We start from the raw sequence: 288,358 nt of genomic DNA, 5'->3' as shown, positions 1-288,358 counted from the left end.
TACGTAGAATTTATTCCTGTTGAACTATACTGAAAGATCATCTTTGAAAATGTCATGCTTTTGTTGCGTGTAGTCTCATTGCTGCAGACTGGTTTGCTAGAGAAGTCCTGGGTTTAGGCTGTGGGGCTGGATGTTGTTATCAGTGTCATTATGAGCAGTGATTGACTCTGGTTTTATGGCTCAGAAAACATCTGCTTCTCTGTGTGAGGAAGAAAAACAGGAAATGCCTGCTTGAGAATGCTGTTGTTACAGTGTTGCAGTGACAGCAACCAATTAAAATAAAACTCTGATAAATGACTAATACAGGTCAGGGAGCTGTCAGGGTGGGTTCCAATTGTGCATACACTCCAGAGTGGCTCCACGTTTTGCATTAGAGCAGTGTTTGATATGGTTGCTCTATAACCTCACATGCCTGCAGGTCCCCAGCCAGCAGAGAGGTTGTTCCAGTTCTTTAACCCAAGAGTAATGCCATCTCTATCTCCATGGTCCCCACATAGGGCCTTCCTCCTACTCCTCCCCTGTTAGAAGCAGAGTAAGTCTGGGCTGTTTGTATATTGCTTATGCAGGAGGAAGAAATGAAAGAAAGCTGGAGGCAGAAAGTTGCTTTAGCACCAGAAAATTTTCTTTAGCACCAAAGAAAAGGGAGGCCAAGAGGGGTTATTCCTCAGTCAATAGAAACTCCTGAATTAGCCTGTTCAAGGTCACTCAGTAGCCAAACCCACAAATTTTTAAGTGGGAGAAGCCTGTTTGCTGATTCATTAAGCTAAGTCTTGTTTTTTTCACCAGAGGCAGCTAAATCTTAGAGGCTGTGCCTGGTTTGTGACACAAGCAAGACTAGTATGTGCCTATTAATGAGGGCAGCAAAAATTCCTGCCCTGTATATGATAGAGGAATCCCAGGTTTGCCTGGAACTAACATTCTCAGACAGAGCTGTTCCTTTGCTTGTGGCCAGAGGCTAGGCAAGCTCCTGAGCTCCAGAGAAACAGGAGGCAGAGCCTTGCTTACTGCACATCCTAGAGCTTGTATGCTGCTGCATGTGAGCCCAGAGAGCATCAGATGGAGGTAGGTGGATGTTGATTCATCCTTCCTGCCTCTCCTCCTCCTTCTCCTCCTCCTCCTCCTCCTCAGTTTGGGTGTGTAGCTGTGCTCACAAGAGTTGGCAGGTCAGGGATGGAAGGGCCATGAGGGCCAGGACAGCCAAATCACAGAGGCATCTGCTGCCACTCCAGCTGTCCCCAGGGACTTGGGGGCTGTTTCTCCCCAGTCTCAGCTTGAGGATGTGATGCTGGGCTGGGTACATGAAGCAGTCAATGTAGCTGCAAATCGTCTACTTGCTCTGCTGAATGAATTTGCCTTTCTTTGATGGTTTTGAAAATCATGACAGTTCAAGAAAATCTAAAATCCCACTTAGATTTCAGTAGTGCTATCCAGCCACTACAAGTACCTCTCTCACTTGAGCACCTCACAAAGCATGCAAAAGTTGAAAAGAAGATTCCATCAATGTATTTGTAGAGTTTCCTTTATATTCATAAGTGAACTCTAACCCTCTTTATGTGGGCAATGCTTTTACAGTCCTTAGTTTACCCCCCAGTGTAAAAAAATAGCCCTGAATGGAGAAGTAGCTTTCTCTTGAATGGCTGTTCTTTGCTCAGTTTGGTTTTTATGTTCTGGTCTGGAAAGGGGGGGTGAAGAAAACTAAAACATCTTGTTTCATTAGAGTACAAACAGGACATACTGTGATGAAGCAAAGATAAAATACTTTGCTTAAAATAACAGTTGCTCTTAATGACTGATTTTCAAGTTAGAAAATATTTTCACTGCTTTCACAGATCATGTCAATGCACTATTAATACCAGTTCATAAAAAAGATAATAAAATATAGACCTGAAAGGTACCTAGAATGGTTTAAATTACAAAAGCCCATTTTTTTCCCTATCACAATGTACACAATGTATAAGTGGATGAACAAGAGATAATATACTTTGAGACAAGCCTGACTCTTAAGCAGTTTTAAGATTTGAAATACAATTTTGAAAGTATTTTTAGTAATAATATTCAGTATCTCTGCTGTAGTAAAAAGGGTTAAAGACTCCGATATAAAAGGGTTAGAAACCATTTAATGAAAAAATTCTATACAGCTCAGCAAATTAAATTTTATGTTTCATCTAGTGAAATGCAGTAAGTCTCTCCTTACAAAAACTTTAGTAAAGAAAACATGCAAGTAAAAATAAGAAAAACAAATAAAGCAAAGTAAGATATCTATCTATGCTGCATTTCAGAGCTTCTGTAAATACAGTTTTCAGTGATAGGGGAACTATATTCTATTTTTACACCTCCTAGCTTGTTTTTGAATGACAAAAGCAGAAATCTTCAGCATATTTTTAATTTCCTTGGTCATTAAAGCTGTGGTAAGTAACTAGATGTATTATATTCTTTGCTGGGTAGGATTGCATATATTTCTTGGAGTCAGGAAAAGGAGACCAAAATCAAAGTGTGAAAATAAACTGAAAGAAATGCTACAAGTGGCATTAATATACAGGTTTACTTCTTATGTGACTGTTGTATGTTGTGTTTAGTAAAGTTGATTTGGCACAGCCTGGTTTTTGGTAGTGGGGAGAGCCACAGAAGAGGTTTCTGTGAAAAGCTGCTAGAAGCTTCCACCATGTCTGACAGAACCAGCCCCTGATGGCTCTGGAGATGGACATACTGCTGGCCCAATTAGAGAGGTTGGTAATGCCTCTGTGATGACATATTTAAGAAGAAAATGAAAAGAGTGCAAGCGCAGTTTTTTCCAGGGATGGGGAGGCAGTGCCGCCAAGGCTGTCCCGGCACAGCACGTGGCGATGCGCTGCGGGCAGAAGGGCAGAGTGGCAGTGGTGGCTTCTCCTTCCTGGTGCCCCACATGAAGAGAGGCATTAAATAGCACCAGCACCAGGGTGGCCACCACTGCCTGCTGTGCTGGTGGGGCCACCTGGCCAGCAGCAGAAGCATGGTGAGCGATTCCCCGGTGTGGAACCTAGATGAGATCAATCAACTTCTCAGCGCAACGGGATCCTGCAGGAATCTTTGAATTGGTAGGACTCATTGGCAGTAGTACCTACAGGCAGCAGTTTTTCTTCTAGTCAGATAAGAGAAGGAAGGCAGGGCGTGAGGGAGAACAACATGAAGGCATCAAGGTCTGGGGAGAAGGAGGGGCAGGAGGTGCTCCAAGCACCAGACCCAAGATTCCTCTGCAGGCCATGGTGAGGACCATGATGAAGCAGCTGTGCCCCTGAAGCCCATGGGGATCCATGGGGGATGCAGAGATCCACTTGCACTCATGAGAGAACTACTCGCATGGCAGCAGGCAGGAGAAAATTGTGATCCCAGGGAGATGGCCCCTGCTTCCAAACTAGAGCAGCCTTTCCTTAGAGGACTGCATCCTGTGGAGGAGTAATCCATGCCATGCTTCCCCAACAGTTTTGGGAAGATTGTTTGCCTGTGGGAGGGACCCCAGGGCATAGCAGAGAAAAGGCTCCTCTCCCTGGGTGAATAGTAGAAGACCTTGGGTGATGAACTAACCAAAAGCCCCCATGCCCTGTCTCCCTGAGCTGTTGGCAGGAAAGAGGGAGAGGCTGGGAATAAAGAGGTGCTTTAATGGCTTATTTTACTTCTCATTATCCTTCTCTGACTCTGTTAAAATAAATTTACCATATACCTTTAAATTTAAACCTGTTTTGCCCTAAGAGTGTTTTTTCCCACTTCTTATATTGACTCATAAGCCCTTGGTTAATTTTTCCCCCCTGTCCACTGCCCAACTTTCTGTAGCAAGAAAGAGTGAGCAAACGGCTTTTGTGGATGTCTGGTGTTTGGCCAATGTCAAACCACAACAGTGACCTATAGGAAAAGCATCCAACAAAAATGTCCTTGGAGTTATTCAGAAAGAGGAAGAAATATTAACACTTGAACAGACAGATAAAACAATGTAGAAGTTTGCCTAGCAACATTTTCTCCCTCCTGCTGTTTGTTCTTCCCCATCTGGGACTGAATTCTCAGTACATATGCTTTAGGCAAGCTGTAAAGGTTTATCCACATTCAGGTTATACAACTACTCCTAGCTGATCCAATTTTGGAGCTGAATTTTTTTGCATTATATAGTTCCTACAAAAAATGTCAGATGTGAATGGTATCACTTTACAAATCCACAGGTTTGCTGCAGGCAGGAAGAAATCTTCCTGCTTAGAGCATAGTGTTAATAACACAAGGGTCATGGGTTGGATCCCTTTTTTGATCACTCACTTAAAGGTTGGACTTAACCAACTCAGAATATTCTGTGATTCTTCTATTTGCAACTATATTGATGAGCAATAGAAGATTGAATAGGCAGTAAGGATTGTTTCTTTTAAAAGAGAAAAGATGAGAGGAAAATCAAAGGAGTGACCATATCAGAAAATAAATACTTGAATCTCTGAATTAAGTTTTTGAGTAATGACTAACTAGGTGACAGCAAACCCTGTGTGCTTTGAAAGTAGATCTCCAAGACATCTTGCAGTGTAAATGATGATGGGAACTGTGTGGGATATTGTCTTGAACAAGAAGCACTCAGTGTGTCGGGAGGTTTCGGTAAACAGGACGTAGTAGGAGGTGGCAGTAACAGAATGCACACTTCCAGAGCTGGATGCCTGTTTTCAATTAAGTGCCATTCTATGAACAAGGAAGTGCTCAGCAGCATCATCATTTCCCATCAGTGTTACTGCTGGCTTGTGTCCACCATATCACCTTCTGGCAGATATACAGGGTCTAAGTGCTCCCGACCCTCTGGAGTAGATGCACCTGGGTGCCTGGCTGCAATTTGAAAAGTTTGGTTTTAGGAACATAGCCTGCTTCCTGTACTGTTGATAGTGAATGCTCTTTCCAGTTGGTAAGAAAAAAAATTGCATTATTGAAACACATATCTAAAGGGGGGAAAAAAGGAGCATTATAAGGAGCCAAAAGTGATTAAAACTTTTAGGAGGTAATCTGGCTCTAAAAGTATATTCAATTAATTTCCATTTCTTCTGAGGAAAGCATCTGTAAAAGAAGCCTGCCATCTGTACAGGAGTCAAAGTGAGAGACATGGCAAGCCAGCGACAGTGGGCTGTGAGCCCCATGGGAGTGTGAACTGGGAGCCCTGAGCCCAAGTGCTGTGGCACCACCTTCACTGCTGCCCTGGGCACATGCTGCTCCAACCCTGAGGATGAGAATACATATATAGGAGCTTCCCAAGAATTGCTGGCTCTGGTACATTATAGTGTGGCACAAAAAAATAGTGAAGACACGAAGTTCCTAACACAAAAGTGAAATGATCCAAAGGCAAGAATAGTGACTTTCCCAGGTCCATAAAGGAACGAAGAAGAATTTGACTCAATGTCATTCATTTTTATTTTAGTGAGGGAAGAGCAGGACAGATTTTTATTGTAGGTTGACGTTATCAACTCTGACCTTGGTGGGACTATGTTGTGTGCAATGCATTTTGTGACATGTTTTAAATGTCAGACCCTGCTTTTGAGGAGAGATGCTTGTTTAGAGGCTACAGACACCACTACTGTAAGGCTGGTAGCACAAAGATAAAAAAAATATTTCCCAAAACTTTGTTGAACCTTTTTGCAGGTTCTGTTTAAAATAAAGCCACTTACTTTTTCAACAAAATGCCAGTATTTTTTCACCTTTTCAAGTACAGACAGTGGTTGAGAGGGCTAATCAGTATTTTACAGTTCAGCATGATACTCAGATCTGGCTTCTAGTGGTCTCCTCCCCAACAAGTCAAATTACAACAGCCATATCTAGTTATTTTAATGCTCTCTAGTGTTGACTTGGATTATAGCATGTTATTTTTCATCCTCTGCAGCTGTATTAGCAATGGCTAAACCATTTTTCCAGCACTTGCAAAATATAATGATAAAGCCTGTATTTGGGTCATTAATGTTAGAGGTTACATTAATTTCTTTTTTTAAAATTTGCTCAGCATCTTTTAAGATTATACTGTGGTTAGATCAAAAAAGATGAAAATGATCGTAAAAAAGGCCTTATTCAGGAATTTATTTAAATATTGCACTGAGCATATTAGACCCTTCTCATTCTTCCCTTGGCTCTTGGAGACCTCCAGTGCAAAGCCATAACTGATGATCTACTGGCAGGCTCGTACTTTCTTTCCACTTCTGGATTCTGTCTAAAGTGGGGAGAGATCCAATGACCTGATGCAGTTTGCCTGTTGCAAAACGTTGTTAACAAACTTTGCAGCCATGCTCGCATTTCTGGCTAGGGTTCACCTAAAAAGGTACGTAGAACTTAGAGCCAGCAGACCATATTTTGTCTGAGTCAGGCTGCATGCAGGTGGCAGGCTGTAAGGCAGGTGCATGCTCAGCATTACCTCATACAATGCTTCTAGTGAGAACATGCCAATCCCTGCAAAATCCTTGCCTTGCTAAATTAAGCAAATCCTCCCATGTGAAATTAGTTATACCAGTGACTGCTGGTATATGAGGTATTCTACCAAGAGAAACCATGTGGATTGCAAATCTTCCTCCATCAATATTGCTGCAACATGCAGCTGGCATAACTGGAAGATTAGCAAGCTTCCTTATGCATGTTTAGTGCCTGACACATCCTTGTCTCCAAATGTTATATAGCACAAGCTGGTTCTATAGCTTGCTTCACATAGAAAATTATTCATTTTATATTCAACATTATGGAAGAAAAATGAAGGAAAGACTCAAGAGCGGAAGGTAGGGGTAAAACAGCATATACATAAATGGTTTCACTTCTCTTGGTCAGATGTTTACTTCTTCCTCTTCCCCCTGAAACAAGCTGTTAATTTTCTTTCCCAGCTAGCAGTTCAAGGTGCAGTAAGCATGAAGATATGGCTAGGTTTTCCTGTTAATTTAAGCATGTCAGTCTAAATTGCAGTACTTTCCTGGTTCAGTTTCTTTGAAAAGCTATCACATTCTGCTTTTCTGCATGGCCATGCTCAGCAGTTCATAGAATCTTCAATTCATAGAATGGCTTGGATTGGAAAGGACCTTACAGATACCCAGTTCCAACCCCTTGCTGTGGGTTCCACACAAGACTTCCACTAGACCAGGTTTCTCGGAGCCCCATCCAACCTTGGCTTGAACACTTCCAAGGATGGAGCATGCAGAACTTCTCTGGGCAACTAAATCTACTCTCCTTTGGTTTAAAGCCATTATGCCATATCCTATCCCTGAAGGTCCTGGTAAGTCTCCCTCTCTTTCTTATCAACTTCCTTCAGGTACTGAAAGGCTGAAGTAAGGTCACCCCGAGTCCTCTCCAGGCTGAACAACCCCAGCTCTCTTATCCTCACAGGAGAGGTGTTCCATTCCTCTGATTATCTTCATAGTCCTCCTCTCAACATGGGCTAAAGAGCAGTCCCCGAGGCTGTAACTCCAGGAAGCACAGAGGTAATTCTTTTCAGCCAGGAAAGAGCAAATCTGTCCTGATGGTTTCAAGATGGATTTGGATTTTGCTGAAAAACAAGACCATCCCTACTGTGATATTAAACAAAATGAGAATGTAACTTATGTCCATTTGTGGAGTCTTAGGCTTGCAAACCACATAGATGTATCATTCTCACTCTATGTACTTAAAAATGGCAAAACCTTGAGAACAAAAATCTATGCTTGAATCCATTAAGGAACAGACACAAACCAATAAGAGATCATAGTTAGAAAGTCTCTCACTGTCACACCATATGCAGGAAGATTAGGTCTTGCATCACTTGTGCTGGACTAAAGACACCTTTTTTCCACTGCTGTACTTCTTGGCAGATTTTTGTGGCAAATCCTATAAACAAATTCCTACTTAATTGGATTTCCATTTTCATGTACAGTCCTATTACCTACATGCTTGTTTCTAAAACTAAATTTCTGTTATTTTTGCTTTACTGTTCTTTGTAGCAAAAGACTGCTCCACAGAATGAAGTTAGCTATTGGTTAGCTAAATACCACAGCCATTTCAGTAGATATGGACACAGTGTAAAATGTGAAAAATGTCCATGCTAGCAGGGATAAAGGATATTTTCAAGTCCTAAATATATGTTTGATGACTAACCACGTGCAAGAAAGCACATTTGGAAACAGCATAACAAGATGATAAATAGAGATTTTCCAATATATTTTTTGGAGAACCATTAACTTATTGTGAAACAAAATCTCACAAATTTTTCTGAAACTAATTCTCAAAAATACCACATTCCTAACTGAAATGCCTAGCATACACTAATGGTAGCAAAACGAAAAACAAGCTAGCTCCAGCTGCTGGAAATTATCTCCCATGTCACACACTGCACCAAGCAATAGCTCGGTTCTGGTTCCTCACATTCTGAAAACCATACAGACTGTTTTGAAGTAGAATATGTAAAAACATAAAATGAACAATTTCAGTGTCCAGAGATATATAATAATGCTAAGAAAGTAAGTTAACAGATAATTCTAGAAATTACATATAGGAGAAAAAAAAAAAGCCTGGAAAGGTATTTTCACTTTTTTCAGGAACAACTGGATGGATAGAGTGATTCCATATATAATAATTTATTCAACCTGATAGGTATAGTTCAAAATACTAAACCGGGATTTCTACAATAAACTGAACAATGCAAAGGATTTGTCTGAAAAAAAAGTTTATTTGAAAAATACTCAACAATTATTATTAAGAAATTATTTTTCCTTTCTACATTAACATATTTACATATACTATACACCTTTATATATATGTATCTATGCACACACACATACAGAGTTTTTAATTTGAATTGTGTATTACTATATTGGATCCATAAAGCTATGTATCATACAACAACTTGGTGTAAGGTTTTGCATTTCTTGGATATAACAGTCTTCTTTTTGTCTGTAACTGTGTAAAACTGACCAATTTGAAGACAGGTTATCTCAATGCATTGCTAGTAATTTCCTGTAGACACTGTTATTCACATTAGTAGTCAATGTAGCCCTTCTAGTACTAGTGGTAGACATCAACTGGCCACTGCTATTACTAATGTTAGGATCAAAAGTCTTTTTACAATTGAAGAGACTGAAAAATTGTCTCTGATACTGAGAAGAAGCATAGTAGTAAATAAAGGGGTCAATGCAGCAGCTAATGCTGCTGACAGAAACACAGAGTAGATAGGCAAAGTAGAGATACTCTAAGCTGTTGTCATATGAAAAATGGATATAATGAATTAAGAGGAGAACATTTGTTGGTCCAAAGCAAATAACGAAAACAGAAAAAACAGCCACACACAAGAGCAAGGCACGTGTCTTCTTATTTTGCTTTGCAACAATGGTGGAAGAACTAAGACAGCGAATGATACACACATAACAGACAGTAGAAATTATAAATGGCACTATGAAAAACACAGAAGAGAAGATAGAGAAGAAGTGGACGTAATAGCTGTGAAGTTCGGATTCTCTCAGCACATCGTGGCATGTCGTTATATTTAACCTGGGTATTTCCATTGTTTGCTCTCGTAGGAGAAAAGGTATAACCCCGGTTATTGCTACAAGCCATATGATGAAACAAACCAGTGAGGCACGAGGTAGTGTACGCCACCCCAGGGACTGCATGGGGTACACCACGGCTAGGAAGCGATCGACGCTTATGCTCGTCATAAGCATTATTGAGCAGTACATGTTGCAGAAGAAGGCAGCAGTGATGAAACGGCACATCTGAGGCCCAAAAACCCAGTCATTTCCAGAAAAGTGATAAACAATCTTAAATGGAAGCACACTTACAAAGAGAACATCTGCAAGAGCCAAATTCAGCATGTATATTACAGCTGGCTTTTCGATTTTCATCTTTTTCAGAAACACGAGTATCGCTGTAATGTTCAGAGGGAGACTCAGCACAAGCACTACGGTGTAAACTGAAGGAACAAAACGAGTCAGCCATGGACTAGTGAGGTATCTTGCCGTTTGAACTGACATCATTCGTCGTTCAGGTAGAAATGATGCAGTCTGATTGGTGGCTCCTGATCCAACTTCCAAGTCATTTTCAGTATCACCGTCAACAGGAATAAGATCAGCCACTGGACTGGAAGAAAAACGGATGGAAAAACTTCTGATGATGTGTGGTATGCTGCTGTTATTTGGAAAGCCTGAAAAGTAAAAAGTATTAAGATTAATAAGTCAATATTTAGATGGTATGGGGAAGTGAAAACATCTTTCAAGAAGGAAAGTTAAGATTAGATTAGGTAAACAAAATAATAAGGTTAATTTCTGATTCAAAGCACAGGTTGCCCACAGGTCACCCATTTTATTTTAGCTCCTCCTGCTACAAATTTAGGTAAGATGTCCTTCTTTGTTTCCCATCTCTTAGCTTGAAAGCTTTTATTAGTAGTGATTCTAGCTATGCTCAAGGATCCAACCTAATCTATGCCCTCCTTGGGCAACTTTAACACAACAGGCAATCTGCCAGCCTTGAACTGTCTTGGCCAGACCCTTCACACATTTTGTAAGAAATGAGATGCTGGCATAAGTGCTCATGCACAAAATTCCCACTAGAAGTACTAGAAGTACTCATCACCAAAATCACAAAAAGTAAAAGTGCAACTAAAGCATCATGGTTTGGAAATATTTCTGTGTGCTCTGGAAACATCTTACACAACTCGAAGGCCCCCATTAAGAGAGATGGCAGAGCAGTTTTCAAGGTAGATATGGATCAACCTTTTGCTTGTAACAGATGGGTAGCCACAGATGGCACTGAAACACTTCCCGAGTTCTACTTACCCTAACCCACAGTGTGCAGGACAGCATGTGTCTGCCATACCCCCAGGGCACTTCTGAAACCTACAGTTCCCTCTACAGTGAAGTCTTCTGCAGCATGCTTTCATAGCTAAGCCTTGACAGGCTATATCTACTTTTTGAATGTAACAAGCCAGGAAATCAGTGTCATGAAGCATTAACTGTCTGGCAGGGGGTTATTTATGTAAAAAAGAAAAAAACAACCAATCAATCAAAAGAACTATTTAGGCATTATTTCAGCAAAGTTGTTTGTATGGAGAAATACTTTCTAAGACTGTAATTTTCAGTTTTGGCTTAATCTGCTTTGGCATAGAGTAATTCAAGTGTACTGTGGGTAGACAGAAGTGAGAAAATTACAACTACCCAAGTAACCAGTCACCTGTTTGCCTGTGCAATTGATCCTTTGTTGGATCTTTGATAATTAAAACAAAAATGAGGGTGTCTTAGCTCACATCTGTGAGTTGAAAGTACATGATTCACCTGTGTAAGATCCTGCTTGTTAGAAGCAATTATTTGTTCTATAGTAATTGAAACCATTTTTTTTTGGCAAAATATCTGAAGGAAGCAGATGGCAAAGAGAAAAATGGCTCCATCTTTAAGCAGGAGTTACCTCCCTTTGTGCACAGGCAGTGGCAGAAGGGCCCTACCCGGCATGGATTTTTGTGAAATTCAAACTTGAATGTGGGGGAGAGATCAGAGGACTGGTAAGGCAATTTGGTGATTTTATTTAGAGTGGCTGTGCTTTATGTACCATGCTGTGTCACAGCAGCATTCTAGGGGCAGAGAGACAAAAGGGAAGTGTTGGAGAGAACAGTTTTCATATGCAAAGTGACTAGATTGCAACCTCTGCTGATCAGAAAAAAAGATGCTGGGAGCTCATTACAGAAACTGTAGTAAGAATGATGTAGTTTGAAACAGAAATGCTAGAAGTACTTGAGATTTGGTGATTGCACAGAAGGGCACTAAACACATTTATACTAGGGTCTATTCTGTCTTTTTAAAGAGAACAACGGCAGAACTATAGGTCCTTAATCTTTAACACATTATACACTTAGTCCAAGCAGCTGCATGGCTCAAAGGGTCAGCTCCTAGCTTTGCAGCCAAGCTGCAGCACAAGTCCTTTTGTATGACACCTCTAACTTCAGCCTGTGGCTGACATCAAAGAGTTAGGAGTTTCCTATATTTAATGATCATTGCAATAGAAATATGTCACAAATGACAGCACTGGTCTTCATCTCTTTTGGGGAGCATTATAACTATACTTGAATAAACAACCTCCTCTCCCCATATTTCTTACACCTGGAAGCTTGACTCCATGGTAAAGACATCAGTAAAAGTGAGGAAAAATCTGTCAACTATACCTACTGTATCTCCAGTACACGCAAGTTTTATAAATTTAAGACTTTTAATTCTATGAGTATTTTCAAACCAAAAAACTATTGAAAGAGAAGATAATGATAATTTTAGTCCCCCAAAGGTTGACATATCCATCTTGCTTTCTCCACCACTGTAGAACAGTGTGGAGAACCAAAGAAAGAGGTGACATGGTTCCATGTGAGGAATGCATGTTTTTGGGAACACAAATATTAACAGACTTGAGAGAGGAAAGCCTGGAGTTAGGAACTGTGTTGCCAAGACCACCACTGTATGAGATGGTAACTGAGACACCAGCACCTCTCTCATCCCAGTATCCCTCAGCTTTGAAGGACCTGAGCAGTGCTGCAGTTTCACACTTTTGAGAACCAGCAAACCAACTTAATCACAGTCACTGACCCTTAATGACTGAGGTTAAGTCTCTTAGTGTGGGTGCTCTGGGTGATAACCTGACCCTAACTCTCCTTACTAACTCCTAACTGAGAATAGTACAAAAATATGCTACAAGAAAAAAATGCTATGACTGGGACAAGTACCTTTCACTGACTACCAGCCATTGTATTAGCTATTGCTTATAATTAACTGAACATTGCTAATAATTTTAATTATATCCTGAATTCTTGGAGACATCTTATTTACAAGTTTATTAGATGAAGGGATTTAGAGTCACTTTTACTCCATTACAGAAATTTTTTAAAAGTAAAATCCTATTACAATACATCAGAACAAAAAAAAGTATAAATAATTCAAGTTTCTTTAAAATTATCTGGAATATTTCGGTGAAAACTATGTGTTCTTTGTATAAGCAGAGGCTTTCTAAGTTCAGAGTTGAACTCAACCTTCATTCTGTCAACATCACCTCCATGCTGACTCCTGTTCTCAGTCCATGTCCCCATTTTGAACTTAAGATGACATGAGGTACTACTTGCAAGCCAGCTTTGTGGAAAAATGTAATAAGGCATCACACTTGCTATTTCGGTGCCACTTGACAATATAAAGAATGGTGACTTAAATTTTCTTGATGAAACTAAATTTAATTTGAAAGCTTGACAGCCATGTATCAGTTCCTATCCTTTACCAAGCTGCTAGTATGACACAGTGTAATTCTAGAAAAAACAGTATGCACTCCATACTCTCTGAAACAGAAAGGCAGACAGATACTGCCCTGAGGTTTTGTATTCTTTTTCTGTCAGTGTTTACATGAAAAAGCTGAAGATAGAGATTTATTCACAGAAGGGAACAGGATGAAATAAAGTCATATAATTTCAAAAGATTGTAATGAACCTTCATAGCAAACAAAAAGGCCAGAACAGGAAAGAGGCATTACGTTTAAACTGGGTTAGTACACAACTGCCAATATACAGTAGCTCTACAGAAAATAGCTACAACTACACCAGAATCTGTGAAATTATTCTTTTCTAGCTGTTTTCAAGCTACAGATATCATTTGTCTAAAACATATTTCACTACAGCTTAATTATTTTTTAATAATTAAAAAAATCTGTTAGAAAAACACAAGTAAAGCTTGTATAATGATTACAAATGTTCAGAAGGTCATCTTATTTTTCTAGGCTGCCATCCAATCCTTTAGAAGAAGTCAAGCTTGGTTGATTTTTATTTTTGTAACATATAGGAACTCTGTCATATCAGCAATGAGAATAACTGCTCTATCAAAATATCTATAAAATTTAACCAGCTATGAAAGAACAAGACTAGTAAACTATGAACAAATCAACAGCAGGATAAAGCGGTGAGGTTTTATCCTTGAAGTGTGTGTACTCAGGACACTGAATAATAAGCAGAGTCTTTGCCTCCAACAAGTACTTCAAGAGGCAAAAATTACATAGAATCAGTATGACACTCAAGTTGCCCAAAGTCTTCTTTTATTCCCTGGAGTTTTTTCATCAGTTCTCCAACAAGGACATAGAGAAATTACATAGAAAGCTCAGCAAGTTTGTGATTGTTTAATTTTAACACTCCACAATGTGCTATTTTCTATCAATTATTACATATTGTTCATCAGCATATGTGTATGAACTATACACATATGCTGTTTACCCTGACATTTTTTTAAAATACAGAGATATTTATAATTTCTTTTCATGTCTATTTTCATATGCAAAGGACTACTCTGCATCCCACTCTGTGAAAGAAAATACAACAGCTTTGACCAATCTTAAGATCCAGAAGAAACTTGAAAAATATTTCTGTAGGCCCATGAGTATGGACAGGATGTTATAAACCAGCAGACTTCACATCCCAAGGGATATCTTTGTGATGTGAGAGACTAGAGAATAGGCTCCTACACAAGCCAATCAAATATGTTCCCTATGTGCTGCTGGACAACAAATAATACTGATTTATGGGCATTACTGGTGACAGCTGCATATAACGAATAGGTTTCTTTTATCTCCTCTTTATATAACCCCAAGTGATAAGCATCTAGAATCTAAATTACTCAGTAGCCCATAAATTAGGCATATGAAGGCAGGCTCTGAAGTGCATGCCAGACACATTAATTACAAAATAAGACACAGTCTTGTAGGAGTGATGATAGTTATTTGCTTTTATAAAAATAAAACTGAATTGTTTATGCGTTCACATCTCCATTTATACAGAATTCATTATTAGATTACACAACTGTTGTAGTAGCGATCTGAACACATTTACTTGCAAGTTGTTTTCTTGCAACTGGGTGTCTGCTCTGTTTTGCTCTCCTTTCTCATGTCTTTAACCACATATGCTGGCTTCAACCAATATAATCACTCTATTTTGCCAGCAGTGTCCCAAGGCAGGGAAGTCCAGGTGAGTTCAGACCTTAGTCAGCTCAACAGCACTGGTCAGATAGTTTGTGGGCACTTGACACGAACCTACTGCCAAACTAGTGCTTTTTCACCTACCCAAAGGAACAGCACAGGTCAGTAATGTGGTAACTATGCACAGTGAAGGATGAGGGAAAAGCAGGAGAGAAGTTGCAGGTCAAGGCCAGAGCAGATCTCGGAATACAACAGTGCATGGGCAACAGGAACAAAGTACATTGTGGTAAAAACAGGTTATCTAGGACAGTGGGGAAATTATATTATTGCAATGGCAATGAAAACAAGAAGAGCAGAAGACATATTCAGACGATTGGGTTTTGTTTGTTTTGTTGTGCATGAAGTAACTGGAAGAATACTACCAACAGTGAAATTTTTGTCTAGCATTAACATGTAAAGTTTGTTATGTTAATAACAAGCCAGCACCTCCTTCTCTTAAAAAGATATTTTCTTTAGACTCCCCATATGAACATGATCTTGACAGCTTCCTTCCCACTTGTCCTTGTGCCAAAAAGTTGTCTAGCAAAAATTATTTACCCTCTCTGATGCTTCCCTCCCAGCATACTTACAAACACTAGGTCTATCCCCTTTCAGTTTAGCTCAGTAGTCAAAGTATGTTATGCTCTGAAATTTCCCCTTAGCTGCTCATCCAATCAGCCCTTTCATGTATGTAGGACCTGAGGCTTTACTGCAGGCCATCTCGAGGGACTAAGTTATTTCTACAGCAGCACTATCATCACTAGCTGATTGAAAGAAATCTTAAACTGAATCAAGCAAAACAATAATAGCAAAAAAACCTTGTGCTAATCTCTAAATGCACAATCCTTTGTAGTGCTGTGCCTCTGCCATAAGATGTGAGGTTACATGCATGTATGTCTTCTCTCACCTTCCTTTCCTCAGCATCTCCATCGTCTAACAAGCTCTGAGCGGGACGGAGCCATGGGCTCACCAGTTAGGGTACTGATGTTACTATTAGTGAATAACCCTGAAATATCCATGGAAATCATCTATCTACTCGGGGTGCATATTCTGAACTGTTTTGTGCTTGGCAGATCATCCGAAGTTTGCACCGCCTAGAAATTCAGCTGGCACTCCCTCTTACGCTGTTAATGAAAGGTTAAGAGAATCCAGCAGCAAGTCTCGCCGACCAGGTCCGTTCCACCACCACCTGCTGCTGCCTGCCGCCCTCCTTAGCTACGGCCTCACTCACCACCCGCAACAGCCTCTCCTCGCCGCGGCTGTGAGCACAAAGAGCCCAAGAAAACTCGGCCCGAACTCGCACTGGAGCTCCCAGGCGGGAGCCGCACGGCCCGGCTGGTGCGGGCACACGGTGCCGTGCGCTCGGACCCGCTCCGGTCACTCCCCGCGCTGCGGGCACCCAGCGGGCCCCGCCGCCAGCCCCGGGCCCGGCCCCCGCCCCGCGCACCCACCTGGCCGGGCCGGCGGGCAGCACAGCAGCGCCAGGGCGCACAGCAGCGCCCGGGGCCGCATGGCCGCGCCTTCCTTCCCGCACTCCCTCCGTCCGTCCGTCCGTCCGTGCGGGCGAACCTCAGCAGGCTGGGGCTGTCGAAGAGCCGCACCGGGACTCGCTGCTGCCGCAGGGAGGGGGCTGCGCTCCGGGGCGCGGCGGCGCGGGAGGGGAGGGGAGGGAAGAGAGAGAGGGAAGGAAGGGGAGGAGAAGGCGCAGGGGCAGCGGCCGCGGTCCCACGGGACACAGAGCCCCGCAGCAGCCCCCGCGCCCGGCTGGGACACGGGAAGCGGTGGCGGGCGAGGCCGGGGTGAGAGGTCGGGAGCGCCGGAACAAAGGGTTATGTTCAAGGAATTATTCTAAGCTAAGTTTGCCGAATTTGCAGTCCGACTGCCTTACGGGAACAGTTCCAAGGCCAGATGAAATGCCTGCATTACTCACAGCTGAAAGATCACGCTGGTTCAGAAAAGCCCCTTACAGTTGATCTACTTCGAATAAAGGAGATGACGTCCAAGCTTGCTTTTATTGCATGTGTTCAGTAAACTGCTCTGCAAACACAGGGCAACCCAAAAGTGATTCATTGCCCGGCTCTGCGGCCCTGTCCGCTGTACCAAAATCCCCGAGAAAGCGGTGGCGCTCCCCAGTGCAGTGGCACGTGCCATGGACAAACTTCGGAAACTTGTGCACTCCTTTAGAGATGCTCATGAATCAAGAGGGGTTGAAGCAAAACCTACATGAAGGTTATATAAGAAAATATTTTGGTAATTTTGCAGCTATTACTTAGAAGCTTTGCTTTACAAACATCCCACTGATGTTTAAGTGCTTTGTGTTTATTAAACTTGTAAGACAGTCAGAAGCTTTAAAGTGGATACTGGCTTGCTAGGGTGTGCTATCCATGCCTCAACTGTACTGTTTACAGCAGTACAGACAAAATGGGAAGAAGGGGAAGGTTGATTTGAACTTGCTTATATGTATGAAGTGCCTTTATTACTGCAGAAGCACCGACCTTTGTTTTTAATGGAGAATAAAGACCCTGGAAAACAAATTTCCCTCATCATAAGTACTGGTTCCCAGCAAGCTCTGTGTCCCTGTGGTGTTCTTCTCACAGTACTAGCGCCAGTTATATGGCATGGTTGAAGCTGACTCTGTATAGAGCAAGAAATAAATGAAAGTTTTACAGCTGGCCAGCCTTCCTACAGTTCTAGCATCCCACATGCTCTGGGAAACCTAGAAAAAATGCCTTATACTTAATTGAACTATTCATCTGTTTGGACAATATCGTGATAAGAGGTGATTATTTCATCTGGGAAGAGAAAGTGAAGCTATTCTTGGTCATTTCTGTCTGCCTGGCCTAAGCAGAAGGATGTTGTTCTGCAATTTTGTGGGTAGTTTTGTATCTTCAGAGGCCCTTGAGAATGGAAAAGTTCCAAAATAAACTAAGTTAGCTGCCAAGCACTCTTAGTCAACTCTGAAGACACATGATAGAAAAATGCAAGCCTTGGGGTTAACAGGCTAAGGCTATTGCCTATTATAATTTCTTTTCACTACCACCAGTTAGGGAGGACAAAGTTGAGAGATAGGCAGGTTGTGCAAAGAAAGATGCATTTTCTCCTGTAGCAACAACTGATGCACAGGCCCAATTCAGTTGTACTGGCTTTTTTTCCTCAGATTTTGAATCGGCAATGCAAGTCTTTCCACACCACCATTTCATGACTGAAGCTGGTTTCAGCAAGTCCTATCTACTGTTGAAGTCCCCACGTTGTATCTTACAGTAGCCTCTAAAAAGCCTTTCTTTTTTGTTGTAGTTAGTAGCAGTCAGTAGCGGTGGGTGATAACAGAATCACTTTGCTCATTTGTATGGTGCTTCACACTACCATCAATCTTATGTGGGGGTAGAAAACATTGTGGTCAGTCCTGTTTAGCAGGGTTCATATTATTGTTCAGTGGCAAGGCCCTAAATGGAACTACCTAATTAAGGAAAAAAGCTTATAAAGGAGTTCAAAGAAATTAAATGGAAGTTACTCTTTGATGTGCACTAGGAAGAACAGGAAGCCCAGGCAATGGCTGGAAAAGGGGTGTGCTGGTACACAGACTGTACCATTCATACTTGTCATTATGTGGGAACCAAAGAAGCTTTTCTAAGCTTGCCTGCTCCAGGAAATAACAGAGGAATGTGCTATTTGCATTAGAACCAGGCAGGTACTAGATGTGTCGAGTGTATCACACAAAATTGCATATCGAGGAGTGAGTTACTCCTATCAAGGCTGTGGGTCTCTGGCCTGTCTCACCAGCACAACTCCAGGCTTTTGACACATTTCCTCAAGAGTCTGTTCTTAGAAGCAACATCACACCTGTGGCAGATATAGTGCTCAGCTAGAGTTTGTTAAAAATACGGCCATTAGTCAACTCTGTTGCAAATAAAAAGGGGAACAAAAGATTGGGAATTTAATTGATATTCAAGTAAAATTCAGTTCTCTTCTTTGGAAGGAAAAGTGATGTGCTGTTTTCACTTTTCTATCCAGCTATTTTAAGTGAAGCAGGGTATCAATACTACAGCGTTTATGTCATATTAAAATAGTTTATACATAACCAGCTAGAAGAAAAATGGAATCATATCATAGTTTTTTAATCCTGTAATTCGGGATATTATCTGTTTTAAAGTAGTCATGTATTCAAACTTAATGTCATGCATAAATTAATACCTCTGGCAAATGTAATAATTTTTTCAGCTCATGTAACACCACAGATCAGTTAGTATATCAGCTGAGTCTGTAATCCATTTATCTGCCAGTGACTTGACACTGTTCTATTCCCTTACCAGATTTAATATTTTTTTAATATTTGCTTTTATAATTTGTTCCAGAATGTCTAACTCTCCATCTTCTGAAGTGTTTGTTACAAGAAAAGTGAGAGAAGGAAGTATTTTCTATTGGTCACATTACCTATGGCACAAACTTTTTCTCTGTAGATATAAGTGGTAGTTCCAAAGCAAAATCATTATCACATTCAATAGCATAAAGGCCATGAAGTCTTCACTGCTGAGCAGCTTTCCTCAAGTGTACTGGGGACAGTCAGGCTTAGTTGCATGCAATTTTATAAATGCTCTGAAAGAAGTTCTTTCAATTACCATCTAAATTTCAGCTTTAATAATTCCTTGAAATGAAATTTAGGGACCAAGCCAGTTTAATTAGGTAACGTTTATTTTACATAAAACAATCTCCAAAGAATATTTTAAAAACCCAATCTAAATACTGATTTTATTGCATTTATTTTCTTACAAAAAAAAAAAAAAGACAGACAGGCACAATTTAGGTATTCAAATACTTCAAACTGAACAACTGTTCGCTATTCAGATTTCCCCAATACCACTCCAAAGGCTGTGAAAGTAGAAAATGTCATTTTGCACGAGGCAGTAGTGCATTTAGTAGGAACGAATCGCAAAATATATTTTTGTGAAGCAAGTCGTTATTGTCGCTTTATAATTACCTGTAAAATTTTTTGAATTGCACAATAAGTTTGCTTTGCAATTGACAACTGCCACAAAATAGGCCTAGTATGTAACTAAGTATCTGCTCAAACTATCCCTTAGAAACAAATTAGGTTTTCTTTTGGTAAATACTTAAAGTCTAGTATCAGCTATATTATATATCTGAGGTAATTTTAAAAATGTTTCAATAGGAAGAGGTTTATATATTTAACTAAATTCAATTTCTGCCTACCTTAAAATCTACACAATAGCTGTGTGTCATAAAGAATATTTTGATTTGAAAGTACCAACACCAATGAAATCTTGAGCTGTTTAAATAGATTTCTTGGTTTTCTGTTTTTTTATCAATGCTGAAAAGGCACTGTGTACATTCTTCTGAACTTTTGGTGTTTTAGGGTGTGTTTTTAAAATTTAACAAGCATCCAATGACAAACTTCAAATGTTTATAAGCAAAAAAAATACTGAATAGACTTCCCACTGATTGATGAAGTCCATAATATCTGAAAGTACTCATTTTCCATAGAACTTCTTATTCAGCAAGAATATGAGCAAATTCACATTCACTTTAGCTTTATCAAACATTTTCATTACAGCCACACCTTCATACTGCATCTGAAGCAAATCCTGAAATGAGAAAAAAATCATTAGTGTCTGTCTAAATCCATACCTTACAGTAACAAGATGTGATAAACATCACCAACTGCAGGTTCTTCATTACTTAAACAATTGCATGCAAGTATTAGATACATGCAGACAACATTACATGTCCTCTAGATCTTAAGCTACAGATGGTCAGTAACAGCAAACCAGAAGAAATACTGTTTTCTGTGTATTTCCTTTTTTTTTTTAGTATTTCCTGCTTGCCGCCTGAACTAATGTGGAGGTTGATTTCATATACTTGCCCCAAGATAAACATTAATTCAATGCCCATGCCCAGCATCCTGCAGAAGTTACATAATTGTTCTCCACATTAGCTGCTGCTCTGTACTGATTGACTGGTTCATGGATACATGTGAAAAAATATTGAAAAGGTTTGAGTTACACGAAATGCAACAGCAGCTGTACAGCAAAGTAACAAAATTCAAACCTGGAAATGGAGCTGCACTTTTTCCATCTCAACTCCTAAAAATTTTGCTTTGATTTCAAAGTCACCCACTTCTTCTCCAGGTGTGATATCAAACATCACATTCTTAAACCTTGAAACAAGAAAGGCAATTGAATACATAGGCTGTGCAGTTTTGTATAATCCAGAGACAGTTTTGGGGAAAAAGCCTGCAGAACATAGAACATTTGACCACAAGCAGTGTCATTGGTGTCAAAAGAATCGCTCCATCCCTCCCTGCACTGCATTCCATACAGTGTCTTCTTAGAGACTTTCTGGTAGTATTGGTAATATGAAATACAGAATTCTGAAGTCTTTGGTACTGGAGAAACAACCCCCCAGAAAAACCCAACCCAAAAAACCCCTACCAAATAAAACAACCTACCAACTAAAACCAAACCACAACAAAAAACTCAACAAAACAAGACACCAAAAAAGAAAAAAAAAGTCTTTAGGAAGTTTAGTGAACAAATTTGATCCAACACTCAGTGGATAGAAACAGGACAACCAGATTTTCCTTCTGCCATGCCCAAGGATCTCCTTGCAGGTACGTATTTGCCTCATGTGGCTTCCCCTACCTGATAAATCCACTTGAAGGGGAAAAAAAAAAAAGAAAAAAAACTGGAAAAAACTTTTCCATGCAGAAGGTGAATGGTAAGGTGCAAAGAATGGAAGACAACTTTCACTACCACAGCCTCAAAATGGAGGAATACAAAAGGGATGTTAAACCACCACATCCGTTCACCCTGCCGTAGAGTGAGGAAGAGCAGAAAACCTGAGGGTAACTAAGTTATTTGAAAGTGACTGGTCAATATATGAAAAAGATTATGACAACTGCATAAAAACGTGGTCATTAATAGTGAGTCTGCTGCTAAACTTGCACTTGTCCATGTAAGACAGTGCTAGGGCTGGCTTATTAAAATATTTTCCCAAAGTAATAATACAGCAAGGTACAAAGTTAAAAAAATTATAACAATTAGACTGTAGCATCCTTCTGAATGCAGAAGTCTGAGGCAATTTTACCTGTGCACTGGAAATTGTTAAGATTTCTTTTATCAAAAGCCAGCCCTTTCAGAAATTGTTGATTAGAAAATACTTGGAATTGCACTTACTGATTGGTTTGAAGATCTTCAATTTCTAGGATGACACCTTTTTCATGAAGTCTTGCGGCTGTGTACTTTAGTGAGGTCTGTTTCAGCTTTTTGCTTCCCTTCACCTCCTCTTTTCCATCAAATTTAATTGACCTCCGTGAATTTCTGGGAAGAGAAAAAGAAAACTGGCTTTTGGTGTGTTTATCAGATCCTTAATACTTCAGTTACTCTTCAGCCATATTTAACTTTTTTTCACTCTTTCTTGAACTTCTCTTAAAAAAAACCAAATTAACATCCCAAAAAATCTAAGAGTTAGAGGAATTTTTAGCGTGCAGTGAATCATCTAAATATCTTGCCAATGGTTTTGAATCATCTTTTAGCACTTCTTTCAATTCTATTGTGAAATGCAACTCTGATCCTCAAAAGTCCTCAATCTTCAGTTTAAAATAGCAATCTGTAAACTTAAGGTGACATAAATAGTAACTACTCTGTAATTAGAGTTAATTTTTGGATCAATGAAGCATATACTAGGAAAATTCCTATTCATGTCAGTAAAATGTTTTAATTTTAACACTTTGGTGGCATTAGTGGGGGGATTGCTTTCAAGTAACTCCATCATATCTGAAAGGTAAAATTATTTAGGCATTAATTTCCCCCTTTCCCATTCTAAAAATAAACCCCAACCTATAAAAAAGGAAGAAACCAATAATTACTTCCCAAAGCTTCATGACCTCCATCCCTTGCAAGTAGATCTGCAAATTAGCACCAATTAATTATATTGAAAACATCTACACATCTCTTTACATAGACATAGACTTTTCTTTCTCCAGGTAGTCATTAATAAATGCAAGACTTTAATATCCAGGTGCTGACACAGTTAACAACTCTCACAGACCTTTTGCAGACTGTCAATCTGTTGGAATCAAAACTTTAAACTACAGATTAACACCTGCTCTCACTCTTGATAAAACACACTAAAAGACACATTAAAAGAAAGAAAGACTCAACTCACCTCCTTGTTAAGTTGTCCAAGCAAGTTTTTATATAGGTGTTGTAATAATTAATTTGTTCCTCATAAAATGCTGTCTTTGAATTAAGTGCATTCAAAGTCTGCTGGAGTTTCACCAGTTCAGCTTTTCGATGATGTCTGTATCTTCTTTGATTCCGGATATCCTAAATAAATTTATTAATTTCATTGTTTTATTAATTTGAAATTTTAAAAAGCCTCAGTTCATTACCATTCCAATTTGTAATTACAAAATCTGACTTCATTACTGAGAGAAAGCACAAAATTATCCTGTTAGTTCTTACAAGAACAGTACCTGTAGGGAGTACTACAGTTTCTTCACATGGCAATCACATTGCTGCTCATATATAGAAGTGGTGTTGAACTTTGCTGTGCTCTACAGGGCCTAACAGACGAAGAACTCAAAAGAAAAATGTCATTGTTGTGCTAAAGATAGTTGAATATTCTAAGGTTCTTACGACCAGTATGGGTTGTGGATGTGGAATAGGATTTGTTGAGAACAGTCCCTGTACTTTATCAGTATCAGGACGGGCACTACATTGGCCCACTATACTTGTGTCCTGCCTAACCACAGCAGATAGATCAGTGTTAATAACAATCGGATTATCTTTCATAGGGGTTTAAGGCTTTTGAAACCTTACCAAGACCACAGCCATTCTTAATTGAAACACCACCAAGAAATTCCAATTAATTGGAATTGTTAAAGTATACAAAGTTATATTGAAACATTATAGAGGAGGAGTTAAATCATCATCAGCATCAAATTCAATATCAGATTTTCAATCAAATTCAACCTTTGGATAACAAAGGTTGCAGTTTTATGTCATTCATTTCAGCCAGCTATTCAGGAGTGTACTGTCTCTCACTTATTTTGTCAGCGAACGAAAACAATTTGCTTCGTATGTGGATACTTCAGTAGTTTAGGGTAGCATTCCCTAAAAAATATGTTTTACTTCTCTGATTGGAATGTATTTAGGCTAGATGTTAAACAACATTGATATACAGGAAAACACTCAGTTTACCTTAGCAATCTCATTTATAATTTCTTGGTACTTAGTTGCTGAAGACACTAGTCCTGCTTGTTCCAATGTCCGGAGATTTCTCTGAATTTTCCTTTTCTTTTGTTCTATTGGTAGCTGCCCATCTTCAAAAATAGACTGACTGTGCTTCATTTTCTCTGGAGTTTTGGAATCTAAGATGGCACGTTTTTCTACAAGTTTCAAATTCTCAGATTCCTGGGTGGGGGGGAAATCCAGAACAGTTATTTTCCAGATTTTAATAACAGTTAAGAGTTCAAGTACATTGAATTCTCAAGTACACTGAATAGGAGATTTTCAAGAATCAGGGCGCAATCTTTATGTCCTATTACCACTTGGTCTCAAAGTACCCCATTTACTATGCCTTTGGACATACTTTAGGTATGTAGTGACAACACCGAGACACACATTTGAATTAATCAAAATGTCTAATTCAGCCAGGCTCAATGATTTCACCAACCTGGGGGAAGACTGTCCAGATCTCACATATGCACACACTGAGGTGAGCTAAAATCTGCACGTTATTAGAATGCAGTTTTGTGTGTCAGTGTCTATGGGAAAGACTTCAGCTGTGAGCTCTTCCCACTCAATTCCCATACTAAGGATAGCAGTAGTTCCCTGAGATTTGCTTGTATAGATTAAGCAAATAAACTAAAGGGTCAGGCAAGTTGAATTACAATACTGAATTTAATGAGGGGGGGAAAAAGATGAGTAGAAAGATTCACCTCGGCTATTTGTTGTGTTATAATATAGGAGAGAAAAGACCATGACTCCAATACAGCAAGAAAAAAAATTCTAATCTAGTCTAGCTCACAGCAAGACTTATATTTTGTTTTCATCTGAAGTTGTTTTCCAATTATACAGTAAATAAACCCAAGTATACAAGTCTCATATTTTAAAGACTCGAAGTCTGAATAGTCTAAAACTGTCAACAAACAATTTCATTGTTATAATGTGATGGAGAAAGCTGTCAGAGATCTGTTAAGGTGTTCAAATAGCTATAATAAAATACTTCCTTCCCTATTCAGGCACAATATAACACTTACCTGTTGTGCAGTGGCTGGTGTTTCTAATATTTCTAAGAGTGTATCCCCTGGTTGTGTTCGTATCACATCCACAATGAGTCTTTTGGTCCTTTTGAAAAGGATATGTAGATATTACAAAACAGTTATGACTGTATCACTTGTACATGTCATTTCTTCGATCATAAAAGTAGTAAACTCCCCCTTTATTATGGATTATTGGTAAAATTTGCTTTTTAGCTTTTATGTTTCACAGCTTCCTTTAACAACATTGAGTATCTGGTTTCTACACAGTCTGAATAGAGAAATACATGTAAGCTTCCGTCCATTTATTTTAGAAAACAGACAACCTACTAGCACAGTAAAACAATTACTGTTAATAAAATACAAGCAACAACTCACATGTGGATTTTAATTGTGATCATGACAAAACAGCAGACAGAAATGTAACATTTGAAAAGCCTGAGCTACTCAACATTCCATTAAGGGTCATATTTACTGAATACAATGGAAATGCACTCAGAAGTACTGAACTTTGAATGAATTTTTTAGTCGATGCAGCGCATTTACAAAAACCATTTAAGGACACATATTTCTCTAGCGACCACAGACAAGAAGCATTTCCTTGCTAAAAAAGGGAAGCTGCTACACCCTGATATGTTAACCAGTTCTTTTCTTGGTAAGAATTTATCTCATTCCTGCTGCCTATTTTTTTATAATACTTCCAAGAACATCCTGCTACAGAATTCTATTAATTTAGAGGACAGGATTACTGAAATAGCTCATTATTCTTAACAATTAACAGAAAATTAAAGATGCAGCTTAAGTTTCCAAGGAAAATGTCTAAATATTGTAAAAATTTCTATGATAAAGCCTAATAGAGTTTAAAGTGATAGTCTACCTAAGTACAGTTCCTTCTTCAGAAGTAAAACATTACACCATTGAACAAATCCAGAATACTTATTTTTGATTTAAAAAACCCAAACAGCTTAATAGATCAGATTTTAATTACAGCCCATGTCTGCCCTCCTAGTTATTGGTGCTGTCTTTCCATTTTAATGTGAATTTTTGCCTTCACACACATGGGGTACATATAAGCACAGTAATAGAAGAGAGCAGCATTCGTTTCTCCCCCTTTCTCAGATTGTACTAGGATCTGAAGTAGGCCAATCCCTTTTCTGGATAGCTTGAAATAACGTCAAAAGATGGATGCCAATAATGTGAAAAAACTGCTGTTATATAATTAATTTTTACTATAAAGTAGCCTGCATTCCAGTATATCCCTGCAGCCATTTTTTAATTTGCTCCCAAGACAAAATAAACACAATTTTCTTTCCTGGATAAAAGCATGAAGCATGGGCTATTCCTGCTGAAGTAACAGTTACATTCTTTAGAAATGGCTGATGACAGTATACCTGGAAAGTGTTTATTTTTGAGGGGGAGCTAAGGACATGGTAATACTGTCTGACCCTCATAAGTGTAGTCTGCTTTTCATCTCTGCTTTCCCAAGGCTGAGGCATTTTAAAGTAGAGTGCTTATACAGCTTCATGAAAAAACATTTCCTAGATAATGATGCAGTCATGCTCCAAAACACAGGTAGCAATATATTTTCCTTTTTCTGGAAAAACTGACAGTTATTCTGATTTTTGTAAAAGTTTGAGTACCACTGAACACAAACTGTCTTTTGAAAACTGAATGCACTCAGCACCTCAGAAATGTACTTAGGCAGGGTAAATATTTAAAAAGCAATAGTTAAAAACAAACAAACAAACAAACAATAAGTATTGCCAGAATATACATGTTTGAGCAAAACTTACTTTATCATCAAACTTTTGAGATCCTGATCTTCACCTTCTCGTAACTCATATTTGCTTGTTAGAGACAGTGAAATCTCTGTTTTTGCAAGTTGATTCAGTGTGCTTTCCCTGTTGGGGTCGTTGGGATCAACAGCTCCTTCCCCTAAAAGGAAACATATTTTACTCCAAGTTTTCCAATTTTCCCACGATTCAGTACATGAAGCAAACAAGTACCTAGATGAATCACTGTAAACATTCAGAAATATTAAACTTATTATATAGCGCCTCCAGCTCCTTCCACTTAGAAGTAGTCTTTTTTTGGACATTGAACAATCAAAACAACAACTTAGCTATTTATAAGCCCAGCTACAATGTTTTGGAAATTACATCAATCCTTGCTTTTCAGGCTCCTGATGTGCAAAAGACTTTCATGTTGTCTTCTTAAAGAATAATACAAACAATGTAACATCCTTTATCCTAACATGCAGTGATAATGAAGAAACAGAAGAGTAGCAGCTATGTTAACAGGCTACTCACTTGAATGTTGGTGTTATCCAGGACTCCTAGCTACTTTCTAAACAGCTTTCTACAATACATGCAAATTAAATACCACTCAAATGCATTACTTTCTAAGAAATTTGCATAATTTTAACAAAGTAATTTTTATTTGGATAATTAAGTATCAAAAGAAAAAATGGCTGGTTTTAGAATTTTCTATGTACTTTGTCTAAGTTTCTACCCAACACCAGCAAATCTTAAGATCAGCTTGTTAAAAAAAAAATCACTTGTTTCCTATCTGCACAAGTGGATCATTCAAAATAATAGTAATGTTTGGATTTTGAATCACACATTAATTTTTAGAGTGAGTAATGCAGTTAAAGAAAAAGGTTCAAATATAAGGTTCAATGTTACAATAAGTGTTTGGAAAATAATTCTGTAGTAAACAGAGAAGCAGAAGCTATTGGTCTGAGAGACATAAGAGTATTTAAGTCAAGCCTCTGTTTAATTCTGCCCCTAAAATGAAGTTACCCATAAAGACGAAAAACAACATACCAAGGAAAGATTCTATATCAGGAACAGGTCCCAGACCTTCCAGCAATTCATTCAGCAGGTCCTTAGTCTCAGTGGCAATGGCATCCTGGTGTTCCAAAAGCAGCTATAAACAAATGTAAATGATATCATTATCCAGAAAAAGCTTTCCTGGTATCTTTATACTTGAAAATAAGCCTGGAAACTAAATATTGAAAAACATAGACCTATCATGATCAGGATCATGGAGGACCTTCCCAAGATCAGGAAACACCCTGGATTCTGGGCTGGAGTTTGGAATTGCCCTTGCTGTAAAACAGCTTGTCTTGCTTCTCCAGCTATTGTCTCTGGAGTGCTCAATATCATGGCTGAGCAGAAGATTTGCAATTAGGACTAACAAAGTCCTAATTGTCACAGAATAAAGGATGATAATCCCAAGCAGAGCATTTTGGTGCTGCATCCTTAACACCCAAAGGAATAAAGACAGTGTTGGTGATCCACAGAAAGATCCTATTTTATGTATATCCATTCCAGTAGCTTACAACAGTGTCAGTGATACCTTTCAGAAAGGACTGTATTTTCTAAGTGAGGAACGAGCTCTGCAGCACCCACTGCACCACCTAATAGACATGTTATGCCAGTCACTAGACTCACTGGAGGGGCTAATGCTCACATACAACTTCTGGTCATTACCTGCAGGCATAAGTCTGTTGCTTCAAAAATTAAAAGAGCAGGCAAAAAGACAGACCAGAAAGTTTTTTTTAGCAGATTAGGTTATTTGTTTTGACTTGAATGAAACTAACTTATAGAGTGGCCCACTGTGAGTTGGGTGTTCTACCTTTTCCATAGTGTACCTGGCAGTATTTGAGAGAGATTCTTTGTGGTGTTTGTGGCCTTTTTTTTTTTTATGGGGAAATGTTGTTGTGGGTTTTTTTTTTTTACTTGGCTGGGGGACACACAGGAGACATACTGCAAGCCAGGAAACAGATAGTAGTATCCCAGTTTTAGAAGTAACAAGTGGTAAACATTTAACTTACACCCTATTAAGTCATGCTTCAGACTGCAGTTACTCTGCTCTTTACCCACAGTAAGAACAGGAATGATACCACAGCGTCAATTTTTCTAAATCTAATGTTTTTCTTGGCTTCCAAGCAGTCACATGACAGAATGCTAGAGCCACAATATACAGTTTCTATTCACAAAGGTTTTCCTTCAAGCTTTCACTTTCTTACCCAAGACAGAAGATTGTTTTAAAGTTAGAAATGTCACAGGACACTGGAACATAATTGTTCTTTCCCCTCATCAGAAATAGTTAGTTACATACTAACTATTAGTAGTTAGTTACATACTAACTATTATTCAAGATGATGCTGTTGCATGAAAGCAGCATTTACATTTTCCTAGGAAAAAAAATAAATCTAATATTCAGCTTCAGAATATTTCAGAGATGAAGTGAAGAAATAGCTTCAAAAATAAGAATGAAAACTAAGCTTTCCCCAGAGAGTGCAAATATTTGATAATCTGTATACCATAGTCCATTGACTAGTCTGTTTTGATTGACTTACTGAATGGGTATTGATAATTTCTTCAATGGAAATATATATGACAGGCTTGCTAAGGGTCACCATATCAGAGTATTCATCAATATTGAATTTCTCCTCTGGTTCAGGAACATCACACGCTGCTTGAAAAAAATTCCTAAGAGAAAATGAGAAAGACTTCAATAATTGTCCCTTATAAATTCTCTTTATTTAGCCTGTATAAAAAAGCCATAGTCAAGTCTTTGACATGCATTATGTTTCTCTTATAGCCTGCAATCTACCCTCGATGTTTCAAGGAGGCAATATGTCAATACAAATAAGTCTTCTCTTTCCTGGGTAGCTGGTGGAAGACTGTTTTAAAGGGGCTGGGTTTTTTCCCCTACTTAGTAAACAAAGTACATTTTAAGTACTTAGAGAAATATCTATTTAATAGCCATTAAATAGATATTTCTCTAAGTCCTTAAAATTATAAAAGGATTTCCCTGTTATTTTATGAAGGCAATTCACAGTATGAGGTGTGCTGAGAAGGAATTGATTGAAATAGATGCACAAAATTCCCATTTGTCCCACAGATATTTATATTGCTGTTAGGCAGAAAATGAGGTGTTCAAAATGAGAGAAAATGTAGATTGTTTATGAATAAATCTTGAGAGGAAAAAATGCAGTGTGGTTGAAGTGTTACTTCAGTATGACTAGCATGCACATGGAGTACTGAGACCTGCTTCCCAAAATGATAACTGGTGTTATCTCTCCAAGCAACTGACTTCTTCAGGGATGAGCACAGATAACCAAGAACCAGCAGGGTCCTCTTGTAGAGAACCACTTTGTTTTCTGAAGTGAAAAGACCTGAAATGCAGCAGCTGGGAAAAACAGGGTTTTGGATGATGCCTATGGGTTTCCTCCAGGAGCCGTATTGTGCAGCCCCTATGGTGTTGAAGAGGATATGTGTGTCAGGTTCGCAGCACCTTTAAAGTATTGGAAAACAATACTTAAAAAGAAAAAAGAAAATGGGCTGAGATTCTTCACTTTGGAGAGAAAAAGCTGGGGACTACACATCAAGTTATGCAAAATCACAGTGGTATTGCATGAGATGTGTTCAGAATTCATTAATCAGTCCAAAAACTAATGGCCAGTAGGGTATGCAATGAAACTGCAGGAAAATTTTAATTTTAACTAACAGGTCGCAAACCTCTAAATATTGCTACAGGAGGGGTTGTGAAGGCAGATGATCTCAAAGGCTTAGGAAGGGTGTGGACAAATTTCTGCACAAGTTCATAAATGCAGAGTAAAAGATCCAGGCAGGCTTAAAAGCTTTGAGCATAGCTAACATTGCTAATATTGTTCCAAAGGGGACCAAGCAGCTAAGGGCAGCCACTGTTGCTGTCTAGGAAGGGCTAAGTACAGAGCATAGGCATACAGATATTTAAGTTAGCTTAATTAGTTGTAGCAATCAAGGGCTGACTAGAGCAGTGCTCTTTTATTAGCATTTGTTATTCTAGCTGTAACACTTTCTACCTTATAGCTTCTTCATGTTTATGTCATGCGCTTAAATACTTCATTAAAATTACTAATTATATTATTATTATTAAAATTACTAATTATGTATCATACTTTTTATGAATTGAATAATCTCTGTGTCCATGGTTGATGTCTCTCAAGGAAACCCATTATATGAACAGTGCATTTGCTTTCACAAAGGGCAGACACTAAAGACAGAAACTCTGAGTGCAAGTTTATTGCAAAACTCAACAATACCACAATGTAATAGCAGTGAATGGGCAATAACCCCAAAGAACTTGTGTCCCAGAATGTAGGAAAACATGCAGTTTCCTACAATTGCAAGATAAAAGAATGATAGCTGTATAGAATCCGTCAGCAAAGATGAGAGAATAAAAACAAACCCTACAACTTTGTCCTGACAAATATTTTTTTCTTCCTCAGACAAAATGTCCAGATGTCCTCCCAAATCAAAGGAGACATTGATTTGTCTGGATAATGATTTACCACAGTCTGTTCTAAGTCTGTTTTGCTGTAAGGCAGCAGAGGCGATCTCAAATTAATGCACAAGCTAAAATACAACCTATTACTCCTGCTCCAGTTTCCTTGTCAAGTGAGCATTTCTCTTTGCCATATCACTCAACATTTTTAATATTTTGAACAGGAAATTCCTATCAACAAGGAGTCCACCTCCCTTACTCATCCTAGAGGAAAGCTCTTACTCTGTAGGTATTTGTGAGGGCTGTGCATACCTGAACTTCTGGTAGGTCTGTGAGAGGTAAGAGTTCATAGATGACAGATGTTCGCTTTCTCCTTCAAAGAGTTTGTTAGAAGCAGCATGCTGGAGGACTTTTGCCACACAGCCTAGGTTCCTCCTTTGGTCAGGGTGTATCTGACCCCCAGCTGTTATATCAATTATATCAAAGCCATCAGGAGCAACTATGGCCGGGTTCATGTAGCGATAGTACAGAAGGTTGCCAACAATCTAAAGAAACAGTTAGAGAAGAAAGTTAAGAGATCTTCCCTTTGTCTACAGGAATGACACCTTACAAAACATGACCAATCATTTCTACTTCTAAATTAGACATAGGAACTGGTGCTATAAGAATCCTTAAGACACACATTACCTATGGGACTAACTGGAAGAACCTCTTACATGATACTTCTCCTACAACACCTCTGTGAACATCAGTTATGGACTTTTGCAACCACATTTCAATTTGATACTGGCTGTAGTTCAGCTAATGCAAAGCATGGAGTTAAACATAAACACAACTCTTCTAAATTTTGCAAGGTTCTGCTCCCAAGGCTCATTCTTTGAAGTGCTGCAGATACTGGCAGCATTTAATGCACTTGTTGATAAGGGGACCCATTAATTCTCAAAGGGACTGGACTGCAATGCAGCCCTAGAAATCTAGAGAACAGATTTCCCAAACTGCAGTTTCTGTAGCAATGCTGCAGCATCTTCTGAAGATGGCAACTTCAAAGCATTCCTGGTCTCAGAAACAGGCAGGACTTTGCTTTCTGCAATTTGCTTTAGCTGATATGCGTGCATCTGCAGAACTTCCAGCTTACACATTCAAAGACTTTCAAGGGGGTACTCCATTTGTTATCTAAGTTTTTTAATATGTTGAGCAGTTATAATAAGTATTGCTGGAGTGATGAACAGTGAAGAATAGGGAAGTTCAGCTAAAATGAAAACCTTGTACTTTTAGAACCATGAAATTAAACACTGATAAAAGGATCACTGTGCCAGTAGCATACTTACACTCACACCTTATTTTTCAGTCTGCACAAATGCTATTTCTACAACTTTTACAAGCATCTTAAGTGTAATGTAATCCAAGTGTAGTATAATCTACGCAAACTTTTCTTTTAGAAACCTTCCTCATTGGATTTAAATTACAATTTCTTAACATTTTAACGACTTTAGATAGGGGAGAAAAAAATAAGAGGACTACAGTGATCTCCAATGAAAGGACTGGTGATCACAAGGACCTCACTACCAATCCAAGCCCCAGGATGATTCAGATAAACTCCAGCCTTGTCAATACAGTTACTATCCAAAACAGGTTGAGCACCCTCTTCCATAAGAATTGCTGAGCACCCAGATTAACATACTTAGATTTTGGCAACAGAATTCCCCATTCCCCCTTCCGCAGCCCCTTTGCAACTCAATAAGAAGTGCCAAATTCCTTCAATAAATGCTGCTTTCCTAGTTCCTTAGAATATTTAGTGTTAATAAAAATCTACTTTGTCAGTAAAACAACAAGCTGCTGGCAGTGTGCCCTAGGAAGTCTACCTTTAATAATTCATCTTCAGTTGCATCCGGGAATTTCGCATGGAGTGAGCTCTTCAGAACTTTGGCTATGTATCTCATTCCATAACTACATGTAGAACAGATGAAAAGGCAAAATATTGGAAAAGACTTAGATGAAACAGAAAGCAATCATTCTAGTCAGCATAAGTTACTGGCTTCTTGCCCACTTGCCCATGAAACACTAGAATGAGTTGATAATGGAAAACACAAAACATCTCAAGTACAAGGAGAGGTTTGCCAGGCTGCTAAAGCAGGGCAGAGGCAGAGAAACCACTCCCTCTACTGGGCAACCCATCCCAGAGGAAGTATCACAAGCCTTTGAAAGCATGGGAAGGACTTGAAAGGATCTCCATCACAGAGGTTCAAGTGAACTGCACATGAACTGCCTCTTGGAGAGTCCTAACAGAGCACTTACGGCATCATATTGAGAGAAGAGAATATGGATGTGAGAACTTTGTCAGTTACTGCCCGCAAACTCTGAATAGATGATTCCAGTTTACTGACCACTTCTGCGTGTGTCAGTGCTTGTTCTGTGGTCACATCGTATGGCAGTTTGCTGCAAAGCAAAAAAATAAACATGAAACCAGGTTATATACGTTTGAGAATAATATTTTTTTTTCTTCATAAGGGCCATTAGTGAACAAAAGTCTAACAAATACAACTGAAGCTGGATTTTGTTACTAAAATTGTTTTGTTGTGTTAGATGCTTTGGCTTCCTTTTTTTGGAGGCAACTAATTTGCTTAGTTGGGAGTACACATGTTATCATGTACCTTCCCTTAATAACAAAAGCAGAATACAAATATAAAGCATGCATCTCCACATCCCTATCCCAGCATAGCTCATCAAAAGCCTTGGACACTACTAACATGCTGTAAGTAAAAAACTTGAGAAAAAGACTAAGTTGTTCCATGGCATAATCTATTACATTTACAAAGATTAAGTAATTGACTTTGGAAGGACATGACAAGAAACGTGATCCTTTCATTTTTCAGAACAAGTTAAAGCAGCTGTTTGTCAAGCATCTCTCCCTAAAATCTCTCTGCTGAAGGAAGACTGAGAAGGGGTGCATGGGCACACATACAGAACAGTTTGACAGAGAAAGAATAGGAGAGCAGAACTGAGGGGTTCCTTATGCGTATGGTACAATATGTCCATCTTCCTCACTCACCTGGCCTCACCAGTCTGCATTTCTAGCTGGTTTACCCATGCCTTGTAAACATCCACAGGACTAGTGTTGATTATGAGAGACTTGTCCTCCATGATTTCCTTCACCACAGGGGCCAGGAGCTGGCGCAGGGTGTTCTGCCCACGAGCGCCTCGATTGAAGCTGACAACCATCTTAATGACAGTGGGGTTTCCAGTCACGATATCCTGGATCTGGTCTACCTTAGAGCTGTATCAGGAACAGAAGAGTTCTGACTTGTGTGCAGTAATCCATATTTTCGAATCCCACACTTTCAAAACTACTCTGTTTCTATGTTGAAACCTCTTTATATAGCCTACTTCTTAAGGCTTTTATATAAAATAAAGTGGTACATAGAGACTACCGTCTGAATTCTGCATGTGTTATAGTAATGTCCTGGAACAGCATAGTCCATGGCAGCTAATTTATACCTGATTCAGACCCAAATACCTGTTCAGCCAGTATCCATTAAGGGTATAAAATAACATTTCATTATTTCAGGATTTACAGAACATAAGATTATATGAAGAAAGGTAATACTTTACCCTTACATACTCAAGCACAAACCAAGAAGCCCTAGCCTCTTTTTACAAGCCATTTTTTCATGAGGATTATAGTCTACCATAGAAAGATTATTTTTTTCTTGAATCAGGGATCACTTGAGTTTAAGAGTGACACCAAGAAAACAAAGTTCTCTTGTAATAAAATTATGTATGTAATTTTATGGTAGTTTAAAGATTAACCACCAGCTTCCTTTAATCATGAAGCATTCATTGAACTGTCTAAAACACAAACTAGCTGAAACACTTTCTGTGACTGCACATACGTTATCTCCTCTTCTAGAGCAGTTTTGAAGAGTTTCAGAAGCAGGTATTCTTCCCGTTGATTGGAGGCATAGTTGTATAGAGTGAAGATGACTGTATCCATAAACTTCGTTGATTTGTTTTGTGGCATCTGGAAAATCAGCTTTGCCAGATACGTAGGATTAGTCTACAAAGCAAAAGAAAATTACTTGCATATGGTTGTCCAGGACAAACTCCCCCTCCTTGGAGGGCAGCTCTCTACATTTGTTCACACCTAAAGCAGTTATGTTGACTCAACTATATGTCAATTTTCCATACGTGTTTTACTTTTCTCCAAATCCTGGTTCATAAGAAACACAGAACACTGCACAGTCAGTGAGAAACTCCATCAAGGATTTTATTTGCAGTCTCTGGATAGCAAATAGAGAGTTTCTGCATCTAGTCTATGTATTTGTTGACAACTAGAATTTACCATATGACAATAGCGATCTACCAATAAAACTTTGCATACTACATGTCTGCTTTGGAGGGAGTCTGCCCTGGCAGAATCTAAAATTCTTCTAGAAAAATATCAGTGAGGTCAGATAAAAAAAGCACAAGAACAGATACATCATGTCCTGTGAACTGCATTGCAGACCACTTCCCTAGCACCACATAAAATGTACGCCACTAGTGACAGTAATTTATGTGGACTACAGGGAGGTAAACATTTCTCTTCAGACAGAATGTTCTGTACAGACTGAAGTATGCTCAAGCAAAAGCCAGCCATATTTGCTGCACACTTTAAAAACAACAAGGATTTTCTCAATTACAGGAAGTATTAGAAATTGACCATAGTGTCTGCTGCAGTCTGCATGTTATTTGGAAATATTTTCATAATCACTAATACAATTATTTAAAAAATAAATATTACAATATTTATTACAATATATTTCTAGTACAATACATTTCTAGTACAATACATTTCTAGTACAATACATTTCTAGTACAATACATTTCTAATACAATACATTTCTAATACAATACATTTCTAATACAATACATTTCTAATTTTTCTTCAAAAAAATTGCTGCCATGTTAATTTTTGCATTAAAATTTACCTGTAGAAGGTAGAATAAGTGTTGGTAAGCCTCTAATTTTTTTCTTCTCTCCTTACTCAAACCTTTGATGCCCTGTTTGTCAACCATAACCATCTCTTCCAGTTGACTTTTGCTCTTTTTGTTAAGTTTCTTACTGTGCAGTACCACATCCTGCAGAAAGATGATCAAAACTCTGGATTATATATTCACAAAACAGGCAGATTAGAAAAATGTACATTTTCCCAACCATGTTAAATGCAGTATTACTCTAAGTGCCTTAATTAGCAAATTTGTAAATTTTGCTGTGCTACTCACTACCCAGTTTTTTAACATCTTCACCTCTCACCATTATGGCTTACTAACAATGATTGTGTGAGGCCTGATCTCCTACACAGACTAATTCATGATTAATTAGCATTGAACAAGCTGTTGAATATGATCAGAAGTCTACTCCAACACAGAAAAGATGTAAAAGATTTTAAATCTGCCGAGTAATTACCATTGTCCACAACTGGCAAAATACCGTGATGTACAACTCAGGACAACAGACCAACATCTAGCACAAGGCAGAAACATGCAAAGATAGTGCTTAATTTACCAGGAGTACTTTGACTGAGCACTAGTACAGGCTGCTTAGATTGTTGGAGATAATTAGCCATCTGGACATGGTCCTGGGCAAGCTGTTCTGGGTGTCCCTGCTTGTGTAGTGGGTTTGGACCAGATGACCTCCAGAGATCCCTTCCAGCCTCAGCTGTGATTGTGTAACCTTGAGTTCCTTCCACAATGGGAAGTGCTCAGTGCATGCTACCAAGTGAGCCTGAACAGAGCCTGCTGACCTGAAGAGTGATTCTGTTTTTCACCAGCAATCCAATCTTTATGTCCATTAAGTTCAAATCCTTCTCCAGCTGTTGATTGGATCGAATTTTTGTAACCACTTCTTCCCTTAACCTCATTACTTCCAGTTCTTCTTGAAAGTCTAAGTCACTTTGGTCCAAGAGGTAGGCAAATTTGCGCAGAACAGTCAAGGGTGGATTTTCAGCACCAACTGCAGTTGAAGAAAATAGGCTTGTTAGTTGATGCAATACTGAACATCCCTAAAGCCCTCAGGAAGCTGATCATTATGCAGAAAATGTGAAGTTTATGCCAATTATGCAATATTTTTGTCATACTTTAAAAGTACAGCTATACAAAATAGTTTCAGCTGTAGAACAATTGTGTTACAAACACTTGGACCTGCTTTTAAATAAGAGACTGAAATCTCATGTGAAACTTATAAAAAACCTTAGAGCACAGTAACATACTTGCCCCCAAATATACAACACCCAAATGTTACTACTTACTTAGTGTTCTGTAGTCCTCCCTGGCCTTGTTTGCTCTAAGAAATGCTTGTATTTTCACAATTTGGTCATTCTGAAAAGGGTCAAGATTAGGCAAAATAATTAGCTGTGACACACTTCTGCTCAGAAGCATACGGCAAAACTTGCACCCTCTTTCCTGTTTCCCAAATCTGCTCCTGCATACGTACTACCATGCTTTAATACTTCATGTTCAAAATGGATAAAAAATTACTTACGTGATCCTTGAAGTATTGTAGGCGGTTCCTGTAAGCTCTCCTTGCTAGCCACATTTTGACCCATGACTGAATCTGAAAATTAAATAAATTAATTTAAAAAGTTAAGGGACACTGCACAAACTTTCATGTGTGTAAGTTTACTTTTGAATGTCTGCTTCTGCAGCCATGCTGTTCCTGTGTGCTCAGGGCCACAGATGACTGTACCACCAGGCTCCTACTGGCCAGTGACCAGATAAAGGGGTTCCCACTAGGCCACTATATCAAGCAGAGTTCAGGTTTCTACCACCTGTGTGTAACATTATCTTTGGAAATAATTTATACCTTCAGGTCTCAGATCTCAATTCTAAACCAGTTCCCCTCAAAACCAGGAGATTCTGTCACAATATTACATCTGTGATCTACAATCCAATCGTGATATAATGGTCCCATTAGCATCTCAGAAAAGTGAGCATTTTTCAGAGAGAGAGATTTGACAGCTTTTAAGGAAATAATACACTGTCATCCCAAATGTTTTCTAGTTTAGTGCTGGGAATAGAGATGTAAGGAAATCTCTTTCAAGAGCCTTCAAGTTCGGCAAAGCCTGTTGAAAGTCAAATGCAGAGCTTTCAAGAAGCAATTTGCTTAACCTATCAGCTAAACAACTTTGAATGCCATGCAAATTTCTGGAAAACCTCCAGCCCTGTGCTCCTAGTCTCCGATTCCCAGGTGGTGATGGACTATGTCAAGGAATAAAGCATACTTGGTCCCCAAAACACATTGGGTGTTCTTACCTTAACAATAGCAGCAACATTGCCTTGAAGCACCTTTAACCTGTCAACATAGCTTTTCCTTTGTTTGAATCCTTTCCAGAAAGCCTGTTTTAGAGAAGGCAGAAGACTATTATCCCTAGTAACAAACTCAAGTTTATTAAATCTATGTAACATACTAAAATCATTAACAGTGATTTTTTAGGAAAAAGTCTGCTATTGTGATAAAGAGATAACTAAGGTATAAGTAAGCTTGCCTCTGCCACTATTTTTTAAGGTGCCCTCATACATGACATATTAATTTTGATCAATCTCAGCACATTTTATTGTCCAGTGCTATTTTCTTCACCATCCTGTATTCATTCTTACTCTTATCACCAGTACACCCACATCCTTAGCATCCCAGTCACTGGCTTCATCCCACAAGTGACTTCCAGCTCTTGCCAATACTTAGCCTCATCTCCCATCCCTGGAACAGCAATGGAGTGCCTCAATCTGGGGACCATCTCTGTCCACGTGGATAACAATATGATGATCAGGAATAGTCACCATGGGTTTGTAAAGTAAGTGTGTAAGGGTAAGGGGAGAGCGGTGGATATTGTCTACTTGATGTCAGTAGGGATTTCAAGACTGTCTCCTAACAATATCCTCATAGACAAACTCAGGAATGCGGGCTGGATGAGTGGGCAGTGAGGTGGATCAAGGACTGGCTGAACAACAGATTCAGAGGGTTACAATCAGTGTCACAGGGTCTAGTTGGAGGCCTGTCCCTAGTGGTGTCCCTCTAGTGTCACCCCTAGTGATGTTCAATGCTGTACTGTTCAATTTATTCATCCATGACTTGGATGAAGGGGCAGATGCCTCCTCAGCAAATTCACGAAGGACACAAAGCTGGGCAGAGTGGCTGATACCCCGGAGTGCTGTGCAGCCCTTCCGAAGGACATCAGCAGGTTGGAAAGGTGGACAAAGAACCATCTGAAATTCAGCAAGGGCAAGTGCAGGGTCCTGCACCTGGGGAGGAACAGCCCCAGGCACCAGCACAGGCTGGGGCTGCCCTGCTGGGGAGCAGCTCTGTGGAGAAGGACCTGGGGGTCGTGGTGGACAAAAAGCTTCCATGAGCCAGCAGCGTGTCCTGGTGGCCAAGAATGCCATTGGGGGGGGGGCATGAGGAAGAGCATTGCCAGCAGATCATGGAAGGTGATCCTGCCCCTGTACTCAGCCCTGGTGAGGCCTCACCTGGAGTGCTGTGTCCAGTTCTGGGCTCCTCAGGACAACAGAGACATGGAGCTCCTGGAGTGGGTTCAGTGGAGTCTAAAAACATGATGTGGGGTCTAGAACATCTCCCTTACAAGGAAAAGCAGAGGGAGCTGGGCCTGTTTAGCCTTAAGAAGAGATGACCGAGAGGGCACCTCATCAATGTCAGTAATTATCTGAAGGGAGGGTATCAAGAGGGTGGATCAGGCTCTTCTCAGTAGTGCTGAGCAAAAAGGACAGGAGGCAATGGGCAGACACTGATGCACAATAAGTTCCACCTGAGTATGGGGGAAGAACTTCTTTACAGGTGGCCATGTACTGCAACAGATTGACCAGAGAAGTTGCAGAGACTTTGGAGATATTCCAGAACCATGTGGATAAAAGCCTGTGCCATGTGCTCCGGCATAACCCTGCTTGAAAAGTGAGTTTGGACCAGATGACCTGCTGTGGTCTCTACCAGCCCTACCCATTTTGTCACTCTGTTGCATCCAGAAATTGTCCCTTACCTATCTGGACCCACATTGCTCTTGCCCTGGTCTCTTTTCCAAGTTAATTCCTTCAGCTGACTCTGTTTGCTAGCTCAGAAACAAACACTTGTCAAGGAATCCAATGACAGGGATATCAGATACTTTTACTGCTGCTTTTGCCTGTCATCTCTATCAGCCAGTGACACCAGTCTTGTTCTCTATTTGTTGTCTTTCCACAAGTCTTTTTTACTTTAATGCAAATAGAAAGAAAACAGAGAACAACTTTATTTACCTACATTTCTCCATATTTTGAACTTATTCGCACAGACTTTGAATTTCTCAAAGTACAATTCTTTACTGGGCTCAGACACCATGCTGGAAAATGAAAAGTCAATCCCAATAACAACCACTAGAGGTAAAGATATTTGTCATAATGAATTGTTAAACATAGTTACTGTAGATTAAAAAAATTCTCTTGTGTATTTTTCCTTTTTTTTTTTTTTTTTTTTTTGGTGAGTGGGTGGTGGAACAAATTGCTCCTAACGGGAGCTGTATATTTCACCATCTAAAACCAGTGTGCATGCCTCTGTCAGTGTTTGCACCCTCAGCAGAACATTTCCTTTTAGAATTCAGCAAACCGGAAACATCCAAGAAATACTGCCAAAGAACACCAGGGCTGCTGCCACTCCCTGTCCAGTTATGACTTCATGGAGCAGAAACTAACTACTTCCAACTAGGGATAGTCTAGTAAGGAATGTATTTCTTATGTCATGCTTTGCCAAGGAATTTTTGCTTCGATACTTAACAAATACCTTCTGGTGTTGTACTGTGCATAGTTAGGCACACCACAAAAAAATCTGAGCATGCCAGAACAAAGCCAGGGCTGTGCATTAATGAGCTTTTCCCAAGTAACTTTCACTGGAGGTGGATACAATAAATTCTTTTAAAATTGGATATTTGCTGTGTGAAAGAACATAAACGTGTGCTTTCACACACTTCTACAGATGTAGAAGTTTAAATTGCTGCTGCTGGAAACAGGGAGATGGATCTGTTTGAGAATTTTATCAGTTGTAGTAACCAGTCATGTCACCTGTTATATGCAAAAAGCAGCCCAAGTCACATTACCTTCTTATTCTAGAACAGTACCTGTATTTTGATGGCAGATGGTTCCTGGTTTTGAAGATAGGCTTTTCTCTCCTGAAAGTTTTTTCTGACTAAGAATCCCCTTGCTCGGGCTTGCAGCCCAACAATCAGATTTTCATTGGCAAGCCACAGCTGCTCTCGATTGTAATCTGCTGTAACTTGCCCAGCAATGTTCTGTTAAGAGATGATGGAAAAAGGTCATTTAAAAGACAAAACTGTCCTGGAATTTGTACTATGTTCTCTCCACCTCCGCAGTTCATGTTCATCCTATCCAAGTCCCTCTGATTTACCCTTACATTTTAATCAGTAAGAAGAAAGATCTGTGGGGTTACTGCTGAACCCTACATGACAGGTAACTGAACAGCTTACAGGCTTCAGTTATTCAAAAGGGTATGCAGTTTTAAGAGGGTATTCTTTTATACATTAGCAGGGTTCTGCTTTCCTAACACAAGTGTCTTGTACAACTCAGACATCTAGAAGTACTAACTGAAGCAGCAAGCTCTCTGTTTCAGAAGGACTTACACTGACTCAAGCTCTTTGTGTAGAGGAGTAAGCCTGTAACTTAGGTGAGCTGCATCAGAATATAGAAGAACAAATTACTCAGAGGCTTGTGTGATCTGCTTTGTTCTATTTCACACTGTGCAAAACCTCTACAGTAAGGGAGCTAAAATAGCACACTCATCCTCTTGAATCTGGAGATACATGAATGCTGTCAGAGGATTAGATTTAAACAGAAAATGGTGGTTCCACCTGCTCATAAATACTTAATAAAATTATTTGTTATAGGCCAATGCAAAGTCCTATAAAAGGATATGGAAGCAATCAGACTTTACTCCATTGTTGTCTGCTGATGGTCATTAAAAGAAATGCTGTAACTTCCAGTAAGGAAATCCCTAAATCATTGTCAGACACTAGACAGGAGACTGTGCTGCCTATCACTGTCTGCTTAGACTTAAGTTGCTGCTCTTGTCAGAAGCAGATACTGATAAAGTGACCTTCAGTTTGACCCACCACAGCCTCTTGATAATTTCATGTCTCACGCTTTCTCAAATGTTTATGTTGCTTTTGCAATAAAAACCAATGTTTTAGCCACCTACCTGGATTTCTTCACCAGTTAACCATGAAGTTTTTGGTACAACTCCTTTGGGGGCAACACAGGTACCCTCTTCAGTTTCCACATTGTAATAGTAATCATACATGGCTTTCATTAAAAGTTTAATCCATGGACTTTCACTAGAACCTAAAAGCAGTTCATACCGTTAGTATACATTTGTGTCCTGTTTCACTGATAAATTACAGCTCTCCCTACTCATTTCCCCTTCCTGTACTTGCTGTGAACCCCTTTGACACGCAAAATCTCTGTATATCTTGGGCCTTTTTGTAGTAAGGATTTTCAGAATACCCTGCTAGGTGGATGAGAGTCATTCCTCTAGAGCAAACTGGTGATAAGGTTAATAAAACATTTATAAGGTTGGTATAGATCCACTGCTACCCTCTCCAAACCCTAACGTGTCAAGTTAGTGCTCCTGAAACAGTGTGTCCTCTGTCTTACGTAATCTCTCATAAGTGAAACAGACTGTGTTTATAAAAAATATTTTTCTTGTCTTCTGCCCAAATTCTGGACTTACTGACTCTTAGCTCACACACGACATTTCCTATATCCACATAATTTTCTTGCTTATTGCTTTGGTAAACCAGTCTGCATCCTGACAGGCAGGAAAAACCTAATTTCCTCATGGACAAAAGGCCCCAAGATAAAACTAGTAAGGCCTTAAAAATATTCATGTTGCAAAGTGAAACATGCCCATCTACTGTAAGAACGGGTGCTACACTGACAGTAATTTTTTTTGTAACCATTAGCTAACCTTGGCTGTTGTCAGCTCTGACAAAACATCCCATCATCTGCTAAGAACAGATTCTAGCCTCAGCTTTTGCTGGTAACTGCTGCTCTGGCAATACACAGGGACCATAATTGGGCTGTGAACACTGTCAGATGCTGGCTTAATCTTTGACAGCAATCTGTAAGACTGATGCATGCATCTCTGCATCTGCTAATATGAAAAAAATTGTCAGCGAGCAATAGTTTTCTGAGAGAATGGACTAATCTATTGACAGTCACAGAGGAGTTGCCATAAATTCACTCAGAGGAAGGTTTGAGATTCTATGAAGCCTCTGCTAGACTCTAGAAGTCACTAGACTTACTTCTCAGCAGGTACTGTGGTCTGCATTATGTGCACAACAGTACAATGTCACGTAAAATGCACTTGGAAAAGTATAACATTTGTCAAAAGACTTTAAAGCAGCAGCTGTCTCCCTCAATTTACAGATACCTCCTGTTCTAGCTTTCTGGTTGCCTCAGTGATATAAACATGTGGAACTGTCCTGTTTAGGAAGTTCTTTACCTTCTGTAGTTTTCATGTTCTTGGCTTCAGAGAGCTTCCAGAAGTAGGCTTCAGCACATTCAGGAATGACTCGTAGTCCAAACCTTGACTGTAGTATCATCAGGATTGGCTGTGAATCACCATTCTCCAAGCTCTTGTTAATCATTGATATTCCAACAGCCACTAGGGTCAAATAATAACAGAGAAAAATTAAGTGTCTTATACTCTATGTACCCCTAACTGTAGCCTCCAGAAACTTTGAAAATAGACTTCTAACGCTGGCACACACAGACAGCATGGCATACACAGCAATTCAGTGCTTTACTCATTTACATCTGCCTTCATGCTTGTTAGGACAAGTGTCTTAGATAGAAAGTGTCTGCTCCACCCAGGCTTGGATGCAGCCACAGCAGAACTGAGAGCTGTCTGAGGGCATAGCTGCTCCCCATCACGGGACATGCCAGGTGACAGCAGGGCAGGGGTTGAGGATGGCAGGTAGCCACACACTCAGCCTGCCCTAACAGACAGGCCATCATCTGCTGATCACCTGGAGCCTTCTAGAGGTACATGAAGTAATTTGGTTACAGGCTGTAAATGTTAACATTCACTTCTACTGTACAAAATGGGAATTAAAACTGGTTGCCTTGAGTAAATTCTTGCAGCAGCATAGTCAGCATTGTGAAGCAACCTCACCTCCTCAGGAACTTGTTGAAAGCTAATTCACGGCCTCGAATTTGCCAGAGATGCAGCTTTTGCTTTCAGGGCATATAAAAGCACCCTGAGAGGTGATGCTGTGAAGGATGTGCAGACTTTGATGTCATGTGGCATTACCCATACTCTAATTCAGGGCTTCCTTGCTCAGATCCCACCATCACTGAGGGAACAGATTCCACAACACCTGCAGCATATGTGTGGAAGCACATGCCACTTCAAAAGTACCTTACCCACTAGATGTTTAGGCTGCTTTAGAAATCACTGCTCTGGTTTTTAAAGGTGTTCCTTCACATCTAAATTCAAGATCCATGCACAGAGGAACAATTGAATAGGGCTAGAACATCCATTCTGTGCTTTGGAACAGACCTCTGCCCAGCACACACATGTACTGGAAATGTCTTTCTACCATTGCTGTGGCACTGTGATATCCAGGCATTGGGCCTCAGCAGCGAGGAAGCAGAAAAAACTGGGAAGCTACACATTACAGCTGGCTGCTGCTGGCCCCAGGCTCATACACAGTCCCATATGCCTCATCAACTCTGTTCAGCAGTATTTGAATTCTTTCCTTCCTCCTTTTCATCATGCAGTTAAGAGTGCTGGAAGATATTTTTACAAAGACAAAAGAAAACACAAGCTAAGATGCATTTATGTAGGTTCACTGCCATCTGGCTTTTCCCCATCCTTTAATTAATTATGTTTGTATTTTTGAAGGAAAAGGTAAGAAAACTATTTATCAGGGAAAAAAACTCAACTCAGCAGAAATTATTCCTTTCCTTTTAAGTGCTAGCAATTAATACTGTGGCTCTTGCTCTAGAGAAAGGCCATTTGGACCCTGAAAAATCATAAGATAACTGGGGGTTAGCCATCCCGAACCGCCAGAAAACTGTCAGCTCCAGTCTGCTTCTCTAGCAGTTAGGATGCCAGTACCAGATCAACACTGCAAAGGGCTTTTTTCCACACCCATCCTCCCTTTTAAACAGCTGTAATATACAAAGCCACAGTTGTCTGGTGTGATAAGCCTGAACTCTCAACAAGGCCAAAGATCAGCTTTTTCCTATAACTTGGACTCTCTCAGGACACACAGACTTCCTGCTTTGACAGACTCTTCCTGTGCAAGACTGAAGTCAGTGTTCAAATCTACTCCTGAAGGCTATATAGCTGATATTTGACTGATCTCTTTTTGTCTTTCACTTAGATAAGAAGTACAATGGTTGAACTCATTAAAGAAGTGAAGCAAGGTGATGCAAAACACAGAGCAAGCACCACAAGAAGTTAGGAAGTGCACCAGCACTTACTGAACATTTCTTCCTAAATAAAGGTAGAAGAAGTCCTTTACTGACAGGGATGACTGTAAAAGCCTTTCAAAATTTTAGTATTGTACCATTTAGTATTTATATAAGGCATAAAAGTTACTTTGGAAGTGATCACGACTGTTTCAGTACCACTGCCAGTATCTTCTCTTATTTTACTGCTGATTTTATTGCCATTACTGCAGGAATCTCAAAACCAACTTTTTAAACTGAAAAATACATCTTTGACTACTTTGTGAAAGTTTTGGAGTTGTTTGTCTTTCAAAAATAGTGCCTGTGTGATAGATCAAATAAAAGTTCCTTTCCAAGTGGTGATCAAGCTGAACTTCATGTTTAGACTACGTGAACACAACATGCAAACTTCCTGAGACAGGATGTGTTGGTTATAGGAAGTATCAGGTTCTGTGCCGTGGGGAAAGGTTAAATCTCAGGTTTTAGTTGCAAAACTTAAGAGCTCTTTAAGAATTAATGCCCTGTGCTGACAGTGCTTCTTTTCAACTCACAAGGCAGAATACACAAAATTAGGTTTTTTTCCTAAAAGTGAAATGTTAAAACAGTTCCACTGAGCATCGTTGATTGTGAAAAGCTGTGCATTTACTACCAACACAGATTATAAGAAAAGATTTTAGTACAACAACTAGGTAGTGGATGGACCAGTGATTTACCATTAGCAACACTGTATGGTATTGCTGTATGAATTATGCTGTCTTAATTTCTGCAGGGTGCTTATGATACATATTCTTAATGCTTTTACTCCAGTGAACACTAATGAGGCAATTTTTAAGTTGCTCTTTAGGTTTAACTCAAATCTGTTTAGAAGCTACATGTTTCCTTCCCTTCTATGTGCTCATGTTTCCCCATGGCTCTGGGTGGCATTCATGGGAAGCAGGTTTTTCCACAAAAGAAGGTATCAGCGCTCCCTCAGTACAAAAGCTTGGTTGAGACAATGTGTGTGTATCTGACCCCGTCTCAGAAAACACAAGCCCAGTGCTTTCTATGGATATGTGACCTACAAAAATACTTCACCTATCTTCAGTGTATCTGCCTTGTTATGTGAAGATAGTAGTTGTTTAAATAATTTCTAAAGCTATAGTAACACAAAATGCAACGTTCCTGTAGCAGGGATAGCTATTTGTGGTGTCCGTCTGTGTTCTCTTCCATCCACCCCTTCCCAAGCAGTAACTCCTGGCGTGCCTGTGGGCTCACGGCACAGGGGATGGCTGAGCACGGCACTGCAGGAATGCACCGACTCCAGCACTTGCATTCACAAGCTCCAAAGGTGCAACAGAAAGCAACACTGACTCACCCCCAGCCAAGGGAAGCAGAAGGCTGACCAACACCCACTGCCTTGTCGGTGCTGTGCTGGCCTGGCCTGGAACAGGCAGGCACATCACCGTGCTCTCCAACCTGCCCCATAAACCCAGCAGCACTTGCTTCTACATTGTTTGCCAAAGTTTATTATGTGTCATGAATATTTTTTTCTATAATTATTATATTCAATCAAAGCTTTGACAAAAGGTGTTGAGTGCATTCAGTACACAGCATTCTGACAGATTAAGCCTCAACATTTTTCCTACAGATTTCCTCTTCCTTACAGATTGGAAGAGCATATACTTTTCAAAAAGAGCTAGCATTCCTTGTACACTGCTTTAAAAGTTAATATGTTCCTGATTTTTGTTTGTCAGCAATCCATAAAAGACAATAGAAAGAAATATGAATAAGCAAAGTTGTAAACATAAAAATTTTCCCTTAAAACATGCATAAAGATTTTCATTTTAAATATAGCAAAACAAGCTCCTGAACAGCATATCTGTTCTCATTCATATATTTCAGGAGTTACATGAAGATACAGTGACATTGGAAAGATTGGTCATGATGAAAACCTGTATAACCACATCTGTTGAATTATTAGCCACACCTTAAAGATTACCACTTTAGATGGGATAGGACTAACACCACTCCTGTAGTTTTAAGTCATCTCAGTTTTAGTATGACAAAGAACACACACTAATTTCTTTTCATGTATTTAAAGGCTTGCACCTTCCCTGAAGTGGAAAACAAAAATTACCAATTTCATTTTCCCAAGACCAAGAAAAACAAGAGCAGTGGAGACGCAGGTTAATGCTTACAGGCTGCTGCTTCTTTTATGTTGTTATTGCTGTCATTGATTCCTCTTTGTATTTCGTCCAGCCACAGAAGTGCTGATTCATCTTGAGATTCCTGGGAAAAGGACAGTAAAAAGCCTTGAAAAAACTGAATAATAAGAGTTCTCTCAATACTGGGATACAGCTGCAATATACAATCTCTGCTTTGCAAAGCTCTAGAACACAAAAAAGGATTTGACTGTTTAAAGTCATCAATGAAACACATTCATATTCTATTTACTGACTGGAAAACAATCCTGTTCAGATACAAATCTCTGAAAGTTTTGATGTCTAGAAGAACAGAATTTGCTGATACTGCTGGCATAGAATTCATTCTACTAAAGATCAATAAAAATTGAAACATTTTTATTTCCACAATATGTAGGCAAAGTAGTCTGAGTCGCATAAAATCACACATTACCAGGAAGCATTGTGATAGTAGGAGAGAATAGCAGAAGGCTGCAGGAAGTTGGCTTTCTTTCAAAATCCCTTATTTGGAAAGGATCCTTGTGTATATCTAAATACATGTTATATTAGAAAATAGCAGTGAATAGTCTCATAGAAAGACAGCTCAGCTTTAGTAATGATGACTTAGCTCATGCAAGCATTTCTATAACTAAGCAGGAGAATAGGCACCCCTCTTCTTTCAGGCCTAAAGTGCATGACATTAAACCCATGTAAAATAGGAGGTGTAGTAGAGTGGGATCAACATCCCCACTAACCAGCCCTACTGCCTAGGTTCACTGGTGATACCAGCACTTCAGCAGATAAAACAGGGTTAAAGTGATATTTAAAACCTAATCCAGTAGGGTGGGTGGGAAATTCATGCTAAAGAGGAAATAGGAGTGTCAGGTCTATAACAGACTAATGATGAGAGAAGCTGGAATGTATCAATTAAGAGAGATCTAGGAAAATATACACACAAATATTTCAGGGAAGAAAACCAGCTAGAAACACATTCAAACTAAAACAGTGTGGACAAAGAAGCAGCTTTGCAATGAGTATCCCTGGTTAAGCGCTGAACCTCAGGCCAAAGATCTAATAAATCTGATATCCACAGAAGCTACAAAGAGAAAACAGGGTAAAAAACCACTGAAGACATGCTCTTCAGCTTGCATCATATGTGTAAACAAGGTAGCTGAATACATAAATAACATGAAGTGGTGTCAGACAATCACAGGACAGTGGACACATACTGCTTATTTTTCTACCAAGTGAGAGTTAGCACTTGAGAGAATGTTTAATAAATTCCCAAACTGCCACTGAATTTTGAGAAAAGTATTGAGAGTTCCTAATCTGGTACCCAGCTTTTACACATTAAATACAAGAACAGAAACAAATACTGCTCCGGAGACAAGTACAACTTATGCTGAGCCTCACAACTAGCCTGGACGCCTGACCAAGGCTTGGGCTAATTTTGCTTGCTGAAACAAGCTGTTGCTATTTGGCATTGAAGGGAAAAAAGACGGGGGCGGGTGGGCGGGGGGGGGGGAAGCCAGTCAGAGTAAAAGGAAGGGATCAACAAAGCTGAGAATGAAAATAGGGGAAAGGTTTTAGAGACTGCAGTCTGTGGAGGGGTGGAAATTGTCTGAAGAGAGGAAGTAGGTGGATTGAAGGAGCCAGACAGCTAACAGTGGGCAGGGAGGCAAAAGGCAAAGCAGAAGGCAGTTTTCCTAAGGCATTTTTGTATGTGTGGCTTCTTTCCACCTTTGCCTTTTGCTAAACTGAGTTCATCACACTCTTCTGCAAGCCCAGCTTTTCTCTGGAGAAGAGTACAGAGTTCAGCCACATGACATTTTGGTCTCTGAATGAGACTCTTGAGGATTTACTAAACACATCCCCTGATTTTTCCAAAAAGCATCTTTTTACTCCAAATATCTGTATGCACATGTGTCAGTAGAACCCTCCATATTAGCTTCAGGCTTGTGGTAAATTAGGAGTTAAAATGTTGCTGTAAAGCAATTTTATCTCTGTGTTGGGCTGAGGCTGAAACTGAGTCATGTGTGCATATTTGGATACGTCACACCCTCTTGCTGTAGTAGACAAAGAACAAATTAGTTCCTTACCATAAACCTCATGCTTACAGGATGCTTCTGGAGGACAGATCAATCATTCTTTAATCCCTTACACAGGGGAAAAAAGCCCCCACAAAACATCTCTTGAGATGAACTAGCACAGCACCATTGTTCAGCTGGCTGGATTTCACACACTACAATGAAGATACTGTTTTTCACTGGACTGCTCTCTTTTACCTCCAGTCTTTGCACTACAGGTGAGTCCTCCTTTCTGTATCTATTGCATCTTTTAGTCAATAACATGGACTTTTTGATAATGCTGTTGCTCTACCAGCTGTGAACATGAAATGAGTTGTACAAGCATGTACCAATTACGAAAAACTGTTCCAGGATGTCTCCTTTAAAGCAGTTTTTTATTCTTTCACTTCAGTGACACCTTACCTGTGCCAGTCATTTTCTGTAAAGAATTTTTTAAGGGCACTTTCTGCACTTACTGAAGACACATCTTTTATCTAGTATTTTTGTAACGATACAATAATTTTAAACCTGCAGTGTCTTGTTTTGCAACTTTACAGATGGTGTTATTAGAAGGAAATGCTCAGATGACTATTGTGATAAAAATAACTAAAGGAAATGATCAACTAATAAACCTTCCTAGAATTAAAACTGTTTTCAAACCAAGCTCATTTTGAAAAGCTGGTATACATAAATATATATATACACACACATATATATAATATACATATATATATGTATTTATACCTATATCTATCCATCTACACACACACCAGACAATGCAGGCACATGTATGACTTTTAATGAGTGATTACAACCAGCTTTCTGGAGTAACCATCAAAAAAAACTACTAAAAATTATGTAGTCTGCTAATTCTTATTTTAAAACATTCTACTGTAAATCTGACAGTGAACATTAATAAAACTATTATCTTTATTTTATTCAAATATGGAAAGGTAAAAAAAGGTTCAAAGATTTTCACCCATATTTCAGTTTGCTTCTGAAATATCCAGTTTCATTGTGCATGCTGAAGGCTTTACAATAAGTATTCTTGCATTAAATGCAGCTAAGAAAACTTAAGTGACACAAATAATTACACAGTTGTTTACTGCGCAAAATCTATTTTACAACACATGGCTTTAAAAAGCATTTTGAACACATTTGTGCTTCATGTGAAGATGTCAATGTCCCTACAAATTTGTCAGCTAAAGACTGAGGAACAGGTGTTAATTAGATAGTATTACTGTTTTTGCCCGCATGCTGACAATATTTACTCAGAGATAATTTTCCTGCTGCTTGAAAAGTTTTATTCACTCCCCAGGAAATTACACCTAATACCTGCCCAACCATTTGTTTTCAATTCTTAGGACATTGCCCTTGCTTAGGTATGAGAACCTGAGAAGATCTGGTTTGCACTAGTCAGAAGCTGAAGAAAAACAATTTCACATGTGAGACCAAAAAAACCAAGGATAATTTCAGTTTTCTAATTTGAAAGTTTCAGTTTGTCTTAGGCTAGAGAGTGCTTTTTGCAACTTTTGCAGTCATTCATTTCATACATGAAGTGACAAGGATAGTAATGGTGTTTGATCAAGCCTAAACAAAGACTGCTTATATGATCAATGACCAACATTCCTGCTACTGGGAAAAATCCTCCACTGGTCATAAGAATTACAGAAGTGTCTTATGTTTTTCACCAAAGATTACTGAAAACACTCAAAATGCAGAAAGATCAGCTAACACTACATTAATGATGAATTTTCAAGATTTGGTGTGAAATGATAAATGAAGACTGATATCTGTACACTTGAGCACCAAAAGCAGAGGAGAATATCTCCAAATATTTTAAACTTATATTGCTTTTCATGTAGAGATGGTTATCTTTCTCTGCTCCTGAGTTACATGGTTAATACAGTAGTTTGTCCTTTTTAACAATTTTCACTTTGTTTTATTTTTAAGCTTCAGAATTTTCAAAGAATGGCTCTGCAATTAAAACAGTGTCTCTTATCAAAACTTTTCGGGGAATTTCAGCGAGAGACTATGATTACATTCCCCCTTATGCTATAGAAGGGGAAACAACAACCATCCATATCAGAGAAAACAAATGCACTTCAAAAAAGTCAAATGACTCCACATTAACAGAAGTGAGCAACACCACACTGGAGTACCTCACTAGCTCTCTGAGCACCAAGCTAATACCTGCTGTCTACCTCAGTGCTCTGTTATTGGGTGTGCCTTCTAATGCCATCATTCTGTGGATGCTACTCTTCAGGATCCGCTCCGTGTGCACCGCCGTCCTCTACACAAACCTGGCTGTTTCAGACCTGCTCTTCTGCATCATACTGCCCTTCAAAATAGCCTACCACATCAACGGGAACAACTGGGTATTTGGGGAGACCATGTGTCGGGCGGCCATGGCGGTGTTTTACGGCAACATGTACTGCTCCATTCTGCTGCTCACATGCATCAGTGTCAGCCGCTACCTGGCCATCGTCCACCCCTTCACCTACAAGAGCCTCCCGAAGCGCGCCTACGCCATCGCAGCCTGCGCTGCCGTCTGGGCCATCGTCTTCCTCTACATGCTCCCGCTTGCCATCACGCAGCAAAGCTATTATGTGAAGCAGCTGGACATTTATACCTGCCACGACGTGCACAGTGCCTGTGAAACTGTGTCTTCCTTCCAGTTCTACTACTATGGGTCCTTGGCTGTATTTGGGTTTTTAATACCGCTTGCAACTATCGTGTTCTGCTATGTCTCAATTATACGAACACTCAAGACTCACGAATGGTTCTGGTATGTCAAAGTCAGTCTTTTGATTCTTACCATCTTTGCTATTTGCTTTGCGCCAAGCAATATTATCCTTATTATCCATCACATCAACTATTACTATTACAACACGGATAGGCTGTATTCTTTTTATCTAATTGCTTTATGTCTTAGCAGCCTAAACAGCTGTCTTGATCCTTTCCTTTATTTTCTGATGTCAAAAATTAGAAGTCAATCCAATATTTATCTGACAATGGTTAAAATATCCAGGGAAAAATGAATTTATTTCTATTACTGGAATTATGGTTTTGTACAGTACTAACACTGACAGCAACAAATCTCAGGTGTGACATTTATACTTCAAGTAAAATGGGTTAGAAAACACAATCTCAGTTAAATTTACTTCCTTCCACACAAGGAATATCTCCAAAAATACACACTCCAGCTCTATAACTTTATTACATGTGTTGCAACACCTGTGTACCTAGATTCAGGGAAGCAGCTCTGCACCTCCATTTCCTTCTGAGATTGCTTTCTGGCCATGGAGAAGCTGCCAGGGTATCAGGCACCCCAGCTTCTAAATACCAGAAGAGAAGTCAGCATCCAAAGAGCACTTCTAGGGCAATTCATGACACTTGAAATTAGCTCTCAGCCAACAATCACTGCAGGAACAGTGTTACAAAACCAAGTTTTTGGCCTGGTGAAAATGGGAACAAGCACTTTGTACATGCCAGGGAGCAACCAAGAGTGAGTACTGCCCAGGATGTTGGAAATACAGAGTCCCCATGGGTTCACAAAACAGTAAGTCTACAGCAGTGGATGCAGAACCTGACTCTTCCAAGGCTACCTCTCCCATGAGGCTGCTTAACCAGCTCTGCACTGGAGACTTGTTCTTCCACTTCGTCAGCATGCACTTCCCTAACCCACAGGGATTGCTGGGAGCTAACCCTTATCAGTGTGAATCCAGGCATATATTACTCTTGCTTGGTAAGCAAAACAGAGAAGCTATTTTGTAGTATTCTCTATTTCCACATCCTCACAGGAAATACCTACAGTGTTACAAATACTGCAGCTAGTTACCGTTGACTATTAGTAAAACAATGGGTCAATTTTTACCTTTACAGAAACTCAAAACCAACTTATATACTAAGTTCCTAGAAAATTACCTCAGTGATGTCATTTGAATTTGTAACTGCAGCATGTAAGTGAGGACAAAAATGTTTTATGTTGTTTTGATAATAGTATTGTAAAAAAACTTAAATAAACTGAGTTGCACTGGAAAATGCCTCAAGGGAATTTGCAGCCTGGTGACAGTCCCCTTTTTCTATTTCTTCTTGTTCTTAATTTAAGTTAATTTTAATCCTGCCATTCCTTCAACATGCACAAGAACAAACTTTAAAGATAACTCTAAAATAATTCAAATATTACACAACTGTTGAAAATATAAATGAGGTGAACCCAACTAAAACCTCTGAACCTATCACACAAAAAATGCTACAACCAAACATAGTAATTTGGTCCATCTGTTTAACTTTCCAGCTATCCACAATATGCTCCCTTAAGACAGGATTTCTCTCCACTGGGACCTGAATACATTTGCCTTAAAAAGGCTTTCAAAACTGTTAAAAGCTGTGGTTTAAGATTTACAGGACAAATGAGTTCCAGGGTTTTCGGTTTCAAGCAAGGAACAGATAGGTCAGATCTGAGATGAGGACCTCAGATTATAAGGACAATGTGTTCTGGCAGATTTGGGTGCAGACTCCTCCAAATCACAGAATCACAGAAATTCTAGGTTGGAAGAGACCTTTAAGATCATCGAGTCCAACCCATGTTCTAACACCTCAACTAGATCATGGCACCAAGTGCCACATCCAGTCTTTTTTTAAACATATCAAGGGATGGTGACTCCACCACCTCCCTGGGTAGATGATTCCAGTATTTGACCACTCTCTCTGTGAAAAACTTCCCCCTTAATTCTAGCCTGTATCTCCTTGGCACAGCTTGAGACTGTGTCCTTTTGTTCTGTCTGTTGTTACCCCGAGAAAGAGACCAACCCCCAGCTCACCACAGTCACCCTTCAGGAAGCTGAAGAGAGTGATAAGGTCACCTCTGAGTCTCCTTTTCTCCAGGCTGAACAACCCCAGCTCCCTCAGTTGTTCCTCACAGGGTTTGTGTTCCCAGCCCCTCACCAGCCTCGTTGCCTCCTCTGGACACGCTCAAGCATCTCAACGCCCCTCCTAAACTGAGGGGCCCAGAACTGGACACAACACTCAAGGTGTGGCCTCACCAGTGCCAAGTACAGGGGAGAATGACCTCCCTGCTCCTGCTGGCCACACTGTTTCTGACACAGGCCAGGATGCCTTTGGCCTTCTTGGCCACCAGGGCACACTGCTGGCTCATGTTCAGCCGGCTGTCAACCAGCACGCCCAGGTCCCTTTTCTCCTGAGCACTGTCCAGCCACACCATCCCCAGCCTATAATGCTGCAGGGGTTATTGTGGCTGAAGTGCAGGACTCGGCACTTGGACTTATTGAACTTCATCCCATTAGACTCTGCCCATCCATCCAACTGTTCCAAGTCCCTCTGCAAAGCCCTCCGTCCCTCTAACAGATCGACACACGCTCCCAGCTTAGTGTCATCTGCAAATTTGCTAATAAAGGACTCTAAACCCTCATCCATGTCATCAATAAAAATATTAAACAGAACTGGCCCAGCACAGACCCCTGAGGGACATCACTGCTGACTGGCCCCAGCTGGATGAGCACCATTCACCAACACTCTCTGGGCCCGGCCATGCAGCCAGTTCCTGACCCAGCACAGAGCGCTCCTGTCCAAGCCGTGGGCTGCCAGCTTGTCCAGGAGTGTGCTGTGGGAGACAGTGTCAAAAATCACCACAGCTATGGGGAAGTGACAGCAAGCTGCTTAGAATAAGTGTGTAGGTTTGACACATATGTTTTTCCAGATGTTGGGGCAGGAAGTTTATAGGGAGACTTATCTGATCCTTGTAAATCAAATACTTCCTTTTACCACAGCTCACTCTTAAAACATGCTAAACACAAATTCTGAGAGATCTGCTTTATAAACAGGGGATCAGAAAAAGTGGAAAATAGACAGACTTCAGAAATTGCACTCCCTTTACAATTGTGTTTGGATTTTTTTTTTAAGGAAATGTCAGTCTAAATCATATTTTTACCTAAAGAATGGCATATCTATGATTGATCTCTGTTAAGAGTAAGTATGCATCTAAGTGTTTCTTTTGGGAGCACTGTGCCTTGTTCTCTTCTGAAACAGGAGCAGCACTCCTGTTCACAGAGAAGGTGCTCTAAGTAGTTGCCAAAAGATTGCAAAACCAAAATAGCTCAGAAGAGAAAGGCCAGCAGAAGTCTCTAGGAACATCAAAAATCTTATAATGAGAAGACTTCAAAGAGATTGTACAATTTTTGTTCCAAAATATGGAAACACTCATTTTTTTCCTATGAGCACATTCACACCAGGACAGGAGTAGGCATCAGGTTTGCATCTGGGGAACACTGGGGCAGCTGGCAGGAGTGAGCCAGGGTAGGACTGCTGTGTCCTGTGGGCTGCAGGTCTGTGCCTTGGGGACATCCTGGCTCCCTGTGCATACACGTGGCATATTTTGGGTCAGCACTGTGCAGCCAGCACCCTCACTGTGCACAAACACTGACCCCAGCCCATCCAGGACAGGTGAGGTCAGAATGCACGAAACCCTCCTCAGCACACATGCTGAGAGAGAAGGCTTTTCAGCACTGAGGGCTCAGTGAAACCAGCCCTTACCTGGGAACCCTGGTGAGAAATTGATTTGTGCAAACACCTTTCAAAAGCTCTGACAGCATGGTTTCACAGCAGGTACCCCAGGTGAGGTGACAAATGCTGGAAGAAACGTTACAAGCCAAAGTTTGTAGACTTTCCCCAGCTTACCATGTTACCTCAGGGACACACTGTGTGAATTTTGATTGTGTTTTCCAGACACTGGGCATTTTAAGTACTGTGCTAGTAGCTTTAGCTAACCTTCAGTCACATCCTGCAAGCTGCTAGGCTGATCTTTGTTTATGCTTCCCTGAGCTGTAATGCTGTAATGCTAACCAGGCCACTGCTTTTGGGGAAGCAGATAGCAACATCCAGTTGAAATAAGTTTAAACTGAAGGCATGTGCAAGACCATCAGCTTGTTATTGCATGATAAAGCTGAAAAAGAAATATGTACAAAAATTTCACTATAGTAAAACAACATAAACAAAGGAGACTCCTCAAAATACTTCCCAAAGATTTGTTAAGTAACACCACAGTTGTGACTTCTTTCTGGCAAAAACCTCACTTTCCATCCATACTGCCTGACACAGTCTTGTAACTGTATCCTTATACAAATTCCTAACTGAGAATTGCTGCTGCCTGTATTTTGTAATAGCTGCAGCAACCTAGTAGAATTAAAATAAATGAGATTACAACAGTAGCAAGACATATGCAGAAAATGTCTTAATTTTAATATATTGAGAATTAATCCATTTTGCCAGTTAGAATAAGTTATAGTGCAAAATTACTTACTGCCAGTTTGTTGTCACTCACTTATTTACAACCTCACTGGGCAAAGACAATGCAAACATCAGGGGACCAGGACAGGGACACAGAAGCAAGTGAAATGAATTGGCATTTCACTTTTCACAGAGAACAGTAAAAATTCTAACCTTGCATTTTTGTGCTTTGGCATGGTGCAGAACATCCTGATAATGCCTTGCATTTACTGGTCTCACATCTTGCAGTTTGGCTGTGGGCAACAGCAGGGCTTCTAGAGTTTTCTCAGGATTTCCTTGGTCAACTGCTTCATTAATGTGTCCAATTGCAATGATTCCTGTGAAATAGAAATGTTATTAAAGATGCACTTATCAAAGAAAGTTGCAACTTTTTGGATATCACATACAAACAAAGCAGTAACACAAAGAACAGAAAAATCACGAAACAAGAAGCAGAGGCAGCAACAGCAGCTGATTTAAAATTATTTTTGTTCTTATATTAATTTGAAGCTATACAACTTTCCTTCCTATCACAGTGATTGATATATTTGGATAAAACTCTTCCTAAAAATCAAAATTATCCTTGGCAAAAAAGTGAAAACAGATATTTCTATTTTCTGGGAAGAAGCACCTACATGAAGCTTAAGAAAAAATTGGGTGCCACATATTTATATGTTTAACATATTGGCTCACAGTGATGAAACTTTTATTTCCAAGTGATTTCAGATCACATTAGTTGAAACCCTGATTTGGACAAATACATATAAACTGCACTCCCAGCTACAGCATTACATAGCAACTTAACCTCATTTCTTGTAATTTCTCTGGAAATAAGCAATGTAACAATGCTGATCAGTGGCACTCAGCACTTCAGTCAGGAAGTAAGGCCAAATATATTTAATAAAACCTTAACTCATTTTCTTCAGACTGGGCCCAACAATTTCAAATCCATTTCCTCCTGCCCCTAAACAGTACTGAAATGCACTGCTTGTATTCCCTAAAGGGAATCACAGAAAGGCATCAGTCAAGGGTTTCACCATCACCTGTGAGGGATGACATCCCTGCTCCCAGGAGATTGTCCCTCAACAAGTGTCTCCAGACCCACCAGACCCACCTGGTGAGGTCACAGATCCAGGTCATCATAAGGCTTGGGGAACGAGCAATTTTTCCAAGGTGGTCCAAAAGAAGGACTATGCAGATATGGGACTTGCTTAAAGAAACAGAGGCTCCTTTCTTCTTCTTCTCTCTGCCCATCTACCCTCTCTAAACATTCCCAGGCAGAGGTCAGTGTCACAGAGAGCAAGAGCAGCTATTTTGGTACTGAAGACTTTCACTGCTACTGCAAGGTCTGTTCCAACTCCTAACAAGTGCAGAGGTTCAGACAAAAAAGTGACTCTGCCAGTCAAACTGCTCAGCATCCCACCTTGTTGGAGGACACAGGGCAAACAAGCTGTGAGGATCCATGGCAACCACTGGACTAGATTTAGGAAGCAATAATCCAGCCAGTTTTAGAAATTCTGCAATATAAAATTTCCCTTACCAGTATGAAACAGCAGCATGCAGGACACTAATGGCAGTCCAGGAAGGGCAGGAGCAGCCTGTGTCTTACAAAGGCTTTCAAAGTGCACTGAGACTACTTCCAAAATGGCAGGCAGTCTGAAAGCTGCCTCTTCCTGCTCCAGTAAATTTGGCATAACTTGATAGCCTCAAATTTCTACATACAGTGGAAGAATTTGGTGCTTTAGCTTTTTTGAGGTCCAAATAACCAGCTATTACATTTAATATAACACCACCCTCTTATGGCAAAACAGTTACCTTCAACTTCAAGAATAAACTCTAAATCCATTCACTTGAGAACACATGGGCATAAGAAGCTACTTGTCTGACAGGAAATCAAGTTACCCAAAAGGAGAGCAAGACAGATATTTGCATTGTCTAACTGCTTACTGACTCCTTTGTGAAAAACAATCACTTGGAATCATTTACACATTAAAATACACTTTTCAATGGAACACGGCTTGTAATTTCCTCCTCTATCTCCCAATATGCTCTTTGCTCACAACTGCAAAATCCCCAAAGTGAGACCATCCAGGGCTGGAAGATACTGCCAAGCAGGCAGAACCACAGCATTTTTAACACTGCAGAAGGCAAGCACCCTGTGATATTCTTCAGTTGTCTGAAACAAACAGGAATATTTCAAGGACAGTCAAAGATCATCAGGCTTTCAAAAATTTTAAATGCTCTTCTCTTTGCAGAAGTGTCTGAAGGAGGCCACTCAGTTCATAAATTTACATACCAAAGACCTGACTATGACCTCTGCAGGCAATGTGGAGGAAGAATTACTTACTTTCATTTTCTTCTTGAATTTGCATATTAACCATGTCAATGCAGTTCTGGATATCATTCCAGCTTAAATAATCTTGGCCTTGAGATGAAGCCTCTGACTTAATAGACAATAGTGTATCAGCATAACTATAAGAAGATATAAAATACATAAGTGTATTTCATATGTAAGATAAAGTGCCATAAAGTATTAGTCAGATGTATCATCCATCATTTAGTGACTAGTATTTTTTTTTTCCAATGACTCAGTTTCAGACAAACTCAGCTCTTGGCAGGAATTATACAGACATGCAAGCTGCCTGTTCTACACATGCATTTCAGGATCTGAAGAAATGGCCCTGTAATTCAGAGAACTTTTCTTGGTTATATGGCATGATAGCAATACATACACACACATACAACTTGCTATGTGGTGCAACAGATAAATGTGGGGATAATTAGTCAGCTTCTTGCTCTAGAAAGCTACTGTTGCCTTCTAGACACTAATTCAAAGACCAGAATGTCAGTCAGTAGTATCAGGTAGTAGCATCTCCTGCTACCTCCATGAGGAAGATGATGAACCATGGGCAAGGGACGAAAAAAAAATTATGCCCCTCTTCCCACAGCTCAAGATCATCCAAGCACAGACTCTGTAGCCTGTGTCTACGCTTCCTAGAAAGCTCAAGATCAGATGAGCTTCTCAGTACTCAACATTTGCACTACTTCACAGTAGTGCAAATTCACGTGTATATAAGTTAAATAATTTTCATATTCCCAAATCAAGTGTAGAACTACTACAGTATCTCAGATAAAATACATATCTTCTATTTCCATCAGAAGCCTGAGGAATGAATGCCTGGCAGAAAAAAAAATAGGAGAGATTCATAATTTCCTAATCTGATTTGTTTTTCCAGCATCTAGTAGCCTGTGTCTAAGGATTTCTGGAGCTGGAGACTGTGTATCACTTTAATTGTTGCAAACAAGTCTACACTCCATTAATTTACCTGCTCCATTTTAAAATCTTATGAATTATTGAGTAATTAGCCCCACTATGGGTTTTGTGAGATGACAGCTTTTTAAAAAACAATTAAACTTTATATTTGACAGGTCCAATATTTACTTCATTAAATTCTCAAAAATCCCCAAACAACTAGAGCTACTAGAATCTGATTCTAGTAACTAATTCTAGTAACCTTCTTCACAACATTCACAGTTTTGGAAACCTATGCCGTATTTCCCCTGAATTCTCTCTTCCAGAAAACACATTCCAAACAAGTCCATCTCTTCTGATAGAAAGCCATTGGACAGCATCTTCCTCAATGAAATTTTTCTAGTTCTACTCTATCTCTTCTGGTACTGTGCAAGTCAAAGCTTCCTGCCATATTCAACATATGGTTGGCAGCACAGGTTAATATAATGGCATAATAAAAATTTATTTAGTTGCCAAGTCCAGCTAATTCCTACCTGTTTCATCTGTGTTTCCTGACAGTGTAATCTAAAGATTGGGTCAGTAACATTACCAGAAATGCTGCACTTGGGACACTTTGGGGCCATTCCTGCATATTTCTAACATTGCTTCTCTTGCTCACAAGCATCACCTCACATCAGCAGAGGCAAAGTAGCGGATTAGTTTTGCTCCATTTTATGTCATTCTTCTCTCTCTCACCAAAACTGGCCTCTTATTCGTAATCTGACTGCCTTCCTTCTGGCTTTGAGACACCCAGCCAGGGCCGCTCTCAGATTCATGTCCCCAGACAGCCTAGTGAAGATCTTCAGCTTCTGTGGTCCCTTTTGCCTACTAAGGCCTTCCAGAAGCATGTGGAGCCTTCCACCGTCTGTGCCAAGGGACAGGAACTGGTCCACATTTCCATGCTCTCCTTTGCATGCTGGGGGTACAGGTCTCTTGTGTTGCCTGATTTTTTATTGATAGACAAGAGAGCAATTGCAGTAACAGCATGCCTATGGTAAGTCAGGCAAGTGGCAGGGCAAGCAGCTGGCAGCCAAGTGAAGGCTATCATGTAATGTTGAACACAGGTGCATGCCACAGCTTTTTATTCACTCATCCAGCAAGCAAAAAAGGGCTTGGCTATGGCTCAACAGATCACCTGGACCCTGAGGCATTAAACACTATCTCATTCCAAAGACCATCTTTCAGAATTGCAGAATGGTTAGTGATTAACAGTTTCCAGCTACAGTTGTTTCACATTTTAGTGTCTGCAAAAATCCTTGTAAGATCTTCATGTTTGCTTTCTGAGGATATTTTCCCTGCAACTCACACGTCTACAGCCTTCAAGGCTGTTATTGCTTATATTTAGATTCAACTAGTACAGCAATTGTCACACTCTTCCTTATTAATTTAATCCACAGATGTTTATCTTGCAGCCCTTTCAACTTCACAGCCACAACACAGGACAGCCCCCCCCAAAAAAAGCCTACTTATTTTTTCAGAAGTTGCCAAGTCTCATCCAGACAAGACAAAATGAACCTTTACCGTTGCAAGTTTTCCTCTTCCAGATTATTGAAGCCAAGACATGGGTTTCTGAGATGATTTTTTATCATTAGGATGTCCTTGTTTTCCAAGGTCTGGTTTAGCAACACAACAGCTGACAACATTTCTACTGCAATAGACAGTTCATCATGTGCCAGGTAGTTCTGTAGGACAATAATGTACTGCAGTCAGGAAGCTAAATAAGCAGTGTAACAGATTTGAGTTACACACTCTAGATACCATCAAGGAGATGGGTTTGATTTAAGAAGCCTGGAAAGTTTCCTGGTCACAGACATGCCAGACTGACACAACAGCAGTAGTGGAGCTCAGTGGGTTTCTACGTTCCATCCAGTCTCCCTTTCCTTCTTTTGCCCCACAATCTCATCTCTTCTGATCCTACTCATAACAGGGGGATTACTTTTCTACATAATATATAAACCAGAGTTAGTCCTCATTAAGAGCATGCAACAATAAAAAAAAGTCAGTTGATTTGTTGCAACACAAGAGCTCAGCCAGACTGAAGTGTGGCAAGAAATAAACTATGCAATTAAATATTGCCTTTTCAACCAAAATGATTCATGCAATACATAACACCATGGCAAGAGAATTATGTCTGATTTTACACAACAACATGCTATGTTTGTGCTCTTTCATGGTCTGGCTACACAACATCAATGAGCAGGTTGTAAGCTTTTCACTCTTACCACAGCATTCTGTTGTTGGAGGTTGAACAGCTCAGTCTGATAGATAGCAGCAGCAAATGAGTGAACAACAGGCAGCTGTGCCTCAGGTTTCATCAGTGCAACCAGTGTTTTACTAGGATCACAGTTACGAATTGCTGTATTGATATTGTCAACCGCTATAAGTTCTAAAGAACAGCAGGGAAAAAAAGCTTATTAATTTTCATATGCTGTTTGCTCTTCATGCCATGTAGATGACAACTAGGTTATTTCAAAGAATATCATTTTCTGTCATAAGAGAAAAAAACATTTTTGTGAAATGATATGACTGCTGAATGTTGCAAAAACCATCTCTGTTCAAAGGTATCGAGCAAAAAATGGACTGGAGGACTTTAAAATTTCTGGACTTTTAGAAATGAGAGACTACTTATTGCACCTCTAACACAAAACAAGGAGCTGACTCCACCCTAGCACAGAGAAAGGTCAAACTCCTCCTGGGTGTGCTTGCAGCAGGTATTGCTGTGTATGTCAGCTCCAGCAACTCAGTTTTGCTTCACCCCAAATGCTCCCTTCCTTCTGCACCACATTTCCTCTCTCACCTCTTCCTTTGGCAGGTTCGAATTGAGCTAGCTAAAGCAGGCCAGTACCTGAAGCACCAACAGCATTATTAGTATCCATTTCAGGAGGCCTGGTGGAAATCAGCCAAATGTATTAGAGGGGTGGGATATTCTGCCAGAAAATTAGTAGCTGAACAGATGAAAAACCACATGCTATGGTTTCTAGAGCTTCCTCTACATGCCAACACCCGTTTGCTTTTCTGCCAGTGTGGAAGATCAGTCCTTACAGGCACTGCCACCTAGAAATGAATCCCTTTGCTACAGCTCAGATTTTAAATTAAACAGGCAAATAAAGGAATGTGAGGGTACGAGTGTAAACCTTTTCAGTACCTCAACAATTGGCCTGTTTTGCTGTTTGCTGGACTGACTTTGTCAGGGGTTTGAAGCCCAGCAGAAAAATGCTGAAAAACACACCCCACTTGGGCAGCTGCAGAAGCATTACCTCATCCCTCAGCTTAGTCACTGCCACCATAATTGCACACCTGGAGGAGCCATCTTTGAAGATAGCCAGGCCAGGACACACCCAGGAACACACTGTAAAAGGCACCACTCTGGTCTGGCAGAAAGGGAAGCAACCTTGAAGGTTAGAGCACATGTGGCTAGTTGAAGAATAGCAATTATGCAAATGCCTTTTCCATCAATAAGCCCCACTCCTCTACCTTATCACATGGCTTTTCTGTGTACTGTTACCCAGGGAACATTTTTAGTTACCACTGATTGCTCAAATCTGAGACAAGACTTCTTGTACAGAAGATACCATCCACAGTTCATGTATACAGCAACACTCAAGAGCTTATTATACAAAACAAAGTCTTTAAAAACCTTCTGGCCAGGCCCACCTGAAAAAGCCCCTCACCTCTTGTGTAATTTTCTCTGAAGCATATTCATATGGGGCCATGTTGTCCCTGAAGACTGTCTCTATTGGCTATTCCTAAAGTTAGAAACCAGGAAAGGCTCTCATAGCTACAGCATGCATTCATGCTTTTTTAAAGAAAAAAGTAAAGAGGAAAGAAGTCGAGGTCCACAAATGGACTAGACTAGTTCTGCAGCCAATAACCAAGCTACTGACTTCTAGTTTTGAAACCCAGCATGCGAATTGCAAAACATATTTTACATTGCTCACAGTCCTATAACAAAAACCACTTTTTTTTCTTCTCAAGCCAAACAGAAGAACTAAGTTACCCTCCAGATTGCTGTTAATGCTTTTCACACATCACATCTTCCCTTTATCAAGAGGTGACTCTTTCAGAGAAAGTACTCTTCACCATGGCTAATTAATCTGAAACAGGCTAACATTTAAGGTATAAAGTCAAATTATCTTCTGACTGAAGCTGACCTCACAATATAGCCTTTAAGGCGCATCACAAAAGCAATCAGCCTGGATTTCAAAGCATTGAATACAGTACCAGAGACAAAACAGCCATGCCCAAATGCAGTATGAAATGACAGCAGATCAACCAAAGGTTAACTTCCTAGCAAAGAAGTTTCCAGTCAAAAGCAGCAACACATGCACTGCAAATTTAGATCCCCTTTAACTATATATTTTTTATTTGTGTTGTGTGGCATTCTTAACAGACTAAGAATAGGTTAGATTTAGGTAATATGTGTCTAAAAGTGAGAAATTTTTTTCCCTGCAATGTGAAAAATATTCCTCCGTCTTAATTCTACAAGTATGGTCATTGCTCCCAAATGAGAATTAATACTGCACTGATAAATATTTGTTCAAGCCATCAAGTTTTCAGTTTTTTGCTGCTGTGATTGCCAGTAGCTCAAATCTCATTTATCTCAATAAGAGTACATATATACTTAATAAGAGTACATCCAATGGAGCACAGATTGGTGACTTGGCAATTGTGACACTGAGAAGAAAGATTATGAGTGTAAAATGCAACACATATGGTTTCAGTTTGAGAAACCTTGTTTATGTGCAAGAATTGGTGGACTCAATTATCTTAACATAATTAAATGGTGATGGTAAAGAGTATTAAAACAGTTACTCACTAAGCTTGTGAGCCTCAGCTTCCGCATTGGCAACACTAACTTCTTTCTGTATTTCACTTTTGTCGAGCATATTTGGAATGCCTGCTATCTAACAGATCAGAAAAAACAAGGTTTGATTATGCTTTTGTTTTATGAGAGATAAGGGATAAAGTCTGGTGATGGTACACTGGAATTTGATTGTACTATCACCTGTGCATCAAATAAAAGGCTAAGTAAACACAGCATTAATCTTCTCCTGTGATTTTCATCTTACTTAAATTAATAGATTTTCTCCTTAAAACCCAACTGGCACTTTATTTTAATGTTAATGATTCAAAATTACTTTTATTTGTACTCAAGTTATAACTCACTTTGGAAACAAAATATTAGGGGCTGCATGTTATGCCTTAAATTTTCTTCTTGTATCTTAGTTAGTAAATACTCAGAAGGATACCATGCTCTTTAGAGCAAATGCAGCTCTTTGGTGTTGATTAATACATCAATTATTCTCAAATCTTTATAAAACTTTTCATAAATGATGCAGAAAAGGCAGAGTAAAGACAATTTCTCTCTGGATTAAAACCAGCTAAAAAAGTGCAAACTGACATGTAGTACCTGTTCATTTCGATTACCTGCATTTTCTGTTCTTTAGAATCACACAATTGCAATAGATACCATGAGGAATTTTGCGGCAGAACTTCAAGTAGGCTCAGACCAGGGCGGTTCAAGCCTGCCATCAGTGCCCCTTCATCTTGCCGGTCAATAGCCTCATTCACTTGGACTAAAGCTATGTGAACTGAAAGGAAAACAATGCCTATAAACAGCAAATACAGCTTTCCTGGGGAAAAGAAGTCCATTGCTGTCAGCATCTCACTTTTTGTAAAAGCCAGCTAGCATGGCAATCTTTATCTAGCAGAGAATTACCTCTTTCATGTCCAATCCTACAAAGGGAGTCTCTGGCTCTGTGTGAGCCTGGGTGGAAGCAGTTCAACCACAGCTAAGCCAAAGTCTGTGAATTAATTTTGGGTCTATATAGAAGAGGGGGTCAAAATTTACAGTATACTGCACACAAAAAGAACAAAGAAACAGAGCAGGCAAGAAATTATTTGATTCTGAACTGAGGAATCCTTACAGCAAAAACCACAAACAGAAATTAGCCCCTCCCCCCACAAAGATTAGTAGAGAAGGAATGGCATGACAGAAACAGTTGTAGACAGATATTAGGCACTTGTGCATATTTTACAAGTTTCCAAAGAAATATTTTGTTTGTTCAGGTGGACTCTAGTTGTGTTCCGCTGGAATCTGGGAGATGACATATTTTGTGCACACTTCCATGAGGATCCAGAATAGCTTACTGTTTATTTTATTGATATTGCCTTGAATCTCAGCTTGTGTCAGCAATTCCTCGTAGACATCTCTCTCTTCATCAGAAATTGTGCCATTCTAAGAAAACAAAATTGTTGCTAGTTCACACAAAACAGTTTGCAGAGAGAAAAGCTATTAGCCAAAGTCATTAAAACTGCGTCAGCTAAAGCATTTGCTGAATGTATTTGTAAAGCAATTTGTTGACTAAGTGAACTGAGGAAATTGGCACTTTATCATAGAGACCATTAGCTCTCATGTAAAAGAACACTGCAAATAATTTCACATTAAATATCTGTGGCAGAGGTTATACTTTATACTCAAAGAAGGGTATTATTGTGTTTACAACTTTTTAAGCAGTAGATTTGTTTTTCCTAAAGCAATTAATGGAAGAAAACTAGGTTTTTTTACTATTTAGTCTTCTGGTATATTTAGCCTTTGAGCAAAGTTAAGCTGCATCATACTCATAGTAATCATATTCTTATAAAATTGGCTTTTAGCTTATTTCATTATCATTATTTCTCTTAGTTATGTTAAAAGTGGAGGGTTCTTCCCAACTGTAATAATTTTTAAAATTAAGTTAATTTTTAGAGCAATAATAATGCCATAGTGTGACAAGAAATATGAAGAAACACATGTACTAGGAGTACAAATAAAACACCACTACCTTGAGTCTTGCATTTGATTCTTTCTTCCTTTTAGCATCAAAGAGCTCATTCTGATAGTCCTGTGCCAGTTCCTCATCCACGTTAAGCAACATTGCATTTGGATTCCTCAGGGTCACGATGGTTTGCTCTGCTATTCCCTTCTCCACAGCTTCGTTGATTGCTATTACAGCTGCATGCACTAAAATTGAAAGCACAGTCCTAAACTTCAGGAAGCAAAAAAAGTCAAAGCTGTCACTGTTTCTTCTGATTTATTTGAAAGGAGTGTTGGATTTATGTTCAGTAATTTACAGATTTGAACATTCCACACCATTTTCCCTCTAGACTGCAGAACTTTGTGTTTACTCAAAGGTGGCACATTGCTGTCTGTTCCATGTTCACCCTTCCCCCAAACAGGGGGGTGCTCGTTTCAGCTGGGGTAGAGTTAATTTTTTTCTCAGTGGCTGCTATAGGGCTGTGTTTTGGATTTGTGCTGAACAGAGAGTTGATAATACAGAGATGTTTTTGTTACTGCTGAGCAGGGCTTGCTCAGAGCCAAGGCCTTTTCTGCTTTTGGTACAGCCACACTGGGGAGGGACTGGGGGTGCTTGGCAGGCTGGGAGGAGACAGAGCCAGGACAGGTGACCCAAACTGACCAAAGGGATATTCCAGACCATGTGGCACCAAGCTCAGTGTATAAAGTGGGGAGGAGAAGGAAGAGGGGGACATTTGTAGTAATGGAGTGTGTCTTCCCAAGTCACTATCACATGTGATGGGGCCTGGCTCTCCCAGAGATGGCTGAACACTTGCCTGCTCATGGGAAGCAGTGAATTAATTCTTTGGTTTGTTTTGCTTGTGTGTGTGGCCTTTGCATTTCCTATCAACCTGTCTTTTTCTTAGCCCATGAGTTCTCCAGCTTTTACCCTTCTGATCTTGCTGGTTGGGGAATGAGTGAGGGACTGTGTGGGGCTTGGCTGCTGGCTGAGGGTAAACCATGATATGGTTAATATTTTACTGACAGAAAAAAAAACCCCATGATTTATATTTTATCATTCAAGTCCTATTTTATTTAGAAGGTAATTACATATAGGATTGAAAGTATTTTTGGTAATTTTTATCTTAAAGCTGTGTGTCTCCATATAAGACTACTGTCTAAACTGAGTATATCTGAGATATGCTGCACAAGAATAAGGAAATTGAAGTTCCATTAAACTAATCCTCTGGAAACACATTTAAGACCCTTCCCCCACAGGCAGGATGCAGCCCTGCACCTCACATTTGAGCCTCCCTGAGATGGATCTTTGCACATCAAGATCTCCATGAACCCCTAGACACATGAGACACCCTGATGTAATGGTCCCTCCTCCTGTCACCTGCAAAGCCACAAGACAGCAGAGTTCAAGCAGAGGCAAAAAACATTCAGCAGGCTTTGCAGGTCCTCAAAACACAGGAAAAAGGGAAAAGAGTGCCATAGAATGGACTCACCGCAGACACTGATCAGCTTAAGTGTTAAGCCTTTCCTTTGAGAAATAAACTTCATCTACTAAACAAATAATTGACTCCAAGAATTTAAGAGTCACAAAATCTCATGCTTTTTCATACAGTAAATTTGCATGAGTGTATAAATTCAAAACCACTTATAGATGAATTAGATGTAGAGTAATAGCTAATATACCCCTCCCAGTTACTCCCTGAACATATTTGGCCCTAAGATCAGTCTGGATGAAGGACTTGCACTAGAGCTGCACTTTATATCTGGGCCTTCATGCCACAAAGAGACCCCAGTACCTGTCTGGTGGCACATTAATCTGAAATATTTTACAGACTGTGTATCTAGGTCATATCCCAAAGGAGGAACATTGCAGCTCCCCATTTATCAGCACAGCAGCTTGCCTAGGATTTACTTTCATGCCACCAAGATGTGTGAAGGGAAAACACAATGACCATCTTTCCTTACTTTGTCAATACTTACTTTCTACTTGGCCCTGCATTGTGCTGCTAAAGTGGAGAAAAGCATGCAGTAAAAAGAGGTTATTTGGATTAAGTTTAACTGTAGGTCTAAATATCTGAGTCTAAAAGACTTTAATTTCTCTCACTTTATGAAAGAAAGTAGAGATGCTTCAGATTTGAGGTTTTATGGAAAAAAGGACTGTACAAATTTAGGGAAGTCAGACAAAAGATCATATCACTGAACACTCAATAGGGGCAAATGAAGGATGAAGTGAAGCCATACACCCTCAGAGATGGCAGCTACTGGAACTTGCATAGCTGTTGGTGGATAATCCATTGCTTAGCACTGAGCTCATGCCAGAAGGTTGTTCTAAAATTGTTTCACTCTAGCTCAGCAGAATACAGCTGGGCAGTAGAAGCAGCTAGCAAGGTGGAGGAGATACTAGCAGAGAAGCACACCGGTTTCATTTGTTACTGAACTTTGTGAAAAGACAAAGTTCACATTGAGCAGGAGGAAAGGTTTTTCATTGAAAGGGTGGTAATCACTGGAACAGGCTCCCCAGGGAAATGGTCACAGCATCAAACCTGACAGAGTCCAAGGAGCATCTAGACAATGCTCTTAGCTGTATGGTTTAGTTTTATGTAATCCTATGCAGATCAGAAACTTGGACTCAATTGTCCACATGGGTCCCTCCCTGCTTGAGGCATTCTGTGGTTCTGTGTACATCCATACCCACTCCAAGGGACTAAGAAAACTGTCCTTAGACACATATATGATCCAAACATCCTCATATGACAAAACACATAGGAAGGGTGTTATCTCTTTCACAGTTGTGTAAGAGGCTACAATAACCTAAATGGAGCTAGCAAAAAGCAGTCAAAAGATATGTTCAAGATTAGGAGAGAATCAAACAGATGTTGGTAGATGTGAACCACCTACCAGGAGAAAAAATGAGAAGCCTGACTGGACTTGAAAGAGCAGGCTGGAAGCTTGTAATAAGAGAGAGGTTTCCTTCCCGAAAAAGCTCTCTGTGAAAGCACCTCAACTTATTCTTCCCATGCTGATTTATACTATTTCTGGCAGCAGAGCAGGAGTCATCAGCAGTTGTTCCACTTTTCTATCTCCTTTTGCATACTCCACTTAGGAAGAGGACGGTAGACCCCTTCCTTTGGTAGGATCTCCATTATCCAACCTCACTAGTGTGTGAGGGTTCCCATAGCAGATGTTTCCTGTCGTGGGGCAGAGCATGTTATCTACAGCACAATCCTTGTTCAGAGGGACAGAACCAGCATCAGGAAACCCTGCTTTGTTAAGATTGAAAACACTTCACAAGTTCAAGGAAGCCCTACACACTATAATAAGACTTTCAGTGAAGGATGTTTCATCTTCAGTGGAGGGAGCTCCCTGAAAAAATACTTGGTAGTCACTAAATATCTAAAAATCTGCTAAAAAACTCCTGCCACTTTAAAAAACAGCATTTTAAGATCTAGCTTTGGTGAAGCGTGCACACATTAAGCAGGTTTCAAAATACGCAACACAGACAATTTGAATCAACATCAAGTGTGTTTTAAGTTAGGCTCTGAAAATTTCAGCACACTAAGTAATATCATGAATCAGCTTGCCACTTTGCAGGGTTGAATAAAGTAGCAAAGACAACCCTTCTGTTCCTCAGTTTACTCTTCTGAAAAGACAACCAAGATCTTAAAATAACTCAAGTGTTGATTTAAGGGAATGCACTTGATTTCATATAATTTAAACTCAAGCAATTTTTTTTGGTAATGTATCACTTCATTTCACACACACAAAAAAAGTGATATAGAGAAAAACACCAAGACTTACACATGAATAGGCATGAGCAGCAGAAAAAATTCTGGTTTTGAATGGAAGCTGCTCAAGATAGACTCAAAAGAACCCTAATTGTCCAGCAGGGCCTACCCTCCAGCAGGGTTCTACCATGCAATGGGTCAGACCCCTGTGGTCAGACAGATTGAGAGCTACCCAGGGAGGCAAGTTCCAAACATACAACACCATATGTGAGAGAGTTCTCTGTCTGGAACAATGACTTGTCCTCACAGCAACATGTTTGGGTGTTGTAGGAAAACTGCAAAAGGCAAAAAATAAAAAGAGGCAGCACAGAGAAGGCACCATGTTCCCATGGCTGTCTTCATAGTACTCATATGGTGCAGAGGCACTCACAGAGGTCAATTCATTATTCTAGAGGAGCACTACCTACCAGAAAACACAAAACATAAAAACAGAAACATCAAAATATTGTGAGAAATCTTTGCTTTTGGTAGCACTTCCTATAGGTCAATGGAGATACCAAAAAACCTCAGACTGCAAATGTTGAAGAGGTGTTGTAACAATAAAGCAATGTGGTAGTGAAAATTTGTTTGCTTTCCTTTCTAGCTCTTAAGAGGTGGCAAACTAAGTGAATGAGAGCACAGAACATATGTTGTTAGCATTCTGTCAAAGCATTTGGTAGAGAACAGGAGTCACACTTACAGGCAGCTTCGTCCACTGATAATTCACTGGCCAGAATCCCACCAATTTTACTGAAAGATGGCATCTGTATACCATATTTCTCTAGCTCCTTTCGCATGTTGCTGATTTCTTCCTCTATTCAGACAAAAAAAAAAAAAATTGTCAGAACAGAAACATGACAATTTCACTATGAATAATCATACCTACAAAAATGTTTCTGAAAGTGCTTCTGACCAGGGCTTCTGAGAAGTTTTCCTCCCCGTTTTGAAGGACTCTAAGATATGACAAGTATTCAATGAAAATTCCCTCCCTCCTGTGCAGCCTTCCACCTGTTTAATTTGTAACAGTGTTTGTAACAATGTTGTCAGACGAGAGAGGCCATAATAGAAAATATGTACAATGTTAGCAGATTTTCAGTGTAAAAAACCATTTAATATATGCTTAGATAAGCATTTTTTTACCTGTGAAGTCTACTTTTCCCAGAAGGTCCTGGATCTGTGGAGCTAGTCCTAGTTTGAAGAGATATAAACTGCAAAGAAGAAAATTAGGGTTTAAAGTTCTGCATGTGGTGGAGAAGTTTACTTTCTGTACAAAAGAAAAGCACTTTTATAGAAGCTTGTCCTTTAACCCTTGACTTGCATGTGGCAATACAGTATAAATTGTCACTTCAATTTTCTTTATGCTGTATTTTTAAATCTTACAAAAAGAGAAATCTTTTATTTCCAAGAAGCACCTCTGAGAGAGAGGCACTGTCTGTGTATCTCAGGTCACAGGGGATGTACAAACAAGAAGAAAGCCTCAGTGAAAGACAGGTAAAGAAATAGAAAAGCTAGTACTGGGGGAAAATCAAGATCTGAAAGCATTTTAGCACAGCTTATATCTTTGGATCTATGTTATGGTTTAACTTGCATTAATTACACCCCTGTAATTACTAACAGAAGACATAAATCACTGACACCCTTCTTACTAAGGGTAGAGGAACAATGACCTGTAAGCCCACCCCACACCATCTCAAAATGTTTGTGTCATTAGCTATTTTACTCTTGGAAAATTAAGAAAGTTGATTTTATGTACTATCCAAGAATACTTTCATTTCAATATAGTGTGAAAAATACCTTCACTCATTCCTAGAGCTCTGGGGTGATATTGGAAATAAAACAGCTGAATACATACATATTTTGTGAGTAGCTTTGAAACACAAGGCATGTACTTATCTACATAAGACTGATGTTTCTATAATTTATCAGTGAAATTCAATAAACAAGTAAGTTAAGCAAGAAAGAATGAAAAAAGATAAGTTGTAAAAATCTATGTTACTTAAATAACACATTCTTCCAAAAGGATTGTTTTTCACCTCTTTTGAAACTTACTTCAACCCCAACATCATTCATTGCAAATGTCTTTTGTATTTTAGGGGTTCTGTTTCTAGAGAAGCATATATCCCTTCTGTGTTTTGTTGTAGAGGAGATTTTTTGTACTAGCAAATTATGGGATGACATTTCAAAGCAGGTAGTTTGTAGCTGTTGTACGTATTTAGGAGCACATGGAGTCCTCATGTATCTTCCATGCTGCCACAGCTACTCCTCTGTCCTGCCCCCATGTGGATGAACACAACAAAGGATTTCAGGTAGGTCAATCTGCCTTTGCAGCTTCTCAAAACTATTGCTGATACCATTCTTATATTTCAAATTGTCTAAAATGTAAATTAGCTGTTTCAGGGGGAAAAAAAAGCACATAGACTTTAGAAGACTATAGTTAGGAACCAGGTTCCTCTGTTACCCAGGTCTGCCTTCCAGTCTTTCTGAGTAAAGAAAGATTTTGCTCCAAGTTTGAGACAGGGACACAATCCTGTCTGAAATGCTGGGTGTCATACAAACAGTTATGGAAATCAGCGGCTGATGGTGCTGACTCTTTTTTGGGTCACCACAATAAAAAGATACAAGAAAAAAGAGTGCTATGAACATTAAAGACTATTCCTTTTGCTGTTCAGCACTTCCAGAAGGATGTTGAACCATGTATGGTATTTCCTATACTCCTTTGTTTGGATAAACTTATTAACCACCAGATGGTGCTGAAAATGTTCTTCAAGTCTTGCAGAGAACACAAAGACACTTCCCCTATAATTTCACTTGAAACAGCTTGCTTAATGCTTTTGTTGTGTAACTTGAACCTCAGAAAACACACAAAGTCAAAAGCAGGGATCCCCGTGGTTAAGAAAACTGAATTCATCAGGAGCAAGGGGAAAACAAAGGAGAAAGAGGAGTTCCTAGGTGAAACTCCTTTCAATAGAAAGCATCACCCACAGAGAACTGCATCTCATATCAGGCAGATGTTCCCAGGACTTGTTTTAGGATTAGCTCATGTATAACATGCTGTGAAAAATAGATATGAAAATAGCATGTTTTTTCTTTTACAGCATGCTTGTTATTCTGCTGCTTCCTAGGAAAACAATGCTTTGAAGCAGTCCAGCTTCCAGAGGGATAGTTTCTGTAGATATAGCACTGATCTTCTCACAAAGATAATTTGAAAACTAAATTTTTTGGTGAAAAAATATCCCCAAGCACTGTTATTTATGAAGAAGAATCACTTAGCATCTTAATTTAAATGAAGCTGTTCTTAACCTCATTTAGTGCACGAATAAACATAAGTCTGCTTTCAGCAAAAAAATGGTGCAAGAAATGGAATCTATGCCTTTGTATTTTTCAGGTCAGAAGCAGACGTTCTAGTTCTACCACTGATTTCTTCCTGGCCTTTAGCCCAGTCAATACTTCAAGTATTGATGTTTCAGTGAGAGAAAAGCAAGAGGTAATTACATTCATCAGGAATATAATAAGAAATTGTTTGCTAAGTAGCTCCTTCCTGGCCAGAGCAGTGTTGTGTTTGACAGCTCAAGACATCCCACATGCTTTAAGTGCAATGGTCTTAATTTCAGTCTTGAATCAGTACATATCCTAAAACTATATTTAAACCATCATGCTTAGAGTACCCATCTAAACCATCATGCTTAGAGTACCCATCTATCTTCAGGCCTTCTAGTAGCAAAAGATCAGCAAAACAATAAACTGCCAATGACTTTTCCTGCAAAATATTATTTTTTCAGATGTCAAATATAGGTTTTGGATACAACTCTGCGTTCCTCTGTGCCAGTCCACCTGGGAGCACTGATGGCCAAGCAAAGCACGCTGTGCTTAATTCTATTCTTTCCCAAACAGCTTCCAATGTAGCTTGTGTGACATTGCATGACTGAGATTGAAGTTTGATTTAAAAGATTAAAGTGAAGGACTTCTGGCATGCATTTTACCATTTAAGGTATGGAAATAAAGCTCAATCATTGCTTCTTCTATTCTTACATCCTGCACAGGATACAGGCACAGGGGCCTACAATCTCATGGGAAAGCATAATAAATAAAAGCATTCCAGGCCTATTCCCCTTCAGTATGGCATGACACATTTGATACAAAGTCCATTTCTAAAATAATAGCACTAAAAAAAACCCAAAAACATAGTAAGTACACAGGTACAGAGCTGGAGCTTTGTGTTGATATGCATCAAGAAAAAGTAATTTAAAGAGGACAAACTTCGAAGTGAAAGCTGAGACAACACAGACTAATTCTGGTACTGCATAAATCTTGGGGCATGCTAAGATGGAGAAAGGAAAATTTTTACCATAGGTCAATCCACTGTAAACCTCAGTCAGGATAAGAGGCATTGCCATTGCAATGATAAAGCAGATATTAAGAAGATATTTGATGGAGCTGTTGTTTACGTAGCATTCAAATCCAGAGTTAATAATGTCCTATATACATGAGAGAGCAAATATTAAAATTAAATGTGTTCTTGCACCTCCTGCAAAACATCCGAGCTGGCCCATAACACAGCTGGGGGGTGGGGGGTACACAGCCCCTGAGTCAGCCTGACCTGGTTTGGTTGTAGCCCCACATATTCTCTTTAGGAAATTCAAGTTTACACAAGACACCTGCTGTCAGGATAGACTGCACTACCAAGTTACAGGCAAGAACCACCCTCAAATAGTCCTGGTGTCAATTCCCAGTTAATAGTACACCAAGTACAATAATTTCAAGGGGGAACTCTTGTCAAAGATGGCAAAAATATACTGGGCTGTGAAGTATGAACACCTGGCATGTTAAGCAAATACAGTGAACATTAGTGACATAAGTCCTGTTTACTGGGAGTGAGTGCACATCCCATAATGCAAGAGTGGGCACATGATTTCAAGGATTAACCCTAAAGAAGATTCAATAAAGCATGTATTAAATAGTTTCTGTCTTACGGCCCTGGAGCAGATAATGTGCCTTTGAACAACATTAGAAACAGAGAAGAAAGTTTGGAGTGCAAGTTAATTCTGTTCCTGTGAAAGATTAGTGCCAAAAATATTTAAAGGGAAAGGTCTCTATGTGGAGGAAATTAACTAGAAAAACCACAGGAGGGTGGAGCTGTCTGCCAACAACACTGCCCCTCACACCAGGGACAGCACAGGGCAGATGTTTTTGCTAAACATAAAGAAAATCCTTAAGGCAGAACACAAAAAAACCTTAATCACTACTTCCAATGGTGTAGTCAAGGCCTCTCTGACTTTACATTAAAAGTCAAGTTGCTCAGAATTTTTAAGTCTTTGAGAATGTATCATTTTTACATTAATTACCACAGAATACAGTAATTAGTTGCTTCAGTTTTGGGACAGAAATACGTCAGTTCATCATTATTTTCACTCTGATCAGCATGTCTGCTCCATGGTTTTACTAATGTTTTGCTAAGTTTCTCTTAATTTGTTTGATTTTGGTTGAAGTATGTATTTTGAAATTGTATGTTAATTTTGCAAGGGGGGTGTACTATTGAGAGAGGGATGTGTGTGCTAAATTCAGTAGTCCTTAATTTCTATTTTGAAAGTCATTTGTCCAATAGACCTGACAAAGTTCAATTTTTATCTCCAACTTATAACTAATGAACTTGAAAATTCTGACAGATTTTGATACACTGGTTATGCTGAAACCATTTCAAGACTTACACTCCAAACTTTGGCTGTTACTATGACTTTTATAGGTGTCAGCAGTTACCTTAGAGCGTGAATGCAGTATATCATCCTAGGGATGTTTTTCCGATCATAGACATCTGTAGTCTCTGGATAAAAGATCTAAAAGGCAAAGAGCACACACTTAAAAGAGAAGACTTATGACTGAGCAGAAACATTTACTCTGCAGAACCATACCTTAAATTTACAGAATTTCAGCTGTTACTTTTATACAGCCATGAGTCACATCTCTTCTGATGTTATTTTAACTCAATCAGTAGTTTTCATAAAGAGCAGCTAAATAAAGCATAAAAGCTACTTAATAAGAGGGGAAAAAAGGAAGATGAGGAGGCAGCATTTCAATAAGATTTTTAGAAAATGTTCTTTGGCATAAGCCCAGCCAGTAGTGCTTGCCCTCTACAGACACGCAAAATCTGGAATGCAGTTACAATTTGCAAAGCCTCATTACAAACCAAACCTATCAAGTATGGTTTAAAAATGCATAATTCTAATTGCCAGCACCCTTAACTTTGTGAATACATCATTTGCAAAGGAAGATATTTAGAGAGAGGAATATGAAGCAATTTAGCCAAGAAGTCACATCATAAGTTCCAGTTCTGGTTCTACCACTAATTTGTTCCTGGCCTTGGTCCCAGTCACTAAACACTATTTCTCCACAGAAATATAATAAAAAGACTTAGTTAGCCGTGAGAGTTGGCAGCATGTTTCCAGCCCCAGCTGGTCACTCGGGGCTGCACTGTCCCATGGTTAATAGGACCAGACTGAGTAAGTTAGGAGCACAGTGCCCTCTTCATCATTTACTCAAAACAGCTTTGTGAGGGAGAATTGGGAAAGCTTTTGGCCTTGACCATCCCTTGCGACAGAAACACAATCTTTCAGAGGAGAGATGGCAGGGTGGAAATCAGCCAGCTGAACAGAGGACTGAAGGACTCAACTGGAAAAAAAACGCCTAACCTGGAAAGGGCAGGAAACCTTCCCACCTCTCCGGCATTTCTGATGGCAGTCATGAGTCCCGTTTTTGTTATGGGCACCTGCAGAGAGTTTGCCTACAGCAGCTGACCCTTGGTCCATTCTGCCCTTCAAGGAGCTGCCTGAGCATCCCCACTGTGCCTGACCACAGTGCCTCAGGCAGCACTCAGGCTGTGGGCACCCAGACACCCTGGGGTGGGGAACTGCTCACCTTGGCCTGTGTGTTGCTGCTGGAAGGTATAAACAAGCAGCATAGGTGTTTGCACACAGCCCTTTCTTAAAGGATTTTCATCCAAAATAGACTCACTGGTGCCCAGAAACAGCAGCAGAGGGGGGAGATGACAAGTGAAGACCTCAAGGAGGAAGGCAAATATAAGAGGTGACCCAAGAAAGCAGCTGGTGGAAGAAGAGCAGCAGCACAGTCACGCAGAGGCACTGAAGGGTGCAAGAACAGTCTGGAAACAGGGTAGAAGCAGAGAAACTGGCACGTACAGTAAGAGGAGGAGGCAGCAAGAGGCACGATGTGAAGAGGTAACCTAAAGGAAGCAAATATTTAAGTTTTCTGTTTTAAACCATGTTCCTTCTAGGCCCCCCCCAGAGACTGCATTAGCAGTATGATATCAAGTGTTTGAGCTAGCTCAAGCACTGCTAGTGTCCCTGCCTCAGCCCACACACACTGCCAGCAGCAACACAGCACTGACACTCCCACTGCTTTCCACATTACCTTCTCCTCAGATTTGTTTTTTGAATTACCCCTTCCCTGTAGACTTACTATAAGGAACTGTTTATGCTCAAGCAAATGAAAAGGGATCTCAGTGAGCCAATGATTTGAGCCAATGGTTTTATTTAAATTTCTTTGCTGAAATTTAAAGGCTTACCTTAGGCAGACCAATGGACTCCATTGCTCTTAACCACTGCACAGTGTTGTCAGTGTGTCGAAAATGAAGGCCAGATCTCTATTGGAAACGTAGAAGATTATGAAAGTCACATTAAGAAAATTCTCTACTTATTGATCCTCCTGTGCTTTCCCAGTTTTATATCCTGAAGTTGAGTTCACAGAATTTTCCCTTATTTGAACCCAGAGACCAAAGTGTAACAGCTTCAATTTTGCTAATGAAGCATCCTAACACATAAACAGCTCCATGCTGAGTTCAGCTCATTCTTTCATGTTACATAAGCCAGATTTGTACCCATTAGGGTGGACTGTGATGGAAGTAGAGATTTGTACAGTCCTTCAGTATTCTTTGGGAGAAGAGGTTGGATGTCAAAGACAAGGAACCAAAACACAGGAGTTGCAACACTGCTCAGCACTACCATGAAGAACAGAAGGAAATCTTGCAAGTCTTCAGTTCTACCTGAATACCTGACCCTCCCTAAAGCCTATAAAGCAGCATAAGAATACAGTGGGAATGTATTTTTTATTTTATTTTCAATGTTAATTTTTAGGGTAAAGGGAAAAAGGAATCTCTTGAGTTTTTGAGATTTTCAAGAGAAATATTTAAATGTAACTGGAATTCTTAACCATGAACTTTTTCTGCCCCCTCTACATGTTGAGATAATGCATTCTATAGTGGGACTACTGTGCATGAGTGTACATATCTTTGTATTATCAAGGTTTTTGGAACTAGCAAAAGCCTGCACAGGGAACAAGCTAGGCTTAGTTACCGGTGGCTTGGTTTTGGCTTCTTGTTGTTAAAAGTTGATAAAATAAACACAGAGATCAAATGAAGTGAATTTCAACATAGAAAATGAAGAACGTTTGAAATAGTTGTTAAATTGCTTTTGACTTCTATTCCTAATGAGAAATAACTTTATCAGTTGAAAAGCTCATGATTTCCATGGAGCCAGAAGTGTAATTTGTGCATCTTTAAAAACTTGAAACAACACCAAAACATTTTTTCTAAGGGTAGAATATTTCTAACTTATCATGCAGGCTTCCTGCAGCTGTGCATCTTCTATCTAGTCCCTACAGCCTTTAAAGAAAGATACAGAAATCTAACCAGCCATGCTTGGGAATCTTTAGGAGCTGGAAGACAAACATTGCTGGGTTTTGTCATCCTTGTGAGAGAACTGAGAAAGTTATTACCTTGTAGCGTGCCTGCTCCACATCATAGATCTTTTTGTCTGACACCACATTAGGTGCAAAGAATTTTGCAAGCTTGGCAAGGTAAACACCATTTCTTAAGCCTTCTTCCAGTTCTGTAGTTGGGGGCAGCTCTTCGTCCAAGCAGACCTCCATCCATCTACAGAGACATTTGAGAAACATTGTTATTTGGGTTTTAATATGAGTTACAGCTTTTGCCTACAGCTATCATACTTTAAATGTCACCATCACAATGTTATTATAACAGAAAAGGACAAGGGCTAAGGAGAAAATTCTCACATTCATTCACATGGCATATCAAAATGATTAGAGGGTCATATCTGTGATTGTAAGCCATCAATAAGCAAACAGCATGCTTTGAAGTATTCACACCCCAGGGAGTCTAACTCAAATATTTTGAACAGTACTAGGCTTTTGAATTAACAGTAATTAAAGCTGAAAACCAGAAGAAAACATGGAGTGTATTATTGATGTTTGCATTCAAAAAAACCTCAGTGATTTCTATGCCAGTGCTGAGCCTCATGAGCATCAAGGACAGAGTTCTGGGCAAGGCAGGCTCCTCAGCCAATGTGCTGTGCAACACAATCTCAGGCAATGCCCAGCTCAGTACAGAGCACTCCTGCAGATTATCTTCCTCCTCCTGCATGGGAGCTCTCCACTGTCACCCATGGTACTGGTGCTGGAGGGATGAGTGAGGGTCTTGTGGAAAAGCCCAAGGTAATTTACACACTTGAGGTCTGCCTGGCAGTAAGCAGGTTGAAACATGGCTTTTTGTTAGTGACAGTGACTAAACTCTCTGAGGTTGGAGGATTAACTAAACTGAGTTTAACTAAACTCGTTATGCATTTGAGACTTAAGATGTGATAGACATGGTGCTAGACAGAAAACAGTATTAATTGAATACATAGCCAGTTCAGAAGGCAAATAACAGACATGAAACCATATTATCCAGTATGTTTATATTGAGTAGCCAAGAAAAATTACTTCCAAAGCATTTCCAAGAAAGATTAGTCTCTTAATCACTGAACCAGAAGTTCTTTACATTGGTGGTCTAAGTGCTTTGGCCCTGTGATATTATTATTTCCAGCAGCTAAATCACATTACAAGAGCTTTAAATCTGCTTAGTTCTTCACAGTGTTGTTTTTTATTTGCTTAGTCAATCTCTCATGCTTTTAGGACATTAATATCAATACAAATAAGAAAGCTGAAGGGCAAGAATAAAGTGGAAGACATTAGTTCACTTTGCTTACTGTCACTAAGACAGCATCACTGTAAGCAAGACAGTATTACAAATCTAACTTCACCTCCATAGGGGTGACTTCAGAAACCAGAAATCTTGGAGCCAGGCTGGAAATGAGCCAGTTTTCACTCTGCCATGTAGAAGAAGAAAGCTCACTACATCATTTTGTTTAACATTAAAACTCTAGACAAATGTTCTACTCCATTCCACTTTTGGATGTGTTACAGGACATATGAAAGTTGTTTCACTGAAGCACAGACTACCCAAATAGCTCTTTAGGAAAACAACACCCATAAATTGAACACAATATCACACAGAACTGCACTAAGCAAGTGTCATTAGGAGAACTGTATTCTGCAGTGAAAAAGCTGCTTTAGTGAGGAGAATTATATTCCTGACGAGTTTCCCAGCTTTATCCTGCACTACATGTTTGCATGTTATGGAACCATGCCAAGGGTCCCAAAATGGCATTTTAGAAACTAAATAGATTTATACACTAAGGCATCATACTTGGCATCTCCAAAAAAGACAAGGAAGAATATACATAGGTGTACTTCTAGGCAAATATGATTTTTATCTGAGCCAGTTAACTTTTGCTACAGAATTTATTTCCTAGAATGTGACTTCTAGAAAAAGAATTGTAGAGGTAAGCATCAGGAGCTTGCTGAACCCCAGCAGGTATTCACTATGAGCCACAGCTGACTGTGCTGCTCAATAGACCATCTCCAGAGATATGAACTGTGTGCTCAGAGCAGCATTTTGTACCTTACACTGGATTCTTTGCACTTCTAATTCTCAGTTTTCCTGTGGAAGGGTTTTTCTAACATCTTAAGTCCAGGGCACCAACAAGGTACTGCACTGGAACTGTTTTTGAAGAAGATACGCACATGCGCCCACATGGAATTTCTTTTCTTCCTTACAGTACAAAAATTTACTACTTTTATATAAAACCAAGCCATTTCCTGAACTCTAAATGAGATGCTAATCCAAAGTGAAAGCTACTCCTTGTCTTGTCAAACCTCTTGTAATTCAACAATAGTAAAATTGTTGTGGGTTTTTCTCCAGCACGGTGATAAGCCTTTAAAATTAATCTGGAACCCTCCTGTTCTAGTTAGGGAAGTTACCTTATCTAGCACGTAAATGTAGTAACCTGAGAAACAAACAGGAAACAGTATGAGGATGCAAAGAAAGCAGAAAGAAGAAAAAAGGTAACATAGAATACAGCTATCAAACAAACAAATCCAGATAAATATACAAGGGAGTAAATATCTTTTGTGAAGGAGAATGTTTGCAACTGAGTGGAAAAAAGAGGGGAAAACCTAGAGAGAACTAAGTGGAGCAGGCTTGAAAGATGCAAACTTTCTTTTCAATTTATGGCCAAAAATCTCCAAATTATATCTACTCTAGAAAAAATTAGGGGTCTGCGATAAGACAACTAACAGCATTTGGTAATCAGTATCCAAGACTGAGAACACAGCTCTAGCTGTATTACATGTAAGATATGTTTTACCAATGCCTGGAAGTTGCAGAATTCAGCTACAACAAAATCTACTGTGAAAGGATTTACTGTGTTTTGCACATGTTTAACCAGAGGAAGGAAAAACCTCAGGATTTTAATTAAATCCTGCTAGCATACAAACAACTTTGCAACTTAGTTATGCAAACAGCTGGAAGGTGCTATAAGTATTCTGCAGAGCCTTCTCTTCTCCAGGCTGAACAACCCCGACTCTCTCAGCCTGTCCCCACAGAAGAGGTGCTCCAGCCCCCTGATCGATTTTGCAACCCTCCCCTGGGACCTGCTGGACTAGGTCACATCATTCCAGTGCTGGGAGCCCAGAGCTGATGCAGCCCTGCAGGTGGGGTCTCAGCAGGGCAGGGCAGAGGGGCAGAATCCCCTCCCTGGCCCTGCTGCCCACACTGCTCTGGATGCAGCCCAGGACACGTGTGGCTCTCAGGGCTGGGAGTGCCCATGGCTGGGTCATGGTGAACTTCCTGTCAACCAGCATATCTGTAGTACTTTTCTCCCCAGTGCTTCTTGCAATAACAGAAGTTTTGTTCCCTTTACACTGATCCAGTTAAAAGGCAATTGAGGTTTTAAACAGAAAGAACATTACTTCCAACCTTGTGAGGTTCTGCTTTTTAAGACATAGTTTGGTGAGTTTATGAAGGTTTATATGACATGGTAGAGTCAGCAGGAGCAGACTGGACTGAGAAAACCAGAAATGCTTCCACTTTTATTTCGTTAAGTGAAATCGAGAATATCCACATGACAGAAAGGATTTATAGATACCTTTGGAGCAATTTATTTTGCTTCAATGCTAAAGAAGTAGCATTGCTTTTGGCTCACCTACTGTTTTCCTGAGCACAGAGAACTGCAGCATCAGCATCACCTTTCAATCTGTTGCAGAAACTGTTGCCCAAAAAAAGTAGTTAATGCTGTTGATACACATGATGAGGGGTCTATAACTCAATCTCAGTTAGTATGTTTTCCTTCAGTAAGAAAGCTTGTAGAATAAGACTGTTATTGCTATCAAATGTGCACAGGCATTTCTACCATCCCTTTTAAACAATATAATCCCATAACAGTACTTTTAACAACTTTAACTTAAAGACTGAGGTAGGCCATGAAAAATTTACAAATTGGTGAACATGATGGTTTATTTGGTCTCTCATTTAAGCTAAACCCAAACCTGACTCCATGGTGGATAGACAAAAGTCAGATTCAGGGAGCAGAGCATACGGCATCACTGAAGTTCGGGGTTGTACTATGTAAAATAAAAAATCATTCAAACAGTCCTACAGAGTTACCCATGCCAGTTATAGTCCTATTGTCTGGATAAAACATGCATAAGCAGGTGTTTTCCTAAAGATAGATTCTTGGGAATGAATAAGTAGAGCCCACTTTGATTTTCATAATACTGCAGTATTTGCCAACACACAAACAAAGGATTTGCCTTAGACAAAAAAGCGAATCTAGATCTGATCAATGAAAATATATCTCCAAAACTTCAGTTCCAATACATAGTAGTAGAGAGTCAGCCAGGCACGAGTATTGAGTATTTGCTTTGCTCAGTTCTGTTTTAGCTCTTGACAATCCATGGCAGAGCTGTTCAGCAGGGAATTTCTGGCAGGAAAATATGTGACGATTTCAATGCCAGACAGACTCAAGAGCAGCAAAGAGCATGCCACTGACCAGGAGATCCAGTTTCCACATTTGACTATGTGAGGGAACAGATTGCCCAGAGAAGTTGTTGAGTCTCCCTCACTGGAAATACTCAAGAACTGGCTGGACTCGATACTGTGCAACTGCTCTGGGACGACCCTGCACGAGCAGGGAAGTTGGGCCAGATGACTGACTGGTCCCTCCCAACTTTAACCATTCTGCCATTGTATGAAAGCAGCAGCAGTAAAATTATCTTGGACTGCATTTTAAAACAAAACTCCCTTTCTGAATCTCATTTAAGGCAAGGTCAAGGGAACTGGAAGCAACAGTGCTGCACTATGAACTTAACCAGTTATGAAGCTGTCATTGACAGTCTCTGTGGTCAGCAAAGCAGACACACAGGTCAAGAGACTGGAAATGCTGGAGCCAATGTTCAGCAGAGAAGAGAGGATACATTGCACAACCCACCCAAAGCCCATCGCATTCAGCACACAATCATGCAGTAAAATTTATACTTTTGCTGCCCTGTCCTTTCAGATTTTTGTGGCAAGATGTGGATCCAAGGGCACCAGGTTTACACCCTGTGGGAAGCAGACCTTCAAAGAAGAAAATATGGGACTTCAGAGCCAAAGCTTAGAGCTTTGCTGCACGCTGCTGTGGAAAAGGTATAGTGAAGACAAGATAAATGTAAGTTATGACTCATTTATTACCTCCCTTGCTCACAACCACAGCCTTTCAACCTAGTTCAGCACAAGTGAAACAGACTGCTGACCTAGAGAGTACAATGTGGCCAACTTGTTCCAAAGAAAAATATCTTTTTTCTAGAAAATAATAGTAACCACAATCAGACCCAAAGCAAAATGTTAGACTCTAGGTTTAAATGTCTGTGAAGTGGTGGAAGTGGTTTAAGTCAAAAGTTTTACTTAGATATGCAAAAATACAGAACTATATGAAGCACATGAACTCATAATTTAAAATTCCACACTATTATGTCTCTAGTTTCTGACTCTACAGATTTGTTAAGAAATCTCAGCTCCTAAATTTCCATTTGCTTAAAAAATATATAAATTTCTTTTAGCTGCCAACATTCCCTTAAATATTATTTGTTTTATAAAGGATGGTGACAGCAGCCAAAGCAACCCAGGTGTGTTCCTTGGCTGAGTAGGGGGGTGGTAGTACTGTTGATTTGTTTATAAGGAAAACCTGTGTGTTAACTTTGGAATTTGTTCTCATTATACTGCAAGCTTTAGTATGATACATCTCCTAAACCAGAAAACTTAGGAAAAGGTTATTTCACAAACAGCCACAGGCTACTTCCATGGAAAAAGCAGGAAAAACTTCCAGCCATTCCAGGAAAATAGATAGATAAAATTTGAATACCATCACAGCAAAAACCTATTAGTTGTATAAAAAAGTGCACAACCTTGGAGGGCTGACTTTGAGGCTGTGGAGGCTGTGGAGAGTAGAGTGGGTAGCTGAAAAAACTACTTTCTCCCTTTTTCTCCCCCTCATGTTTTAGTACATTCAGCCCCAAACCGTTCTTGAGATGAGAGCCTTAGCTCAAGTCACAGCTACAGTTCTCTGATGCCAACTTACTCCTGGAGCCAGACACCCTGGAAACATCAGCTTCTAAACTTGAGGCTCTAGTTTCATACTCCAGAGACGGTCTAGACTGCATCTATAGTTTACCCATCCTAAGAACTTATCTCATCTGAAAGAAATCAAACTGTGATTGTGGGTCACCACAGCAGCAGGGTGAAGGAAGGTGTGATATAGGTCACCCCAGTCACAAGTTTTCTTGTGTTACATACAAGAAGTAATGTGAAAGCAGCAACATGGAGGACACCATGAATCACTTGGCTACACAAGGTCTCAGAACTTCATCACATAAAGAAAATGTCAAATCCTTTAGTAAGAGATTTTGGGTAAAATTGCAGTTGTCATTTTTTTTACACTTCCATGAGTGGGTTCAAATTCAAAGCTGCATATCTTTGAATCTCCAGCTAGTGTTAGATTTAACAGCATCTCAGCTTTCTACAATCATGATTTCACCAGGGAGGATACTGACTTTCAGCAAGAGCCACACTGAAAACTATGAAACATTCATGTGTGGATTCTTAGTGTATAAATGTTAAAACAATACAGATCTCACTGCACATTTTTGCATTTAGTTGAGCCATGCATGAGCCTGAAGTTTGTTGCGACATTCATTTCCCTGATCAAAGCCCTTCTGATGCATTTCATAGTCAATTCAATTAAGCAGAAGCTAGGAGCAGTGACGCCTTGCCTGACCTGCACAGCACACTAAACCAGCAATAAATCATATCAGCAACATTTTTCTACACCAGATTTCTGCTGTCATGACAACACTGCCATGTTTACAAAATAATCTTAAAGGTGTCATAAAATTCTGGTGCACAAGATGGCAGCACAGATACTATGTGCTGGTTTAATCTGTTTTATTCCAGCCACCCTTTATGTGGGTTAATCAGTGATTAAAGTTCACAAGGCAAGGTGCTGCTGAGGAAGCTCTGGAGCCACGACCTGGCCCCACTGCCATCGCAGGCTGCATGCACCCAGCAGCAGCCAAGTCCTGTTCACTCTGTAGTCTTTTGGTGGAGAAAAGATACAAAGACTCTCAACCAACGCCACAGCTGACAACAGCAACACACTGTGCATGTATTGCAGGACAGTCCTCAACCTTAGCAAACAGCAAAGCTTTGTTTTGCTGCCTTGTCTGTTTACAGAGACATTAAGATTTAGCACTGGGTATCAACTCCAGGACTGCTATTTGAGACAATGGTGCTTGAGTGGGGGGCCAACAAAGACCTGGCTGATGGCTACAAGGATGCCTCATCTTTTCCCCGTCCTCTTGGCCAGGCTCCAAGGTGCCAAGGTCTGGAGAAGAAAGCTGAAGAGGCAGTAGAAAGAGCAGTGCCAGAAAGGGAGCTCACCATGGTGGCAGAGACTGATCAACCACAGCAAATATGTGTCCTTAAGAAACTTCACCTAGTTCTTCTAAGCAGAAACAACAGCACTCAACAGGTTACCTGAGCAAATGAGGTGGAATTATTAAGCCTGTATTCAAAGGTCTCAGGAGAGGTTAAGTATCTGCTGATTGTATGGTGTGAAGTAGCCTTTTTTATGTGAAGAACTGGATTTTCATTTGAACGAAAAGGGGAAAAAGGATGCAACAGAATAGTGCTAAAAATCTTGCAAAACCTGCACAACTAAGTTAACACAACTCAGACTGACATGCATCACCCAGCTGCAGTGTCTAGACCAGTTTTAATAGCCTCTTCCAACAGGCAGCAGAGACACAACAGCAGAAACACAAGTATTTCCTGTGTTAGTCTGGCAGTGGTGGCTCAGTGGCCCCTGGAAAGCATAATTTCAGACAGATGACAGACTCAAATCACTAATGCAATTTTAGGTAGTGCAGACACAAGTTCTGTAACAAGTCCCACATATGAACATAAATGGTCTCCCTACAAATAAAACACCACTTTTCTCTGAAAAGAAGAGAAGATGAATTTGGCATATGAATTAATCTCAACTTAGTTTTTCACTAATCTGTATAGACACTGATTTGATAAACAGAAGCAGACACAGCAATAAAAGCACTTATACTGTATAGCATTTGTACATATGGAAATGTTGCAAAACACGTTCTTCCCCCTGAACACACGTTTGCTTTAGGAAAGCACTGCAGATTGTAGTTTAGACTTTCACATTATAATGTCTTGCTACATGCTACAGCAGTTTGCTTTGCCCTATTTTGTATCTTCTATAGCTACACTATGGTTATACAGTTTAGAGCACCCTCTTAAAACAGCATATGGTATTTTAGACTTACCAATTTAAAAGGTTCTGGCCTGGAATAATCTCATAGTCTTCCAAGCAATCCACTTCAGCAGAAGATGCATGCCCTTGGCAAGTCTCAGAAATATGGCAGTAAAATAACCAATGAGTCCTGGAGATAATCTTCACACCTTCTTCACACAGTAGTCCCACTAATCTTAAATCACAGTCTTACTCAAGGCCCACACCCTGTCATGGCAGTAATTCCTATCCAAATCCATAAAAAATATAGCTACAATCTCCATGAAGTGATCTAACAGTCATTTTGATGAAGCTTCTACTGAAACTAAATCACAGCTGTCCATTAGGAAACATGCTAACATGCATGTCCATTAGAAAATAAGCTAACCCTCTCCCAAAATCCACTGCATCATCAGATGTGTTGTTTCTAGCAGCTGTCAAACTAGCCACACATGGAAGAACATCTAAAAACACCATCAAAGTAATACAGTAATTCTTACATCAAGACCTATATGCGTTTGCCCCTTACCACTGCAAAGTGCCTTCCATGCAAGTAATAGTCCTCAGGTGTCCAAGGGATGTGCTATTACCTTTCTTTGCAGGTGAGCAGAAAGGCATAAACATTCCCACCATGCCTACAATCATCACACCTTTCTAGGGAAGAAAAGTAACCCAGGGAAATACCTCCTGTGTAGGTTCAACACAGAAGTTTTTATAGTGTGCAAGTGTTAAAGCCAAGGCTACGATTCAAGATCAGCAACAGGAGACAGTTCTGCCTGCAGACCTGCTTTTTAGCAACTAAAGCAGCTGGATCAGCAGAAACTCCCAAAGGACGTGCAGACTGAAAATTGCATTGAGGCCACACAGATGAACTATGGTAGAAGAGGAAACCAAACTTGCGCCTGGCAGGATGCAGAGTGCTGTTCTGACTCCTTGAACAGTTCAAGTCCACTGGATCAGATGTGGACATTTATATTTTCCTGACTAATATCTAACAAAGGTTAGTTTTGTGAAAGCAGCTAGCAGCAAGTCTGCAGGTACAGGAGCCATAAAATAACCCAAGACATACATCTTCTAGACTGGCAGCTGAAACTTTTAGAGAAAGGTGCAGGACAGCAGCCAAATCAGAATTAAAAGCCACGCATGAGAGAACAAGATGTTAAAAGAGTGAAAAGACTGAAAGAGCCAGCTTGTGAAAGGCTGAACTGTTGTTCAAAGCATTTACTGTTACGTAAACTTTACAAAACTGCAACAAGCAGTTTCAACTTGGTCCCATGTCAAAAAGAAACACAAGATTGAGGAACAAAGATAAAACCAAGGCATTTAGGTGAGACACAACATGCATAACACCTACAGTTACCTGTTCCTGTTTATTTCTTCCCATGATAATAGAAGAAATGCTCTTCTCCACTTTCCATGGCTCCCTACCCACTTAACAATCTATAAAATTCTGAAAGCACATGCATACAAATTAAGTCTGCTATAGAGAAGGAAAATGCAGGCAGCAGTATAATAGCATTTGATAATCCATAAAGAAATGAAAACTGAAGAAAGGAAAACTGAAGAAAGGAATGGTGTGACTTCACACTGGTGAAGAAAAGCAGCCACTCTATAGGAGAAAACAGGAAAAATATTCACGAGTGCCCTGCAGCCTCACTTTTATCATCAGAATATAGGCTAATAACTGCTGAACAAAGCTTTGGATCCTCCAGGACCATATCTTTTTGCCAGTTTCAAAACTGCATAGTGTTTTATTCACACACCTGAGGTAAACAATTAGCACTGCTTTATATTTACACTAAGGGTCATAACCAGATTCCTATATGATATGTAGACATTGGCTCTTGGTGAAGAACTGGCTGTAATTTTCCCAGTGTAAGTTGGAGTTTTTCTTGAGAACATGTGACCAAATGCTACATAAAATAGTAACTCAAACACATGTTTCTAGATAACATTTAAGATACAGTAATATAGTCATTCTTTAAGAAAATGAACTGGAGGAATTAAGTGGTAAAAAAAGAGGTTTTAGCTGCAGAATTCTAAAATAGTCACTTGGAATGAGGAATGTACTAAGAAATTATATTAATGTATTAAGGTAGCAATAGGACGGTGTGAAAGCTAAACTGTAGTCCAAAGACTAGGTTAGGCTAGGAAGAAAAAAAGTTGATTGTAATCAGCATGGTAAAAATTAAACAGTTCGATTAATCATGTCATGCAACAAGTAGCCAGTGTCTAGTGACAGAACTTCAGTTTAAGGGTTTTGAGCTCACCATCCCCAACATCCGTGTACATAAGACAATCTCTTCTCCAAGAACAAACAGTGATACACCCCTATCAGAGTACTCACCAAGTGATAAGAATCTACCATCTATGCCCTAGTATTCAAGTTACTCGATACTGTAAGAGACGTACAAGCAATACTTAATCAGCTAAGAGCCTTCAATTTACCAGACAAGGTATTAAGGACTGGCAAAAGCAGGCTACTGGGGACACCATTTGGTTCAAAGGCCACAAACATGTCAATGGTGTATCAAGTCTGTCTAGTGGAATCTAGAACCAGTTGAGAACACCCTCCCCTGCCACCACCTTGACTTCAAGTACCAGAATATGCAATCTTTCTATCCTGTCAAAAAGCAAAAAAAAAAGTATTTCAAAACTGTTTTGAATGGGTAAACCATCTATCAGCATCCACACAGTTGGATGGCTCGCCTCCCCAGGCAGGCCTCATTGTCTGGCTAGCTGACTCAGTAACACAAGAACCACATGTCCATGGCTGATCCAGGCTCTGTAACACCATTGCCACTGCAGCTGCCACTCAGGCAAGCCATGAATGCCTCTGGATATTCAGTGTCACTGTGTCAACCAGCAGCAGAAAAGCAAAGAGGCAGGTGATTCCTTGCCAGTGGCAGCCCAAGCCAAGTGGAGCACATAGCAGCCACACAACCCCAGCCAGAATGCTATCACCATTACTGGTCACATTGTTTAATCACAAGATGCAATATGCAAGAAAAGTCTTCTTAAACCCTATTTTGGGTGTTTGGGACTACTTATGAGAAACCACAGTGTTTTATGCAGAGTGGTACATGCAAAACAAAGTTCTTCTTTGTTTTCTTGTTCATGCACAAAGAGGAAATAAAAATGCAAGAATTTTAAAATCCGAAGGAAAAACTGACAAGTTTTAGAGACTATTTCAAACCATTCATGGAGCTTATGTACTATATCTCTGTTTTCAGTGAGGTTTCAGCATGCTCTAACCCTCTAGCAAATTGTTAGCCGCACAAAGGCTCGCCCATCAATTCCTGTAGAAGTAATTTCTGAAAAATAAAAACTGCTTCAGAGAAGCTCAGTAGAGACTTTTTCAACCATCACAATGCCCTATTAGGAAATACTCCTGTACAACCTCCAAGAGCTTTCAGGCACAGAAATTAACTTAAAAACTTCTGTATTAGAATATGGAAGTAGCTACCATCTTTTTTTTTTTTTTTTTTGAAATCAAAGTGAACCACAGGGCAGACACCCAGGGATCCTTATCAGCACTCTTTCATTAGGAAACTAATTTTTAGGCTGGTATAGCTCATTGTATTATTGTCACAAAAAGGCAACAAGAAAGAAGAAACACCAAAATGGTCTACAGGAGTACTTTCCTACTTTTCTTCATAAACAGCACTAATCTCAGGGCCTCTAATTTGCAGTTAGCTAACAATTTAACATGGGCAAAAAAAACCCATTGTACCTGTGAACTTGAACCAAAAAGTATTTTAAGTCAATTTACCTTGCTGCCAAGCCTATTCATGACCTAGTTACTTTGATCAAGTTAATCAGCAAACCATCACAACTTGTTAACTCTCAGCCCTCCACTGAGACCTAAGCGACTTAGGTTGCTATTTTGACCTGTGAATTTGCTCCCTTTCTTCCTCTGCCCTTTCCTCTACACTTCATCCCAATCAAGTACAGCACCTGCACAGTGCCATTCATGCACTCCAGGAAGATACTGCTGCAGTTACATCCAGAAGCCACCACAAAAACTGGATCCTCACTTTCCCCTACAATTCATAGAGCATGTTTTTGTATGTTTTCAGTAGGACTCAGGTATTCTGAGCTACTGGCAGCTGCAGCCTGCAGAGCCTGATCATCACAGGCAGTATGAAGCCTCATGTAAGAGGGCAGTGATGCCACTGGCTCTCATGGCAACCTCTCCTGCAGCATCCATCAGCCAGCCTGCACTGTAGCAAGCAAAGCAGTGCAGGGTGTGAGGACACTAGTCAGTCACCAGTGCTGGGAAAAGAACTGCCACAGGGGAGAAGAAGAGAAATGCAACCGTCACCATGCCAAACAGTTCCTTTCAACAAGAGAAATGGACAGGAAGAGCCAACCACAGTAGAAACTAGATAAGGAAGAACCACAGGATGAACACCAGGACAGAAATATCTACAGGAAATAAAAGGCCTGATAGACAATGATGACTGAGGTTTTAAAGGGGTACGGATGTTTCTGTACCTTAGCCCAAGTCAAAAAAAAAAAGCAAAAATAAGACTTGCCAAACTCTAAGGAATACATGAGATCCCTACCCTCCCATCAACTCAATTATCAGACATCTGAACATGAGCACTGGAAAAGATGCTTAACTGGGGGCAGAAAATTGCCTGGTGATCACAGCAGATTTGTCAGAAATAGTGAATCTAAAATTTTTCACGAGAAACTTAGGAAAAGAAGGAAGACCCCAAAAGATAGTGTTAGTATAACTATGCCCATATTCCAACAGGTACAAGTTGAAACTAAACAAACACAAAGTTCTGACACTGAGCACCTTCGTCCCTAGATCTTCCCCTTCACAAAAGATTTTAAAAGTATGTCTTGCAGAACTTCTGCACATTTACTTTGAAATCCAGCCAACTTAAAAAGCATATTTTTTTCAGCTTTTCATATGAAATTCAATATGCCTCCATACTCATTCAATTCAATATGCCTCCATTCATCAAAATGCCTCCATACTCTTTTTCCTCAGGAGAACTAATATATATTCAAAGAAACTTAACAGCCAAATTGCTCCTAATTTTGAACATGAGAGTTACGCTCTGATTTCAGGAGTGCGAGGGTTCTTGCAATGAAGTGAAAAGCCCAGAAGAATTTCTATGCTCACCAAAGCAGATATTTCCTATGCAGAAGGGCAAGTTGTTTTTCTCTCACTGGGCTGCAAAAATACCCAAAGACCCTCTCAACAACTTTCATCTACTTCAGATGGGGAAAAAAGGGAACAAGAACAGTCCTCTTGTCCTTTTTTTCACTCATAACATTGTCAGCCTCTAGAACTTCATCTGCTTCTCGTACCAGCTTCTAGTACAAGCAGGAAGCATTTGTACAGACAGCCATTTCCAAGTTCTCAAGACTGGTAGCATGTTTTCATCACCACACTACAATAAGGGAGTTTCTCCAAAGTGGAAAAGCAGAATTCTACCTAGCTGCCAAGTAATACCTTGTCCCATCTTCCATAGCATCAAGTTCTCAAACAGGCCAAATCTTTGCAACTTTAGCATTCAGCTACTTTCAACATATTTGTTTATCAAGAGGCTGGAGGTTTATCCAAGTGTCAAATGTCCAGTCCCTTAAAATTAAAAAACTGTGTTCAGGAGATACCTGCATATCCTTCCTTGCAATGCTGCCACCACAACACTGCACATAGGGTAAGCCCGATTGAGACTATGCAATGGCATGCTAAATGCTTTGTTTAAAAAAGAAAGTAATCAAAGGCACCTTTCAGCTATCATGTGTCTGGCAGAAGTAGGCTTCTCATGGAGGGGATGGACAATCCTTTATACCAAAGATAACAAACACAGCACTACTGAATTCTATAATATAACCTGTAAATCCAGTATCTAAATGGGAAGAATGTTTATAGATACGCACATAAAGATATTTAAAGAATTTTGATGCCAGCATATAAGTACCTGGGTGATGGCAGTCTGGAAAAGCAAGTGCAGAAGGGCATTCAAGAGCTGAGCAAACCCCAGTGTTGCCCACCCAGTGACTCAACATCTGACCAACCTTTCTCCTTATTGCTATAGGGCACTGTATGCAAGCACATTAAGGTGACACTAAGATGTGGGCTGGGGAAGCATATGAAAGTTTAAAAAAAAAAAAAGAAAAAGGCATACATCCAGCCTAATGAGCCAAATGGGATGCACAGACCCTACCTGAGCAGCAGGTTTGATCAGCCCATTTTGTAGCTACTGGAAATAAAAAGGTTTAACAGCAACTGCTTTTCCACTAATCGTCTTACATGTTACTTTGAATATACAAGAAAAACATATTATATTCGTGCACAGTAACAGACAGTGTACGTCTTTGAAAGAAACGCTAGACTAATTCTTCTACCCATCAACTGATCATGGCAAGTACATAATCTTTACTTCTCTTAGTCCTATGAAAAATAGTGGAATATGCCAGCATGCAGATGGCATAAAGTCCTAATTCAAAGATATTCCCTTTTCTCAGACAAAGAGCTGGAAATTATTCTCTTCTATATATCAGCACAAAATTACTTTGTCTTCACTATGGCTGGCCAGGGAAAGAGTGTGAGCATTTTTCTTCAGAAATAAGGGGTTTTTCTCCTTGCCAATTGATTTACAAACATGGTAAGTGAAAGATAAGCTGTCTTTTCAATATTGCTCTGGCAGATGTAGTTCTAAACTACAAACAGCTTGTTAACAAAATCCTGAGCAACTTAATTCTACATTTATAAATGTATATGTTACTACTGAATTATAGCACACTCCTTTCACACAGCTTACTTTACATAAACACTGCCTCTCTGCTCCATTCTGGTTTGCTTTGGAAAAAACCCCCTCCTGCCACTGCAGCATACCATATCCCAGGGTAAAGTATTTGCAACAACCAAATAGAGAAACACCAACTGTGTGAAGCAAGAGAATCAAGAATATTCTAGATTAAGAGGGAGAGTAAACTTAGATTTTTTTCAGAAAGTTTTCAGGGGTTTTTTTATGCATTGTGTTTTTAAACTGATTTCAGTATGGATGTATTCAATTACTGATTGTGCTTACATGCAAATGGTAAACTCCCAATCTCATGCTGGGTGTTAAGGTTAATTAGATTTTCCTACATGCAAATTTTTAGATCGTTTGGGGTTTTAAGTCAAACACAAACTTGACATGGAATTTTTAAAATTTAAATTAAGATAATTGCTTACTTGAGAGACAGCACCATACATTAGAGTATTTGCTATATAGCAGTAATCACACATCTGCCTTTACTTTTAAGAGTTTAACCAGAAAATGGTGGGAAAAAATTTAAACACTGTATTTATATTGCCAATTACCACCATTCAACAATGGCAAGACATCAAAAGCTACCTTTGTGTTATATCAATTTCTGCTATATAGAGGAAATAGCAGTACGCTATGTAAGAACAAAAAATTTAACCTGTACACAGCTGTAGTTCTTCAGTTCAAGGAAGAACTTTCAGTCTCTCCTTCATCCTCTGTCAAAGTGACCTAATTTTCCATGACAAAATACCTGCCCAAGAAAACTTAATTCTAATTTTCAGCAATAGCCAGTGCATTCATCTTGCCTTTTCAAAATTCTAGAAGAGGTGATTGTTTGTTGCTTTGGTTTGTTTTTTCTACAAAAATCTTGACTCAGTGTATTCTACTTTAACATGACTAAAAGTAAATTTATATTATTGTAGCAACTTTTATTAGTAGTATGTAGGCTTATAGGAATGTGCATCAGGCTGCCCAGCAGTCCTCCAGTTACTCAGTTTTGAATTCACAAATCTTGTCAGCACAATATTCCCTCCTAAGCACTGGGATTGTTTCAGCTCTGTTCTATGCATGTGAGTTTGCATGGCCAGAGTTTTTCAAGAGCAGAATGTCCATGTCAAGGGAAAGCAGAATGCTCAAAAGCATCTAGAAATATTGAAGCAATGTGGATCCAAGTCTGGGTGGGGGCTTGAAATATTTAAACAAGAGGAATGCATTGCAACCCCTTTTAGTTTCGCATACATATTATCAGGTCTGTACTTAGCTCTCCTAATACCATGGTTTTCTCTTTGGCAAAGCATTTATGACATATGAAGAACAATTATTTGAACCAAGATGAACAATATCTGATGTTCAATGCTCTTAGTTATAGGCTGGTGGGAACATAATCTCTTTTGATAGTACCTGTCACCTCAATGCCTGAATGGGAAGGCAGCCAAATCATGAGCCCTTCTAACTCCTTTTAAGTTACAGGTCCAAGATATGATATAGGTTAGGGACAATTGAATGGCAAAGATCTTTCTGAATGAGTTTTAAATTATGAAAATTTCGACTTAAATGCTGTATTTAATGGTCTTACCAGGAACATCTGTTGGTATTCTGGCGGCAATAATCAGGAGCAGAAGAAGCAGTAAAGCACACTGCTTTAAGGGGCAGAACCAGTACTATATCACATAGGGAAATGAAATGCACAGGCTGAACATCTAGACTTATCTTGCTTAGTGCTGTGCTTTAATACAGGTGGATCAGTTTACATGCCAGGTTTCATTCACTGTTTGGTTTTAACACAGAACACAGAGACAGAAATGAAGTAATAAGAAACATGCTGCTCAGGTCATTTATCTTGGGAATACTCTGTGTACCATATTCCAGACCAGGGTCAGAAATCTGAAAACATGACAGTTAGTAGCAAGTTAAATTCCACATACATTCCCAAACCAGCAGAACTCAAATTTATGCATCTGCCAGAAACAGGAGAGGAATAGAACAAAAAACTAGTGTTAGAAGACAGCTAATTTTCTCACAAAATCATATCTGTTAGCCTCTTTTGCCTTTGACATTTGACAAAGGAGAAGCCTTTGACTCTAGTCTTACTTAATGCACATTTCATCTGCCTGTGCAGGCCACTGGCCAGGAGCTCCATCGCTGTGTGCCAGCATCAGAGTGCCCCAAGTTGCTGTGACAAAGGACTCCTGAGGATGGCAAGTTGCTTCCCAGGGTAGTGCTTCTCCAGGTCCCAGTAGCAGAGTAGCAGAGTGACCACAAACAGCAAATGCTGTTTTTTTGGACCATGTAGCGTGGGGGTGAAGAGGACAAAAAGAAGCATCTCATGTCAATACGTAAGATGTTTACATCTGAAATTCTGCCAAACTGCTTAAGTGAGGCTAAGGATATAATTTCAAGTTTGCTTTATGGTACAGATAGATAGCCACTGGACAAGTTAGCGTGCTTCTCCTGCTTCCCATTCTCTACTGCACTCTTGTCTGCATTTCCCCGTCAATTTTGGCCACATCAGTGCCCCAGGGATAGTGGGGAGAGTAGAACCAGGGAACTGATCCTGCTGAGAGCTAATGCAGCAACACAAGATACATATGTTAGTGTTTGACCAAATCAATTTCCTGATCTGACACAGCTTGACTGCATGAACTATTGCTGGCACAAGACAAACAGCAGGAGAACAGGATTACCCACTCTGCGGTCATCAGAAAACACAGTTCAAGAAACACTGAAGCTTTTCTTTTGCACTTTTTTCTTTTTGCCTATTGCACAACTCCTGTATTTAATAAGCACACACACAATTATACAGATTTAAAATTGAGATATTCATCTGAAATGCAGCTATTTCCTTTTTGTAGTTGTCAGCCTAATTTCTAAATACCCTTTGGTTTGTACGTGGGATACTACAGTATCCAGATGATATCATTTTCTGGCAACTCTGGCAGGCCTAGCCTGTGAGTCACTTTGCAAAATGTGGGGAGAGCCTAGCTAGGGAAGTACACGATTCAAAGGTTTCTATTGTTCTAGTGGACCATGGGGTCCAGACAAGTTCAGCCAACGCTCAGTACAGAAAAAGCAGCTATAAATGAAAAGCAGCACCTTAGAGGAAAGATCAGGCGAATACAATTCTACAGCCCCAAACACCAGTTACACTATCACATGCTTGCATGGATTGGTTTATTAATGGCAGGTATGCAAACACACACTGAGGTACAAGTTACTTTATCTGCTTTTTCCAGCTGAACATTTCCACAGCTGTAAGCAACAGTTTCACTAACCCTGTTCACAAGGCAAGGCTACAGGACTACAACAAGGCTTCTCTATTCAACACTGCCCAACCCTCCAATTAATTTACCTGGGAAATAGATAGAAAGACACATAGAAGACTACTGAAAAAAATTCTCATTACAGACAATCTTGAGGAATAATGCTAATTATCATGGAAGTGTTTCCAGTTCTTCACTGAATCCAGACACTTATCCACCCCGAGAAGAATGTTTCCTCTTTAGTCACTAATTGGATCTTGTTTCTAAAGCCAATCTTTGTTTCTAAGTCTGTCACAGTTTGGGAACAAGGTTGCTTTAGGGCCAGAAGATTTAACTGACTATCCACAGCTGACAGAGACAGTAGAAATATTGTCCACAGATAAAAGCATGGCACGCATTAACATATACAACTTTCCTTTTAGCTTTTATTCTGTAGCTTGGGTAAGATCTAACACTAATAACTCTTTTCAAGGTATATTGGAAGTATTTCATCTACCGCAACTGGAGAGTCTAATTTCACATGTTTGCTAACCAGAAGGGCTGTCTGCACACCAAATGGCAGATTAATTAATTGCTTAAAGAGATATGTACTCCAAGAGAGAACAAGCACTGCTCATTGAAGGCAGTGGTGCATACAGGAGCAAGATACAGGTTTGAACCAATGTTTCCTTGGTTCAGACACAACCATTCCTCCCCTCCCAAATAATAGTGTTAGCTAAAAATACCCAAAATGTTGTGGCTGAGTTTGTGAGATGTGTACATCTCCTTCATGTGACATTGGAAACAGACTTTTTTCCACATTTTTCTACCCCTGGTCCCTAAAGGAATTTTAAAAGTTTAAAAGTAACCATAATTTGATGATTTATATCCAACAAGTACATTTAATGTGTTTCTGCATTTCATGACATTAAAAAACTAACACAATTACCATTAAAAAGCCACCCTCATGTTAGAGTATTGTATAGTGCTCTCTACTTTTTTTTTGTCATCTTTGTCTTCAGTTTTCTGACCTCTAGTCAAGCAAAGGCCAATGATACACTATGTTCTTTGAACTCTAGCAGAGACCACAGCATCCTGAAGTATGTTGCACTCCAGCTGTGGAGGATGCTAACTTCTCCCAGCACACAGCACTGGATGAATTCTCAGACACAGTACCAGGTGGCCTCCACAAGCCAAGAAATCCTCAGCAGTAAAAAGATACAGAGCAAAGCTGTTGTTAAGCCAGCTCTGCCCTGCCTCACCTTCAACCCTCCCTAAGTCACTGAGGCATCATTCAAGCAGTCCCAAGCTCTCCTCTCAACTGCAGCTGTGCTTCTGACAGAAGAGCAGCAGAGGGGTTTTCACTGTCTCTGCTTTTAGAGCTGTGTACAAGAGAACACTCACGTGCTAAGCTGTCACATCATGCAGCACCACTCTGCAGAATTGCAAAGCTGACAGGTGACAAAAGGACCAGCAGGCCAACATCCCCCACTGGCTACTACCATGACATTTAGTCAGTGAAAGCACAGATTTTCACAATGCTTTGGGTTTTGTATCAAGTTCAGCTACCAAAACAATTCCTCAGCTTTACCCCTTTTTTTGCTCCACATATGGTGAGCTACATTAGCATTAAAAAGTAGTCACAAAGAAAGCTCTCCAAGCTAAGCTATTATGCACTTGGGTAATTTTAAAGCTCTGCTTTTAAATGTTATAAAAAATCTTCCATCCAACGATAATGGTCAACTTTCATGCAGAAATGAAATTGACTTAGCAATATACAGTTTGTCTTTTAGCAGAGAAGTATATAAGGATTTCTGAATATTGATGATTTTCATGCTAGGAAATCCTACAGGTTCCTGAATTCTATATCAAATTAATCAAAGTAGAATGCTTCAAGACAGAAAATCAGTATTTGTTTTCTATCTGCTTTTCTAAAATAAAAGACCATACCTGTGTCTATACCATAATCTGATAAAATTGCATGATGAGCCAGAAGTAGTTTAGATATACCTTATCTCAAAAAAGATGGGAAAATGTGTCTTTTCTGCACCTGTGAAAACAAGGGGAGAGCAAGGCTTTCAAAGTAGTGGAAGAATGGCTCTAATTCCTGTGCTCAGTGAATTTGGATGCAGCAATCACTCCTGCTCTTATTATGCAGAACAGCTCTTTAATCAAAGACCAATTTCCCCAGGACATGGCTGTCTGGAGAAGGAGCAGTAACCAATGTTCACCTAGGTGAGTCAAGTCAAGTCAGTCAAATCTATCATACTCACACGCAAATTGAAACCGCAAAGGAAAAGCACAGTATTTCTGATGGGAAAATTGGATTTCTAAAAAAGCTAGTCGGCAGCACCATTTTGGTTTTATCAATTAGAATAAAATATTGCAGGTTTGTATGAACTATCTATGCTTACTCTCAAAAGCCAGTACTTCAAGTCAAACTACTGGACTAGCCAGACCTGTTGCCTGCTTTGTAAAATATTCTCCAAATACTTACAAAAGCACTTTTTATCAACTACGTCTGAAATTGTTATTTGTAGTACCAGGTTCATCCATTTATGTGAGTAAGTGTCTTAATTTCATACTCCTGTTAAACCACTCCCTGAGAAGTGTTTGTCATCATCAGTGTTTTAGGCTTTACAGAGCAAGTGTAAGTTTCTTCTTGCCATCAGAAGACTCCAAGCAAATAGTTTATGACAATTTCAGTCGTGCATCTAAAAGTTCACCTGAATATGAGAAACATACCAGAGAACATAAACTGGAGTGACAGTTACACAGGCAGGACAAGAGAACCATAGTTCCATACTTTACTTCCCAGCATATCCAACTAAGTACAAATATGTTTATTAATTAATCTCAGAATACTCTGAGGTTTCATTGAGGCTCAGTTTCTCACAAGTTAAAAATTATTTTAAACATGTGATTTCTCTGTACTACCTACTTCAGAGGGCAAAACCAGAGCAGGAAGAAATGTGACAGGTTTGTAATGAGCTTCTGTTCTGAGTACCATTAGACCTAAAGTTTAGGTACAAGACATCATGCTTCTTTGCACACAAACAGTACTGGGCACTATTCAAGTGGCTGTTACAGAGCACAGTCATTTATTCCAGCAGCTGCACTGTGGGAGGGCACAGGTGTGTGCAGATGGAGCACAACAAAAGCAGCATTCCCGAGAAATGAAGGCTCAAAGTTACTTGGTTCTTTCAAAAGGCATCAAAACGCAGCACTTGGAATCATGTCAGGCTGAAATCCAATTAATACTCATTTTATTAATGAATCTAGACATTTTTCTATGCATTTACATGAAATGCATGAAGGACTAAGAGGGACTAGTCTAATTATCTTTAGAGAGCTAAGCTACTGCTCAATTTTTTTTTACTAGTCTACAAATGAGAGCTTTGTGGAGATCAAAGGCTGTCACTAAATTATGGGTCATTACCCCAGCATCTTAAAGATGTACTTGCCTGCTCTTTGTCAGAGAGATCAGTGTATTTCGTTATGAGGTGTTGATCTGTTCTGCCTGATTTGAATACTTGCTTTATGTATGGTCCTCTATGCATCTCCTCTACAAACTGAGGCAATGACATGAGTCTGGGGACAGTGGTACTCATTACCTTCTAAAAACTCTTTACTCTGCTTCCAAGGCAAAGATCACCAAAGCTGCTATGTTATTGTGCAGCTGAAGCTAAGTTTGCGTTCTGGCCTGAATTTTTAGTCTAGGATTTATGGGCCATGTCTGAATCACTAACAAAAAAAAAAAAAAGGCATCATATACAGTGTCTGAAGTTGACCATCTGACACAGCAGGTTAGATGCTACAGATGTATGTATGACCCCTTCACCTTTAGCATTGAGAGCAAAGGCAGAAAGGCTGTGTGTCTTTATCACTACCCTTTCAAGTGACAAACACACTGATGTGCAAAGGTTGCTTTCCAATAGAATGGTTCAACACTCTCATTAAACAAATATATTGTTCTTTTCATACTCAATCTCTATTTAAACATCTTTTTTTTTAATCCAAGTGGTATTTAATTACATTCTGGATGGAGATAATTTCAAAAGAACAAGAGTTATTTTTTAAGAACCCAAAGTTGATGCTTTTGAATAATTTATGATTTAAAAGGAGAATATGGGTGGCTTTTTGGCTGACTTTAACAGCTCTGACACCACATCTTCATGATAAATTTTCATCTGGTCAGTAGTGCTCACACAGAGGTCTTCTTTGATATATCCATTTCAATGGAAATAAATCTTGCACAGAGAGGAACTTGGCAACTGCCTCTAACCAAGAGTGCTTCTTGAACCAAAGTAAAACAATGAAGCCTAATTCATTCTGACCCAGAACAGGCTACTACTATAACTGCTGGAATTTCTCCAGATCTCCACAAGTACCTTGATGGAAGCTGCAATAACCTCGAACAACTGGTTAATGCTTAGACAGCAACCTTGGCATACAGCAGAAAGCTGTTTCCATAGTTTCATTAGAGTTCTTCCATGTGTTATAATCAGCCTTTGCCTCACTACTGACTGGTAATCCTGATGGCCACTCTATCAGGGCTCCCCAGCAAAGGGAAAGCCAAACATCCCCTTTAGTTTTCTGAGTTAACCCTTCAGCCTGTCCCAGGAGTCAGTTGCTCACCCATCACATGAAGTGTTTATCCAGCTGTGTGCCGAATATTTTGTCCAGAAGGACCCTGCGAGAGACAGTATCAAAAGCTTTACTGAAATCCAAAAACATCACATCAAATGGCTTCCCCTGATCAGCTAGGTGGGTTACCTTGTCATGAAAGGAGATCAGGTTTGATAAACCAGACTTTCCTCTCGTGAAACCATGCTGGCTGTGACACGTGACTGCATGGTCTTTCAGGTGTTTCTCAAAGCATCCCAGAATAATCTTATCCATAAATTTACCAGGTATTGAACTGAGACTGACAACTCTAGTTACCAGAGTTGTCCTCCTTGCCTCTTCTGAGAACTGGGACAACTTCATCAACTTCCAGTCAGCTGGGACCTCTCTGGACTTCCAAGGCCACTCAATCATCAGGAGAGGTTTAGTAATGAACTCATCCAGCTCTTTGAGGATTCTTGGGTGGATCCTACAGGCTCCATAGATTTTTAGGAATCCAGCTGTAGCAGCAGATCCCCAACTCCACATATTCTATAATTCTGAGAAATAACACTTAAAAATAAGACTAATTAGGCCATGAGTACTGGATGTACACATTTTCTACTTAATTGTGTGACGTCTAATCAGCAAGTCAGTGATGGGTATGTTGACTTAAGCAAGTGTGCTTCTATGGGGAGAACCAGATGAGACCACAACCTAGAAGAACTGAATGCTAATTTGATTTCTACATGCAATGAAAGCCACAGCCAGCACTATTTGTCTACACTGCCCAACACACTGGCTGTATTGCCACTTGCCTTTCTTACATCAAATGCTAAAATGAAATAGCAAGTAAATTGCAAGAGCTTCCAAATTCAATGATAAAAGACAATCATCTCCAATACCTGGAAATTGTGAAATGACAATTAACAATCATGAACATCTGGCTACCATCAAATCATTCTTTGAGCATCAGAGAGGAGCATTAGCTGAACCAAAACTATCTAGTGTTCCTACCTTCATGCACACCAAATGGAGAAATCCTTGCCAGAAAAATATCTGCACTGCACATAATAACAAACAGCTGTTTTGAAGCCAAACCAAGTGTCTTTCCCAGGAAAAAAAAAATGTCAGCCAGCAAGGAGCACAGCACAGCAGATGCAACTGTGCCACAGCAGCCACTTTCTCTACCAGTGCCCAGTTGCTGAAGGCAAAAGGAGAAAATCTCTTCCAGGTTACATCACACCTGCCAGGGTTTGCTTGGAAAGAGGATGAAAGCTAATGAGGTCAGGGAGGCTTGGTTTGCAGCAATCATGATTTGCATGAAAAAGAAACCTTCCAGAAACAAGACTACACCAAGGTGTAGACACATGCTTATTAATAAAAAAACCAAATGGTTAGGTGACTGACTTTGACAAATTTTGCACCTCTTAAGCCCAAGTCTGAACATTAAATAAGAATCAACAGACGCATATCTGTTTTCTATGTCATTATGCTTATGTTCTTATGTAAAAAGCAGCATTCTTAAGCTCATAGCATTCTGTTATGGGGTAGGATAGCTTAAAAGGACAAATATTACACAATGATTCTTTTCAAGCACAGCATACTGGCAAACTTCCATCACTTGCAAACAAGAAGTTTGACCTGGGGGGATGAAATTCTATAGAACTTAAGATCTCATTAAAATACATAGGGTTTCTCATTGCAGCAAAAAACTTATAATGTGAATGTAACATAAAAGTATCACCTACTTGCTAAGCATGTAGACGAATTGGTACAGTATTTTAATTATAATTTATTGCCTTTGCAAAACCGGGGAGATGATTCTAAATAATTGCTTCTGATGTTCAAGATAAAGAAAGATGCACACCTCTCTGGGGCAAAGAAGGGGATGCCAGTAAAAAGTGGGAGCCTATTTGGCAGTCATAAGCAGGAAGCAAGTCTCTCAAGCATCCCAAAAGCAAAGACTGAGGAAGATGCAGTAGTGGGAAGAAATCAAATGAACTGTAACAGAATTGCAAAAAGGGAGCCAGAAGAAAACTTCACTTTTTTTTAAACGAAAGTAAGGAGGCAGAACAAGAGTTGGAACATAAGGTTTGGACTTTTGTAGTTTTTGGTTTCCCCCTCCTCCCCTTCAAAAAACAGAAAGACACTGATTAGGCTTCATCTAGGGTTAGCAACAATATCTGCTGAAAAATACAAGATCTTATCCCCACAGCCACTTTCCTTCTTGTTAAAAAGATCCTTCCCTGACCATGCTTTAATTTTCATGCTTGCCATTAGCTAACAAGCAGCTTTTAAAGTATTGCTCAGGCTACACAAATAGTCAAGGATTTTCAGCTTGCTTTAGATCAGGCACACACCCATTTGAAGCAGATGTGAGAGATAGTAGCAAGAGAAAGCCTTTGATGCAGGGACACAGCAGGCAGTGCTGTACATATGAGTAAAAGTGCATCAGTTAGTAAACAGCAAGCAAGAAACAAATCTCTGGGATTTTAGTATTTCTTAAATGAAATCATAGAAAAACGGAAACTGCATAAAGAAATGCTCAGTATTCCTGCACAGATCATATTTCTCCTTCTGTTAAGAATAACTGGTATAAATCAAATTACAGGTCCTATGTTTTGCTCAGGAAACACTGCTCAGGTTTGCACAGGATACATGTCCAGTAAGCCAAATGTTTAAAGTTTTCTTCCCATGCAAAGTCAAAAGAAGAAAGGACAGAAACAGAGGACAATAATTAGAACTTAAGTTTCACATTCACTTCTCACAGATGACAAACAGCAAACCAGGAGCTGATTCAAAGTTAAGCAAGAAGCAATGAATGATCATATAAAACTGATCTAGAGAATACATCACATGAGCCTTTGTCTGGAGGACTTTTCTTTTTAGATAGTTCACAGGTCACAGATTTTACCAGATCAGCACAAAATACTCACCAATAAGACTCAATTCATCCCAAGAATTAGCCTCATACCAAGTCTGGATGGCTCCTTATGTTTTGTCGTCTTTCCCCATTCCCAAACTATTTCATTTGTTTGATGTTTTTTTATTTGTGCTTCTATATACAGTACAGGTCTCTGTTTTTCAAACACTATTTGATTTGTCTTGTCCTGCTTACTTTAAAGTTTTTTGGCTATTCAGTCCTTGACTATAATGCCCGTCTTCAAAACAAAAACTCCACTGTAACAAAATGTGTTTAACAACATGTTTTTAACTGTCAAAATTACTATAGCAAATTACCCCTTGATTGTCAAATATCTTGGTCATACAAACTGTTTAATCTGACATGATCAGAAGTTGTTTAATCTAGGGATCAGTGACTATCAGGTCTTAGGCACTCCAAGGAATGTACCACCAAGGATAGGCAGACCTTGTCCCCCATCCCTGTAGTTGAGTCCCCCACCAAGTACAGAGCTGTGATCTAACAATCACCACATAGCTAGCATAAATGTGTTGATAGTTATAGCACTTCTAGGCTACTTCAAAAGAGCAAAGACCACAGTGTGCTTTTGCAGTTCATTATTAGATGCAAATCATTGTTTACCCCATGAGTATACAGAGCTTGCAGTTCAATATTTGGATGGACCAGAACAAAGATCTTATCTTTACAGAAGTGAGCACTCAGCTCTTGTTCTGAGGGAAGATCAATGTTTAAACTGTACTATTCAAAATTTCAACAATTGAAAAGAATTAATTAAAAAAAAAGCATAATCATGACTAATTTAGCTGTTCATAGCACTACAGGAAGTATTAGCACTGTACCTGCTAAACTAAGAGAGGTTACAACAAAACTATGTCCTGGCAACTATCAGAAGCCCACCATGGGGCAAGCCTACACTACCTGATGGTCCTGCAGCGTGTCAACTTCCTGCACAACATGCCACCACCTGGATTTTCATCCATCCCTTTCACCACAGCTCCAACCTGACTGGACTCCAATCCATTCTCCCACTCCACAAGTTCACTGCCTTGCAATCCCACCTGTCTATCCACCTCTTGCCTGCATGCCTGAGGCAAAGAACAGTTTTTCATCCTCTGAAGAATCAATCTTCCCCCCCTCATTTGAAAAGCTCTCCTCAGTTCCTCATCTCCTCCTTCACTGCTGCACGGTGGCCTGTTGGGGCAGGCTCCTGGGAGAAGTTTGCAGAGTTTGCTGTGGCTGCTCTTCTCCCTGCATGGGTCACCTCTGCTCTCCCACACCATCAACACATGTTTGCTTCTGCTCTTCATCTGGTTCCTTTCCTTCAAGCTCACACTTGAATTCTTTTGATGTCATCCGAGTCTAATTTCTGACATAAAGACAATTCATGACTTTGCCAGCTGCTTTTCCCAGGACATACTCTGAGACTAAAGCAGATGAACAGCAAGACAAAGTCTCTTCAAATTCAGGAACAAACTTTATCATCAGTATCTAGGCAACTGCAACCCCAAATCTGTCCCCAACACTCAGATGGAACAGAAGTGACCATTCAAATCTCACACTCTGAATAGCTTTTCATCTTTCCCTTCCCTCTTTCTCTGTTGATGAAATCATTTGCTTATGGTATCATCAGAGGGAGCATCTGAACATCATCTTACCTGCTTTTTTTTACCAGTGCATGTCTGTAAGTATTGCTATTTCCTCATCCAAACCTCATGCTTTGGCACACTCAGTGACAGTAATAAACCATCTGCACTGCACCATGTTCAAAAGTTTTCATTCTCTGCCTGCCTACAGAAAGCCATATGTGCTACAGCAGTGCCATACTTGCTGTGCAATGCCTTTTATATATACAGAGACAGGATATGCACTGTATTCAACCCTAATCTGTTCAAGTAGGTCACTCAGAGTTCAGTGTAGCACACACCACTGACACAGAGTATCTGGAAAACAGTATTTCCCCAAATACTCTGAAAAAGTGTGTCAAACACAGACCTCAATCAATGCAACTACCTATTAAAAAACCCAGATTTAATCAGAGCAATAATTTGACAAAGTCAGAACCGTGACATCCCCTTATCTGTAGATGTAGGTCTTCAGTTGCTAATAAAGCACTTCCAAAATTAAAAGTAGTGGGAGTGAAAGGAGAGAAGTGACAGAAAAAAGAGATTGGACCCCTCTGCTCTGGTGAAATCCCAGAGCTTGGAGTGCTGCATTCAGCTCTGGGCTGGGAAGGACATTGACCTCTTGGAGCAAGCCCAGAGGAGGAACACCAAGCTGATTAGAGGAACTGAGCCCCTCTCCTACAGAGAGACTTAGATTTGTTCAGCCTTAAAAAGAGAAGGCTTATGGGTAACCTAAATGTGGCATTCCAATACCTGTAAGGAGCCTACAAGAAGGACAGAGAGAGATTTTCATGGAAAGATGGATGTGACAGGGGAGGAAAAACTGAAAGAACAGGTTTACATTTGATATTGGGGAAAAATTCTTTACTGTGAGGGTGGTGAGGCACCAGAACAGGTCGCCCAAAGAAGCTGTGGATATCCCATCCCTGGAATCATTCAAGACCAGACATGGAGGGGCTTTGAAAACCTGGTCTAGTGAAAGGTGTCCCTACCCAAGTCAGGGGTTTGGAAATAGGTGGTCTCTAATGTCCCTTTTAACCCAAACCATTCTATGATTTCAGCAGCTAGCATCAGATCCTCCAACACAATCAGTGGTGAAGACTTGCAATCTAATTCTTACACACCAGAAGAATAGAGCTACTGCTGACTTTAATGAGGCAGGCCCAGAAGTTAACATGAAAAAGTTAAATCTTAGAGATTGCATTTTTCAAGTTATGGGAAAAGGAATTAATGGGCTCCTTAGAAACCTGGGTGCATGGTTCTTTACTGTTCACATAAAAATAGTCAAACCTGAAGCAAGTCGAATGAAACAAGCTGTGAGTCTCCTCTCTGTATCACAGCACTTTCCCAGTGAAAGAAGAAAAGGTCTGGATCACTATAAAGCACCTACTGACTGTTTCTTACACAGTTTTTCTCAGGAAAGAGGAAGGAGTTCATCTTCAACTCCCATATAAGAGTCCACCTACACTCACATTATAATTCAAAACACTTCTTCCAGTCTCCAACCTTGAAAATCTACCATGGGACAATAAGCTATTTAACAAGCTGTTAGGAAACTTCTGCAGATCAAGTGATAAGCCTCTGATGTGTCTTGACAGGTTCACATCAATTAATAAATTGTAGTTAGAAGTTTTACCTCTAGGAAAATCCAGTACAGTTCACTGATAGCACCATAAGCCAGCATAGCTAACAGAAATGAATAATGAAAAGGCTCATTTTTATCACCAGATTAAGCACTTCTGACCTTTAAAACATGACCTCTATTCAAGGCAGAATTGTACTTTAGACTCATTAAGGACATATTATGTCAGGGTACTTAATCACAATTTCTGAATGTGTGCCTTGAGAGAAACTTTCCAGCAGATGATGCAGCAAGAGAAAAGATGCCTGAAGTTATTCAGTTTTTTGGCTTCTTGATCAGACTCCTTGGAGTAATATGGTCATCATGAAAACATTCTGCAAACACTAACACCATAGTATTTCAATGTTTAAATGTCAAAATTCGATGAAAGCAGTATTGTGCAAAAGCACTAACAACTGTTATTTTAGAAAGTGCTTTATCAGGCATTACCAAAGCTGTACTTCTAAACAAAGCAGTTTTCTTGTTTTACTTCCACGCTCTAATGCTTGCCAGACAGAATTTTTACTAGTAGGCAGCCATGTGAAAGGATTCACTGCCTTGAGGTGATGTATCCCATTTTACACGAGACACATTCTTATTTTAACAGCAACACCCAAAAAGCTGAATGCTTCACATCAAATATTTTTAGACCTAGCTCAGGTAACAAATTTGCACACACTCTTCCCAAATCTTTGCACCACCAGTCATGAGAAATTTAGTTTTCTCTCCTGTAGCAGGAGGAAAACCCCAGCTACAGATTATTCTTCTGTACCTGCTTCTGCCGCTACAGATGCTCTAGCAAACCCAGGCTGCCCTTCCTTGCTCTGTCCCAGCACTGCATGCACCAGCACAATTATCTGACCTGAAAAAAATGGCTAAGAGAAAGTGACCACAGAGAAAGGTCAGGGGCTTTGTTCCTCAAATGAATCTGAGAAGTGGAACACCTGAAAAACAACAAGAGCAAGTAATTCCTTCAGCACCTTTTAAGCACAGCCAACATCAGCCAAAAGCATTTTTTTTTTCCCAAAGAAACAATGGACTGTTTTCCATGCATGGAAAAGCACAAACTGTCATAGCATTTCATTTACAAAAACTGTTTCTTTCACCTTATTCTGTCAGTCAGAAGAAAAGAAGAAAAAATTTAAAAAGAAAAAAATTTAAAAAGAAAAATTTAAAAAGAAAAAAAATTAAAAAGAAAAAAATTTTAAAAGAAAAAAATTTAAAAAGAAAAAATTTAAAGAGGGGCTATTTTGGTGAACTGTCTGTCCCTCTGAAAGGCCAGAAAGCCATTTTCATACCAGTTTTATTTTCACCAATTGGTTGGGGTGGAGGAGAGGGGAAAGTGTTAAAAGGAATTTGCTTATTCTTGAAAACTCCCAAATGAACTTCACACTCCCTCTCACTCCCAATCCTTGCCATTCCTGTAAACAAGAGAAAAAGACTCAGATAAAATCAAAACATTCTACAAATTTCTTATTATGCCCTTTTTGTTGGTGATGAACCATAAGCCTTTTGTAGATTGGAGGAAGTTTTTCATTACCGTCACCTGCTTATTCACGTCTTGCATCACATGAAAGGCCACAGAGCACACTCAGCATTAATTATTAATCTAATCATGTTATCGAAGTACCAGCTAAGCAGGATCTTCAGAGAAGACAACTCCTCTGGTGACACCCAGTTCAGACAGCACAGAAACACAATAACTAGAGAGCCTTGTGAACTCTGCCCTGAGACAGTCGCTTCTTTTGAAACATAGGATCTTGACACCGATGCAATTCAGAAGCACTGCATGCATGTTTTCTCTTGGGACTTGCTGGAAACTAGTGGATTGCTGAAAAATCTGCACTGCAGTGTAGGTATCAAGGCTTTTAGGAAGCCTGTAAAGCAATGGCAGAATTCAGCCCTTGGTTTTGAAATCTAAAGACAAGCCACAAGAAGGTGAAAGTGCTCAGAGATGAACAGATCAAATTCTTTCTGCATTAAGGATGAATCCAAACAAAAAATGCATGAAATATAATCTCTTACCAATTACAGATTAGCAGAATACAGATACAGATTTTGAGTTCATCTGCTGAAAGCAGAACAAATACAAATAACAGTTTTGCTGACCCTAGTGAATATTCAGTACATAAGGAGCCCTTTGCAGATTTCAGAGGAGGTCTCAATTCAGCAGCTGCAGTGTGTTGCCTCTTCCTTGGCACCTCAGGTTATTAAAGGTCAACCTTGTCCAGTTACCCCAGCTTTCCTAATTTTTTTTGCACTGTAATACAAAATTCAAACATTCATTAGAGACTTTTACAAAGGTCTGAAAAGGCTGTTAAATGAGTGGTTTTTTATTTATTATGGTCATTGTTGTTATCATCATCACTGTTGTTATTATCATCATTATAATAATTAAAAGGCTCTTCACCCATAGGTGAAGTTCCCCAGGATATTGGTCACAACACCAAGCCTGACAGAGGTCAAGAAGTATTTGAATGACACTGTTAGGCACATGGTGATTTTTGGGGTCATCCTGTGCAGGGGCAGGAGTTGGACTTTGATGTTTCTTGTGGGTCCCTTCCAACTCAGGATACTCTACAATTCTATGATTTCCCAAGAAGCAAAATAATTGCTGTTGACATTGAAAATACCATTGCAATCTCAGCCAGTAACCACCACAGCAAATGAGTTACTCCCTGCAAGTTTCAGACACTGAAAACTTTAGCAGACACGATTTTTCTTACTTATATTGTTCGTCAACAAGAAAGAAACAGAAGATGCTACAAAAATAATGAGAAGTCTGCCTATACTCCTACCTTTTCCTCAACAGAGTAGGAGTGCATAAGCTCACAAATAAATAAAACTTTCTGTTTTTCATAAATTCTGTTTTCTTTTATTGCTTCTCAATTAGAAAAACAGTATGTGCTACTAACTGTCATGTGATATCACTTTGACCCTGAGGAAGTGGAGAAAATGTTGAAATTGGAATCACAACAGAACTATATTTACTTAGGAAAGACAGATCAAGGTCTCTGTTGAGACAGAAAGCAGCAGGAGTATTAAAAATTATATCTGGCTTTATGCACACAAGAAAAAATGCCAACACCATTCAATACTATACTTCACATTTACCAAGACCTCAAGTGTAAGTTCTCCTCAAAAAGACAGTAGACATCCCAGTATTAAGTATTATACTAATCACAAGGTAAGATCAGGGCTCTCGTGGGAAGGAAAAAAAAAAAGGAAAAGAAACATGAACAAAGGATTTGAAAATACTGTAAAAGCATGCTATTAAAAATTCAAAAACCTGCAAACACACATCTCCTTCAATGCCATCAGTACTTCATAGAAAAAAAACCAAAAAGCAAACCACAATTTTTTCTCCTCTCCCAATAGCTTACATTCAACATTAAGTGGAATTTTGATTTTTGTTTTTTAAAACACTTGAAGATAGTGTGCCTCAAAAGTTACTGGGTGGATCAAGTCAACACTTCCCTATTCTGTAGATGTTAAACAGAAAAATGGGAAGCGCTGAAAACCAACTTCAGTCACGAATCCCATTGAACTCTGTTCCAGCAAAGAGGCTGCCAGACCAAGGCCTGGCACTCCCCCAAACATGCTGCAAAGTAAATCCCACATGACCGGGTCTGTACATCAGGCAAATGCAGATGTACTTGAATGAAGCACACTGTGCTTTCCTTGGATCATGGCAAGGGAGGGGATGCAATCTGCAACTTGGAAACTGTCAGGAAAGAAATACATTCCAGCTTTTAACATCTACTGATGTGACATAATTTCACTGCTTTGTTTCTTTAACAGAGAAAAAGAGTTTGGCACAATGTGTAAACAGATATTTGATTTTTACCCATTTTAGAGCAGCCTGTTTGACAGCCAAGCTTTAAAGATAGTCCTTCCACAGAGTGTAACTTATGATACAATTGATGTTTTGAACCTTTCTCCAAGGCCAGTGACAAGCTGCCCAATGGGCAAATGTGACTGGCATGCAGCAGCATCCTCCATAACCCCACCCATCTTCACACCCCAGGAACAGCAGCCAGGGTCCATAACCTGCATGCAATGGCCCTCCACAAATTCTTCCCATGTTAAGCCTCCTACTTGGAGTTTTTTGCACATTTCAAGTGAGCCATTCCCCTGTCTTTCCTTGCTCCCACAGCTTCTTCTATTCTATCCACTGTCAAACAAAATACATGAGTGACCTGAACACAGCTACAACACAGCAAGGCAATTTCTGTGCTGTGGGATATGGATGCCTGCAGGAATCTGTGTTTTTATTGTCTCAGTGGACAAATTCTGCGTTTGGACCTACAATAAGCAGACTTAGAGAACAGAATGACAGGGGTAATGAAAGGAATTGAGTTTAAGTCAATTTAATCCATTGGAAGAGCTCCTCCAACACCCTTATGGCGTCGAATTTTAAAATGCATCTACCTGCATTGACGGCAAACGAGTTCTAAGAATAGTTAACATGCTATAGTTGACAGAAGGGCTCCAGTTGCCAGACTAGCTTTATCACTTCTCTTGTGAGGTGAATGCATCACCAATAGCACATATGGGAGCAATAAAAGCCAGGGTGAGAATACAGTCTCTCATGTTTGCTGCCTTGCAAAGTGAGTAATGTACTCCTGCCTTGCAGGAATTACACATCTTCACAATGGCAAACCATGGACTCTCATTCCAGGGCAGTCAAGCTCTTTGCCCTCTGGATAGCTGAGAAATTATACATGCCATTAGCCATTATCCTACCACAATAAATCTGCACTCAATGCCATAGTACAACTCACTTGTCAAAACTTACCAATTCAATTAAAATGATAAAAAAAGCCCTGTAAGATGCTCTCCCCTTTAAGATAGTACAGCTGCTACACTTGCAGATCATGGAGGTATCTTCTCCCAAGCTAGAACCTGCCTAGCATTTATAGACACTAGAAGCTGTACAAAGTACTTCCCAGCACTTCAAGCTCAAGAGCAGCTCCTTCCATTCACTTGAGAGGATTCATTAACAACCCTTCCCCCAGACTCAAATTTTCCAGGCTTAAAACCTGTTCACAGCTCAGTCTCTGCTTCTGAAACCAATTTCAGGCTTTAGTTGTCAGGAATGGTGCTAATGTACAGTAGAAACAGTGGAGTATGTTAAATGTTCGATGCCATGTCCTGGTGCCACTGCTGAAACAGAGAACCAGTATCTCTCCTCTTTTTTTGTGCCTAACACAAGGCTAATTCTGAACACATGCACCAGATTACAGCAATATTTGGGCTACCATTTCTCTTTTCACAGAAGAGGTAACTCCACAGTTGATCTTTTGACTTTCTAATGGCACCAACCACTTCACATGAGACACCAACAAGTTCATGTGATTTGAAACTGTAAAATAAAAATCTTGTCACGAAATTTTTTCCTTATGTTTTCTTTAAAACATTCAACTGAATTACTTTAAGTTGTACTAATTCAAGAATGCCTGCCAGTTCCACAACTCAGTTGAAAAACACATACATCACTTAAATTTTCCAGGGGATGGTTTGGCTTAAAGGATCTTTCCCCCTTTTGGTGTTAAACCTGGGATTGAAGAGATTATCCTGGAACCTGTCTTCCTGTGCATTACAGAAAGTGCATAATTAATTCAAAGAAACATGGAGAGCTGGAAAACAGAAACCATGAACAGAGGCATTTTCACAGCTCTCCCTAATTTGAGTGAGGTGGAAAGAATTTGAGAGGTTTACATAGCCACACACACAGAGGTCTGCAAATGCCTATCTAAATCTAGCAACAAAAATAGCAAAAGCAATTATGGGAGGCTGTCAAATTATCAGCCTCAAATGACAATGATTCCAGAACTCAAGAAGTGCGCTCTGACAAATGTCCAAACTCTTACAAAGTCCATATAGACTCTTGTCTCCTCTGGGACACTACTATACCTCTTAAGAGATCCTTACATTTAAATACAGGTGGATACAAAGTCATCTTTATATAAGCACATGAATTATTGGAGACTAACAGCAAACAAAAGCATCACGCAGTGCACACAGCTGAGCCACACAACCTCACAACCCAATCCAGCCCAGTTGCAAATCTGACCGCATATTGCTTTAAAAAGCAACCACACCCCTTGCAGAGCAGTGCCACCCATCTCCTGATGGGGAGCACTGGTTGTGCAACAGCTCTATCTACTAACACAGGATTCACATGGGCTGTGGCCAGCAATGTCCACAGCCAAAGCAATTCCCAGCATTACTCCATTCTTAAATATGAGATACAAACTGCCAGAGTGCTCCTTTTCTGGACAGTGAACAGTTGGGACATTTGCAACAGAAGTGATTTTCAAAGGAATCCAGACCACACGCCTCAAAAATGGTCTTATTCTATAAAGTGTTCGCTTGCAGTACCTAGAAGGCAAAAGCTGGGTGCAACGCCATGCCTGCACATTCAGTGAGCACTGACCCTTCCAGTCCTTGAGCTGCTTTTCCCATCCAGGGCTGGGGCTACAGCAGCACATTGGGGGGGGGGGGGGGGGGGTTTGCAAATCTAAACATTCATTAGACCAATTTTAGGACTTTCAGTCTCAAAACAGTAGCTAAGTCACGGAGATGTGGATTTCTAGCATCCATGAAGTAATTGCAAAAGCCTCTTGCTCTAGCAGCATGTTTCTTGTGAGCAGTCATTTCTTGCATCCAATACACAGTAAGATCCCATACACACCTGTGGGCACCTCACTCGCATCAGTGGTCAGTACAAAGTAGTGCTATAGAGCTGGCTACATACAGCTGCTGACCCTTCTCTTCTGACCTATGAAGAGCTATTCATACCTCCCCACAATGCTTTCTGACAGAGCCTGAATAAACACTTCCTCCAAAGATCAACAGCTCTCCAGGACACGGTAAGCTGAGAAAGAAGGATCTCAACATGTGAAAAGTACACTCCTGCAAAGGGGCTTTTAAGAAGCAAACTACTTCAGTCCAGGTAATCTCCTACTCTAGTCCAAGGCAAACAGGCAGATGATGACTGCTTGCCTTGGACCAGAGGAGGAGATTAAGCATAAAGCAGTGAGTGCTACACTAGGGATATAGTCCAACGGGACGTGTGCCAGGGAGAATGCACCACTCTCTGGCCAGCTGCTCCAGCAGCATGGCATGCAGCCACCACAGCCTGCAGTCCAGAGTGGGTGGCATAGGGAAAGCACACAAGCACTGCCATGACATGCTGTCACTTATTCTGTCATTAACACACAGAGAAGCAAAGGCCTTGGCTGCTCTCAGGTAAATATGAAACAGGTGCAGAAGGATTTACCCAAAGGTCAAGAGCAACACTTAAGCCCTTCAACACTAAGCAGAAGATGTCCTTCCTTCCCATGATGTCCTTCCTACTGTCACAGATCCTTCCCAACAGCATGACTCTCTTGAGCAAGGTACAAGCCCTAAGTACATCTAATCCCCAGAGCTCTGTTCCTCTCTACACATCTCAGTCCCAAGCTTTCCTTTAGCAACCTTCCAGATACGGAGTTTTGGGTTGGTGATGTACAAGCACCCCCACCAGTATCCCTACTCCTTCATGTGCTCCCCATGATAATGTAACAACTCAGCCACTACTGATACCTTGGTGAGGCCACCTCAGGTCATGCTTAATATTAACCCTGAGCTACCCAGGGTGCAGAATGAAGCCACTGCTTTGACCTGGCAATTGGATAGACTTGTGAGTGGAGTATAAAGTCATAGAAGCTTTCTAGTTGCACCTCAGATAATCCAAGATGTAGAGGAGAAAGTGAAGGAGAAATGAAAATGCTGTGTGCTCTCTTGGTGAAATTTAGCCTACAAACATCAATACATGGGCAGCAGAGCATGAACTAGCTTCAAATTTGTCAGTCTTCCATTAAAAAAAAAAAACAAAACAATGAATTACAATTCCTTTTACAAGACAGTAGTGCCTAAAAGAAAGGTGGAAAATTTTAAGAAAGAGAACTAACTGGCTCTGAAGTGACTGTACTGTTAGCTCCAGTGCATGCTATGGGACAAGTGCCATATGGTTCAGTCTAAAAAACAAAGGTCACATCCATCATTACTGGGCATCATTATTCCACAAGTATACACACAGAGCAATGACCCGTTATACGTTACCTCAACACGCCAGGAAGCAGGTCAATGCATCCTGCACAGAAACTAGCACAAAAGGTTTCTCTCGCCTTTAGATCTCACCATCGAGACTTTTCATATGCAAATATCACTATCCAAGCAATTATTGGATTGATTGATACCACTCACATCACACTTGCATACAAAAATTCTGGCTTATCAGCACAATTGTATAACTCTCCAAAACAAAATGCTCTTCTACCAATATCTGGCAGTCTAGGTAAGTGTGCTGAGGACCAAGATGTGAAACAGCAAGTACACTTGTTGATCAGTACTTCTGTGTGGACCAGGATACTTCAGCAATAGGTATAACACAGCTAAGTAGGTCTTTTTCAAGGAATTTCACGTCATGACACACCCTAATTTCAAACATTTGACCTTTACAGTGGTGCTGCCAGCCACATTCACTAGTATTTTATTTGGCTAAAAGCAGGCAGAGGTGGGGAGACAAAGTTCATAATTTACAACACGGTAGCAGACTACCAACACCAAAAGAATTTTCTGACAAACCCCTACAAAACTTGTTACTAAGAAATATTTTAATATTTTCTGCCTAAAATTAGGTAGTTTTACAACTGGATTACAATATTTTATATTTACTAAGGGCACAGGTCTTTAAATATTTCCTGTAGTCTGAAAGTATTTGAGTAATATTAATTCACTCATGGCCTGCCAGGGCTGAATGGTTACCATAATTTTATTCCTAGAGAAACAGCAACATGAAACCTGGCAGACTTCACTCATAGTACACCAAGTCTTTGTAGGACTCTGGTACCTTCCCCAGAAACAGTGACCCCCTTAGCCACCCTCCATGGTCCCACAGTCCTGGCAACTTGAGCTTTCTGTTTTGCTATGGTACTGCAAAGCTTTTGGCTTTAACAAAAGCCAAGTAAACACTTCAGGGTTTGACCTTTTAAGTACATTAAACCGTAGGTACATTTTTGTTCAGCAAGTCATAACTATCATATCATCAACCAATACTGCAACTAGCCATGCAAACCAATTAACAAAACCAACATTATGAAAGAGGCAGGTTTTAGAAACAAAACAAGACAATTTGTTTTTCTATTGAAAATAAGTTGCAGAAGAATGCAATGTTTATGTTTTTATTCAACATAAAAAAAAAATCCTGAAAAAGAAATTTCCTGGATAGATTTTTTTACTGTATCTTTATTGTCCTAACACTGAAGATAAACCTTCAGTGTTTTATACAAGTTACTGCCTTGCTGAACAGCTGAGCAAGGAAAAAAAAAAGTTCTGGCAGCTCTGTTTATGAAATTGCAGAATATGCTTTATGAAACAAAGTATATTGCATTTCATGCAGGGAGAGTCAAGGCTAGTAAAATGAGGAGTTCCGTGGTTCAAATTCAATCTTATCATAAGAAGGTATAATTTCTAAAAAGCCAAGAGAAACAGTATCTACTTCATTATAGATGATTATAAGCCTAGCCAGCCACAACACATTTAGTGAAAATTTGATTTGCTTTATATGCCAAAGCTTCAATCACAATTTAAATCCTTCAAATCTGTATTATCTTTGCAGTGCAGTAATTACACATCAGAAGAGACAAGCAACAGCAAAAGCCAAACCCAAGCCAGAATTTGGTGTGCTGGGTCATTTCCTTTGGAAAGGAGGATGCTGTGGTCAATATTATCTTTGCCAGACTGGGGCTAGGAAAAATGCAGGCATGCACCTGTTAAAATTCACATAATACAAGACAACCTGAGGGCTTGTAACACAGCTCTTTATGCCCACCTTAGACTTTTGCTATTTACTAGTATGATTGTCCAAATTATACTGGATATATGTCTGGGTAACATTCTGTTAGTGGCATCCATGGCTACATTTCTTGAAGTGCAAAAATCCCTATTCTTAATTGTATATTCTTGATTTTTTTTCTTCTCAGAAGCTCAAGGAAATGGGATGCTATCAATTTTTTGCTCCTTTTTGTTTTTTTGATTAATATGCAAGAGACTTTGCTTAAAGATAAAATATATACCAGCAACCAAAACCTCATTTTATCACCTGTGCAATCTCAGGAAGAAAGGGGCCCAGCAATCTAACAAAAAAAAAAAAAAAAAGATTCTTTCCTCAATATCAAATATAACACTCTATCAAACTTTACTGACCTCTGCAGATATTACAAGCCTGCTCATTGTATTTAAAAACCAATTTCCTATGTTGTATAGGTGTAACAGATACTCTGCCTAGCTCAGAAGGTATTTGCAGAAGCATCAACTACCAGTGACAGGATTCTTTTTTTATATTGAACTTTTAGCCAGGTTTTTATTAAAGCTGGGCTACCATAATTAAATATACAAACAGTGATCTGAAAAGCAGCTGAAAGTGTACATTCTTTACCTGTTTAATTAATTCTGGAATTTTAAAGTGCAGAGCTGCTACAAAGTAATGTTTTCATTACAAACATGTTGAGAAGCAAAATATGCCTCCTGACACAGCCCCAGTCATGTTCTGCTTGATCTTTTGCTATTTATTGTTTATTTCAGTATTTATTACTCCCCAATATGGACCAAAGCACACTGTATTTGCACACATTTGATTATCTAAAATAGTATTTATTTTAATAGTATTTAAATATGTCATTTCAGCAGCTGCCAACTGGAAAAACTCACCTTGACTTACTCATTCAGTCTGTTTATTGTCATTGATATCCACAGCATTATGAATATTAAGAAGTCCTCTCCAAGCATTCAGGACAAAGATAAATATGTCTTAAAGGCAGTTCCCACTCCCCAGATTCACCCAGGAGGGTACTGCTGTGAGCAAGCAGGCAGCAGGCAGAGCTCTGGGTGGTTTCACAACCAGCTGCTGCACCTGGGGCTGAAGGCACCACCCTGCCTGCTCTGAGTCAGACCCACTGCCACAAGCACACAGCAGGAGAAGAGGGCCTGCACATCCCATGAGTGTTGCTGCAGAGCTGGGCAGCACCCAACTGGGACCCCTCCATCCAGCAGCAGCCAAAGCTGCAGATGCCCATCACTTGGGAATGTTTCCTGCGAAAGCACTCTCCCAGTGCAGCTGAAGGGCAGGACCCACCACATGTTGTGGAAGAAGCTTACACTCGAGCCTCCCCAGCTGGTCTCATTTGAATTGTGACCCTGTTGCTCTCCATCTCACTTTCCAGAGTCCCCAGTTTTGTTCAGGCTCTGTAGTGACAGCAAAAATGCTATAATCATGCAGGTACAGACAAGGACTGCAAATGAACAAGTTTCACCCCTAATCAAGCTCACAGAGTGAATAACCATGCAGTGAGAAGAGATACAGAACTTTCTCATGTTTCCCATTTCTCTAGATTGGTGCTGGGAAAAGCATGGTCATGCACCTCTGACATCCGAGCCTGGGGCTGGCACTAGCTCAGCTTCCCTGGACAACATAAGTCTCCTCCTGGGAAAGCAGGGCTAGGGGCTACACAGCCCTGGGACTCAGGCATTTCTACTTGTATCTACTTTGTAGAAAAGCATTTTTGAAGCTGTTTGTTGCTGGGTTGTTTTCACAGTAGCAAGAGTGTCTTGGGGCAAAGTCTCATGGTACAACAAAATTACCTCAATGGTTCTCTGTGAAGGGAGAAGATTCCCCTCACACTCTGTTTTCTCACAGCAGCTCTGTCTACCCAAAATCACTCGCAGAGCCACCACCATGCCCTGCATGGTCACCCCTTCCTTCCTAACGAGCACTGGGACTGGTGCACTGAGGCAGAGGAGGACATCCAGCAGCATCGTGCTGCCACTTCAGCTCCATCCATGACAGCCCAATCCCTTAGTAAGGCAAGTGCAATGCTCCTCACACTGCAGAACTCATCCCCACCTTATGAAGTAATCACCACTGAACAGGATTAGTAGATTCTGATTTTCCAAACAGAGAACCCAAAAAGCTTCCAGGTACCTAACTACCCTGGAAGTAATTGTCCTGGATAGGAAGTCCCATCATGGACTGCAGAGCTAAAACAATGTTTCCTCTAGAGAACTGCTAGTGGCAAGAATCTCAATGAAAATAAATACAAGGAAGGGGAGGAGGTTACTCACAGCAGATGCTATTTTAAGTCATTAGTTGTAAAAATAATTTCACATCTCCTTGTGAAATATCAAGGGAGCTGCTTCAAATTAGCTACAGGACTCAATTTCAAAATGACAAGTAGCCTGGGAAAGGGGAAGGTTGAAGAGAGCCAGGAAGAAAAAGTAGTCGTAATAGCAGCGGAAGAGAAAAAGTTGAATTTGGAGACTAGATGCCATAAGGCAGCAGATAGGTGAGTTGCAACATACCAAGGAGAAACCTTGAGTGAAATCAAACCTTGACTCACTGAGGTTAGCTGATACAGTGGACCTGATCTAACACCTCCATAAGTGAAATCTGCTCCCTTCCCTCTCTCCAGTGTGCAGCTGCACCCCATCCTCTTCCTCTTGCCTGCTCAGGTTCTCCTCTGACCCCTTGGTCAGACCAGTCAGCTCACTAAACCAGAGAAAACTAACTCAGCAAAAGACCTTCACATAGCCAGCGTAGCAAGCTGACTCATCTGACTGAGGGCAATCTCTTCCACTGCACAATGGGGGCAGCAGGATCATGCGGAGCAGGTCAGTCCTCCCTGGCAGCAGGACGACACTTGCCATCTTAAATATCTGAACAGGGAACCACAGCAGGAGAAAGAGGAAGAAAGGGCAAAGGAGGCAATGTTTGCTACACCAAATGGAACAATGTAGTGAAGAGGAAGTAAGAATGGCTGATTTTTATAACAATACCCCTAGGACAAAACCATTGGCAGCTATTGAAAGGGAAACACTGTCGATTCAAGGCCCAGAGCACAATTTAATAGTAGATTACTGACTGAAATACACTTGTTTAAACCATTACAAAGATGCTAAGCTTCATCTTCACACTAAGGTTTCACAGCTTGCACTACTAATCACCGTTCAAGTTTTCTTTTCTCAATAGAAATTCATAGGAAAGTCATCCAAATACAGTTTATAAGTAAAAGCACCATCATCAAGAAACACAGAGCAGAAGCAGGACGCTACCAGTGATGCCAATAACGTGAGTATAAGAGGCATCTTTGAAAAAGTCTGATCAGACAGAATATAAAATAGGCTTTTACATATGTAATAATTGTAGCACTTGAAGCTACTTCAAAAGCACAAGGATATTGTACCCTGTTTCCCTGCTCTCTAATTATGAAAATGTTGTTGAATATTTGTTTTGAGAATGAAGTGAACATAGCACAGTACATTTGCACAAAGGTGATCAAAACTCTGTGCACTTTCAAATCAGTGTTTCATCACTGTTGCTGTTGCTTTAAGAGATGAGTACTGCTGACCAGTAGGAACTGAAGCAGGAGCAGAGTCCATCTTCTCTTATTGCCCTGCCTGCACTTACCACTGTAACACAAAGATAATTCAATTATTAAACCTGTAAGAGCCCAGGTGATTTTCTGCCATCTTAGTGACCTGAGTCACTCCACAAGAAGTAGCACCAAGAGGGGAGCACAGCCACAGAGCCAGGAGAAAAATACTTTCTCCAGTTAGTCACATAAGGCTGACTCAGTTTCTCACAAAACTACAGCCTTATTTTAGTATCCAGCCCCAATTTTCAGTGAAAATGGACACCACAGCCAGTTTCAGGATGTTGTCTTGATTATTTCTAAATCTTTCTTTGAATCAGACTTTTCATACTGGCCATTAATTTCTCATACTGAGTGCTATGATACTCCAACATTCAGTTAATCCAAGTAATTCAAGATGTTGAATCAAAAATTATGATGCTCAAGAACACAACAGGCCTGAATGTCCACATTTAAAGGCCAGAATAAGTGTGCTTTCTTTTACTCACCTTTTTGCTTCTTCTAAGTGGCACAGATACTCATAAGCAATATTCTGACGCCTCCTCTCATCCATTTCCTCTGCAGAAAGCCTTTCATCATCCACAATAGCTGCAAACAGAAACCCATATCAAGTTATACACAAGTCTGGGTGATTTTTAGAGCAATTTTACTTAGAACTTGGGTGAATTGCTGAAGAAGGGAAATAAAAATAGTTATCACTTCTCTTTAAAAGAGGCCTTTTATAGTATGGTGCACAAAGATGTCTAGGTCACCAAGAGTATTCTGTTCTTTCTACAGAGAATTCCTCAAGTTTCACTTCTTCAACCATGTATTGCTCTGAGGCCATTGCTGGGTTTGGGGACAGGATGGAGCCCTCACGGTGAGGCTGATGGAGCACTCAAACACAGGGGGCTGAGGCTGGGAGCCAGCAGAGTTTCAGCTTACACATTCTCAGAAGAGTTTGAGGACTCTCATGAGGAAGCTCAAGGCAAGAAGCAGGTGGAGCAGCCCCATGCTAAGCAGATCCTCAACACCAGAGACAAAGACAACACACTGCAAAGGTATCTCAAGGACAGCATGGGAATTGGCGGCTGCTTCAGGAGCCCATGAGACTGCAACATGCTGAGCTGCCTCCCACTGATGGAGGTGACGACGGTTGTAATCAAATGAACCATCTGTGGTTTCTCCTACTTACTGCTGCAACCTCATCACCTCCCATAAAAAACACTCTCCCAGCCTATTAAGCACATTTCCAGCTGCAAATAACTCCAATTATTTATATCTACTACCCAGTGACTGGTCTTTCTCTACTTTTAGAGTACAGAGGAGGCCTCTGTGAGCAGCTCTCCAATTCTTCCAAATGTTTCTAGCAGTGAGTCTGAAGGAGCATACTGTTGTGCTGACTTCTAGATGAATTTCAGCCACAGCAGTGAGACTTTTGTTAACAGCCTTCATATACCAGTTACCAAAATTACACCCTATTTGTACTAAGCTTTGTGTTGGACTAGATCTTGAAGAGATCTTCCAACCTTGATCATTCTGTGAAAAATCTGGTCCTACATTCTTTCATGTTTTCAGTCACATGCTCACATCACCTCTCACACCATAGCTGGCAACCCAGTGAACCAGAATGAGGGGCAGCTCTTGCTAAAGTGACCTGTTTCTGAGAGGATAGGCTCCCTGATCTGGGCCACTGCATACTTGCAGGCACTGTGGTGCAGGCACAAGGGAGGGGACGGAAACGCTGGGCTGGACTAGCTGCTTTCTGTGGCATCTCACAAGGCAGTTAGCTGAGAACATCGTGACACATCCTCAGTAAAAAACCACAGCCCCTGCTCCTCCTGAAATGCACTGTGATGTGCTTTGCTAGTTCCATTCCCACACAGACTCGTGCATGCCACAAGCAAGTTTTCAGCTTTTCCCTGACAATTGCTTCAAGTAGGGGATAAACAGTTTCAGGTAATGCATACAGGAAACTAAGGTAAAAGGCACTTAAAAACAGTAGGACTCCTCCGAGTTTTGCAAGTACTTGCATACCTTGAAATCTGTACCTCAAAAAAAAAAAAAAACCAAGAGCCAGAGAAATTATCTCACATGCATTTAATGAGGACACAAAAGAAATTACACTACACGTCCACATTTTGGACTGATGCTACCATACATTTGTTAAGGTCTTGTATAGCTACTTCAAGCTTTGTAGTTTAAGTTTTAATGACCATATGGGAGTTGATATCTCTCATCTTCTTTTGCTTTTAAGATTGCTCTTCCTAATTACCCAGATGTTTCATACACCAATCAAACAAATACATGTCTTGCTCAAAGTTTCTTTTAAGTCTGGTAGCTCCAATAAGCATGACTCACTCTAAAATGAGCTCTCAGATACTGTAATCAGGATATCACTTGCCATGAACCAAAAGTTAGTTTGGAGGCAAACATGGGATGCAGATGGTAAAGCACTGTGCCTGGCAAACTGGCCATGGAGGCTGCTCTAATACTGCTCTTGCTCTCACCACCATCAGCACAACCAGACAGGCTGCTCTGACTCCATAGCAGAGCTCCTCTGCTGCAGAGGGCTCCTGACTTCCCAGAGCAAGGGAAAAAAACTGATGAGCCATGACACTGAAACATAATATATTATTTTATTGTTTGCAATGCTGAGATCAAGGGCCCCTTTTCAAAAGCTCTCCCAGCTATGAGTGCTCACAAGTGGAGACAAGTGCTGTCAGAAGAGCCCAGCTGATTGCCCTGCTTGGCTGTGGTACTGTCAGCTAGAGTGGGACAGCCAATACCAGGTCAAGCCTTCATCCCCCCATGACAATTCCCATGCCCTGTTCCTTGTAACTTGTTTAACAGTTGTTTACTCCTGCCCTCCAAAGACAACTCAACACAGCCATAAGCAAATCCGAAAAAAGGAAGCTTGTCTGAATATAGGTGAAGGAAACCACATGACCCATGTGATTAAGTATCAGTCTAGGAATTAACCTGAGTAACACTAATGTTTTGCAATTTAGTCCTGGATCTGCACGTCCTTCGGTGCCTCACATACCCAACAAAGGTATCCTAGGTCAAGCAGCCCTGGCCAAACTCAAATCCCTTGCAAAATTATTTGCAAAGATTGATTCAGAGAGTGGATGAAGGCACCAACAGATATTGTGGAATTGTAATAGTTGCTCTGCTTAGCAAACACTGCAACAATGAGAGGTAAGAGCAAGATTCAAAAAGAAGTAACTTGTACACTCTGGGAAGTGGAAAACCCAGCTCCTTTCTGGAGGGGGTATCAGCAGCCCACAAGCTGGAAATCAGAGTTTTCTGTTTGGGCCAAAGCAGCTAAAGTTTCTGGGCTGGATATCTGACCACTGGAAATACAGAGCACAGGGAATGCCAACACCTACAGTGCTAATCCTGGGCGGAGTCTCTTACAACACCAGCTTCCAATAAGTCTGATTACACACTTACCCTCCAGCATATACTGGCTTCAAAGCAACTGTGCTATCACATCAAGAGTTGTTGCAGACACAACTTTAGAAACAAAAATAACAACCTGCAGGTAGCCTCAGGACTGAGCTGCAGAGGCAATTACTTTGAAGACTTGGGTTCTTAAAGTCTAGTCTATAATAATATATTTTGGCAAGGGCTTCAGCTTTTGACTAGAGTCCTGTGTACCTCTTCCTTCAAACATCCTGAGAGCATCCATCAAGCCAGCCACACCAAGTTCAACAGACAAACAAGTTTGGTTTGGAGACAGAAAGCTCAGTCTTTCTGCTTAACAGAGCAAGTATTAGTCAGAAGACTAGGAAGATTGATGAAAGAATAAACATATTTCTGCTATATCAGTAACACTTTGATAATGCTCAGCTCACAATAGAAGAGAGTGCTGCAATAAAGGGTGTTATGTGGCAGAGTAATCAGGGCTGGGCTTCACCTGAAGATCTACACCAAGCCGGATCCTGACACAAAATCTTCCAGCTGAGAAAATCCAAATGCCATAGAACAAGACACATTCTCCATGAAAGTTATACTGAGGGGAAAAGTCATGCAAACAACATCTTATGATTAAATTCATTAATTATGTGAACTTAACTTCAAATTCAGAGGAATTCCCTTGAAGGGGGAACATTAGGAGCACATCTGGACAACCAACAAGATCTAATAAAAAATACTAGCCTTAAAGCTATTTCAATTCATTTTAGATGTTAACTCTGGGTTAGCCAAGAGTCAGTAGACATAAAACATGTGCTAAGATACCAAGTTCACTCATAGACACTTCTTCACAAAAAAAAAAACACTAAAGGAAGAATGTGTATGAAACACATGGCACAGTGAGCAATACAAAAACTTAGTAAATTGCCACACGGGAGATTTATTCTGGTACTCAGTACAGCACACCAACTTTCCAATTCTTCCCACAACTGATACAACAGAAATAAAGGGACATTATACGGACAGCTTCCTATGTATGTATATTCTACATATTTAGCACAAAAGTAAGTGTTTACCAAGGAGTTTTCCTAAATTGAAGACTTGGTCATCTTCCATCAACAGACACATCGTACTTACACGCACCCTCCTCATCCTAAAATAGCCCTGTGTAGACAGTATGTGGGACTAATTGATGTTTGAGGTCTGATTGTCAATTTCAAAAACTTTCTGATGTGCCCTGATCCAAGACAACCACTCCAGTTGTTGGCAAATTCTTGAAGCTATGCCAGAGCTGAGAACTCAACCAAGGCACTCCATGACCTACAGTCAACATGGTGCCTGCAGGATCTACTAATTCAGACTCAGTGTTAGTAGACAACATGAAAACACTTCAAATTTCTGGATTTGAGCAAGTTTTCAGAAATAGAGCTGCCACGTCTGAAGATGCAATATTATTACTGAAACTAGCAATCAGCCCAGGTGCACAAGGGCCACTGGAGCCATAACCTTACTAGCAGAATCCAGAAAGAGAATCAAAACTTCAGGTTCACAGAGATGTGGTCACTTTACAGAGGAATTTTAAAAACAAGTATTGTCTCTCTAAACATCATCATCCAGTTCTGAGTTCATCTTCATATTACATCTATGACAAGGATTTTGGGGGTCCCAAGACCACAGAGATAATTTACATTGATACTGAGCTTACTGGAAATCTAATCACTGTTTCAGTGCCTCACCACCCTTAGAGAATTTCTTCCTAATGTCTAATTTAAATCAATCCTCTTTCAGTCTGAAGCCATTCCTGCTTGTCCTATCACTACATACCCTTACAAAAAGTGCCTCTCCATCTTCCTTGTAGGCCACAATAAGCTCTCCCAGAACCTTCTCTTCCCCAGGCAGAACAACCCCAATCTTCTTAGTCTTTCCTCACAGGACAGACGTTTCAGCCTTCTGATCATTTCTGTGGCCTCCTCTTCCAGACCCGTTTTACAGATCAGCATCCTTCCTATGCTTGGGGCCCCAGAGCTGGATGCAGAGCTCCAGATGGGCTGTTTTGTGGCTGGAGTGGAGCAGCTATAATCACCTCCATTGACCTGCTGGTCACAGTAGTTTAGGTTTGAATTTACATTTACTAAGAGATGTTTCACAGATCTAACATGCAACAGAGTTTGCAAATTAGTCCATGGACTGTACTTTTAAATGGTGTTAAATTTAAATTAATATGTAACAAAAAAGCATGCATGGAAAAGTAATATTTGTTACCATTTCTAAATACAAATTTATGGAACACTTCTTGAAGCATAATCCTTAAGTAATTCAGGTATAATCAAACAGGTTTTGTTATCTTGGAAAAACTGCTGCTGGAAAAAAAAAAACACTGCAAAACTTACAACAGCACTTAAGGCTTCCTGGTCATTAATTTTCTCTCACACATATGACTATCTGCAACAGTTCAAGAATAGCACGTGGCTGCTCCTAGCAGGCAGACCCTTTAATAAGGCATTTACCACAGACATATCAAAGGACTTCTTACACTGAAGGCAAAGAAAGGAATAGAGGCTTTTATTTCCCAGGGCCAATCCCCCTCAATTTCCTGCCACCAGAGACTTTTTCCCATGGAAAGCAAGATGTGAGCAATAAGGAGGAGGGCTCTTTTGGCACCACAACCGGGAAGCTCAATGAACAAGACATAACAGACTATGGAGAGAACAAAATCCTCTTACGGTGATAGAATAGAATTTGTAAAGTCAGAGTTGGGGTGAGGGGGGGAAAGAAAAGATACAGGAGTACATACTATAAAATGCTGGGATAAAAGTTTTTCACGAGAGCGTTTGAATTAAACATTAGCTAAAGCACATTTTGCAGTCTCAGCTGTCTGCAGCCACACAGTGAGCAAGGCAAGGCAATGTTTCAGTTCACTGGAAAGAAGTTTGGTAAATTCTGTATATGCCCCCCTTACATCTTGCTGCCTCCTCCTCCCAAGCTCATACCCCCTATCCAAAAGTACACATTGGAGCCACCCTATAGCAAAAACAAAAGCCAGGGAGCCTTTCTTGCACAAAAACTTCTGACTGACTGCTGGCCACAGCCAGTCCCAGTAACAGCTGAGCCCAGTTCAACAGGATCTAGGCAGCATCCCATTTATGTCTCCCTGTAGTGAGAAGACCTTAGGCATCTGTTATCACAATTCACTGCTGTAGCTTCAAAAAGAAGCTAGCTGCATTTTAGATGGTCACAGTGACTTAAAACCTTATGTAATGAGAGAATATATAACTATCTTGTCCTAGTTTAAAGGAGGCCAATAAACTCATCTTTTGCCTTCTTTTTATTCCTAGTAAAATTCATACTCTCAGGTACTTAGCATCCCATGAGTGCCTGCCTTGGGCAGTTCAGCTCCATGGTTGCTCCTAGTTTGGCAGTTCATGTGCTGCATGAGCCAAGCCCCATACATGGAGCAGATTGAGCTGGCAATGCTCTGAGGCAGGCTCACTGCCACCCGAGCTGTCCTCATTGCAACAGGACAGGAGCTCAGATCACTGCTAGGAAGCTGCAAAATACAGGGGAAAGATTCATGTACAGATATCAGAAAAACAATTCTCAAAGCTACAAGCAGATGGAGTTCCCCCCTGAGCCTCCACTCCCATATCAACTTGCAGGTATCCAATGTAATGATTTATTAAATATGCAGAAGCAAGTGTGTCAACTATAACAATGTGAACAGAGATAATTCAACAGGCTACTTAGAAAAAATGGCATTACAGCACCAAAAACATATTGCAAGTGTTCCATTATTAAGGTATTTTGTACCTACCTATTTTATGCTGGAAGCTGTTTATCTTTGGATGAATAAGTTAAGGCTCTGATGAAAAGAACTTTCTATAGACTTCTGTCAAAAAGTACAAATGCAAGCAGCTAGCATGCGTCTCACAGCAATGAGACCAGATGGCCTGAACCTTTTTCTGTGTCTCCAGTTAGGGGCATTCAGTCCATTCCCTGAAATTTGCTCACAGGAAGGTCTCTAGACAAAGGCAGACACTGCAAGCACTGAAAAACCTATGGCAGCTGTGAACTTGGAGGGCAGATTCACATGAGAGAGTAGACTAATACACTTAATTAAAGAGTGGGGGTCTTCAATATGTAACTTGTCAAATATTTCCGACATTGAACTACTCTCTCCCTTAAAAATGGCCGTATCTCTCCTAATCTAGTTATTTCATTGTGAAAGCATGCATGTATTTTCAAACAAAAATATAAATGCATCTTCTGGCCAGCAGATAGATATTATCCACTCTTGCAAATTATGTGTCACACAGGATCTCCAGGGCCACTGTTCTGGACTACGTCTAACTGCCAGACACTGCACAAACAGGGAAAGCAAACACACACCATTAGCATGGGAGTGTTGAACAGAGATATCCAGTAAAAGACATCCTGATATAAAATTAAAAATATTTGCTAAATCAGTCTTTCCCCTGAGCTTTCCCAGAGAGCCTCATTCCTGTGCATTTACTTTCCCAAGTCCTCCTCCTTCTCCCATTTCCTTGGTAAAGGTCTTATTTCAGTCATGTGTATCTGCTACCACAAGGCCAGCCACATCCATTTACAGATACTGAGTGCTATTGCAATACATGGACCTTGGGACTATCATACAAGGGGACAGTGATGCAACAGCAACCACATTCCATGCTCCTGAACCCAACTGTCAAAACCACTTCATTTCAGCCAGACACTGACAAAAGTCTGTAGGGCTCCTCAGACACATCTCAACATACTTCAATCCCCACAAAGTTTAGAAAAAATCTCATTTAACCACAGACACAAGATGGCTTTGGCATTGAGCAAGTGACTACATATGCTGCCAAAAAGTTTAACATTCAATTCTCTACTTATGGGTACACATCCTGTACTCTGCTTTTAAACCTCCAGCTTTCTACAGTATCATCACATGAGACTTCAGTAGAGGTAAATATTAAAGGACACTAAGTAGTTCTGACATAACCTTACTGTATGATGATACTAGAGAATGGACATTTCTTTCTTAGTACAGTAATTTAACCCTGTGCAGAAATAAAACATTTCATTTTATCTTAACTTCATTATAATTGTTCAGTATGTTTGGAAGAACAAGGAGATAAAGTAAGGAACTGAAGGAAGCAGATGAAAACCCAACCGTTTTAATTTAGCTGCAAGTATTGCCATCTACGATTACAAACATGGAATGCAATGTATCAGCTTGTTGCTCAACCACTTCCACCAACATTTAACTGCTGGTCTCACAGTCTACAGCACACTTGGTGTAATTGCTTAATAAAATACTAACTGTTTATCTTTGCATACCTTGCTAGCTGGTCAGTTCAAGGCACAACAGGTTTTCCCAAGACTGAGGTGCTCACAAAACACCATTAAAACTCTAGCTCCTTTCTGTGACCTTAAACTTTTAGGTCAACTTAGACAATTGACCTTAGCACTCTTCACTCACTTTTTTTTTTTAAACACTCTTTACTCATACTCACTATTTACTAATAAACCCTCAGTCTAGGTTCCCAAAAAAGGCACAAGTCTAAGGAAGATCTCACAATGATGGACCCTGAGGAGGCAGTGAACACCAATTACAAGCTACTTCTCTCACTCACAGGCCATACTATCTCCACATGCTTAGTCCAAATACATGAGCACGGCCAAACTTCAAGGCAGCTTTCAGAAGCTTTCCTTCTCCAGAGATTAGTTCATAAGAAAACAAAGAGTCAAGGGTTACTTTACCACCTTTATCCATTTGCCGTTTTCTTAAATAAGGAACTTGTATCTTGAATTCTATGTATTTTGACACACCTTTTGCTTTGTTCATTTCACTGGAATTACTTTAACCTGTTTACTTTTTATTAGTAATATACCTAAAAATCCTAAATAGAATAGCCAAAATTTTACCATACAGATTCCATTTCCTTGCATTTTACCTACTGTGACCTCAATTCAACTTAATGCAAGCAGACTGTAAACAAAATAACAAGACAGTTTAATCTTGCCAGGCTAGTAAAATGCACTATGCAACTATGAAAGACAGAAAAATGCTAGTGTCTATAATGTGCCTTGGTATGAACCCTGTAATTAGATTCAGACAGAAGACAAATGCAAGTATTTTGCCTAAAAATGCCATCAAATTTACTTCTAGTATTAGGCAGTTTATATTTAATTTTTCTCTGAAGAGAATTGCACATATATCAATAAGTCAGATGTATACACACACCTACATAAAAGGACAAGTAACTAGTGATCGCTATAATACTGTGATGATGATGCCAAAAAAACAAAAACAACTAATCCAAAAGGCATTCATCCCTATGCAAGCAGTTGGAATAAAGAGTCTCAACAAGTTAACAGGAAAGGTGACTGCGCATGCAGCCTTCTGCAGAACCCCAAAGGCAGCTTTCATTGTGTGTAATCACATCACACCACTGCCTGAGGCCACAACCGCACCCATCAACATTGGTGGCAGGGCAGAAAGCCACTGCAGAAGAGGAGTGGAAGAACAGGAAAGTGGGGGTGGAGACCATCAGTAGGAAGGGTAGGGCACAGACAGAACTCACTACAGTGGCAGTGGGAAATTCAAATTCAGGCTTGTCTGCCCAGTGTCTGTTCACACACACGGCTACCTACACTACCTACACTTCTGTGGCGCTCCTCTTAGCTATTTGCACAGCAAAACCTCTGACCTAGCAACAGTAAGATCACCCTAATTGTGTTGTTAAAGACACCTCAGCCAACACACAGGGCCAGAATAAATCACAAGGCTTACTGTGGCAAAGAAGGACCCTACCTGAGGAAGGTAGGCGTGTTTGACAAGAGCTACTGATGATTCACCAAAGGCAAACTACTTGAAATGAAGAGCATAACACAAATGTTTTCTGCATCTGTTGCTACTACTTTGTAGAAATTCAAAAGACAGATAGGCATTTAAACAATAGCTAATTAAGACAGTGCTCTGCAAATACTGCACATTTTCTGGCTAAGTCAAGACCTTGTTCAATTTCTGTTTCAGTCTTGAAAAGGCAAAAAAAACCTGATCTGCATTACAACTTGAGGCCAGTGATTGCTACTTGAGAACAGTGATTCATAAATAACTTGTAGCAAACCTCTTCTACCCAGGGGCTGTTTAGGGAAGGCTACACTTGAATGCAATAAAGAGGAAGACAAGAACAGGGACAGGGGAAGTGAAAGAGAGGGGAAGGGGTGAAAAACTTATACCTTCTGAAAGAAGTTTGGGAGGAAGGAGTTACCTAATGGATTCAATATTCAGATCATTGGACAGCTGAAACCAAAAAGCTTCCTATCACCAAACTCTCAATACAGTAACCAACTGAAAGAAATGTGGTAATGTGTAGCTTAAAGAACAGAAAATTAGGATGACAGGCAGGAATTCTGGAATAAAAGAGAATCTGCAGAGAAAGCCGTGTCTGGGTCACTAAGTAACTCATACTGTAGAGCTTTAGGAGTCTTGATCTGGGCCATGAGACTCCAGAGGACTGAAACACCTGCCTAGGAAAAGCCATAGAGCAAGAGCACCACTTAATCACTGAGTAAATTGGAAATTGCCATGAAAAAGACTGCTGTGTAGAAACCCTCAGCCTTGACATCTGGTCTTTATTCTACTGTTGACAATTCATCATCTTCTGGTTCTTTCACAGCCAGTCTTTTGCAGGGTCCTTCTACCAAGGTCTGAATGAACCATCTGTTCACTTTTTCCACATTCTGAAAGGAGCTCCAGAAAATACCTGAAATGTTGCAGCACATTTTTCCTTCAAGATACTAATATAAGTATGTGATTATACCATCAGGTTAAACTGCAAGAGCACATTTACCTCTGCCTGGGTTTTAATTCCTAAGTAATTCTTACGGTCACAATATCTTCAAAGTTTGTAATTCAAAATTCTTTGGCTTAAAGGCACAATGGATTTTTTTTATTTTTTTGTTTAATCTTAGTGGGGAGAAAAAAAACTTATGTATTCGGGACAATAGAACTGAAAATTCAGTTTGCAGCTACAGACCCAGACAATGAGATTGAATGGTTTAAACACAAAAATTACTTCCAATTCACAAGAACATAAAGAAATGCCATATGTTGCATAATACTTATATATAGATATGGTAAGTTTAGGTGATGAGCAGGACCCTTGGGCACTCAGAGGCAGAGAAGAACAGAGCCATGGCAACTCCTGTCCTCTCCCCAGCACTCCTGACTCCCCTCGGAAGACAGCCAAGCTGCTTGTTGAACAAGTCCCAAAACTGCTGTGCATTCAGTACTGTTTCTACAGCTGAAATGGCCCAGCACAAGCAGAAGCCACAAAAGAAAGGGTAGAGGCACAACATCAGGCTCATAAGTTAGAACCTCACTCCAAAACCTCTCGGCTTTGTTGACTGTGCTGGTCCACACAGAGGCAGAAAGGCACAGATGATGAAGATGTACCTTCTTTGTTCCTGCTTCGTGGCGAGACGATCAACTCTTGCAGGAAGAAGGCAAATGCAGTGTGCCTGTACAAGTGCTCAGCTCGGGGGCAGTGCCAGGCCAGCAATGACCTCGGTTATCACTTGAGGCCTGCCTGGCTGCTTTCACTGTGTAATAAGCAAGTGTTTGCTAAAGTATTGGAGCTGATACTGCTGGCTCCAGGGTAACCTCCTCCCAGTAGTCCCTGGTAGGTCACTTCAGGTGCACAGGCAGGCATTGCTTGTAGGGCACTTGTCCACAGAGCTTCTGGACAACTCTGACCCTTATTTCTTACTTGCATAAATACCCAGTAATATGAATTATTTTTTCCTTCATCATCAGGAGTTAGAACCATAGGTGAGAGCAAAATCACAAAGTGTTTGAGCCTTGAATAACAGACCTTTGAGCAAGGTTTGAAAAGAACAGACAAATCTTGACCTTTTAAGTCAGTACATCCAGTACGTTTTTACTGAAACTCGAAGCTGTTCTGAGTGACAATGACACATCTATCATTGCATATATCACTGCAAAATCAGATACAGAGTGAGCTAGATATTGCTCCTAACATAACAATAAACCAAGTACTTCCATTTCCAGGACAAGTCTTTGACAGCTGCACCCAAAAGATAAATTTTTACCTAAACCATATATTAAAAAACTTGTGAGTGTTTGTTCTATTAAATTTGCTCTAAACTGAAACTTTGTTCATAGCATCTTGAATAACTTAATTTTTCACATTATTTGTTTAGGTCTGCCTTATAACCCAAAGTAATTTTGGGGTTAATGGAGCAAGTACTGACCTCAAGAAGGCCTCCTCATTACCTTGAGTGCTTTCCTCTAATGAGAACTATCACAGTGACAATGCTAAATATCAATTGCATAAAAATATCAGGAGCATATCAGAAGTATTATGTAAACACCCAAAACCCAAGTATTTTGCTTGAAACAGCAATATTAAGACCTTCAAAATAAAGGAAGCATAACTAGCTTTCAATCACTGTTATGGTAACAGCAGTACGAGCAACAAAAACTTAAGACCAAACTAAGTTATGTGTTTGCACTTTTTGAAGTCTCTATCCAAAAAAGAAATTTGGGCCCTTGTGCCATGCATAAGGGCTGGGCACAGAATTATATAATCTTTTGTATAGCTGCAGTTTGCTTTCTTTCTTGAAGCACTTCTTCACAAAATCAAGTCAGTTGCTCAGCTCTAGCAGTTCTTCTTCCAAGTTTTGCCCTGGTTTCCAGTTCACACTCTATGGACAGCTTTCTTAAAGTGAGGCACTTACTTCTGCTAGAGAGAGTGGAGCAGTGTAGAAATATGCTTCATCAGCAGTACCTTACCCAGGTGAGTTTTGACCATTCCTATTCTGTATAGTAACTATTTTTGTATAGACCCACTGTCACAAGAAGCCTTGCTCATCACAAGTATTCATCTTCTTCTTGGCTTCAACACTAAAGGCTGTGAAGTGTGAGCACATGTGAAATACCTTCTACCTAATTTGTAACAGTTTTCATACAAATGGTCAACTTTCAAGAAAGTCTGTACTTTATAACTTGAGGAAATGATATTAAAAAACTTGATCACGTGTAAATTTGCATCTGAAATGTGCCTGAGAAGCTACTAGAGACAATTTCTAGTACTTCTATAGGAACCCAAAATTGTTAACTGCTCGTTTCTTTGTCCTTTTGGGGAGTCCAGGCCTGTCAATGGGCAGCATTTGCAGCCTGGACAGAAGCAGCCTACCAGTCAGCAGCTTCCTGACACAGTTTCAGGAAAAAGAATACAGATGAACATTACAGAAATCCACCTCTGTTTTTGTCAGAAACTTCTGCAAACATTTATGAAGCTACTTAATTTTTTTTAAGTTTGGCAGCAACATAACAAAAAAAACCTCCCTCCTACCCCTCTTCCCCCCCCAAAAAAGAGGAAATACTAAGTGTTATTGCCATGGTTCAGAGTTATAGGAAACACCAGCCTTTGTTTTGCCTGTTACTAACTACAGTACTAAGAAAGTTGATTCATTTTGTTCTAGGACAGCTCATATCTGTGTAATCTTCAGCAAAACCATGTGGTCTTACTTCTCATTTTCTGTGTGTAGATATACGTTGGTGCACAAGGGGCTGGTTTCACAAGTGATAAAAAGTTGTATATTTTCTGGACTCCTCTAAGCCATTTGTTAAACATCACTGCCATAGTCAGAGGTGATATAAATTAGCAGGCAGTCCCATCCAGTCCTTGTAGGTCAGTTATCTATCCACCTTCAATAATCAGCTGCCATGCAGCTTCGAATGCCAAGCCAAGGCTGGTTCTTCTCCCAGCATCCACTAAATCACAGTGAAGAAATCTGTGCTCTGCTGTGGCCTGAAAAGCAGTATTCAAAACAACTTCTTAGCTCAGATGTAGTGAAATCATGTTTACTGTGTGCCTCACTTTAAAACAGCTGACATTTTTCCTTGGTTAAATCTTTGCCCCAGATTTCTCTAAACATAATCCCTGCTCTACCCTCCTTCTTGTTCCTTTTCAGTTACACCACAACCTACTCATGCTGATACTTATTCTGCCACACTGTATTGAAAAGATATGAAATTTTAAAACTGTTTACCACTGAACAGATACCATCCAGCCAGTTGTAGCTTAGGTAAATCAATTAGTCTTGAAAAAATAAAAATCACAGAAATAAGCAGCACATACCACAAGTTACATCTCATCCCCTGCTTTGAGGCCTCGCAAATCAAGAGTAATTTTATCAGCTACAAAAAAAAAGAGGTTGCAAAAGCATCTTGAATTTCACTTAGTGTAAAAAAAGCATTTATTTTTCTTTCTTGGTTGGGTAGTTTAGAACTCAGTTTCTTCAAATTTTCTTAACACTGTAGCATTGCCTGGCAAACACTGCCATGCCTTTACTGACATGGATTTGTGAAATTACAGCACTAAAGACAAGATTACCTTAAAATATTTCTGCAATTCAAAACTCCCTGGGCAACAGGGAGCTGAAAGCAGCCCCAGCTGCATCAGGCGGACAGGGCACAAGGCTGCCAGCAGCACCGCAGCAGAGGCAGCTGGGGACACCAGGGCGATGCATGTGACACTCCTTCCTGTGTGCTCCAGTCCACCTTTGAGTTCTGCTTGCACGTTTTCCTGCCCCACTGCATGCACACTTTCCAGATCTCTATATGCAGCAGTAGCACAACTTTAACTTGATCTGCTGTTCTTCCAGGTGCTGGTGCTCATCTCTACTCAAGCTACTCCATCATGCTGGCAGACCTGCCTGCAGGCTGCAAACCAGACTGGGGACCTAATCCAGCCAAAAATAATTCCATAGGAGGAGTCAAGGTCACTTGTTCCACCAGCAGAGTTGACTGAAAGCACACTCAAAACCACAGTTTCAGGGTGCGGTTCCAGGGCAATTTTAACACCTCTAAACTCTGTCTGCCACAGCCCCACCTGGCCAGAAAGTCCCCCTGCCTTGGCCAGCAAGTGAAGCTGTGAGACCTGCTGTCACCCACTGCACAGACCAGAGGTAATTGCAAATCCAGCAATGCAAATCAGCTCTGCTAGGAGAGATTAGCTTCCTGACAGATTGGGTATTCAGGCTGGCAAGAGGTGAAGTTGTCTTCAGCAGCATGACAGAGCAGCTGAAGACAAGTTCATGCTGCTGAAACCTCACCAGCTGCAGCAAAGCAGTAATTCAGCCAGAGTATCAGGCACAGGTACCCCCAGTACTCAGCTATGATCCCTCAAAACATCTTTGAAACAATGCCCTTAAAACACAAGTGAAACATTTACTGGCCTATAGCTCAATCCTACAACCCTGTGGAAAAGCAGCTGCCTTCATGAAGCACACTTCTGTACAGAATTTGGGCATTTCCCATTCCAGCTGCCTCTGGATTAATCTGTGCTCTCCTCCCAAAAAAGGAGAGTCCAATCCCACAAATATAATCAGTTTACAGAGCAGTTTTATAAATCAAGCACAAATGCAGGAGTTCATTATTATTATTCATTTCAGGAGGAACAGACAGTAGGGGATTGATAGCATGCATGACTACAAATTCCTCTACACACTTTGAAGCCTGGTAAGAGTTGCTTTAAATACCTTGCTAGATGCCACAAAAGCTTTTACTGCACTTTCAAAGAAGCAGGTCAGAGTCCACAAGAGAGGACTGGCAGAGACCACATCCTTCATCACTCTCTTTAGCAGAAGCCACGGACTGCTTAGCCTCATACACTGCTTAGCCTTATACACGAAGGCCAAGATAAGCATCTGAGATGAGGACAGTAGTTTCTAACAGCTTTGGAGCCTGGCTGGCAGACAGGACCACACCTGGAGGCAGAAAGTCTTTATGGGTTGGCAGCAGTTTGCCAGCTGCTGTGAGTCAGAGCTCTGAAGTGCTCCTTGAATCTGATTCCTGAAGAATTTCTGTCTAGATGACCTCAGCTTGGTCAATAAGTGATAAAGAATTGACATATTCCCTCTGGATAAGTATTTTTTGCTAGTGCATATTCATTTGAGTGAAACAGTAATTTGTAATTTCAGCACTGAAATCAGCCATCAGCACAAGTTCTTAATGGCTGTTTATTTGCTTACACATTTCAAAACGTATTTAGAAGCTAAGTGTTTCACTGTGCAGAGTTTGTAGGACAGCCATCTGGTTTAGTACCCCATTCTTTCCCTCTCCTGCCACCTTACCAAGGCTGTTGGCCACCAGAGAACACACTGCAGGCACTGCCTGCCCCACCACCACCACTGCCTGCCCCTCACCACCACGGGCCAGGGCACTCTTGTCCTGTGTCACAGCAACTGGCAAAACTCAACTGGAGTAGTGCCAGGGCAACATGTTGGTCTCCACCACAACCCCATCCTTGTATCAGATACTCAGCAGCCCACTTCTCCTGCCAGCAGTAAAAATAAGGCAGTATATGTTCAGCAAACCTCTTCAAAGCCCAGCTGGCACCACTCTGAAGGGAACATTGCTGTCTTCTGAAGGTGAACCTAAGTGCCAAGGTGCAGGAAGTGCTGACCCAAGAATGAGCTGTGCAGGACACAGCCCTCGTATCAGCCTGTCTTATCAGAGATCAGCAAATGAGGCGTGTACAGCAGGCATCCCTCCCAGGATGGGGGCACCTGGCCCCTGCCCCCCCAGGCACGGTCCCCAGGCCAGGGTGGGCACATCTCCTCCCCTGTCCAGTGCCTGCACTTTCATTCCACAACATGCAGTAGTTCAAGGATACCTGTTCCAGAAAAACAACGAAACAGCCTGAACAAGTGAAGCAAACACAGCAGGTTAATAATTTCCTGCAAGGAGCAAGCACAGGAGAGCACTCTTGCTTATCATCACACTGAAATATGACCCACCAGTCCTGCCTGTCACTGACAGGCTTTTTTTTTTTTTTTCTACTGTAGGGTTATTCCTAGTAAAACATAGTCAGCTTGAACCAGCAACAGTATCGAGCAAACTTTGAGCTGGAAAAATTATGTAACAAGCCCCACTTGACAGAAGAGGTGAGCTAAAAACCTGCATGCTTCCTACTCCCTGCCTCAAGTATTGGACTTGATGTAGCACGCTCACATTTGCTATAAATCCTGTTTCCAGTGCAATATTAATATTTCCTGTTTCAACAGCATTCAAGCAGCTTTAAGCATGCTCTAACATAGCTCTGTCCTTTCTTTACCAGCAGACTTCAGGGGAGATGAACCTGCTTTGTACAAAAAGCACACAGAGAACCACTCCTACCAAGTGAATTATGTGCACTTGGTTCAACAAAGCAGTTAAACTTTTTGAGTTCTCATTCAGCGGTTTAATTATTAGCAACCTACAAAAAGAGTGGAAGAGATAAACAGTGTATTTGGTTGCCAAATAACACCCATCAATAAAAAAGGAGAAAAGTGTTCTCATAAGTCACAGGCACTACAAGAAAGCATACACCCAAAAGAATATATATGCATAGGACACAGCAAAACTTTTTTTTTAAGTTTCAAAAAACATTTAAAAAAAAAACAAAACCCCATCTGTTTTCACTTAGGAAAATCCTATGGAACTTTTACCAAAAGACATTTCCTCCTTTTTAGACTGAAAAAGAGTCATTTGTTTCACTGCACTTACTAGACATGCAGACAAATTTATAGTGTTTTATGTTAAAAGCTTTTCAAAAAGCCACTGGTTTGCAAACTTTCACATCCTGCTGAGCAAAGAAGCTAGGTATAGTTTCATAGAGAGGCGTAGGCTGTGTTTCACTTCAGGTTTGCCCTGCCTGTCTCCACAGGCAGAGCAGCACTCCCTCATGAAGCTTTATGCTCCTTATGTCTCATCTCCAAACTCCTAGTGCCAAACAGCAGCAATTCTGGGAGCCAGCACCAGAAGCACAAGCAATGCCCTCATCACTGGATACCAAAATCTGTTTTCCCCTGTTTTAACTCATCATCCATGTCCCATGAAGCTACCTTTCTGATCTCAGCAGCAGAGGTGAAGACTTATTTGTGCCTCCAACAGAAGCATCTGCTGATGTTGGAGCACCTAGCTCAGTAGATAGGGACTCAGGGCATTCAATATTGATTCAGCTACTCTGAGCATGTTAATGCCTAAAATCCTTTTCAAATCCAGACACTCACTCTCCATAGCTTCACTACATTCCTGGAAGTGCAGTGAAGCCTTTCAGATAGTTCACAAAAACTTAAACATTTGTTTCTGCACACAGATTTCAGGGAAAACTAGCTATAAAGGAGCTGGGAATGTCAGGAAATGAGCATTCTCAAAGACACACCATTGCCTGATTTGGTGTCTTCCCATGTTCAGTCTGTGAGGCGCATCTGAGATGTATACTTTTTTTGTCTTCATAATCTTCCACAGTTATAAAAATGGCTCATACCTCTAGTTGTAATATAAGCCCCAATTCTCTGCAGTTTTGTGAACCTCCGCTTCTGATTGTGTTGGGATTGAGAAATAAACCAGGCAACAGCTGTAGCCAGACTGGAAACCACTATGTAAATTCAGTTGCAGTGTGCCTGTTAACACAGTTTCAGCTGGATAAACTGGCTTCCTTGTAATTTGACATTCTCACTTGAATTGGTACTGGAGATAAATATCTGTCTGAAGGGCTCAGTGGAGCACCAACAGAAATCTCTTCTGCATCTCTTTTAAGCTATTGACAGCAAGCAGAGCTGGAGGCACCTTTCAACAAGTGGTCCAGGAAGCCACAAAACTTTTGCCCTAATAGTCCAAGGGAAGGCTCCAGGAGTTTGCTCTGAGCCCTGATTCTCCTATGAACCATGCTTATCCTGAATTAGCACCAGCCCAGAAAGGGACTGTCTTTTTGGATTTCATTCATCAATTTCCTGACTTTAAATATGAAAATGATCAGCTCTAACATTTTTTTTTCCTAGATGTTTTTTGTGTCACTATATCAGCAAAGCTTGCAATGTACAACTTCTTTCATGTTCAGGATATGTCTTCCAGTGAAATGCTACTCATAATCACGCACCAGTTATATAGTACCTGGCAGAAAGTTATGATAGTAAAATGCTAGCATTCTTCAGAGCAATATACAAACTCTGCTAGGAACTTGAAGCCAAAGTCAAAAGTCCAAGTTAAGTTAAATGTTTAAAACAGTTCTAGGTCACTAAAGCAAGTGGTTTTAGAAATTTGATCACCTAACTTGGACAACTTATTAACTCCTTAGGAAATCCAGCATAGATGTGGTGTTCTCAACAAAGGTTACTGTTTGTCAGTAATCCAAAGTGAAGTTTTAGTTACGTAGGGAACCTGCAACTTATGATGGGCTTTCATAAGAGCTCACATAACACCAACGTTAGTTTTCTAGTTAGGGAGCCTTTTCTTTTTTTGGTTTTGTTTTTTTTTTTAAGGTGCTGGGTCTCTTAGCTTCTCAAGATGGCAGCCAAATGCAATGCAGATAAAACATATGTATTTCTCTAAACACAGGCTAAAAAACCCAAACATGCACCTCAACTTGTCACTACAGACAAGGCTATGGCTTGTTCTTTAAAGTAAAGAGATCTCCATGGAGTTTTTTGGTGTATTTTTCTTAAATATTGCCATCAGTCTGGCATATTTCAAGAGCTTTTGCCTACTCTCTTGAAAGGAATATTATTTTAAAGGTTCCTGCAGCAAAAATTTCACTCCAAAAAGAAGTAGATGGAGTGTGGCACAGCAGCCACAGCTTCTCACTCAGGGAAGGACAGAATTACTACCCGATCCCAAGCAAGCAGAAGTTACTGGTAAGAGGGGAGTCACCATTAGAAAAGACAAATGTACTCTCATCCACTCTTGTACCTGGGGCAGAGAGACCTGACACCAAGACTGGCTACAACTCAGAACATGAACATCCCCATGGTAACTAGAACAAAATGCTCTCAACTACCATAGCAAAGCATAAGCACTGAGGGGACAGACCATATCTTCAAAACTGTATTTAGTGTCCTTAACATGGTCATTCTTTCCCATAATAATTGGGGGCTACAATCCTTAAAATACTCTGAGCAGCTCTGGCAATAAGGTAATGCCATCCTCAGTGCCCAGCCAGGAATAAGACTCAAAGGATGAGCCCTTTGCTTTAAGTCAAAGCCTAATCTTTGCCTTTATCAGAAGTCATGACACACAGACTTCTACCTGTCCAGACCCATATATCCTGAGACCAGCCACACCAGATCTACACAGGAAAGCCCCTGCTGCTGGAGTCCTCATGGGCATACAACAAACATTTCCCCATCTCTACAAGATGGGCAGTATCCAAGCTGAGGCTGGAGCACGATGCTGCACACCTGGACACTGCCCAGCTATACGTGCAATGGCACAAGCAGCTGGGAGGACTGGTTTCACAAGCAAAATAGTCACCTTTGCTAACACGACACCATGGGCACTCAGACTATGCCTGTAGTAACCAGTGAACAAACACCTTCACAAGGATGTAATCCACCTACTGGGTAAAACGAAAAACGAACCTACAGGCAGGTTCCACAAGCTGCCCCAATAGAGGGCATCAATAAGGTGAATCGGTCATTAAGGAGGAGAAATGCTCAGAAGAGCATGGCATCCTGCAAGCTGAAGGTCTTACTGCCAAGCTTTTTCTACTTGTCTTAGGTGGAATCTAGGTGGCCCTTAACACTGTTAAGGAGTTTTGTGTTTCTTTCTAAAGGGAGGTTTCAAAACCGGTTTTAGACAAAGCCAGTACGATAAGAACTGGGTAGTTGCTCATTAGACAACAGGATGCCAGGGTTGTTGAGAACTTTGCAAATAATTTGTGTGTTCCCATTTTACAATGCCTGAAGTATCAGAAGCATTTCTTGTAGGAATGGCACAGCCACGGGCTTGAGCTGCTCTGGCCCACAAGAGCCGGGAAAAGCACAGGCTGGTGCAAGATCCCAGCACGGCAGAGCACGGGCGGGAGAGACCAGCAGCAGGAGGAGGCAAGGTGCTTCAAGGGTTTTCCTTAAACACACGTTTGGGAAGTAATTACACCCCCTCCGAAAAGAAATGCCTGGTACCTGCACGGTCTCTCCCCATATCCCAAGTACTTCAGAGTTGCAAAGGTCTAAGACAAAGTTATAAAACTAGAAAGCAAAGGTTTATTTTATAATCCGAAATTCCGAAGTGATAATCCAAAGGTTACCAAGTTACAACCTGAAACGGCAGTCATAACTCAAGTTACGAAGTTAAAATCCAAACCCATACCTGTAACACCAAGTTACAACACTAAAACCCGAAGCTCGACCTCTAATCTGAAACTCCCGAGCTGCAATGCGGAATTACAGCTATAAGCCATTCACAAAGTTACAGAACAAAACGCAGCCCCCTGAAAACATGTTCAAAACCCAGCCGGAGCCGGCTGCGAGCTAACTTAAAAGGAGCCGGAGCGCTGCGCGCTGCCGCAGAGTCTGCTGGGCGGGTTTTATTTTGCCTTCAACTCGCTCTTTTAAATCGAGAAAGCAGCAAGGGAGTGGGAAATAAAAATAATAAAAAAAATAAACCCCAAACAAACAAACAAACAAAAAAACCAAACAAAAAAAAAATCCCAAAAAAACCAAACCAAAAAAAAAACCCAAACCAAACATAACCCAAAAAAAAACCCTAAGAAGAGGTCCCCAAACGCCCCCCAGGACCCCACTCACAGCCGTAGCGGGGCCGCTGCAGGGACGCCAGCTCCTCATGGTGCATCCTGCCGCCGCCGGGAGGGACGGCGCCGGCCCCCGCCCGCCCTTCTTATGCGCGGCCCGGGCCCCGCTGATTTGCTGCGCCCGCGGCCGCGCCCGCCCCGCGCCGGGCCGGGGCCACCCGGGGCGGGCCGGCGGGGCCGGGGCGGCCGGAGCGCGGGAGAGCGCGGCGGGCGGGGGAAAGTGCGGAACGACAGAGGAAAGGGGAGAAAGAAAGTGAGAGACGAGGGAAAGAACAAAACAAAACAAAAAAGCAACCCCAAGCAAACAACAGCAACAACAACAACAAAAAAAAAAGGCAGAAAAGCGCCAGGTCAGAAAGAAAAAGAAGGGAGGATAAATCAAAACGTAACCAAAAAAAAAAAGAAAAATCCTCCCCCCCTCAAAAAAAAAAACCCACTAACAAAAAACCAAAAACACAACAAGAACCCAAGCCCCAAAGCGAAGGAAAAAAAAAACAACCAAAAACCCCCAAAACCACAAAAGAACCCCAAAAGGCCGCCAAACAACAACAACACAACAAACTAAAAAAAAAAAAAAAATCAAAAGGCAAGGCCCAGGGCAAAATAAAAAAAAAAAAAAAAACCAAGAAAAACCACAACACAACAAAACATACCCAACCAGCAAACCAAAAAATAAAGTGGAAAGAAATTAAATCCACTGCCCCCAAGAGCTGGTGAAACAAGGGGGGGGGGGGGGGGGGGGAATGCAAGCAAAACAAACAATAAAAGCAGAATAACCCCCCCTCTCAAAAAACATAACAGAATAAAACAAAATAAAATGAGTACAAAAAGAGTCCTAAAATCAAAAAGCGGAAACCCTTCCCTCCCAAATGCAGGAAAGACCCCCAAATCAGCAATCCATGCAAACCCTCTGAATGAAAGGGAAACAAACCAAAAAACACCACCCCAAACCACCAAACAGTTTAAATAAACCAAATTCCACAGTGCAGAAGGCCAAGGAATCTCCCCTATGGTGTTTTGGCCAGGTGGACTTTGAAGAGAGGTGAAGAACCAAGCCTAAGACTCCCTCCTGTAGTTTTGCTGTTTCAAAAAATTCTCACTCAAACAAGCAGCGTTTCTACCAAACCACAAAGCCATCACCATGACCTGCAGGCACTTTTGGAGTTGGGTGTACTTGTGTGGACCTGTCGCATGTTGCTGCTCCTTTCTAAGGAGTTTTGTGAGGGAGCTAGGCATGTTCCTCGATTTCAGACTCCTCTCCAGGGTGTCTCTGACAGAGAGGGCTTGATTTTGGAGAGCTGAGCAGCAAGTCCATGAATGAATGATTCACATTTTGGGGCCACGGGCTCCCAGCTCACTATGAAATGCACCTGAAGATGGTTTCTCAAATTGCAGTGTATTATACAGCAGGACTATACCCTCTCGAAAGTCACTATGCCCATACCATGAAGTTTTATGGAAGACAGGTTGAGGTAGTGTCTCTGCACAGCCACAGCCTGCCCGTGGGACAAAATGCACCTGAGCATGCATGTATTTTAATGACATGTACCAGGTGACTCTTAACCTGTGTGTTTGCAGGTTGTCTGGAAGATTTTAGTCATTTGTGTTTCAAAATAAAACACTGCTGGATCTGTAGAGTCTCCTCTGTGGCTGGGCACAGCTCGCTGAGGTAGGGAAAGACACTCCTCATAGTACTTAAGACATGGATTGTTGAGGAAGAAAAGATTGACAGAGCACAGGAGAAAAACAACACCTCAGAGGAAACATTGTATTTTTCTTGAGGTGCTTTTGATTTCCCCTGCTACCTTTTCCTTCGTCCCCAGAGATCAGGGAGGATGACTTAACAGCAGAGGTGTGTGATGCAAGCACCAGTAGAGCTGCAGTTCACACTTGGCTTTCTGAATGCTTTCTTGAATTTTAAACAAATACCCATTTACTTGCTTCTTCTCTTGTATAAAAAAGTGTGTGAACAAACCCAACATGAAAAAGAATAAATTTGCTTCTACAATTTAAAGAGTTATTGAAAATCTTGCATTTGCTTCAAATGACCATTTCTACAGCCGTTTATACTGTTACATAGCCTAAGTCAAGAATGCACTGTAGAACACTTTCTCCATCTCTTTTATCCTTTAGTCAAAGAAAGATAATTCAAAGTTTTCTTAAAAATATATTTTCTGACTAAAATCAAGGAGCCTTTTCCCCCTGAAAAGTTTCATTTTGGCACAACTGCATCATGCTTCAAATGACAACACTTCTCTCTGAGAAGTGCTTGGCCTGGTCTGCAGGTTGCGTAGATGTGGTGTGATACAGTAACGGAGGGGTCTCTGTCCTGAAGGAACAATCTGCCAAAGCCCCAGAGGGTCTCTGTGTGATATTGCCAGTCTCTGGTGAGTTTTCTTATTCCCCTACCTGCTGAAAAGTCAAGGGTGTGTGCAGGCATGATGTCACACACACATGCATTGACACCTTTGCTGAGAAAATGTTCCTCCCTGTCTCTCAGCCCCTGTGCCTGCAATGTGTCCCCACCCTCCTCCTCCTCCATGGGTGTGCTTGGTCTAGGTTGGCACTAGCACTTTTGTCACTGCATGGGGACTCAGATAGTTGTGCCAGATTGAAAAATAACTTTTTTCTCTTAGTAGGGTTATTTCTTAGGCCAGCAGTTGGTTTGTTGCTTTCACACAGCTGCCCCTTGAATGCAAGTGCCAGCTTAGAGCAGGGGGCAGACCAGGGTAAGAAATGAAACGCCTGGGTAGGGAGAAGTGAGAATGTTTTTTTGGCAGCAGTACCTCTGTAATGCTTGCAGAACACCAGGCATGACAGAAAACAACTGCTCTCAGTGGGAACTGAGACAGGTAAAAGAATATTGGAGTAACAAGCAGCAGCCACACAGGCCTGCTCATGACATTCTGCATTAGGTTTGTTAATCCCCACTTTTCTGAGTTTAAAGGCAAATTCCATCAGCTGTTTGTGGTATGAAGATTTAAACACCTCTGGAAGGGACCAGGCAGAAAAGTTGCAGCCTGCCCCTGTAAACTGCTGGGTGCTCTGCATGGGGTGGGGGAGCAGCCCCTCTGCACCTCCCTCCTCTCCTTCTTCCTTCTGGGCCAGCTGTGACTGGATGGAAAGGTTCCCTGCAAGAAAGGCTGTGTTTTTTCCCACTTTCTTATGGGGAAAAAACCAGAGTGCAGTAGAAGATTTAAAGTGAACCACAGATTTTAGGCAGCCTACACCAGAGCTAACACTACGGACACTACATTCTTTTTTATGAAAATACACAAGCACTCTACTTCTATATGTTACAAAGGAGTATGCTCTAAAGAAATCAGTGTAGTCAGCTATCTAGAGTAAATGTTTGAATGTGAACATTTCCTGTTCATACTCTGGGTCCTTTACTGGAGCTTAAGATCAATGTCCTCACCATATTATCAAGGACACTGTGGATAACATGCTTTCCACTGCATTCATACTAACAATCCAGCTCGAACTTCCACACCTGCCTGTGAGGAACACTGTGCCCCAGTAGGGACAGAATGTGAGAGCCAGCTAGGAATGAATAGTCTGTATTTAAATACAACAACTGTGTGTTCAGAGGCACTCTGGACTGCTCAAAGTCTAGAGGAGAATAAGCTGAAAGAAGGGAGGGATAAAAATGTACCCTTCCTATGTATCATTGCCTGTAAATGGATCAAAAAACTGCAGAGGCCTCTGCTACTTCAAGTTTTCTGACAGTCCTGTTGTGTACAGAGAGATTTTATATGGTGAAGGATATTGATATTTGAAATTCTTGGGTGGCTTATGTAGCAGTGACGCAAGTACATGCAGGTAATTAGAGACACTAGGCTTTTTGTTGGAAATAGAGGCTTTAATGTCACTTTTTCTGTGACAATACCTGAATTTGTTGTTACATCATGTGCCTTGGCTGGTTGCATTTGTCCTACAGAAAGGAAAACTGCATTTGTTAATTTAGAAGAGGTTTTGTTTGGTGGCTTTGGTTTTGATTTGTTTGGGGTTTTCTGTTGTTGTTGTTGTTTCCTATTAGCTATTGTAGAGAAAGTCCATATTCTTTTTAATTTTACAGGAGAGAAAATCTGGGCTGGAGAGATTGCCCTGGTGAGTAGGAGTGGGGAAGCTGCTCCTAGGGCAGGTCAGCCTGAATCTCTGCAGCACAATACAGAAGAAGATTAGCTCCAGGCAGGCTCCCAGTTACTGCAAAGACCTTTTCAATTGTTTCCTTCTTACAGCTAATTAAAGGCTGACAAGCTTAAGCTGAACGTGCCACACGGTGCTTGTGCAGACCCAACACCAGTGTGCTGTAACCAAAAATGTCTTGCTGCCCTTTATGCTCCCTGTGCTTCCAGGGAATGAACTGGTGGAATGAACTCTCAGTGCCTCAGGATGGTGGGAGGGGTCCCTCAGCCCTGCTGGATATCGGGGGTCACCAAAGTGATGGTGACTCACAGGGACATGAGCTGGTGTCCCCATGTGCTGACAAGGATACTAGTTGGACTAGTGAAGGTGAACCTAGACTAATAATTTTGTCTGCATTGCAGAGAAAAGGCCACAGCTGCTGTGTTTATGAATTCAACTCAAAGGTCAAGAGGCGCTCAAGGCTATGTTAGGGAACACAAAATCAGGAAGTGTCCCCAGCACAGCTGCCTCTAAGGTCTGCTGTGGGTCTTGCAAGCAGCTGTCTCTGCAGGGAAAGGGATCAGCTCTGGGAATTGTGCTGGGTTACTGCCTCCCCCTCAGAACAGTATTCTTATTATGCATTATTTATTATCATGAGGTAAGTAAACAATTAAGTCATCACATAATTGGCCACAGTGATCCTGGAAAAAATACAGACTGTGTCAGTGGGGACACTGTAAGTCCCTTGCTCAGAAAAAGCAAGTTAGAGATATCACTTGCCTCTGTCCCCTTCCTTGTGTGCCTAGAAGAGAAAGGTGATGGTGCAACCCAGCCCTTACTTACCTCGTTCTCTTCTCAGCTCTTTCTTTCCAATAAGTGAGGGCCTGTCATCACAGCAGAAACCTTATTTAAAAAGGTATATTAAGTTCAAGCTAGACTGGAGCTGCATCAGTCAAAGGAACTTAAAGAAATGTGAGATTTTACAAATTCAAAATATCATGGCAAACTGAATGGCAGGTTAAATGGAGACCTGTAATAAAAGAGATGAAGTGCCTTTTTCTCTTAGTAGGAATGATTCCTTCCCATTGAGGAAGTGATTTTTACTTCTCAACTGTCCTGGTATATGGTTAGAGGGAACACTAAACACTAAACACCAAACCTCTGTATTTAGAGGAACACATTACTCAGATTTTGTAATGATTTCTAGTGTAAGACAAAGTAGTTGGAAATATGCCTAACTCTATTGGGCATCAATATAAATAAAAGAAACCAAATTATATTATTATTTGATAAAATTGAAAACTCATTTTTTAAAAGCAAAAGAAGCAGTCTGTGGGATGGAGGAGAAACAAACATGTGAATAACTTTGACCAAACTTGTAGAAAAAGAAACCTGAAAATGTGGATTAAAAGGCATGTTAAAGTGTAAAGTGTTACATTAAATGTGTGTAAAATGGTATATTTGTATAGCACTGACACCTGAAAAAGAAAATGTTTAGAAAAATTGCTTCAGAAATCTGTCTTCTTTCTGCACTTGCAAACCTGATGTTGTTTGCCTTTAAGCTCCAGCTGCCAAAGTAAGAAGGTGCTTAAGCACCCACACTTCAGTTGTTCTGAGGAAAATAGCCTTTTTAGACCTCACGTTTTTAGGGAAAACTAGCAAATACAGTCCTGGAAATATGAATAGCAGTTTATCCTCCAGTGTTTTTGTCAGAAACACTTTGTGACTTCCAATTTAATAGTAAATCCAAGGATTTTTATTTCAAACACTGGCATCCGGGAGAAAGCAATATTGTGATTTCTCAGTGACTCTTCCCAGGCCCTAGGTTGCATGTTACAAACTGGAGAAACACAGCTCATGCTGACTGACAGAGCTGTGCTCATAGGGCTGTCTGTAGGGTCACACCATTACCTCAGTCATGGGACTAAGCTAACAGAATGTTCCTCATTGCTGCCCAAAAGCTGTGGTTTTCTTTTTCAGAAGCCAGCTCAGCTCCCAAAAAGCTGCTTAAGTGTAACAGAGGCTGGAGTGATGTGTCGTGTGCTGAAAGTGAGAAGCAGTAGTGGAGTGGCAATACCACATTACAGCACAGCTTCTTGTGTCTACTTCTAATTGCCTAAATGTCATGCATCTAACATTACTTAAGGTGCATTTTGAAGGTGTACTTTTATATGCCCTTTCCTATCAGGTGAGGGCTCCCTCTGCTTTCCCCATCTGGGCAAGACTTTGTTAAATCTTGTCTGTCAAGGTACCTAAGAAACCAGTTTCTCTGCTTGAACAGGTTTTTTAAAAAAGGAGTATTTGTTCAAAATGTCTTGGACAAATGCCCTGGTTCCTGCAAAAGTGGCATGAATTTAGCAAGACAGAGGTGGAAATCTTTCTGCCAGCACCCTGACAGAAAAGAGCTTTCTCCATTTTCCTGTTGGAATAAATATTTATTCATTTAACAGAGTACTTCGGAGTGGAGTGACTCTCCTTGTCTAGACGTAATGAATAACCATAAAAATGAATTCAGAACTGTTTGAAAGCAGGGAACATCTGTGGCCGGCTGCAGCTCAGGGATTCCAGAAAAAAGCATTCTTTATTGAGTTGGATGTAGCAAAACTAAGATCTTGATTGTTTCCTTGCATGTTATCCACAAGCTATAAGTGGTTTGCCTGTGGCAGTGTTTCTTTTGGGGGGTGGGATTTTTATAGGTTTTGGAGTGGCATTTTTTTGGTTTTGTAATACAGCATCTGTGTGCTTCTTTGTGATTGCATGTGCTTAGCAATGTTTCCACTCCACTAAAAGTCTATGCATTATTCACTCATTAATGTTTTATTTATTTATTACTCTTGAGGCACAGCATTAGGAGCTTTGCATTTACAGCATACTGAGTGACAGCTAAGGCAACCCTACAACTATTTCTTGCCTGCCAACAGTTGCCCCACAGATAAAGCACAGGCTGAACTCCCATGGATTTCCACTAGATTAATTCTGGTCTTCTTATTTCCATCACTTTTCCACTGGCACAGCTCCAGCCTTTTGAAAAGCTCCTCATTATTCACATTAGTGTAAAAAAATGAAGAACATGTCTAAAAGACTGACAAATTCAGGCTCCAGGAGGCTCAGCCAGGAGAGCTAATCCCAACATCCAGGACCCTTCACAGAGAACACAGTGTCGGCAGCCTCCTCTTATTTAAATCAAAATGGCTCCCATTTGAATTGCACTCCGGGAAGAGTCTTTCTTATTTTCCAAAAGGAAACCAGGTATTCCTCAGATAACCGGATTCCAAATCAGTTGTGTCTGTAGCACTAAAATGAGCATGAGAAAAATGAGCAGTGAAAAGTTAATCAGCATCTTGTGTAGGTTGGGGAGCATCAGTATCCTGACCCTGGCTCCTTGGGTTATGGCAGCCCTGCTCGCATAGACCCCCAAAGCTGGCCCCACTCAAGACCTGTTCCCCCAAAACATGTCAGAGATGAGCTAATCCCTGGGTAAGGACACTGCTCACCCATCTCACAAGGTGTGTGTGCCTGGGTGAAGGATGGATCTCAGTCTGCTGCTGAGAAGTGACAGCTGGAACTCTGTGAGCTTTGTTAATAAGGTCTTTCCTGATCCTTCCATTAGTTATTTTTCCTGCTCCACCTGTAGGTCAGTTTGACGATTGCACTGTTTCAGTGTGGACCAGTTGGTTTTCCATAACCAGATTACTGATGGTAAAGTATGGTCCCTGAAAAAGGTCAGTGTTAATGCTCTCACTGAGGGAAGATCCTGTGTCACCGTGAACAGGTAGTTTTCCTCGGTTTCAACATTTGTGTAACAGTAACAATGCAAAGAAACCTAGCTAATTACATAGTTAACGACTTCTTAAACAGATGTCAGCTCTCACCCATCTGTTTTTTCTTTCGGTTTATGATCAATCAATATCTCTGATGTGCTTTTGGCATACAAAGTCCAGAGTTTTACCCTGGAACTGGGCTCCATTTGACCTTGTATTCCTGTCTTCAAAAATTACATACTCTGTATGTCACAAAACACAGTATGGCAGCCCCACCAAAGATACAGAGTTAGAGTTCACATTAACAGTGCAATACCAATATTACTGTAACCCAAAAGCACATCAGCATCGTAGTGTTCCTTTGTTCAACATTAGTATCTTTACTAACAGCTGTGACCATTCTTTTTTTATTTCTTTTTTTTTAATTTAAATTTTAAACCCTCTGATTTTAGCTAAAGACTGAAGACTCAGTATCCTCCTGCATACTGAGAAATGAGCTGATGGGCAATTACTCTCGAGCAGCCTGAACTTACTTTTCATATAATTGTACTGAACACTATCAAAACAGTTATTTCTGTAACTCCTTATAACTGAATAGGAGGGATAGGGAAACATTCATAGACAACAGTTCCCAGACTTGTTGGATAGGAAAGAAACCTGGGAAAAATGACCCTGACTGGTATGTAATCCTACATACAAGGTGGAATGCCTTTCAGGTAGTCTGGTTCTAACACCAGCACTGTAATGCTCTTTGTAGGCAGAACCTCGAGTTTGCAAGGGAGTCCATGGAGTATGTGTGCAGGGACAGCCAGCCAAAAATAAATTATGCAGAAAATACAAGATTCCACCAGTGGCTTCACTTTCAGACCTCTTGCGCAAGTGGAGTACTCTTAGTTTTATCTGATTTCTCATTCCCACTCTCTGTAAAGTCCAGTCTAACTGCAAAGCAAAGGATGTTTTTATTTATAGTTGTGTACACCCTGAAAGTCTTGCGGTTAAGTAGTCTGCAGTCTCTGTGGGCACAGAGTAAAGTTAAATGCATTATAAAGCAGATGTTGGAAAATTCACTTTTCAGATCTATTGTGATTATTGGCAAAAAACTGTTGTTCTGCAATGATTGAACTCTGCATTATCATGAAACTTTTAAATTAAAGTGCTATTTGACTGGGGGAGAATAAAGATCAGATTTGTAGCTGGAACTGTATTTACTCAGAATTCAGCAAAATTATCGGGATATCCAAGCAACATTTTAAGGTTTTGCAGCAGGCACTTCACACTTCATTCTTGCAGCTAAGCATTCTTAAGTACCTACGTTTTCAGCCCATAACAGTGTGTTTGAGGAATAGTTTGACAATTCGTAATTCTGTGACTAGAAGTGCGACAGTCTGGCTGTTCTGAAGACTAGTGGAATTTACTCAAGAATTGATAAGGTTGGCACTAGTTTGTCTTTCTATTTTCACAGCTGGAAACATTGCCTGGATTGAATAGTGTGGGCGTTTCCAAATGTAGTTCAGTCAGGCATTTTTTTCTTCCCAAGCTATTTAGTGCTTACAACTTCAGTCTGCTACAGTTGTGTGTACTAAAATCACCACTGAAGTCCTAATCAGATCAGTTAAGTTCGCTGTGAGAGCCACAAGCAACATGGTGTGAAGCGCATCTGCAGAAAGAGTGCATTAACTTGTGTACTGTGAAAGTTTTATGGTGACACCAGAAAATGTACAGAATGGTATAAATTTCTGTTCAGCTTAATATTTTTAGGAAAGTCTCTGAAGAACTTTCAGCCAATACTTCTTATCTCTGTTGCCAATGTAAAGTGCTTTTAAAAAGTTCCAGAGATGAGTAAATTGGTTGCGGGGCAGTTTGGGTTGGATACTGATGTCATGTAATATATAATCTGTGTAACATTACAATTTCTATGGGTTAAATACAAATCACAGCCTAGCTGGCATCCTAGCAGAAAGCAAAGCATATGGAGGATTCATGTGATCTATTTTAACATTTGTTCTTAGGGATATACTGTGCTGTATACCACAAAATGCCTCCCCTGCTTGCCATTTGCATCCTTGCTCTCTATGCACTCATCTCAAAAAATATGTAAATGGACACACACAGACTGTTCTGAAGTAAGTATCACCATTTTGACTGCATAGCTTTGTCAGCCAGGACTATATGTATGTGTGTATATATATATATATATATATATATATATATATATACACACATATCTGTGTGTGTGTATATCTATCTATATTTATATATATATATACATACACATATATATGCTTCCAAAATTCATTTGGAGGAATGCTGTCCTACAAGGCAAGTATCCTTCTTTGTAGAATGATGTCCTGATGTCCTCCAAAGCAAGAGATGTCATCCAACACAAGATTCCCTGCAACTGAAGGTTTTGTTCAAGAGACCACGTGATGTTTCTGAGAGGTAGCTGTGAAGAATATCTGCAGAAAACTGCAGAAAATAAGAACAGTGTTTCTTCCCATAATGAGACTAGAGGGCAAATCTCCACTAGAGAATGAAGGGTACCCTTCAAATGCAGGTAGATGAGGATGTACATATAAGGAGACTAAAAATATGAAATAGTACTTCTGTTGGTTGTACTTAATAAATACAGAATGGTATTTTCTATACTGTACCACAAAACAACCTAGTTGCTAAAGGACAGTCACAAAATCATGCATCCCCTTTGTAAATGGGTTTTGCCGACAGTACTCTTGCATGAGCTGAAAAATGTTTCAATTCACATGTAGCTTAAGTTTTTCCTGTTGGTGACACAGCTGAAGAGACTCATGTGTTTTGTTTAGTCCCTCATCTGTTTAAAATAACCTATATTTGGAAATGTGTTTCTGATTTAGTCATGGAAATGTTAGAATATAAATAACTCCGCATTTTTTTGTTATTTTAAAGCTACCACATTTGATGCTTTTTGGATGGCCCAAAAGCACAAATGCAATGATAATAATTAATATTGTTGCAGTTCTACTTCAGTTTTGGTGGTTCCTGGGGTGATTTTTTTGTGTATCTGGTGGTTTGGGTTTTTTTTTTTTTTGTTAGTATGTGTTTGTTTGGCCTTGTTGTTGGTAGTGGGTTTTTTCCTGTGAATCCCAAGTTCTTATGGAAACATAGTTTATTGTATAAATTTACACTGGCCTTTCAGATTCATGGATGATTATACTTTGCAGCAGTATGTTTTTACATTGAGTTAGACTAAACCCTTTTGTTTATAACATACTCCTGCAATGCAGTTATATACTGAAAGGCCAGGTGTCTATTTTGTGTAGCTATGTACCATAAAAATATGAATCCCAGATGGTTAACTAAAGAACTTTGCCTCTTACAACCATAGTACCTTTTACTCTATCTTCTTTTCATGGTCACTTAAACTCATTTAACTTTATTAACTTGTTCCATGTTTACTTTTACTATATGTTCAATTTCAACTACAGGCACTAAAGATGAGATACATAGAGAACCATTGTAAAAGAACAATTAAGGTAAAAGAACTGTTTTTTTCTATAGTGGGTAGTGTAGCATCTTGTGGATAAAGAATAACAATATTCTGGCTATCATCACACCTGGTATGTATTCATTGCAGAGAACATATCTTTATTTTAATATAGCAGAGCAAAAAATCATCCCCATTTATTAATCTGATGTACACTAAATAACTTTGCATTTGTTTCACAGATGATAAATATTTTGCAGATAAATTTATAAACACTTCCACATTTTATAGATTTATACTGTACACAGTCATCCTACACAGAGCATGCCCTTTCACAAATATACAGACAGCTTTCCTCAGAGGACTTAATCAAAACACTTGGTCAAACATTTTGGAAGCTGGCAATCCTACACAGATGAGGATACTGGAAAGATGAGTTCACAATTGTACCAGCTGGACTTGAAATGAAAATTTCAGAACTCCAAAAGAGGGAATTTATCAAGGCACACACATGCAAACACATAGATACAATAGTGATGACTGTAACCTTCTTTCCAGGCGCACACAGCAGTAAAGGAAACAAAGAAAGAAAGAAACAGAGAGGTCAGGACCATTGCCAAGATCTTGGTGCAGATTAGCAGATCTGAAGTCAAATTCCCACGTTCAAATGGCAATTCAACTTTAAAGTAGCTTGTTACCCGTATATACAATATGTACATGTTACCTTGCATTGAGAAATGGAGATTGTCGGAAATGGTAATGATTTTCTTGACAACACATGGCCACTGACATACCGGTGTGTTTGTACACTGAAGACTGCTTGAAAAATGGTACGGCCAGTTGGCTGAGAGAAGTTGGAAATTTGAGTGGAAGTTTACAAGCAGAAACTGGAGACAGAAAGTAACTGTAAAAAACTAGGAAAGAATACATATTTTCCTTCTGCTGCTTAGCATTAGAAAATGCTGTCAGGTTTTTAAGAAGATCAGTAACCTGACAATGCCAATAAATTGCAGTGAAAACAAAAAATGAACAAGTTTTTGAGAAAATCAGTAGCCTTACAATACCAGTAAGTTGCAGTGAAGACCAAGAGCCCTACTTTCTGCACCTCATCCTTTGATACCTGACTTCTGCACATATGTCATTACACTGCAATGGAAACTGCCCACTTAAAAAAAATCTAATTTTGTACGATATATTCCTGCATATATTTGAGGCCAAACATGAGATACAATTTAGTTGTCACAAAGTTGTGCAGCTGAAGGTAATACAGCATTTTTTTAAAGTTTAATTTGGGTTTTTAATACAATATTCTGTAGAAAATGATTAAAAAGAAGTTGCCAGTTGATTCACTTAGCTTATAGCATTGGTATTGAAATCCTTTTAATGTTTGTGAAGCACTACATTCATAGGAAAAACAAGGCTAAAATTATTCATCCAAAAAAAGGGCTGAAAAACCACATTTCTCTCACAATAGAAATTCCAGCATGGCAGTATATACAGTCATATACCTCTTATATTTGAAAGACAAAGCTCCTGACCCTAAAAAATTGCTTCACCAATTTAAATAGGGATCAGATTACACATACAAAGCTTCTGACATGTAACACTTTGTAGGATCCTAAACCATTTGGAGGACAATAAATGCAGGCAGACACTAGCAGCTTGGGGTATTTTTTAAATTCTTATAAATGAGCGGGCTTTCCTACAGTGCTAATTTCATGCCTGCTCTCAATTTTTGTTAGCAGCAAATGTCAATTTAGCCTTTCATTTAATTAGTGAGGCACTAAAAAAATCAGTCATCATATTAGGACGATTGGTAGCAGGAAAGGAACAGGAAAGCACTAAAAGGTTTGTCCAAAAGAGATGATGGGAGGTTGTGTTTTTGAAGTAGCTCTTCAAATATTCTCCTTTTTCTGCCAAGCCATTGATTTTAATCTATGTTTACCCATTTATGTATAAAAGGTAGTACTATCTACTGCTGCTGTAAATTTGAATGACAATTTTCTACTTAAAACTGCCTGTTTGTGATCACAATTAGAAACACTATGCTATGGTTTCAATCATTGCATATGTTTACTCATTGGAAAGGTGTCCTCCTTTCCGAAAGAACTATCATGCAAGCCTTGCTACCCTTTCTTAGCCTCCTCCCAAAGGTTTTGTAAGCACTGGTATTTAGTTTATCAACTCAAAGGAGACATGGGGATAAAAAAGAATAGCAAGCTGCTTGGGTTGGATGGTTTGTTTGTTTTAATCTTATTATAGAGCTGGCTTTCCTATAGCAAACATACGTTCTTTCGTGTGAAGGGAATATGCCCTTTCTTCTGCTTTCTTACTTCTGTAGCATGAGTGTATGTCCCCTACCAGAGGAGGAATACTTCAGAGAGTGAACATCCTGAAAAGAGCAAAGAAGAAATGTAGCAGATGCCAGAGCTTTTGGAAGAGCTCTTTCCACTGTCACTGGTCGGTGGGTATGTGCAGCTATTTTCACCCTGGACTGGCTTCATTTATAGTATCCATGACTTTATATGGCACTAATTACTGTAGAAGATCTTCATGGGTGTTAATCATTAATTGAAAAACACCCTGGCAATGGCTCTGTTTCAGGCTGGTCAAAAATTGCTGATAAGAACAGTAGCGGATAATTCTTTAACCACATCACTAGAACAACAGCAGCCATATATGCAGAAACAATGAAAAACATACAATACAGAATATCACAGACATTTTCTCATACATTACACAGAAATTAGTGTGTTGATATCCCCATGGACCATTTTGAAGGCCTTTTGGTTGAATAAGACAAAATTCATAGCTTTTAGGAGTTTATGTATCTGAGCGTGCGGTGTCTCCTAGCCACTGGAACACCAGTGCCTTTGCATGATGTGCTGTTTTGCTGTTTGGCACAGTGTGATGGGGAAGGAGGGTGGGCTGGGCAGACAGGGGAAGGCAACAGCCAAGTCAAAGCTCATTTTTCAGATCATTTCAGGAATCCCCTTCCAATGACTGGAAGCTAAGGGCCACTTGAGATGACTCTTGGCATCCCAACAATTTTGCACATGAATAAGTAAAGGTTTCTGCACAAGGAATGGAGCAGGATGTTATTTGTGTTCAAAGCATAATGCACAATGAAAAAAGTAACACTGTCATGGAGAAAGAGATGAGAACATGATTTGTAAGTTTAAGATTCATCTGTGTTATAGAGATGTATGTGTCCACTCACCCACATATGTGTTCACTTCTAACTGTGTACTATTTCTTTACAATATGCAATATTATATAGCTTTAGGCTAGGATTTGAAGAAAACATCTGAAAAAATAAAAATAATTGAAGCCTATTTCTTGAACTATTACTCTTCATTATTTATATTTAATTTGATTCTGTTTCAATATTTTCCCCAACCCTCTTCTTTTTAACTGGGTAAGACAGACCCATGTAAGATTCACAAAATATTTTTATCACATAGCCAGTGGGGGATGGGCATACATGTGGTCATCCAAGGCAGACATTAAGAGGACAGAAGACATGACTTATAGATAAGAATACATGCAGAATTGTACAGGAGAAGTGCTAGCCAACAACTCTATCGCTTGACAACAAATGAAACTGGAACAACGCATATGACACTGGACTCTTGCAGAGTACTCTACTTGCAATGAGCTGTGAGTGCTGTCCTTTAGCATTACAGCAGCTTCAGCTTGCTTGGTCGTGACTACTTGTGAAAACTGAATGGCAAGTGGTAGATGTCCAAAATTAGAAAGTAGAAAGCTAAGCAAAAAACCAGATCCTTAGGATCCAAGAGAAATGAACTTAGGTGGCTAGCTGTGGAGAGAGTGCTGAAAGTGCCTGCCAGCTCTTTTTCTCTCTCACTTTCTCTCTCACTCATGGGCTGGTATGTCTGGCTACAACTCAAATGTGTTGATGGCCAGAGTAGGGGCAAGTCTCTACAAATCATCTTGGTTATGTGTCATTAGAACGTAAACTCATGAGTACCCTGGGTGGAAAGAACAATACTTTCATGTCAGGTCATCCTCACCCAAATGCTCCTGTTGTTATGTAATCTCCAATCTTTAGTTATCAGACTGTGTACTGGTCCGGAGCGAGCAATATGTTCTAGACCTTTGTCAAAGAGAATAGATTGTTTACCCTAGAAAGCACTGTACCTTTCCCTAAGTGTTTTAGTCCTATTAAATGTAACTCATGTGTATGTTGTGGGAAGAGACTGCTGAAAATTACTCCTTTGTTCATTTTGAGTTCCACAGGATGTATTCAAAGGCCCAGAACTCCATATTATAGGCCAGCATCTTTGTACATAATTCAACAAAATGTTTAATAAGAAAAGTAAATAAATCAGGCCTAATTTATCTTTCTTCTGTTTTTCTATATATCAATCTTATACAGCTAGAGTGGGACTAAATGTTGAAGGGTCCTTCCTTTGCAGGACTAAATAGGAAATTGACTTCTATGAAAAAAAAAGGCAGCTAATGATAGTGAATCTAAATATATTTTGTAGCACTTGTTGAAATTATTAGAAGAAAGCAAATGAAGCTGATAGCAGTAAATGGACTGGTTGTAGACTATGTGAGGTTAAATGAAGGTAAGTGAGATCTGCAAGTAGCATTATAAGTTGATACTTTCCATTTAATTAATGTTTTGAACTGAGTTCCAGATTTTCTGGCTAACATGTCTCTTCTAATATCACATTATTACCTGAACCATGTCTTACCTTGAAAGTACAAGCAGAAGTCTGTATTTTCATGCTGTGTTTTTTCAACTAGCAGCATTTGAAACTACTAATGCAGGCAAATACCTAATATTTTACAGTAAGTTTAATGAACAAGAAGGCAGGAAATATAGAAAAGCAGCCTCTCAGATGTGTTTTCTTCTGGAATATGATTACTGAACATGTGTTTTCTTTCAAAACACCAGAGGATGTGGAGAATTTTTGTTTTTACTTCTTGTGTCTTTGACCCCCTGAGTGCAAAAATTCATTTTTTAACATTGTAATTGAAATTTCAATTGCATTTCCAGGTTATTAAACAGGAAACACGGCTTGTAGGTTGTATTAGCATGATATCATCTTGTTTAGGTAAAGAGGTGCGGCTGGATGTAAACATTTTTCTCTGACTAATGAAGATTAATTTAAAACTCAGAATGGGAAGAAACCTAAAGCCTAGCACACGGAGGCTGTCCTATGAGGGACTGAGGACTATATTACTTTGCTGAGAATTGGTATCTGACATTGTGCCTCAAGAGCAGCTACACAAAGATAAGGCTCCACAGTGGTAGATAAAAGAAAAGAAGAATACAGAATATAATTTCCTCCAAATGGGGCTGAGCTAAGTGCACAGGCAAGAAGATTCCCTCAAATCAGGAGATCAACAGGGGCTATTCTGAGAGGACACCTCTCCTTTTATTAGGTCAGCCTTCAGGTAAACGTGGAGTCTGGCTGTCTCAAAAGGTGAGATTCACACACAGAAGGACTTCTAAGGCTTCTTTACATATTGTTTTAAAAGTTATAACCAAAATGCAAAAGATATGTAACAAAACTTCTTACTGAATGTCAGAAGCAGGTGAGAGAGTTTTAATTTTCTTTAAGGCTGGTCCCCTAGCAAGAAAAGTAATTTGGAAAGCAGAACTTGAGTTAGCAATCTTAACTTTGATCCATATTACTAAAATGATAAAGGACGAGTAGACTACTGGAGCCATCAGGAAGGAGGGGTAACTCTTTTTCATCAATGCTCAGCTTTTGTACTACACAGCTCTCTAAGGGAACTGGTTAAAATCAAGCTGAGAGGAAGAAGGTCATTAATTACCAATGTTGAGTGCTCCACCATGAACACCTATTCCTAGCTCCCTTTCTAGGAGCCTGTACTCAACAACCAATGCGGTGGTTCCCAAATATTGTAGCGCACACTTCCAAGCAGCAGTGCACTAGCATGGACATAACCAAGATGGTTAAAGAGTACTAACATGATGAATAAGATGCTTTCAAGAAATTAGAGTCTGCTAAGTCAAGTTCTACTATTAGACAACCTGTAAGGAGTGAAACTAATTCGAATAAAATTTCCTTGCCAAAAATGAAAACATGTGGTCTCTTTTGTGGACAGTTTCCAAATTTCAAAATATTTGACTGTTATGGTTAACAGTATTCTAAATGTTGTGAGTCTTATATGTTTTCAGGGGTCATTGTGCTTTTTGTCATTTCTGCTGTTGGGATGAGCTTTTCAGCTGCACAGAAAATTCCTAGATGTTATATCCTACTTCAGTTTAGACTGACAGGGATTTCTAGTTAGCAGTCAGTCAGTTCTGTGTCTGTGACCAAAACAGACAAATAAGCAGTTTTGATTACATAGGTTTTATAACTGTAATACACAAATGCTATCAAGTTTTGCTTCTGTCTGGTATATTAGGAATCTAGCCATGCCACTAAGTGATTCTCTGTGTGACAAATAAGTGAATAGACATAGAAAGAAAGTGCAGATCCTTCTGTTCAATATTTATTACCTGTGATTGCTTTGGAGGCTGCAAGAAAAGACAGAATTGCTGAAGACCAGTCAAATTACTTTTGCTTATAATGTGAGTAACGTTTGTGTCCAGATGTCCATAGATTTCTGTTCCAGTCTGTGGATTTCACCTATCTGACAAAGTTATTTATAGCATGTAATTGCATTCACTTTTTTGTCTTTATGCGATAAATCTTTACTGTGCTCAAGGAAAAAACTATTGAATATTCAAACACCTTTGATGATGGCTTGCACACTCGCTCAAATCTATTGAGCCAGCTAGCTTACCATCTGGGAAAATTCTAACTTTAGGTTTTGTTTCATATGTTGGAATTATTCTTGTTTTTTTTCTTTGTTCATCTCTTTAATTTACTTATTCTCCCAATTCCTACCCACTATTCCTTTTTCTTTTTTCTACCTTAGAACATTATCATTCTGGACCACGCAGTGTCCATTTTTAAAAATCTCTGCTAATTCCTGTTGTTGCTACATTTCATTTCATCCAGACTTAATCACAGACCTATGATATAGTCAGGATTTATGATAAGACCAACACTGAAATCAACATAATTTTACATGTCAGAGATTTTAGAGTGTTAAACTTGAATCATAGCCCTCAAAAGCTGAATATTATTCTTCTGTGGCCCATTTCCTTCAAGCTGGTCAGAAGGTATGAAGTGCTGCATGTGAGTGTTACGGGAATTACATGCAGAGATGGACAGAATATACTACTGCAAGAGGACAGTGCAACACAAAGCAATATTTTACCATTGTTGTTGGTGTTTACTCCAAATATGTACAGAGGCTTCAGATTTCAAAATAACTTGTGCAGTATGTGCAAGGAGTTTAACATGTGCTATTAATGAATTGCACAGAGAAAAACGGCTCAAATATAATATTAATTGCAGAAAACAGCCTTAAATAGTATTAAGGCTATGATTGGTGGAAAAAAGGCCACATATGCAAAACTAAGGCCAGAATTTTTTTCTAGACCTTAGTGAAATGAGTTCTTCCTCATTTATTAGCATAGTCTAGAAATTTAAGAGTCATGTTGAAGTCAGATTTAAACATAAAAATATTTAATCTCAAATATCTTCATCCTAACACTCCAAAATAAACACACTTGCTAAACTTTTTTTTTTTTTTTTAATTACCAACATCAAAATAATGCCCCCTAGTTTTCCATACTCAGGCTTTTTAAATTCAGCCAATTTTCTCATTTCGTAGGAGAAAACAGCATCTTGGGGCTAACATTTTTTGTGCTACAATGTGTAGCAGAGGCATTTGTTAGTAACTGAAAATGTCACTTCTAGAATCAGTAGATTAAACAGTGAACTATGAATATATTGAATAATCTTCTTTTACTGATTCTTTTAATATGACAAAGATGATGGCTGATAAAGACTGCAGTGCCACATATTACTACCTAAATCCAAGTTCACATCTAAGAGCAAGAAAAAAATCAATTAAAAAAGGTCTAGCTTATTATATGATGACCTTACTTGAAAGCTTAGTTGCTTGGCAATAATTCATCTACCTAATAAATGTTGTCAGACATAATTAGAAAAAAATACTGAATAAAATTTTCCATATGTTTTATAGAAAATTTGTTATTTCACACTTGAAACCGCAGATAGTTAATCAGCAGATATAAGTTGTCTTAGCTCCACTGAAAGCAATGCAATTTTTTGTCATCAGAGGATCTGCCTCTTTTCTTTGATGATTTTTTAAATGTTTATCTGTATTAAATTTATAATGCTGATTTTTTAAAGAGGTCCCATAACTTCTTGCATAGCATTAGAACTGATGGGGAATTTTCCATAAATCAGAACAGTCCACAGCATAGAAAGAATGTATTTACTATCATTTGTTTTCCATCTATGCACTTGGTCTAATAAAAGCATTACTATTCCCTGCAGTCTTGCCATGGCTTATTTCTTAGTGGCTTTTCAAAGAGACATTTGAAAATATCAAGTGGTCAGAGATTCCTGGAACTATTAAAAATAGCCAAGAAAATGGTTATATTGAGAAGTATAGAAACTATGAAAGTAATTAAGGTCTTTATATATATAAATTCTAAATAAACCTCTGAAAGTATCATCCTTATAGTTCAATGGCCTGATTCTTCCTTTATTCTTCCTAGCAACAGCAAAATTATTTGCATTCAATCATTCCTGGAAGAAGAAAAATTCACTGTTTTAAATGAAAAAAAAAATCCAGATGCCACAAGTGACAATAAACAAAAGTTTCCTGGAGCATCAGCAGCAAAAAGTGAAAATGTTAACTTTGTTATTCTCTCTGCTGCATACCTATATGGACTTTTAAATTCCCTGCAACAGCTGTTGCCTTCTCCTCAGTCAGTATGGGGTTTAGTTGGTAATCTTTGCTGAGATTGAATCTGCCTAAAAATGTTTCCCAAGGAAGAGTCACTGCCACGAGTTTTTATCACCGAAGCACAGCTGCAGAAGGTCACTGTTCCCAGTATTGATGCAATCAGTAGAGTTTCCTGGTAAATGCTGCATGCATTGATACATTAACATTCCCTGCACCAATACTGCTAAGTAATAGATTTGCACGTCTGTACTGTTACTAAAGCTCACAATGCCAAGGCCAAATTTAGCATGTGTTTTTGAAATAATCTGACTGCTTGCATTTTAAATATCTAATTATCAGTATGGTTTTTACCTTCCTGGATATGTCACCAAAACTGCTGTAAGAGGTAGCTTTGCACTTCAAAGTGAAATGGGCTTGAATAACAAAGTATGCAAGCAAACAAAAGTGAAATTTAAAACTTTCATACAGAGGTTGCTAAATCTCTGCTACTCCAAAATATCTTTTGGGTTTGATTTCTGACATTTGAGCACTCTACTGTGTGTTGAGAATCTGAAGCCTTTGCACCATCAGTCAGGAGAATGGTATTTGTACAAAGAAGGAAATAAATAGTGAATGTTTTTTCCAGTTACATCAAAACCTGGGTTCTTGTATCAGGAAGCCGAAGTCCTACCAGACCTCCACATACTAGAACAGTAGAAGCAAGGAGAATAGGGATTGCTTTGGTGATACCAACAAGGGAACCGAATATTAGGTTTCCAAGTACAGCTGCAGCTTTGCATAGTGCATTCAGAAAGCCAAAGCCTGTTGCCCTAGAAGAGAAAACAGAAGAAAGTTAAAATACAGGTGAAAGAGTAACACCTTTGAGACACATCCTCAGTGCGAATATATCAGTACAGTCCCAATAGCTTAAAGAAAATTTATGCCAATAAGGATTCTGTGCTCATATTCAGTGCTCTTATTTGAAATGAGAAGTTAAAGCTCAGCTGCTACAGTATTTCATTGAGGCAATTAATTTTTCTGCCTCAGGGATCAAAATGCAAAATGAATGACTGAACAGGTGAGTTTGCACCTCTAGAATTGGACATGGAACTTGCAAATGGAAATTCAGTAAGACTTAAATGGCTGCATTAGGAGAGCAGACATGTCAAGTAGCTCCCAAAGGAGAACTGCTTTGTCATCTGTGTGATGATTATTAATGAGAATTAAAGGATGATAATTTTAGGGTACTGAATTAAAATTGAGTTTCTTACAGGTGTACAGATGTTGAAACAGTGCTTTTTCAAAGGCTAATGGGACTTCCAGTATTAAAATGAATGTTCATCTCTTAGAGGTAAAGAAGATAAGGTATAAAAAAATCTGTTGGGTGAAAGAAGTATCTGAGAAACTTTGGACAAAAGAAAAAGGAAATAGACTGCCAAGAGAAAGTATGACACCTGTAATTCAGGTGGAGTCTTGCATTACAGTGATGTGATTTTAGTAGTCTGAAGTATTTTTATATTTTGTAATTCTTGCATATATGTCTTATGCAAACTGCCATAATTTAAATTGTGTTTTGACATGACTGTATGATTCATTGATGCAGGAATAAGCTTGCCCTACCAAAAGTTTCCTAACAAAGATATCTGTGTAATGGTAGAATGTGTAACATTTGTCAGCTCTCTTAGAAATTCAGGAAAATAGTTGTTCTAATTTTCAGAATAAAATATTTCTTGCTTGTACTGCAATTAAAAGCCCTAGTCTAAACAACAGGAATTAAGAGAAAAGCTAGTTTTCTAAGTGACTTAAAAGGCTCTGCTTATTCTACTGAAGCACCTGTGAGCGAAAGGAAGAACTCTTATGCTCAGATGTAGACTGAAATCCTGGGAAGTTTGAAAAGCTTCTACTGGAGCTACTAAAGAGGAGCCAAGAGAATCAACTTGAAGTACAAATACTTGACTCCAGCTGAGAGCAAGGATACAGTGTATCAATGCTCTTTGCAGAGCAGATTTTTGGTTTTGAAAACTGCAAACAATTATATCACGGCATGAGATATCCTCTGTCTGAAGCAACTGATTGACCTGGCCACAGCCCAGAGTGTCAGAGTCCACCTCCTCTGCTCTTTGGCAAATCTGTACCTCAATAGCGTAGATCAGTTAAGCCTTTTTGTGTCCTGCTTCCAGGCTGTCTGCTTGGGGAGTGGTAAAGGCTTCAGTCTGGGAGAGATGACCAGGATACAGGGGCTTTCAGCACTGTTCATGCCCTGTCCGGGATACTGTGCTTTAGAACAATAACAGTCCTGGTATATTTGAGGACCCTTCATCAAAAGAATGATGACTAGGTCTAGATCCGTCTTGTATATTCCTAAAATACTGTGGTTCGCTCTAAGAAACATAATTCCATCATTCTAGTTAACCCAAAAAGTCAGCTCCACAATCTGAACAACATCTGGAGTGTTCCCTTTTGAAATAATGGAGCCTTTCCTTTTGAATTCTTAAATAATTTAAAATAATGTCTGCATGTCTTAAGACATGTAATGTACTAATTAATACACCTTCAAATAGTTTTTTTCCCATTACATTAAATATTTATTTTCTATTGTTGCAGACCAAAGTCAGTTCCCTTACATAAAATGTTATAAAAGTAAATTTAGAAGAGTTGATAGTGTTCTAGTGTCAGCTTTGTGTATTATATGTCTTTTCTGAATCTGGAACAAAACACAAATTACTTTTTTTTTTCTGGATGATTACACATTTATGTACTATTAATCTGGCAATATGTCTCTTGCACCCCCTAGCAGTATTTTAATCTCTGAAATGTGTAATATTTAGCAAAGAAATCACTGTTTTTTTCTGAAATAAGCACAATTCCTCTTTGTGTAAAGCACAGCATCCATCCAGACAGTGCATGACACTAAGTATTGGCAGTATCAAAGGAAAAAGAGAGAGGTCATTTCTACAGCAGAGTAGAAACTATCCAAAAAATCTGTGGGAATAAACAAGTAGAAGAGACCTAGATATGTCTCTTACATGTTCAAAGTCCTTATTTACTTGTTTTATATATATTTGGTTGAACCTGCAGTACTTTTACAAAATACATAGTGCCAGGGAAAACTAAACATGCACATCCGGGACATAACAATTTTGAAAATGACAGGTTCTGCCCTCTGGCAGCCAGGACCTCCAAGGGCTGCCAGAGAGCACATTGCTGAGAGCAGCAGATGAGGAAACTTGGGGGAAGTGTTGTGTTTGGAAATTTCTGACAGAGAAACATTTGTAGCAGCTCCTTGAAAATACCTTTTTCAAAGGAGAAATGAGCAAGGTAAAACATTCCCATTCTAAGTACACCCTTTGGAGGAATGGGTCTGAAGGGGGAGCATGAGATACACTGAAGGAAGCAGAGAAGAGCATCCTACTGGAGTGAATTTCCAAAGCCTAGGAGAAAATAAGCAAATGTCTAGCATGGCAACATTTGTGCTCCAGGGACATATAAAGCCCAAAATATCTGGAAGAATATGACCCAGGATGGGGTGTAGCTACTGAGAGGGAAGGAGCCCAGACTGGTGGATCTTGTAGTGTTCACAAATCACAGAGTGGGTAAGGTTGAAAGGGGGCACAGTGAGTCACCTGGTCCAACCTCAAAGCTCAAACAGGGTCATTTTAGACCAGCAGGTCTGTCCCCAGCCTGCACTGGTTATTCTTCCTGAGGTGCAGGACCCTGCATTTGCCTTTGCTGCACTTTCAGATGGCTCTTCTCTGCCCCTATCTCCAGCCTGTCAAGGTCCTTCTGAAGAGCTGCACAAAGCATGCAGGTAGGCAGGAGATTCTTGAGGAAAGGGCTTTGTTAAAATAGACAAGCAGGTGGAAAGAGGTTAAAGATAACACAGCTAGACTGGAAAACCAAGTTTATGTGATAGGATAACACGAGATTGCAGCTATTCTGAAGAACTCAAGGGAAGAAGGAAAGGAAAAGAGTCAGAATGGTTGTAATGTCAGCCTCATTTAGGCACAGAAAGTACTTCTAAAGTTATGGTGGTGACTGGTTGTGATCAGTCTGCACATAAATATGATTTTCTTGGTTGTCAATGCTGATGTAAAATCAAACTTAACTCCAAGTAACAGTAACAGGAAAAAAAAACCCACAGAAAAACTAGACACCTAGTCATCAACAGCCTCAGTATATTCAGAGATACCAGAACTCCCCAAAGAATACACAGATCCAGCTAAAACAAATTCGGATAGATACAGGCAGGAAATCTTTGGAAAAACAATACCACAGAACATATGGGGATGTTTTACTTATGTTTAATGTTGTTTTATACTACCTTATAAAGAAAGGTAAGCTGTTTCACAGATGTTAGCTGCTTATATCAACTAGTTATGACAGTGGTCTGAATACAATTTTCTGAGCAATTTGAACCATTTCTTTTCATGTTCTACAGATGCCACTGTTCTTTAGACCTACTATTGATTATATACCCAACATTACTATATCAGGTTCTAAGGCAATTTTGTAATACATACAATACTTCTTCTGTCTGAACAAAATAAAAATATTTTTATTGCACTTAAAAACCAATTCTGTTTGTAAAATTGACTTACAGAATTTTGCTGATTGTAAGGGGTTTTTATTAGTCTAATCCCATTAGTATTATCAAAATATAAACAAAAAAGTAAGAAAAAGTAAGCTCATTTTATTGCTCTTAGCCGTCCTGATAATTAAAAAATTAACAACCCAGAAGAAGTTGAATCTTTTAATCTTTAAGCAGATTTCAGTCATGTCCTTTTGCCTAAAATAAGCACATAATTGGCATGAACAATAAGATTTTAACAAGCTTAGAGTAAATTGCTGTTATGACCTGTACCTGAAAAGAATTGTCACTGTTTAATCTTATACCTTCATACCCTTCAATTTTAATACTGTGTTTGAATGTGTTTGTACTTACAGTCAGAACAAGGTGTCAAACCATTATGGAGCTCTAGGTGTAGCAAATTCAGACTGCTTGCTTTTTTAGAACATCCTTCTTAGAACAGTGTTTGTGTTTAAAACTCTTTAAAATCTGTATTAATCCATGCTTTTATAATTAATTCTTCTGAATCCAGGGAAATAAAAATAGCCAGGAAATAAGTATGCTGCGAATCACACATGTATGACTACAGTCTCTTGCAGCATTAGTACAGTAGTCTCTGTTACAATGTTTGAGGAAAGTCCAAGAGTGTCAGCAAATGATTAAAGTTATGTATCATCTTAGCATGATGAACAAATTAAGTGAAAAATTCCAAGGGAATAGCACCATTTATATATGCACCCATTTTCTTTGTGTTGATCCATTATTGGACAAACATTTGCACAAAAATGTCATGTTGACCTCATGAGTAATCCTCATTACTGGTCAAGGGAGACCAGTCATAAGTAGCAAGAATTCTTCGTCCAGCTAGAGAGTTCATATAAGTCTTTCAGGCACATCAGTAAGAAAATGCTGGTTAATCAATTTAGCATTGTCTTAAAAAAACCCCCAGATACAGAATTTAGTATTGATAGGAGAAAAATGCAAATGTCTTTAATAAAAATGTCAGCATGAAGAGAAAGCTGGATGTTACTGAAAAGGAATTTTCCCCAATGTATTTTACTTCTGCTGTTGAGAAAGCTGTGACAAAGAAAAATGCTTAGCTTCCCTTCATCCAAGGTCCACATAAAAATGGCAAGAGCCCAAACAGTTAAAAATAGAGGGATTATCCAAGCCTTTAGATTAAAAGAGCTTGTTTCCTGATTGCCACATATGTTCTTTCTTAGACCAGGTGCTTGTATTCCTACATAAAATATTTCAGATCCACTTTTCCACTGCTGATAAAGTATCTAAAAACTTCATTGTCCTGTGGCAGAGTGCTACTAAATGTGCAGCACAAATATTTGTTATCTATCTTGCCAGAGCAATTTACAAAAACAGCAAGGTACAACAAAATGTTGTTAGAATTGATAATATGTAAAGAATTAAACAGAGTATCCAAATGTTCTATGGACAAGTTTCCATGCCCAGATATTTTTATGTTCTCTTAAAAAATTAGTACAGAACTACATATCATGTAGTTCATGGCTTGATCAATTATAGTGCTTAGCGTGCAAGTAAAACTGTGGAATTTGCCTTCCTTCCTCGGACTACTGCAAAAGGCATAGGTGTGGCAGGTCACGCCTTAAGAACTTTAAAATTTCAGCAAAATGTAGTTGAACTATATCCACAGGATGAGAGTAGAAAATAGCTGTAAAATCTACTGAAAGTCAATTACTGCTATTATGACTCAAAAGAATATAAAGTTTCTCTTCTTTTTCTTCTCTTTGTCCACACCAATACAAACCTGGAGATAAGATACTGTGAGAATAATATTTATTGCTCTGGGCATATATCCTAAGGGTTCAAGAAGTGAAAAAATTAAAAATCATGAACTGAAGATAGACTTATTTCTTAATTATGGCCAAACCCTTATGAACTTTTTTTCAGAGGCATTTAAAAAAGGGAAAACAGGATGACTTAATTTTATAGATCACCTTGAATTCTAAGTATTCCTGGACAAGATTCAAACCCAGATCTATGACAGCCATAGAAAAATGATGAATTGTTGGTTATCTGATGCAATATGATTAATTGTCTATGTGGGAGACAATCTATTTCTATTCCACTTTCTATATAGGTTTTAGTTATTTGTTGTATCGTCTTTCTGATGAGAATCTTGGCTTATAATGCTGGTGCTTCCCAAGTTCACAAGAAGATACTTACCATTTATGTGAAAGTAAAAATTGCTTTTTAAAGTAATAAAAATGTCCTAAGCTTCCTCCTTCAGAGAACTTAAGCTTTCTTCCATCCGTATTTATATTACAGGCAGAGCTGAGGAACTGTGCAGTGTGATTGCAGGCCCCTTGGGCACACACATTACAGCACAAGCTGTAATTACCTCATCACATAATATTTTTTTCCACATCACTCTGCCAATGTAGAGAACAAAGAGGGCTTGAGGGTAAAATATAGAGGTAGTGAAGAAAACTTAGTTTCCCTCATCTACTAGAGAAGTTGGAAGATGCACTGTGAATAAGATTGGGAACTGCACAGTGAGAAAACAGTTTCATGGTTAAGAGAGTGGAGTGCTGTCAGAAGAAAGGATAAAATCCCTACTCCTGTTGCAGAATTTGCATATGATGCAAGCAAGTCCCAAAAAGCTAACAAAATTATCTTTAAGCAGGCATTTCATATTTTCTAGGTGCTCAGCTTAGCACCTTCAGGTTTATGTTGCTGGAGTGCTAGGCACCTATGGCTGTATTGAAGTTACACTTTCAGCCCATTCCTCCTTCTAAAATGCTCAGTGACTGGAATTTTTGGTGTCACGCACTCCAGCCTACAGATTTCTTCTCCTGATGGATAGCAGAGTCCATTAAGAATATAAGGTAAAGGACAAGAGAAGAGACAAGAGAAAATAGAAGTTCTTTATATTCTTGAGCTATATTAATTTACTTGCTTGTTGGAAATCACTAGCTAGTTTATATCTAGCTATCATGAGCGTCTTTTAAAGTTTGTGTATTTAAAAGTTTAAAAAATGGTAGAATATTATCAAAATATTATTAACAACTTCATATATATCATCTAGAAGACAGAAACACACTTATGACCAACATTAGTAACATTATTTTCTATTTGAACACAACTTCCTCATTTACCTGAGAAACATTTGAAATTTATACATCCTCTAATATCTATTACAGCAGTTGTACAAACCAGCAGATGTTTTATGAAGAACATGAAAGCAAAAGCTAACCTAAAATAGTATAAAATTTGGCAGTACTCATCAAGAAAGTAGGACAAACTATGTAGTTACCTCAATTCCAGGGATTAGTAAACTAAAATGTAAATATATTGATGAGTGTGAATTTATACAGAATCCAAATCTGTCAAGATTTTGAAGCAACTATAGCTGATGAAGAATAAACTGAAATGTGTACCCTGTATCACATAGACTGCACATTGCCAAACTGTTTACCACACTCCTACCTGGCTAAAAGCCAGTATGATCCCTAAATAGCTAGAGTACGATTTATGAAACACCTTTCATATTATACTGCATGACACCAGCAAAGCCCCTGCAGTTCAGCAACTGGCTGGTCTCCAAGAGGAGGAAAAGGAGAGGCTACCCAGTCCAGCCTCCTGTGCATGGTAGCATGAACTGGCCTCCTTCCACCCATCTATCTTTGAGCCCAACCTCCAGCTACCCTTTGCTGCACATTTGTGGTCATTTCACTGATAGGCTGTAAGAAAATAGTATTAAACACTGACAGAGTGAGGAAGGATTTTGTGCTTAGATTCCCTTTACAGGAGAATCTGGAAGCCAGTTTCAGGACCAGATTCACTCTGGAATTTGTTTTGCTTTTGCTTTGTAGCAAAAGAGAATGTCATCTTAAGTACGAAGGATTTTATATGAAAAAACAGATCAGGAAGCTTCATGTTCCACATATGCTGAGAAAGGCTGTTCACCCTACAGTTACTTGCAGAAGCTGGAAATTCCCAGCAAACTGTGGCAAGCTGTGCTTGGTTATGGAGATCACAGGAGTCTGAGAAGGAAACCCAGGACTATGAGAGGTGAGCAATGCTGGTTGTTAAACTGCAGCTAGTCTGGATAAAAAAAAAATCAGACAAACATTCTTGTAAGTAAGTTATTTGAGTCCCTGAAGGAATTAATTTTCAAAAAGTTCTACAAAATAAGAAGTAGCTTTGCCCATCTAAAAAAAAAATCTCAAATTGGTTGTTTACTCATAACCAAGCTGGCAAAAACTAGCAGTCATGATTCCATCACTATCAGAACTTCTGGGAAAAAGTCTCATCAAAAGCCTATGTCAACTATGTCTTTCCAGGCACAGGTACCTTTACCTATCGGCTTTTTTGCACTGATAATTCAAGGGGACAAGTTTTTTCTCTGATTTGTTGTAAAAAACAACTCAGCTTCAATTAAGTTTCTGTTTCTGGACAGTAATTCCTGCATACAAAAGATTTTTAAATTGAGAAAAGTTGAGTAAGAAATTGCTATAATCCCAAAGCTAGAAGAATCTATGAAAAACAACCACTTGTAGATACAACTACAGATGCCTTAACATCTGTATAGATATATACAGATAAATATCAGTTAGATTATTTTTATCATTCCTAGTCATTATTTTTTTTTCAATTAACAGCAATGACTTTTCCAAATAATTTTTCTTTATTTCACTTTAGGAAAATGTATGTGGCTATTACATTCAGGAATACCCAGAAGATGGTCATTTCTACAGAATATTTATTAAAATTATTTCATAGCATTTGGATTGTGGAAGAGTTCTTGCCAGAAGAGCAATTTCCTGAGGTGTATTAAAAATACTAGCACTTAATTTTGAAGCTCAGTGCCTGGGATTCATAAATAGATTGGTATCGTTACTTGATATAATTACAGCTGTGGACATCAATTTCTTGTCTGAAGAAGCACATAATTTTAAAATGACAATGAAAGGAAAACAGGGAAGCTAGTCTGCAATTTTCTAAATCTCTTCATGGACAGTGTTAAAGACAAGATAACTCCTTTCAAAAAAAATTAAATTTGCCAGTAAGGCATCATTCATTTATAAACTGGAAATATTTTTCACTGCATTTCAAATATCCAGTGGATGACATAATAATTATCACTGCAACAGGAGAAAGGACACAACGTCCTTTTTTAGGAATCTGGGAAATTTTACTTAAATATTTTTAGGGATTTGAGAGGGGAAAAGTATTCAAGTCATTTCAAGATAGCACAGCTTTTACATTTTTGCACTCCCCATACGAGAATATGATTCAACAGTTCTTCCTTCAGTCCATTAAGTGGTGTAAGGCCAGGATTAAAAAGTGTCCTGTACCCAAAAAAACCCCCAACCTATGTTATCTAGCAGCAATGCAGGATTTGAAAATTGTCCTGAGATTTCCTGCAAGAGCCCTGAAGAGTCAAGAGCAGTGCCCAAGATAATTTTTACCCACTTAGTTTACACTGCATACAAATTCACAGCAGACTGATCAGCAGCACAGCATGGTTCAGACAGTGATTTTTATCAAGATTCCCACCATTTCACAGTCAACAGACAAATGCAGCTGTATTTCTGGTTTGGACCAACTACTGCCCTTTTATACAGTTAAACTACAGGAAACTCAAAGATACTCCATTATTGTTTTCAGAAATACTAGCTGTGTTTTAAATGGGAGTAGCTGTTAGACCTTCTGCTTTCAAATGACACTACATGTATGGTATTTTCCTGATTAGGAGATATTTCATGCAAATACATACTAAGTTACTAAAAACCCCTCATTGATTCCCTTTGTTTTTCATAGGACAAATTATTAATTTGGCCCTCTCAAAACATCACTAACTCAGTAAGGCCCATATAAAATAAGTTCTATTTGCCATTTCTGCTGGTACATAGTTTCAGTGAGTGTATGGGAGATGTAACTGCACATACCTTCTGTCTGTAGGATACAGCTCCACAGTAATAACATCTAGAGAGTTCCATGCTGAGATGGTGAGGCCATTGTAGAGGCACAGCATACCTATCATCATGGATTCGCTGGTCCCAAACCACAGGAAAAAACAGCTGATGCCAGAAAGAACCATGGAACCACCTAGGTACAAGGCAGGTGAAACAAACATGTAGTGGAGTTGTATATAAAGAATAACCTTTGTTTTGCCTTATATTTCTATGCACACAGTGTAGCTAAATAAGTGACCCAAATATTTGAGTTAAAAACCAAAGAGACCTCCTCCACTGGTAAGGCCAGACAGAAAGACAAATGTTGAAGAAAGGAGGTCACAGAAAAAGATATGACTTCTCACATATCAAAATACATCACAAAGTATTAGGTCGGAAGCCTCTTTGAATTCCCAAAGCAAGATGCCTGAGCAAAACTACTCCCATTATTCTTAGTTGATCATCTTTTGCAATTACATGAAACGTGTTCATATCTTATAATAAAAATGCTGTATTTATTTTCATGTATTTATATAGGGATATTGTCCTAGAAAATAATGACAATGAACTACCACATAGTTATTTAAGCAAATTGAAAACAGATTTCTCATTGTAGACAATCCACAGGAGATACCTTTCAACTGTGTTCCTATGCAAAATAGATAACAGACAAAGAACAGCTGATACTTTCCAGGAGCTGCTCCACTAGCTGAGGGTCACCTGTGCACACCTTTCCTTCCTTTCAGCTTGAGCAAAGATAAACCAATGGTCATCAGCCTCCAAAATCTCATTCTAAATGCCTAGAATTTAGAATTTAGACCATGGTCTTGTAATATCTGTGGAAGAGCAACTACAGGTGGCTACAGATCCCTTTTTTCCCTAGAGTTTCAAAACTGGGGGCTTTTAAAAAGAGTATTTATGATGGAACACAAATGACATATCTGCAGAAATAATGTTTTTCATTTCTCTAGCCAAATTCCTTGAAAAGAGGACATGTTACTTTTGATGTTCCCTGTACCAAAGTGAAGCCCCTACCTAGCATCGTTAACCGTCCTATTCTATCCATCAGGAGAGCAGACACAATATTTCCTGGTAACACTGCCAAAGTTCCCAGGAAATTAACAAAGTAGATCCAGTAGGCACTGTAGTCATCATCAAAAGAAATCTGGCATCCTGTCCTGATGTGAAAAAATGTGCAATTTATCAATTCACTGTCAACAAATTTATACTGCTCGAGATCTGTGGAAAGAAGAAAAAGAATAATTTCAGCTAACAGCCAACTCTATGTGCAACTTTTGATTAAAAACATTTCAAATTCAAGCAAATGTAATGACAACTTGGAGCTTTCACAGCTTTGCAAAAAGGGCACTAGTTACTGCTGGTAATTTTGATAGTTTTTACCTTACTAGAAAAATTTGCAAAGCTCTTGAAAAGGACCAACTAAAGCCTGGAATTAGGAAGTTTTAGTACTATATGTTACCCTGGCTGGACTGTATTTGGTTAAGGCCTTTCAGCACCAGCTGGTCTTCCATAAAATGTGCTAGGTATCTGCAAGTTTCTATTACTCAGTCTTTCTCAGTATCTGGCCTGCTATTTCCTGATGAGACTGTCAACTGTGGTCAGTTTGGTTTGACTTCCTTTAAGGGAAATATTCCCGTGGAATTTAGTTTAAACTGATTTTAGTTCCTGAGAAGGCCTCATGGTCTTCAGCTTGTCCATAGATGAGTTACTCTATGTAGTTGATTCTTCTGCCAAAACCATTCCAGAGAACTACCCCTGTATTCCTTTTATTTTCCCATTCCTTTTGTCAGCCTTATAAACCTGAACCAAGAACACCTTCCTTCCACATTAAAGTCATTGCTTGCTCTGAAACCCAGGTCTGTTACTGTTATGTCTGCTGTAGTTACAGGAAAGTGGGAAGAAGTGCCCCATCTTTTCAACAAGCTTGGTTGTCCATGTTCTACTTTGAGTTATGTTTTATTAAACTGGAAAAAAAGTAAGTCTTCTGTTTAAACATACGAAAATATGGATTCATATTTTTGTCACAATACTTAGGAGATTTGGAACGAATATAGACCAGGTAATTTGAATCCTATACTCAGATTCCCCTGCCACAGCAAGCAGAATGAACAAAGTATTTCACCAGACCCTTTTGCACTAAATAAAAATACAGTAGTTAAAGCTACCAGTAAAATGGTAAATGCATTTTCTTCTGTCCAGACTGAATCTCTTTGGAGACGGTTGAAATCAAAGATGAAAAATAAATCACTTATTATGTGAATAAAATAAATAATTCATTTTCCGAGGCACTATTAGGCCTGCAGTATCTCTTGTGTAGTGAGATCCATTCACTTCTCTGTTGTAACAAGCTAGCTGCTTTTTATAAATTATTATGATTATGATTATGATTATACTACAAGAGGACTTCTTGTGTGTCTTATTGGAAATCCAGAAATTAGAAATGTAAGATGAAAACATGCAGCTGACCAATGGGCATTTGAGGCTGTTTCTCATACCTGTGTTGTAGAAGGTGGTATTCACGAAAGTACAGTTCCTGAAGTATGTGTTCAGTGAAGTGATGTCTTCAAAAACACAGTTCTTAAAAAGTGAATCTTCAAAGGTTACTGATTTAAACTTCATCATAATAAACCTGCCCAATGCAAAGAATTGCTGTCAATTTACCTTCATAGTTTTGAAATAGCAACAGATGCAGCTGTTTATATCTAAAAAAATCTCAATCCCAGTAACAATGGTTCCTTTGATGCATTTTGCAGATGTGATTAATGATTAACTAGTTCTAGAATACTATTGCTCAGAAGAATTAGTAAGACAAATAACACCACGGAGTTACTGGCCCAATTTGGTAATATAATTTATTTGATAATATTTCTGTTGTTACTTGTCCTTAATCATCAATCAAAACCAATGTAATGAAATTCATGAGACAGCCTTGTGAAATCACAATTGCTAGTAATTTGACATTACACCTGGAAACAGGGAGATCATGCTTCAGATATTGAGTCCCTGGGAATAAACAAACACTAGCTAATACCAACAAGCTGAAAATAAAGAATTTTTAAAAGAATCTTGATTTGTCAGAAGAGCACACTGGTTACTGGGTTAGGCTCAAATGCAAAACATACAGGTGTTAAGCATTGTTTTCACAAATGGCTATAACATGAATAAAAAGTTACATTGCCAGTTACACAGCTAGACATCTAACTGTAAGTATGCCCTCATTAATTCTGTGCCTATGGATGCAATTATAATTACTATGTACATAAAACATAAAAAATTTGCTGTCAGCTTTATTTATGAACATCCTCCTTCCTACTGACTCTCATTTAACCTAGATTTTATCAAAATAAAATTAGAAAAATCAGAGACAAATTATATTACTTACAGTGACTTTCTACCCCCATGTCATTAGACTAAAACAATGCTTTTTTGAGTAAGACTTTTTTAGTAAAATTCTACCAAATAACATGATTATGCTAACATCAGCAACCATAACAAATATGTGGAATGGCATAATTATTTTTGTGATGTCTTTTATTTCACACGAAGGTGTGGAAAAAAAGGGCAGTTTTTGCTTCCAAACACAGATCCAACCTTATTCTAATCAAACCTAGTGTCACTAGCTAAGTATGATTCTTATAAGAAGAGTAATAGTAGGAATAGGAACACAAAAAATATGCTATCTACAAAGGAGCAGGAATTAAATTCTCTCACGAATAAATTTGTTGGAACCACATCTTTATGAGAAAGGAGAGAAAAAGCTAGTATTTATCACACTAAGTGACTTACTAACCAATGAATTATTTTTTTGTATTGGTCAGAAGAATTGTGTTTTCAGCCCATTAGTTTTAGTTACTATATAATTTCTCATTTGTGATAGACTGATTAAAATCAGGCTGGAGTTACTCATTATCATTTTTCATACAGCACTTTCCATTCTAAAATGTAGACTAGTTCCAGAAGAGAACAAAGAAAATACAGTGACTAGATTAGTCAGTTAAAACAAAAATGACAGAACTACATGTTCTACATTCTTCTGATGCACTTTTTACCTTCATACAGGAAGTATGTGACTACATTAAAATTGGTGTCACAATGATTTGAATTAAAACCCAACAGAAAAGCAATGTATTAAAAAGTCAAGTATTGATGGATCTTCTCATTAAGAAAGAACATGAAGGAAACAGTGAGATTGAAGGTGAGTAGGGTATTGAAACATTTATGAAGCAAGGATATTAAATAGGTTCATATCTCCTGGAAAATGTTTTGTGAATCCCAAATAAGTCTCAGAGGCATATTAAATTTGCACATTAGAAAGAGTACATTACTGATTTACTATAAATTAATGTTAGATTTAGTGTTTTACAAGAATATTCTGTTTAAATTGATACAACCTCAGTTACAGACAGTTCTCTGATTTTAGGAGAACATCTACATTCTGGAAAGAAGTGGGACTTGGAAGCTATGGCTAGGTTGAAAATTACATAACAGCCATTTTTTTCTTCTATACATAAACCTTTAACTATGTCAAAACTCAAGCACTACTACTAAATAATCACAAAATCAATTTTATTCACTTACATATAGATTTTCGTATGGAAATAATAATTACTTATTATCATGCCTTCCAGCAGACTATTCACATGGTTGGTGTGTACATTTCTTAATAGAAACCAGATATCTAAACCAGCTGTGTTTAATTTTCCCCTAAGTTATCTAGTTATTTGTGAAGTCCAGATATAGCCTTAATATATTTGCCTTTGGCTAAATAATCACAAAAGGCATTGCCAGGGTGGTGTTTCCCATTTCAGAGCTGTTCATGCTTTTCATTGGTTTACAGTAACGTTTAGCTTTCATTTTTCTGTGATAAGATCCTAACCTCCCAATGTTCAGTCTGTTCACAGAAGTGTCTTTCATAAAAAAAAAAAAAAAAAAAGAAGCAGCAACAGAGATGAAAGTACATCTTTTCCCAGCCCCCTACAATATACTGCATATGTTGGATCTGAAAACCTTTGAATCCCACTGTGAAAGGAAGTAAAATTGACGTAGGCTTTTTGGTCTGTTTTGCAGGAAGATGAGGAAGCTGGGTTTGCATGGTGGATCCTCACACAGGAACCACAAGGGCATGTACATTTCTTCCCATGCTCATGAGTCATAAGAAATTAAGAACAGAAATAAGTATTCACTAAAAGGTAACAAAACCATCTATCATTACTTCATGGAAAAAAACGGGTTATTAGGATGAGCTCTAAAACATGCATCTGTTTATTCCAACTAAGTCAAGATATTAGGAAACCTCTAGACCTGTCATTGATGTATTCTCCATTGCTGTGAATCTGATTTTCCAGTGTGAAGTTGAAGACGAAATGTGAGACCTCCTCATTGCGGAAATGTTTCACTCGGGATGCATACTCATCTGACTGCAGATGTTTAATGACATCAGGAAACCAGACAGATAAGCCATAGTAGCTGTGGAAAACCAGAAAAACTTCAGGCACCAATCTCACTCATTCAGAAATCTGTGCAAGGTGTGAATGAGCAGCTCCCTTGGACACTTATGTGACTGAGCTGTTACTCCATCAGAACAAAATCCTCCATAATATAGAATTATTGAAAGATGCTGACACCAGAAGATGTCAGTTTTTCAAAGAAGGTATTCCTGATGAGTCAGGTTTGCAACCAAGAACAGACTAACTGACAAACGTAGCCTTTTGTGGAAAGATCCTGAATAAAACAGATGATTATAGTGTCAGAAATTTACATGCAGATGATTTTTCTGTCTGTCAAGACTACAAAAAATGGTTAAATCTCAACCACTCTTACCCAAAAGACAGGGTGAACCACACAGCTGTAAGTTTGATTGTATTATCCTTCACTGGGTAGTTGAAGCATCTCATAAATGTCAACCAAATCTGTAAATCATTATGAAACACATTTATTTACATATCTTCATTTATTTTGAACAGTTTTCTTAAAGGCTAGAAGATATTTGATTCTTATTTGCTTGCTTCTTCAGGGCATGAGAGAGAGCAAATCAGCTCTCTGGCCACACTTCTTTTAAGGCAGGCCAGGATGTGATTTGCTTTCTCAGCTGCAAGCACATACTGTAGTCTCATATAATTTTTTTTTTTGCAACCAGGGTGGACTATGTACAAAAATTCAACTTTATTCTTATCACCCCAAACTTTCTTCATCTCTAGACAGCTTCATTTTACTTTTTCAAATAAACTAGGGATTGTCTCAGAAATGTTTTCTTCTCACTTCCCAGTATTAGACAAACTATATTCCATAATTAAGGATACAATCACAGTTTGATATATTGTAACCTACCATGGCTAGAAATTGATGCCTGCACTATATGAGGAAAATGTGGGAGTACCACAGGGTCAGAGACAGTGTAGTGGAACTGACTGAGAATGGTGTTCTCATCTCTCTCCCTCTCTTCTTGAGGAGAGGAGAGGAGAGGAGAGGAGAGGAGAGGAGAGGAGAGGAGAGGAGAGGAGAGGAGAGGAGAGGAGAGGAGAGGAGAGGAGAGGAGAGGAGAGGAGAGGAGAGGAGAGGAGAGGAGAGGAGAGGAGAGGAGAGGAGAGGAGAGGAGAGGAGAGGAGAGGAGAGGAGAGGAGAGGAGAGGAGAGGAGAGGAGAGGAGAGGAGAGGAGAGGAGAGGAGAGGAGAGGAGGAAATCTGTTCTCAGAGGCCCCAATATATATCATGCAGTGATGACTCTGACCCAGGATCTAGTCTAGTGATATAAGAAAGGATGTGAGCCAACCAAGCTGCAGTTCCTTGAAAGCTGGTTTAGTAATATAACGGCCAAATAATAATATTTTAGTCTTCAAGTGCTCCATTTTTGGTCAGTAATTGTAAAAGTAGGCAGGTTTTGGAATTTTTTCTTTTCCCTGGGGAAAATGTGACTTTTCCTAACAAAGTAATTTGTGACAAACCTCGCTTAACAACACTTCATCATAGTTCTAGAGAGCTTGAAATGACAGATTTTTAATAGCTGTGAAAAGACAGTTTTGAACTTTTAAAAGATTAATTAATGAGGACTGTTTCAATTTTTGTTGCAAGGCTCAAAAGATACTATGTAATTTTGGTTTTACAGAAAAATTAACAAAAGGATAAGAAGCACAGTCCCAGCAAGCTTGTATTAAAATCTGAAATAGCTCTAAAATATTTTTCTGGTAAAACATCTGAAATACCTAAAAAATACATGCAGATACAATGCCTTACAAAGGCATTAATGTAGACAGTTTATTAATGAATTTATAATTTTTAACTAATGTAGCTGCCTTGTTTACCTCCTGATAATTTTTCATCTACTTGTGTGTCACCTCCTTCCATACATATATATTGATCCACATTCTCAATACATAGTTATTTTGTGCTCTTTATGAATATCACCATGTAATTATTAGCCATCACTTCTGTGAGGACCAATGCAGCATTTTCCTCCTCTGAAGCTGGGATAAAGCTCTATGATTCACCTGCATTTTTCCTGGGTCAGGAAACCAAAACCTTACACTGGTTCCTTATTCCCTCAGTTGCATGGAAAATGTAGCATTGCAGCTATCAACAGCAGGACTCAGCAAATCCATCTAATTTCTGAAAGTTAATTAAAAAGGTAATTACAGAATGAACAGAGATGTTGTTACTTACACCATACAGCTCTGTGCGGATTCTTACAAAACACCTCCTGTACCAAGTTCCAGTATCACTCTCAATTTCTATGAGCTCATCTATCTGTTTAGGTGTTTTGATTCTGGTAACCTAGAAATAAAAACAGAACAAAAGTCATGAACTGCCTACAGAGAAGTATTGCTGGGGTTTATTACACCCCAACTACTAAAATGAGCAGATACTCAACCTGTGTCTACACTAGACATGTTTTAGATTTATAAAGGAATATTAACACATTGTACTGCTGAAGTCTTTATGGAGGTAACAGTTTCAGAAAACTATGTTCAAGGCATGCAGGAAATACATTTCCTCTGGCTACAATAAGCTGTTGCTATCATATTTTTCTAGAGAGTTGTTGCATATACCCCCAATGCCACAAAGGATAAAACATTAATTTCATCCTCCAGTTAGCCATGCCCAGAATTTGCCTTCAAACTGTTTCTGATTTGCTATCACAACATTGTTGGAATTGATTTGATTAAAGACACAACCATGAAAACAGAAGAATTCAAAATGTCAAGAATTAGTAGTTGGACAACCTTTTATTATTTTGTTAGTTTTTCTAGTGTTAAACAGAGAATTTAATGAAGAGAAAAGTTAGGTAAAATTATCTGGAACCATGCATATTATTGCTGTTATGAACAATCATCTACTTATCTAAAGTGAAATGAGATAAACAGACATCAGGGGAAAAATACTGAAAATGACCCAGTGATGGAGAATGTAATGCATCCTGCAAAGCTAATTTTTAATTTTACTCTTTTGTGTAGCAGAACGAGGATGTGGTTCTGCTACACAAGAGAGTAAAAGCGGAAAAAAAAAGAAGCTAAAGATAAAAAAGAATTAAAGGAAAAAGGAAAATTAAAAGGCAGAACCATGGTCTTTCCAGACACAGGACCTGACAAACATATAGTCATGTATGGTTTTTGTTTTAGTTTCTGCTCTGGTCCCAGCTTCATAATGATATCACAAAAGGCAGTGTATTCATCCACAATTTATTTTAAAAGATGAGTCGAGAACAGAAAGAAAATTAATAAAGTAGGAAAAGGGACTTACACAGAAGGAAGGAGAGAGCAAGAGACTGCATATTTGGTGTTTGGCTGCAGTTTCAGAAGTTAGACATAGTTTCTGTTTCTTCTTAACAGAATGAGGACAACCCCTGCCCCCACCTCTAATGTAGCACAGTGGATTACAGGACATCAGGGAATAGCAATATTGATGATAAAGGTCAAGTTTTGAGCCCACTGCTTTTACAGATGTATGCTGTTTGAGATGCAACAGCAGCCTCATCCCATGAACAAGAACACAGAAAAGCCCACTAAGCAGTTTGAGGTATAACTACCCTCATTTCTGAAGTACTACAGCTCACTGTTTTGCCAGATCATGACTTTATCAAAAGCCTGTAAACTTCTTGTTAATGACTCTTCCAATAATCATGTCCACATCATTGCACTCATCTCAAGCTTTTCTTAAACTGCATTCAGGAAATATGTTATGCAAAAGACTGAGTCAAGTCCTCAAAAATCATGTGGTATCTCCTACATACAGAAATCCTTACATACCTCTCCTCTGGGCAGAAAAGAAATGCCTTTTGAATTTCACGCTTGTGGGTTCAGGGACAGCATTTTCACTGTACTGGGCACCTGACTCAGTTGGAGCTGTGGAGATTGAGGGAAACATATGTGTCCTGCGACCACTGTATGTGGTTGGGGACAAAAGTTCCCTGGCCTTGGTGGCTCTTTAACATATGAAAAGTCCTATTGGGTCAGGATAATAGTCCATCTGGAACATGCAAATTCAGCATGTCAGTGTATGAAGAATGAAAAAACACCCAAACCCAGAAAAGAAAACCTATTTTAATGAAAATGATGCTTCTGTTTAAAAGCAATGGTTAGAAATATGCAATGTTTTACATTTTAAAAAATCAAGACTTGTTGCAAGAGAAATATTTGCAGGAAAAGGAATCAATACATGGCAATTGAGGAGTGGATAAAAATTTGATTTTAGGATGCATTTTGAATTTTTTTTTAAACTTAAGTATTTAAACCAAGAGATTTAATGAATAGGTATTTTAAAAACCCAGGAAGATAATAAAGCATGTACATAAACGTCTAACTTTGGTAGTTCCATGATTGAAGATACTATCAAATTATTGATTTCCGTTAGTGTTACTGCTTTCAGGACAAATTCTTCGTGGTATGAAGATCTACCCTCTAAATTAATTCAGGAACCAGAATATTCCATTTTGGATTAACTCTAAACCCAACTACTTGTCATTTGATGCCATCTCTTTCAAAGACTTGAAGATAATCCCCTCAATAATGTAACAAGAAAAAATGTAACCTGAGGGGGGAAAAAAGCTTCAAGAAAAAGATTAAACCAATATAATACAGGAAAATGCATAAAAGAAAATTACACTAAAAGTATAGGTGTAATGGAGAAAAAGTTACATTGTCTGTAGAGTCAGAAAACCTACTATCAAAGTGTGTCTGATGTAACTAACAACATTAAGTGGAGGAAAATAGTAAAGCATAAATCATAGAATGGCATTGGATAAGCAAATGAGGAGAACAGAAAATATGTGAATAAATTAGTAAGACAAAATGTCACAATATTGAGGACTAACAGAAAAAAAACCCTAAAAGGATATGTCAAAAAAATTATGCACAAGATCTTTGCTTTCTGGGTTTTATGAGATGAAGTGCTGATGTTGTACAAAAAGAAGAGAATGATGCATTTTCTAATCAATTTAATGCAAGCTAAAAATAGGGACTTCTATATATGTCTAACCTTGACACACAGAGCCAGTATTTCTAGTCTCAACTTGATATATGGAGTAGAGTTTTCCTAATGCTCAAGGCAGAAATTGGAAAAATTAATGGCTGACCAATTTACAAAAGTGACTGAGATGAAGTGTCTGAGCATCACATTTTAACAACCATAGAGACAAAGGCTTGTTAGATCACAAGAGCTGGAAACAACAAGCATGTGCTTTGCTTTGTTCTTGACAGCTGCTTTGGGACGTGATTACAATTACGTCAAAGTGACGTGAGAGGTTTATCCTTTTGCCCACATTTTCTCCTAGCACATTTCTGTTCTTCTTCCTTGTGCTTAAACCAATACTAAAGGGGGACAGGGTCAGCACTATGGCTGACTGTGAAATCAGTCAATGAATATCAACAGTAGCAGAAAAAAAAAACCCTGGAGTCACCAGGAGCAGGCATATTCAGTCTGAAAGCTGCTCAGATCAGCAAGAGCCAATTGTGAAATTACACCATAGCTGTATGGTGATAGGCAAATCCCTTTACTCATAAATTAAATCAGAAGATAAAATATTAGATTAGGTGGGATTAGGGGTAGGTCACCTGTGTACCAACAAATGTGGATTTAACATGGTAAATGTGCTAACCAGCTTTCTTTCAAGTTAAATACAGGAACTCTTGAGCTTCTTTGTGGAAAGGTTTAAATGGAAGCAATGGAAACTACATTCAAGGCATCAAACACAAATCTCAGTGGAATATAAGTTATGTGGTCAGATGGTTGTTCCTCAAGACTGCCTGCAAATACAGAACCTTTAAGAGGATTTCTTAATTGAGTTACATGTGTGTTAAAATAAGAAGAGAGCTTCTGGAAGAGGAAAAACATCCCACACACGGCTCTGAGGGTGCACGTACTGCCACAGCACTGCACAAGCTGGAGAGGCCAACTGTATTTCAAAGCAAGAAAGTGCTGTTTGATACTTCCCTGTATCCAAGAAGACAATATTGTTTTGTATTGTCATCATAAACAACAAAAATGCCATAAAAAATTCTATTTCTGAATTGGCAATTTCTCCTCCAATAGAAACAACCCATCAATACTTTAAATAGGGTTTTATAATTAAGCCTCAACAAAATTAATTTGAGCCCTTCTAGACGTTTTGAGAATAGTAAATGTTCGAAATTACTATTTCATAGAAATGAACATGTTTTTAAAACCATTGTGTTACCTGATAAGAATAGGGAAAAATTCCAAATCCTAATGGCACAACAGCTAACTAATTTGGACTATGTGCCTGCTGTTAGTACTAAGGGTCAAAATTTAATAAATAAAACACAGGTAGAATCTATTAACTATCTTGGTACACCAGATAAAATTATCATGCTGTGGCTTTATACATCCATGAGTATCCTGGCCAAAGGCTGATTTTTGAGCAGACGTTGTATATATAACAATTTCAGTAGGAATTCACAATACCTTTTATTTAGAAATTTAGAGTGCCAAAAATTGGCTTAGCCATTTAGAGAATTAATATTGATTGCTTAAGCTGTCCAGACCTCACCAGTCAGGAGGCCTGCTAATGTGATAGGTGATTAGCTTTAAAAGCCATACTCACAGTGAAGACTTTCTCGGGCTGACCACGAGCACGCATGTTTGTGTCATGAATTTGCTTGAGTATCATCCAAGCTTCATCGTGTTTTCCGACCTAAATGTTAGAACAAAACGTTAAAGTGCAACATACATACAAATTGAGTTACTACTTACAGTCCCTGAATGATCTAAATGCCTGTTTGGTAGAAGTCATGATACAAAACAGAAATAATTTTCACTGGAATCTAGAAACCATTTGGGAAGTTATACCTCCAGCAGGAACCGTGGGCTTTCCGGCATAAAGGTGAGGGCAACCACTGAAGAGACACAAGGCAGTGCACAGACAATCACAAATACTCGCCAGCTGTGGAACTGGTAGGCAGAGCCCATGCTGAAACTCCATCCTGTGGAAGCAGAAATTCACAAAATGTATAAGGAGTATTATAAGTGTTATCCTATATATGTTGCTTCTTGTACATGCAAAATGATACCTGTATTTAAATGAAGCCTGACTGATATATTTCCAGAAATATTGGCCACCTAAAAAGTAGTTTTACACTATGACTTTTTGCCTCTTGCATGTGACAAGTCATACTGGAAAGTGGTTGTATTATGGATGAAAAACTTTCTTGTTTAGAGATGAAGAAGCTTCTTTAAATTCTCTTAACAAAATCTCTATTAAGGTAGTTATGTGAACCAAACAGGAACATCATCACCATGCATAGGAATATATATACAAAAAAATAGTTTTCTATGAACAATGGAAGTGAAGAGACTTAAAAAACTACACACAAATTATATATTTTATGGAATTGTATAGCTCTCCTTAACATTACTTTTTCTACAAAATTGATTTCTTTACTCTTAATAAGAATCACCTATGTGAAACTGGAGGACTGGTAGTTCAGCTTTTTAATAAAATATTTGGTTGATTGGTATATTATGACTGGACTATTGAAATGTTATAGTTATAAGAAAACTAAGAATTTATCTTAATAAAGAGAAAATTATTATTTGGTAACTACCTGGCCTTTAGTCTGGCTTCAGCACAGCAGGAATTTTCAAGTAAAATTTTCAAGGATAACTTATTAGAAGGGGACTGAAGATAAGAACAATGGTAAAGGACAGAAGAGGTTACCGAAAGAAAATGAAGACTTGGGTAATGAAAGAACTGATACACTGGATTAATCTATTATTTGCTACCTGATTATTCTAGGCAAAAGACATAGTTAGTTAAATCCATTGGGATGTCAGTAAACAACCCGTAGGACATAGTAACAAAAGGCCTATTAAATAGTTCTCCAAAGGAGGTATTTATGTGAGAAATGTAAAGCGTGTTTTGGAGTGTAAAGATTCTATGCTGTGGATCATAAACACATTATTGGGAAAGATTTCTTTCTCATATTAATGTACTTACATACTACTACATGAAAAATACAGATTTATTTTTATTCTTTATCAGTGTTTTGGTGAAAAATCTTGATGAACAGATGTGGGAATGGGTGTTTTTCTGGTCTCCTACAAATTTCCTATGTTTCAGAAATTATATTACTTTGCTCTGCAGCCATTTAGCACTGCCACCTTTACCTCAGGGAGAAAGGCATAAAATCTATAAGAGTATTGACAATGATCTTGGAATCCCATGTCATTTTTTTCAAGTAATATGGACATACTTTACCGCTCAAAATATCCTTCCAACTGAACTAGCATGTCTAAAAATTAATGTTAAATTTTATTCAAAAATATAACTGGAATTAAAATTGACAAATAAAATTGTAAACAAAACAAAAACAAAGACATGAAAGTGTATTAGAATTCATTATTTATTGATTTTTGGAAAATGTTAACATTTGATCTTATGGAATTTCAAGACTTAAATAATGTGGGTTTATTTTACATCTAAATTGTGAAGGGAAGTAAAGAAAGGTTTACCGTGTGTTAATGAAGCAATTAGAGATCACAGCTGTGTTTTGAATATTGTGTACACATTTTATTCTAATAATTAGAATAATATACTTCATTACGTAATTTAAAGTATAGAACAAAATCATCTAATGCAGAATTATTTGGTGAAGTTATTTTTTGGTCCGACAGTGAGCTGATCTGAATCTCTGAGCAGCTGTGCAATTGCTAGTGCTGCAGGGAAGGCAGTACAGGGTAGGAGTTTCATTCTTTCAGAATGTTCAGAATCAGTCAAGGTACTGGCTTTTGTTGTTACTAAAAACTGTTCCAGAAATACACGAAGCCACTGGAATAGTCAAGCAATCTGCCTTTCACAGCTCCAGTTCATGTTTTATGAGATTGAGCTGTACAAAGGGCAATTCTGCAGTAAATGAAACCAACCTGACTTTATACCTGTTACAAAGCAACAGCAACATCTTGTGCTCTGTAGCCAGTCCTGGAAAATGCTCTTGGTAATTTATTTTTAGTTGTCATTTATTAATATAAGTGAACCATACTACACTTAATTAAAAGCAATAAATGCACTGTTCATTCTGCTGTCATTGTGACAACCTACAAAACATCTTTTTTACTCCTCAAAATACCCGAGGGACATGTCAAGTGAAATGTTCATTATAGTTTTTATTGCTTTTGTTCCATCTTTTTCACTATGTACTGTATTAGCTGCTGCAATTTATCTTGTGATTTAATGTATCTGCCAAATTAATGATAAAGAGGAATGTCATTATTATAAAAAACAATTTTAAGAAAAAAAGCTGGAGCTGCACAGAGCTTTCCAGAGGTTTTCGTCCCATCTACTCCAGCACCAGCACTAGATGAGCAAAACAAACATGTATTTCAAATGCACAGCAAGTTTGGATTTATTTTTATATTTAACACATCCTTTTTCCCTAGGTCATGAGCTAATCTGGATAATGGAGCCATTAGAGCAGCTCTGAATTTAGCTCACAAAGTGGCTTTCATTCCCTTTGTACACGAGTCTTGGAAGTAAATGAAATTGTGTTCTTGGCTGTAAGTCAATCTCCTTCTCCCCTGATTCATGGCAAAATAGCAAAGGCACAGCAGCACTACATTGCTGCATTCAGTGCACTGCTCAAAACTGGAGCCGACCTTCACCCTTGCTCCCTGGCTATGCTGTACTCAAGAGTCATTAATCTTAAGAACAGGGGCAAGTCACAATGTTTTATGCATTGCAAAACATTTGTACCAAATGCATCTTGGCAGTAATGCACTGTAGAGCAACCCAAAACCTGTGATGGCCGAATCTGAAGCTGCTGCAGGAATCTTTGTGCTAAATACTACCCTCCTGCTTTCCTGGCTGCTGGAAAAGGCCAAGTGAATCACAGACATGGCAATTACTGATTACAGAAACACAGGAGCACACAGTGGAGCAAAATCAAAATGTACAAGATGCTAATTTGTAGCCGATCACCAATTTATGAGTTGAGCACAATGTCAACAAAGTCTTGTTCCACAGAACAGCATACTATCAGCTCCATAATTATAATATATCAAACAGATATTATAAAATTCTTGCTCCAAAGGAAAGATAATTTTTCACAGACTTTCTGAATATATACAGAGGGAAACCTGTCCACATTAAGATGAATTTTATGAATATATAACACTTGATAATCAGTAAGTACATTCAAGCACAAGGATCCTCTCCTACAGTAGACATGTTACTAGAGAGCAGGTTTATGGGGATGATTTGCTTAACTTTCCACACTAGGAACACCATAGATCTCTACAAACTCATATACGTTACACTAAATTGTAAAGTGGGCAATGAAAAACATGGGTGGCCACAAGCTCTGTATAAATACTGGCTGGCAAGGAGGCAGTTTATATACACCAGAGGAATGAAGCTGTGAACACCTTTCTATGACACTAAAGCTGACAAATATAATCAAATCAAATACTGTGATTTTATGGCATGCTAAAGACTGAGCATATTGACAATTTTTGTTCAGTATGAATAAGAGGAACTAATTTAATGGCAGTGTCATAAATTGCCAAAACCTGATTTTTCATAGATTTCTGTCTTTTAGTAGATCAAAGGAGGGAGTAGATGCAGAACCATATTTAAAAATTACAGATGGGAGAGAAAGAGTACCAATGAAGTTACATTAATTCATAGACTTCACAGATTCTTCCAAGGAATAAATTTACATTATTTTATAGCTTTCCTTATTTCTGTTTTACCACACAACCTTTGGTCAGAAGTCAGCTTTCTAGCCCTCATTCTCAAAGTTTTTGTTTGAAATATTTACGGGAACTAAGAAGCATGATTGCTCTAAATTGTCACTTGGTGGCACTGTTACCGTACTCAATACAAATAAAGCTTAAACTATTGCAGGATTTTTTACTATCAAATGCTGCTGTTTTGTTGAGCATTTCCCAACCCTAAGCTAAAGCAAAATTATGAGGATTGGAAATATTTTGAAGCCTGCATCATTTAAGTACCTTATTATTGCACTTATATTTTTTCTTCCCTGGCATTACCAAGTTTAACTGTCAGTGTCATTTTGAGACCATTTATTGTAGTGCTACTCATTAGAATAAAAAAAACTGAAAAAGAGAAAAATTCAGATAAATTTTGTAGCTGAGGAAAATCTGCTACACATTTTTACAAAACTGGATGAAAACCCTGATTTTAAACAACTGCAGAAATGATGTTTTCAGAATTCTTCAGTGTTGTATTACTGTGGTATTCCAGTAGCGCAAAGTAGAACACTTGTCTTTTCTGTGATTAAATTATTAATATCACATGGGAAAAGCAGTTTTATTTTTAGCATGTATAGAGAGTTAGATACTCTACAAACCTAGTCTCAGCAGGTCAGCTACTGGTAATTTCTGAAGAAGGAATTTGGAAATGAAATAGCTGAAGTGCGGCAGGCCATGATGGAGGGAGCTGACACTTAAAACATGATGAGAAGGAACAAAGCATTTTCTAAAGACACATTTCCTCTGTCACAGAGGAAGGGGTTTGTAAGCACAGACCCAAGTCACTCCTCTGTGCTGGCACTGACATTTATCTGAAGACGTACAAAAATCAAGTCTCCAGCCACTCCAGTGGCAGTATTTTGTATTCCAACAATCTCCAGGACAGCTGCAAGAAGAACTGATCTTGCATAGAAAATAATTTGCTCTCAAATACTATTAAACCCATGCCTGCATAGCACTGTAACCCAGGTGTAGTACCTCTGATCAGCCATATCAATAGTCCACTTTTTAAATTTCTCTAATACCTGCTGTAGAACTGCCCTGAAAATTTTACTTTCCATTAAGGAGGATGTTTGTGTATCCTCATACCTCAAACAATAATATGGTATGATTATGTGCCCAAAATCTAAGGTTCAGTAATGACAGGTAAGGCTTTCACTTACACAGAAATGTAATAATAAATATACTAATGTATGAGGCCTGACAGGAAAAAAAGAACTCAGAAAAATTCGTTTCAAATCAATATTTAAAATTGCTAGGGTAGAGGTAGATGTGCGGGAAAGGTAAGGGAGATGTGTAAGTTGCACATGGTTTGAAATGGTCTGTCTGAAATCTGACTTTCATTTGGCCTTGAAGTATGGCTATTAAGATGCTGTGACTCACAGTGCAGGCAAGAAGAAGAGATGAACCTAATCATATAAGAGAATTAAAGCCGTATCCCTAATAAGAGAACTGCAGCTACCCAATAGTCTGGTCATGTTATCTATCTAATCTTGGCAGAAGCTGGAAGTGGTAAGAGGTGTCTAATAACTGGTCTATTTATGGGTATGAAATCAAAATCTCTCTTGCCTCCCTAGTGATAAATATTAAAACCTGTAGGGTCTTGAAGCAGGCTGTTGCCAGTAATGGGCCTGATGGGAATGTAATGCCTGTATCTTGAGTTGAACAAAGGAAGCTATTCTTGCACTTCAATTTTCTTTACTGGGAAGGATACTGGGCCAACCAAACAGAGACATGAATATGACAAAATCACTCATTATCCATTCATGTTATGAAGTCTAACAAGGCAGAAGAGAAGCTATACCGAACCAGAGAGCAAGGACTTGCAAACTAATTTGACCATTGTAAATTTTCTACATATTCACCCTATACAGCCTCCTTCAGGGGACTATCCCAATAATTCAGAAGGTATAGCTGTTCCAATAGCTATGACAAACAATGGCAAAAGAGTAAAGAGCATTCGCAAGAAGCAGCTTGTGGTATTTTCAGAATTTTTTTTGCCTCTTCAGCCCTTTCTATATGACTGAGAAAGTATGATAGCAAGAGCATTCACCTACAGTTCATAGAGCTGGAAAAATTCCATTTTAACTAATGTAAAGGAACACTGAAACAAATTATCACCTCTATAGATAAACAGCAGATTAAAAACAACAACAAGCCTTTGACTTAGTACTGTTTGCAGGAAACATTCTGTCTTGAATGGTAGCTGTAGGAATTATCTGACATCAAAACAATTGACAGAAGAGGAAGATTTCTCTGCCTCTTATGTTATCTTGCACAGAGGCATCCATGTTTATGCCTTTTAGTTTGTGTCCAAGCCACCACCCTTCATGACATCACCCAATTATATGTCAAGTTTTTGGCAAGATGTAATGTTTTATTGTGGTTTTCTGTATATTTATATGATGCAAATGGTAATACTTGCCCAGGTTAAATCTTAACTCAATGCTGTAAGACCTCAGTAACACTGAAGAGGTGTAAAAATAAGATATTAATCAGTGCCAAAATACAGAGAGTTTTGGAAGAGACTGTACTGTTAAAATCCATAAAGAAAGACATTGACATGAAATGCAAAGCCATTATCCCATAAGAGGAACAAGAAAATATAGACATCATGTCTTGGGGTGGTTTGATGATGATACTTTTCCCCCTAATCATCTGATTTATGCCCAGAAATGGCTGCTGTAGTTTTAAGATGGCCCCAGGAGTAGGGCTGGGAGCCTTTAGCTCCTGCTGGGTTTGGTTCAAACCTTCACCTTTTACGTGCTGTGGGCAGAGTGGACTGGAATGCTACATTGGTCCTTTTGTTGGATTAGTTTTTTACTAGCTTGAAGCAAGGAGGTTTGGGGTGTTTTTTTCCCCTTCACCCGGACGCTGTACTGGGAATCCTCTTGGCAGCTTTTTTGTGTTTTTTTAATGTTGTTTTGGGGTTTTGTTTTGTTTTGTTTTGTTTTGTTCCTTGAACTGTTTTGGCTTTGATTTGGGTTTTGTGGTTTTTTTCAGTCCCTTAGAGGAGCCAGTGAGGGGTGCCATGAATCCCAGACCTCAGAGAAGCTGAACCAACATGAGAAAGGACACTAAAATCCACCAGTTTTGCCTGCTGCAAGGAAGAGACTAACACCAGAAAAGTTCCCATCTAGTCTGCTGTGCAAACTCCTGTTCCTTCCCTTCCCTGAGACAAGGAGGGCAGCCACCATCTTTCCCTCCTCGCCACACAGTCTGGTCGGGACTGGAGTTAAGGTTTTGAAATTTCATTGTCTTGCATTTATTCAATCCTTTTCTGTGCCTTGCAGGCACCCTGTTGTGGGTTTTTTGTTTGTTTGTTTGTTGTTTGTTTGTTTGCTTTTTGTTAAGAAATAGTTTGCTTTTTTTTTTCACTTTCACCCACTGGTATTCATTTTTCATTGGCAAAAGGCATTACAGGAGCTCTTGTCTTCAGAGGGAACTCTCATTTCAGAGTGTTTTCTCCTAAATTTGTCTCCAAACTGAGACACATCAAATTTGTCCAAAGCTTCTGCATGGTTTCTTCATATACCTGCACCTCCTTCCTAGGAGATTTAGGGTTGTTACCCAATACATTTTGACCCAGGACATATGTTTGGCTGATGTGTGATTACCATACAGAATTTTGTGAGCCTTTCTTAGGTTGATCCCAACTTCAACTATTCATTGCACCCAACGACATGACTCTTCATGAAAATAAGGGCTAAGACTAGAGCATTCCACTTAGAGGAAAGGAACAAAGGATGCCACTGATGAGGAGTGGAAACAGGTCTGCAATTCTGTACTTCTGTAACCTTGGTCACCGAGAAGTTTCCATTCTCAAGCAAGGGAGAAATAGTGGAAATGCACTTTGCTAAGATGTCATGCTGGTGGTGTAATATCTCTAGCATCACACAGGACACAATTTTGCACCTTAGGAATTCTGAACACAATGCAATGCAACTATCCTATAGGACTGGAAACCTGCCAAAAAAGCACTTCAATACAACATTGCAACATCTTGGCTTTAATGATCACCATTAAGAGTTTTGTCTCTGTCCCGTCATTTAATCAGACTTCAGACACCCATTACCAGAATTGAGCCTGAGTAACTTCAACATGGCTTTATTCTGAATGCAAATACCATTATAGTCCTTGAGAAGTGCGTATATGCTCGCTTGTTAGAGTTTTTGGTTAATTGGTTAACAAGCACAGATTTTGAAAGCTTGCTATGGCAAATCTCTCATTTTCTGCTTAGATGTTAGTGTTTCTAAAATAATCTACTTTGTGCATTCTCAAAATAATTTTATTCTGCTCTACCCCATAGTTTATAAAATACAAATCAGTGCAAAATCTCTCCAGAAACTTAAGTGGATTGCATACTCCTGAAATTTAAATTAAGAAATACTATGTAGCTATTTAAATTAAGTAAATATGCACATTATAGAAGGCTAGAAGGTTCTGAACTTCCCTTCTGTGCACTCATGGTCCTGATGGCTGAAGAGGCTGACCTGGAACAGAGGCTAGGCAGACTTAAAGGAATGAAGTAGGTATTTATGAAAAGGCCTTCAAAGGATACACCTTGGGAAGTACAAAATCCCAGCTGGGGCTCTGCCCAAGGCAGACCCAAGATGGACAACTGGTCATGAGTTTTCACACTTTTAGAAGTTTTGGTCAATTAACATATTGGGGTTAATTGTCCAATTACAGCTCCAGGTTAGGAAGTCCCATTCTCCCAGGCTGCTCTCCCCAGTTTCCTGTTGTTTATACCTTTTTGGGCCTGAAGCTGCTACAGTGTTCTTGGTTCTCAGGCTGGAAAAGGATTGTTTGTCTAACTGCCCTGTGAAGAGAACTTGCTAACACTTTATATGAAGTTCAGAGTCTTCAGGCAGTACTGAAATCTGAAATATGAAAGCTAAAACTTAAGGCATTGCTCAGAGTAAACTGCACAAGTCTGCTAGAAATTAGTGTAGAAGAACACAGGTCAACTTTTGTCCAGGGTTCAGATGAAAAGAGCTGTGGTATGTAATCAAAAGCTCAAAAGTTTTATTTTACTTTAAATGTCTGCTTTTGTCACATTTCTGCATGCAAATACGATTTAGAAAATTTTCTCATTTTAGTTAAAGACCTAATATAAAGCTACATTATATGACACCATTCGCAGTCCTACGGAAGCAAATACTTCTGTTACTGCTCTGATGGTCTTTTATATATACATTTTGAATCTTCCTAATGTCTTTGTAATCCCATTGACTTAGGGGAAAAATATTAGTGCTGGGATGGTTATAGTTCAGTGGTTTATATCTTTCCTGAATTTAATGACCACCAGACATTTTTCAACTGGATTTATGGAATACTACCTAGCTGACTAAGGCTAACTATGTAAGAAAGATTTATTTAATTTTTTTGTGCCCATATGGCCTAGAAGCATTTTATGAAAACCAGCTATCAAAAACCAGCAGTAGCTGAACTTTCTTAGCTTGACAACCAGATAAAAGTAAGCATAAATATTGAAATGTATTTTTCAAGTATGAACAAGATCTATTCAATAATTACATTAAGTTTACAATAGAGACTTAAAACTGTAAAGATGATGTTTTAAGTACTCAGATAAAAATAAATAAATAAAAAAGAATAAGCCACCAAGGGTTAATATGTGGCTGAAAATCTCATTACAAGGACTGTGGCACATAATTGATCTGACTGTTTGGCTGACTGAGTCAGTGGCCCCAGAGATTTATGTATTCAGGCATTTCTACAAAGTCCTGGCTTGGGTCTGGCTCTGTGCAGCTGTTCAATGAAGGCGCTTCACAATCTGGAAAACAAAGAGTAAAATCTGCCAGCCACAACACTGACAACATCACAACTTGGAGGCTTGTCAGTCTAAGAAAAGGTTATGTCAAGCTTTCTAGAGATGATGGTTCAAAGAGATGCAATTAATGTCAGAAGTGGGGGAGACAGAATGTTAAGAGAGGCTGCTGTCAGGGCTTCAAAATAACATGGCCAATGCTGGCACCAAGACTCTGCAACCAAATATCACTAAAATGTGCTTCAAAAGTTGTATGAACTTCATTTGTATGTAGCTTTAAATTTGTATTAAGTTTTTTACCTCCATTCTCCAACGTGTAGTTAGCAGTTCTCCACTACTTTATTTAAGAATTGAAAAATGGCTTTGTATTAATTTTGAGGCATCTGTTTGGACAGTGCCAAAGAGTACAAAAAGAGTAAATCATTGAGAGCAAACAGAATCCACTTCTATAAGAAGACAATATAAAATTGTCAAATGCCCTGCGCAGTAGCCATGAACAAAGTATATAAGGAAACACTTGTCTTCAATAGAATCCATTCATATTGTTGACCTACCCATACACAAAATACAGATACAATGATATCTGTGTATTCTTGTGTGAAAATACAGATACAATGATATCTGTGTATTCTTGTGTGGCACCCTCCACCATCTATCCACGGCCATGAGATCACAAATGGTGCTATATTTCAAGTAATGAGTTGTTGCAGACACTGCTAAAATCAGCAGTTAGATGTGGAAACTAATTGAAAATGTAAGTGTTCCTGTCCTGCTCCAGGACTCCCAGTGATTTATGTGCATCTGGACTAAGGATATTTAAATAATGGGCTCATGGAAAAGAAGGAAAGAGAAGCAATTAATCAAAAAGGACAATCAGTAAAAGGCACAATGAAACACTGTAGCTTATGAAAAGAAAATGGGGCCTCCTTATCTAGCTTAACATAGAAACAAAACATTAATTGAAATGCTGGAACAATATTTGAAGAATACCAAGAGGACATGTCTTTTGTCAGTGATACACATTCTACCTTTTGTGTGCTGCTGCAGTGTAACAACAGAATATCTCCGTAATTCAAGAAACTCTTTCAAAATTTAACCATTATATTTATTTGTTTGAATAGTGTTGCAAGAAAATAGCTTCTTTTCAATGAGCATATCAGTGCTGTGATTAAAGTATTATTTCCTTTTTTGCTATTTCACTTGCCTCTTGTTTTCTCTTAAAAAAATGAAAAGGAGTAATATCTTATCCCTGTAAGAGAGACATATAGACGAAGCAGGTAGTTTATGTGATCAAATTATTAGAGCCAATGTGCATTCTAGGAATTATCTTCTAATCTAACAGCAGACAATTGAACAAGTCTGGCCACATTTCTGGCCTTACTGTACAGACTGTAAGGCCTTTCTGTTCTGTGTGAACAATGGGTCAGAAGTCTTGAATTCAAGCCTTGGTCAAACTTCCAAGAAAATATTTTTTGCACGCTCAAATCAGTACTAATAACTGTTAGTCTATCATAGTGGCAGCAGGAGGTGGATTGTGCCTGTGAGCAGTCAGTCACAGTGTTTGAAATGCAATTATGAAGGAAACAATGAAAACACAATACATTAAGAAAACAGATAATTATTTTACATTCTTTCTTTTATACAGCTTCATGGCTTCCTTGAGAGCCTAGAATCATAAAGGAATCAAATGTTTGTATCAGACTGAACTAAATAATGTTTCTGTGGGAAAATAAAACTACATAAAAGCCTTACCTTTATTGCATCTTTATCTGTATTTCCTTACTTTTTTATTATATGGCAGTGCCACTTTCTTGAAACAACTAAGAGGGCGACCAAAACTTTCAATGCCTAAAATCAAGTTGCCCCAGTACTAAAAAGAAAGCAATAGCAATTCAAACAGCAAGGGAGGAATAGTGAGTAGTATTGTATTGAGTACCTTGCCCAGCAGCAAAGCTGAGGAAATTGGGAATGGAAACCTCATGGAAACCTCAGCCTAGAGCCCTCACTATGAAATCTTAATGCTTATCACTGCTCATTTTATACTGTTTTCTGCTAACATCTTTGTAAGGTATAAAAAACAGAGCTGTCTTGGAAATATGTAGTGCACAAACACTGTAAGGGAGGTAGATATGGTTTTGCCATATTTTTGAACAAGTTCCTCTCCTAAAAGTGTGATAGTCACATACACTGGTAAGCATGGATATTTGAATAGACCTCAGTGGAATTACTTTCACTAAAGTAGGCATGATTTTCAAAAGTAACACAAAATATTTTCCTCTGAGAAAAAGTATGAACAAACTTCTTGAAAAAAAAAAAATCCAATGTCATTTGCAATTGATTTTGTTAATTTTATTTTAAAGGCAACTGGACTGCAAACTGAAAAATTATATTACAATTGTATATGCAATTCTTAGAAAGAATATATTATTAAAGTGAAAAGAAACTATTACTAAAAGGAAAATCACCAAGTTCTTCAAAGCAGATAGCTCTGCAAGCCACAGAAATAATATGAAAGCATTGTCGGCAAATTTATAATGCCATATTATGTTCCAGAGGAAATTAATGTATTTTTGTATATGCTTTATCTCATGATTTTTTCATCTGTTGTAGAACAGTCAAAAAATCAAACATAGGTTTTTTGTGACTTAACATTAAAAATATTAACAAAGAAATCTTATTGATTAGCATCTTCCTTGTTTCTAGACATGAAAAGCAAGGTTAATGTCTGACACTGCAGCTACTTCTGCTGGTCAATCTGAACAGGTTTGTAAGGCAGCTTTATTAACCTGGATTTAAATTTCCTTAAATTATACTGAAGACCAATTTATTGTGGGAAACTGATTTTTCATTAACAGTGAGGCTGAGAAGTTGACTATTTTATTGTCATAAGAATGATTGACTATTACTACAGTTTTTGTGGAAAATTGTGTTTATGGCATTGAACAATGATGTTTATGACAACAGTCTGTTCACCTGTCTGTCAGTTCCTCCACCAGCATTCTTTAAAGTCATTAAGATGCTTCAATCAAATGTCACAGGAAGTAATAGTCCCAAAGACAGTCACATTCTCCAAAGCCTTGTGAAATATGCTGCCCAGGCAGAGAAGAGAGAGTCCAGTGGAAGATGAAGGAAAAGGCAGGAGATATCAGTGGTCCCTCATGGATGCTGAAGCCTACCTGGGTATGGGGAATGCAGCATAGCCACTCAGTCCATTGGCTTTGGCACTGGTCTGACCTAGGTCAAAATGAGTTGCTTTCTACCTGAGAGCAGCTAGGCCAGGGCTGTATTGCACCGGGGAGCATGGTGTGAGTGTGGATATCTGAATGTTTCTTATTCCAGAGTTCTGGGGGAAAGAAGGGGGAACGGTAGAGAGTATAGCAGAAAGGGACCTAGAAAAAGCAAGGACAAACTAAAAGGACTGCTGTGGTGCCTTGTAAGCAAGATAGGGGAAGAGAGAGCAGAAGGGAGTTCACCAGGATCAAAAGGTGATTCACAGAAAGCCCTAGGAAACTGAGCCTCATACCTTCTTTGCCCACAAAACAATTTGCTAGATTTTTACTGAACCTTTCCCTAAACAAATTTTCTCTTTCACCTTCAGCCTGAAGTGCCAAGGAAAAAGTTATATTTGAAGCTCATTAATGAGCATCTTTAGTGCTCATTAAGTAGATGTGCTAAAAGCTACTTAAACTTCTAGGGCTTGCAAATATAAACATTGAAATGACCATTTCAAACTGTGCATTAGAGCACAGAAAATAAAAAAAAAACCTGATAAAGTGGGGTTTATTTGCTCTCCTAGCTAGATTTGCATAAGCAGCACTTCTAAACTCTGCTGTACTCTGTCATTATTGTTGCTCCTAAAGATGAAGATTTTTTAAAAGTACACATTCAGTGTAATCTAATTTAATAGGATTATTTCAAATGAGGAACAATTCACAAATAGAAGTTGATAACTCAAGTTAACATTGAAACTGCCTTGTACACACTTTAATTAACTCAGATTTGAAAAAGTATAGATAAAGCTTCATTTGCAGAATACCTGATAAATGTAAGTGCATTAAGTATTTGCAGGGGGAAGAATAGCACATTGGGGATCAATCACTTTGCCTCTTAGAGGAAAGTAAAACAGATCAACAGATGTTGTGTGACATAGTAGATGCCTTTATGTCTGATCTATTCCATTTATACAGCATGACACGGTCTCATAGCAAATGCAGATTCAACCGTAACAAAGCTCTAACTTATTTAAACCTTAAATGGTATTTTTCATTTGTGAAGGCTGATTCTGAAAAGAGAAGATATATCAGAAAGGAAATTGTATGAGGCAAATTTGAAAATTTGTTCTTGGTTTTAAATTTTGGTTCACATGTTTCCTCCAAGTCTTAAGAAAAAGGACAATATATTGATTTCAAATTCTGCAAATTTCTTGGCACATTTGTGGGCTTTTTACATCTGAGAAAAAAACCCACGGATCTCTTACCCAGGCCATCTTCTTCGGCATTTCTCTTTGTACTGGACAACTGATGAAATTCAGACACGTTCTGCAAAAATACCAAACTACCATATAACAGAAAATCATGCCTTGGGTTCAACTTTTTCCCCAACAGCTGTTGCTATGGCATGAATTTGTTCTAAACTACCTTGAAAAGGAAAATTTTTAAAGACATGTTTGAGAAAAACAATAGAAAAGAAAAGTAATATTAAGGAATTGGAATTTTTAAAAATTTATAGTCCAGACTTTTAGAAATTAAATGAGGACAAACGTACTTTTTCTACCAGTGCAGGGTTATTTGGCCAAGAAGCTTTCTGTCTTCCATTTGGAGCTACCAGCCAGGATAATTTGATAGACATGTATTTTCCTATATGTGCTGGGACTATTCAATGTTCCTTGTTTTTCTATTTTTTAAAAAATTCTAATATTTTTTTCTTTATTTGCTGTTTTCTAGTCTACCCCAACACAAATGAAGGAACAGTAAGGGTTTAATAGAATGGGGGTGTGGGAACTTTGAGGGGCATCTGTTGCATCAACTTGCTTCAAACCAGAGTCCATAATGGTCCCTGCAGCCTCAGGCTGAGCTTTTACTTCTTTCGTGGCAGTTTCATTCAGATGCTTAACAAACACACCATTATAAAATCTTTTTCATTATCTGTACTACCAGCTCTTGACAGAAATATCAGATGAGTCTGTAAATCCACACTAAACAGCTCCTACCATTTAAAAGGATCCAGGTCTGCTGACCAGAAGTGCTGAAAGATGAATGACTCCTAAGATCCTTCTACTTTTATTGCTCATCAAGCACTAGTACTTGCTATGCCCTAAGTCTCTAACCCACTGATAGTATGTAGCATTAGTGTGGGAATTTTTAACCCAATACCACCGCTGCTGTGTGACACTGAGAAACTCTTTAGCCCAACAAAAACCCAGACAGAATAAGGGAGTTAAAAGGTTTTCTTTTTTCATTGCTGCTCCACAATTTTAGTCCATCATGTTCTCAGTTAAATCTGCAGCAGCCTGAGAGGTTAATTCCTCCATTAACACTGCCTGGTGCTTTGCATGCTGTGAATTGCACAGTGAGCCAATATCTATCTCCTCATCTGCATAGCTGCTGCGTGCAGGCCTGCTGCCTTGCCTGTTTTACTACTATACAGTTCATGACGCTTTCATGCAGAAGGGGATTTCATTGCTGTTTTGAAGATAGGTTTATCTTTTTTATCTTCAGTTGGATGACACAAAAATGGAGCACACATGACATGGAAAGTACAACAAAAATGTTTTCAAGCCATCATGGTAAAGGGTGATAAAAGGATCACTTTCATTGCCAACAGAGCAAATTTCTTCAGATTAATTTAATTGCTTTACCACAACAATCTTCTGCTACAAACCAAGAAATATTTTTCAGGCCACTTTGCAAACCAGTTCTTACTCAAAAGAAAAACAGATTGGTCCATTCTCCTCACATTTGCAGTCAGACGCCATTATATACTCCTGGGCCTAAAAAAAGACTTGTCTAATTATGGAAAGTAGAATAAGAACAGTCAACAGGTGTCCATTAGTAGGTCTAGTGAATTTAGCATAGTTCTAAACTGTTAAGGACAATCTGTTGCTTCATGTGCCCTTGACAACATCCAGTGAATGAAGAATCTGTAAATATATTTGGCAGTTCATATTAGTACTATATAACAACTGCATTTGAAATTTAACTTCTATCCTGTCTAAATTAAGTCCCTTTTTCTGCCCTTTAAATTCATTTAATCATATTGACATGAGAAAAAAGAAAAAGGAAAAACTTTCAGAGAGAATAGAAGTGAATATATTTAATATATTTTACTGACCAGGAAATGAATACAAAAATTTCCAGTAGGAGACATAATTAAAATTTTTTAAAATAGAAGTTAGTATTTTAAATATAGTGCTTTGTAAGACAAGAGTGAGTGCATTATTTCGACACTTCTATGTCTGTATCTTTAAGTTCTGTTACTGTAAAGAACTTCCTCTCAAAAAAAAATACATTCAGGAAAAAATGCCCTTCTCTAGTAAAGCTCTAATGACTGAAGTAGAAATATCATTTGTGACAAGTGACAAGTTTATAATTTGTAACTGTGACTTTTAGTCACAGCATAAAACATCAATTGTTTGCTGATGCAATAGAAAACTCTGCTGTAATAGAGAACATGTTAATACATTCCCACTTACAGCCAGAGAGACACACTACACCTGGGCAAGAAATCTTCACTTCTGAAATGGAATGCCATTTCTGTAGATTTCTTATTCCACACTTTTTTACTCCAAGTTTGTTTCCTGAATAGTGCTAAATACCTGTCTTATGAACACAAGTAAGTGGTCCTCAATTTAGTAGGACAAAAGGCGCTAGTGATGAAAAATGAATACTTTAGATGAAGATCTATCTTATAATGTGATTACCCTTGTCTGAAAGAATGTTTAAACTTACGTCTGATTTGTACTGAAAGTGTTAGAAAGAAGTGTTTTTACTATTTTCTTTATTCTGTATCATTAAATTTGAAGTGGTTTAGGGAATAATGGAGCCTAATTTAACTGGAATCTTTTGCATATTTATGGAGGTAATGTCTCTTCTCTGGCCATACAGTGGAGACTTGTTCACTAATGTCATTTGACATGGCTATCTCTTCTCTTCTCTGGTTAATACCAGAAGTGGGGTGTGAGAGTCTGGAAAAAGCTTCAGGTTCCCCCTGCAGTTTATGCTGTAACAGCCTGGATATCTGCACCATCCTGTTCTCTTCCTTGCAATCTGATTTCTTTTTGATCAAGCACTCCTCTTGTTCAAGAATAAGATTTAAGAACCAGCGAAGTCAATATGTTTTATGACTAAGTAAAATACTGTAGGGAATGTTGCAAATTTCAAAAGATTTCCCTATAGTCCATAAAGCCAGAAAAGGCTTGTATGACTCTTACAGGCAAAGTGCATAAAATCAGACAGAATATCAGAACTGATCGGCTAAGGATGCCGAAATCCTTATCTAGCTTCCCTTGATGTTTAGTTTGGAGATATGTTACAATAAAAATTGAGACTGATTTTTACAATCATGGCACAGAATTTTTTTCTTTTTTAATAACTGATAAAACAACTTTCAAAATTCTTTTTAATTCCCATTCTCAGACTAAATAATAAACTTGATGTAAAAAATTTTGTACGATATAAATATCTGGATTTTAAACTAAAATTTCTCTTTCTTGGGATTCTTCATAATTTGAAAAACAAACATTTTTGAAGACTATTGTAATACACTGTTGAAGTCTCTGACATCTTTGAAATACTCTACTTTGAAACAGGATGCTAAAATTAAAACTGCACTTGCAGAAGTATTTACAGAATAATTGTTAATTCTCCTCTCCAGACTGATGTAAGCACTGTAGAGAGGAATTTCTTTTTAGCAGTCTAATCTGAGACTTTTAAAATTAGTTGCAATTCGAAGCATTTCTCTGCAGATGTTTCTTCTCCACAGCCTGAGCTCCAGTTTAGGAGACCTTGAACAGGTCTACACAAACTTTCAGTTTTTAAACAATGGCCAACAGATATTTAAGTCAAAAAGCCTTGCTAGAGAGATGCTTGTCTTCCAGATGATATTAGCCTTTCCATATGTGGTGACTGCAGCACTGCATCACACTTATCCTTCAGTTAATAACATGTTGATGTCAAAACAACAGTTATCAACATTTTATTTTGTGTTCCAGGGCATCTCCTGTTTCAGACTGCTATGCTGCTTGAACAGCAACAGCGATAAACTGTTACATATACAGAGTAATCTGTGCTTTCTCCCAGAAAGATGTATCTAAATGTTCAATGGGCAAACATACATATATAGCTTCACAGTCCGCCTTGGGCTAGATAAGGTATGCTTATGAACCCAGGACTTTTTAAAAGTAGCTTGTATAAGAAGAACTACAAATGAAAGGAATACATTGGTAAATGAGGGAAGAAAAGAACATTCAGAAGTATTCTACTCTGTTGACCTGGTATCTTTCTATTAATAGAAGAATAATTCCACTGTGCTCAATGACAGTTTATTGCTTTTTTTACAGATGGAGCTTCATTCATTGCTATTGAATAACGTCTGAGTCCAGCTGAGAAAACCAAACATTGTCAGGTCCTCAAGTGAGAAGCAGAGAACACAGAAATGCCCATTCACAAATATAAATGCAGTTTAAAAGTGGGTGTGTAGTTTATAATAATTATGTTTTGCTTCCTGGTCACTGAAGATGTGAATGATGAGAAGTACAGAAAGGGATTTGGTGGAAAATCTCTATCTGTTTAATTCTGGCAAAATAAATCTACGTAGAAATAATTCAGAAATAGTAAAAGAGAAAATACCCCAAGAGCCTCCTTGTAAATGCATGTAATACAAATGGTGTAGACATCTGAATGGGCGTTTCCTTGACCTGGAATGTTTCTGTGAGGGGACAGCAATGTGTGACCACACTCCCCAAATGCTGGAGCAGGGCTTGCCCTGGGAGCAATTTTTGCCAAAATGATATACAAACTTACTTCTTTTACTCTGAAAAAGGATTCTTCTGATAGCTTGATTTTTTTGGCCTTTTTTTGTTCATTGTAACTTACCTTAATAAACTGCAAGTAGTGATTTGTATGTCTAGCACTAAAGCATACTATGTTTTCAAATTGTTTTTTACTTTCTCTTGTCTTATATTATTTAACAAATATTTTTGTAGGTGGAAAAAGCAACAACAAAAACAAGAACAACAAAAAAAACTCAGTGCAGCACCCCTTTTTGTTGCTGATATTCTTCCTCTGCTAAAGAAAGAGAAATGTTTTCCCTGTAGTGACACTGCTTTGGTATAAGTGCACTATATTAAAATATACTGTCACGTGATGTTCTAAAAGCACCTCGGTAAAGGATATAAAGTTATTTATAAAATCTACATTAAATTAGACAACCTATGTAAATTACTCTGTCATAATGTTTGCATTTTCCATGGAAAGATAAAGAAAATAAAAGTCCATAGGAAAGCAAAAAATACTTGGCATCCAGAGCAATTTACTACTTTGGAAAAAAAATCCATATTGTGCCTTGTCAGCACAAATTCCTCTCTTTGCTTCCAGAAGTTCAAAGTCAAAAGGCAAGGTTGAAGATAGAGATTCAGGTTTAGTGTACTGAACCCTAAAATAATTTTAATGCAACAGTCTAGGTATTTGATTAGTCTGCACTATTATAATTTATTTCTGGACATTATCACTCGCTAAATATTCCCATCACTTCAAGCAAACCTTCACAATAATGCTTTGATAAACCTCATCACTTGGCTAAAGGAAGCTGCTTTGGATGCCAGCTCACAGCGCTGCTTTACTTCACTTGAGGCCTGCCAGAGAGAACTGCTTAAGAAGCTGATTTTTAAGAATGCCTGAGCAGTCAGAGCAACCCTGGAGACCTCTGAGCACTTAGCTCTTGTAAAAGGCAAGCACAAGAGACAAAGAATTGAATCTATACCTCCATATTGTGTTTAACTATGTCAGAGAAATTAAAGAGCTCTTTGACAAAGTAGCTTGTATTTTACATGGGTATAGCTTCAGCCATTGCCCTCACACTTCCCCACAGCATTTAAATATACTATGTTTCATTTATCAGTTTTTACACCACTAAAAATATCTACTAAGAAACATTCAATACAGCTTTATTTTCAGACTAATTTCAGGTTTCAGCACTGCAAACATTAAGAAACTTCTTACTCTTCTTCTCAAGAATGTTCAATTCACAATCTATCACTGTATCAAAGTATCACTACTTAGACATTCCTGCAATTTAAAATTTCTCTGATGGAAATCTCCACATCATCTATTTTCTCCAGATTTAACAGACACCAATTAAATTTTAATGTGTACAGATTTTCAGTAATTTAAAAAATCTGACTGAATATGGATATTGCTGAAGTTTTGCATCTTGTAATAAATTATTTATTATTTGGCATACAATCTATTCCCACTATACCCTCCAAAAGGAATTATTAAATAATAATATTATTAATAAATATAATATAAAAATATAATATAAAATATATAATATAATATAATATAATATAATATAATATAATATAATATAATATAATAATTAATATTATTTTTATCAGTTAGGTCACTAGTTCAAAAACAGATACGAAGTCTCTTCTTTAAGCTATCAAGCTTCAAGATCTTTAATTTCATACTAGAATACCTCCAAATCACAAGGAGATTTTTCTTTCTTCTATGGCTTTTCTTACCATAATGAGGAATTATTGCCCAAGCCATTGCGGAAGCGTAGATGCCACCAATCATCCAAAACATGCAGAGCCAGCTCAGGTGTTCACCTCGTTTCTCCCGAGCAAGCACTTCCGAAAAATAGGAAAAGACTGTTGGCATAGCTCCACCAATCCTAAAAGGAGATACAGATAATGGATTAAGCAAGAGAGTTACAGCTAGATAAAGTTTGAACAAGCCTGTAGCAGCAGTCATCAAAAACCTCAAATACAAGCACCTTCTCTGGCAAGTGTTTTTTTTTAAATTGCACCATATATTGGAGAACTCTAGAGAAAACTTTCATAAGTTTGGATGCAATTTTTTGTCAAATATTTCCTTGAAAATTCTATGTACTATTTATTACATTCAGTGTTTCAAGGGAATTGTCAATGTGTCAGTCACTGGAACAGAAACCAGTGTGAAGTCTTGAATTTCACCGTTACAAAATCATGGCAGTCTACTGACAAATGCCAAAATACATTGCTTCTAATGGAAAAATATTACTCATTTTCCCAAAGTGTAATGGGTATTTTTCTAAGTCTTACCTCCCATGATTTAGGTAACCAAGAAATAACGAAATGTCATTAGGATTTTTTTTACACAAAATTCAAAACATATTCTACTCAATTGGACTACATGAATAGCTAAGTCCATGCTGGCTTTTTACTTCATTTTTTATGAAAAGCATTTGCATTAATATAATATTCATTTTTTTCTTATGGTAAAATAATCATTGTCTGAAGGTCAGTTGCACAAAAAAAAAAGAGAAGATTCAACTTGGTTTTACAAAAATTAAAGTAACTCAAAATATGTATCACTTTTGGTACCAGTTTCCAAGTCATCTTTTACTATCTTTATCTGCTCACTACGTATGCAAGCTGCCTCATGTTCTACATCACAACAAGTGCTTGTGGATTTTATTTTTTCCAATGTAGAAAATACCTTCAGATTACATACATCATATGGCATAGTTTGAATTTGTAAGTGAATTTTAAAGATAAATGCATATTTATGTATCATCTGGCAGCTGCCAAACTGGAAGCAAACAGCAAACCTCAAAACAGTTTTAAATAGATATTAACAAGGGAAACATGAATACAGAAATGGTATTTCACCACTAAGAAAGTTCAGTGCCACAGCCATACAGTTTATTTTAATATATCTTCATGTACTGTTATGAAGTATTGGGTTGAGCTTATACAGGGGATTGCTGTTTTCTCTTTTCCTTTGTACAGGTCTTCACAGAGTCATAGAATGCTTTAGGTTGGAAAGAACCTGAAAGATCAGCTGATTCCAACCCCTGCATACGGACAGGGACACCTGGGACACCTTCACTAGACACAGCTCCATCCAATCTGGCCTTGAACATTGCCATGGATGGCACGACATTCCTCAATACCCCATTCCAATGCCTCACCATCTTCACAAGAAAGAATTTCTTCTTAGCATCTAACCTAAACCTGCCCTCTTTCAGTTTGAAGCCATTCCACATTGTTCTATCACCACACACGATTGTAAAAAGTCTCTCTCAATTTTTCTTACAGGATCCCTTCAGGTACTGGAGGATCCAATTAGGACGTCCTGAAGCATTGTCTTTTCTGAAATACTGCTGGTCAATATTTAGCTTTACAATGAATCTTTTGCGTAGTTGAACCTGCTAGCTATTAAAGGCTCTTCTGGTAATGCAAAGGTTTACACCTCTAGGAATTCCTGTTACATACACAGCTAACAAGGTGTATCCTATTTCTTCTCATGGGCGGAAATACTTAAAGCCTTCACTAGGAAACTGCCCTGTCACAGGCAACAAGGGACAATGTCCTTGGAGCTTCCCCTAGGCTGAGGAAAAATTGAGGGGGCATGGCCAAGAGTAGAACCACAACTCATTTTCCTGTGATGGGGAAACCCTGCTGTCTCCATGCTTATATGGATTCAATGCTCTCCAGTTTCATAAATATATAAGGATTACTGCTATGATATAAACCCTCCAGGGTGCAGAGATGGCTTTGAATTGCACTCCCACATTGTTCCAAATAGAGTACTCATGGTTCTAATTAGAGTTTCTTTTCTAAGGTCAAAAATTTACCAGTAGAACCAGAAACAAGATCTTCCTCTTTCCTGACAAAGATGAAAAGTGCTGATAAGGAGTTACAGGTGTCTGCTTTCAAGGAGACCTAATTTAATAGGTTGCTCATGGCATCCATTGGGTGGATGTTTCAAGTTGAGAAAATCTACCTTGTCTTAATGCCACAAAATGAAGAGAACCTGACCAAAAGTAGCTAAAAAGACACCTCCCACCTCTTAGCATGAATCAACTATATTATGGATGATGAGAGGTAAATGCTGCTTTAGCCATTAAAACTGATCCAGGTGGGTTGACATAATATGCTACATCCTAAAGGTTCTCCAAAGCTACAGAAGAAGCCCTGTCCAAATCAATAGGGCAACTTGGCTAGCAAATAGACCCTTTATACATGTAAAAGGAATTCTGGAGCCAGAAAATAAAAATGTTTACTTAGGATATGCAAATAAGCAAGAAAAAAATAATCAGCATTGAAAACTCACAATTCTTCCGTTTCAACTGATTGGTTTATTTGGCGCTTCCAGTGAGTACATAAACAGGCTAAGAAATTCTTTAAAGTCCAGATAGTGTGTTTGTATTGACTAAACAGTGAAAATAACCAGTCTAGAGTTTAAAGGAGAAATACAGGATGTACTTTCATCATTCAGAAAACTGCTGCTATGGAGAGTTGTAGGTGTTTGTTTCACAGCAATGGTGTAGTAAAGTGAGTTATGTGCTTTTCTGCACCTTAAACCTGTGAATGGAAAATTTGCTTCTCAGCTGGTTAAACTCGTCCTTCTAGCCTCATATAAGTACAGAGTATTTTAGGATGCTGGTACATATGAAGCCCTTCTTATATCATAAAGCTACTACAAGGACTAAAAATTGATTATGAAAATCTTAGAAAGGCTAATCAACTGCAAAACTAGAGGAACAAGGAGGAAGATGGAGAGGAAGCATCCTCCTGCAGAAGACTGTTCTTTTTCTCTTAATGCTGGACAATCTCAAACTGGCAGTAGCCATGTCTCCATTCCCTAAAACTTGCTCCTAAATGCAGAGGAAGTGACAGCAGGAAGGGAGAGTAGGAACATCTACAATTGTTCTCACACCAAACAACAATGAGAAATTGTCTTAAAAACTCAATGGACCTTGAGAACTCTTCTAAGGAGCAAAGAAATTTCTTCCCAACTTGCAGAAGTTTTAACTTGTGCTTGGTACTACAGTAATTTTCTATCATGGAACTAACATGGTGTCTGGTATACTGAACATTGCTAGCAGAAGCATAAACTACCTCTCCAAGACTGGGACAAGAGAAGATCAGAGTATCTCCAACTTCTTCCATCACTTTCTTGTGAGGATTTTTCAGATCTTTCAGCCACTACTGCTATTTATGAATTAACTTATCAAAAGTTCATATTTAAAGAAATCCACCAATAAATCATGCAACAGGTGCAAAGAAGAACACAATTGTAACAGTTTTAAAAAAGAAAACTTTGGCTAGATCCCATCTTCAATTGCACTCATACAAACCCTTAATAATTCAGTGCGTCCAGGTGAGCCCTTCCATATTTTTAGGGAAGGAATAAAATTTGATTCTCAACATTTTTGTATTGTAAGTTTGAAAGCAACTGTCTTCTTGTTGCCCGCCAACATTTTGTGAAATGCATGGTGGCATGTACAGGAGTGAATTTCAAGTAAAATTAAAAGCAGAACTGCCTCAGTAGGAAGACTTCATCTTTTGTTTTAAGGGAAATGCAATGCTATTTTCCCACAGGTTACAGTGTTAAGTCTGCTTCTGGCAAAGAATTGGTATTATACAGTGGGCTCTTTACTGTTACTGTGTTTGTAAATTATATGGCTCATTGTCACTTGCAGAAAATAATTTGATATGTGAAACTACATTCTTCTCTTGATATGTCTCCCTGTGCAGATAAAAAGCCCATGAAAATTGTGGGTTGACTTGAGAAGACTATTCATTCTAAAAATGGGAAGGAGTTTAACTTTCCTAAACACAAATTATTCAAACAAGCTGAAGCTTTAATATCTCATCTCTTATTCATTTCTGTTATTTCTTCAGTTATCCTGACCAAAGCAGTGGATGTAAACATGTTACCCACAGATAACAGAGAGAAGTCCATGCGCTACTTCCTTCTGGGTCATGAATAGTATGTATCTTGTTAGTATGTACAAAAACTAAGTACTTTTTTTCCTATCTTACTTCACAGATAAATTATGTGAAGTCTGAACATTTTTTTTAGAGGATTAAAAACCCACAGATCCAAGCCTCTGGGATGATGATCATGAGTGATATCTGTCTCCTGAATAACACATTCTGTAATGAGGCAAAATCTAATACCAACAGGAGGCAAAACTTCATTGAGCTTGGCCCAAAATCATGAAATAAGTTCTCTCACTCAATAAAAATCAGACTTTTCATGTGAAATAAAAGGACACATGCCTTCAGCCTTGATTTTTTTTTTTGGTAAATATGTAGGAATATATTAAAGAACAACACTAATAAAATAGCAGGAGCCTTTTGCTACTGCACGTATTGCTTATATGTGGGAGAATACCATAAATGTCAATGAAAAGAACAATAAATAATTATCTTTTTCAGTTATTCTTCATCTTATGTAATAAACCCCATCAGAAGTAGGCAAAGCAAGAGAGAATGCATATTTATGTACACTCTCAGTTCAGGTTTGTTCTGTGCAATTGTGAGAAAGGTGAAACCAAAAGGAGATTTAAGGGGTGCACCTTAGGAGAGTGGGATTCAGTGAAACAAACAATAAGCTAAGATACATTTGCATTTTCTCTGTTACAAACAAAGATGATAAATGTCTGCTAATCTACCTTCAGAGCTGTGATTTGTCACAACAGATTTTGGCAACTGCACAGTGTGACAGCTGGGATGAAAACACGTCTGTGAGGCATTCAGAAACCTCTGGCTTCAGATAGAAGCTATTGTTTATTTGCAGATTCACTAGCCGAAAGGGCTTGAAATGTAAAAGCATAAAAGGAATAGAGATAATTAGGACAAAAAGCCCTTACAGAATACTAAACATACACGGTAGGATGGTGTTCTTCTGAAATACCTTGTCTTCTCTTTCAAACTTGAACAACATCCAGACTAAAAATAGATAGTGTCTGTGTGAGACTGCATTTGCAAGTTGTCACCTTGTTATTCATTATTTGTTAAAAAGTGATAGAGCTCAAAACACAGATTCAGAGATTTAGAAACAGCCCATCACTCCTTGTCCTACCATCCAATTGCACATAACAGTTTTCTTGAACAGTTTTCTACCCCAGTACCACAAGTCTCATTGAAAAATATCACTGTGGTTTTCCTTTCAGAACTGCCATTAGACTGGCAAAGTATTTAATGGTGAGCCAACAGATCAACATTTTCCTTGAGAACTGCTGGATAAAGACCTAGAAAACTGCATTACACTAAAGACTAAGCTTTGTTGATCACTGTACCCATTTTTAAATACAAGTGTTTCTTTGGACTATGAATAAGGAAGTTTTCTTGCAGGTACATAAGTGGCCTGTATGCTATTAATAGCAAGAGAGTCCTTGTAAAAATGATTCGCATGATAATTTACTGAACTCTACAATAGTCAGTTCCGACAAAAAATGAATTGACAAATAAATAACTCATTCCCCCTATTTACCCAATACTATTTAAAAAATCAAGTTTAATTTACATTCAAGCATATAATAGCAAAAAATGTGTCAGATATGTCAGATAAATTGCTTTCACATATGCTAATTAATTCTTTCTTTTGTAGATTTTCTTCTTCTTTTTCACTCTTCAAGTTTTTACTTGAAAGACAAATACCAAGGTCAGTGTCTGCTATAGACCACCAACAGGAAGAAAAGGCAGGTGAAATAGTCTAGAAGCAATTGGGAGAGCTCTCACAATCACTGGCACAATCCCCCCACTGTTCTTGTGGGGGATTTCAACCTACCAGATGCCTGCTGGAAAAGCAACAGAGTGGAGAGGAACCAGCCTAGGAGGTTCCTGGAAGATAATTCCCTGACACAGCTGGTCAGGATGTCAACAAGGTAGGGCACCCTACTGGAACTGTTGTTTTTGAGCAGAGGAGGATTGGTGGGTGATGGGATATGATGGCTGGAGGCTCTCTGGGCCACTGTGATAAGCTTTCATTGTCAGAGAAGTAAGGAAAGTTGGCAAGGAGAACATGTACCTTGAACTTGTGGAGGGCAGACTTGGGCCTGTTTAGAAGCCTGGTTGAGAAAGTCCCTTGGGAGGCAGTTGTGGTTGCCAAATGAGCCCAGGACCATTGGACATTCTTCAGGAATGAAATCCTAGAAGTGCAGGACCAGGCTGTCACCATATGCTGAAAGTTGGACTACAGGGAAGAAGACCAGCCTGACTGAAGAGAGAGCTGAACTCCAGAAAAAACATAAGAGAGTTTATGATCTAAGAAAGAGTAGGCAGGCTGCTCAGGAAGAATACAGGGATGTCATGAGATTATGCAGGGAGAAAATCAGAAGAGCCAAAGCCCAAATGATTCTTAACCTATCTATTGCTGTAAAGACAAAAAAAGGTTTCAGTAAATATATTAACAACAAAGGCGGGCTAAGGAGAGAACCCAGCCATTTTCACATGAAGGAGGAAACACAGTGACAAAGCATGAAGAAAAGATTGGGGTCTTCTTTGTTTCAATTTTTAACAGTCAGACCAGCTGCTCCCAGGGCACCCAACCTCCTGATCTGTGAGACAGAGAGCAGAGGCAGAATGAAGCCCACATAATCCAAAGGGAAATGTTCAGAGACCCACTACATCACTTAGACACGCTCAAACGTTTGGGCCTGGGTAGGATCCACACAGGAGCCCTAGAGGTGCTGGTGGAAGTGCCCACTGAGCCACTTTCCATCATTTACCAGCAGTCCTGACTAACTGGGGAGGTGTCAGTAGACTGGAGGTTGGGATATATGATGCACATCTATAAGGAGGGTCGGAAGGAGGATCTGGGAAACTACAGGCCTGACTGCAGTGTCCAGGAAGGTCATGGAGCAGATAAGCCTGCACCATCACATGGCACATATAGGAGAACCAGGGGACCAAGCCCAGCCATCATGGGTATGGCTTGTGAAAAGCAGGTCCTACTTGATCTCCTTCTATTATAGGATTGCCCATCCAAAGTGGGCGATCCTAAAATAGAAGGAGATCAAGTAGGACCTGCTTTTCACAAACCATACACTATGGAGGAGGGAAAGAATGTGGATGTTGCCCAACTGGACTTTAGTAAAGCCTTTGACACCATTTCCCAAAGCACTGCCCTGGAGAAACTGGCAGCCTATGACTTGGACAGTTGCCCTGTTCCCTGGGTAAAGGACTGTCAGGCTGGCTGAGCCCAGAAAGCAGCAGTGAGTGGAGTTACACCCACCTGGTGGCTGTCACCAGTGCTGCTCCCCAGGGCTCAGTACTGGTGCCAGTCCTGTTAAATGCCCTCCTTGATGACCTGGACAAGGGGATCAAGTGCACTCTCAATTAGTTTGCAGGTGACACCAAGCTGGGTGGGAGTGCTGATCTGCTGGAGGGCAGGAAGGCTCTGCAGAGGAATCTGGACAGGCTGGATCATGGCTGAGTCCAATGGTGTGAGGTTCAACAAGGCCCAGTGCTGGATCCTGCCCTTGGGTCACAACAACCCCAGGCAGCTGCACAGGCTGGGGCAGAGTGGCTGGAAAGGACCTGGGGGTGCCGGTGACAGCAGCTGAACATGAGCCAGGCTGTGCCCAGGTGGCCAAGAAGGCCAATGGCATCCTGGCCTGGATCAGCAATGCTGTGGCCAGCAGGGCCAGGGCAGGGATTGGCCCCCTGTGCTGGGCACTGGTGAGGCCAACACCTCCAATCCTGTGTTTAATTTTCAGCCCCTACCACAGGAAGGTCATTTTGATGCTGGAACATGTTCAGAGAGGATAACAAGGATGGCAAAACATTTGGAGCAAAGTCCTAAGAGGAGTGGCTGAGGGAACTGGGGGACTTTCAGCTAGAGAATATCAGAAAAAAAACCCTTTATCACTCCTACATCTACCTGAAAAGAGGTGTAGAAAGGTTGGTCTCCCCTTTTCCCAGGGACAAAAAATAGAATGAGAGGAAATAGCCTCAGCTGTACCATAGGAATGGCATAGTAGGAAAAATTCCTTCATGGAAAAAATTCTTCATGGAAAGGTTTTCAAAACATTCCAACAGGCTGCTCAGGGAAGTATGGAATGTCCATCCCTGGAGGGTGTTAAAATATGTAGATGAGATGCTTAGGAATAAGGCTTAGTGGTGGACTTGGCAGTATTAGTTTGATGGTTGACCTCAATGATTTTAAAGATCCTTTCCAACCTAAATAATTCTACGATTCTATAATTTTTATTTTGATTTTTTTTCTGTTGTGTAATCTCTCTTTATTTACCCTTGTCTGGTCTTTTCCTTCCTTTTCTCCCCTTTATATAATCTTCCTTTCCTCATAAGAATGCTGTCTTCTCTTACAGAAGGGAAGAGAAGGTTTAGAGAAGACCCCTTTCTCTCTCAGAACCTCTCATCAACCTTTACCCACATCTGAAGCTGCAAGGACTGAAGCAAAGCAATTTGTGAAGCTCAGACATTTCCAACTGCTCACTTGGCTTCACTGAGAAGTGTATATCCCTTTTGGCATAGCCTATCAGCTTTGAAGCCAGTCACCTGCAGAGCTGTTCATTAGCTCACAGTGTAAAAACACTGATAGCCCTGGGTAGGACACAGCTGGATGCTGAAGAGGAATCAGAGGCAGAAGATTGCAACATTTTGAGAGTGAGAGAATACAAGGTTCTTCACAAAAAAAAGCAGTGGAACAAGTGGATCTGAGGAAGTAAAAGATAAATACAACATGATACTAAATAGTGATGATATAGAATTATAAAAGCTGGAGGTTGGTCTAGGTCTGAAGTTCCTGAAGGAACTGCTTGGGTAGGTCAACAATCTTGTCCTCGTTCCACACAGTCTCCATCTCTGTTGGAACATTTTTGCAGTTGTTATGTATATAGACTGCTTGTACACCCTTCATGTCACAGTCTCCAAGGGGTGGATATGCAATCCTAAAGTGTTTTTTGCTACTAGACGTAGTATACAAAACTGCTGGTAAAAGTCAGGGTGTGTGGACTTACTCAGGGAACCCCTCAGAACTGCAAGTTACAAGAAACTACATTCGCAGTTTTGGATTTTTGCTAACTTTTGATTCCCCATGAAAGAGTGAAGAATTTGAGAAAATACCTGAATTACAAGGTTTGTTCTACCATAGTGACACCAGCACTCTCTGATAGATTCCAATAATATAGAAGGAGTACTGCAGGAAGGTTTAGAGATTGTCTAAGGAAGGATGAAGAAAGTTGTCTGTAGGTAAGTCTCAGATGTAATGAAGTATAGTCTAAAGCAGTCTCAAAAAGGAATATTATGTTAATATGTCTTGAGAAAGACTTTTTTTCACAAGGGATAACAGGCAGGAGAAAAGCTTCTTAATAGCTTTTAGTTACATCAGTTAAAAATATCTAACCTGTATTTCCTAATATTTCTGTGGGTTTGGAAAAAAATTTGGCCAAATTGGCAATTCTGGCAAATTGAAGAAATTTTGCATTCTGGACATACTGTGTGCTTTTAAAAGAGGCCACATTTATTTAGCATCTTTTTTTTTTGCTCAGAAGAAAGAATAAACTCCAGCTTCATTCAAATTAGCAGCTATGTTGTGAGTCATGCTCTGTATCAGAAAAACATTCTTTAGACATTTTCAAACAGATACAACAAGGTGCTTTTTGATGATAAATATTTGTACCTTCCCACAATGGCTAATGGTGAATACCATGCACAGTTTCTCTTCTATGTCTTTTCACTTTGTAGGAAACCATGTCTAAAGCCCTCCTAGACCTTTATCAGACTTCTGGATTCAATTGAGTAATCTTTAATTAAAAGAAATTATCCCAATAACTCTCTGCCCCTTCAGAAAACTCCCACTCCTCTCCAGTCTGAGTAACAATACCATTTTGCCTTTAAAACATATAATTCAGTTCTTTCCTTAAAATCATTCAAGTTCCATAGTTGGGCTATTTGAATCACACAAAATTACTGGAACAAAGTATCCTCACTCAAAAACGGAGGTACAGTGGAAGGTCATCGAGAAGCCTAGAGAAAACGTGTGCCTTTTCCGAAAGAAAACCAGAGATCTGGTTACCTGAATATGGAGAAGGCTGGGGCACTTAACTTTTTTTCCCCTCAGTCTTCATCATGAAGAGCTCCACTCACATCGGCTGCAGGAGACAAGGCAGGGGAACTTGAAGAATGACAACATTCCACTGCAGGAGAAGATCAGGTTCGAGAACATCTAAGTAGCCTGAAGATGCACAGGCTGATAGGACCTGATAAGATACACTGGTGGGTCCTGATGAAATTGAAAGACAAAGTTTCTAAGCCACTATCCTCCATATCTGAGAAACTGAGGCAGTTTTGTGAGGTGCCCATTGACTGGAAGAGGGGCAAGTTTTGTGATGTGCCCATTGACTGGAAGAGGAAACACCTATCAAGATGGGATTTTCCTCATCTTGAGGGTCTGACAAACAGATTTCTAGAAACCTCATGGCTATCACACTCCTACCCTGATATAATCTGAAAGGGATTATTCAGGGGAAAAATCCAATCTTTGAAGAAAACAGCAAATATGAGCCAGCCATGAATCTCTCTCTGCAGTAATTGCTATGAGGAACAACTCTACAGTTCATGCTGTCTTCTGTTGTTGTTGTTGTTGGATTGGTTTGGGGTTTGTTTTGTTTTGGAGACTCCATTTAAAATATAGTACATGGTGACAAATTATCTATGATCTATTCATGTAGCTCTCAAAGATGAGGTAGGAGGACTTTGAACAGAGTGGGGAAAGTGTAAGATAAAGATTTGAAGGGCCTGCTCCTTCAAGGACCTTTAATAATATGCTGGGTACACAAGAGAATGTGGTTCCCAGTCAAGGACAAACATGTATCACAAGGAAAGCTACAGGCACTGACTCTTACTGTAAAAGCTCCTAGACAGGTGAGGAGGAAATGGTGTAGGCAAGTTTCTCATGAAGCATAATAAATACATATTTTGCAGTATATCCCAAAAGGGACAATTTCAGTTAAAGCCATTTTGTGTCTGCAAAAGACCAAACCTTTGTAGCATAAGGGTCCAGACCTGCCCCAGGACCAGGCTAAGCAGTAATACAACAAGCTTCTCAACTTTGCAGGATCACAGAAGAGTGAAAGTGTCATGCTACATGATCTGTAGTGTTTGTGCATGGAGTGAAAAAACATAGCTTCTGGAACTGATGGTAATTTATGATAAGGGATTTTTTAAATTTTGTTTTTCTATGGGATTTGGGGTTTTCAGGAAGTAGAATATTGCCATTTTTCCTTCTTGTCTTATAAAGCCGTATCTGACAATCTGGTGACAAACTAAGAGATTCTTCTAGCTAGATGATTCCTCACATTCTTCTCTCTCCTCTTGTCCTTCTATTCCTCTTCCTAAATCAGTTTAAAACTACTGAGTGCTATGGTAATTTCTTTTTGGCATTCATGTTGAGCCCTAGCCTACTTCAGACCAATTGAAAGGATTTCTCAGAGCACAAATATCATACAACTGCATTGCTGAACCATAGCTCCATAACATAAAGGCAACAAACCATTAAAGAAATGGAGTTCATGTGTGTGGCTTTACAGCACAGCTGCTGTGCTCTCATCTGATCCTGCCTATTCAGCATACCAAAGACTGATAGTGGTCTGAACTGGAACTGTAATTAGGAGTCTTAATCTGAGTCAAGCAATGAACAGAAGTGCTAAACCAAGCAGTCAGCAGAACAGAGCTCTTGTTTATCCAAGTGTGCAGTAAAGGTATAGGTTTTCTCATAGTAGTTTACTTATCTAAGTCCTTCTCTGCTCATAAAAGTTTATATTTATAAATTTAATCACTGAGAAGTTATTTAAATGAAAAGTAAAGAAAACACAGTTCATAAACTCCAAATGTTTCAGGGAGAGCATTTGACACAGTTTAAGACCCCATTGTAAATTTATTATGATGCCATGTGCACAATATTGTGCACATAAAGACATTAGAAACTTTACAAATATTACCAAAAACTTAGTGTACACCTGTATTGAGAGTATTACTTTGCTGACTGAACAAGATACTGTACATAAAGAAGCTGAGGCTTAAAAGAGTTAAGCAAGTTGATCAACTTCACAAAACAAATCCTTTGCAATATAAGAACAAACTCAATCTCACAGTTTTCAGTCTGTGTCTTTCCCCCAAAATTATTCTTCCCCTTCAGGTTGCTATTTAGGAGTGTAGTAGCTGCCTTGCTTAGTTCTCTCACCACTGATACAGACTGTATTTCTACACTAAATAATGCGCTCATGCAAACAGAAAAGTTTTATTAACACACAGAATTGTGAAAATTAACAAAACCAGAGGAGCTTACCCAAATCCAGAAAACAAGCGACAGAAGAGGAAGAAGCCATAGCCCTGGACAAAGGATGAAAGGAAGGCAAAGAATCCATTGACAGACATACATATCAGGAGTGATTGTCTCCTTCCCACCTTGTCTGCCAAGCCTCCCCAGAAGAATGCCCCCACCATCATCCCAAGGTACACGATACTCCCTGTAATACACAAAAATACAAAAAGAGATATTTTGTCAGCTACATAATTGACCACACCAAAAATCAGTTAACCTTCTAACCTTACAAAAAGATTAGTATACTGATGATTTTATCCTTTCTCACTGAATAGAAATTACATGCACAGTTTTGTAAATGTATCTAGAGAGAACAGATTTCCTACTGTTTTTTTCATCTGTTACCAGACACACTTAATATAAACATAAAACTGAAGCTTAGTATAGATACTAAAGGTGCATCTAGCTAAAACAATGAACATGCAGGCAAATAAGTCTGAATAGGAGGAGAAAATGCCACTATTTCCTCAGAATTAAAATGAATTCATGTTAAATATTGTGAAAAAATATTACTTCCCCTACAGATACAATTTGTCTGAACATCTCCTGCAGGACATTAAACATCAGGATCGCTGGGAGTATTATGTGCTAATTATAAAACAAACACTTTTCACCTGAGATCTATAGAATCAAAAACGTCCATCTTGATTGGTTTTTTCTCCCTCCTACATCAGTGTATTTGTCAATGTCCTTTCAAAGCAAAAACACTGTAATGTTCTTGACTTGTTGTTTTGGGGTTTTTTTGTTGTGTTTCCCCCTCTCAATAATTATAATAAATGTAACAGATACCGTTACATTTCTTAAAATGGTATAGCAAAAAAGAATATTGGGGTGATATTTTTTTAGCATAAATTGTGTTTCCACATGTACTTTCTCACACAAAGATAAGTTGAAATATTTAACATTTTAATTGCTCACATCTTAACACATTGTACATAATTTCCTTTCCAAACACCCTGTGGAACATCTGACAAATATGTATAACATATTGAGCAGACTGTCAGAAGGAAAAAGTAATTCCCAAGTTTTGGACAGAACCATTAACTTTGTATTTTGTTTAATACATGGAATTCTTTTTCCATCTAGTTTCTTGTTGAACTTCCCAGGTTAGGTTTTATATATTCTGCATATTGCTACCATCTTCTACAGAGCAGGAATTACTCTCTAAGGTGCTAGAAGTAATTAAAATACTAGAAATCTTTGTTATGTGTCGCCTTTTGATTAATCTCAAGAATGGACAAATTCTCCAGCATCTCTAATGGACTGTAATTGCTGTGAAATTCTGGCCTCCAAAAGAATCACCTTTGCCCTGCAGAAGGTAGTTGGATGGTAAAGGAAGCTGAAGAAAACCCATTTAAATTCCTGGGCTTGGTTAAATGCGTATCAGTGTAGAGTTTACTCATCAGTATTTCTGTTCTTGGAATTACAGATGATAACATCTGAAGTGCTGACATCTGCAGGGTCTTATAAACCCTGAAGTGTCTCTGTTCCCTCTCATGCAAGTAGTTTCCACTGCTGTTTCCTTATGAGACATAATTTGAAATAGGATATTTTTTAAAGAGGATACACATTGTGTGTTATATTGTATATTAACAAGATTATAGAATCAGAATTATATAAAGTGGTTTGGGTTGGAAGGGACCTTAAAGACCACCTTAAACTTCAATCCCCTGCCATGAGTAGAGGCATCTTCCTTTAAATCAGATGCTTCTGATTTCTCAGAGCTGCATCTAATCTCAGGATAACAGATCCCATGCTGCTCATCACAGGAGAATTGCTAAAGCAACAAACTCCGTAAGAAAAAGAGTTAAGTGTCTTCTAAAAAACAGCATTTGTCAATGAATATTTTCTAAATTTTGCTGGGTTCTTAAACTTTCATCAAAAAATACTGATGATAATACAAGTAAATCCAGAATTCACAGAATTACTAAGACATCTTTCTTTACCTTCTTTAGCTCAGGAAGGACACAGACATTACAGTATTCTTTTTCAGTATAGAGGTGTTTAGGAGCAGACATTTATTGGATAGCTTTTTCATTCTGATCAGAAATTTTATTCCACTAGTTGAGATTTTCCTGTAAATGCACATGGCTAATGTATTTCCTGGTCCTAAAGAGACAAAGATTGGTGGGTAATTTAGCATATTCATTCAACGGCTTTAAGATCTCTCCTGTGGGTTATTTCACCATGCTGCAGGTGGATCGCTGCCCATAAGCAGTTTGGAAACTCCATCCAACAGATCTGCTGCTTGCTTGACAGTAGGAGTGGAAAGAATATAGCAAAGATCATCAAATAGCTATATTGCCAGCAGACAGATTTCAAAAAGAAAAAAAGTTCATTTTTATTCTTACAGTGAAATTCATTACATTCTTTTCCGTATAAGTATTATTGGGTTTTCCCAGTCAACATTCTAATATAAGAAATAGAGAAGACCAATTAAATAGCCTTTTATTTCTTTATAGAGATAACTTTGAAATATTTCGATGCAAATAATCATAATTTTACCAATTTACATTGCTTGTGATGCACAAATATATCAAAACATTTTGAACAATGAAAGAAAAATGTTTCCAAGTCTTGAGTTTAAAAAAAAAAGCCTTTCTTTTAGATGAAAAATCCTTTGGTCATTGTACTGTGTTTTGGACTCTTATACTGATGTAATTCTCCTAAAGAACATCTGAAAGATGCTGCTAAAAATAATATTCTCATCCTGTCAATAAACTGCTATAAATAAGCTGCTCTCTGAGCAGCAGCATTATCTTTTTCTTTCCCATTATATTAATTTCCAATTTTTTCCTAATTGCCTCGTAGTCTTTGCACACATCCTGTCCTTGACCAAAGATCTATAACCCTTCCATCCTGAACCTACTGCAGCTACCAACAGTACACGTTTTGGTACATTTTCTGCCTTCTATTCTGTATTTTCGGTCTCTCTTTATTGTAAGACATTCATACAATGGTTTGGGTTGTAAGGGACCTTAAAGCCCATCTATTTCCAACCCCCCTGCCATGGGCACTCCTCATTAGACCTGATTTTTCAGACTCCCATTCCCCCTGGCCTTGCAAACTTCCAGGGACAGTGCATTCTCAGCTTCTCTGTACATTCTGTCCCATAATGAAGAACTTCTTCCTTATCTAAACCTGCCAGATTCTGAAAATTCTCTAGATTTTGGGTGTCTCTTGTTGGCACTGGCACCGGCACCAAAATGCTAGGATTGGGGTAGATTGAAGTTCTCCCTTCTTTAGTTCAGTAAACTTTAGTTTACTTTAGTAAACCTTAGTTTAAACCCCTCCTGCATCATGTAAAAAGAAAGTGCTCTTTGTCTCAACTTCCGAATTTTTCCTTAAGATCATTTTACCTTGCAGCAATATTCACAATAAGTCACAAAAGTGAAAAATGGCACAGGAGAACTCTAACCATGTAAAATAGCTGAACAACCACCCGACAAATGTAAGTAGCCAATGAGCTAAGATGATAATTTTATTGTCATCAGATTATCAAGAGCATTTCTCTTCTAACCTTTGTAGTTCTTGTTTATTATGTTATACCACTGGTCAGAACATAAATGTCTTGTGGATAACACTAAATTTTTTGCACATCTTTTATAATTCACACATTACATTTTGCATAAATTCATATATGTAAAAATTAAGTACCACATTGTTCGTCAATCTATAGATGTATACAGATGTCAACCTAGCATGTAATGCTGAGACGGTACTCCTTTTTTGAACAGCTACCACCAACCACAAGACTGGCTACTTTTCTCTTTCTTTTTGTACACTTTTCCCTAAAGAAATCAGCTAATACAGTGGAAGGAACTCACTGGTTTGATATCCAGTCTGACCTTAGAACATATTTTAAATATATTAAGACTTCGAAGGATATCTGTATCATATGTCTTGGATTTTCCCCACAAGGTAACAAAACTGTCTAAAACTGTCAATTTTTGGAAGAGCACTGAGAAGAGGCAGATGGTAGCTGAAAAGAAACATGCTAAAGTAAATAATCTCTTTTATTGTTCTTTTGACAAGTTTTAACAAACCTGTATTTTCTTTCCATCACAGAATTCTTACATATTTAAATGATTTTCACCCACTGCACAAATGTATGTAATACAAACATCCTCTTCAGACAAGGGAACCTTAGTGTGGGATTGCTTTACACTATACACACACTTTGGCTACCAGATGGCTAGATATTTTTACAGGTATGTGTACACAGCATCTTTCATACTGCTAGAAAGAGTTTAGCCTAACAAACAGCTGACCAAAAACTCCCTTGGTATCCAAATGCTAATTATGGACAATTTAAACAATGACATAACAATAAATGCATAACTAGTCACTTCAGTTAAGCAGTATTTTACTCCTTGTACTGCCATAACTTTATTACTTGCTGATATCAGTTGTAATTCATAGCCTAGTATTTAAAAGATAGACAAAACCTTCTGAGAAATCAGTTTGTAAGTGTATTTAGTCAGGAAAAAATACAGCAATGAAAGAAAAGTCAGATTTCGCTGCAATAGAGAGACTCAGAGGCTATGGGACTCCCTGATTAGCTTGTTGCATTAACATACCTATTGTAAATCAGTTATAAAATGAGCATGGAATTTTTGTTTCCTGTTACGTGGTTTGGGTAATTTGTCTGAATGAGGAAAGCATTTCATACAGCCAGAAAAAGAACACACGTTATAAAAAGACTTTAAAAATAAGATTTAAATATCATTTCTATTCTGGAAAGAGCAATTATAAACGTCATTCCATAACAAGCAAAACAATTTTTTAAAGAATTATAATGTAATCAGTGTTTTACTTACTTGTACTTGGATCTTCCCATATGCTATTGTTTAGAATATAATAATTCATAGTGAAGTATTGCAATGCCTATAAGTAGCATGATGAATATAAGAATAAGAATATCCAGATTTAAATTTGTTTTAATCCTGATAATACAGTATATTTGGAGTTTAAAGACTATAATCTTTCAGACCTGTATTTAATTATAATCTGTTAATAGTTTCTTTGATCAGAAAAGACTTGGAAAATTGGAGCAACCTATGCAGTAACTGTCAAACATAACCTCTAATTAAGTATTTGCAATGGGAGGTAATTAAGGCAAACACTTACCCATTAAGACAACAAATATAACAAAGCTGTAATAACTCCAAAATTGACAAAAGAACTCAAATTTTCTAGCCCATGTATTTAGACGTCTAAAACCTATGTACTTAATATATTTGATCTTCACTTTTTATTTTTATTATTATGCCATTCATCCCCTCAGACGTACCATGGCTGCAATATTCTTACATTAAGAACTGCCACAAACTAATATTTATCTGTAATAACTATTTCTTTGTTTCTCTAAATATTTCTTGCAGTGGTGAAACGGCAAGCTCTATATACACAGAATGGTAAAATTTTAATGTGTGGATCTAAGTGGTTAAAGTAAACCACAAATTGTTCAGCCATCTGAAAAAGCTGATAGGTGCTGTTTTCCAGCAAGCATGTGAGATAGACACCATATTAACTAAAACTAAACTTTTGCATGAGTCTTTGCAAGTTCAAGACTTCTCAAGCCTTGGATTTCCTTCATCTAAACTTTAGCTGTTTCTCATAGTAAACATTTAGTGTCTTAATTTCAGATGTTAAATGACTTATCTTACCTAATAATATGAAATGTATATAAATCCCCAAAATGCCACAGCATGTCAGGCTCTTTTTCTATTACAACTTTTCAGACTAATCCACTCCTCCTGCCTTCCCTGTCAAGACAACTGCAGACAGGCTTTGATATGAAATTTCACACTCTTTAGCACAGATGCTTAATTACACACTTTTTTTGAAGCTCTTTGCTCTTTGGCTTAAAATACATTTACAGACAGTTAAGGTTCACTTGTATTATTGGAATTACTTTTAGAAATCAGGGTAATAGGGTTTATCTGTTTAAATGCATGAAAGATATTTTAAAATGAATGTTGAAGCTCCCCATTCTCAATATAGAAGTTTTTACAGCATCTATCATGCTGCAGTCATTCTTGGGCCTTCAAGAAGAAAACTTTCAGCTGAGTAACCTCTGTGTTTAGTTCTCTAATAATAATAATTCCAAAGTGACAAGCCTTTGCATGATAGACCATTTTGCTTTTGCATATCTTTTAGCTGCTTAGTTCACAAAACATTCTGGATATACTTCACAGTCAATAAAAAGGGAAAACTTTATCTCCATAAGAACTAAAGAAAGATATAAATTCAAGAAAAAGGAAAAGACTAAATTCCAGTGAGACTATTGGAAAATGAAAATACACCCTCACCTCTTAAATTTGTTGAGCAATACAGAATCATTAGTGTTTTCATCAAGGCAAAAAATCTAAAAATATTGTTTCAAGCCAAAACAAATTTTTAAAATTCTTTTTTTGTAAAATGGTTTTTTAGTATTTACATAAGAAAACAACTCAAGGAAATCCTCTGATGTACAAGCTGCAAAAAATAATCTCATACAATTGATAGCTCACGGCAATCAATTTAAAACTATACAAGAAATAGCCTGTCTGCTTCATTAGTAGGAAAAAAAATCCCAAACAAACAAAGGAAAAAAAAAAACCCAAAAAAACCCAACAACCCACCAAACCCAAGCACCACTTTCAAATATGCCTACAAACATCTGATGACATTCAGTCAAATACCAACCCAGCAATTCCATATAAATAAAAATCAAATTAATTCTGTCCAGGGTTCACACAAAATGATCCTGTTCTCAAACATTACTGATGAGCTGCAATACAGGATCTCAACCATGAAAATCAAGAAAATGGAACTTAAAGCAAAAACAAGGAAAAGTAATATCATACTCAGCTGACCAGCAAAGATGGGAAAAGAGCAAGTAACTCAACACTTCTTCATGCAAACCTGTTTATGATCTTAAAGATAATGAGAAAAAATTTTAATTTTTTAAAATTAAATTAAATTAAAATGTAATTGTTTGTGCTACATTATCAGCAGCACAAACAATTAAAAAATACAGGTTTGTAATATTATGACTGACTATTATAATTTGATGAGTGATTTAGTAAAAGAAAATTGTTGTGAGATAGCCCAGTACTCTAGTTCTAAAAAGAAGTTTCACAAATACAAAACAAAATATACAGCCAAAAAAGTACAAAACATTAAATAAAAAGTAAAAAGAACACAAAACTGGTGGTTTCTCCCATAGTTTTTCCTTTTCAAAAGAACAAAGTCCAAATTTTCGAGACAACTTAACCCGAAAAGTGAAACAAATGCAGAACCCAAAACCAACTGAAACTAAGCAGATAGGACTTCTGACATATTTAGAGAGCAGAAAGAATGTAATGCAAGACAAAATTTGACTATACATAATTTTATGTCACCAAAACTTTAGATTGACAAATACCTACCATTTATTTGCCTCAATTTAATACCAAGACTTAAGTAAAAATCACCTGATGGTATGGCTACCCAAACAGATCAGCTTGCTCTTCCAAAGGTTAAAAGATCAAAGATGAGCCAAGAATTTCTTTTTCTTGGATGGAAAGAGGAAGTAAGAACTGTTCTATCATCTCCATTAAATAAAGAAAACAAAATAAAAACAAAAAGAAAGACAACAACCCAACAAAAAAATAGAAAAAAAGGAAAAAAATGAAAAAAAAAGAAAAAAGATAACAAAGAAAAAAAAAGAAAAAGAAAGAAAAGAAAAAAAAAGAAAAAGAAAGAAAAAGAAAAAAAGAGAAAAAAAGAGAAAAAGGAAAAAAAAGAAAAAAAAGAAAAAGAAAGAAAAAGAAAGAAAAAGAATAAAAAGAAAAAAAAAGAAAAATCATACAACAACAACCAGGCCCCAAAAAAACAAATCAAAACAAAACCATTTCTTTTTTTCCCGAGGAACAAAACTTGCATGTCTCAGGAATCTACTCCAATAGATCCACCCTGAGAGAAATCACAAAGGTGAAAATTCATTGCTGGAAATGTTTGATCGAAACTCTTCTAGTCCTATAAAAGAAATACTGTCCATCCACAATGAATGAGACCACAAGAATCATTCACACAAATTTCATTCAGTTATTAATATGGTTTGTTTTTTCCCTCTGGCATCCTTATATTGTATTTATATGCCTAATATGCTTAATTTTGATTAGTTTCCTGTACCTCAGTTGTGAGATTTACAACTTGCAGTGCTTGTGGCATAAGGCTCAATTAAATTCCATCATGAAGCATTTTGCTTCTGTATTTCCCCTCCTTAGGCTAATGAAACTAGTTTTATTTTAAATATTTAGTGCAGACCAAGGTGATACAGGTATAGACCTTTAAATTCTCAGTTCATTTGGAAGAAAACATAATATTTTCTTGCTCTACATTTCTGCATGCTAGTCACTTTCCTAATAGTGTATGTTTAAAATTTACACCAGCAGGTGTGCTGATACTTTTTGTTTTAATAATGAAATAATACTCAGTTTTGGATTATTATTTCATTAGTAACACACATTCTTATGTACTCAGATATTATTTTAATTGAAACACTGTAATGACAAAAGGAATAAGTGCTTCTGCTCATCCTCATATCCAAATTAGATATATTAATAAATTAATAGAAGAAGATCAGTAGCTGCAGAGATTGTGACAGGTAATAGATTACTTGCTAGGCTGAGGTATATTCTGCACAGCTGCATTTTCTGATAAGGCAGCAGTACATTGTCATCATCACTTCTACTTTTAAAATGCTATCATGCCAAGAACTTAAGTCTTTAAAAAAAGTATTATCTCCTACCAGATGCTAGCATAATTTTTATTTATTCCATAACAGACTTATCAGAATAAATATTTGATCAGAGCTATTCCATTTCTTCATTGGAATAATTTCTAAACTGGATACTCATAGTCACTATTTCAGCCAGCAGCAGCATACTGCTATTTCATACAGGTATTACTTGGATAGATAAATCAACTGTGCATTATACAAAAAAAGATTAAAGCACTATTTCCTTGCTACTTCCAACACAAATAGTCAATCAGCATTCAAATTTAACAATGTGGAACTGTAAAAAGCAAATAATACATGGTATTTTTCCTCCCATATAAACAATATTTTACAAGATGGTAGCTACCAATATGCAATATATAGAGCACAGACATTAACATAAGCTCAGGTAATCCCAGGTGATGACATGGAGCTGTTGACAGATTCCGTAGGTGCTATCATTGAACATACTATTTTCACATTATCTTTTCCTTTGATCCAACAATTCCCTCTGGCACTAGCAAGAAAATCCTAACAGACAAGCTTTGGATAAAACACACCTAGTTAAGCTGTCCTAGGCCCCCTAATTCCTGTTTTATCCCCCTGCAACTGGGGAGGTTCCTCTGGATTTTTCTGCTCTCAGATTTAGATGCTAAATTCATTGCACTTTTGTCCATCTCTGAATTGACCCTGTCATGGTAGAAATTGCTGTGACTTTGCAATTTGAAAAGCGCTTCCATGGCAGTCCTGAGAATCAGAATGATTATAAATGCTGCATATGGTTGAACAGTGCATAGCACTGTGCAATGAGTTAGGATTAATTAAATTTGAAAGCCAGAAGATATATTTCACTAAAGCTTTAAATTGCCCATGCAGTCATCTACATTAATCATCTCATTTCATATCAAAGCTGTTCATTTTGGCCACATGTTTTATTGCCTGAATATTAATTTCTAATTCAACTAGTCCTGCTTCTGACCCTAAACAGAGCACATCCCATGAATACCACTAACTTTTAATTAGTGTTGAATTAAAACAAAAATTCCAAACCATAAAAACCTACATTAATAAAAGATTCATCCAAGGCAGTAAATCAAAATACATGATACTAAGAACTAATTACCAAAACTACAATTTCAGTTGTTTCTGTTCAATATTTAAGAAAACTGTTGGTTATCTCTTCAATCAGCCATTAAGTCTGTTTTCTGTAAGTATATCCTAGTGCAGAAGTAAACTCCTTTCCTCATAAATCTTCTTATTATTTTGTTGCATCAATACAGTGGCTGTTACCATCATTATTCCAATGAACTGGAAGGGTGGGGGAAGAAAAATTACAATAAAAAAAACAAAGCAGAAAAAAACCCCAAAGAAAAATAAAGAAAAAACACTAAAACCTAACCAAACCTTTTGCTTTCAGAAACAGACATTGAATTAGGCTGAACTCGTTCAGAAACAGATTACCAAAATTAATAAGGGTCTGAAACACACATATTTGCCTGAGAAAATGCCTGCTCGACCTCACCTAGCATAGAGCTGCATGAGAGTGAAAAAAATCTTCCATTCCATGTCTTCGTTCTGCTTTCCAAATTACAGTCAATGAAACAGATTAAATAATCCAATTCAAAATTAGGAATAATGAATCAGAGTAATCTTCTGTGTGATGACAATACACCTGCAGGTGCTGGTGAAACAAAACAGGCTTTTTAATTATGTATTTACCATGGTACCACGAGGCATTGTTATAATGTCTAAATGGAATTTTTTTTAGATTAGTGCATCTATCAGTTTATAATATCCATTGAACATGACTTGCTAGTGGCAACTTCAGAACCAACCTTGAAAATTGCCCTGAATTCTAACGGATTAGGAAAATACTTGTTCTCTGTGAAAATGAGCAGGTCTGATGAACAACAGACAAAAGCAATATGCAGTGCAATAGAGTCACATATCACATGGGTTATACTCATCTATACTCCTTCAAATTGATATAAGATGCTCCACTTCTTGCCAGTATAAAGCAAATCATTTCAGTCCAGATAGACTGACACAAAGAAATTTGCAAATAGCCACTTTTGCCTATCACTGAAAACGCAGATCTTCTTTAATACAACGGATGTAAATCCAGTTTCACTTTACACCATTTTCTTAATTTTTCTACTTTTAGTACTCTCCCAACTTTCTGCAATCCCCTCAAAAAACTATGTAAAAACACCTTTCTGCCAGTTAAACAGGTTTCTGTGAGTCTTTGTCATTACATATTTATCCTGGGTAAAGTTTACTTGTTAAGCAAGAATAACTCAATATATGTAATACGCCATCAAAATCTCTTGGTTTTTTTCCTCTAGCTGAAGCAGATTGATAGATGTTGTGTAAACATGTCATAGGCTTAGTAGAGCCAGGGAACAACATTTTTCCAGTTAGCAGTATGGAAGTTCCCATCTAGCAGTGTGAGTAGTAAGTAAAGTTGATCTGAGTGTAAAATATGAGATTCCCTAGTAAAAAAAATTAATATTATGAACAGAACTTCCCTAAGTTACCCATAGTTCTGCTCACATGATAAATCTGTGAGTAACTCACCCCAGACTCCTGTGGCCTGTTAATAGCATGTGAAACTACAAAATCTTACATTTATATTGTTCCCTTACATCAATACTTCTCATTCTGTATAGGGCTGACAAAGCACTGATAAATGAGTAAGACTAAATGCAAGCAAGAGACTTGATTATAAATGTCAGTAAATGTCACAGTATCCTGTGATTTGTTGTTAAATCAAACAGACTTTTAGCGACAATTATAGCTGTTGCTGAAAAAGCATTTGCATGAAGGGAAGATTTAAAAAAACTTACATATGTCCTATTCATGTATTCCTTTGTGTAAGTATTTTTTGTGTAATATTGTATAACCACAACTTTGATTCTGCATCAGTTATGAAAGTAGTAATATTTCATACATTTTGAGCTATAAACTGATAGCTCAAACAAGTGAAACAAGTGTGTAAAGTGAGAATTGATGTGCCCATCTGCATTAAATTTACATCTGCATTAAAATGAAGCCAGACCAGATTAAAATTCTTTTTTCCATCTTTTTTAGCACTGACACTCCCTTAAACAAGCCAAAGGTCTGGAATAGGAAGCTATTTCAAATGGTTGCTATAATAACATACAATTTTCTTTCAATTCTTCAACATACTCAGAGTGTAAGATAAAAGACAAGTCAAACTTTGACAGGCTCAAAAATCCTTGATAGATTAAATTCAAGAATTAAATGCATAGCAAGATATTTACTCAGCTGTGACGAACAAGCCATTAAATAATGTTTGGTCCATGTCTTAAGAAAGTTCATTACCACTTTCTCTGTAAAAATATTTCTTTGTCTTGACAAGGAAATACATTCTCTGTTTCGTTTCATAGATCAGCATTTGATGCAAGATGCAAAATTCAAAGCTATGCAAAAAATCTGAAAGCTTGCAGATTATACTAAACTCTGCTGCAGAATAAACCAAACTGAGACTTGTAAGAGACTGCACCATATTCTTTTAAATGTTCAGTTTGGCTAAAAAACTTTATTTGACACATTGATTTAAGAATTGATGTATTGTCAACCAGGGATCCCATGGTAGTTGAGAGAGGGAGGAAAAAGTGAAGGCGACAGCCAAATTAAATGTGTGAAATCAACATTGCCCTCAGGCTTTTCCTTTGGGAAGCATTTCTTTCTTTTGTCCACTTTTGTAGGACTATAAATTTGTGTGACATAAATGGTAAAATTACTGATCTGTGCTGGGATAGGCAGAGCCAGAAAATAACCTGTCAAGAGCAAAAAAGCAGCCCAAAGATTTTAGATTATTTTAGACAAACTCAATCTCTGAGACAGATTTGGAGAAAACTACAAGCAATAATTATTTAAATTCAATTTTCTATGCTAATAAGTGATACTAAAAACTGGAGAGTAGCACTTTGGAAAGGGATATGGAAGTTGAACATGGTCAGCAGTGTCCTAGTAGCCAGGAGGGCCACCTGTATCCTGGGGGCATCAGGGACAGCATCACCAGCCAGACAAGGGAGGGATTGTCCTGCTCTGCTCTGCACTGGGGCAGCCTCACCTCGAGTGCTGGGGGCAGTTCTGGGTGCCACAGCATAAAAATAAGACATTAAACTACTAGAAAGTGTCCAAAGCAGGGCAATGGAGATGATAAAGGGTCTCGAGGGGAAGCCTTATGAGAAGTGGCTGAGGTCAGCCTGAAGGAGTCTGAGGGAAGACCTCATTGCAGTCTACATCTTCCTCATGAGGGGAAGCAGAGGAGCAGGCACTGATCTCTCTGGTGACAAGTGACATGACCTGAGGACATGGCATGAAGCTGTGCCAGGGGAAGTCTAGGCAGGAACAAGATAATGTTCCTCCCCCAGCGGGTGGCTGGGTATTGGAAGAGGCTCCCCAGAACAGTGGTCACAGCACCAGCCTGACAGAATTCCAAAGTTGTTTGGACAATGCTCTCAGGCTCTCAGGTATGATTCTTGGGGCTGTCCTGACCAGGATGATGGGTTGGGGTCAATGATCCTTATCGATCTTTGCAGTAAAGCTGCATGTGGAAACAACCTGAAAGGGGAAAAACATTTGAAATGGGTCTGTTCACCCTCTTAATACTGGCTTCAACAAAGTGGTTGGGGAGCAACATCATACTCAGAAAAAGAGGGTAGCTATGACCCACCTTAGATAGTTGCTTACACTGGGAGGCTGCACCAGCACAGAGCACTGAGTACACTGTGTTTCATTAATGGTTTAAATCTGTGCCCCCCGATCCTGTCTCGTGACAGTCCATGATGTTCCATGTGATACAGGCTTAGTCCAGGTCATAACAAACAAAATCCCTTTGCCTATTCCCTCCACTGTCCCCTTTTTCCCCATAGAAAACAAAACCAGACATAACCACCATTTTCACATGTCCATATTTTGTTACAGCTTAGAAATTGTAAGGATCTGTCCCTTAATTTTTCACCCTCAAAAAACTGTTTGGAAGGGAAGTGAGAAAAGCACTGAGTAGGAGGACTTTATTAATGTCATTTGCAAGGGAGCTGAACTGCACCAAAGGTGAACAGCATGCATGATGGCATTTGAATTTCTGGCATCTCCTTCTGAAGGAGTAAGACATTAATCCTACAGACCAATTTTCACCTTGTTCTGGAATATTTAGGATGCATTTCAATGACTGCAGCTCTATTTCTAAATATTTCTATTGCTGCTAAAGATTTATTACTACTATTAACTGTAAGTGCAACAGACTGTCACTGTTATTTCAGTGAGATACCTCACTAGCAAACATCTGATATGGCTCCAATAGTAAATAGTCTTTACCTAGATGCTTTTATTGTGTATATATACCAGATCATATTTAAGGACCTAACTTTTTTGCTATCTATGCTCTCTTGAATAAAATTCATACTTTGAAATTTATACAAATTTCAAATGTCTAAGAGTACATCTACTAGGTCATCATCAACATAACATAGTAAGAAAAAGAGAAACAGTATTTCCTTTATTTTATGCCACTTGTGGTGTATTGTGTCATAACAAAGGCAGTACCATACTAATAACTGGAATATAACCAGAAGACACTCCCCTTCTCCCACTGTATTTTATGCAGTAACATGGAAGAGGTCTCATCCATCTCTGTGACCTATACTAATATTCAACAAAACAAGACAACAATTTTATACACAGATAACTGCTTATCTCAGCAGTAGGCTTACTGTGGTGTAAAGACAGTTTTGTGACAATGTATTAAAATTCAAACCTCTTAACCAGCAAATAATCCCACTAGGCATGTAGATACATGAATATTTAAAAAATACTCCCATCAAACTCAGGTTGTGCAGCCCCTCATTCACCACCATTTGGTGACGTGCTTCTACCTTCTGCCGGATCTCAGGAGAAGAACAAGTAATGAAAGCTATATGATTTTGCCTAAATTAATTTAGACCCTAGTGTGTGTTTGAAACAGCAAGCCTATGTACAATCCATGAATTCTAACTCTCATTTCCTTTAAAAGCTTATTGAAGTGCAACAGCTGCAGCTTGTGTTTTAGTCATAGGTAGGAGGAAGTATCATATATTTGCATCATTGGAAAAATTTTGGCTAGGAGAGACTTTTGAAGAGCTTTATTCTGACCTCAGCTAAAAGCACAGTTGCCCTCAGATCAAGATAACTTTGCTTCAGGCCTTCAGTCAGCTTTTGAGAATCTCCCAAACATCCCAGAGCTTCTCTATGCAACATTCCCACTGGTTGACCACCTCACTCCGAACTTTCTTCATTGTACCAGATGATCTCCAACTACAACTTCTGATCTTTGTGCTCCTTTGAGAAAAATATTAATTCACCTTCACAGTAGTTTCTCTCAATTTTGTTGCCGAATAGTACAGACAGATTCACCTCAGACCTCTTTCCTCTGTGCTACTAAACACCGGGTCCTTTTGCTTCTTGTATCTGTGTACTCTACTTCTCTTGTGACATTACTGGTTCTCTACTAAATTTGCCTGCATTTGTTAATTTCTCCTTTTCAGGTGACTCCACAACAGGACAGAGAATCCACCATGTGGGCTTACTGTGTTCAGAACAGAAAATAATCACTCCCCTCTGCTTACTGGTCACTTTTGCCAATGCACCTGCAAGGCACTGCTGTCCTATGTCAACTTGCTTACTACTAAAAGGCACAGATCCTTCTGCAGAGCTGTTTTCTCCCCAGCATTTTAGTGACTAGCTTCGACAAATGCCTTGGGTTATTCTGTCATGATGGAAGGACTTGTATTCGTCTTTGCTAAGTTTGAAGGAAGGTATTTGTTGAATATAAAGTTGGCAAAAATTATCATTGCAAAACCAGAATCAAATTAAATAGCAAGGATCTGGCAATCCAGTACTTCTTTAAACTAAGAAATGGAAAAATTCAGAGATCATTTGGTATTCTTAGCAGAGCTTATAAGCACATTACATCAGCTACCAAGCCTCTGGAGAGCACTTCTTCTCATGTAAAGAGAAAGAACTGTGTGGATTAAAGTTATGCTGGTTATGTTTGGTAGGTTTTAAGACAGAGTAGGCATGGGAACCACTGTTACTAAAGCAGCTAATATGCAAGTTAGTAATCAATGCAGAATGGGTAGGCTGTTGTCCCAGGCTGAGACAACAGCTTTTGCCCAAAATAATTAGTCATGTCAATTATATTCTTCTTTCTACAAATACTACAAAAAATTGATCATTAAGTTCAGAAAATAACAGAAAAAACCCTTAGGTCAAGGTATTATGTGACACTAAATGTGAGGTTTCAGAAAATAATTTTATTTCCACAGTAAGCTGTTTGTTGCTGTTCATATTCACAGTACCTGCATTATCAGTCCAGTGATTTACCACAATACTTGTGTTTTTTAGAAGGAAGAAAATGTCTGTAGGCTGGCTCATCAGCTAAGAATGTCTTTTACATATAAAAATTATTTCTAAGTTTGTTACAGTACTATCTTTGAATCTGTACCAAAGTCTTGACTAACACATAGGTTAACGCAATGGTAAGACAGGACAGAGTCAAAGACTATTCAGCCTCCAGAGATCATTCAGTCTAAATTTCATACAGAGGATCATATAGGAATTCAAAAGAGACCAGGGAGACTATTAGAAATCAGTGAGAAGCAATTGGCCTCTATAAAAGATGTCCTAATGGTACACATGCAAAAAATAAAAATAGAAGATTTAAAAATAATCACTAAATCCTGAGATGTTGAGATTTTTTTTACTATTGAGATGGATGGGCCTCTGAGCAACCTGACTGAGTTAAAGCTGTCCCTGCATATTGCATGACATTTTAAAGGTCCCTTCCAACTCAAACTATTCTATGATTCTATGAAAAGGAACAAAAAAGGAATGGAGGTGTCCATCTGAAAAAGGTGCCAACTGATGCTGCGAGGAGTGGCCTCAAGACCAGCTGAGCAGGAGTCAGCCTGTATGTGCTGCCAACAATGATGACAGCAGTGCAGCTGTCAGGGGTCCTACACAAAAGGGTGAGCCCTTACAGGTCCCATGGGAGAACCAGAGACAGGACAGTCAGAAGGAGCATTCAGGCAGCCTGAACAGATACACCTGGGAAAGACTAGCTTTGCCTAGCTTAGGAAAAACATTGTTTCTGCAGACATGCTGAGGAAAGAAAAAACCATAATAAAAATTTTACATTAAAACAAAGCAAAACCAGCAGCAACAACAATGACAACAACAACAAAAACCACCACCACCACTAAAAACCCAAACAAACAAACAAAAAAAACCCCAAAACCCCGCAATGAAACTTAAGAGCAATCTGAATGCAAAGACCAATCTGAATGCAAAGACAGAGAAAAATTGGATAGAAAAGTATATCCAAACCAGAGCCCAGAGAATGAACCTAAGATCAGTCTGTTTCTGACTGATCAAACCAAAGAGGTAAGATGCAAGCAGGAAAAGTGTTAAAATAACATCTTTACGCCTGAGCCCACCACCTGTCTCACGAAGGTACAGTCTCATCCCATTGGTGCCAGAACCCAAGAGGCCAGTGTCAATCCACTTAAATGCAGGAGTTAGCAAGTACAGCCAAGTTATATATACATCAAGGACACCTTTCTCTCATGCTTTATGACGTGTCACTATAATGTTGAATAATTTAAGCTAGTCAACTGCCCTCTTCTTAAGAAAACCACTTACTTGAGATGAAAAAGTATTGGTTTATTAATGAATTCAAAAGACAACTTGAGGCTAGTTCATGGCACCAGCACATTTGTTATGTGACTTTATAGTCTCTGAGACATAGCTGGTGATCAATAAACAGTGATTTCAAGCTCATGCAAGGGTCAATATGGAAGGATTTTGGGAAATTGTCCTTGTGAAAGTGAATTTTGAAAAAATAAAAGATGCAACAGGGAGGGTCAATAAATATTGTCACATGTTTTTAATTAGCTCAAGTTCCCTAGTAAACTGTCATGGCATGATATATGAGAAATTAGTTTTTACAACTAAATCAATGAATGCTTTTTCAAAGAGAAATTAAGATGCTCTTAGTGTGCCTTTTGACAGTCTAGAAAATTGCCTGAAAAATAAATACTGTATAAGTGTACTGATTTTACCTTATAACTCTTAACATTAGTCCTGTGACACTATTATTCTAACAATGTCAGAATCCTCTGGATTACGGAATTCTAATCATGAGAAAAAGAATTATGCTTGTCTGGAAGACCTCAGTTAGGATGTAATTATAATGTGAAATCACAAGTGCAAAGTAATTGAAATGCATGGTTGTGAGGGCTCAGTTATGAAAACATAAAAAAGCTTTCACTAAGCATTCACTGGTACAATGAATATTTTGTATCAGTGGAATTAAGGTTATGCTGTCTGCAAGCAGCATATCTACTCTGTTTATAAGCCATATGTAAATTAGTGTACTGATTACTTGCAGCTTATGATACATTTTTGGTAACAATGGGCAAGAAATACATTTTTGGTGAAATTATTGCTAAAGCAGTCACGTGTTGCAATGTCCTCAATACACACTGGGAAAGAAATTGCTTATCACTGTTCTTTCCTGCTTTTGTGTGTTAATTGTTTAGTACACAATTATTTGTTAATACCAAAACAGAGAGGCTAGTTTTATATTATTGCAATAGGAAGATATATTATGATTTTTATATTTCAGGCATGAGAATACATTGCTTGCACAGTTGAGTTTTCCAGAGCTGTTACCTTAATTTTGTCAACAAGCATCATTTACACACACACACACACGCACACACACACACACAAATATACAAATACTTGTAACTATGATGTATTTAACAGCTTCTGTACTGAATTTAGTTAAACACTTACAGACTTATTCCAGTACATCTCAAGACAGCATCATAAGAACTCTAGTGACAGGGAAATCTTCAACCTTCTTGACATAGGTCAGACCCCAACAGGTGGATGTGAATACTCATGGCCCCTGTTACTCTGGGGACAATACTCCCCACTGCCAATTCCAAATACCTCCATAATATTTAATGCAGTTGTTTAGAAAGAATACTATTTGTAGAAAATACAATGTAATATTAATTAACTGGAGATTTGGGGGTTACCCTCATATTTTATCACCCTGGAGAACAAAGACAATTTTGACTCTTTCATTTGTTGAGCAGGGTGTATGTGGTAAAACAAGCAGGTTTATCAGTAATTAAAAATGGGAGTGAGAAAAAGGATTTTTGTTCTACCAGTATAAAAATTATAAAAATTACAAAAATTATAAAAATTGAGGTGTAGATTTTAAAGATATTAAAGTAGATTTTGAAGTCAGCTGCCAAGGACTAGATGAAAAAATCATGTTAAAAAAGCAAATTGGGTATTCACTACTTTTCTAAGATGCATTGTATGTTAGTATCGGCACTGACTCATTGACATTTATCTAGTGATACAGGTTTGCATTGTCTTTGTTTCTCATCCTTCTTTAAGAAGTAGACTTGAAAGCTCACAGGTCCAACCGTGACACATACAATGTTGGCATTTAGTGTAAACAAGCAATAAAAAACAGATTATATGTATTCAGCATATAATCTCTTTAACCATTAAAACTGTAATAATTTATTTCCCTCCATTTTAAGTTTAATCACTGCACTACAGGCAAAGTAGTTCTAATAACAAATGATCAAATAGCAAAGAATAATGCAAAGGACACAGTTATCTGAGAACTCCTCATCTGTTTCCACTTATGCTCCTGTCACCTGGAGGGAGACTTAGATATGTAACTGTGGGAGACTGCAGTCCACAGTATTGAAACCCACAGACCCTCAGTGCTGGTATCAATATGTCAGGAAACTGAGCAAAGCTAAAATGAGATCTGTTGGAACATAAACATCTGCTGCAAAGATGGAGGGTGCAAGCAGAACATCTGCTACAAAACAAAGGCTTTTAAATGTCTTGTAAATCCTCCTTTTTTCCAGTCTTCAGGCCCAAGTAACTTATTTACACATATACATTTCATTTCCTGCTTTGTCCCAATTGCCTAGGCTCCTATCTCCCCTTTTCCTTGGGGAACCATTTCTACAACTTTTCTCCAGCCCTGCCCCATGAGAGCCTTGTTTTACCTTCTGTGCCCAGGCATGTCCAGGGAAGACAGCATGGACCCGATTTGCAGCACTGCTGCTCTTACCAAGCCACACAAAACTGGCCCAGACTGCCTGTTTTCCACACCACAGGAGGGAGCAGGCAAGGGGGTGGGACACAGCCTATCGCCATCCACAGAATGGACACAAAAAGCACACCTCAGGCTCTTGTTCATTCTTCTGTCACTCTGACCCTAAGTAAACAGCATTCTCTTTGGATGGCTGGAGAGCAGTCATTGGCATAAAAGGACTAAAAACAAAAAGAGTGAAAGGCTGTAATAGATAGCATTTTCACTGGAATTTTTTCATTTTCTAGCTTTAATTTCACCTCACCATTTCAAAGGTTCATGTGTGAAAACGTTGCTATACAGCGGTATCATCTGCTCTTTATTACACCTTTATAATTTCAACAAGACTCCAATTCTCCATCTGTGGGCTGGTTTTGTGGTTTTACTTTTTTTTAGATTAGCTCATTTGGACATCTACTCTTGTATACGAGAACAAAATTTGTCCCTCTCCTTATTAAGTTTTACAGTGTGGTCTTTCTCTTTAGTGATTTATTTACTGACTGACTAAGAAAACAATAATCTAAAAATAAAACTACAACATTAATTAAATTCTTAATACATATAATTAATTTTAATTTAAATAATTGTATTTATATTCAAGACAAACCTCTTTTTATAAAAGCTTCTCTGTTGACAAATACATATTTAGTCTTACTATAAGTGAATATTTTAATAGCAAAAAGATAGAATGAAGAACTTTACTTACCAAGCCATCCTGATCCAGAATTGGGTATACACATATCTGTTTCAGCACTGGGCAACACAAATCCAACCACAAACACTTCAACCCCATCAGCCATTAGGGCCATTCCTAGCACAAAGAAGAGGGCCCACTGGAAACGACCATGGCCACATTCTTGTATTATCAATTCATATTGCTGTGCCAGCTCTTCTTCATCAGCTTTCCTCTCTGTTTCCAGTTCATGACGATCCTTGTATTCATCACGCATGGACTGACCTAAGGCCACCATGTCATCCTTACCCTGCCCCATGTTGGGGATTCCCTGATACTCCCCTTCATAAATTTCATCATCTTCATCATGTCCTTCGGTTGCTTCACTTGATCCTTCGTCATCATTAGCTTCTACACCATAACTTCCTCCTTGGCCATAGTAATCATCATCATCTTCCTCATCCTGGAATCGACTGTAGGACCTCTGTGTGTAGCCATCCTGGGCTTTGTCAACTGCTTTATTAACTTTTTTCACTGCTTGCCTCTTCACCTCTTTAGCAATATCTTTGGCCCCTTTCACTAGTGAAGTCCTGTCTTTGTAGGTGTCCTCCATCCTGTGTCAGAGAAGGACTGCTGTTAGGCTGCAAAAGCACCTGCCAAATATTGTTTGGAATGTCTACTGGGTATTGGACATCAGTGGAAAAAGCCCAGGTACAAGTGAAGCTGTAATATTCAACCTGTAAAATACAAGAGAAAAAAGTTTATACTTTGCTATTTTTAGATGCCTCTTCACACTGATACAGAATCATCCCAATCTTTATTTAAGCACTGAATTTCAGAATAGAGGGCTTCAAATATAAAAGCCTGCATTTTCTTCAGAGATACAAATACCACAGGTTACAAGGAAAATATGCAAAAGATAAATTTAATATCACTATCAGAGAATCTTCAGAATTCAATTTTTTACTGTCTAGTCTTGGATAGCAGGTTTTATTCTGAAAGAAACCAAGCAATTCCATACATCAGATTGACTCTGTCTGCAATATCCTTTCTCATTTGAACTCCCTGTTTTGTAGGAAAGGGCTACAAACACTAACCTTTCTCTCAGTGAGCTACCATGAAATATCTCTCTAGCCTTCTATTTAACACAAATCCTGTAGAAAGTTAGTATTCCTCCAATCTGTACCAGTGTCTCAAAGCTGACTGAATTTGGCCAGTGCATTTACAGGGCATTCACACCAAGTCTTAGCAATATGAAATCCCACCCTAAAAAATTCAGTGTGGGGAGCTATGTGGGCAGAAGTGGGGGCACTTTCACACTTTAGAGATTCCCAATACCTAAGTCATGGACAGACACATTCCTTTCTTCGCTATCTATACCCACAGTAGGGACAGAGTGGAGCAACTGTGTGTTATCAGCTAATGCATCTCCCAGTGTTAGTCCAGCATGAGCTCCCAATAACCAAGCTGCATGAAAGCACCAAGACATTTTCCCCAGTTCTCCTCCCTGCTCCCCTGCTGTGTCTTTCAATCTTGTGCAGCCCCAATTGCAGACACAATGAGTCAAGAGCAGTTTGCTCATTAGACTTAAGACTAACCATTCCCTTCTCCTCTGTGCGGTTTTCAGGCATATCTACAAGACATTTGCTCAACACACATCTGCACTATCACTAGGCGTGGGAGAAAGAAATGACAGCAGCATGCAAGCATACAGAAGGAAGAAATGCAGAATCATTTTTTGGCAACAGTCTGTAGTTAGCACAGCTAAAATCAATTACAAAATTGCACCATTACTCACGTGTCCAAAGTGTATGTGTGTGTGTGAGTGCATGTGTGCGTGTGTGCACATGTGCACATAAGTGAATCTGGACACTGCAACAGATTGTAGAAGCCTCCCCCCTGGGAGAAAGCAAGCAAGGTTTTTAGCAGTGCTTCTAAGAAAACATGGCCTGCTTCCAGCTTGGGGAAAAGATTCTTTTTAATCATGATCATTTTAATGATCTATTTTCCAGCATTACCTCAGAAAAACTGCAGTAATGCAACTAAGGAGGCAGTGAGATATGCAGGAGTAAAAATAGATGGAAATTTCTGAAGCTAATCTTATTACCCTTTCTAAAGCAGTGTGAACTGCCCTCAGAGCTTTATGGGAGGAGACCAAGGAATGGCTTTAAGAAGTTGTCCTTTATTCATTCTATTGCATAAACTGTCTCCAGAAGTATACTCCAGACATAAGTTTTAGGGCTGATAGTGTTTTGAGGGATAGGAAAAAACTACAGACTGCATTAAATAAACTAAGGATGTGATGTACTTCTGATACAAGAAAATGAAGCCTACAATCACATTGACATGACTTTAGAAGAGAAAAGATATTTCCCTAGCTTTGTAATAATAGAAATTCACCTATAGTAAAAAAAGTCTTTTAGTATCTTCCTCTGGATTAATTTCATATACTTTGACTGTTTCTCAAAGAAATCAGATGTGATGGCACTACTCAACTATTAATGGGAACTGAAGCATTTACTGGAAGAGAAATGCAGTCTTAAAAAGGTCCTGATGTAATATTTATGACTGCAAACTGTAGCCTGACTTTAGGTGCATGATGATCCTTTTAAGTAGGTCATCCTGGTGAATCTTTTATGCCAAGGCAGTTTCTCTAATTAGAGCTTTTTCTCTAATTAGAGTTTTCAAGGTGCTCAGTAGAAGTTATCTTTCTAGCTAGAAGTATCTACTAGCTGTTACTGAACTTGCATCAAAACATCCATGGATCTGCTGAAACCTTCTACAAATACTTTCAAGAACTCCATGAAATCCTAACAGGTACTTTTCTGAGTGCTAATGAGTACAGTGTATTCCTAGATTTTAGATAATTTTACAGTGTCCATGCAACCCATTTAACCTAAATTCTGAATTCCTCTCATTCTTAGACTGATATTTATTTCTTTTTGTTTGTCCAGCAAGGGTGTTCAGTTGTCAAATTCCCCATTACTAAAGGGTGCATGTGTGTGTGTGTGTGTGTGTGTGTACATATATATATATATATATATATATATATATATATATATACATATATATATATGTATATATATATGTGTATATATATATATATGTACACACACACACATATATATATACATATATGTGTGTGTGTGTGTGTGTATGTATACATATATCTTGAAGAAAGCAGGAGTTTAGCAATACCAAATGAACAAAGAGTCTAAGAGCCAACACTGGTAAAACCATGCCTTACCCTTCTGTAGTACACCTACCCCATGAGTTCAACAGACTCAAAAAAATTAAAATTTGCAAAAGTAACTGAACTTACTCTGCAGTTTGTGATAAACCAGGTACATCAACAAGGAATTTCACCTGCTCATACTCACTAAAATTATGATAACCCTGTCATCCAAAAACATGCAGACAGACAGAGCAAAATTTCTGTCTGGGCAGAAATCAGAAATGTCTTTCTATCTTGCTGAAGTTTCCAAGCAAAATGCTTAATCTGAACACTGTTTTTTAAAACAGCTTTGCTTTCTTAATGAATTGAAATCCGTGCCTTAAGGTGATAAGTACAAAGAGGAATAATTTACAGCCCATGCATGATAGCTTCCCACCCTTTCAATTATGTTGGACTGATTACTACAAGTAAGTAACTGGAAAGTCTAACAGAGTAAGGATTAATGTCTACCTGAGTAGCATAAAGCAGCAAAAGCAGAGATGATAGTCTAGCTATACACTCTTCTTTGTACCAACCAATTCAGCCAACACGTTCACTGACTTTCACTAAAGCAAACACCATATTCCTATTCAATTCCTTCAACTAAAACAAAAAAAATCCCAGGAAACTAGTGTTTCTGCCAGAAACAGAAATACTCCTTCAGGAAACACCTTAAAAAAAAAAAAAAACAATTTGTAAAAACACTCAAAGATGCACACAAAATAAAAATCAAAGCATCCTTTTGCTCTAATATTTATTCTTTTCCACTGGTACATTCACAGATTTCACTACACTTAGCATTCTGTATAGCTTGTGACACATCTGAAATAAAGATTGGACGTAACAAACTAAATCAGTGAGATCCCATAAAGATATAAATATAAGACAAGTCAGAAAACTCACTCCCACAAAGACTCAGATCTTTGCTTAATATAGGCTGCAAGAAGACTCACTGGATACTCCAAAAAGTGGCATTAACTATACGTATATAGGATAATAAAGTCTTCAGAACAGATCTGGAAGTCACACTCAAATGTGCATTTCATAGATCATAACTACTTCCAATTTTACCACCTTGTCAAATTATTTTATATCCCAGGTTAAATGGGGCACCTGAAGTATGTTAATTCACAAACAGAAGATGCTATCATCTTGCAAGTGTTCTCAGTAATTAAGAAAATAAAACAACCCATCCTCGAATTCACCAGGATACCTGCAAACTTCCTCCTCATCTCTTCATGTGCAAAGCCTTCTGTTTATTTTTCCAGGGTAGTATTTACTTCAGTATAACCTAATAAAGAATAGAATCCTCAATAAAGGGTACTTATTTATAGAAGTATTAAGTTATTTAAAATAAACAAGAGCTGGCATCAAAGCTGGTGTGAAGCAGATTCATTTTGGGTAATGCTAGCAGATTAAAAGCTATGTTTCAGTATTTTAAGCAAATTTTCTTTCTCTCATGTCTCTAGTCACATTGATAGTGAAGCCTTGGAAAATGTTAAAAATAGTCTTTGAAAATACTGGGCTTTGTGTTTTCTCAGATCACTGCACCTGAGTAAGCAGTATGATAAAAGATATAATTGTTAGATGTGGTGATTGTTTAGTAATTAAATATAATTATTATATAACCATAAGAAGAATCGTGAGAAACTATGTTGGAAATTTAAAGGGGGCAATGTGTAGCTGAAATCTGTGTATACAATAGAACAAAAGTTTAATAATTAACATGAAAGTTATGTAATGATAGAGTATAAAACACGTTCACCTCGAATGTATGGTTGGAATCAGATTTGGGTGGAAACTACCCCGACTCCCAGAGCTCTTCAATAAAAAGCACCGCATATAATCGCTTCTGTGATTATGTGTGTTTGAATGCTAACATTTTGGCGACCCAGATGGGACCCTGCGGGTGCTGCTGAAGCGAGTTTCGCGACTCGACCACGCTCCAGCCGGCACCAAGGGATTCTCGGGGAGCTCGATCGGCTGCAACCGCTTCTGCCGCTTGCAACATCCCCGGGAGAAAGGTAAGGTGCTTTTTACTTTGGTTTGGGTGCCTGCCAATAAGACGCAGTGAAAGCTACGCTTGGCTAGGCTAAAGGAATTCCTGCTGGTACAAGCCTAGGCGCCATTCCATAAGACAATCACGAAAGCGTTGCGGGTTCGGCAATTTGTGGTATATTTGGAGTGGAGAAACTTAAAGGGATTTTGGGCGGCAACACCTCTATCCCGCAAAGTTCTCCTTTGGGGTGCTTCTTAGCACATTGGAAACAGAGTAATTCTGGGGAAGAATTACATAAAGCTAAGTTGATTGATTATTGTAATACATGGTGGTCAGAATATGACTTGGAGAATGGTGAAAAATGGCAAAAATAGGGTACTTTGCAATATAACACTATTTTGTAGTTAATGTCGTTTTATAAACAAGAAGGAAAATGGGATGAGGTTCCATATGTTGATTTCTTTTTCTATTTACAGGAAAGCCAGAATGGCAGGATGAATGTGGATTAATGATGGTTAAAACATCTGCAAGCAATAAGTGTGGGGTTTGTGAGGAACATTGTCTAGAACACTTGGCATTGAAAGAAAGCCTAAGTAGGGAAAATTATTACAGATATTGATTTACAGGTAGCTCCATTTGAACAAGAGAACCTAACCCTATCCCACCTGTTCCATCTGTCCCTATCTCACTCCCTGCTCAACACCCCACCTAGTCCTGAACCTGTCTCGTCTAGTACACCTTTCCCTCTTTATCCTCCTCTCCTATCGTCAACTGATCCCTCTTCTTCAGAAGATGAGCAAAACCTAACTGTGGTAGAAAGGAGAGAGAGAGAATTAACGACCCCGGTAGCCCACAGAACCAGGAGTCAGTCTAACCTTGCCCCAGTTATGGATAGAAAAGACATAGGCAGACAAAAACGGACTGTAATTACACCCTTGCGACAAGGTGTAGGAGTGGAAGGGCCAGTATTTGTAAAAGTGCCTTTCTCTCCTGCAGATTTAGTTATTTGGAAACAATCAGCCGGAACTTAAAGAGAAAATCCTGATAAAATGGCATGAGTAGTAAAAATGGTCATAAAAACTCAAAATCCTGACTGGGATGACATACAAGTAATATTAGATACTTTGATGGATTCTACTGAGAAAGAGATGGTACTTAAGGCAGACAAAGAAAGGGTAAGAGAGGACATCAGAAACGGACTCATAACAGGGAATTTAGATGAGAATTTCCCAATTGAGGATCCAAATTGGGACCCTAGTTTATTTTGCGATATGGGGAGACTACAGAAATAGCAAGAGTGGATCCAAATAGGGCTTCAGAATGCTGTGCCCAAAAATATAAATTGGTCTAAACTATATGAAGTTCGGCAGGAAAAGACAATGTCCAGACTTGAATAACCAGTTTCACCAGGGCAATCAGTTCCAGCAGGTTACCAAGGGGATGGTTTTGGGGGAGTATACCAGCTGAATAGACATAGAACCGGTAGAACAAGTTAAGGAACCTATTATAAATATACAATTAGGACATAAAGAGGTCAAATTTCTAATAGATACAGGAGCTACTTACTTGGTATTGAATGATTTACAAGGACAAATTGGGGACAAGAAAACAACAGTAGTCGGCGCTACAGGGAAAGAGGAAAAACAGCCATTCTTGCAACCCCTAGATTTGTGTTTTGGGAACAAAGTTATAAACCACGAATTCCTATACGTACCTGAGTGTCCAATTCCGCTTTTAGGGAGAGATTTGCTAGAGAAACTTGATGCGGTAATAACCTTTGAAAATGGAGAGCTTATAATGAAAATACCTGAATCAAAGACGGGACAGATATTAATGATCAAAGAAACACCTGTTCCCTCTATCCCTATGGAGGTAGAAGATGCAGTGATTCCCTCTGTATGGGAGACAGATATACCAGGGAAATCTAAATTGGCACAACCAGTGCATGTAGAATTAAAGGAAGGGGCGAGGGCTGTACAAGTCAAACAGTATCCCATAAAACCAGAAGCATGGCAAGGAATAGTAAAGATTATTGAGAAATTCTTGAAATACCGAATTTTAGAAGAATGTGAATCAGAATTTAATACACCAATATTTCCAGTAAAGAAGCCAAATGGTGAGTATAGATTAGTGCAGGATTTGAGAGCAATAAATAAGATAACAAAGGACATTTATTCAGTGGTAACAAATCCTTACACATTGCTAACATCCGTAAAAGAGAAATATAAGTGGTTTACTGTAATTGATTTAAAAGATGCCTTTTTCTGCATACCCCTTGACAAAGAAAGTAGGAAACTGTTTGCCTGAGAGTGGGAAAACCCAGGGAATGGGAGAAAGACCCAGCTCACCTAGACACGATATAAGAACTCGCCGACCCTATTCGGAAACCAACTGGCAAAGGAGCTGGAGATTTGGACCGAGAATGGGCAAGTACCAAGAGACCAATACCTGTTGTTGGAGTATGTTGATGATATACTAATAGCTACAGAAGAAAAGCAGCCTGTATAAAGGTAACCATTGAGCTTTGAAATTCACTGGGATTGGGAGGTTATAAAGTATCCAGAGGAAAGGCACAAATTGCCCAACAGACTGTGATCTACCTGGGATGTGAAATATCACAAGGGCAACAAAAACTAGGCACTAACCGTATCCAAGCTATTTGTGCTATTCCAGAGCCCCAGAATCTACATGAGCTGCGAGTCTTCCTCGGGATGGCAGGATGGTGTCACCTGTGGATCATGGACTATGGACTGAATGCGAAGCCCCTGTGTGAAGCTCAGAAGACGCAGCCATTCACCTGGGGCAAACCACAGAAAAAAGCCTTCCTAAAATTAAAGGAAGCACTGACAACTGCTTCAGCATTAGGATTACCTGATCTGTCTAAAGATTTTCAGCTGTTTGTACATGAAAGGCTGCACCTAGCACGAGGAGTCCTGACCCAACGTCTGGGAAGCTGGAAAAGGCCGGTGGGCTACTTTTCCAAACAACCTGACAACATAAGTGCCGGGTGGCCTCCATGTCTGCGGGCAGTTGCAGCCACTGTGATGCTGATACAAGAAGCCAGGAAGCTTACTATGGGAAGGCACATAGATGTCTATGTACCACACCTGGTAACCACTGTCTTAGAGCAGAAGGGGGGCCATTGGCTATCGCCAAGCAGGATGATGAAATTCCAGGTAGTCCTGACTGAGCAGGATGATGTCACATTAAAAACAACTAACCTTTTGAATCCAGCTTTGTTCCTAGGTACCACAACTGAAGAAGGCCCATTAGAGCATGACTTTGTAAAGGTAATAGAGTACACCTATTCAGCAAGAGAAGACCTGAAGGACGTCCCACTAGAGCAGCCAGAGTAGGAGCTGTTTACAGATGGGAGCAGCTTGGTGGAAAACGGAACCAGATACGCCGGATATGCGGTAACAACAGTCAATACAGTAGTGGAGGCAAAGGCATTACCACCAAATACATCTGCCCAGAAGGCAGAACTGGTTGCTTTAACCAGGGGACTAGAATTAAGTGAAGGGAAAAAGGTAAATATCTGGACTGACTCAAAATATGCTTTTGGAGTGGTGCATGATACAAGTGCATGTACATGGAGCACTGTGGAAAGAAAGAGGATTAATATCCTCTCGAGGTACGCACATTAAACATCAGGATGCAGTCCTGCAATTGATAAAAGCAGTACAAAAACCTGAACAAGTGGCAATTATACACTGTAAAGCAGGAAACTCCAAAATCTGTGAGGGAAATCGAAAAGCAGACTGGGCAGCCCGACAGGTTGCTCGAAGGGTGCAAACAACAATGGCATTGATACCTTTAAAGCCTTTAAAGCTTAATGAATCCCAATTCAACTTGCCTCCAGAACCAAAATATTCAGTAGAAGATGAAGAGACTGGCACGTTTGCTAAATGCACAAAAGAATTCAGAGGGATGGTATGTGACTGCACAAGACAGATAGTGGTCCCTCCCTTGATAATGAGAGAAGTTCTACAAATTAAACATAACGAATGTCACTGGGGAGCAGAGGCATTGGTAAAATTGCTAAAGCAGAGTTTAATTTTGGTACGGATGTTAACAATGGCAAAATCAGTATTGTCAAAATGTGATATCTGCTTGAAAAACAACCCAGTGGCTAGGCGACAAGCACAGCTAGGAAGAATTCAGATAGGAATAGAGCCAGGAGACTATTGGCAGGTAGATTTTGTAGAACTGCCAAGAACTTGAGGATACAAATACCTGTTGGTGGGGGTTGACACATTCTCTGGGTGGCCAGAAGCCCTTCCCTGTCGCACGAACCAAGCAAAGGAACCAGTTAAGTGGTTACTACAGGAGATTATTCCCAGGTTCGGGGTACCCCTAGGGGTATCATCAGATAGGGGGCCCCATTTCATAGCTACAGTAGTAAGAGAGGTAAGTAGATTGCTGGGGATAACTTGGGACCTCCACACACCGTGGAGACCCCAGTCGAGTGGACAGGTAGAGAGAATGAAGATCAGACACTAAAAAGGCAAATCAGTAAAATATGCCAAGAAGCCAAACTGCAGTGGCCCCAGGCTTTGCCAATAGCACTGTTGAGGATTCGGATAAAGCCTAGGAGTGGGATGTCAGTCAGACCTTATGAGATATTGTATGGGAAGCCATATGAATCTCCTGAGCCTAACCCTAATGTACACATCACAGGAAAGCAGGAAGTGTATAATTATGTTCTGTCTCTCGGGAAAACTTTAGCTTGGCTCCGGAGCATCCTCGAGTGGAATAGACCACTGACTCTCGAGAACCCAGTTCATAACACACATCCAGGAGACGAGGTGTACATCAAGAACTGGAACGAAGAACCACTGAAAGAAAAGTGGAGTGGACCCCATCAAGTGCTACTGACCCCCTTTATGGCAGTCAAAGTAGCTGGCGTGGACCCCTGGATTCATTACACCCAAGTGAAGAAAATCCATCCTGAATCATGGACTGTGTAAACTGTGGAACCAACAAGGCTGCAGATAAGATGTGTTTAATTACTTTGAGAATACTATCAGTAATTGTGCTAACGTTATGGTCACTAATGTCTTTGGGATGTTAGTGATCAACTAACTACTCTTCATTCTAGAATGAAGAGAGAGGTACAAACAGAAACACAGGTGATAAAGGTTTCTAATGCAGTTTGGGCTGAGAATGTAATGATTGGATTAGTAAAGACTGCCAAAATGCAAAACACCAGTAGAATAACTGCCTGTCTGCCAATACCAAAGGCAGCAGGAGACCCAGTAAATTGGAGAATCATAGCATCAAAACGACCTGAAATACAAAAGAACAAAACAATTACATGCAAACAGGTACCCGAATCAAGGCAAGTAATCAAGGAAACTTGGGAGAAAATAGGAACATGGATGAGACCCATGAGCCAGAAAGACTGTATTCTAAGTGATGGCATACTAGGAACCCCTATGGGAGTATCAGGAAGCCTCACACAATGGCAATGCTATTTACCTCACTATAAAAAGATTATAGAAAATGTTACAGAAACCGCTCTGGTATGGAAGTGTGAGGCCAAGGATCAGAAAGATCAGACAGAGCCTTGGGACAGTGCGTGGTCTGTGAGTATTTTTCAAAAATTCCAATATATGGCAAACACCCCTTGGTGTATCAAGTGGGAAGGCTCTGAGAATGAAACAGATCCAGCAATAATGAACACTGCCACCAGTAGCAGAACGAGGGCAGACAAAGTAAGTTGGTGGGCATGTAATAAAACGTATGACTGCACTTCTGATGATGCAGAGATAAAACAGATGCCACCCTTGGCAACAGCCCTACAAATTGGTTGTGCTTGCAGAGGGATCAAACATAAACAAGGCAGAGTGAAGTATAAAGCAGTTGTAGGATGTATCAGGAGTACAGTACGCGGTCCAGGACAATTTGTATGGGCAGCAAGCGATGGTACCTGGACAACACATCTGCCTGTAGATGGGAAGTAAAGGAGATTACTTTAGGCCTTCCAACCTTATGTCCAATTTGGAAAAGTCCCCATTTAACAGAAAACATGAGCTTCTGCAGATAAGAGCAAGGTGAGAAGTTCTAGACAATGAAAATCCAGATGACACTTGGCAAGAACCCTCTGGTGGAGTGAAATTTGGGTGGGCCCTAGAGTCATTACTTGGTCCTAGAGCAAACTATCAGAGTAGGGAGATGCTGTACAAACTTACAGGTCAGGTAGATAGATTGGCAAGAGTCACCCAGGAAGGATTTAAAGAATTAAACGTACAAGCCACCAAAAAAATGACTTTATAAAATCGATTAGCCTTAGATTTGTTACTCCTGAAAGAGTATGGAGTATGTGGATTTTTAAAGGGACAAGTTGATCATTGCTGCGTTCATATCCTAAATGTAACTGCAGATGTAGAATATGACATCAATCAGTTGAAACAAATAAATCATGAAGCACAAGAAGAGCAAAAGGACTTGACCACAAGCTGGTTAGGAAAAAATCTTTAAAGGGTTAGGGTGGGATGTGAGTTCAAGGATTAAATCCATCATTGAGAGTGTGATAATCTTACTAATTGTATTCTTAGCAATTTGGTTAGTTTACAGCATCTTAAAGGGAGAGATACAGAAGAAAACGTCCTGGAAGCAGAAAATAATAAAGGCACTGACTCGAGATCCACGCCCACCATCTTCTGGTTCTCCAGTTCGTGATAGCATCCACATCAACCCTGGATTTGAAGAACACCAAATATAAATTGAGGAATAAAGGACTGTATCAAGTGAAAACATTTACACCTATAGTAAAGTGAAAATGCTTTCAAAGGGGGGAGAATGATAGTGGAGCCCTGGAAAATGTTAAAAATAGTCTTTGAAAATATTGGGCTTTGTGTTTTCTCAGATCACTGCACCTGAGTAAGCAGTATGATAAAAGATATAATTGTTAGATGTGATGATTATTTAGTAATTAAATATAATTATTACATAACCATAAGAAGAATCGTGAGAAACTATGTTGGAAATTTAAAGGGGGCTATGTGTAGCTGAAATCTGTGTATACAATAGAACAAAAGTTTAATAATTAACATGAAAGTTATGTAATGATAGAGTATAAAACACGTTCACCTCAAATGTATGGTCGGAATCAGATTTGGGTGGAAACTACCCCAACTCCCAGAGGTCTTAAATAAAAAGCACCACATATAATCGTTTATGTGATTATGTTTTTTTAAACGCTAACAACATCCCTTGGCTGCACTCTTCCAGCTCTAGCTGCAGTAGACAGAACTGTGTACAATACTGCAAGGCAGCAGTGCCACCACCAGTGGCTGTCCCCAACACTCTCCCTGCTTGGATGGTATTTTCACCACTGGTCCTGTACCAGCACTTGTCACTGCATCCTCTCTGCAGACACAACAGACGTATGCAAGATGAGCATGGGAATTCATTTACCTAGTACACATCAATGATCCTGAGCTCAGCAGAAACAGGGTCTTTATGGTACATTGCAATCTTCTTTTTCCCATTTTACTATTTTTCTTTCTCATTAAACCTGCAGAGATAACTGTTTCTGCACCATATGCTCTACCTGCCCAATTCTTCTTAAACTACTTAACTAATTAGAACAAAACTATTAAACTATTTAACTAATTAGAACAAAACAAGTGGAATTGCTTTTAGCTTGTTTTTACTTGAAATTTCATAACCTTTTTCAGAAAAAAGAACGTTTGCCTGACAGTAAAATGCCTGAGGACATCTGCCTTTAACAAAAAATATTACCTTTAACTGCTCCTTAGAGCCTTAACATATCACCAAAACCAAATAACTCTAATAATTCTTTCCTTATAGTGCTTTTGATCACAGGCCTGATTCTTCCCCACTTACATCTGAATATATAACCAATGAAACCAGGATCTGCAAAAGCTCTCCTTTAAGCAGTACAAACTGGAAAGCTAACAGTATGATGAAATCAGACCACATAAGACAATGAAATCACAAACCTAAGACAAAAGCTATTAACTCTGTCCAGTGAAAATCAGGAAATCTTAACTGAATAATCTCTGATAAAAATGCAATAATATTGTAAAAAAAAATTCTCCAAGAAAGGCAGAGTGGAAAATTGTAGGTACAAAGTTAGGAGGTGGGACATTCTTCACTTTATACTTCCACTATATTAGTCCTCCATGCTTTATTTCTATGCTCTAAATATCTTTCAAAGAATATCCTGAAGAAGGATGATACAATGCTGGTAAGTTTTATGAGCACTATCATCCTAATGCTGACACAGTCATGTCTAATTCATCTCACTCTTTATCAGTCTCCTAAACCCCTTTGATCCACAGTTCCACCTAAGGTCACAGTCTGGAGTGAAGGTTCATCTATGCTCCAACCTCTCTTATCAGGCCTTTTTCATGCTTTCTTTTGACCTACAAAAAAGATTCAATATTGACAGCAAAAGAATTATTGAAGAGAAAATAGATATTACCTACTCTCTGGTTGTAATAACAATGTCTAATTCCTTAGAATTAGACTCAGTTCAATGCACCCCTAACAGGCTAGACTGAGTTCCAAATCTGAAATAGTCATATCTACTAATTAAATTATTAGTAGGAACAAAAATTAAAATATTACTAGGAACAAAACTGTTAAGACCCTACAGTGGAATGAAGCTTTCCTTCATTTTTTATGTAATCAAGAGCTTGCTTTCCTAGGAAAAGGTGACTGAACAAAGCTTAGGACATGTTTTGAGATGTCTTGCTGTCTTTCCCACAGCAAATTGTAAACAGAGATTAGCATATACAAGAAAATTTTGTTAGTCCAAAGTTTTAGGGTTTTTTTTTTTTTGGATTCTTTTGAAATCTAATACTTCCTGGTCGTTTTGTCTTACAGTACATAAATACCAGAGTTTTGATTGCTTTTGTCAGTTTTGCAATCAATCTGATCACTATTTGGCTACTTCAAGCTTCTACATGCTTTTACCTGGCAAACACTAAAAAAAAAAAATCATTTCTTTAAAGACAAGGTGGGATCATTGTGGTTTTCCAACACTGTGGTTTTAATTTGTTCTTTGAATACTGTGTTTCCTGTGGACTTCTTCAGTGAAGAAGTGCTCCCTTCCAGTCACTTTGCTATTCACCCAAAGCACATATTACTTCCAGGATCTGTATTGGGTGGTGGTTAACACAAGCTTGAATGCATCACCTTGTTCAACAAGAATTGACAAGAATAAAACATCATCCAACCTGAATGACATAAGTTAAGTTTCACCAGTAAAAGTTAATGAGATTTCATACTCTACCCACATTACATGAATGACTACCCAAATCTTAGTAAAGTTGAAATTTCATTATTGATAAAAACTTTTTTTTAGCCAAACATATTCAAACATATCTCTGCACTTTTAAGGCTGCCTTAAAAGGAAAAAAAAAAATGCAAAAGAAAATTGTTTCCTCTGAAGCCAAGGGCTATCTCCCTTCTCATACCTACTTCTCCTGAAAATTCGCTTCCATCATCAGTGTTTCCAATGTATTTTGTACTTTTTATTTTTCAGAATCACAGTGGAAAGCATCATCCTGCATTTCAATAATGAAGGAACAGCACAAAGCAGTTGGACAAGCAAGTTTTCATTGCTCAAGGTTAGCAAAAAAAAACCACAACCCTCTACCAAAAGCACACCGACTAGCAATTTCTGTCTTGTATCTGCCATTGTCATGTTTGCTGCTGTACAGAAAGCAGACAAGTCTTCTCTGAAATAAAGGCCCACCAGCTGTCATGAATCATTTGAGATCAAAGGAAAGCAGAAAAAAAAATCCACTCACAAGAAAGAGGGAAACCTGGGGATAGATATATATTAAAAAAACATATTTTAAAAACACCAAGATTGAAGTTTTAAGAGGAACAGCCAAGGAGATCTATCCTGGAAGTAAAATAAGAAAATAATGCCCTATGGAAATTCTTCAGGGAATAAAATCTGCAAATGCAACAGGACAAGCCTCAACCACCGAAGCAGACATTTCTGAAATTGCTTTGCACAAAGCTGTAATGTGCAGGTACTTTGAAACAGCAACTGTACAAATACTAGACTGACAGATGCCACAGAATAGCACTGGAGCTTAGGGAAAACTTGGGAAGGTTGAAGGGCATCTTGTAGGGCAAGCTGTATTACAAGCTGGAATCACGTGTCTTTCCTTTCTTCCTGAAATAAAAGAGGTAAGCATTCTTTATTTTTTAGGAGTAAATACAGGGTCACACTCTGAGATCCCACTGGGAAAAACTTCCTGAAAACATTTAGCTTTTCATTCTGCTGAATTTCTGCTGGGGCACATCATTCCTGTGCCTGCAGAATGAGAGTCAAAAGACTCTTCCCAGTTCTGCCAATTCTATCTTTATCTGATGCTGCTCTGTGTTGGCCTCTGCATGGGGAATCAGCTGCTGTGCTCAATAAACCCTGGTAGAAGAGTAGTGGTTTCTCAGCATAACATTAAAAGGTACTTGAACATCCTGATTTTCTCATCCATACTCCCTTTTCAGTCACTTTGCTATTCACTCAAAGATCATATTATTTTTTCTTTATCTTTAACATCTGTTACTTTTTGTTATTTGTAACAGGGACATTATTGCCAAATCTCATAAATCTGGCTACACCAAAATGCAAAGTTAAGATCGGGAATATATTCTTTGAATTGAATTAATATTTACATTGTTTAAATTTAAATCACTTTCTTAAATCTGCACACATGGCCCTACAGATTCAGGTGAATATCAGACAGAACACATTCCACCGTGACAGCTGGGCTACTTTAGGAGGAATGCTCTCCACTGGTTGAAGGGAACATTTCCCCTCTGTGTGGCCACACTGACTACCACATCCAACTTCATGCACTTCACTATCACATAGTCTGGAGAGGATCACTGGAGTGGTTAGAGGTCTGGGATGCATGATGTGCAAGGAGAGTAACTCTTTTTTGCCTGATCTTCAGAGGAGAATACTTTAGGAGAAATCTGTTCACCATCCCGCATCATGTAATGAGAGATTAAAAATACAATGAAGATGGGCACTTTTCAGAGGCAAAGACAAAAAGAAAAGAGGAAACAGTTTCAAGTTGCAGCAAGAGAAATTCCAGACAGTTCTAAAGAAGAAATTCTTCATGTTAAGTCTCCAGCCACTTACATGGCTACACAGAGGAGCATTGGGTTTCCCAGCATTGGAGATATTCAAACCTTAACTGGACAAGACTCTGAACTATTTAAATCCAGATCTGAGACTCGGTAACCTCCAAATTACTTCTTCACCCAAATTACTCTACCATTCTGACAGACAAAAAAAAAAAAAAAAGTTTATTTTCTCACATTAAATGAAGAGCTCTATTTTTATAAATCAAAATCAAGCATCAATTGCTGAATATGTCAGTACACAAATATATCTTTCACAGAATAACAAAAAGGGTTTAGAATTCAGTCTGGTAATCTAGAGAGAGACAAAAGACCACCTCAGCAGATTCTAGAAGATGGGCGACCATTTAGGCCCCTAAACAGTTAGCTAAAATTGGTTAAGCAACCACTGCCCATATGGGAAAAGAAAATAGTCTTCTGTTTTTATACAAATTTCATTTTGGAGAAGCACTGGGCAAAGATGAGAGAGCTGCACAATCTGAAATATATATCAGATTTTTGTCACATCCCTGTCACATGCTATAAAAATGCCAACATTTTTATGACTTTGCTCTAGTTCAAAATGCTTGATCTCTAGTGATTTTGAAATGCAAAAAAAATGCCACTGTTCCTGCTATTTTTGCTCTGTTTTCAAAAGTAAAATTCGATCATAGATAGCATTTATGTTTCTTGATGCAATTAATTAGGATATGTAGAAAATATGTAACAAATGCTATAGATTATTAATGTTCAAAAGTGCAAAAATTTCTTTGAAAATTAGTTCCTCAGATAAACTACACAGAATATTTAATAATCTTCTCTTTCCTACTTTGAAATAGTGGCAATTTAAACACAGAAAAATTAGACCACTTGTGAAACTCGACATGGGCAGATATAAAAATATGTTTTTAAATTTGCATTTGGTAATTTCAAGACATTGCTCTTTGAACTGTGTTTTTCCATAAATTTACTACTTCTGAGAGAAAACAGCCCAGAAAAATACAGACACAAAATAGAAAGCTGTGTAACTACAGAAGTAAAAGCTGTACGTGTCAGGAACAGATCATTACACTTTAGAAGGCCATAACAAAGTTGATAAGGAATATACTTGCAAATAAAAAGTAACAATGACTTTCAGATTCTGTTGTGGATATTCATCAATATGGGAACTCAGCTATAATCAAGAATGACAGAAGAAAACATCCATGGAAGGCTGTAAGAAAAGCAGCCTGATAATATGCAGACAAGAGGTGCCTAGGCAAAAGGTATTTTCAGTGTTCTCAAAATATATCTAAATATTTATAAGATATATAAATAGCAAAAAGTTCCTATGAGTTTAAGTAGAAAGTGAATTAAAAAGCTTTACCTCTTATTTTTCCTTCTGAAGTAACTAAAAGTTTATGATTTCCCTTCAAACATCTTGGCATCTCACATAAAAGAAGGAGGTTAAGGAACAGATTATCGTACTTTGAAAGTACCCGGCAATCCTCCATTATTTTCATTTTTGTACAAGAACAGCCAAGACTCCTAGACTTCTTTTTGCAAAGTGATTTAGTTTTACATTCACCTTAATTTTCTCTTTTATTCCTAAAGAACAGGATACATTCTAAATTATTTGGCTAAAAAAAACTGTGTATACTCCAGATCATGTACACGAATCTTTTCTAATGCATCCTGTTTCTTTAGAGTTTTCCTAGTACTCTTTTCTGCACCATGCTTCATGGAGCATTTTTACTGGAGGGTTGTGATCACAGTAAGGTATTGTTCATCTTCAGATATACCCGAGCTATTAAAGATTATGGAACCTGATACTGAAATAAAATGCTAGTTCTGCTGCACTAAAAAAAGTGATTCTTCACACTCATAAAATCTTACCTCTCCCAGTAGGGAAATGCAACAGTTTGAGGTGGAAATTACTTTTTCACAATGAAGGCTGACTCATTGTCTACCAGGCCTTAACTAGGTAAGAAAGGAAATCATGACTGCTCAATGCTCCCCAAACACAAATGATGCTGCTAAGAACCCAAATGCATTTTACTTAAGGCTGCACTGACTTACAATTGTGCAAATTGTTTACCTCATTTTATGCCACACTGGGAAAAACAGACATTGTAGGGCTTAGCATAAACTCATATTTTAGCCAGATTCAAACTGCATTGTGTGCTGACTACACATTTTCAGGTTTTTATCCTGAATCACACTATTATTGCAGGTTGCAGAGTGCATATGTGCCTTAGCACATGCAGATGTAAGAAAACTTCAAGTAAATTAATCAAAGTGCCTGTAGGTTTATGGGTCCCATTAAATCACAAATATAATACTTGTATTTTAGACCACTACTTCATTCTGTGAACTCCATAAGCCTTTATTTTGTGGATTTGGTAACATAGGTGAGAAGGAACCATGAAAAAAGACTAATATAATGGACAGATGAAAAGTCTGTACTGAAAATGCAGCAGACCAAAGCTTTTCAGATTCAGTAACTTAGACTTCTAACAAAATGGGATTTATCTGTATCTCAGAGTACATTATACAATCTGAGCACAACCACAGTGTGGCTTTCTTCCCTTGGGTAGAATATGTAGAGATGGATGGCACAACTGAATAAACACAGTGCTCTGCCATTAAAAGCGCAAAATAAAGGCAGCAAAATGAAGATAGAAGAGCTGGTAATTTTTTTTTTCAATTTCGGCAAGCTTTCTGCAGCTTATTTTGAAAACAACCTACTTGACAATTTGAAAAAAAAATTCTGTTCCCTATGTTTGAATTTGCACAGCAGAAAGGTGTGGTGAGCTGAAACATCTCAAAAATAAATTGTCATACAAACCATCTCTATTTTATTTAAAGCAGAGTGCCACCTGGTAATCTTTGTGCTTTATAGACATGAACAATTCTCTGATTCACTGAGATCCTCAGTATTCCACCTTATTCTTAGTCTAACTTTTAGTCTGGTTCTTAAAATGTTTTGACATTCAGTGAAGTTTACCATATTCTTGAAGTTCCCTGCTTTGAAACTGATCACACTTCTTCTCTTGTAGAGTTTTAACTGGCTGTCAGGGCTCCTAGTCCCTCATTAAGACTCATTAAGACCCAAGTGCCTCGTTAAATCCAGCCCTGCATCACCCAGTACCCCTTCCAGTACACCAGATGCTCTGCCATGGGCTCAAGTTCCCTCTTAAGCTCAGACTTGGCCACCTCAAGTCTGCCTGAGCTTCACTATATAGTGAAGCACTATATAGCTCCATCTGTCTCCTATTGCCTGCTGTTCCTGAATCTCAGACTGGACTTGCCTGACAGATCACAGACATAACACTGCCCTACTCTGTCTGACGAGCACCAGACACTTGATGAAAACTGTTGCTCTCGCCATGCTCTTCCTCAGGACAATGTTCCATCAGTGACAGCACTGCCCTGCCCACGCTGTGGTCCCCCTCATCTCCTGCGCTGCCATCTCTCCTGGAGCAATCTCATGGTTGCTGCTCCTTGGCTACCCTCCTGAGGGCCAAAGCCTGGTGAGCCAAAGGTCCTGAAATAGCAGGCCAAAGGTGCTTGCGTGAGGGGTCCCAGTGAGACTTGCAGGGCAAACCAAGTCTGTTGGGACACTCAGCATGCTCACAGAAAACAAGATCATATTCCTGATTTGCAGACTACCCTTAGGACCATTAAACTTCACTAAAAGCAGATAGTAAAGCTACAGACAGCAGGCTAAATTCTATATACACAGGTCCATCTCTCTACTGACAATGCTGAAGGCATCTCTAGACTCTAGACACCGGAAATTTGAAAGCAGCTTTATCCATAGAGAATGGTATACTCAAAATTATAAAGCCTCTTGGGACCAAAACTATAATCTGGAAGAGCAGCAGGAATAGCCAAAAAACCCAATATGGCAGTATTTTTCATTAGCAATCTCTGACCACAGCGGTTATCAGAATGGCTAGTTAGAAACCTTACTTTTGACATATGTAGCAAGTGCAGTCTACAAACAGACATTCTCAGGTCTCCTTTCTGGCAAGACAAGGGGAGCACACTGCACTTCACACACTGAGCTGCACTTTGTAGCATCGGCCTCTCCTACCTATCTGTGATCTCATATTTCTGTTCCGCCACATCAAGCAACAGCACACCCTTAAAGGGTGTTTGCAAGGAACATTAAGGATGAATGTTTTAGACTGGATTGGAATAAATTAACACACTCACACTGAAACCAGGGTGATAGGCAATGAGGTATCACCTTTTACAGAACAATTATCTTCAGTAGTTTGCTGGAAGTGTGTGCTGAAAACACACAAGAAACAATTCAAAATTCTGCACAACTTTTAGCATTGACTAGGCTTATGAATTTATAGCACTTCAGCATTTTTATATTATGACTGAATATTCAGGAAGAAAAATGTCATTGAAAGAAACCCTTGAGAGGACAAAGGCTGAAGCAACAGAATCTCTGTGGCACTGCTGTGCTCAGGAGCCATGGGCTTGATTTCCTGTGCTGCCATTCAAGTAGCATATTAGACATATTATCAAAGCATTATCTTCTGTCAAACATAAAGAGACTGGGAGTCATTGGACATCTTCTGGAGCAGGTGGTGTCAAAAGTCTTAAATCTGTTGAGTCTTTCGTATGGAGCACACCAAGAAAAACTGTTATCCGCACAGTTCTGAAGGGGGCATAACATACTACCTCTGCCAGCTGCTGAGATCAAATGTATTAATTTTTTGATTCACAATAAATGGGTTTTCATTAAAAGGAACTGGAATAAAAACATGGGAGGGAAAAAGTCAAAATCAGTAATAGTTGCTTAATAATTATAAAATAACTCCACCTTATTTTATTCCTTCCTGCTAAAAGGAGTGTTTATTTTTTACAGCAATGTACATTAGGCAAAGGAGACACACAGTCATATTTTTGACTGTGGTTTCTTCTAAATCCCGAGGTTCAGTATAATATGATAAATCAAACCATTAGGGAAGAGTGTACACAGCAGCCTTATTTAATTTTTCATGTCTTTTCCCTGTTTTAAAAGGTGGAGCCCACCCTCACTGGTTCAATCCTTAAAAGCCATGCGTTCCCCAAGAGGTAAGAATTACTTATCATTTAACGGCTTCGTTTTACCTTTCACTAGACAGTGGTCTCTGATGCTGCAAAGGTCATCCTGACCTGTCTGTGCTCTAAAGCAATTTCCCTTGAATTTATGTCTTCCATCTGATTAATCATTATCCCCATTTTCCACTCTGGCTCTTTACTGATACTGCCCTCAAACAGAACCAGTCATGACCCTTCAGCAGATAATCAAGAACAGAAGCCTGCATAGTGGTTCCATGTTCACAAGCGCTTTTTGTTTAACTGAAGATATTGCTACTATCAGTCACACAGAGAAGCAATGCCACATCAATAACATCCCTTGACAAGGGGATCATACTGTTATCAGCACCTCAAATACACTCACAGAGCATGTTTAAGGACACTATTTGCACTCTCCAGTGATTCTAATACACCCTCATGCTTTGGTATACATAATTTAAATGTTCTACGTTACTAATAGGCATTTAGAAGCATTTCAATTTTTCTTCTCTTCTGACTTGGCCCGTAATTATCACTTTTATTTCATCCAAAAGAAACAGTAAGACCCTTCTTATCCACCCACAGTGGGGGCCCTGGATGACTCAAATCAGGTAATATTTTTGGTTCAAAGGCAGAAAATGATCTGCATGCAACCAGTGCGAGCTGACTAACAAAATAAATTGGTGTTACACTCAAAGAAGGTCTCCTGCGTACTCTGGGGCCAGGGAGTCTGAAGAGAGCATTAAAAAAACTCCAACACACTTGTGTGTGTAGAGGTATATGTCCAAAACAGGCAAAATGAACAGCACGTAAAGTCTAAATTAAGGCCCAGTACACTATAGTATAGCAGCTATGCTCTAAAAATAATTTTCCTTTTCTAGGGAAAAATAAGAGAATACTTGGATGCCATAAATTTTTACATTTAATCAGAAAAGCAATTTTAGTAGAGAATTTTTTACTTTATCAGCTAATTAGTTATTTATTACAGTTTCAATAAGCTTTTAAAAAGTATCACATTGTGGTGGCCACGGGATATAGGTCATATTAAGTGCTTAATTTCTTGAATATGTGTGCATCAGTTTTCACTGAAAACAGTTTTGTAGATTGTATAGTTGAATCAACATTCAGTGTTTGCTCCCCCAGAGCAAGGGACTTCCCCTTTAAGGAAGTTCTTAATTTAACCCAAAATTATACAGGAATTTTTATCAGTGCATCTTCTCTGTCCATTGCAGGTGCTCTCCTGGCCTCTCTACATCTTTCAGTGGTTCACACCAGAGCGATACATAAGCCTTGCATTCTCTGCTGTTGAAGCACTCTTAGACCAGCAGGTAACAGGTTTTCTTAGTGGTATTTTTAACACTTACTCGGATTTTTTAAAAAGCCTCCTCATGTTTACAGAGCCCTTAGGAAGTACAGTAACTGTTCCTTTTGAATAAAATATATTCCATTTATGCTGTACATTTTCTTAGGAAAATCTATTTATTAAAAATAGCTTCCTAATTAAAAATCCACATTACTAAATTATCAAAAAACAGAAGACATGACCAAATTACTGCTTCCATTACTTTAAAATATTAAATAAAATTGATTTTAATATTTTAACAAAAGCAATCATTTAAAGAAAATTGCTAGCATAAAGTTCAGCCAACAAAAGAATACTTAAGCTCTCAGTAGTTCATTTCCCAGTCACAGGAGTGGAGGAAGGCAGTGTATTGGAACCTGAGCTTGCTCCTATTCCTAGATATTGAAATACAGATATACAAAAAAGCTTCCATTTTTTTCATGTGTAAAAGGGACAATAAAAACTAATTTTTTTCCCAAACACGAAAAATATATTTTTACCACAAAATAAAATGGACCTAAAGTATACTTCATAAAGAATCATCAATATTTGACAGGAAAAAAAAATTAATTGATAATTCAGCTCCATTTCTTACTCGTGTCCTGGCAGACACTTGCTCTGTCAACACTTATTTTCCACAAGGTTTCCACTTTATCAACAAAGTGGTCTTATTCTACAAGAACCTATGCCCTTGAGGTAATAACTCATATGAACAATTCCATAGCAAAAAAGATTATAGATACATTACATATCTATGTGCATATAAATAGATATTTGTACATATATGGGGAAAAACCGTCACTGGATATGTTTTAGAAATTAGGTTTCTGTGTTTTGAATTCCCACAATCTGCTTCTGTACAACACAGGTTTTTTTTAAATTAAATAATGCATCTGATTACATTATTCTTAAGATTAGTCATATGAAAAAATAATGAAGAAAATATGCCAAAAATCTTATGCCCCTACAATCAGGAAAAACTTTTCAGCACAGGATGCAAAAATCCTCACGTATTTCTAAGAGAAGGAAAGAATTAACTATGGCTGTCACATGTGAACTTGGATAATGAAGGCAAACTTTTTATCTCACCACTAGCCCAAAGTAATTTTGGCAGATAAAAATCCCTAAAACGCTACAGTCTTCATGTTTTCTGAGCTACGTGAGGAGATTTATTCAACATATTATTTCCACCTTAGAATTACGTATTTTTTACTATGAAGTCCAGTTACTTCTATTCAAATTCTTTCTATGTACTCCTTAGTACATTTCCCTAGAAAGAGAAAAATAGCCAAAAAGCTAAATAATGGCCAGCTATGAACTGACACAATATGCTACAACATCTCCATAAATAAACAGAGAATTAAATGATTCTGCAGCTCTACAGTTTGGAAGAACTGCAGAAGAATACTAAACAACACAATTTTTCAGCTAGATGCACTTTTAAATTCAGGTTGTTATCTGGATTTTGTTTCTTCACTTGCTAACATCTACAGTAATTCTATTCTGAAACACTGTATCTGAAGTAAGCATATGTGAAGCCTAGAAGATTTAGGAAAAATATTATTTCTATCTTTACCACAACATCCCCTAAAACATCAAGGTGGAATGTTACCACACTTCAGGTAATACCCTTGAGTTCCTCATATTTCAGCAAGTATACACAATAAAATGACTCTTTGGTGATTTCTATGAGTAAAAACTACTTTAGAGAGCAGTAAATATATTGAAAGAAGTTGGTTTGCAATAGTTTCCCAAATACTGGACAATTTATTATCTTCCTTTGGACTACAGAGCTGACATTCATCATGCTCATTTGTTAATATAATACAGAAAATAGCAAGTAATTTCTCCAGTGAAAATTTGTTCTTCTGAGAAAAATTACTTATTTCCTGGAAAGAAACAGTTTCCCCATCTGCTAAGATTAAGTGGAGTGGCAGCAGTATGACATTCTACTTAATAATTTTGTACAGCTGGTTACAGCAAGGAATCTTCTATACTGTCTTGCATGACCACATGAATGATAAATATTTTTAAAGACAGAAAAAGGAACTTAAATCAATTTTGTGAGTTCTGGTAGTTCTGGTAGTTTTCTGCCATGAAATTATAGTTGAAATTGAACTGAAACATTTAAAATTAGGAGGAAAATTGTAAGTAACATTTAAAGTTTTTCATGCTATGTGGAGCAAAAACAACATACAGGAGACAATTCAGTCATCTTCCTAAGCAAAAGGGTGAGCCAGGTATGAGAAATAACAATTACTCACAGGTAATGAATTTCAATCCCAGCTGCGGATCTGAAAGACATTTATTTTCTTAATTTTTAAAAATTGAAGTCCACTGATACTTTCTAAAGCAGCTACGCCAAGCAATGACTTATGTGTAGTAGAGAAAATCACCCTGAATGGGTTACTCTTGAATTGTCCCTAGGTCACTTTAGTCAAAAGATGTGTCAGAGCAATACTCAGTGGGTTTTTTTTAGTGCTTATAGTCAGCTGTTCCAGATTCATAATCAACACTGTAATGCTATTTTACAACAGAAAAAGCTTTTTAAAAAACCATTTAACAAATGTGAACTAAAAGAGAATTTCGAGGAGTCTTCTTGTTTCTACAAAGGAAGTTAGTACAAAACAAGCAGCATTCCACACAAAACTCCTTGAGGAGGTAAGGGGTCCAGGACTAAAGCCTTATGGTTCCTTCCAGACTATTCATGAGTAGTGCCACATCTTGAACAGCTACCATCTTCATGAAGAGACATGGTCATGGACAGACAGCAGATAGCCAAGCCACAGCTCCAGCAAATACCTTCAGGGATATCTGTATTTTATTAATTTGGATTTTAGCTGCAAAAGTCTTTAAGGAGCAAACTTTGCTCTGTTCAATATAGGACCTAATAAATAATGGTATTTGATAACAGCTACTTTTATCAAATTAACACCTATTTTCTAAACATCCCGTTCTTAAAATGTGTTTGACCAATTGGCTAGAGGCCTTTTTACCTTCCCTGCCTTCTAGTTTTTCTGAGCAAAGACACAGAACCCCACTGATTGTATTATCTTTCAACCTTTGTGAGTTTGTGATTGGTTGTTCACGTGTAGAAGGACTGATCCCTTAATTATTTTTAATACGGGTATCTCCTGAATTCAACTGGAATATGTCTTTAGTAAGAATTTTTGTAAATATGGGCCTAAATATATTTGTTGAGATATTCAGAGTTTAAGGAGTGCATTTATAGAACAGAAGATAGGTCATATCCTCAAGATCATGTAGTAAGTAAAATTTTTAAGACCTTTACAATTAATAAAGACAGATTCTCCCAAGTTCAGATGTGAAGGGAATATGAAATTAAATTTGAGGAAACAGAAGTTGAATAAATTTTAGCGCATTTAAGCAGACCAATGTTAGCTGTTTCCATTAGGGTCTAACACTTATAACACCTTTATATGTTTTTTAGGAAAAACAGACTCACTTCTCCATGTCCACATTGTTGTTTGTTTGTTTTCCTTTCCAGTTGATTTGAAGGTAGAGAGAGCACTGGAAAGGAGTTAGTATTCCACCTGAATGGACCAAAGAAATTATCAAAGACTAACATAAAAGGATTTTCAGTTTTCTCAACAAGTGGGCTGAATTTTTGCTGCAACAGTCTTGGCCTACCCAACTTGGGAAAACCTATGAAATATGTTCAATTTAAGAATCCACTTGTTAATTTAGAGCATCAAAGAATGAAGTTTTAAGTGTATACTCGCCGTTGCTCATAGGGATCATGTCCTCAGCAGGTAAATGTAGTGTCCACAAAAGGATTGAAACATACATAGAGAAAATACATTTTTTCTCTTTAAAGGTGAAGTTATGCCCTTATAACCTTTATAAGGTTTTATAAGGTAGTTATTCACCCACAAAATGGATGTGATTTCTTTTGTTGATGGTACTGACAAACACATCCACACAAAATATTCTTTGCTAGTAAATATGACAATATCTGCCAAGGCTGACCATATAGGTTCTATCTAAATACAAGCTTTAGATACCACTGAATACTTGGAATCTTAGAAGGTTACAAATTTTCTAGCCAAGTGCTTATTTTATTGATCAATATAGGTAGGACTATTTAAAATCAGATGGAAAATAATCAGAGAGAAAAAAAGATCAATTACTTTTTAGCCCTTTCTCTCCAACAGACCTCTATATTGACAGATTCTAAGCCAAATTCCCATTGAATGCAATTGCATTAACCACATTTGAATTACAGTGAGATTTACTGTCATCTAAACCAGTCCTTATATGTGAGTATGCAATAGGTGTCCCTGCTCTCACAGCTGAGGAGAAGCCTGTGTAAAATATCTTTGTCAACTGACACTTGAGCCATTACATAATACTTGATAGCTCAATGGGACATTTATCTCCATGCTGTTTGTAGGTAGCCATGTCACAAAATATTTTTTGTGGAATTCCACCCTAGAAAAATCACACACAGTAACATCTTTCTAAGAGAGAATGAGAGATATTTTCTCCAAGAAAAATCAGTACTAACATCTGTACTAACATCAGTCTTTGGGCAAAGAGACCCCATTTTGATTTACATTGCTGTACAGCACCATGTACCCTCTGCAAATGCAGGATAACCACATTCTGGAATGCATTAACAAGAGTTTCACCTGAGGCAGCATTCCCCTCTGTTTGTCAAGATGTGGTTAGATTAGTATTTCCAATTTTGCCCCTCTTAACAATACATTGTTATAGGGAAGAAAGTCCTCATACTGAGCCAGTGAAGCATTGGAATGGTTACACAGAGAAGCCTGGAGGTCCCCATCCCTGGAGATATTTAAACTTTGGTTGTGAAAGGTCCTGAGCAACCCAATCTAACTATAAAATCGTCCCTGCCTTTAGAAGCAGACTGGATTAAGTAATTTCAAGAAGTACCTTCAAATGTACATTATTCAATGATGCTTTTGAACTGCAGTAGTGTTGTGCAGAAACCTTCCTGTAAGTTTTAAATTAATTACCTTTGAACGAGGACAATCTATCCGCATCACGATGCGCACTGTAGGATAATCTCAAGAACTACATTTGTAGTTCATTCAGAGCATTGTATTGGTGTACCAAACTGCCACAGAAACTAGCTATTTTAAACATCTTCATTACGTCTGCAGTATACTGCAGCCCGTGATGAGATGGCACACCAAGGGAAAGAGCAGATTACATCTGCAAAACAGAGACTCCTACGAGCCTTAGTACTCCTTTTTTTCCTCCACTTAACAGATCATCCCTAAAAAATTTCCAGGAACAGTAAGAAATTTGTTAGTTATATGTCTTACATCACTAAGGGTGTTTTTGTCTGATACTCTCTCTGTTTCCAGAATTTGATTTATTTAATGAAAGAAGTAATGGTTGAGTTGTTTGAAGGTATGGCACTGCTCATAGGCTGAGAAAGAGTTAAAAGGATAAGTGAATGCAGTGTCAGTGGCGGACTGTCCACCAGCTAGTCACGAAGAGAGTCTGTGAGTTCTGCTCACAAGAACCAAGAACTTTGCCCAAAAGAAAAAGCCAACAGCAACTGCACAACTATTAGCTGATATGAAAAATAGGAGAACAAGACATCAAATAGTAACCTTTGGTACTTTCATCTACTGTATTTCAGGTGAATATTAAAATCAAACGAGCCTGAGCGGAAAACATGAAACACACCAATCAGTCTAGCTTAAAAAAATAAATTATACAGGTAAAGCCTTTAAAATGTATGCCTAGTATATAAGGCATACATATGCTTACACAAAATGAAATCACAGAAACAGGAATGGGTCAGATTGGGAGGGACCACAGTGGCTCACCTTGTCTAACCTCCCTGCATAAGCTAGGCCATCCCAGAACTCATGGCACAGGATTGCATCCAGATGGTTCTGGATTATCTCCAGTGAGGGAGGCTCCACAACCTCTCTGAGCAATCTTTTCCAGTGCAAGGTCACCTGCACAATAAAGTTCTTCATGTTCAGGTGGAACTCCCTGGGTATCAGTGTCTGCCCATTGCCCCTTGTTCTACTGCCTGGCACCACTAGGAAGAGCCTGGTCCATTCTATTGGTACCCTCTCTTCAAATACTTGCATACATCAATGAGTTCCCTCTCACTTGTCTCTTCTCAAGACTGGACAGGTCTAACTCACTCAGCCTTTCTTCTATAAAAGAGATGCTGATGTCCTCTCATCAACTTTGTCACCCTCCACTGAACTCACCCTAGGAGCTCCATGTCTCTTTGGTCCTGAGTCCAGAACTGGACACAGCACTCCTGGGGAGACCTTGCTAGGGCAGAGTACAGGGGCAGGATCACCTTCCATGACCTGCTGGCAATGCTCTTCCTAATGCCCCCCAGGATACCACTGGCCTTCTTGGCCACCAGAACACACTGCTGGCCCATGGACAGTTCTGGTCTAAGAAGTCATTAATTTCTCAGCCTTACGAACAGTACATGGAACCACTGTTTGTAAGGCTGCAGCAACAGCTGTGATTGCCAGATAAATGCAAAACCCTCTGTAGTTAAGGGAGATGGGGATGGTAGAATACATTTTGCAAAGACATCTTGGGATAAGCACTGCTATGCTTACAGACAGCAAATTTTATCCTCCAGCTCCGTACAGAATGAAAATGGTGTCAGCTAAAGATACGCAGGCCCTGTGAGGTGCTGTGAATAGTCATCTCTCCATTCCAGAGTTACCATGGTTAAATGGTAAAATAGTGATTAAATAATTATTTTCCATAATGCATCTCATGAAGCTTTTTCCTACACAAACCTTCATGTGATCATTAAAGGGGAAAAATCCTGCAAGATGCTTTAATGCCGCTATGAACGGTATGCATTGTAACATGGATTTTCCGTCAAAAATCAAGACGTGCTTGTGAGACTCAGACTTCCACTCTAGAACAAAGCACATAACTAGGCCTATGCAGCCATGACCACAGAAATAACCTGCAGCAAAAGAGAGAGCCAGCTACAGGGATGCTGCTTTATCTTAAAAAAAAAAAAAAAAAATCTTGCGGCTGGCAAGGAAACATGAAGCTGCAGCAGCACCATGTTTTTATGAGTCCCAGATCAATATAAAGCTATATGCCTTGTGTGCTGAAGCAGATAAATTATGTGATAGGTGTCATTTGTATTTTTAATATGGTGCATCTTCAGTCCAATTAGAAATATTTGGATGGAATCTTCACCTAATAGTGAAAGTCTCTGATGTTTTGCTAATGCATAGCAAGTCTTTACTGTCAGCAGTCAGTCAGCAGAAATACAGACAAACAGAGGTAAGAATTCAGTCTCAAAAATGAAAGGATGCTAATGGTATCTTAGTATTATTACAGTGAATTACATTACATCTGCATTACATCTTTAAGCGATTTTGTTCATTGTTTATTGTGTATGCAACATTTAAACTTTTATTAGCCTCTCTGGATGAGAAAATGACTGAGAGTTGGAACCACAGAGAAGGAAGGATTGAGCTTGATGTTGCTTTCCTCCATTTGTTTTTGTTTGTTTTTTAACAAGAGGGCAAATGTCTCAATAATAATCACACTAAAGAAACTTACATTTGATTATATTTCATGCACATTTATTTATCTCTTGCTGACATAAAAATGGTAATTTGAAAACAAATCTGACTAATAGATCACTGTCCTGTAACATATGTATTTACATGAGACTATATACTCCGTATGTTTAGAATGTCTCTAGATGAACTGTGTAGCAATATAAGAAACCAAAGAAGAATTAAAGGTTCATAATTAAAATTATCAACCACTGCTTTATGGAAAAAGAGGTCCACCGTGTTTTGCAACAAAGATACTAGAGAATACATAACATTTAATTTAAAATGGAGGAATTTTGATAAGTTAAAAGGAAAATTTAACTACCTTTTTCTTTGCAATGTCAATACTTTGAGCACAATTTCAATTTTTTTCCCTTTATATTGCTTGCAAACACTTAAAAGAAGAAAAGCTGTAAATCTAGTCCTCCGAGTCATCTTACAAAGGACTGCATTCTGTTTCAATAGGAAAATGTTATGCACTACATCATATGAAAGCAGTGGCAGCAGCTGTGAGTTTCCTATCACAGGTTTGCAAACACATTTAATCTAATTGATGAGCTTTTGTTTAAACATGCATTGATATGCATTCTGTGGTGCATATGGGTTGCAAAGATTCACAACAATATACAGCCCAAGTAATCTGCCTGTGATGCTGAAACAACTCTTATAATATTGAGAATGTGAAATATTTTTGTTAATACTACTTTCATGCAAGAGAAAGAACCACAAACAAACAAAGCAACAACAAAGAAAAGAAAAAGAGAAGACGCAACTAAAACCCTAGATAATTATATAGGTGGATGCATTCTATTTCACACTGAAACCTAAATTCAAATCACACTGATTTAACAGAATAATCAGGACCGATGTGGATAAACTTTTGTCAGTTGTGCTTTGAAACACACATTTCAAAAAGCCAATTTGAGATCTACCACTTGTTCAAGTAATTTACACAAGTTTACATTCCCAGGTATATATAGATTCAGTTACAGATTTCACATTTTCACCTGAGGTAACACCATGTTTTGTAAACATAGCATTTTTTAGTATTTTTTTTTTGTTTTTTGCAAGTATCTTTCTCACATGTTGCTCGGAACTTCGGAAAAAACCTAACACCTTTGCTTTATTATTTTTTAAAAGATATTAGATTTCTCAAATATATAAGGAGAAAACATTTGGTTTGAGTTCATTTGGTCAAATTTAAATCCATTTTTCCCAAAAGCAATGACGCATAATTTAACATCAAATTGCCAACAGAGAAACTCAGTATTTAGTCAATGCTACTGATATCCAGGGTCATTTTTGTTGAAACACCATAGGAATACAGCTTTAGAAACACAGACATTAAACAAATAATTGTTTTTTCTTTTTCCTCAAGTATCAATTCAAGATGTTTGGAGGCTCGACATGAATCAATAATTTTAATTGACTGACTGTCTTTTTCTCTGTATTTGGCCTACGCAAAGCTTTCCTCCAAATAAAAGTAGAAGTCCACTTGGAACTGACTGTAACTATTTTGTCAAATTCTTCATTTCTTTGGAATATAGAAAAGTGATACTTCTTGCTCCCACATTAAGGAAACAGATTTAAACAAAACAAAACAAAACAAAACCAAACAAAAAATCCCAAACAAACAAACAAAAACCCCAACAAAACACTAAAATAGTAAGCTATCATTCAGGGAAATTGTAGAAAATGCCTAAGTGAGAGGGAAGGAATGGGGTTTTGTTTACCATGCTGCTTTCAGTATTCAGGACAATACTGAATAAATGAACAGTTATAGGGAAAACCAAACATTTTACAAGATGGTGAAATTGTTGTTTCCATTCCCACAGGGAACTCAACCCAGGAAAAAAAAAAGTAAAACTTTTATTTGGGAGGATATGCAACACAGTTAGAACAGGACACTTTCACTTAGAGAACTTGGAGGAAAACTTCCAATAGAAATATACTATTTACAATTAATCCAATCAGAGACCTTCATTTGGCTTGTACGTTGGGAGGTTTTTTTCCTGAAACCCTTTGTGGCTTATTGTGAATTCATCAGGAAAATCCTTCCAGTATCTCCTTACAGCTCCACTTCCAGTTCTATCTGCAATTCCCTTGAGAAGCAGTAATTTTTGGCATAGTTTGTGCCACCTTTACAGATGAATTCAGCTGCTCCCTCTCTCTCCTAAGGCAGAAGTTCCTGTTAGCTCCCTGCACTGCAGTGCAATGCAGCCCAAGTACCAGCAGTACCAAGTGTGTTTGTCTGAGTAGGTTTCCCTTGTGTTGTACTAACCTCTGCAATCCATCCCCCTCTCCATCAGAGATATACTCAGCAGCGTCCTAACCCTTTACGGAAAGGAGAGCAGGATAGTATCAATCACAGAGGAGCCTGGGTGATCTCAGCATCTTTCGATGAGACAGCCTCCCTCCTCCCCACCTACCTTTATGTGCTTCTTCCTCATCTTTCTCTTCTCTCCTTAGCCCCCTCCCTTCTGTACAGATGTGCCATCCCCACCCCAGCCAGGATGACTCAGCTCCCACCCTCGTCCCCTACTCTCACTGCACCCACAGTGTTTTGCAGAATTAGGCCCCTAAGCCTAATGAGAGATTCTACACATTCAATTACCCACATCACCCAGCCCTCCAGCCCCTGGGGTGTCCTGCCTCCACTCAGGACTGCCAGACCTGCTCCTATGCCTCTTTTAATTCCTCGGGCTCTTCTACCCTGCAATACTCTTTGATGTTGCCTCGAAAAGTCTCACCATCCCCATGGCTCTTCCTAACCCTAGGACTTGGGCTATACTTTTCATCATTGTGACTTCTCTGTTCTCTCCTCCCCACATATGTCAGAATCGTCTCGGGACCTAAATTCCCAAAGCCCCTTGCAAAACAGGACTTAGTATGTTTTGGAGAACTCCTTTCCTGAAGCTGCAGAGAAGGAAATCCCTCCCTGCACCTTAGGGGTCACAAATGCCAAACTGTTTTCTCAACGCAGTCAATGTGAGTGACAGTTCTTGAAGGAAATCTATAGTGACAAAAGCAACAGTGTTCTCAAAACCACTTAAATTGGTTATTCTCTTTGTTTTATCCTGTCTCCCCTCCCCCCTTCCTTTTCTGTTGCAAGGTCTGAAATGCCGATTGTTCCCTCCTTAATATATCTTGGAAAGTGTCGGTCCCCTGAGGAACTGGAATTGACAACCTTTCTGCACCTTCGGTTTTCCTCACCATCCTTACGACATCTGCAAACTTGTGTTGCTCAAACATCTGGAGTCTGTGAACCTCGATACCCCTGGTTTTTGCTCCCCTAGCGTGCAAAAGTTTCAGCTTTAAGAAGCTAGATTCTAAAGCGAAGATTAGGCGCTCATAGCTCCTCAGATCTGTGTAACCTGCTCTCTCTGTGTAAAGACCGAGATCTGGGTAGAGCTGTAGCAGCAGCCGAGCACAGACCACTCTCCACGCTCACCGCGGAGATGAGAGGGAACCCCGCGCTCCCGTCTAGCGCCCGACCTGCCCCGAAGAGAGCTCTACCCCGTCCCCGGCAAGCAAGACCCCTTTAAGTCCCGTGAAAAAGTTGAAGTCAAGCACGCAAAAAAAAAAAAAAAAAAAAAAAGGGAAAAGTTGTTCTCGAGCAGTCGCGGCAGCCCGAGTGCCCGGAGCATCACTTACCGGGGGGCAGGCGGCGGAGAGCCGCGGCAGCTCCCTCCGCTCCCGCTGCCGCTGCTCCTGCTCGCGGTGTGAAGCTGCGGGAGGGAGCGAGAGGAGCCTCTCGGAGGAGCCGCCGAGCGTGACAGACCAGAGGAGGGGCGGACCGGAGCGGCTGTGTGGGCTTCGCGTTGCGGTGGAGCCTCTGCGGCAGTGCCGGGGAGAGAGGGGGAGCGGGCGGGAGCGGCGGGAGGCGCGGGGCGGGCGGCGGCCGCCACCATCAATAACCGGGGGCGTGGGGCGCGGAGAGGGCGATCCCCGCCGCAGGCAGCGGTCCGAGCCGGCCCAGGCGAGGCACAGAAACGCCCCCGCGCCCGTCACCGGCACGGCTGGAAGCCTCCGTAGAAATAGGGCCCTTTTCCTGCTAGAAGAGAAAAATTAAATCAGTGACGCTCACGCGTTCACTTTATTGCAGAAGACAGTGTTCTATGAGAGGTGAGGACAGGAGAGAGCATATGAAATTGCTTGTTTCAATACAGGGTTGCAACAGGCCCGATGATCATCCAGAGATCACTGCATCCCTCCTCTTTACTCTCTTCCCAGAGGGCGAGCAGTGAACACTTTGCAGCAACAGTGCGAAACCGCCTGTGCTCCACACGCTAAGACTCAGAGTAAAGATCAGTGCTGGTGCATGAAGAGCCACAAGCAATATTCACTTTCCTGAGTGGAAAAATTCCTGACTGCAAGAAGAGTGAACAGACTAGAGCGGATTGCCTGAAGTGATAGTGGACTCGTATCCCACATGTTTCAGGAAGACATCAGAAAAACATGTTTATTGATTGTTTTAGGATGAACAGGTAAAATAGATTAGTTGTGAAACCTTTCTTTTCAACAGTAGGAAGTTATTATGTTTATTACTCTAATCAACTTATATTTAAAGTAGTGGCATCAAAGACTGAAAACTACATAATAACTTTATCACACTAGATGTTATAGCCACTCTAGAACAAAGAACATGGTGTTAGTTCCTCCTTTATGACTGTATACATTTACTTGCAATTGTATTGGCAAAGTCTGTAATGTGACAAACACAGTGGTATTGCCAAAATGAAGGTGTGAGAGAAACTGAACAGGTAGGACTCCATATTAAAACCCAGCAAATATCCAGCCAGTTTTATTAACAAATACAGGATTTGAATTCATCTTTCCAAAATATATTAATCCACAAAATATGCCTATAAGAGAAATGTAGGGTAATGGGCAGGTACCATCATTGCCCCGTCCCATACTCTGGACATGCCTAGTGTGTGCCCACTACAGTGTTGTAATTTTTGATAGTCCATCTGCCTTTGAGTCTTCCTGTCAATATTTGTGAGCTTCTATGCATTGAAATATTTTTCTTTTCCTCTGTTGTTGAGCAAAAGACTCAAACAGCAAAAGAAAGTGGCTTATTGATTTGCTACCCAGGGGAAAATCTGAATGAACTATGCATGGAGTGCTGTCAAGTGTGAAACACAAGTAGAGATACAGAAAAGAAACACCTATTACTTTTCTGTCCCTTTCAGTAATCCTAGCATTAGAAGATTGCACCTGGTGTTACAAAATAGCACTTTAGTAAATACACTAAACTTGTCACATACAACATACAAAAAGAAAACAAATTCCAAAATTTTCATATGGCAACAAAAGAAAAGGCTATTTGTGCTATACAAATAAGAATGGTGACAAAATGTCATTTCCATCCATTTACTGTTGACTATTTAATAGAAAGACTTCTGTATATAAAATGCATCTTAAGCCAATGCTACTGTATTTTACTAAAATAAATTGATTAGTATAAAGACCTCCTCCCTGTGAGTTCTTGAGCACATATAACAACTATGGAAGAAAGAAACACCACCACATTTAGGTTTTGAACATATAGGACTAAAATGCTAAGGGAAAAAACCCACTGTGATAAAAGCATAATGGACAAACTCAATGTTTTTTCTTAACCTTACCTTCAGATTCCACTCAGAAACAACCACTACAGCAGTTCCTCCTCATCTACTGCATTAGAGAGAGGGACGTTTACGAGATAGGTTTGTAGGCATTTTCTAGCAATAAGGAGGATAGATTAAAAGATTAAAACAAGAAGTTTTAATCATTTGATCCACAGAAGTAAAATGTGTGTAGTTCCATAGTCAGGTTAAACTGTTGTAACACTGTGCTTCTGCTAGACACATTGGTTCTTCCATTTGCTCTTCATCCTGCCACTTTCTTAGCATCAGCTTTATCCCTTGTGTGGCTTTAGGATTAAATGGTCTGGTGAGTGCATCTGCCTTCAGAGTAACTCTAGAAACCAAAGGAAAGTATGTCAAAGATTGGTAGGCTTTCACATAGACCTGTGACTGGCTCACTTGTCTCAGGCTAAGTTATGACAATGCTGAACCTTCCGCCCATATGTGGGACTGACTGTGCCAGCTCAGATAACTTGTTGTGGGACCATGAAGCATCACTGAAATAAAACTGCATAATGTCTACTTGATCTGTTTTCTATACATGAGGAGTATCTGTAGGAATGCAGAAATTTCTACCCCTAAAACCTCCCCTCTGCAGGTTGGCAGGAAGTCTTATTCCTGCCACCAAGAAAGAGATCCTGAGCTTGATCGCTTGAATACTGGTGATTTAGATTAATAAAATACCTCTCAATTTGAGATTTCTACACAGACTACTTCCATTTTTCCTCTTCCTAGATCAGATGGTTTACACCTTTCTGAAATTGGCTCTCAAGAGTACTCTTTCATATCAAATGTAAAATTTTATCCTTGTATTCATTCATTTAAACTTATGATACCTGCTGCTCCATCAGTTTTCTATAGAGACTATGACACATCTAGAGTTTTTCATTTACAGCTGATATATTTACACAATACATTTGTCAAAATATACATTTCTTATTGCTAGTGAATGACCCTAGAATATGACCACAAACACATTGCATTCATTCTCCAAGAGGACAAAACCAAAGATGTTCTTTCTAGCTGTTTGAAGAACAGCAAAACCTAATTGGCATTACTTTGTAAAGCAATTGAAAAATTCAGACCTTGTGATTCTGAAATATTATTTATCCCATACTGGTTTTAAAAGTATATGGCAAATAAATGTCTGTGTTAAAATACTGTAGATAGTTAGCCATCATTATTTTTTAAATTTATTTTAACCTGACCCTTAAATGTTTGTCTGTGTCATATTAGCTTTGTTTCTCCTTTATTTCATTTCAAGGAAATAAATACAGTAATATTTCCATACAGAAACATCCTAAAATAGCAACCAGAAAAGATTGATAGCATTTCCCTTGAAACGGAAGTTAAATTCTTCACAGAACCAGGATCTTACACCAAACTGCATGTTTCTTTTGTACAAGTTCCACCTTTATCACTGTTTCAATCCTACAAGTAATTTCCTTGACTTAAAACAGGGTAACGGGAAATGAAAAGAATATAGACGTAGAGCACATAGAAACATTTGGGGTTAATCTTCAGCAAGGGGTCAGGGATCCACAGGAATCCTCTGAGCTGCCATGGTAAACAGCTTACCTCAGCCACGAAAGCACTTCAATATTCTATTGTATGCAGCAGATAAGCCTTTCAGACTACATCCATGCACAGTGACCTGAGAGAAACATTTGGATACCCCTTTCTTCCAAATAACTAGCAGCAGGGAAACCACCTAAACATACTGAACAAATTCATTATGACTTCAGGTGACAGAGACGGAAAAAATTGTCTACAGATTTTCTCTCTAAAGAAAAGAAAAAACAATTCTGTTTTCTTTAGTTATACATGAGCTGTTGTCTGAATTTGAACCTAAAGATTGAATAAAGATATTATCTTTAGCTATAGTCAATTGAAAATATTACACAAATATAAAGAGGACTGCAATGAAAGGGAAAAATCTGATACTTCTTTGTCAAATGAAAATCACTTTTTAAATAGTCCATACGGTACCAATTCATACCTGTAATAAGTATCTATCAGACTGCATTTTCTTGTGTCCTCATAAAACAAAAAAAAACCATGACAGGTTAAGCCTACCTATCACTGATCAAAAGATCCTCTACCTCTTCTAAAATTAAAGGTTTAGAATCACTAAATAAATCCTCACATAATGGAGGCAGGAGCAACCTGATCAGCTAAGTACTCTACCAACAAGAGGACTATTAATATTGTAATCCTTTTGGTCCTTTTTCCCATAGCATTTGTTTTGTTTTGTCTAAATCTATTTGCTGTCTAAATTTCAAAATCAGATTTGCAGGAATGTGTGACTTTCTACACAAGGAATATTAAATATGTGTCTCCTATATCCTAGTTTAGGGTCTTCTGCTGATCTGCTACACTGCCCTTGAACAGAAAATTGTCTTGAGCCTCTGTTTCCTGTCTTGTTCTTTGGTGTCTTGTTTATTCAAGATTTTTTGTCTTTACACAAAAGGAATAATACTATCTCACTGCTGTCATGACTGAGTAGTTTAGGTCACTTAAAGGATCACCATTAAAGCTATTACAGAAGCAGAGTTAATATAAATTTGAGAAAGCATAATAAAAGTTGATGGTAAGGTTCGCTCTTACTACATGGAGGGAACATGCAAAGGAAAAAATGGATGAGAATCAATTTAGAATAATTTACACAGAGTCTAGAAATGGAAAAGGGTAAGGATGCAAGAGGGTAATGGAGACCCTCCTGTTGGGTCATGGGGTTCAAAGGGGACCTCCTTGGTTTCTAAACTCCTGACAGAACTTAGGAGTGGCTGAGTACCAGAAGTGATGAAGTACCAGAGACCCTGTAATGACCTCATATTTTCCTAGCTAAGTATTTGCACCTGCATCCACTGAGATATATTCTCTGAGACTAGATAAATGGCATGAAGTTACAATGAAATTATGCCAGGACTACCTTTTTAATGAAAAATATACTGAATAATATATATTATAATTTAAAATCTGTAAACAAATCATGTATATAACCTGATGTTTCAATCATGAATGCACATTTTTCCTGCAGTTATCTCAATGATGTGTATGGTGCCTCAGAGTGTTGATTCTTGCATATGTATAATAAAAAGCTATGTAAATCACAACTTGACTTAAACTTCCCTGTGGTATCCATAAGCATCTGAAGAGATTGGAATCCTTGTTTGTAGTATGAAGCTGGAACATATCACACAGCTGAAACATTAGTTAATATGTTAGTTTCAGATAGAAAGTAGATAGGTAACAAGTTTAATGGTCTATATTTGGATAACATTGTGTATTCATAATTTCCTTTCTGATTTCTTTTTTTCAAATAAGAAGGTGCAACAAGTGTATTTGTCCTAATGAATTCCTAAGACAAAAAAATAAAATAATCCTGTAATTAAAGAAAATTCCACAGAAGATTTGGGGGCTTGGGGTTTTTTTCCATTACATATATTGCTCCATTCTTTGAAGGTATGTATAATCAAATTAGAGAATAGAATGAAGCCATAAGAAACTTCAGTTCCAAAGACAAAACAATAACAGGAGTTATGAAATAGATCTATATAAAATGCACAGCAGTGCAAATAGATGATTCACTGTGGACCTCAACAGAGGTTATTGTAAGAAGTGGAAGAAAATAAACACAATTAAACACATCAAGTGTGCTTTGCCCAGGCATTGCTCATTCTGGATTAAGTTAATGAAAGAATATGATATTCCTGGAACTGTTAATCAGCCCAGGAACTCCAGGAGTCTCCTTAATTGTTTAGAACTCTGAGTATTAAGCACTTCAAAACCTGTACCAGATTCTATTCTATTATATCTTTAGAGCTATCTTGACAGAATTTGAACATTTAAAATATCTATATATAACAGGTGCTTTTGTGGACCACATCATAGGAAGTATTTTCATTTAGGAAGAATAATCTGTACCTGAAAGCTAATTATTTGATGATTATTTAGTCCTTTATAGACTCCCTCTCCTCTCCTCTCCTCTCCTCTCCTCTCCTCTCCTCTCCTCTCCTCTCCTCTCCTCTCCTCTCCTCTCCTCTCCTCTCCTCTCCTCTCCTCTCCTCTCCTCTCCTCTCCTCTCCTCTCCTCTCCTCTCCTCTCCTCTCCTCTCCTCTCCTCTCCTCTCCTCTCCTCTCCTCTCCTCTCCTCTCATTATTCAGTGTCATTTGACTCCACTGTATCCCAAGGGATCTACTAACAAGAACCTGGGTCACTCTTGCCCTTCTGGGATGGGTCTCAAGAGCAGACTATGAGTGGTGTAATAGACATCAACCCCTGGACTACTTTATGCTTTAGGATCAGGAGTCAAATTTTTATGTCTTTTAAACTAGCAGAGATTTTGCATTTTGGCAGGAGTAGAGCTGAGCTGCAAATCTGCTTAGGAGTACTTGTAGTTGTGTGCAAATAATGTGTTCCAAGAGACTGTCTCATTTCAAACATAATTCTATAAAACATTTCAAAAATAGAATTAAGTTAGGAATGTCTGTAGAGTCCATCCATAAAGCTATTTCTGATTCAAAAAATAAGGAGACTTCTAAATCTTTATCTAAAATCCTATCTGAATATCCAACATAAATACAAAACATTTTTGAATCCTCTGGTTGCTGCAACAGCTGGAGAAGCAAGCCTGAAATCTGACTATTTTCCCCTGTATGCTAGAGTTATATGAACATATATGTGTGCATATATATAGGTACACACACACACACACACACACACACACACACACACACACACACACACATATATATATCTATCTCCATCCCTTTCCCCAGGGAAGTGGTCATGGCACCACTCCCACATTCACAAGCCTACAGTTATGTCATCTTTGAAAGATAGATCTGAAGCATCATGTTTCTTCCAGTGCTCAGTTTTTCATATAAGGTGAGGCTGGGGGATGTCTAAGTAAATATTCACACAAGTAATAACTCACCAACTTGACTAGGTTCTTCACACTGGATTTCTGAAGGAAGTTTATTTTTCAGTCTTCCTCTCTTTAATGATGTTTTGTCATATCTATATTATAAAATCATGCCTGGTGAAATAGTTTGCAGAATAAATCTAAAAATGCTCAGTCTTTTCCAATGTTAGATAATTAATTTTATCATAATGTTCACAGTATATGTACTATAATTATTTCTGGTCAATATAATTTATTCAACATTTGCCTTGAACAATTTTTCTAACTGTGTTTTGCAGGTTTTCAATTAGTTTTCTTTCTCCTAAATTATTTTTTGATAAAAAGAATGCCTAGTTCCCAAGATAGTAAAATTTGTATAAAAAGCTCATCTGAAATCAAATTTGTTTTAAGTCTAGGGTGTCATAGCTTTTATAAACAATACTGATGAACTTGTATTAGAGCATTTGAGTTTTTGCACAGATCTCTAGTTTTAAAAAGAACATCAAAATGGTAATGTAAAATAATAAATATTTGGAGCAAAAGCACCAGATAGAAAATGTTCTCCTGAAAGATTTCTGACTTGTGGTGTTGTTTCATAAACAAGTCAAAGATTCTATTTAGATTAATCACTGTTTTTGCAGAGATGTGCAGCTGCAGTTGATCATATCTCCTACTTATCAACTTACAAATTATTGAGCTAATTTCATTTTTGGCTGAGATCACATACATAAAATATAGTAGTACATAAAGGAGATGACAGGAAGAGAAAATTCAGCTTTCTTCATCTAATGATATTTTTCTGAAAGCACACAGTCAAATTATGAATTTTGTTGCTAGGAGCAACACCATACAAAGTATTTTCCCAGCTGCCTTAGTTCCCAGCTGCCTGTCTACTTATCATCACATGTATTTCTACATGTAATGTACTCACTACTAATTTCATTTTCATAGCCTTCCAAGTAAAACATTTCTTCCAGAAAGCCCACAGAGACAATCATCCAAATGGCTGTTTTGTTCCAGTAACACATCCGGAAATAGGATGATGTCAGAGGAGAAGCAAGCAGAAAATAACACAGTTAATAATTTTTTTTCCTCAGGACACTGAAAATAGCACCTCTATGCTTCTATTTGAAATTTTCTGGCTCTAAGATGGAGGAGCTTCTGACTGGAATTGAGTATGTTGGCAGACATGCTGAATGAATACACATTCAAGAGCTCATCATCTGAATCAGCGGAGTCAACCACTCTAAGAAAATTCAGATCTCTGAAACTGGAGAATTTTGGGAATGAAGTCACCGATAGGTAAAATTATATTCACCTCCATCTTTTGTACTTGAAATATCAGTATAAATCCAATATTTTCTGCCTCTAATTACCTGATTTATGCTCTGCCATGAATTGACTAGAGAAGTTCATGTACACAGTTTCATAAAACATTCTGTGTTGGAAGGAACGTGTCAGGATCATTGAGTCCAGCTCCTGGCCCTGCACAGGAGACCCCAAAAATAACACAAGATACCCAAGACCATTGTCCAAATGCTTCTTGAATTCAGAAAGGGATGGTGCTGTGGCAACTTCCCTGGGGAACCTGTTCCAATGACTAACCACTCTCTGGGTGAAACACGTTTTTCTGATATCCAGCCTAAACCTACTAACTCAGCTTTGTGGCGTTACCTCAAGTCCTGTCACTGGTCTTGAGAGTAAAAAGATCAGTGCCTGCCCCTCCCCTTTCATTCACAAGGAAGTTGTAACTGCAATGAGGTCTCCCATCAATCTCCTCTTTTCCAGGCTGAACAGAACAAGTGACCTCAGCTGCTCCTCCTAAGGCTTCCCCTCCAGACCCTGCACCACCTTTGTTGACCTCCTTTGGACACTCTTCAACAGCTCAATGTCTCTCTTACACTGTAGCACCCAGAGCTGCCCCCAGCACTGGAGGTGAGGCTGCCCCAGTGCAGAGTACAGCAGGACAATCCCCTCCCTTGCCCGGCTGGCCATGCTGTCCCTGATGCCCCCAGGACACGGGTGGCCCTCCTGGATGCCAGGGCACTGCTAACCATGTTCCACTTGCCATCAGCAAGGACCCCCAGCTCTCTTTCCACAGTGCTGCTCTCCAGCCTTTCATTCCCCAGTCTGTCTGTACATCCAGGGTTGCCCCATCCCCGGGCAGAATCTGTTACTTACCCTTGTTAAACTTTACACGGTTGGTGATTGTCCATCTCTCTAATTTGTTTTGATTTCTCTGCAGGCCCTCTCTGCCTTCAAGGGAGTCAACAGCTTCTCCCAAATTAATATTGCCTGAAAATTTACTTAATATTCTTTCAAGTCCTTCAGATATAATAAGGGGTAGAACTTAGCCTAAACATGATTATCTGTGTTTGGATGCTCGATCTGAAGTGCCTCTAGGAATTTGATCATCAAGTTGAGCACCCACAAATTCAAATTAAGGTAAATTATGTCTGTGATTAGGTCTGGTTATTATGACTAATGTCAGGGAGTAGCAGAAGCAGGCTGCTCAGCAAGGGGAACAGGGAGTTAAACATGACAGTAAGGCAGGCAAGAGAAGAGACAAGGAGCAAAGGCTCACAGCACCCCAACAAGGTGAGCAAGACAGGTCCAGTGTCAGTAACAAGGTTCAGCTAAGAATCCCAATCCTCAGACAAGTTCAGAGCTACAAGGAAGGTCCAAGGTCAAGACAGGAAGTTGAGTCAGCAAGTGAATGACAGGATCAGATCTGAAGACAGTAAACAAGATCAGACACAGCCCAGTGACAGACAAGTCCACAGAGATTAGACAAGTCTGGGATGAAAGCAGATTGGCAGGTGAGGGCTGGAGTCACAGGGGCATATGGCCAGACACAGGCAGTGAAGACACAGTGGAGACGGAAGGCGAGGGCTAGAGCTTCAGAGGAGTTCCCAAGCGAAGGGGACAGGCTGTCACCTCTCTCAGCATTGTCTCACACAGCAGTTTCTCTCGTGCAAGGCCGGGCAGCTGCACTGCAAAGGCTGGCCCTGAGTCACACAGAGAACACGTTCAGGTCCCTGCTGCCAAATTTCCACCCCTACCAGGAAAGTGGGTTTCAGCTGGCCCACTGTACTCTATGAATACCCTTATCTTTTGTAACTCTTACTCATGATCTACTTTTTGTGTTTAGGACATGTGTTTGAGCAAAAAAGGGTTTGCACTGTAACTGACACAGAGCATTTCTGTGTCATGCTTACCTCTAGCAACACGCAGTATTAATATATTTGCAGGTTTTAAGCATTTGAGATACATCACACTTACATTCATTATATTAAATACACATGCATAGAAATACATACATACACATATTTATCTATGTTGCTTATTGCACACATACACACCTATATTACTGCTTAACCTGACATACAACAAATTTGTGTTAAGGTTTATTCTCAGTATTTCAATTTGTGTGTACAACATGGAAGACAACCTTTCTTTGTACACAGAATCCAAAGCAGTATACTTAAAGCAGAGAAAAGGTCAAAACAAGGTTAATTGCATTTCTTGACATTTCACAGAAAATATGAGCTCCTTGCATGGTAAAAGTTTAAAGGAGCAGCTGGCAATACTGGCAGAAAACTACAGATAATCAATATATCAACACAAAAGATAAAAGCTGTATGTTAAGAGTAATTAGTAGGGCATTGTAAAGTAGTGGGAATGATACAATTGCAAGTACAATGTTAGCTCAATAATGATGAAAATAACCCAACTGTTTGTTTTGTGAAAGTGATCTTTTTTCCCCCTAAACATACCCTATTTAGAAACTGGAGAGGAGAAACAAAACCAGAAAAAATGATCGCTAATGGCTTTCAAAGTGCTACAGAATTCAAAAGCTTAACAGACAGAAACACATGTAATTAAAATTAATAAGTGTATTTAAAAGAGTTTCTCCTATTAAAAATCTAATTTTTGTTCCAACTTTTCTGCAGTCTACAGAATAAAGTTGAATTCAAAGAAAAAGAGCCAAAGGGTAAGACTTGGAAACAGCCATGAAATATTTTTTCATGAGAAAAAGCCTCAAACATGTTTTCTGGACTACAATATTTTTGACAATTGTATCTTGAAAAAATTTAGAAAAAAGCCACAACTGGGCTTCTAACACATCCTGTTTCATAAACAGGTTTCCTGGGTGCAAACTGTATTAAGCTCTGATGTTTCTAGATGCCTTTTGATACCATGTTCCCCCAGCCTCAATGGCAGCTGTGTCTCTGCTGCTCATTGCTTGCCAAATGGCCATTTTTATGGTATCCAGGGAATATTTCTCTCCACTAACTCAGATTCTAATGTTAGCAGTCCTTAAATTGACCTTTGCAGGATCGTGGGTAGGGTACTCTCCAGCCAGGAGAATCTGAAACACCAAGAGTGGTGTGACATTGCTTTGAGCAGTATTTCTGCACAAGGAGAAGGGGCAGCTGGTGTTGGGTGGGGAGCTGCCAGAGACTTGATAACAGATTTGAAGACTGTCATCCAATTGCAGAAGTGTGGTACAGTTTACCCTGTCCACAAATTTCTCTGTGACACCTGACCAGCAGTGTTCATCTGCTTTGTATTTCCAAAATGGAGACAACAGCACTCTCCGACTTGAGTGGGGTAAGGGAAGTGGGGGCAACATTATGACTCATACATCCAGATACCTCAACCTGTGGTCTGTATAAGAGAGAAGATTTAATTCTGGTTGTTTTGCAGCACTGTAAAAAGCTCCATTAGCCTTGGATGTAACTACTGCATATCTTCATCACAGCTGACCAGTGCTACAGCACTGTGATGGGGCTCTGTTCTCACTTCAGGACATTTAGAGATGCCACACTATGCACATATCCACTGAGATTTCAGTCTTACCCTTTTTAATATTAGCAGATTTGATATTTCTTGTTATGGAATTTTGAAGACTACTCTGCCTTGTGAAAACTAGCAAAGAGGATCAAAAAACTTAAGGAAAAAAATAGAGCTAAATGTAGATCATGACATTTTCTTATTTTTTTTCTCTATTTTTAAGATCATTAATCCCAGAAGATTAATGAACCCAGTTCCCAGTTTAAACTTTTGCTAGCATAATGAACATACTTTTTTCCTAATTCTATTCAGTTTTAATATATACAGCATATCTTTCATAGGTATTTTTTTAAACAAAAAAAATGCCACACTACAAGATTAATTGCTGAATGGGATTGCAATGTTGTTTGCACAGTTAAAGAAAAAGTCTATTGAAATAAAAACAATTTGATAAATTCCTTTCAGCAAAGCTGCAGTTTGTGGATTTGGAATAAGTGGTCTAAGGAAGAATAAGCAGGCAGATAAAAATAGATAAAAAGCAGAAAAAATGCTGTTAAGTTAAATGTATTGAAGTCTGTATATCAGACTACTTGCTATTCTATTAAAAATAACCAGGATAATATCTAAATCTAATTCAACCATAAACCAGGAAGTTTATCTATAACCAGGCACAAGGTATATTAAAATATCTGTTGTGATATTACCTGCTCAGGATTACCCACACAGCCTAGACATCATTGGTACTCAAGGTATATGGTGTATTTATTCTAACTGTACTCAAAATGTTGTTGTGTCAACAGCGAATTAGGACAAAACAGCTGTGTTCATTAGCAGACAGTCAGGTCTTGGGTAACAGGATTCTAATTACAAGCATTATAGCTGTTTGTATGTTATTAAGCTTACGCTAAAGGTTTGAACTTTTTCATGGAAGAGATGAGCAACTTATTAGAGAGGTCAGTAAAAGCAACTGACAGATATCTGAGATGACACTGAGAAAAAAATTAATACATATTAATACACTCAGTTTTGACATTATGACCTTTTCATGACCAATACCTATCTTTTTCATAGTATATTTCATATCAAGGCACTTTTACACTTCATATCTTTTAAACTCTGCTAGTCTAATGTATTGTCGTGAAGAATTCGGGTCCCAAAGTAAAAGAAACATTCACCCTTTGGAAAAAAAGTCTAGACCTAGGTGTAGCACTGTGGTCTGACAGATGCCATCCAAAGAACGTCTGTAGACTAAGCAGTGAGATTTTGTACTCTTGAAAATCAGAAATTACTTTACTACCCTTGCCCAATTCAAACTTCTTCTAAAGAGTTTTGATTAACATGAACTTATAAACAGCACAATACACCTTAAAATAAAGCCAGTAGATAATCAGGAGACTGGCTAATAATACTAT

General features: G+C 38.8%; 4 protein-coding genes across 5 annotated transcripts; 1 reads left to right on the top strand and 3 right to left on the bottom strand.

Annotated features, from left to right (window-relative positions):
* Positions 1 to 8,642: 8,642 nt before the first annotated feature.
* F2R (coagulation factor II thrombin receptor) lies at positions 8,643 to 16,537 on the bottom strand. Its single transcript, XM_066569327.1, has 2 exons — positions 16,392 to 16,537; positions 8,643 to 10,126 (listed from the first exon to the last, which is right to left on the bottom strand). Exons 1-2 carry the CDS (start codon positions 16,450 to 16,452, stop codon positions 8,922 to 8,924), a joined length of 1,266 nt encoding a protein of 421 aa, XP_066425424.1. The 5' UTR covers positions 16,453 to 16,537; the 3' UTR covers positions 8,643 to 8,921.
* Positions 16,538 to 19,607: 3,070 nt separating this feature from the next.
* IQGAP2 (IQ motif containing GTPase activating protein 2) lies at positions 19,608 to 80,282 on the bottom strand. The gene is made up of 34 exons (XM_066568775.1): positions 80,130 to 80,282; positions 78,922 to 78,999; positions 77,100 to 77,176; positions 72,486 to 72,553; positions 72,046 to 72,159; positions 67,613 to 67,791; positions 66,939 to 67,026; positions 63,011 to 63,174; positions 62,310 to 62,470; positions 59,844 to 59,968; positions 57,671 to 57,834; positions 48,162 to 48,252; positions 44,030 to 44,191; positions 42,725 to 42,867; positions 41,631 to 41,801; positions 38,788 to 38,871; positions 38,018 to 38,089; positions 37,785 to 37,854; positions 37,281 to 37,489; positions 36,466 to 36,615; positions 35,389 to 35,552; positions 34,548 to 34,772; positions 33,794 to 33,934; positions 33,361 to 33,445; positions 31,811 to 32,043; positions 29,586 to 29,718; positions 28,045 to 28,147; positions 27,013 to 27,154; positions 25,220 to 25,307; positions 24,159 to 24,371; positions 23,122 to 23,282; positions 22,131 to 22,274; positions 21,004 to 21,112; positions 19,608 to 20,540 (listed from the first exon to the last, which is right to left on the bottom strand). The coding sequence occupies exons 1-34, from the start codon at positions 80,280 to 80,282 to the stop codon at positions 20,427 to 20,429; spliced, it is 4,578 nt and encodes a 1,525-aa protein (XP_066424872.1). The 3' UTR covers positions 19,608 to 20,426.
* F2RL2 (coagulation factor II thrombin receptor like 2) lies at positions 50,391 to 53,612 on the top strand. 2 transcript variants are annotated; one of them, XM_066568774.1, is made up of 2 exons: positions 50,391 to 50,448; positions 52,169 to 53,612. In XM_066568774.1, the coding sequence occupies exons 1-2, from the start codon at positions 50,391 to 50,393 to the stop codon at positions 53,248 to 53,250; spliced, it is 1,140 nt and encodes a 379-aa protein (XP_066424871.1). In that variant the 3' UTR covers positions 53,251 to 53,612. The 2 variants fall into 2 exon arrangements, with proteins under 2 accessions (XP_066424871.1, XP_066424870.1); XM_066568773.1 differs by having other exon boundaries at positions 52,163 to 53,612.
* A 75,846-nt stretch (positions 80,283 to 156,128) lies between the features above and the next one.
* On the bottom strand, positions 156,129 to 275,391 carry SV2C (synaptic vesicle glycoprotein 2C). Its single transcript, XM_066569735.1, has 13 exons — positions 275,268 to 275,391; positions 241,345 to 242,048; positions 220,651 to 220,831; positions 208,083 to 208,234; positions 187,630 to 187,763; positions 187,385 to 187,474; positions 182,989 to 183,099; positions 181,154 to 181,242; positions 180,635 to 180,799; positions 177,829 to 177,962; positions 176,352 to 176,551; positions 175,307 to 175,470; positions 156,129 to 165,639 (listed from the first exon to the last, which is right to left on the bottom strand). The coding sequence occupies exons 2-13, from the start codon at positions 241,922 to 241,924 to the stop codon at positions 165,456 to 165,458; spliced, it is 2,184 nt and encodes a 727-aa protein (XP_066425832.1). The 5' UTR covers positions 241,925 to 242,048; positions 275,268 to 275,391; the 3' UTR covers positions 156,129 to 165,455.
* Between the last annotated feature and the right edge of the window lie 12,967 nt (positions 275,392 to 288,358).

The sequence above is a fragment of the Molothrus aeneus genome, chromosome Z (assembly GCF_037042795.1).
Source record: "Molothrus aeneus isolate 106 chromosome Z, BPBGC_Maene_1.0, whole genome shotgun sequence".
In the NCBI taxonomy this organism is placed as follows: Eukaryota; Metazoa; Chordata; class Aves; order Passeriformes; family Icteridae; genus Molothrus; species Molothrus aeneus.
This window is presented reverse-complemented; position numbering and strand designations above follow the sequence as displayed.

What these genes read in the sequence shown, in the direction of transcription:
- SV2C (XM_066569735.1), bottom strand. Translation starts at nt 241,924, where the DNA reads ATGGAGGACACCTACAAAGACAGGACTTCACTAGTGAAAGGGGCCAAA. An exon ending in CGCTTGTTTTCTGGATTTGG is followed by an intron (nt 208,235 to 220,650) that starts GTAAGCTCCTCT and finishes ATCTCCTTTTAG; the next exon opens with GATTGGTGGAGCTATGCCAA. An exon ending in GAATAGGACGGTTAACGATG is followed by an intron (nt 175,471 to 176,351) that starts CTAGGTAGGGGC and finishes CCTGCCTTGTAC; the next exon opens with CTAGGTGGTTCCATGGTTCT.
- F2R (XM_066569327.1), bottom strand. Translation starts at nt 16,452, where the DNA reads ATGCGGCCCCGGGCGCTGCTGTGCGCCCTGGCGCTGCTGTGCTGCCCG. An exon ending in CTGCCCGCCGGCCCGGCCAG is followed by an intron (nt 10,127 to 16,391) that starts GTGGGTGCGCGG and finishes TTTACTTTTCAG; the next exon opens with GCTTTCCAAATAACAGCAGC.
- IQGAP2 (XM_066568775.1), bottom strand. Translation starts at nt 80,282, where the DNA reads ATGGAGGTCTGCTTGGACGAAGAGCTGCCCCCAACTACAGAACTGGAA. An exon ending in TCCAACAACAGAATGCTGTG is followed by an intron (nt 62,471 to 63,010) that starts GTAAGAGTGAAA and finishes ATTGTCCTACAG; the next exon opens with AACTACCTGGCACATGATGA. An exon ending in CATAAAAGAAGCAGCAGCCT is followed by an intron (nt 44,192 to 48,161) that starts GTAAGCATTAAC and finishes ATTTGACCCTAG; the next exon opens with TGGCTGTTGGAATATCAATG.
- F2RL2 (XM_066568773.1), top strand. Translation starts at nt 50,391, where the DNA reads ATGAAGATACTGTTTTTCACTGGACTGCTCTCTTTTACCTCCAGTCTT. An exon ending in CTCCAGTCTTTGCACTACAG is followed by an intron (nt 50,449 to 52,162) that starts GTGAGTCCTCCT and finishes TTTATTTTTAAG; the next exon opens with CTTCAGAATTTTCAAAGAAT.